Genomic DNA, 263,286 nt, shown 5'->3' on the forward strand with positions numbered 1-263,286 from the left:
TAAGTTTCCTAAGCAGCACTCACCAAGGAAAGGCAGGAAAATGAGCCTGGGGATCATGGCAGTGTCTCAGCCCAGGCCTCCTGCATGCAGCACGGCTAACTGGACAATATTCACATGAGGACAGAGGATTCCTCATTATGGAACAGCCTGAGCTGAGAAGCCCTCATAAAAGACTGACAATATCAGTCTGATGATAACCTCTTCCTTTTACAGGAAGAGCAAGCACTCACACCTCACCACTAGGCTGTACTTCTTACCCTTTCTCCAACACCGCAGGGGCTGAGCATCAGGTTATTCTGTGGTTTTCCTCCTTTGATTTTAGGCAAATTTGTGAGAAATGCATGATGCTATGTACTTTCTCTACCCCACCCCACCCCCGAGATTCAGCCTCTCCTTGAGCCTCCTGAGTCCCTGGAGTCTCCCAAGACACCAGGACCTGGTTGGGGGACCTCACCACTTCCTTTTTTCTCAAAGCTTACCGAGACAGAGAAGGGCAGTGAGGGTTGGAGTCACAGCCCTGAGTCCCATGGTACCCAGCACTGCAGACAAATTATAATGGCCATAGGGCCCAGTAACACAGATGCACAGGGTGTGACATGGCCTAGGTCTGTGTTATGAGTCACAGGCTCTCATCATCAGTGGCTTCACAGAAATGGAACATCCCCTCCCTGGGGCCTGGCTCTGCCCTCCCCAGTGGTTGGAGTTGAGGAAATAGAAAGCTCTTGAAAGCTTTCAGATCAGATCTGGGTCTCACCTGACTGCCAACAGTCTGCCAGCCCAGCCTGCCTCCACTTCTTGCCAAAACCAAACCCAAACCCAGAGATTACCTTTGTCGCAGAGCATGAGGCTGGAGAAGGCAGGGTTTAGGATTCAGTTCAGTTTCAGTTCCAGCTCTGAATCTGCCCCTTATACAGGTTGGAAGACCTGGAACGACTCACTTGCCTTTTCGGAGCCTCCATAAATACAAATTTTCTTCCTTGCTTCCATCAACCAGGCAATCAACAAACATGAAGGGTGAAGCAGACAGATTTCTTCCTGAACTCATGGAGCTCAGATTAACATAAGACACTAAAATATATATAGATAACGAACAATTCAGCTACAGTTTTGACAAGTCATAGAAAAGGAGATAAACTAGGACAAAGAGATTCAATAACAGGTGGTATAATGCAAGTGGGCCATGGGAGTAAGGGGGACCCTCTGAAGGAGGGAGAGACCACAGCATTTGTAGTGATTAGCACAAAAAGTAGTGCGGGGTGGGGGGCATCCTTCACGAGGAAGAGCTCGAGCTATTGTAAGAACTGACAGCAACCTGGGGAAGACTGGGACCTGGTCACAGGGGGTCTTGAACATCATCCAAGTAACCTGGATTTTATCTTTATGAAAGCAGGTGGATTTTAAGCAAGAGAAAGCATAAACAGATTCTGGTTTAGAAAAACCACCACTATGTGGAGAATGGGAGTCCCTGGGTGGCATGAATGGTTAAGCACTCGACTACTAGGTGAAGAATTGGCAGTTCAGACCACCCAGGGATGCCTTGGAAGACAGGCCTAGAGATCCGCTTCTGAAAGGTCACAACCTTACAAACCCTATGGGGCAGTTCTGTTCTGCAATCGTGATACTGCCATGAGTCAAAATTGAGTCAATGGAAACTAACAACAAAAACATGTATAGAAGTTTGTAGAAAGGCTGTATTTATAACAGACAATAATAAAACCTCTTGCCTAACCTGACCGCTAAATGATATGTTGATCAGTATTCTAGGTCATTTACATGAATTCCTCTTGTAATTCTTACACAAGACTTATGGCACAAATACATTTACAGTTGAGTGAAATGTGACAGGAAGACTTCTTGATTTTTATCTTCTCCTGGAGCTTGGAAAGGAGCTTTCTGTATTCAAATTGGCTGAGGAAGCAGCCCATAAAAAGGCATGAAGTTTTAATTAGCTAGGTTTGTTTCTCTCACTGTGTTAGTGTGTGCGTGCGTGCATGTGCACTCATGTATGCAAGAGTGTGTTCTGGGGCAGGGGTGGTTAACTGTGATGAGATTGGATGGGGAAGTGGGGACATTGTTGGGGCTGGAGAGTTTAACTCAGGTCTGATCATCAACAATCTTGAGTGTCAGGAGGAGGAACTTGGATCTTCTGAGGAATTTGGAACCTGTGGGAGGATATTGAGCAAGGGAGGGTCATGACACGTAAGGTTGGGGATAATGAGAAGAATAAATAGCAATACAAAGAAAACAAGCCTTCCTGAAGGAACGGGACCAGGAAGGAGGCTAAGGTGATGTCACAGACATGTTGAGTCTCCTGATGGATGGAAGACATGGAAAAGCGTCAGAGCGAAGAACTGTTTGGATGTGATGATTGGATGTGAAGCGGTAGAGGGTGAGGCTCTCTCACTCTGTGCCTTGGTTGACTTTAGAAGTTAGTGGGTACATCAAAGAGGGGATGACCTCAGGTGGAGAAAGGGGAATGATGCTTATAGACCGTTCGCTGATTCTCTGAAAAAGCAGAACTCTTCCTCCTGGCCTGGGGTTGTCGGTTTTCTTCTAAACACTTCTTCTCACTGGCTTTCTTGTCACTTCTGAATCATTTCTGATCCTCAGTGCCCTTCCTCCCCTGGTCAGAACTCTCTTCCACCCAGAGGTTCAACCTCCCTTTGAGCCTCCTAAGTCCCTGGAGTCTCTCAAGGACCAGTACCTGAGTATGTGGTAGAGGACCTCATCTCTCCTCTTTTCCTCAAAGCTCACCAAGACAGAAAAGGGCAGTAAGCATTGGGAAAACAGCACTGCCTCAATGGCCCTCAGCAGGGCAGATAAATTATAATGACCATAGAGCCCCACAGGACAAAATCCCGGGCAAGGAGGAAGGGTTGTGCCCATACTGTGGGTTCTTTCTTGAGGAACTGGATAAGAGCACTGGTTGGAGGCAATTCAGAGATTTTAATTGAAGATGTGGCTATAACATTGTCAGTCTTGAGCAGGCGACTTCCCCTTTCTGAGTCTCATTTTCCTCCTAGTAGTAAGATGATAATGAGCCCTCTCTTCTCAGGGTTATTGTGAGGAACCATGGGTGACTGACACATGAAAGGGGCTCAACCTACAATGGTTTCATGGGACAGAAGAAGACATGTGAGAGGCACTGAGATGATTATGGGGCCAGAGTTCGCATCAAGGGGCTAATTGAAGTAACACCCCACGACCAAATTTTGCTCTAAACACATAGAAATGCTGGATGAACTGTTGGAAAAAATATGTAGCCACAGTCAAAACACACAAAGAGAAATAAAAGTACTAGAAAAGTAAATGGGACTCATAAAAATAAGCATAGGTTAACGCTGACTGAGTCTTGGTGGTGTAGTACCAGGAGCCACAACCTCCACATCTGTGTGGGACCACTGAATACACACAGATATCAGTACATGGTGTTTGTGGCTCACTTTTGGGTTTTGTTTTTATTTTCAGTTTTTAAATTTATATATAATTTACGTAAAACAAAATGCACCATTTTAAAGAGCACTATTCAGTGGTTTTTTTAAGTATATTGACAATGTTCTGCAGCCATCACCTATAGTTAATTCCATAACACATCCCTTACCCAAAAGAAACCCCATACCTATTATTAATCATTTTCAATTCCTCTCCCCATGCCCTGACAACCACTAATATAATTTCAGTCTGGGTATTTCATGTAAATGGAAACATACACCAAGTGGTCTTCAGTGTGCAGGTTCTTTCTACTTGCCGTAATGTCTTCAAGGTTCATCTTTGTTCTAACATGTATCAATACCTCATTGCTTTTTTATGGCTGATATTACGAGGCAATAGCAACTGCAATATGACCACCTAGGAAGGACTTTTAACCAAGGCCAATGAGGATTTGGGATTTTATCTTTAAGAAAGTGGCTCTTGGCAGGGAATGATTTTGACCCTAGGGAACACCAGGCAATGTCTGGAGACACTTTGAGTTGTCACAACTGGGAATGTGTGGTGCTGCTGACATCTACTGGCTAGAGGTCAGGGATGGTGCACACGACATTCCCCCCACCACAAGCAGTTATTTGATCTCAAATGTCAATAATGCTGAGGTTGAAAACCCTGCTTTAAGGCAAGAGGATGCTTTTAAGAATTTAAAAATTAAGTTCTTTTGTTATCTTTATCTTATTTATATAAAAATTTTTTGCAAGTCAAAAAAAACCCCATGACATGAAAACGTTTTTTTAAAAAAATGCAGTGCTGCTATTATATCCCTTCTATTAATTTTTTTTTTTTTTTAATGGAATCACTGGTTCACTGAGTCCCACATGTGAGAATAGAGATTTTCAGGATTCACTTGCCATAAACTCCCTGACTAGAGTGGCCTTTATTACTTCTCTGATGGAAACTTGAATTCCCTGGCCAAGAGCCAGGCCTCAGGGGCCCCTGACAATAGGAAGAGAGATTGGACTTTCTTTCTACCTATTTCTCTATTGGATCCTTGGGAAAAGGGCACGAGGAGGGATGTGGAGGGCTAGAGGCCTTACTTTTGCTTTCCCTCTAAGATAATGGTCTCCCCTTGTCCCAGTCCTCCCTCAGTCCTTCCCTCATTTATCACAGTCTGGAGACACCCTAAACACAGACTCTGAGCAGTAGTCATTCAATATTCTCATTGGAATATGGGGATCCTTCACCTCAGAGACCTCAGGGTCATTGGGAGATGATTACATGTAGGATTACCAACTGTAAAATTCATAACATCTCTAAGTCCCTGTGGGTGGGACCATGGGCCAATGAGAAAGTTCGCATGGTACCACTGATGCTGAGGTCTACAGCCCCCATCTTTTACAATACAAATCCTCTTTTTTGGAGAAAGCAAATGCATTTCACTGGAGCTTTGAGCGATGCTGGATGGTCAGGATTTCTCCTAAGGTTACCCTGAAGTTGGCTTCATTTAAGGAGAGATTTTCAAACTTCTTTGAGGAAGAAGGACTCAGTGATAAAGAAAGATGCCCTCATTCCGCCAAGGAAAGATCTGAGATCTCTGGGTCGGCATTCGTTCTCTATTGCTGCATTAGAAATTATCACAAACTTAGCACCTTAAAACAACACACATAACATATCTCAGTTTCTATGAATCAGGAGTCCAGGCACAGCTTATCTGGATCCTCTTCTCAGGGCCTTACCAGTCTGCAATCAATGAAGGTGATGACTAGGCCTGCATTCTCATCAGGAGACCCAACTAGAGGAGAATATGCTTTCAAACTCATTCAGGTTGTTGGAACAATTGATTTTATTGCTTTGTTGAACTGGGGTCTCTGTTCTGTTACTGGGTGGTGGTGGGGACTGTCTTCAAGTCCTAGGGCCACCCACAGTTCCTTGATATGTAACCCTTTCCATATCCAGTTCAAAACATGGCCATTTGTTTCTTCAAGGCCAGCAGGAGAATTTCTTGCTCCAGTCTACAAAGATAGAGTCTTACATGTTGTAAAATAAACAAGGGCGTGACAGTCCATCACTTTTACCATATTACCAAATGCAAGTGATGGCTTCTTCCTGTACTCAAAGCAGGCAAGATTATACAAAGGTGTGGCTAATTGGGGGTCACCTTAGTGTGTGTCTTCCATGGGGCCAATTTTCTCCATTCTTCCAAGGACCAGGACATAATCCATAACCACAATCTATGCCCATTCTTTTACAGTCATATCTTTATTGTCACCATGTTTTCTAGATTGTATCAGACTTCCCTTACCAGGTGTTAAGGTTGAATTGTGTTTGCCAAAAATGTGTGTTGGAGTCCTAAACTCTATACCTATGGATGTAATCCCATTTGGGAATAGGATTTTCTTTGTTAGGTTAATGAGATCATATCAGTGTAAGATATGTTCTGGTTTCATAGCACATAGAGAAAAATCAAAATGATCGAAAATGCAAAAAGTGTAGTGAGATGTCCAATGTGGAGTGCGTATAATATTGCAAAAGCAAAAACCTTGAAGTAGAAAACAATAAGAAAGTAAGATGGAGCCAGATGACATGCTAGTTAAGGAAGCCTTTGGACTGATCTTTTCGTCCCCTTGGCCTTCCAGAACATTCTATATCTAAACTTGCCTCCCCTGTTCCAGGGCACTCTTATCTGAGCTTTCTGCTATCCTAGACTAGGCACAGAAAGGCCAAGGCAAGAAACCAGTACCTATTTTCTACTTTACTCAGTCAGTGACCTTCAAATGGCTAGGATATAGTTTGCATCTTTAGATAGCTGCTCGTGTTAAGTGCTGCAATTGCTTAAGTCGTGATAAGCATCAGTTCTAATGGGGGGCGGGCAGGAATCCTCTGGGATTGTGGTCTATTCTAGGCCATGACTACTCAGTTTTTGGTTCTGTTCTCTTTTAAAGGATGAGAGGAGTTTGCAATTTCAGAACTGAAACATTGGAAGGGAAGGGTAAGAGGAAGGAGGAATTAAAGAAGATTTAGAATAAATTTAGCCTTGTAGTTATTGTCATGGATTGAATTGTGTCCTCCAAAAATATGTGTCAACTTGGCAAGACCATGATTTCCAGTATTGTGTGATCGTCCACTATTTTGTCATCTGATGTGATTTTCCTATGTGTTGTAAATCCTACCTCTATGATGCTAATGAGATAGGATTAGCAGCAGTTCTTTTAAAGCCATCCACTTGTGATATTTCTGTTAGAGCAGCACTAGATGACTAAGACAGTTCTGAAGGCAGAGAAGCAGAGTTTTGCAAAAGGGCTAAGAACAGAATTACCAGGAACTGTATTAAATTCATTGAATTTAGGTCTTTTAGCATATTCATTTAGCACCCCATTTCACATCCCTTTGGGTCAATGTTAATTTCACATTAGATCTGATCAGCACTTCTATAGGTCTCAGAATCACGAAGACCTCATCCCACCTCAGGGATGCCAGGGCTCTCTCCACATTTCTGTGTAAGGGCCTTATCTGAGACAAATGATGTCTAAAACTGTGAAGAATCTAACAGCCCCTGGGAAAACCTCAGTCGATGGGGGATAGGAATCAATGACTATTTTCCCAAGTGTTTTGTCCTTTGGAAAGAAAGTTCTGAAAGGTATTCTGTACACTATTAGAGATAGTGGTGGAGCCTTGTCAACATGATCTACAGCAGAGACCTCCATAATACATCCTTATTTCAGGAATTTCTTTCCTTCGCTTTCTTCCTACACCATTCCTCATTCTTGCTTTCCAAATAAACTACCCACATTTCTGATCTTGTCTTAGGTCCTCCTTTCAGAATTACCCAGGAACTGAAAAATACCCTGAGAATTGTTTTCAAGGGTATGATCCCTCTCTAAATGCTCAGCATTCCCCTTCTTAATCAGTACAGGAATCTTTTTTTGGAGTTTGCTCATATATTCATCTATGTATCATTGAGTAAATCTTAACCACTCATTATTAAAAAAGAATTTAAGGATTGCAGTCATGTCCCAGGGGTGGTCACAGGCAATGAAGAGATAAAGTTTAACAAAGCAGTTATATTCCCTGCCCCCAGGGAAGGTCCAGTGTAGTAGGAAAAAACTAAATTAATAAAATGATGATGCAAATACATCTGAAATGGGAACTAAGATTGATCTTATGAATAAAAGGTTTAAAGCAATAGGACAATGTAAGATAAAGAGAGGCATTCCTCTTTTACGGATTTGGGATTGAGGGTAGTTGGGGGGACTTTTAGATCAGATATCAGGAATGAATTGGCGTTACATAAATGAAAAGATGTTACGGGGAAGGAGAGGAAAAACACTACAGACTATCACGGTCAAAGGTCTTGAAATGAGTGGAGCCTAACACATTTGAAGAAATAAATATATCACAAGAATGCATAAGTTTAATTGTTTCCTGGAAGTGTTTCACACTGGAACCAAGCTTTTGTGATGTCCTCCAAGCACCGTGTAATTCTAATGAATGGTTAATCTCTATTCTAGTTTGGGGGCATGGGACAGAATGCATTCTGGGATTCATATGGCCCACATTTTGTTTTCAATTACATTGATCAAGTTTAACTAAATCCAACAAGAACGTGAACCTTCATCCCAGAGAAGCAACTGGGGGTTAGAGCTGAGAATCTTCTTTTCATGTAACGTGGGAAAAGAAGATTCTCAGCTCTAACCCCCAGTTGCTTCTCTGGGATGAAGGTTCACATTCTTGTTGGATTTAGTTAAAGTTGATCAATTGGGGAGTTTACTGTCACATGGGGGGACCCTATACGCTAGCAAGTGTACTATTCTTTATTGTAGATCAACTCTCCACTTGGCTGTGTCATTCGGAGCATGTGCTAGACCCTGAATACTCCACCCTACCCATAACTCCCTCACTTCCTTTTTCAGCACTAAGTGAGTAGGAATGAGAAGTGTACTCTCAACTTAGAAAAAAGCCCATTACGTAGCTGTAGTGGATCCTATGGACAATGAATTTAACCCCAAAATCCAGACTGATCATCTTAGTCCCAATAATAGGCATAAGAAAAAATCTAGTCTCGAATTCTCACTAATCCAGAATAACTTCAAGTTTTTTTCAATCAAAGGCCATTGGACTTCGGGCATGGAAATTTTCTTCCCTAAAATTAGCTTATTTTAATTACATGTCAAGTTACAGGTTAGGTTGACCAGACGTTCAACCACACGTTACAGTCCGATTCCTAAATGACAAAATGTGGAGGGCTTTTCTCTGGAGATTTTTCTTGTTTTTAAAGTGAGACACTCCAAGTTTTCAGATTGTTACTTTGGATGTGAGAGAGCAAACAGCTCTACGTTTTTTTATAAAAATACTTTGTATTGATTCATCTGTTTTTACCCTGGGTAATTTCCACATTCCACACACCCAGTTTTTTCAAAACACCGAGTGTCTCCAGATTTCTGGAGGACAGACCAGTTTGTCATTCTAGTTTATGCATTTTTCACTGATGTATAATAATCCAGTACATAAATCTAACACAAAATACTCTTTTTTTGGTTGGTGGATTTTTGTTGTTTACTGATTTTGGCTTATGAGAACAAAGTTTCTCTCACATTCTTTTTGCATATATCCTGAAGCCCTGTCTCTAGGTGTGGTGTGGGGCAGCTTAGTCATTGCTACGATTCACTTCACCTCAACCAGAAATTTCCAAATTACTCCCTAAATTGACTGATGCAATTTATAACTTGTATCTGCAGTTTGTAAACTTCTACTTGCTTCATCCTCCCTCCTACAATTGACATTGAAATACAAACAAAACAGCAACAAGAATGAACGAGTGCTTATTGGCTTAAAATTAACAATCTTATTTGATCAGCACCACAGCCCTTAAGGAGAAAGTATCATCACTGCTTAAACAGGAAGACATACAGTCTCACAGATGGGCTGTCACTTGCATGAGGTGGCACAACACAGTGCTGATTTCAGGTGCTGACAATGCAGGGGTAGCCGTACCATGCAGTGCCTGGTGAAGAGAGAGGAGCATGCAGAACCCTCTGGGTGTTGGGGTAGCATTCAGGGCATGCACAGTCCAGGTTGGATGTAAATTTTAGTCCATCGATTCTGTTATTCAACCACATTACCTGAGTCCCAGTACTTTCAGCTGAAGACATGGAGACTTGGAAACTCACATCAGGGATTGTGGAAACTATGAAGAAGACATTTGCAATGGACAATGTTGGAACAGAGCATGAGGCGAAGAGGAGGTTGGGCGCAAAATCTTCATGTTGGATGTGGCATCATGTTGCAAGTGTGTGAGAAGATACGAAAAGACAGCAAAGTGACAGACAAGCAAAACAGGCTCATGGGAGAGGAACCTCCTCCAAGGAGAATTCCCAACCTCCAATCATTGCCTCTTGCACTGGTGATATTGTTTTCTTGTCTTTAGTTCCTCAGTACGAAGTTCACACATCTGAAGGTCCACCTCTTCAGAACCTTCTTCGTCATCAAAACTTTATGTGTGTGGTTTTGCTGAGGTTCCACTAGCCCCACAGGGCGCATGCAGCTCCATCCTCAGTAAACCTCTTTGTTTCTTCTCTGGCTGTGCAATGCCTGAAATACTAACACACCTAGGGCCACCAGGATCAAGCCAGACAGGCCCATGTGGATGAGAATCATTACTATGAAATCTGGGAGTGGTTGACCTGGGGACAGTGGGACAGAGAGGTCATTGAGGGTCATGACAGGTCACATTCAACACAGCATCCTAGAATGGAGGTTTTGATCTCCATCCCCTTGAACAGGTCATCCCCTGTGTGCGTCCCACTCCCCAAGATGAACATACTAGGTTACTTACCATTTTGGAATCTGGCATCTTCACTGATGGAGTGATGTTAATAGAAGGCTCTGAGAATGAGGAAAGCAGAGAGGATAAAGCGACAAACATCCCAACATTCTCTCTAGGCTCTCTTTTATTATTTCCTACTCACGTCAGCATTTTTATCTGCTTTCACAATGAACCCTATCCTGGCTTTGGTGAGATGACATAGCTATGGTGTCTGGTTTCCTTGCATTTATATGTTGTTTCTGGGTCTGATGTCTAGAAGTTCACAAACGAGGGTGACTTTGGTGATCAAGGACAGGCTTCTTTTTCTAATTCAGACCTGGAAACTCATGGTCAGAAGTGAAAAAGGCTTTTTCAGAATTTGAAGTTCCAAGGGGAGGCTGAGAGTAAACAGTCTCAGCTCCTGCCTCCCAGAGGATCCCACCCATAACCCAGATGCCTAGAATAAACACCTCTTGTGTAATCTCTTCTGGCACCTGGATCCTTGAGGGAGTAGTGATGGTTCCTGGGAAGTCTGCACTGGGTTGGTGAGGGACAGACCATCACTCTTCTCTATACCATCAACCTTGGTAGCTTACTTCAGGCTCAGACCACTGACTCTCCCTCTCCTCTGAGCATCACAGAGGTAATAACTGCCCCATCCTCACGGTCCCTCTAGGCCTCCTGGCCCTGACCCTAATGTTCACCCTCACACCTGCTCCCCTGGGATTCAGACCCCTCTCCTGAGTATTGGGAACAGCGTTGGTGTGAGTTTAGGAGCTACTCACTGCCCAAGAATGACAGGTACTCACCACCCATGGGGTCAGGACCTGGTGGTGAGGGGCTGGGACACCCAGAGGTTCTGATTCAGAGATGGAGACAATAGGAGGAGAATGAGTATGGGTGCCTCTGTCTTCTCTAAGCAAGATTCCCTGTAGGTTCATCCACAACTTATTTCAGCCTGCTCTCTTCCTTCAACCCTGTTTGAGAATTCAGGGAAAGGATGCTGAGGGGTGGGTTGTCCTGGTCTATGTCCACCCTCTCATGGACTGGATCCTCTTCTTGTGAAACTTCACTCTGTACTCCCCTTATTTCCAACATTTCCTAGGACTTTCCTGAGGACAGTACCCTGAACTGACCATCAGTTCAGGGAGGACAGAAGCTGGGCTGCTCACCTGAAACCATGAGCTCCAGAGAGTCACTGGGTTGTGACAACAGGTAGGGAGAGGTACTGTGTGAACCACAGCACCTGTAGCTTCCCTGGTGTGCTGAAGTCACAGGGCTTATTGTGAAGATGGCCTGGTTCAGCCCAACTGACACCTGGGATCTGAGAAATGGGGGGGGGGGGGGATTAACTTCCCCCTCCTTGGACAGAAGGTAAGTGTCCACTGGGCTCTCTGACTCACACCACAGGGTCACATTCTTTCCTGAGGGACCTGGCTGTGCCCAGAGGGAGAGTTTGCAAGGAATCTGTCCTAGAGAGAAGAAGAAAGGGTGAGTAGCTGCCCCTACCTCCACCTTGGTTCTGTGCTGAGAATTCACAGGTCCTCACTCTGAGGACCCATCCATTCTAGTTTGTCGCTATTATCTCTGACTTCCTCACTCTCCACCTTCCTTTCCTGTCCTTCTTTTTCTGCCTAGCTGGTGACTCCACACACATTCCTACCCCCTGACCATCACATCAGGGGCTGCCAGGCAGGGTCTATTCAGAGTCACAACACTTGGGACCAGGACTTCCAGGAAGTCATTGGGGGCCAACCACTTTTGGGAGAGGTTATATCCACCTTAGCATCTGTACTGACCCCCATGGGCATGGCTCACACAGCCCAGGGGGATGTTGGCCTGAGAGAGCTCAGCCTAGGGCTGCCAGCCAAGGAGTTGGAGAAGTTCACCTGTCCCCTCCTTGGACAGAGCAAATCTGTTGTATCTGAAGTCAGAGCTACAGTGAAAGATCAGGCTCTCTCCAGGGACCATGATGGGGCCCTGCTGGGTCTGGAGGGAGGGCTTCCTATACAGTCCTAGGACAGAAAGACAAGCAGAGGACCTGAAGGGACAGGTTCCTCCCAAATACCTCCCTTCCCTCATCTTGGGCCTCAACGATTTCCTGTCGGTCACACTCTGAGTTTCTGGCCCAGGATCTCTATGCTGCCCTCACTGTACCTTCCCTCCTGGGGCTCCCCAGCAACAAGACTCCCCATAACTTCCCTGAGGCCTCAAAGTGTTTTTTGTCAGGATTGGGCTTCCTCACCTGGGACCAGGAGCTTCAGGGTGTCACTGGATTGAGACCACACATGCGGATTGGTCCGAAATAGCCATAGCATCTGAATGTCCACCTGTGGTTGGGGGTCATGGGGCCCACAGGGAACAAGGCGTGAGAATGCCTACTGGAATGTGGCTGTGAGTCTAGGGTCCAGGAGCGCTTGTGTTCTCCTTCCTTATAGAAAATGAATCTGTCATACCCCTGCCATGAGCCACAGTGGAGGATCACGTTTCCTCTCGTGGTTACCACAGGGCTTGGAAGGGCTAACAGGGTGGGTTTTCTGTAGGCTCCTAGGAAAGAAGGAGGCAGATGTGTTCAATTGGGGCTCATACTTCCATCCTTATCGCCCATGGCTGGGCTGTGAGAGCAGACCTCTTCCCTGATGGCCAGAGCCTGAGGCTGACCTTGAGTGTCCTCTCACCTGTCACCACCACCTCTAGGATGTTACTGAGTGCTGACTGGACACTGTGGCTGTGATAGAAACAGCAATATCGCCCTGTATAGTTGTTTGTCATGACTTGAATGGGGAACTTGTTTTTTTTTCTGGGCTCCAGTGGATTCTGTCCGACCCGGGGCATTGAGCTTTCTTCTTTTACCAGATAGTACTTCACAGCCTCCATGCTTCCCTGACACCAGACGGTCATGGGCTTCCCCCAGGTGATCATGCAGCCTGGTTCAGGCCAGATGATGGGTTTTGGAAGAGTCCCTGGAAAGATAGCAGAGGCTGGATTTTAATGGGCTTATTCACATAAACCCAGTTCCCTCCATTCTCACCCACGAGGTGCCTTTGAAACTCATCATTATTCCAGGACAAGGACCTGGGAAACCTGGGAAAGACTCACTTGGCTTCACTTGAATCCTCCTCTCCCCCCAACCCAGACTCAGCACTGGAAGAGAGATCCCAGTAAGATGTCCCTGATGCCTAAGCAGATCCTCTCCTCCCCTTCTATCTCCAGATGCCTTGGGTCAGACAAGGTCTGGCCTGAGCCAGGGACCCCTCCCACACCAGTGTTCCCTTCTCCCTCCTTGAATCTCATGAAGGCAGAGCAGGGAAGTTAGGATGGCAGTCATGGCGTCTCCCCCTACTGTATTTATCTGTGCAGATGAGACCACGGCTCTCAGCAGAACACACAGACACACAGGATGTGGCCCGCTGGGGGATGTGTCATGTCAGCAGCCCTATAAGGGGAACAGCCCTTCCCAGCACCCTGGCTCTCCTTTCCCCAGGGCTGGGATTAAGTGGGCACTAGGCTGTCTGGAGATATTTCAAATAGAAATGAGGTTTCTCCTGACCCTGGTGCTGTCTGTCTGATCTTCACCCATCTCAAAAGGGCTGGGTGTAGCAGTCAATAGATCTTGGTGCCAATCCTGAGTCACCCCTCCCAGACTGAATGTGACCAAGGCGACGTCACCTCCCTTCTCAGAGACTATTCAAAAAATGACATCTCTACTCCCTCAGCTTATTGTGCAACCTGTAATTATTGGGCCATTATCTTTGCCTGTCATCACGCCAGTCCCTAGAGATTTTGCAGGAAGACATATTCATACTCTGCCCTGTAGAGCTCAGGTTCACAGAGACAAAGGTCAATAGCTAACTATACGGTTAAAGTCTAGTTACGCCGTGACTGTGAGTACAAAAAGAAATACAGAGAAATGTATGAAGAAACCATGATCCTTCCTCCTGCCCTCACACAGTTTTTTATTTTTCCCCTATTAGAAAGACCCCATCATGGACCTCTTTTTTTCTTATTTACAGCATCTTTACCCCCATGTTCCTGGGAACGAACCTCTAAGGTTTTTCTGTCTCCTCCATGCTTCTTGTGTCCTTGGGCAGAATTTTCCTCTCATACTGTGGTTCTGTCTTTGAGTTTCAGGGAATGGTGAGTTGTGTTTGAACTCTGATTTGAGAGTACAATTTGATTTTTATTTAATTTTGAGCCTCTCATTCCCTTTCTGTAAGATCTTGAGCAGCAATGTCCCTCCTCTGAGACTCTTTTTCCTCTTGGAGTGTGTTGTAATGAAGCCCACTCCTCAGAGTGGTTGTGGGAGTTAGTGATGCCTGGATATGAAGAGGCTCAATCCTTGTTAATTTCCAGACCAGTTTAAGACACGAGGGATCGGGACCCAAGAGGATCATGGTGTCAGGCTCCACCGTCAAAGTGGAGGATGGTCGTGCTGCCCAAGAACTGTCTTCTGAACATCAAGAAAAGCTCCATATAATAGTTCTGAAATATCCAGAATATCACAGACATGCATAAAAATAGAAATGAAAGTTCCCACAATGTAGAGGGAACCACAGCAAAGAACTAAGGCCAAAGATGGTAAGTCACTGGTACCTGAAACCTGTGAGGGGTCATTAGGGCAGAGGCTCCACCTCTGTGTGGACAGAGAAGAGGAAGACCTGGGCTTTCAGGGGCTGAGAGAGGTCTGGGCCCCCAGGTAAGGTGGGAAGGTGTGGCACCCCCTTTCTCATGTTTGGTGGCAGGCATCAAAATATCTCTGCTCACTGACCAAGACCAAGGCCAGCAATGAGCTTAAATAGACAGTTAAGATACATTGACTATAGAATGAGATGGGCCAGCATTTATCTCCTGTGAGATCAGAGTTGAAAGAGTGAGAATAATGTCTGACAACAGACCAAGATATAATTGATTTAACACTTATAGGGACAAAAGCAGACAAACCATGAGCTAGGGTGCATAAATTTCCAAATAAAACTTGTGTCTTGACCCTCCATGATAAAGTAAGGAAGCTCAAGTTTAAACTTTAAAAAATAATCCTAAAATTACTTTGTGGTGAAAAAGGAATTTATCCTCAACAGAATGACAGACTTGTTGGAACCAGACTCCCAAAGCAAATATAGGTCCCAGGAGATACTGGAAAGATATCGACAAGGAATTAATTGTGAGTATATTTTTTTTTTTTTTTTTTATATAGAATTCTATACTGAGACAAATATTTATTAAGGGTCAATAATTTAACATTGTACTGGAGATGCCAGACAGTGCAATATGGCTAGGCAAAGAAAAAAAATGCATAAGGATTGATAAAGAATAAATAAAATAAATTTATTCTCAGATTACACATGACTTACATAGAAGGTAATGAGTCTACAATGAAGCTATTGTAATAAGTGAGTATAGTAAGTTTGCAGGATACAAAGTTAGTAATAAAAAAATTGAATTCTACATTGTAACAACACAATTGCAAGTTGTAATAATAACACAATTAATAATCCGCGAGGCCTTGGAGGAGGCAGGCGTCCTGTTGCTGCGAGCCCGCCCGGGACCCGCCGCCGCACCTGGGCCTGCTGGGTCGGGGCTGGGGCCAGGGCAGGGCCGGAGCCAGGCTGCGCTCTCCCGCCGCCGCCTCACCTGGCCGCTGGGCGCGCTCGCGTCCGCAGCGACCCACGCCACTTCCCACGCCTGTGCGCGCGCCTGGGCTGCTCGCCGGACATCTGGGCGCCGCACGACTGGAGCGCCTGGCTGCCACCGCTCGTGCGCCCCGGCGGCCCTCGCTTGGACAGGGCCTTCCTTCCGTGCTGCCTGAGCGAACCGCTGGCCGCGGGTCCGGACGTGGCCAGGGTGGTGGGCTGCTAGTGGTCATCTCCGTCAGAAGCAACTGAAAGGTTCCTATCAAAAGCAATTTGGTTGGCACCCTTACAGTTCTACCAAATAAGAAGACTAGAAAATTTGGCCTCTCTCTCAGACTTGCACAAATTGTGTTTGCATCGCGCCTTAGAAGGGAGGGAAGGATGGCTGCCGAGCACATTATTAACTGCTGATGGGGCACTCCAGCTTTTACCAGGAGCTGCAGTGTACTGGGAAGATTCAGACACTTTAGAAAATAATGTATCCACTGAGAAAAAATTGAAGACATCATGAAGGAGGGCAAGAAATTTCACTGAGTAGTGATGTGTGATCGCCATCTTTGTAATATCCGCGTGACTGTTCAAAGTATAAACATGTTTATCCTAAGCCCTTTGTAAGTAGGTAAGAGCCATATGTAGGGTATTGCTTCTTTGGAAGATGGCCTAGTTGAAGTAGTCCTAATGAATGAGGGTTGACTAAACTTGCTTGAAATTTAAGGAACCCTGTGCTTGTAAAAGTTATAGAACATTGTTATGTCAAGTGCATTACTGAACTCTCTTGCTTATTTTATTCCTTAAACCTTACAGTGTGCCACAACTATAAGGTATTAATGATCTTGTTACCAAAATGAGAAAAAGATTTCACAAGGGTTTCTACTATGGCAAAAGTTTAAATAAGATGTTCTGCTGTCGTTTTTCTCCCAGTTGTTCAGTGTGTTAGCACTGGTCCAGTGCTTAGAAGGTTGATTCATCAGTTCCTTAGGCTTTCTGCTGGAATTGGGTGACATATCAGATGGGGAACAGTAGACTGAGACAAACTTCAAGTGGTAATGTCATTATTTTCATGCTGTGTCTTTAGCTTTGATGATTAAGTACAATTCCATTTAAAACCAAATATAACATGTTGCGAGGGAAGCCTATGTATGACTCAATATGTCAAGTCATGTGTGAGAGTCACAGAAATAATTCTTATTTATGTACAAGCTCTGAAGATTCCAGCCTCTCTGAAAAAAATCATTCACAGATGTACTGTAGATGACTGAAAGATTAAAACAAAAGCTTTTGAAGTAGAAGCGTGTGGTTTCAGAGCCTACAGAGAGCAAATTAAAATTATTGCAAATGGAAGAAGTGTAGTGAGATGTCCAATTTGGAGTGCACATAATACTGCAAAAACAAAAATCCTGAAGTAGAAAACAATTAAAAAAAAAAAAAAGCATAAGAACAAGTCATTCTTTTGAGGATGGGTTTTCCAGAAGTTTCTGTAAGAGCTGATGGAACCAGATGACATACTAGTTAAGGAAGCCCTTTGGTTTTAGCCTTTTGTTCCCTCAGCCTTCTAGAGCATTCTATATCAAAACTCCTTTGCTCCAGGACACTCTTATCTGAGTGCTCTGCTGTGTCAGACTATGCACAGAAAGCTCTAGGCAAGAAATCAATGCCCATTTCCTACTTCACTCAGTCAGTGACCTTCAAATGGCTATAAGATATAGTCTGCGTCTTTAGATAGTTGCTGTGTTGAGTGTTTCAATTGCCCAACTCTTAATAAACATCGGTTCTAATGGGGTGTAGGCTGGAATCATCTGGAATGGTAGTCTGTTCTAGGCCATGACTACTCAGTTTTTGGTTCTGTTCTCCTTAAAAGGGTGACCGGAGATTCTAACTTCAGAATTGAAACATTGGTAGGAGAAAGAGGAAGAGGAAACAGAGATTATAGAAGATGTAGAATAAACTTAGTTTTATGGTTCTGAAGGCAGAGATACAGAGTTTTGCAGAAAGGCTAGGAATCAAATAGCCAGAAACTGTATTAAATGCACTGAATTTAATAGTTTAATACTGGTTTTTTAGCATATGCATTTAGCATCCATTTCACATCCCTTTGGGTCACCACTGATATCACATTTGATATGATTGACGCTTCTGTAGGTCTCAGGATTGTGCAGACTGTCTCCCACTTCAAGGATACCATGTGTCTCCCCATATTTCTGTGTAAGGATCTTATCGGAAACAAGTGTAGCTCAAAACTGTGAAGAATCTAGCAATCCCCAGGAGAACCTAAATGAATAGAGGATGTAAGCGAATGGCTATATACCCATGTGTCTTGTTCTTTTTAAGGAAATTTCTGGATAGTATTCTGTACACTATTACAGATGCTGGTGGAGGCTTGTCCACATGACCTACAGCAGAGATAACTCAGTAATTTTTCCTGCACGCATGTCCTCGTCTTAGGTCCTGCTTTTGGAATAGCAGAGAACTGAAACTGTCGTGAGATTTGTGTTCATGGATACGATCCCTTCTCTAACTCCTCAACATTCCCAACCCTAACTAGTCTAGGAGTCTTTTTTGAGTTTTGCTCGTTTATTCATCTACTCATCATTGAGTAAATCTTACCGGTTTTTATTGCAAAGGAATTTAAGCATTTCAATCACGTCCCAGTGGTGGTCGCAGGAAATGAAGAGATAAAGCTGAGAAAGCAGTTATATTCCCTGCCCTCAGGGAAGGTCCGGTGTAGTAGGAAAAAACTACATTAATAAAATGATCACACAAATACATCTAAAATTGGAACTAAGATGGACCTTATGAATTAAAAGTTTAAAGCAATAGGACAACAAAAGATAAAGACAGACATAAACTATTTTATGAATTTGGGATTGAGGGTATTTGGGGGGAATTTTAGATCAGGTGTCAGGAATGAATTGGCATTGCATAAATAAAGAGATGTTATGCGGAAGGAGAGGAAAAGCATTACAGACTGTCATGGGCCAAGATCTTGAAATGAGTGAAGCCTAACACATTAGAAGAAATAAATATATCACGGGAGTGTTTAAGTCCAATTGATTCCTGGAAGTGTTTCGTACTGGAACTGAGCCTTTGTGACATGCTCAAAGCACTACTTAATTGGAATGAATGGTTAATCTCTCTTCTGATTTGGTGGCATATTCTGGGATTCATATGACCCACATTTCATTTTCAATTACATATCATGTAACGTGGGAAAAGGAAATTCTCAGCTCTAATCCCCAGTTGCTTCTCTGGGATGGGGGTTCACGTTCTTGTTGGATTTAGTTAAAGCCGATCAGTTCGGGAGTTTACTGTTATATGGGGGGGGGCCCATACGCCAGCATGTGTACTATTCTTTATTGTAGATCAACTATCCACTTGGCTGTGTCATTCGGAGCATGTGCTAGACTCTGAATACTCCACCCTACCCATAACTCCCTCACTTCCTTTCTCAGCGCTACTAAGTGAGTGGGAATGAGAAGTATACTCTCAACATAGACTAAAGCCCTGGCCTGATCCACAACCATTGCTTAGCTGTAGTGGATCCTATGGACAGTGGACTTAACCCCAGAATTCAGATTGATCATCTTAACCCCAATTAAAGGCATGAGAAAAGACTTAGTCTTGAATGTTCTCTAACCCAGAATGACTTCATTCCAAGCTTTTTTTCAATCAAAGGCCATTAGACTTAAGACGGGGGAAAATTTTTCCCTAAAATTTAGCTTTTCTTATTTACATGTCAAATTACAGACTAGGTGGACCAGATTTTCAAGCAGATGTTCCAGTCGGATTTCTAAAGGACAATACGTGGAGGGCTTTTCTCTGGAGCTTTTTCCTGTTTTTAAAGTGAGACACTCCAAGTTTTCAGATTCTTATTTTGGATGTGGGAGAGCAATGAGTTCTACATTTTTATAAAAAGACTTTCTATTGATCCGGCTGTTTTAATCTGGGTAATTTCCATATTCCACACACCCACTGATTCCAAAGCACTGAGTGTCTCCAGATTTGTGGAGGACGGATCAGTCTGTAGTTCTAGTTTATGCATTTTTCATCGATGTATCATATTCTGATACATAAATCTAACACTAAATATCTATTCCTTTTTTGTTCATGGGTTTTTTGTTTGTTTGTTTGTTTACAGATTTTGGCTTATGGGAACAAAGTTCCTCTCATATTTCTTGTGCATATATCCTGGGGCCGTATCTCTAGGTGTGATGTGGGTCGCCTTAGTCATAGCTATATTTCTCTTAGCCTTAACCAGAAAATTACAAATTACTCCCTAAACTGGCTGGAGCAGTTTATAACTCTTACCAGCAGTGTGTAAAATTCTACTTGCTCCATCCTTTCTCCAACTATTGACATTGAAATACAAACAAACAAAACAGCAATAACAGCAAACTGGTGCCTATTGTCTTAGAATTAACAATCTTCTTTGATACAGCATCACAGCCCTTAAGGAACCAGTATCATGACTGGTTACACAGGAAGACACAGAGGGTCACAGATGGGCTGTCACTTGCATGAGATCGCACAACACAGTGCTGATTTCAGGTGCTGATGATGTGGGAGTAGCCATACCATGCAGCACCTGGTGAAGAGAGAGGACAATGCAGAACCCTCTGGGTGTTGGGGTAGCATTCTGGGCGTGCACAGTCCAGGTTGGGTGTTAATTTTAGTCCACTCTTTCAGTTATTCAACCACATTACCTAAATGTCTGTACTTGTAGCTGAAGACACGAAAACTTGGCAACTCACATCAGGAAATGCAGAAATTATGAAGAAGACATTTGCAATACATACTGTTGGAATAGAGCATAAAGCAAAGTGGAAGTATAGGCACGAAGTCTTCATGTCAGATGTAGCATCCTGTTGCAAGCTGCAAGTCTGTGAGAAGAAGATGTAAGAAGACAGCAAAGTGAAGGACAAGCAAACCAGGTTCATGGGAGAGGAGCCTCCTCCCAGGAGCTTTCCCAACCTCCAGTCACCAGTCATTGCATCCTGCACTGACAATATTGTTTTCCTGTCTTTAGATCCTTAGCACAAAGTTCACACATTTGAAGCCCCATCTCTTCAGAACCTTCGTCATCACCAAAACTTTATGTGTGTGGTTTTTCTGAGGCTCTACCAGCCCCACAGGGTGCATGCAATTCCTTCCTCAATTAACCTCTTTGTTTCTTCTCTGGCTATGCCATGCCCAAAATACTAACACCCCGAGGGCCACCAGGATCAAGCCAGACAGGTCCATGTGGATGAGAATCACTACTATGAAATCTGGAAGTGGTTGACCTGGGGACAATGACACACAGAGAGATAGGTCATTGAGGGTCATGACAGGTCACATTCAACACAACATCCTAGAATGGAGGTTTCGATCTCCATCCCCTTGAATAGGTCATGTGCCCTGTGTGCATCCCACCCTCCAAGCTGAACATACTAGGTTACTAACCATTCTTGGACCCTGGAATCTTCAGTAATGGGATGATGTTAACAGGAGGCTCTGAGAATGAGGAAAGCAGAGAGAATAAGGAGACAAAGCATCTCAGCCCAACATTCCCTCTAGGTTCTGTTTTATTTTCTCCCTATTCATGTCAGCACTTTTATCTGCTTTCACAATGAACCCTTCTCTAGCTTAGGCAGATGGCATCCCTATAGTGTCTGGTTTCCTTGCATTTATACATTGTTTCTGAGTCAGAAGCCCAGAAGGTCACAAATGAGAGTGACTTTTGTGATAAATGACAGGCTTTTTTCTCTAATTCAGATGTGGAAACTCATGGTCAGAACTGAAAAAGACATTTTCAGAATGTCAACTTCCAAGGAGAGGCTGAGGGAAAACGATCTTAGCTCCTGCCTCCCAGGGAATCTCCACCATAACCCAGACACCTAGAATAAGCAACTCCTTTTTCATCTCACCTGGCACCTGGTTCCTTGTGGGGGGAGTGGTGGCTCCTGGGAAATCTGCACTGGGAGGGGTGAGGGACAAATCACCACTCTTCTCTACACCATCAACCTTGGTCCCTCCTTCAGGCTCTGGCCATTGGCTCTCCCTCTCCTGTGACCATCACAGAGGTAACAAGTGCACCATCCTCATACTCCCTGGAGGCCACCTGGCCCTGACCCTAATGTTTACCTTCATACCTACCCCTCTGGAACAGATCCCTTCCATGATTATTGTGAACAGGATTGTGGTTAGTTTAGAAGCTTCTCATGGCGAAACATTGGCTGTTACTCACCACCCATGGGGTCAAGACCTGGTGGTGAGGAGCTGGGACACTCAGAAGTTCTGATTCAGGCATGGAGACAACGGGAGGGGAATGAGTATGAGTGTCTCATCTTCTCTAAGCATGATTTTCTGTAGGTTCACCCACATCTCTTCTTTTCCAGCTTGCTCTCTTCCTTTAGCCCTGTTTGAGAATTCAGGGAAAGGATGCTGAGGGGTGGATTGTCCCGGTCTATGTCCACTCTCTCATGGACTGGATTCTCCTCTTGTGAAACCTTACTCTGGGATCTCTTTATTTCCAACATTTCTCAGGACTTCCCTGAGGACAACATCCTGAACTGACCATCAGACTCAGGAAGGACAGAGGCTGGGCTGCTCACTTGAGACTGTGAGCTCTAGAGGGTTACTGGCTTGTGACAACAAGTAGGGAGAGGTACTGTGTGAACTGTAGCACTTTTAGGTACCCATGTGGGCTGAAGTCACAGGGCTTGTTGTGGAGGTGGCCTGGTTCATCCCAGCTTGCAGCTGGGATCTGAGACACAGAGGGGGATTAGATTCCCTATTCTTGGACAGAAGTAACGTGTCTATTGGGCACTCTGACTCACATGGCAGGGTCACGTTCTTTCCTGAGGCTACAGTGGGGCCTGGCTGTGCCCAGAGGGAGGGTTTGTAAGGAATCTACTCTAGAGAGAAGAAATGTCGAGGGGCTGCCTTTACCTCCACTTCAGTTCTGAGCTGAGAACTCACTGGGTCCTCACTCTGAGGACTCATTCATCTCAGAGTGGACATTCAGATGCTATGGCTATTTCAACACCATCCCCATGTGTGGTCTTTTCTGTTTTGTTGCTGTTTTCTCTGAGTTCCTCACTCTCTACCTCTCTGCCCCATCTCTTTCTTCTTCTACCTAGCTAGTGACTTCACACTCATCCAGACCACATCCCTTGACCACTACATCTGGGGCTGCCCGGGCAGGGTCTATTCAGAGTCACAACACTTGGATGAACCTGTCTGGGGCTCCTCATCTGTGACCAGGACATCCAGAGAGTTGCTGGGGACCAACCACCCTTGGGAGAGGTTGTATCCACCATAACATCTGTTCTGGCCCTAATGGGTGCTGCTCACATGGCCCAAGGGAAGTCATCCTGAAACAGCCCAGGCTGGGGATGCCATCGAAGGTGCTGGGTGAGGTCACTTGCCCCTTCCTTGGACAGGGAGAATCTGTCTTACCTGATATCAGAGCAACAATGGAGGGTCAGACTATCTCTAGTGACCACAATGGGGCCCTGCTGGGTCAGGAGGCAGAGCTTCCTATACAGTCCTGGGAAAGAAAGACAAGCAGTGAATTTGTATAAGGTGGCTTTTTTTTTTTTCTCTCTCTGCTGGAGTTTCCATTGTCACTGTGTTTATGGCTCTGTGTCTCTGGTCTGATGTAGGAGATAATATTGGAGCCATTATTCCCTGTCCTTGAGCATAGAGAATGTGATCCAGCTGGAGCTGGACTCACAAGGGTTCACAAGGACACATCAAACTGGGCTCTGAGATATAAAGGCAATAGCTAGGACAATCTTAGAAAACATCTTTTAGGGAACCTTTCACACAAACTAATAAAACAGAACACAAAGGTCCCACATACTTTTCACTCTTATCTTTTTCAATTAACATTTAGTGAATAGTACGATTTTTTGGACCAGTGAAGGCCCTCCTGAGTGTCTTTACTGAAACCTGTACCAATGATTATGTAGAATCACCATGACTTAGCAGTTTCTAACCAATCTGTGAAAAGGTGAAGCTTTCAATGGTTTGTAATGTTAATATATGTTACCTGATTAGGGTCCATATTGCCCTGGAGCAGTCAAGCCCATGAAACACACTCTAAGTCAGAAAGAGTGAGAAAGTTTATTAAGGAGATATATATATATCACTGGGGACCCAGCAGCAACGCAAGCTGTCTCTGTGGAGTCCCAAAGAGCAATTTTACATTAGAGCTTATATAGAATCTTACAAGGGTTAGAAGTGCCTTTGTGGTCTCCAGATGGCCTGGCCAGAGGAGTTATTCATCACAAGATAGTGACAAAAGACTCTTTAGGAGACTAAAGGTATACATATCAGACACCTGGGCTCTGATTTTCCTGTGGGGAGTTGTAAGTCACAGGTGGTCAGACAGAACAAAACTAAGCTGTTTGCATCAGATTAAAACAAAGAACAAATTCATTAACATTAGGTCAAAACAAAGTCTTTAACAAAGGTATGTGAAGGAGAAGGCAGGCAGAGGAAGGAGAAAAACTTATAGGTTCATCACTGCGTTAGTTCTGTCAAGCTCTCAGTCGCCCATTTTGAAAAGGAGAAAACATGCTGAGGGGTACTGGGGTCACAATATGCACTGATGATTCTGTAACGTTCCTCAGACGTGGCTGTAGTAGCATACTTGTCTGTTTTCCCACTTTTGTCTATTCTGTAATATTCCTTGGATTTTGGCAGACGTGGCTCTCACAGCATGCTTGTCTATTTCCCTACTTTTGCCTACTTGAACATATGCCAAATAAAACCTTTCTTTTTGCTTTACTACAACTTTGTGGTGTTTTACTCTAGAACAGGCCTCAGGATCTGTGTGCTCCTCTCTCCCCAACATCCTTCCTGTCTCAGGCCCTAGATCATTCATGGCCAAGGCTGTGACTTTTTCACCTGAGACCAGGAGATCCAGGGTGTCACTGGGGTTAGACCACACATGGGGATGGTGTTGAAATAGCCATAGCATCTGAATGTCCACCTGTGATTGGGGGTCACGAAGCCCACAGGGAACAAGGCATGGGTATCCCCACTAGAGTGTAGCTGTGAGTCCAGGAGCACTTGTGCTGTCCTTCCTTAGCCCAGAATGAACCTGTCATACTGAAATAGGGAAGAAACAGGGACTGAGCCCCTAGACAAGGAGCCTTGCAACACTTGCAACTTAGAGTACTAGATGCTTGGCTAATGCAAAATCCCCATCCTGGAATGTGAGATAAGGAAAGCACAAACAACATATTCCCTTGTAAGATTTTTTTCAGAAGGACCAACCCGATCTGGTCCCTGGAGCATGTGCAGACATCCGCAGGGTGACCAATGGGTGTCTTCCTCCTGACACAAGTACCCACAAGAGGAATTGAACTGGCACCACAGGGGGACTGCACAGACGCGTCACCCCATAATAAATCCTGCCACCCAATCCAGGAAGCCTTTGCTATGGGTTCCATCTTGGATCCCAGATGCTCATCCAGCTTAATTTAGTATGCACTGTTATTTCTGAGAAGTACCTGCCCCTTGAAAGAAACCTACTAATTATTCATTACCGTTTTATCCTCGCCAAACCGATATAAGCCCCAGAAAAACTTTGTTTGGGGGAACAGAGACTAGCATTGCTTGGTCTCTGTCTGTTCCCCACTCGGGAACCTCTGCTTTCTTTCTGCTGCTAATAAACCTTTGTTTGTATGGAACCTCTGGGCCTCTCCTGGTCATTCTCAGTTAGTAGAAGGCAAGAACCTAAGCAGGGCTTAGTCCCAAGCTGGGAAGCCTTGCCCTGTAACAATACCCCCACCATGAGCCTCACTGGAAGGCCATGTTCCCTTCTGAGGTCACCTCAGGACTTTGCAGGGTTGAGGGTGGGTTTTGTGATCAGCTCCTAGGAGAGAAGGAGGCAGATGCGTTAAATCTGCTACCCCGCATATTACCCGGGGCTGGGCTGTGAGCAGAAAGACATCAGTGAAAAAATACCCCCTCCCTGAGAGGCAGAACCTGAGGATGGGATCCTGGGTGTCCTCTCACCCATCATCACCAACTCCAGGGGGATCACTGTGTGCTGACAAACCAGTGTGGCTATAATAGTAACACCGATATTGCCCTGTATATTTTACTGTCAGGTGTAGAATGCAGAATTTCACCTTGTCCCTGGGCTCCAGGGGTTCTGAGTGTCCCGGGGTGATGGGCTTCCCTCTCAATGCAGATGGTACTCCTCAGCCTCCAGGGACCCCTGACACCAAATGGTCACAGGGTTCCTTGAGGTGATCACAGAGCCTGACTCAACCCAGATGATGGGTTTGGGGAGGGCCCTGGAAGGGAGTGAGAGTGGATTTTAACGGGATTCTTTACTAACTTCAGTTCCCTCTGCTCTCAGACTCAAGGTCCCTCCTAGACTTATCACCTTTATCCCAGAACCACTATCTGGGAAACCTGGAAGGGTTCACCAGCCTGTGCTTGGTTCTTCTGGTCCAGACTCAGCCCTGGAAGAGAGATCTCAGTGAGCAATTTGTCCCTGATGCCTGAGCAGATCCTCTCCTCCCCTTCTGCCTCCGGATGCCCTGGGTCAGATCAGGCCTGGCTCTGAGTTAGACGTCCCTCCTGGACCAGTGTTCCCCTACCCCTCTTCAATCTCACCAAGGCAGAGCAGAGAAGTTAGGAGGTTAGTCATCGTGTCTCCTCCCACTGTATTCATCTGTGCAGATGAGTGAGACCATGACTTTCAGCAGGACAGACAGTCACACAGGGTGTGGACACTTGGAGGGTGTGTCCTACCCATCATGGGACTGTCATGTCAGCCACCCCACAGGAAGGGGAACAGCCCTTCCCCAGCACCCTGGCTCTCAGTTCCCCAGGGCTGGGACTGAGTGGCCACTAGGCTTTCTGGAGATAATTCAGACAGAAATGAGGTTTCTCCTGACCCTGGAGACCTTCTACCTGATCTTCACCTATCTCGAAAGGGCTGGACTTAGCAACCTATAGATCCTGGTACCAATCCTGAGTCTCCATCCCCCCAGGCTGAGTGTGACCAAGGAGACATCATGTCCCATCTCAGAGCCTATGCCAAGGGCATCTCATCTACTCAGCTTATCTGTCATGTCATTATTGGGGCCTTACCACTACCTGTCATTATGCCAGTCCTTGGAGATGCTTCAGGAAGACACAGATTCATACTCTATCCCACAGAGCTCAGATCCGAGGAGACAAACTTTAACAACTAACTGTACAGTTAAAGTCTAATTACACTGTGGCTGTGAGTACAAATATAGGGAAATGTGGGAAGAACCATAATTCTTCCTTCTGTCCTCATATTTTTTTTTTTTTTTCCTACTACACAGACCCCATCATGGACTTCCCTTCTTTCTTACCCACAGCACCTTTACCCCCATCTTCCTGGGAACAAACCTCTGAGCCATTTCTGCCTCCTCGGTGCTCCTTGTGTCCTTGGGCAGGATTTTCCTGCTCATGCTGTGATTCTATCTTTGAGTTTTAGGAACAGTGATTTGTGTTTGAGCTCTGATTTGAGAGTAAACAATGATTTTTATTTAATTTTGGGGCTATTATCCCTTTCCCTTGTGATCATTATTAGCAGCAATGTCCCTCCTCTAAGACTCATTTTCCTCATGAAACATGTTGTAATGAAGCCCACTCCTCAGAGTGGTTGTGGGAGTTAGTGATGCCTGGACATGAAGGGGCTCAATCCTTGTTAACTTCCAGACCAGCTGAAGACATGAGGGATTGGGACCTGATAGGATCATGGCGTCAGGCTCCACAGTCAAGTTGGAAGATTGAAGAGCCACTCAAGAGCTCTGTCTTGTGAACATCAATAAATGCTCCATATACCAGTGCCGTCGAGTTGATTCTGACTCATAGTGACCCTATAAGACAGAGTGGAACTGCCCCATATGCTCCATATAATATTTCTGAAATATGCAGAATATCACAGTTATATGCATAAAAGGAGAAATTAAAGTTCCCAAAATGGAGAAGGAACCACAGCAAAGAACAAAGGCTAAAGCTGATTCATCATGGGTGTCTGAATCCTGTAAGGGGCCATTGGGGTGGAGACTCCACCTCTGTGTGGACACAGAAGAGGAAGACCTGGATCCTCAGGGGCAGAGAGGCATCAGGGCTCCCAGGTGAGGTGGGAAGGTGTGGCACCTACTTCCTCTTGTTTGTCGATAGGGACCGAAATATCTCTGCTCACTGACCAAGACCATGCCCAGCACTGAGCTTAAATAGACAATTAAGACACATTGATTGTGGGCTGAGAAACGCCAGCATTTATCTCTTGTGACTAGTGTCAGAATTGAAAGAGTGATAATAATGTTTGGCAACAAACCTGGATATAAATAGTTAAACATTTTATAGAGATAAGAAAAAGACAAACCATTAACTAAAAAAAAAAAAAATTTTTTTTTTTTTTTTTATTAACTAGGATGCATAAATTTCCAAATGAAACTTGTATCTTCATCCTTCATGGTAAAGAAAGTCAAAGTTAAAATTACTTTCTCGAGAAAATGAAATTTATGCTCAATAGAATGACAACCTCCTTGAGACCAGACTTCCCAACGCAAATATAGGTATCGGGAGATTTTGGAAATGTATTGTCAAGGAATTAATTTTCAGTATATAATTCTTTATTGAGCCAAATATTTATTAAGGGGCAATAACTTAACATTGTATTGGAGGTGCTAGACAGTGCAGTACTGCTAGGCCAAAAAGCAAAGGGCATAAAGATTGATAAACGATAAATAAAACAACTTTCTTCTCAGATTATATGTGAGCTACATAGAAAATCATAAGGAATCTACAACAAAACTATTATAACTAATATGTGAGAATAGCAAGTTTGCAGAATGCAAAGTTAACAATAAAAAAACTGAATTCTATACTGTAACTATATACAATTGAAAGTTGTAATAAAAACACAATTAATAATTACCTAAAAAGCATGAAAAGAAGAAGACGAAGAGGAAGCATAAGCTACAGGGAAACAGGATTTGTTGTTTATAGCCCAGGAGAGAAGAGAAATTCAAGAAGGAATGGGGCAATGTACCGTGAATATTAAGATCAAACATTGAGAGAAACCCACCAAGACAGAAGATTGACAAATCAAAAGGAAGATGGAGCATGTCACTTCTCCCCAGTTACTTCTGAGAACAGGGTCCAGGACTCCTGGCAGGAATTCAGCAGTGGCCTAGGGAAAACCTCTTCACTGTTGGCTCCCCACAATGCACAGACCATGGGGGGCTCTGGTTTCTTTTGGGTTCCAGTTGTGAGCCTCAGAGTCCTTGGGGATGCCCTCCCAGAAGTCCTGGAGTCTAATCTGTCTGGCTGACACCATCTCGTCTCCATACTGGGCCCGAAGTCTAATTAATCTCTGGTGGCACCAGCTTGTCTCCATCCCATGCAACCATGTTGAGATCTGCACTGGCTGTTCCCAGCTTCTGCCAAAATCACCACCGGGATCAGCAAGACCATACCAGCCAGGCCCATGCGCACACAGTTCCCCACTGTGTAACTCTTGGAAGTGGAGGCTGGAAGCAGAAAAGTGAGGTCACTCAAAGTTGCACAAGACTATTCCAACTTGGGACCCTTGAAATAGGAGCTCCTTCCCTACTTTCTTGGTCAGACCCTGTTTCCACCCGGTACTTCCCCCTGGGCAGAGTCCCTGTGGCTTACCTGTCTGAGAGCCTGCTTCTGTGGGAAAGGGGCTCATATCACTAGGGGCTCCTGCTGAAGCTGATCTCAGCTTCATGAGCCCTCCACATGACCTTCCCTTCGTCATGATGCCCTTGCATCTGCTCCCTCTTCCTCTCTTCTCCCCCCACCCACAACTCCCTGAGGCCCCTGGGTTTACCCCTCATATCTCATAACCAGTCAGGGAAATCTGCACAGGGAGGAGAGAGGGACAGAGCACTGCTCTTCTCTACTCCATCAACCCCAGTTCTCTCCTTCCAGCTCAGACCTCTGAATCTCCCTCTCCTCTGACCACCACAGAGGTAACAACTGCCGTACCCTCACAGTTCCATGGTCCTGAGCTTAATGTCCACCCTCCTCCATGTTCTTCTACGGAACAGATCCCTTCCCTGGGTATTGGAACCAGGACTGAAATGAGTTCAGAAACTACTCTGAATCCAGGGTAAATGTGTTATTCATCACCCACAGGGTCAAGAGCTGATGATGAGGGCCTGGGACATCAAGAGGTACTGATTCTGAGATGGAGGCATCAGGAGGTGTGGGAGCCTCTGTCTTCCCCCCTCAATCTAAACAATGTTTCCTTTTTGATTTATCCACATCTTGTTCTTTCCCTCTCTCTTCCTTCAGCTCTGCCTGAGAATTCAGGGATGGGATGCCACAGGCCTGGGAGGTTCTGCTTTATGTTCACCTTCTGATAGGCTGGAATCTCCTTATCTGTTCACTCTTCATTTCCAGCTTATCTCAGAGCTTGCCTGGGGACAATGCTCTGAACTGACTATCAGGATATAGTTACCACAGGGGCTGAGGCTCCTCACCTGAGACCTTAAGATTCAGAGGGCCACTGGGATATGACAACAGGTAGGGGGAGATACTGAGTGAACCATAGCACCTGTAGGTCCCCATGTGGCCTGAGGTCACAGGACCCATGGTGAAGTAGGCCTGGTTCATCCCAGCTTGGTGTACGGATCGAAGATGCAGGGGGGAATCAACTCCTGCTTCCTTAGAGAGAAGGAAAGTGTCCATCGAGCTCCATGAGTGACACTGCAGGGTCACATTCTCTCCTGAGGCCACGTCGGGTGCTGAATGGGCTGAGAGTGAAGGTATGTAAGGAGCTTTCCTGGAGAGAAGAAGGAAGTGTGTGGTGTTGCCCCACCTCCACCTAGGTTCTGAAATGAGAATTCACCAGGTCTTTGTTCTGAGGGCCCCTCAGTCTATCTCTGGTTTCTCTGAGTTCCTTACTCTTCCCCTCCTATTCCTGTCTTTTTCTGTACCTCCATTTCTGGGGTGCCACCAGCCTTAGACCAGCATACCTGGGGCTCCTCTACAGTGCCTGTGCAGAGTGAGAGCACATGGATGAGGCCACCTGGAACTCCTTACCTGCAACCAGTATGTCCAGGGGGTCACTGGGGACCAACCACTCTTGGGAGAGATTGTATCCACTGTACTGGCCCTTGTGGGTGCGGTTCACATGGCCCAGGGGGAAGTCAACCTGAGAGTTCCCACGCTGGGGTTGCCAGCCAAGGCCCTGGGGAAGGTCACGTGTTCCCTCTTTGGATAGAGTGAATCTGTCATATTTAACATCAGAGTGACACTGGAGGATAAGACTTTCTGCAGAGGCCACAATGGGGCCCCACTGGGTCAGGAGGGAGGAAGGGCTTCCTGGACGTTCACCTAGGAGAGAAAGGCAAGCAGTGGACTTGAAGGGGCAGGTTCCTTCCAAACACCTTCCCTTTCTTATCTTGGATCTTCATATCTCACTGTCCTTCACACTCTGTGTCTCTGGCCCAGGAAATTGGTGTTCTCCTCACTTGATTATCCCACCTGGGAAACTTCTAGACAAGGCTCGTGGGCCAACCTGTCTGTGGCCTCAAAAAGTTTATGGGGTAGGATTTGACTTCAACAGCTGAGACCAGGAGCTCCAGGGTGTCGCTGGGGTCTGACCATACTTGAAGGGTGGTCTCATAGTATCTATAGCATCTGAATGTCCACCTGTAGCTGGTAGTCATGGGGCTCACAGGGAACAGGGCCTGGAAGTCACCACTGGAGTGTGGCTGTGAGTCCAGGGTTGTGGAGAGCTTGTGTTCTCCTTCCTGAGACAGAATAAATTTGTCATATCCTTGCCATGAGCCACACTGGAGGGTCACATTCCCCCCAAAATCACCACAGGGCTTGGCAGGCCCAAGACAGTAGGTTTGCTGTAGGCTTCTGGGAGAAAAGTAAGTATCTCTGTTGAATGGAAACTCAAATCTCCCCCCACCCCCCATTTCCCTCAGGGATGGGCTATGAGAGGGGAGATACCCCCTGAGAGCAGACCCCTTCCTGAACAGCAGAATCTGAGGCTAGGCCCCTGAGTGTCCTCTCATCTGTTACCACCAGCTCCAGGATGACGCTGTGTGCTGAATAGCCAGTGCAGCTACAATAATAACAGTGATATTGCCCTGCAGTGAGCTCTGTCAATTGTGAAACAAAGAACTTGGCCTTGTTCCTAGGGCTCCAGTGGGTTCTGAGTGTCCCACGGTGCTAAGCATCCCTCTCTATACAGATGGTACTTCTTGGCCTCCAGGGTCCCCTGACACCAGTTGGTCACAGGGTTCCCCCAGGCAATCACAGAGTCTGGCTCAGCCCAGGTTTGGGGAGGGTCCCTGGAAGGAAATTAGCGGTGGGAGTTCCAATATTACCCACCCCTCAGTCCCCCCAGCTCCTAGCCCGGGGATCCTCCCAGACATTCCCCATTGATCTGTTCTCCACCCCCAGCTGCCTATACTAGGATCCTCTAGGAAGGAAACCTAGAAGGACTCACCGGGTTGTACCTGGATCCTTTGGCCCAAACTCAGCCCTGGAAGAGACATCCTGGTAAGAGATTTTGTCCCTTGAAGCCTGAGCAGATCCATTGCTCCCCTTGAGACTCCTGAGCTCCTGGGGTCTCCTGATAGGCCAGATCCTGGTTTTGAAGCAGGCAACCCTCCCAGACAATTGTCCCCCTTTCCTCTTAAAATCTCATGGAGGCAGAGCAGGACCATCAGGGTGGGTGGGAGTCATGGTGTCTCCACCCACTATATTTGTCTGTGAAGAGAGATGGGACTACAGCTCTCAGCAGGACACAGAGGCATACAGAGTGTGGCACTTAGAGGTGTGTCCTACCCATGACGAGGTTGTCAAATCATCAGCCCCACAGAGAGGGAACAGAACTTCCCTAGCAGCCTGGCTCTCAGTTCCCCAGGGGTGGAGCTGTGTAGGCACCAGGCACTCTGGAGACACTTCAGACAGAAATGAGGTCTGACCCTGTTTGCTGTCTGCCTAAGCTGCACTCTTCTCAAAAGATCCAAGATATTGCAGCCAGTACACAGACCCTGGTGTCTATCTAGGATGAATGTGACCAAAGAGATATCCCCTCCCTTCTCAGAGTGCCCACCATGGGATCTCTTCCAACCATTTAGCTTGCCTGTCAACATGTCATTATTGGGCCCTTACCATCGCTTTATGAATAGCAGTGGAATGCTGTTTATACACTATATAAAATATAGTGCCAGAAGATGAGCCCTTCTGGTTGGAAGGCACTCAAAAGACAGCTAGGGAAGAGCTGCCTCCTCAAAGTAGATTTGACCTTAAAGACATGGATGAAGTCAAGCTATCGGGACCTCCATTTGCTGATGTGGCATGACTCAAAATAAAAAGAAACAGTGGCAAAATTCCATTAATAATAGAAATATGGAATGTATGAAGTATAAATCATGGAAAATTGGAAATTGTCAAAAGTGAAATGGAATGCATAAACATCAATATCCTAGACATTAGTGAGCTGAAATGGACTGGTATTGGCCATTTTGAATCAGACAACCATACGGTCTACTATGCTGTGAAGGACAACTTGAAGGAGAATGGTGTTGCAGTCATTGTCAAAAAGAACATTTCAAGATCTATCCTGAAGTACAGCACTGTCAGTGATAGTGTAATATCCATACACTTACAAGGAAGACCAGTTAATAAGATTATTAGGCATATTTGCCCACCAACCACTAAGGCCAAAGATGAAGAAATTGAAGATGTTTACCAACTTCTGCAGTCTGAAATTGATCAAACCTGCAACGAGGATGCATTGATATTTACTGGTGACTGGAATGAGAAAGTTGGAACAAAGAGGAAGGATGATAAGTTGGAAAATATGGCCTTGGTGATAGAAACTATGCCAGAGATGACATGATGGAATTTTGCAAGACCAAAAACTTCTTCATTGCAAATAACTTTTTTCAACAACATAAATGATGACTATACATGTGGACCTTGTCAGATGGAATATTGTTGTTGTTGCTAGGTGCCATCGAGTCGGTTCTGACACATAGCAACCCTATGTACAACAGAACGAAATACTGCCCTGTCCTGAGCCATCCTTACAATCATTGTTATGCTTGAGCTCATTGTTGCAGCCACTGTGTCAATCCACCTTGTCGAGGGTCTTCTTCTTTTCTGCTTACCCTGTACTTTGCCAAGCATGATGTCCTTCTCCAGGGACTAATCCTTCCTGACAACATGTCCAAATTAAGTAAGACGCAGTCTTGCCATCCTTGCCTCTAAGGAGCATGCTGGCTGTACTTCTTCTAAGACAGATTAGTACATTCTTTTGGCAGTCCAGAGTATATCCAATATTCTTCGCCAACACCACAATTCAAAGGCATCAATTCTTCTTGGGTCTTCCTTATTCATTGTCCAGCTTTCACATGCATACGATGCGACTGAAAATACCATGGCCGGGGTCAGGCGCACCTTAGTCTTCAGGGTGACATCTTTGCTCTTCAACACTTCAGAGAGGTCCTTTCCAGCAGATTTGCCCAATGCAATGCGTCTTTTGATTTCTTGATTGCTGCTTCCATGGTCATTGATTGTGGATCCAAGTAAAATGAAATCCTTGACAACTTCAATCTTTTCTCCATTTATCATGATGTTGCTCATTGGTCCAGTTGTGAGGATTTTTGTTTTCTTTATGTTGAGGTGCAATCCATACTGAAGCCTGTGGTCTTTGATCTTCATTAGTAAGTGCTTCAAGTCCTCTTCACTTTCAGCAAGCAGGGTTGTGTCATCTGCATAACGCAGGTTGTTAATGAGTCTTCCTCTGATTCTGATGCCCCATTCTTCTTCATACAGTCCAGCTTCTTGGATTATTTGCTTAGCATACACATTGAATAGGTATGGTGAAAGGTTTCAACCATGATGCACACCTTTCCTGACTTTAAACCAATCAGCAACACCTTATTCTGTCTGAACAACTGCCTCTCAATCTATGTAAAGATTCCTCGTGAGCACTATTAAGTGTTCTAAAATTCCCATCCTTTGCAATGTTATCCATAATTTGTTGCTATCCACACAGTCGAATGTCTTTGCATAGTCCATAAAACACAGGTAAGCATCCTTCTGGTATTCTCTGCTTTCAGCCAGGACCCATCTGACATCAGCAATGATATCCCTGGTTCCATGTCCTCTTCTGAAACCAGCCTGAATTTCTGGCAGTTCCCTGTCGATACACTGCTGCAGCCTTTTTTGAATGATCTTCAGCAAAATTTTGCTTGCGTGTGATATTAATGATATTGTTCTATAATTTCCACATTCGGCTGGATCACCTTTCTTGGGAATAGGCATAAATATGGATCTCTTCCAGTCAGTTGGCCAGGAAGCCGTCTTCCGTATTTCTTGGCATAGATGAGTGAGCACCTCTAGCGATGCATCTGTTTGTTGAAACATCTCAATTGATATTCCATCAATTCCTGGAGCCTTGTTTTTTGCCAATGCCTTCAGAGCAGCTTGGACTTCTTCCTTCAGTACCATCGGTTCCTGATCATATGCCACCTCTTGAAATGGTTGAATATCGACTAATTCTTTTTGGTATAATGACTCTGTGTATTTCTTTCATTTTCTTTTGATGCTTCCTGCATCGTTTAATACTTTCCCCATAGAATCCTTCACTATTGCAACTCGAGACTTGAATTTTTCTTCAGTTCTTTCAGCTTGAGAAACACCGAGCATGTTCTTCTCTTTTGGTTTTCCATCTCCAGTTCTTTCCACGTGTCATTATAATACTTTACTTTGTCTTCTCAAGAGGCCCTTTGAAATCTTCTGTTCAGTTCTTTCACTTCATCAATTCTTCCTTTTGCTTTAGCTGCTCGATGTTTGAGAGCAAGTTTCAGAGTCTCCTCTGACATCCATCTTGGTCTTTTCTTTCTTTCCCGTCTTTTCAATGACCTCTTGCTTCATGTATGATGTCCTTGATATCATTCCACTACTTGTCTGGTCTTCGGTCACTAGTGTTCAATGCATCAAATCTATTCTTGAGATGGTCTCTAAATGCAGGTGGGATATACTCCAGGTTATATTTCGGCTCTCGTGGACTTGCTCTGATTTTCTTCAGTTTCAGCTTGAACTTGCAAATGAGCAGTTGATGGTCTGTTCCACAGTCGACCCTTAGCCTTGTTCTGACTGATGATATTGAACTTTTCCATTGTCTCTTTCCACAGATGTAGTCAATTTGCTTTCTGTGTGTTCCATCTGGCGAGGTCCATGTGTATAGGCGCCGTTTATGTTGGTGAAAGAAGGTATTTGCAATGAAGAAGTCGATCATTCGACCTCCAGCATTGTTTCTATCACCAAGGCCATATTTTCCAACTACTGATCCTTCTTCTTTGTTTCCAACTTTCGCATTCCAATCGCCAGTAATTATCAATGCATCTTGGCTGCATGTTCGATCAATTTCAGACTGCAGCAGTTGATAAAAATCTTCTATTTCTTCATCTTTGGCCCTAGTGGTTGGTGCGTAAATTTGAACAATGGTCTTATTAACTGGTTTTCCTTGTAGGCGTATGGATATTACCCTATCACTGACAACGTTGTACTTCAGGATTGATCTTGAAATGTTCTGTTTGACGATGAATGCAACACCATTCCTCTTCCTAGCAGAGTAGACTATAAGATCGTCTGATTCAAAATGGCCAATACCAGTCCATTGCAGCTCATTAATGCCTAGGATATTGATGTTTATGCATTCCATTTCATTTTTGACGGTTTCCAATTTTCCTAGATTCATACTTCGTACATTCTATGTTCCGGTTATTAATGGATGTTTGCAGCTGTTTCTTCTCATTTTGAGTCGTGCCACATCAGCAAATGAAGGCCCCAAAAGCTTTACTCCATTCACTTCATTAAGGTCGACTCTATTTTGAGGAGGCAGCTCTTCCTCAGTCATCTTTTGAGTGCCTTCAAACCTGGGGGGCTCATCTTCCAGCACTATATCAGACAATGTTCTGCTGCTACTCACAAGATTTTCACTGGCTAATGCTTTTCAGAAGTAGACTTCCAGGTCCTTCTTCCTAGTCTGTCTTAGTCTAGAAGCTCAGCTGAAACCTGTCCTCCATGGGTGACCCTCATGGTATCTGAATACCGGTGGCATAGCTTCCAGCATCACAGCAACACACAAGCCCCCACAGTACGACAAACTGACAGACATGTGGGGGAATATATCAGAATCAAATTGACTACACGTATGGAAAGAGATGATGGAAAAGCTCAATATCATCAGTTAGAACGAGGCCAGTGGCTGACCGTGGAACAGACCATTAATTGCTCCTATGCAAGTTCAAGTGGAAACTGAAGAACATTAGAACAAGTCCAAGAGGGCCAATGTATGACCTTGAGTTTATCCCAAATGAATTTAGAGACCATCTCAAGAACAAATTTGATGTGGTGAACACTAATGACTGAAGACCAGACAAGTTGTGGAATGACATCAAGGACACCACATGTGAAGAAAGCAAGAGTTCATTAAAAAGACAGGAAAGAAAGAAAAGACCAAAATGGGTGTCAGAAAAGACTCTGAAACTTGCTTTTGAATGTCATGTAGCTAAAGCAAATGGAAGAAATGATGAACTAAAAGAATTGAACAGGAGATTTCAAAGGGCAGCTCAAGAAAGCTAAGTAAAGTAATGACATGTGCAAAGACCTGGAGTTAGAAAATCAAAAGCTGAAAGTACTGAAGAAAAAATTCAAACCTCGAGTTGCAATATTGAAGGATTCTATGGGGAAAATATTAAACGATGCAGGAAACATCAAAAGAAGATGGAAGGAATACAGTGTCACTATACCAAGAAGAACTGGTTGATGTACAACCATTTTGGGAGGTAGGATATGATCAGGAACTGATGGTACTGAAGGAAAAGGTCCAAGCTGCACTGAAAGCACTGGTGAAAAACAAGCTCCAGGAATTGATGGAGTACCAATGAGATGTTTCAACAAATGGATGCAGCCCCGGAAAGTTCCCACTTGCCTATGCCAAGAAATTTGGAAGACAGCTACCTGGTCAATCGATTGGAAGAGATCCATAGTTATGCCACTTTTCCAAAGAAAGGTGATCCAACAGAATGTGGAAAATATCGAACATTATCATTAAGGTCACACACAAGTAAAATTTTGCTGAAGGTCATTTAAAAGTGGTTTTAGCAGTATATTGACAAGGAACGGCCAGAAATTCAAGCCAGATTCAGAGGAGGACGTGGAACCGGGGATATCATTGCTGATGTCGGATGCTGGCTGAAAGCAGAGAATACCAGAAAGATGTTTACCTGTGTTTTATTGATTATGCAAAGACATTCGACTGTGTGGATAGCAACAAATTATGGATAACATTGCAAAGAATGGAAATTCCAGAACACTTAATTGTGCTCATGAGGAGCCTGTACATAGGTCAAGAGGCAGTTGTTTGAATAGAACAAGGGGATACTGCATGGTTCAAAGTCAGGAAAGGTCTGGGTCAGGGTTGTATCCTTTCACCATACTTATTCAATCTGTATGCTGAGCAAATAATTTGAGAAACTGAACTATATGAAGAAGAATATGGCATCAGGAGTGTAGGAAGACTCAGTAACAACTTGCGTTATGCAGATAACACAACCTTGCTTGCTGGAAGTGAAGAGGTCTTGAAGATCAAAGACTGCAGCCTTCAGTATGAATTGTACCTCAACATAAAGAAAACAAAAATCCTTAAAACTTGATCAATAAGCAACATCATGATAAATGGAGGAAGGACTGAAGTTATCAAGGATTTCGTTTTACTTGGATCCACAATCAACACCTATGGAAGTAACAGTCAAGAAATCAAGGGACACATTGCACTGGGTAAGTCAGATGCAAGAGACCTCTTTAAAGTTTTGAAAAGCAAAGATGTCACCTTGAAGACTAAGGTGCGCCTGACCCAAGCCATGGTGTTTTCAATCACGGCATATGCATGTGAAAGCTGGACAATGAATAAGGAAGACAGAAGAATTGATGCCTTTGAATTACTGCCTTGCTGAAGAAGAGCGAATACACCGTAGACTACCAGAAAAACAAACGAGCCTGTCTTGGGATAAGCACAGCCAGGATGCTTCTTAGAAGCAAGGATGGCAAGACTACGTCTCACATACTTTGGATACTTTATCAGGAGGGATCAGTCCCTAGAGAAGGACATCATGCTTGGTAAAGTAGAGGGTCAGCAAAAAAGAGGAAGACCCTCAATGAGATGGATTGACAATGGGCTCAAGCATAACAGCGATTATGAGAATGGGGCAGGACCGGGCAGTTTTCATTCTGTTGTACATAGGATTGCTATGCTGTACATAGGATTGCTATGAACTGGAACCTAACAACAACCATTGCCGGTTATCATGTCTTCAGGAAGACACAGATTCATAATCTGCCCTGCAGTGCTCATATTTGCAAAGACAAGCCTTCAACAACTAAAGTCAGCTGAAGTCTACTTACACTGTGGCTGTGAGTACAAAGAGAAATACAGGGAAATATGTGAAGAAACCATGACTCTTCCTCCTGCCACTGTTGTTGTTTGCCAACGAGTGGATTGCAACTCATAGTGACTCTATAGGACAGAGTAGAATTGCCCAATAAGGTCTCCACAGGGCGGCTGGTGGATTTGAACTGCCGACCTTTTGGTTAGCAACCTGAGCTCTTAATCACTTTGCCACTAGGTCTCCTACCCTCCTGCCCCTAGATTGTGGGATTTCTTTCTACTAAACAATCCCCTTCACCAACTTCTCTTTTTTCTTAACAAAAGCTTCGTCTTCATCTCCACGCAAACAAATCTCTGAGTCATTTCTGATTCCTCAGTGCCTCTTGTGTCCTTCGATAATATTCTTCTCATATAGGGGCTCTGTCTTCAAGCTTTAGGAGACAACGAATGGGGTTAGAACTCTGAATATGGGAGAAAGTGATTTTTATTTAATTCCTGGCCACCATCCACTGCGGAAACTCTGGTGGCGTAGTCATTATGAGTTACGGCTGCTAATCAAAAGGTCTGCAGTTCGAATTCACCAGGCGCTCCTTGGAAATTCTATGGGGCAGTTCTACTCTGTCCTGTAGGGTCGCTATGAGTCAGAATCAACTGCATGGCAGTGGGTTTGTTTGTTTTTTGGTACCATCCACTGCTGTGTGATCTTTAGAAGTAACATCTCCTCTCTGAGCCTCATATTCGTCATGTGGAGGATGTAATGAACCCCACTCCTCAGAGTGGCTGTGGGAGCAGTTGTGCCTGGGGCATGGAAGGGTTTTGATTCTTGTTAATTTCTAGACTGGATTAAGACATGTGGGGGTTGGAATATGAGAGGATCACAGTGTTGGCCTTTATAGTCAAGGTGGTGGTTAGATGAGCCTACTCAAGAGCCCAAACATGTCTGCTCCAAACATAAAGAGATTTTACATGTAATATATATGAAATGTGTATGCATAGTCAAAGGAAGGAAAAGAGAAATGAACATTTCCAAAATGGAATGGGAACCATAGCAAAGAACAGAGACCAAAGCCGAGTGGTCACTGGTACCTGGGACTAGCAAGAGGTGGAGACAGGGAAGGAACCTCAAAATCTTCATGGGCAGGAAGATGATTCAGGGAGATCTTGGTGAGTTGGGAAGCTGTGGTACTCCCTCTCACTTGTTTGTGGACAGACAGTGGAACACCTCTGCTCACTGATTTGGACCCATGGTTACAATAAACATAAATAGAACGTTAAGCTACATGGGTGTCTTAGGTTGGATTCTCTAGAGGAGCAAAACCAGTGCAGCATATAAATATATATGTTGTTTGTTAGGTACTGTCGAGTCAGTTCCAACTCATAGCAAACCTATGCACAACAGAATGAAACACTGACCAGTCCTGTGCCATCCTCACAACTGTTGCTGTGCTTGAGCCCATTGTTACAGCCACTGTGTCAATCTATCTCATTGAGGGTCTTCCTCTTTTTCACTGACCCTCTACTTTACCAAGCCTGATGTTTTTCTCCAGGGACTGATCCCTCTTCATAACATGTCCAAAGTATGTGAGACATAGTCTAGTCATCCTTGCTTCTAAGGACCATTCTGGTTGTACTTCTTCCAAGACAGATTTGTTCATTCTTTTGGCAGTCCATGGTATATTGAATATTCTTCACCAACATCACAATTCAAAGATGTCAATTTTTCTTCGGTATTGCTTATTCATTGTCCAGCTTTCACATGCATATGAGGTGATTGAAAGCACCATGACTTGAGTCAGGCACACCTTAGTTCTCAAGGTGACATCTTTATAAATATACATATATAGAGAGAAATTTTTATCAAGGAAATGGCTCACTTGTTGTTGAGTCTGGAAAGTCCCAAGGCCATGGGTCAGGCTGGAAGCTTCTCCTGACTCACATAGCTGAAGAGGCTGGCAAATCCAAGATCAGCAGACCAGACAGCAAGCTTCTGGCTCCTAGGCTGCAGAAGTCAATGAATCTAAGATCGGCAGGTAAGCTGCTAGCTCAAGTCCCAAGAACCAGAGATCAGATGAACAGGAGCCAGCTGCAGGATCCGGAGCAAGCAAAAGCCTGTGAGCCTTGCCAGAAAGTCTACATATATTGGATGCTGGCCACACCCCCAAGGAAACTGACTTTCCACTGATTGGCTACTCACAGCATCCCATCATGGAGGTGATCACATTATATCAGATCCCATCATGAAAGTGATTACATAATTATACGATTGCAAAACTACACCACAACTGACTAACCACTGAGAATCACGGCCCAGCCAAGTTGACGCACAACCTTAACCATCACAATGGGTGCTGGAATGGGAAGGGCCGATGTACATCTATTATCAGAAAGAAAGGAGAATAATGTCTGGCAAATTTCCAGAAGATATACATTTGAACATTTTATAGAGATTAAGAAAGACCAGTTAAATGCTAAGGTGCATAAATTTCAAAAAGAACTTTTATATTAACTCTTCATGGTGAAGTGAAGAAAATTAAGGTTAAATTTTTAAAATAGTCTTTAAATTACTTCCTAGAGAAGTAGTTTGCCCTCGCTAGAATGACAAGCTCCTTGGGAGCAGGCTTCCCAACAGCAAAATAAGTGCAAGAAGATATTGGAAAAATAAGTTAAAAGACCTAATTGTGAGTAGGGAATTCTATTGTTGTTGTAGTTAGTTGCCATTGAGTCAATTTTGTACTGAGCCAATTTTTTATTAAAAGAAAGTGGTGAAAGGGTCATCAAGAGATAAATCTCTATAGATGGGGAAACTTGGGGCATGGCTGACCTGTTGAGACTCGTGTCACGTCAGGCTGCATCTTCATGAGGGTAAGGAAGACATTGGGGCATTTTCAAGAATACAAAGTCATACATATTCTAATGTTTATACTGTCATTGAAATCAATACACAATGATGTAATTCAGCTACAAGAAAAACGTATCTAAAATGGAGAAAGTAAGATTCAAAAGAGAGAAAAAATGGCAAAGTAAATCAATGCTGAAAATATACATAGTTGTATATATATGTCTGAAAATGCCCTATTCTCATTCTAGCTTCCTATTCTTTCTTTTTTCTTACTTCAATTAAAGGCTATGATTCGACTACTTGGAGAGGCAATGACACCTGAAAATTAAAGGATCTACCCCCCACTGCCTTCTTTATCTGGATGCCAGTAGAGAGGGTCTCTGGGAGGTAGGAGGAGAGGAATTGCACCCTCCAACACCATCATTCGGAGTACATGATTTGGCTTTTCTCCTCCCTTTACTCTCTTCTCACCTCTCCTATATATCTTTAGGTCTTCTCAGTAGAAGGGAACAAGCAGCCTGGGATCCCAGAAGAGAAATGTGCCTGGGTGGGGCTGCCATATCTCCTTCAACAAGTCCCATTAGATTTGAGACTGGCCTTATCTGGGGGACACATTGTTAAAATTGTATTATGACAAGGGTGTTGTACAGGGAAGCTGTAGTATGACAGGGGCATTGTACAGGGAAGTTGGCCCGGAAGAGCACTCCATGGGGCTGAGTGTGGGAAGCTCTGCCATCTTGGGCACAGCTATGCTGTCCCACTCTGTTCTGTCTACAGGAAAGGTCATGTCCACCCCAGATGTGGTGTTCGAGCTGGTGGACTTTGAGGGAGTGTTTATCCTTGGAATGCTCTGGAACAGAAGAGACCTTGAATTTAAAGAGGTGTTAATTCTTTCCTAAAATATCTCTTAATTCTGGCCGGAAAGCGGGAAAGATAAAAAGGAGTCTTTATCTTTTTCTGCCCTTTCAAGTTTCCTGTCAAACCTGTTCCATGGTCTCCATATGAATTCGTATCCTCCTGAGCAAACAATACTCTCTTTCAGATGGAACTATGAATATGATTTTTATTCACAGATTAGTTTTGACTGTTCTAGGATTTTATGCATATGAATCATACAGCATTGCTATCCTGGGTAGGCTTCATTAGCAGTTTTTAGTGAAAATTTATGAGATAATCCTAAAAGTTACATAGGCATTCAAAAGGCCAAATATAATCATAGCAATATTGAAGGACAAGAATGGAAGAACTGTGCTAGCCCTAATAATTCAAATTACTAGAAAGGGAACCCAAATTGACTGGGGTTCGAAACACTTCAGAGATTTACATAGGGCCATATCTCAGACTGTCGAGTTGGGGTACTTTGATTCTAAAGCACACAGTGTTTTGGAGCTGTATGCTATGAAGCTAAATGCAGACACCTCTTGCAACCAGTGCCCCTGCTCCTCCTCCCCATGTCATCTGCTGGAATTTTAGACACAGAAACTATCCAAGAGCTCTATCTCCTGTTACAAAGTAGGACAGAAAACATAGTCACTCCCATGGTAATAGCAAGAAAGTACTGGATAAATTAAAATCATATTTTCTTTAAAGCTCTAAAGGAAAATTGAACATAAAGAACCTCTTAGAATAATGGTCAAAAGATATGAATGGATATATAAAATGTGGTATACCCATACAAAGGAATATTATTCAGCAAAAAAAGGCAAGGTGGGCGGATGGGGATGAAGTATTGATACACGCTGCAACATGAATGAGTCTTGAAAACATTACGCTATGTGAAGGAAGCAAGGCACAAAAGACCATGTATTATATGATTCCATTTATATTAAATATTCAGAATGGGAAAATCTATAGAGACAGAAGGTAGATTACTGGTAACCTAGGGCTGGAGAAGATGGAGGAAAATGGGAATGGCTGCTAATGAATACAGGGTTTCTTTTGGGGATATGGAAAGATTCCAAAATTGATTGTGGTGATGGTTGCCCAACTCTGTGAATATACTAAAGAACACTGAATTGTATATTTTAAATACATCAATTGTATGGTATGTGAACTATATCTTATTAAACCAGTTACCAAAAAAAAATCCAGAACAAAAAAAAAAAAAGGTATTAACTGACAGTTTATATCAAATATACACAATAAAGTTCAAACATAAAAAATGATGCTGTTTCACTTGTTTAAAAGAAAAATAAACAAAAACTACACCGCAGTATGGTTTTTAATCCATCAGATTGGTAGCATTTCATAAGCTTGACCACAAATATTACTGGGAGGGCTTGGGAAAACTGCCATTCTTCTTATGTCTGTCTGGCAGGACTGAAAAATGAAACAAAACCTTTTTTGCCATATCTAGAAAATTACATAATAAGCAACATTTTAACACAACAATCTTATCTCTAGATATCTGTCTTGAAGGTATATAAACACAAAGATACCGGGAAGGAGTGAGCTTCTTGCTCAGCTCTATTTTAAAAAGTGAAATTACTCTCGGGCATCTGGAGGAAAAGATAAAATCCAGTGTGCCATGCCGTCGAGTCAATTCTGACTCATACTGACCCCATAGGACAGAATAGAACTGCCCCATAGAGTTTCCAAGGAGCACCTGGCGGATTCAAACTGCCAACCCTTTGGTTAGCAGCCGTAGCACTTAACCACTACGCCACCAGGGTTTCCGGGGACAAGATAGTCATGAAAATTAATGAAGAAAGTGGAAAGGTGGAGGAGTAGGAAACTCCAGGAATTGGTCCCTCGACCAAAACAACTACTGAGCTGGCAGCAGCTGTCTGAATCAACTAATTTGAACTCTAGAGTCTAGTGGAATACTTGTAGCACCTAGAGCAGTGCCTGAAGAGGCTGGTAAATTCTGGTGATCTTTGATATTTCATGGCAGATAGCTGTGGGGACCAGAGATCTATCTAAGGTATAGCAGGTATGGCATGTGTGCTGGATACCACTTGAAGGCGGAGGCAGTTTCTATTAACCTGGTACAGCCCAAAGTCCTTCCTCAGGCACGGTAGACACAGAGGCATGGTGAGGGGAGGTAAAAGGGGGTACTTGCTTCTGGTTGCAAGTCCAAGGGAGCATCACAGGAGGCACGGAATGACATTCCAAGGGGCCACAAATATGAAAGTCGCCTGACTGAGGTAGCCAGACAAGAGGCAGGAAGGCGTTCCTGCTGAGGTTTTGCTGCTATCAAAGTCTATTCATCTTGAAATTGTGTGTGGTGAGGAGGGGGTGTGCAACTTAGAGATTGCCCCTGGGCACTCATTACCTTCCCTATGCCCCTGCAGTGCTTGCCATAGGCACTATTTTCCATAGATATTCCTCTGGTGGGGGCTGAAGTCAGTATTTCTCAGCTTGCTGGTGCCAGGGTGTCTTAGCCATCTAGTGCTGCTATAACAGAAATACATAACAGGATGGCTTTAACAAACAAAAGTTTACTTCCTCCCAGTAAAGTAGGTTAAAGTCCAAATTCAGGGCATCAGCTCTAGGGGAAGGCTTTCTCTCTCTGCCGGCCTTCTCATCAATGTTCCCCTGGACTAGGAGCTTTTCCAAGCAGGAAACCCGGGTCCAAAGGACACGCTCTGCTCCCAGCACTGCTTTCTTGGTGGAATGAGGTCCCCCCTCTCTACTTGCTTCTCTTTCCTTTTTATCTCTTGAGAGATAAAAGGTATTGCAGGCCACACCCCAGGGAAACTTCTTTTGTATTGGATCAGGGATGTGACCTGGGTAAGGGTGTTACAATCCCACCTTAATCCTCTTTAACATAAAATTACAATCACAAAATGGAGGACAACCACAGAATACTGGAAATGATGGCCTAAACAAGTTGATACATATTTTATGGGGGACACAATTCAATCCATGACACAGAGTGAGTAGTAAGGACCTTGTTCTACAAAAATCGGAGCTGTGTGCTTTGATTGCTGACTGCTGCTTTTGATCACTAAGAGGGCAATACAAAGAGTGGTCATTGTTTCAATCTCCACAAGCTGAAGCCCTCAAGGGATTTAAAGATAGTGTACTTTTTTTTTTTTCTTTTACTCTTTTGAGAGTCAGAGATTTAAGGAAATCTTTTTCAGGTCACTGGCTGGCCACAGAGGTAACAGAAGAGAAACTTCAGTAACCACACACAATAAAGAATACACACTTTGCAAAAATCATTTGGAATAGACAAACAGATCACTCCAGCACTCAACAAGCAAAAATCAGCGATCTCTGAGAATTAGGAGTATTTAATATCCAGAGTTACCAAAAACATAATCTTCAGAATGTCTGGTTCTCAACAAAATATTACAAAACATGCAAAGAAACAGAAATGGATGGCTCATTCACAGGAGAAATAGAAATTGGGAGAAACTTTCCCTGAGGAAGTGCAGATATTGAAATTATTAGTCAAAGATGTTAAATCAACCATCTTACATATGTTCAGTTGAGACAGACGGGTCGCCCTGGGGAGCCTACGTCCATAATCTTGAAACATTCTTGAGATCAAACCATTCCCTAGAACAATTGAGAAAAACAACCCCATGAAAGGCTGTTAGAGTTTCAGATTGCCTAAGATATACTTCCTCAAAGTTGTCTTTCAGAAGCAGCCAGATAGAACCAGTCCCAGGGACATGCGCAGAACATCCACCTGCAACCACTATATTGTTGCCGAAGAACGGTCTCTGCTCTTGTCTTCGGTGTAGGAAAGAATTCTAACACTGAGATAAATAGTGCCAAGCAAGTAGAGGTTTATTAGCAAGCAGAGGGTTAGTAGTAAAAGTACACTTGACTAGGAAGCATCAAGTGGGCTACTCAGATATAGAGAGAATCTGAGAGCCCCAATCGTCCTTTTCTTAGGGTTTTATACCCTTCTTGTCTCTTATCTGTCCCTGTTAATATTTAAAAGCCAGGACAGGACCGCCTATGGAGGCTATTTCTTTGGCTTAAGGTTTAACTATGTAGGGACCATCTTACTGAGGAATGTCACCACCCCCTGCCTCTTCCTCTTCCTGAGTGCACACTCTCCCCCCCTCCACAATATGACCTTCCACCAGAGGCAGTAAAGAGCTGCAGTTGCAGCTGGGAATTGAACTCGGGGAACCGGTGACTGCACAGGCGTGACACCCCATAATAAGTGCTGCCAACCTTCCCAGAAGCCTTCGTCATGGACTCTGTCTTACTGGCAAAATGCTTACGCAGATAAGAAACTAAAGAGCCACATCAAAAATCCTAGCTGCTGATCCGCTATGACCCCACTTCCGTATCTTAGTGAACAATAAAAACTCGAGACAAAGACTTGTGTGCAGGAGTAGCCTGCTAGAGTGCTATACACTCAGCTGCTGCCCCACTGCACAGTGCTCTCATTTCTAATAAAGGCTTTCCTTTTAATAGTCAGCCAAGTCTCCCCGAGTAATTCTTTTCTCGTGGGCAAGACAAAGACTTACTTTTTGGGGTCCATGGGTCCCAGACTGTAACACAATGTGCTAAAGGAAACTATGGGCTAAGAACAAAAGAAAATCAGGAGGGAGGACACTGAGAGGAACACGAGAACAAAGTGCAAGAACAGTAAATACTATAGCATAGACAATCCTGCAACAACAGTATCAACAAAGACTAAATTATGAATTGATACAAAGGGAGATAAATACACCAAGAGGTATGGGAGGATATGAGGGAACACTGCCGCCTACTGATACATGTTTGGTCGCAAATATTTCTACATACATAACTGTAGGTGCTGTGTATATGTTAATATAGACAATTCAGCACACAAGGACCACAATCAGGGCAACTTCTTAGTCATAACCACACACCTCACAAGGCGAAGCTCCCAGGCTTGAAGATGAAGGACTATAGACTCAGGGAACATATACGTCAGCTGGCACAGCAGAGTTCATAAAGACAAAGTTCTACATCCTACTTTGGTGAGTAGTGTCTGGGGTCTTTAAGCGCTTTCAAGTGACCATCTAAGATACTGTTATTGGTCTCTTATGTCCAGAGAAAAGGAGAATTAAGAAAACCAAAAACCCAAGGGAGCCATTAGTCCAAAGGACTAATGGACCACATGAACCACAGACTATATGGCCCCGAGACCAGAAGAACTAGGTGGTGCCTGGCTACTGCTACCAACCCCTCTGACTGGAATCACAGCAGAGAGTCCCATACAGAGTGGTAGAAAAATCCTAGAACAAAAAATCAAATTCTCAAAAAGTCCAGACCTACTAGTCTGACAGAGACTGGAGGAACCCTGAGACTATGGCCCTAAGACATCCTTCTGAACTGGAACTGAAGCCATCCCTGGAGACCACCTTTCAGCCAAATCATAGACAGACCCATAAAATAAACAATAACACCCTTACAACGATCAATTATATGAGATCAGAAGGGAACATTTGTCCAAAAGCAAAGATGAGAAGGCAGGAAGGGGTAGAAAACCAGGACGAAAGGAAACGGGGAACCTAGGATGGAAATGGGGAGAGTGGGGACACATTGTGGGGAATGAAACCAGTGTCATGGAACACTTTACATAAAAAAAAAAATTACATACAAACTATCAAATGGGAAACTAATGTGCTCTGTAAGCTTTCACTTAAAACACAATAAAAAATTAAACAAACAAACAAAAAAGATTTACTCAGGGAGACCACAATGTCTACAACTAGGGTGAGAGATAGAGAGGAAAAAAATCTTTCATGCCCTTCTCTTCATATTCCATAAGAGCTCAGCATCTTTCACGTTCCAACATTTCTCTTTCTTCCAACAGCTTTTCTTTTGCCTTCTCTACCTGGGGCCCTTAAAGGCAAAAAAGCTCTAGCCTCTAACATTCTCAGTGGCCTCAGGGCATCTAAACTCCTCATCTTCCAGCCAGATTTCCTATAGTACAGATTTGGGATTAAAGAGCTCTTAGATAGGCAGAGGCCCGACAAAGGCAGAATAACTAAGAGAAAAATCAAACTACTTGAGCCATTTCCATTCTCCAGCTGAACTCCTGTCTTAGTTAATTAGTGCTGCTATAACAGAAATACCACAAGGGAATGGCTTTAACAAAGGGAAATTTATTTCCTCACAGTAAAGTAGGCTAGAAGTACAAATTTAGGCCCTCAGCTCCAGGAAAAGGCTTTCTCTCTCTGTCGGCTCTGGAAGAAGGTCCATCTCATCAATCTTCCCCTGGACTAGGAGTTTCTCCAAGCAGGAACCCCAGGTCCAAAGGATTCACTTTGCTCTCGGCACTGTTGCCTTGGTGATGTGAGGTCCCCCTGTCTCTCTGCTCACTTCTCTCTTTTATATCTCAAAAGAGATTGGCTCAAGACACAATCCAATCTTGTAGATTGAACCCAGCCTCATTAACATAACTGTCACCTATCTTCTCTCAGTAACATCATAGAGGCAGGATTTACAACACATAGGAAAATCACATCAGATGACAAAATGATGGACAATCACACAATACTGGGAATCATCACCTAGTCAAATTGATAACTCAGAAGTGGTTAGGTTTAGGATCCATTCCATACTTGTATGACCTCAACTTATTGATGATTTATTTTTATGCAAATAATGTGAGCCTTCTATGTTTGTTTGCCAGCTGCTCCCTCCCCCTGCAAGGTATTTTGGTAAGTGCTGCTATGCCAGTTTTTCTCTATATGCTGCTGTAAAAAAATTACCATAGCATGCATATGACAATACCTCACAGGTGGAGGGAGCCGCTTTCAAACAAACATAGAAGGTCCGCATCATCCCACTGCCTTCTGGCAGTGCTTCTGACTTGTATAAATAGCAACATAGACACAGATGCATGCACAAATGGGGGAAAACAGACACTGTGTGAGAACTGTCTACAAGCCAAGAAACCAAGAAACACCTGGGGCTACCTACAAGGCAGGACTAGACATGGCCAAGACCCTGATTTGGATTTTTAACCTCCAGAACTGTAAGAAAATAAATGCCTGTTCTTTCAAGTGACCCACTTGTGATATTTGTGTTATACTAGCACCAGGAAACTAAGGCAGATGACGTATTTAAATTCCTAAAATTAAAAAAAAAAGAAAGAATTGTATCAGCCAAGAATCCTATGCGTGACAAAACCATCCTTCAAGAATGAAGCTGTAACTCCCCACAGGACTGAGCTTTTGGCCCATCTCCACTCCACAATTTCCGCCTGTTAGGTGTCCTCTCTAAGATCACACTGGCTCCTATAATACCACCAAAAACCAAACCCATTGCCATTGAGTCAATTCCAACTCATAGTGACACTATAGGACAGAATACAAGTGCCCCATAGGGTTTCCAAGGAGAAGCTGGTAGATTCTAACTGCTGACTATTTGGTTAGCAGCCAAGCTCTTAATCACGGTGCCAACAGGGCTCCAAACCACAGTATGTTGTAATTGTTAACTTGTATGTCCCCTTGACCAAATGTGAGTCACTTGTCTCTGTAGCACTAGTAGTTGTCACATGGGAGTTGTTCCTTGAATGCTCATTAAGTAAATGGGTAAATATACATATGGGAAAAAATGACCACTTTGCTATTATACTAAGAATCAAAAATAATGAAGGTGGTATTAGAGAATTTTTTAGTTACATGGACCTTAGAAAATGTTTACCAATTCCTTTGTTTTAAAAGTGGGGGAAAAAAGAAAATGTTCACATTAAGGAATATAAAATTTTTACCTAAAAAAAAGCACACAAATTTTCTTGGAGATCAGATGATTTTGATTCAAAATATAACCCTGCAAATTAATAGTATGTATCCGAAGAAGAATTGATGCCTTTGAATTATGGTGTTGTCAAAAATATTGAATGTACCATGGACTGCCAAAAGAACGAACAGATCTGTCTTGGAAGAAGTACAACCAGAATGCTCCTTGGAGGGGAGGATGGTGAGACTTCATCTCACATGCTTTGGACATATTATCAGGAGGGATCAGCCCCTGGAGAAGGACATCATACTTGGTAAAGTAGAGGGTCAGTGAAAAAGAGGAAGACCCTCAGTGAGATGGTTGCAACAATGGGCTTAAATATAGCAATGATTAAGAGTCACACCAGTACTATTCAAACTATTTCAGAGCACAGACAAGGAAGGAGTATTCCCAAATTCATTCTATGAAGCCGGCGTAACCCTGATACCAAAGCCACACACACACACACAAAAATTACAGGCCAATATCTCTTATGACTATAGATGCAAAAATTCTCAACAAAATTCTAGCCAATAGAATTCAGCATCATATCAAAAAAATAACACACCACGACCAAGTGGAATTCACACCAGGTATGCGAGGATGATTCAACATTAGAAAATCAGTGTAAACCACCACATAAGTAGAACAAAAGAAAAAAATCATACGATCATCTCAATCTATGTAGAAAAGGCATTTGGTAGAGTCCAACACCCATTCCTGACAAAAACTCTCAATAAAATATGAATAGAAGGGAAATTCTTTGACATAATGAAAGGCATCTATACAAAACCAACAGCCAACATCATTCTGAATAGAGAGAGACTAAAAGCATTCCCCTTGAGAATGGTAACAAGACAAGGATGCCCTTTATCACCACTCATATCTGACATTGTGCTGGAAGTTTACAGGGGAGAGGAGGGGTGGGGAGGGGAAATCACTAATTAAATAGTAGACAAGTGTTGATTTCGGAGAAGGGAAAGACAACACATAATATAAGGAAAGTCAGCACAACTCGACCAATGCAAAGTCATAGAAGCTTCCTAGACACACCCAAACACCTTGAGGGACCCAGTTACTGGGGCTGAGCGCTGGAGATCATGGTCTCAGGGGACATTTAGGTCAATTGGCATGACATAGTTCATAAAGAAAATGTTCTTCATCCTACTTTGGTGAGTAGTATCTGGAGTCTTAAAAGCTTTTGATCGGCCATCTAAGATACATTTATTGGTCCCATCCTGTCCAGAGCAAAGGAGAGTGAAGAAAACCAAAGACACAAGGAAAATATTAGCCCAAAGGAGTAATGAACCACAGCCCCCAGCAGCCTGAGCCTGGAAGAACTAGATGATGCCCGGCTACCACCACCGACCATTCTAACAGGTATCACAGTAGAGGGTCCCAGAGAGAGCACAAGAAAAGTGTAGAACAAAATTCAAATCCACAAAAAAAAAAAAAAAACAGCCAGACTTACTGGTCTGACAGAGACTGGAGAAATCCCCAAGACTATAGCACCCTGGACATCCTGCTAACTCAGAACTGAAGCCACTCTTGAAGTTCAGCTTTCAACCAAAGATAAGGCAGTTCTGTAAAGTAAATATTAACACATGTGAGGAACATGCTTCTTAGTTCAGTCAAGAATACAAGACCAAATGGGCAAAACCTGCCCAAATGCAAAGATCAGAAGGCAGCAAGGGACTGGAAAACTGGAGGAATGGACACAGGGAACCCAGAGTGGAAAGGGAAAAGGGGAGAGTGCTGGTACAATGCAGAAATTGCAATCAATGTCTCAAAACAATTTGTGTATAAATTTTCTGAATAAGAAACTAATCTCCACTGTAAATTTTCACCTAAAGCACAATAAAATTTTAAAAAAGAAAAAAGATATATAGCAATGATAGTGAGGATGGTGCAGGATCAGGTAGTGTTTCGTTCTGCTGTACATAGGGTCACTGACTCCAACTGACTTGACTACACTGAAAAACAACACCCACAGAGAAGAAATTTAATCTAAATTTATCAGTTAAAAGAGATTTAGCAATTTGGTGGGATTATCAGCCTCATAGGAGAGTCAGGCTTACAATTAAATAGGATACTCTTTAGGAAGATGTTTTATGATCTGCATTGCTTTTTTCAAATATTGTTTATAATGTTGGAGCTCCAGGTCACTAAGCTATTGAAGAGCAGAACCAGGTCTGGAGATCCAGGTTCATTCATTCTCAGTTCTATGGGTTTTGTTACGGCATGACACTGATTGGATCTACTTGGTTTTCTGGGGGGCCAGGTATGGCCTAGAGTGGCCACAGCTCATAGGCTGGTCTGCTCTGACTGTAGCCAGACTTTTCCATTCCTCCAATGGTCTATATAAATTGTAACTCTTTCTACTTGAGTAGTGACCAGAGAAAAACTAGAGAGCACTGGTTTATTTAACCTCCCCCACCCCTTTCCCTGCCCCACTGATGGTCTGCCCTGATTTCCAGGTACTTGTTTTGCTTAGAGGTAGAACTCTGTCAGGGTTGTTTATAATCTTTGCTGTTTAAACATTTCCAAATTTTATGTAGACACAATAAAGTGTGTTTAAATAGAGAAAAAAAAAAACAAATCTTTGATCCAATACTTGGGTTGAAGTTCAGTAATCATTTTAATAACTGATAATAAGAAGCAACATTTACTTCAAATGTAAGGCAGGGTGAGAAAATCAGTGTCAAGGAAGGCTTCCCTGAACTTTCAATCCAAGACAGGACAATTAGGAAGTATCCGATCAGAGAAGGACAGAGACCTTCCCAGGAAGAGAAGAAAATGGGAAGGATGTGCAAAGGCTAAGGGAAGGTATAGTTCAAAGCCTTGGATAAGGCTGGTGACAGGTTGTCAGTGTCCATGAGCGTCATGTTCTGACACCTAGCAGGTAGCAGAGAACAGGAAGCTCCAGAAGGAGGGAATTTCATGGGTTATTCCAATGTGGGAGTCATCTGCTTGGATGTGAAATGGGATGCCCCCCAAATGCTGACGTCACAAAAGGGAAAGAGTGGAGACGGAAGATATGGCACTCACTAGCTTTGGGGAGTCTCTGAAATGAGGTGGGAGGAGGAAGAAAATGAAGAGGAAGACAGACGCTAGAGGGAAACGTAATCTGTGGTTTAGAAAGCGGGAAAGACGAGAGATTCAGGAAGAAATGAGGCGAGTGGGTGTGATTATCAGTATCAGACGTTGAAGCAAACCCATGGAGACAGGCGACTGACCAAGGAGAGGATGGAGCACTTCACTGCTGCTCCCCAGTGGCTTCTGAGGGTGGGGTCTAGGATCCAGGCAGGGGCCCCACACTGTCTCACCAGCAGCCTTCTCACAGGATGCAGACCACAACACAAAGTCCTAGTCACTTGTGGGCCCAACTGTGAGCGTCAGATCGCTTGGCTAAATCCTCCCTGAATCTGAAGTCATAGCTCTCTGGTGGGCATCATCTTGTCTCTGTCCTGGGCCTGGAGTCTGACTCCTCTGACAGGCGCCATTTTGTCTCCATTCCATGGGGTCATGTTGGGATTGGTACTGGCTGTGCCAAGCTTCTGTTAGAATCGCCACCAGGATCAGCAAGACCACAGCAGCCAGGCCCAGGCGTACATGATTCCCTACTGTGTAATTCCTGGAAGTGGGGGCTAGAAGCAGGACAGCGAGGTCAGGAAAGGTGGACAAGACTCATTCAACCCAGACCCCAGAGATGGAAGCTCCTTCCTTGCTTTGCTGGCCAGACCCTTTTTCCACCCAGCACTTCCATCTTGGCAGAGTTCCAGGTGGTTTACCTGTCACGGAGTCTGCTTCTGTGGGTGAGGGGCTGATGTCACCAGGTGCACCTAGGAATCAGAAAGGGCTGGTGCAAAGCTGGGCGGCCTTACCTGTCCCTTCTCAGGCTGACTTCAGCAACCTGAGTCCTCCCAATGACCTTCCCTCATCCTGAATGCTCATGCTCCTACCTCCCCAGGCTCCCTTCTCCCTGATCTCTCTACCAGTGTCTCTAAACCCCTAGGTTCCCATCCTCCATGTCCCAAAACCCACTCAACAATAGGACCTGGTGGCAGGGTGAAGCTGGAAAATTCAGCCCTTCCCTTGATCAAACTCAGCTCCTAATCTAGAGAAGTCACATCACCTTCTGTTTCTCAAATCCCCAGCAAAGGGTTCACCATAGTGAAGAGAAAGGAGAAAAGACAGCTCGTACAGAGGCGCTGTCCTCTCCCTCAATGACCTCTGTGTCCACAGCTCTTTCTTGGTCCAGAGGAACCAGAAGGAGCTGGAAACCTTACTCCCTCACCCAGCCCAGCAGTACCCCACCCTGTGCCCCTCCTGTTGCTGGAGTCGACTCTTCAGGTTTTTCATGGTGTCCACATGAGACCCAGATCTCTGGGAACCTCAATGCTGTCTGAAAGGCAGAGGGGACTCTTTGCTGAGGGATAGAAGGACCCAGAAGGTGTGGGAGGAGAAGGCAAGGAGGAGGGTGGAGGGTCTGAAGAGAGAAGGTGGAGCTGGGAACAGGACCCAGGAGCCTGGGGACAAACTCGAGGGCAGAACCTGATAGGTGAGGGCCCCAGATGACTCCTCACCTATCACCTCCAGCTTCAGGAATTCACTGTACTTAGACCAATTGGACTGTTTATAGTAGATGCAGCGATAAAGTCCCGCAGTGTCTTCACTCACTGAGGTGATGGGGAATTCAGCCTCTGTCTTCAACCTCAGATGGTTCTTCACATCCACATAGGAAAGCTTTCCCCTCTTCTGCAGACGGAATATATCAACTCGAGGAGGGCCCCGGCATACGAAGGTCACAGGTCTCCCCCAGAGGATCACAGAGCCTGGCTTAGCCAAGATGGAGGGTCTAGGTAGGACCACTAGGAGAGAATCAGAGCAGGGGCCTCAGGGTCCATTGTGAGGAAAGCATTTTTGTCTCTTTCTCTGTTATGTGGGACAGGTGTAAAGAGGTGTGGCCAAGTCCACAAGTTGCCTATCCCAAATTCACACCCCTTTCTTCTTTGAATCAGAGCAACAGTTTATAGCTGCAAAAACAAAAAGGTACGTATGGCCATGTTCAAGACAATGAGATGTAAGTAGAATTATTTTGTGGAGCTCATGGAAGAAAGCTTACAGGGAGTTGAGTGGTCCTAGAGGGTCCTGTGTACTTTTTGCCTTTTCTTCTTTTGATTTAACTAATGGTTATTGCTGTTGCTGTTGTTAGTAAGTTGTCACTGAGTCAATTCTGACCCCATATGTGCAAATGCCTTTTCTCATTTATCTGCCTTTCTTACTCCTTCCACCCAGCAAATAGACAGATGATGGCTGGAGTAACAGGAGCCATAATGGACCAAGAAGTAACCTTCATGCTGATGGCCATGTACTAAGACTGTGAAGCAGAAAGAGGGAGTCTGTATCCCTGGTGACATCCTAGAGCTGCCACATGATCACTGACCCTGTGGCCACTCCCTAGAGACAGCCTTTCTGTGAGAGAGTAATGAACTGCCAACGTGCTCTGTTACATGCAGTTGACATGAATCTTAAGTGATACAAAGGAGACTTCTCTTTGTTGAACATGGATTGTCTGCAAAGATCTGGTCATGGTATTCTACATGCATTTTAATCCTAATCACCATCCTATTAAATTCTCGTTTTACAGAAAGGGAAAGGAAGACATTAAAATAACAATCTTGCTCAAAATCACACAATTAGTAAAAGGCAGAGCCAGGTCTAGATCCTAAATGTGTCCACCTGCAGAGCCAGTTCTTCCCTCTTCCCACGACTACCTTCTGAGAGAGGCCTAGAAACGGGAGAGGGGGCAGCAAAGACTGGAGATGACTAGCTCATTAATAGGCTTTGAGTGTGAGAGAGTAGTAAGTTGGGCCAAAAAAAGGCTAGAATCTGGGCCTCAGTGCTGATGGGCAGGCCAGGATCGTGTCATAAGACAATGCTGAGTGATAGGAAAAGCCTTGATGCCAGACATGCCTATGATAAGGTCCTTCAGGTACAGGGAGAGCAGGTAACAAGCCCAGAGGAGGCTTCATCCAAGGAAGAGGTAATGAACTGAGATCTGAGAAATGAGTGGGAATTACCTAAGCTGAGCAGATAGATTCTGGAGTGTTCAAGGTAGAGAAATCAGCATGGTAGATGGCCCTGAATTCACCAGGTATGTGGTATGTTTAAGAAACTGAAAAAAAGTCAAGGTGGATTCAAACCGCCAAACTTTCAGTTAGTAGCCAAATGTGTTAACCACTTGCACCACCCAGGGACTCCATGACTGAAAAGATGGAGTCAGGCAAAGTGCTCTGACAAGAGATCTGATTTGATGTGAAGCTAAACTGTTGAAAGGCTTCAAGCTGGAAATTACAGTCATCATACCTGTAGGGTGAGGAAAGGGTGGGCAGAGACAAGAAGAAGAGTATGGGCAGCATGGCCTGTGGGGCAGCAACAGCTGCAGTTGAGGTGGGAGATGATCAAGCTTCAGGTTGGGGAGGGGTGCCTATGAGATATGTGGACAGACATGAGAGCAGTTTAGGCAGTAAAATCAACGGGATTCTGAAACAGATTATATATGTGGTTGACATGGGGAGAATGAAGGCTGAACATCTGGTATTTGGCCCTGGAACATATGACATTCAACAAGGAAAGAAGGGAGGGTGGTGGAGGAGGACCTTGGGATCAATTTTGAATATACTCAATTTGAGGGGTCTAGGAATCAATCAATTATGTATTTATATTGTGCAGGTATTTGGAGCTAGCCAAGAGAAGACTGATGAAAGATATTCATCTGCTATAATTTGGGGTTTGAATTGTCTTGGAATGGACATCACTCCCATCCAGAGCTGCCTTTGGGTTGCACGGGGGTCAGGAACTTTGAGGAAATGACTCACCCTTTTGTGCTTGGGTTGCTGATCCCAGATAGAATGCTGGAAGAGAAGCCCCAGTGAGAAAAATGCCCATCACTTGATTTTCTTATAGTAGAGGTATCAGGATTAGTTTGATGAGGGGAAAGATGTAGCCACACAATTCCTAAGTCATCCTCAATCAACATTAATGCCCAGTAAAAAAATTTCCTTCCAATACAACAGGTTCCAGACAAGTTCCCAAGGTGCCCCTTCCCAACCAGGGGGCCCCTCTCTATCCTTTCTTCTATTTAACTCATCCTGGTACCCAGGTACCCATTTCTAACGCATATCAAAGGTCTATATCTGTGGTCAGGTATAAGCTCAAGTTGACATTCAGTGAGCAGGTGAGAGGGGGTGATTTCCTCCCCAGGGGATCAGCACAGCCTGAACTGGATTCAGGAGTAAGCAAAGGCCTGGACCCCACCCTATAGTACTCCCGCCCTCTTTTCCTATAATCCTCTCCCTTCATTTTCAGACTCACCAAGGCCGAGGAGAGTGGAGTGGTTGGGGTACATGGCACTGCCTGTGGGCCGTCTCCTCTGTCCTTGTCCTATGGATGGAAGGACAGAGCCCTGCAGATCAGCAAGTGTGCAGGAGGTGTTTGCAAGAGCCACGTCATGGAGTTTTAATGTCAACAGGCTCAGAAGAAGGGGAAGATCTGTCTCAGCTTCCTCCAACTGGGGGGAGGGCCTTGGTTTTGGGAAGGTATTTCTACAAAAGATATTTCATAATCAGGCTGATCTCGTCTCTAGATCAAACCCCCATATCGTTAGCTCAGCACAGGTAGATAGATAGAAAAAGAAATGATAGATAATAGATATATAAAGATTAGATAGATAGATAGATAGATAGATAGATAGATAGATAGATAGATAGATAGATAGATAGATAGATAGATAGATAGATAGATAGATAGATAGATAGATAGATAGATAGATAGATAGATAGATAGATAGATAGATAGATAGATAGTGTCTTAGTTATCTAGTGCTGCTACAACAGAAATACCACAAGTGGATGGCTTTAACAAAGAGAAATTTATTCTCTCACAGTTTAGGAGGCTAGAAATCCAAATTCAGGGTGCCAACTCCAAGGGAAGGCTTTCTGTCTATATCGGCTCTGGAGGAAGGTGCTTGTCATCAATCTTCCCCAGTCAAGGAACTTCTCAGCACAGGGACCCCAGGTCCAAAGGACACACTATTCTCCTGGGTCTTGTTTCTTGATGGTATGAGGTCCCCCTGTCTCTCTGCTCGCTTCTCTCTTTTAAAGAGATTGGCTTAAGACACAACCTAATCTTGTAGATTGAGTCCTGCCTCATTAACATAACTGCCTCTAATCCTGCCTCATTAGCGTCTTAGAGGTAGGATTTACAACATATAGAATACTCATATCAGATGACAAAATGGTGGACAAGCACACAACACTGGGAATCATGGAGTAGTCAATCGACAGATATTTGGGGGGAGCACAATTCAATCTATAATAGATAGATAGGTAGATAGATGATAGATTAGATAGACAGAGATGATAATAGATGATGATCATGGTGATAAAGATAAATGGATAGCCAGACAAGGACAGACAGGCAGGCAGGCAGATAGGCAAATAGGTAGATAGATTAAAAAAAAAAAAAGAAAAGAAATACAAGATGAGAAATGATAGATAGATAGGAGGATAGACGGGTACATGGATACAAAGACAGATGGACAAGTGGATAGAGGGATAGTGTCATGGATTGAACTGTGTCCCCCAAAGTATGTGTCAACTTGTTTAGGCCATGATTCCCAGTATTGTGTGGTTGTCTTCCATTTTGTGATTGATATAATTTTCCTATGTGTTGTAAATCATATCTGCCTGTGGTTAAAGAGGATTAGGGTGGGATGTAACACCCTTGCTCAGGTCACAGCCCTGATCCAATGTAAAGGGAGTTTCCCTGGGGTGTGGCCTGCACCATCTTTATCTTACAAGAGATAAAACAAATGGGAAGCAAGCAAAGAGTAGGAGACCTCAAACCACCACGAAAGGAGTACCAGGAGCAGAGTGCTTCCTTTGGACCCAAGGTTCCTGCAAGGAGAAGCTCCTAGTCTGGGGGAACGCTGATGACAAAGACCTTTCTCCAGAGTTGACAGAGAAAGCCTTCCCCTGGAGCTGACACCCTCAATTTGGACTTGTAGCCTGCTAAACTGTGAAAGAATAAATTTCTCTTTGTTAAAGCCATCTGCTTGTAGTATTTCTGTTATAGCAGCACTAGATAACCAAGATGGATGGATAGATGGATGAAAAATAGATAGATGATAGATACAAAATGAGAGAGAAATGATAGACAGAGAGTTGGATAGGTGGGTGGATGGATGGATGGATGGACGGACGGACGGACGGACAGATGGATGGATGGATGCATGGATGGATGATAAGTAGATAGGTAGGTAGGTAGATAAGAACATAGGCTGGGAGAAAACTTAACATCTTGATTCTGGTCCTAATAGGCTAACTGTCCTCAAGAAAATCTGACATGGAAGAAAGGATCTGAGACTTTTTAGGGTGATAGCCTGAGGGAATGGCTAGCTGAGGCCACAGACATCTTGCCTGGCTCAAACACAGGAGTTAGACTCCTGCATTAGGAGTTCCCCATGTATTCTTGGGGTCAGCCAGGTCTGATCTAATAGAGACAGAAGAAGGGTCGGCAGTGTCTGCTGTTTGTCCTTTTGGGTCATGCTGGGGTTTAGTCTCTTTAAGGGCACAGACCTTGGCTTTCCCCAGACCTTGGCTTTCCCCAGACCTCACTCTCAAGCCTGGGGGAGACCTAGTCCAGTGGTCACTTATTCTTCAAAAAGAAAAGAATCAAGGTCTTGGGATCTGCGAGCCCTCCATGACTCAAGGCTCATGTACTCCAGGATTCTTGGCCTCAATTCCCACATCTTCTCAGATCTCCATGCTCGCCCTGCCCAGCTTACCCAGGACCTCGAAGAAATGGAAGGTTCCGACCCATGACCTCTGCCCTGAGACAGAACAGGAGATAGCCCTGCTGATTCGAAGGGTGCTACGGCTGCAGCTGAGGGATCTCTCGCATGCTGCAAAGTATCTTTTATCTGTGGTCAAAATGTCTTTCCCCTCACCAAAAGCACTTCTCTTTTTGTTTGAGAACAACCGCCCTCAATTCCCAAAGAAAGAGGAAGAAAAGGCCAGTGGTAGAATATTTGTCGAAACTCACCCATATGCAAAGAAAATCAAACACAGCAAATAAAATACTATTTATTAACTGCCTATCAAGTAGTCAAACATATTTCAATGATGTTAGTCCATGTAGGAAATGATGGTGGAGAGAGCGACTAGGGGCTGTGCTAAGTAGAATATGCTAAAAGAAAAAAAAACATTGTTGTCATCAAGCCAGTTCTGGCTCGTGGCAACTCCATGTGTGTCAGAGCACAGAAACGTGCTCCATAGAGTTTTCAATGGCTATGCTCTTTTGGAAGCAGATCACCAGGCCTTTCTTCCGAGGCACCTCTGGGTGAACTCAAGCTGCTAATTTTTTGATTAGTAGTCAAGTGCTTAACCATTTGTGCCAAACGGGAAGGGCAGAGCCAAGATAGACAGACTAGCCAAGACAGTTGGGGCACTAAACCATCCTGTCACAACAAAGACCCAAAAAACCAAGTAAAACAGATACCGACATCAATCCTGGAACCCCAAACCTTAAATGAAGGAATAAAGTATTAGATCGGAAGCCACTGAGAAGAATAAACTGATAGAAATTGAGGAAGGAATAGAGATATGGAGTGGAGGTTCCAGGCCAAACAACATGACTCAGTGTGGCCACCTTGGAATAAAACCAACAACCCTGCATGCAGAAAGGCACCTCCATGGAATTCCCAATAGGAGATAGAGGTATGGCATGAACACACAGAACTATATAAGACCACATTTCCCAGATGCATCTCAAAGAGGAGCCCAGACTCTCTTACCCAGTACCCACTGGAGCACACTCCTATAACCCCCTCCCTTATGGTGATCAGTGGCTATAACCTCCCCATTCCAGCAGTCCTGACTGCCGGGAACCACAATACCAACACATTCTATTGCCCTTCTCCATCTGGCCCCTTCTGCCCCTGCCTTCGTCCCTGCCCCCAGCCTCTGTCCTCCACCCTGCTGGCCAAGGCCCCAAAGGGGGCCAGTTCAGACCCCAAGCTCTACCTACCAGCTCTGGGCCCCTCCTGCTGCTGGCCACAGCCCCAGGGAGATCCAGCCTCGACCTCAGGTCCCTCCCTGCCAGCTCTGGATCCCCCACTGCCTTCCACGGCCTTGGGGGGACCTGGACCAAACCCAACTCCCCTCCCCACAGGCTGCAGACCTCTCTGCCACTTGACATGGACCCAGGGGACCCAGCCTGGCTCACAGTCCCCTCCCTGCTAGCTCAAGAACACCCCCCTACCAACCACCAGAGCCCCACTCCAGCCCCTGACCCAGTTCACACTGCAGACAAATGACCCATCTCTGACCCTTCCCCCACGCTGGACCTAACCTCCTGCACTGTAGCTGAGCAACTGACCCTGCATACCCAGACAAGGTGGTGAGAACTATCGTGCCCAGAGATAAGTAAGCAACAAAGCACAACTCGCCCACCCAGCCAGATGTAACCAAACCAAACAAAAAAGCAGGACAAAAGAAACAAACTTACAATCAATAAAGAAAATAATACGTGAGTGTCTCAGAGACAACAGACAATATCAAAACGTATTAAAAAAAAAAAAAAAGGACAAGAAGGCTCCAGTAAACAACCAGAATAAAGCACCAGTTGATCTTCCAGCAGAAGAAAAGTCACTGGAACTACCTGGTAGAGAATTCAAAAGTCTAATATTCAGTGCTCTCCAAGAGATTAGGAAAGAGATCAAGGAAAATGCAGACAAAATTATGGAAAACACAGATAAAACCAACTAAAGCACACCAGACTGAGTCCAGCACAACTAGATGGTGCCTGGCTACCATCACCAACTGATTGACAGGTATCACAATAGAGGGTCCCCAACAGAGCTGGAGAAAAATGTAGAACAAAATTCTACCTCACAGAAAGAGACCAAACTTACTGGTCTGACACAGACTGGAGAAATCCCAAGAATGTGGCTCCCGGGCACCCTTTTAACCCAGAACTGATGTCACTCCTGAGCTTCACCCTTCAGCCAAAGATCAGACAGGCCCATAAAACAAAAGGGGACTAAATGAGCACACCAGCCCAGGGGCAAGAGCTAGAAGGTAGGAGGGGACAGGAAAGCTGGTAATGGGGAATCTAAGGTTGAGAGGGGGAGCGTTGACTTGTCTTGGGTTTGGCAACCAATGTCACAAAATAATACGCATATTAATTATTTAATGAGAAATTAATTTGCTCTGTAAACCTTCATCTAAAGCACAATTAAAAAAAAAAAAAAAAAGCCAAAACCAAAGAAATCCCAGACAAAGCAACAGAAGGATTCAGAAAAATACGAGGACAAAATGTAAAAACAAATAAACAATTAGAAGTCATACAAAAACAACAATTAGAAATCCAAAAGGTCCACAAAAAAGTTTCAGAAATGGACAAAGCTATAGAAGGTTTTAGCAGCAAATTTGAAACAATAGAAGACAGAATCAGTGAATTGAATACAAACCCATGGATGCCACTTTGAGGAAAAAATCAGAGAAAAGAGTGAAGAAAACCTAAGAACTATGTGAGATGCAATCAAGAGAAAAAATCTGCACATGATCTGAGTTCCAGAACAGGGGGAGAAAACGGAAAACACAGAGATGAACATTGAAGGTTTGCTGACAGAAATCTTCCCTAATATCATGAAAGATGAAAAGCTGGCCATCCAAGAAGCTCAATGAACCCCATATAGGCTAGACCCCCCCCAAAAGTCACCAAAGAATATCATAATCACGCTCACCGAAACGAAAGACAAAGAAAGAATCCTGAGAGCAGCTCAAGAAAATCGGAAAGTCACATACAAACGGGAAACAATAAGACTAAGCTCTGATTAAAAAAAATTTTTTTTTACTCGGCAGAAACCATGCAGGCAAGAAGGAATTGGGATGATATATATAAAACCTTGAAAGAAAAAAATTGCCAACCAAGAATAATATATCCTGCAAAACACTTTCAAATATGATGGCAAAATTAGGACATTTCCAGATAAACAGAAATTAAGGGAATTTATAAAAACCAAACAAAACTTACAAGAATTATTAAAGGAAGTCCTTCAGTTAGAGAACTAATAACATCAGACAATAACCTGAATCTAGGACACAAATCAGTATCAGCCAAATACTGACCTAGATAATGAATTCTCAAGTCTTTGCCCCTCAACTGGTGTGCCCCTTTAGTCGGGGATAAAACAAAACTAAAAGATTCAAAACAGGGAACTAGAGATGTCAATCTATAAATGACAACCATGTCAGAACAATAAGAAGGGGAATATACGATGTAGACATAAAACTAAAAAAAATGGAGAGGAAGTCAAGGTGATATCAAATTATAAAAGACTGGTTCAAACTTAGGAAGACAAGGGTAAATTTCAAGGTACTACAAACAAAGTTAACAAACCTACTCCTCAAAATAAAGAAGAGAAACAAAGTCCCAGTAAACACAAAATCTAGAATAACAAAAGAAACTAAGAAATTTCACAAACAAAAAGAACTCAGCACAGGAAAGTAAGAGGGGAAAAAAAAGTCAGCTCCACAAAAAAAAAAAAAAAAAAAGCACTACAAAATGACAAACTTACACCTATTGATAATCACACTGAATATAAATGGCTTAAATGCACCTGTAAAGAGACAGAGAGTGACAAAATGGATAACAAAAAACATGACCCACCAATATACTGTCTACAAGAGACACACCTTAGACACAAAGACATAAATATATTAAAAATCAAACGATGGAAAAAAATATATCAAGCAAACAGCAACCAAAAAAGAGTATTTATGTCAACAGTGACTCTAGGACATGCCAAAAACCTACAAATTCATGTTGCAGAAAGTATAGCTTGTCAAAAGGTGGAAACAAACCCAAAGAGGAATTGGTGGAGAGAAAACCAAAAACCAAACTCATTGCTGTTGAGTAATTCTGACTCATAGTGATCTTATACGGTTTCCAAGGCTGTAATTTTTTTTTTTTTTACAAATTTGCCTTAGTTTACCTTATTCTTTTTTTTTTTTTGTATTGAACTTTAGATGAAGGTTTACAGAACAAAATTGTTGTTGTTAGGTGCCGTCGAGTCGGTTCCGACTCATAGCGACCCTATGCACAACAGAACGAAACACTGCCCGGTCCTGAGCCATCCTTACAATCATTGTTATGCTTGAGGTCATTGTTGCAGCCACTGTGTCAATCCACCTCGTTGAGGGTCTTCTTCTTTTCCACTGACCCTGTACTCTGCCAAGCATGATGTCCTTCTCCAGGGACTGATCCCTCCTGATAACATGTCCAAAGTATGTAAGACGTGGTCTTGCCATCCTTGCTTCTAAGGAGCATTCTGGTTGTACTTCTTCTAAGACAGGTTTGTTCGTTTTTTTGGCAGTCCATGGTATATTCAATATTCTTCGCCAACACCACAATTCAAAGGCTTCAACTCTTCTTCGGTCTTCCTTATTCATCGTCCGGCTTTCACATGCAACAGAACAAACTAGTTTCTCATTAAACAGTACACGTATTGTTTTATGACATTGGTTAACAACCCCACAACATATCAACACTCTCCCTTCTTGACCTTGAGTCCCCTATTACCAGTTTTCCTGTCCCCTCTTGCCTTCTAGTCTTTGCCCCTCAGCTGGTGTGCCCCTTTAGTCTTGTTTTGCTTTATGGGCCTGTTTAATCTCTGGCTGAAGGGTGAACCTCAGGAGTGATGTCATTACTGAGATAAAAAGGTGTCTGGGGGCCATACTCTCGGTGTTTCTCCAGCCTCTGTCAGGTCAGTAAGTCTGGTCTTTTCTTGTGAGTTAGAATTTTCTTCTACATTTTTCTGCAGCTCTGTCTGGGACCTTCTATTGTGATTCTTGTCAGAGCAGTCAATGGTGGTAGCCGGGTACCATCTAGTTGTACTGGGCTCAGTCTGGTGGAGGCTGTGGTAGTTGTGGTCCATTAATCCTTCGGACTAATCTTTCCCTTGTGTCTTTATCTTTCTTCATTCTCCCTTGCTCCTGAAGGGGTGAGGCCAGTGGAGTATCCTCGATGGCCACTCACTGGTTTTAAGACCCCAGACACTACTCAACAAAGTAGAATGTAGAACATTTTCTTTATAAACTATGTTATGCCAATTGAGCTAGATGTTTCCCAAGACCATGGTCCCTACAGCCCTCCACCCAGTAACTTGGTCCCTCAGGGAATTTGGATGTGTCCGTGGAGTTTCCATGACCTTGTCCAAGGCTGTAAATCTTTAAGGAAGCAGACTGCCACATCTTTCTCTCATGGAGTGCCTGGTGGGTTTGAACTGACAACACTTTGATTAGCAGCCGAGCATTTAACCGCTACACATACAAGGAGCATTTAAGGCTCCTTGGTGGGGAGACAGAGCCAGAATTTCAAGGTAGACTCTGCCTCTGCCTGGCCACCACACCACCATGTGTAATTAAGTTTGGTTGGCCCTCTAGGTGATGCTTGGCAGTCAAGGGGCACAAGAGGACATAATCTCCAGAGGCGAATGTTTCTAGACCCCATTCCCCTAGAATCTTGGCCCCTATTTTGGGCAAGTTGGAGCGTCAAAAAGAACTAGTTCATAGTGTCTGTTTTCCAGTCCTTTTCTCTGTTTTCCTTTTTATTTCCATCAATCTCCCAAGACAGGGACAATTTTTTGTTAATGTTGTTACTATTTTTCATTTCCCCTAGTCCATGCCTGTCTTGTCTCCCTACTCCAACCTCGCTGCCTGGACTTTATTGGCAGAAGTAGAGTGTTCTCCAGGTTTACTGGCCTGAGAGAGACTGGAGAAACTCTGAGAGTATGGCCCCCGGGCACCCTTTTAGGTGCCCTCACTCAGCCAAAGATCAGACAGGCCCATAAAACAAAATGAGACTAAAGGGGCACACCAGCCCAGGAGCAAGGGCTAGAAGGCAGGAGCGGACAGGAAAACTGGTAATAGGGAACCCAAGGTTGAGAAGGGAAAGTGTTGACATGTCATGGAGTTGTTAACCAATGTCATAAAACAATTAGTGTACCAACTGTTTAATGAGAAACTAGTTTGTTCTGTAAATCTGCATCTAAAGAACAATAAAAAATAAAAAGAAGTAGAGACTTTTTTTCACTGGGGCAGACACTATGACCTGGCCAGCCAATGCTCTTGAGGATGGCAAAATAATTTACAAAAACTTCTCTACAAATGCTGGGCTTTCAACTCTAGTGTTTTGATAAAGAGTCCATGTACTCACTCCCTTCTTCTCTGGGTCAAACTCAAATCAGCAAGATTTAAGGGAAAACGCACACATCTAGTAGTTGAAAAACAATATTGTGTATGTGCCCAACACAGAGAGAGAGAGTATGTCCCACTTGAAACACAAAGGAATTGAGTGCAGGATGTAACAGAGGAAACAAAACTATGGGGTTGTGAAGCAGGTCTCTGGAGGAAATTAAACCTGAGTACAAATTAAAACGGTGGAGAGAGGCCCAGGCCTCACCCTCTTTACATCAGGACAGAAACGCCCCAGCCAAGTGGAAGGCAGCCTTTCTTGGGTTGAGATGGAAGTCTGGTGCCCCACAGCTCTATACAGTACTTACTGTTTCAGTCCCAGTTTCTCAAAGTACAAATGGGGGTAAGAATAAAACATACTGTGGGGGGTTTTTATGGGGATTGAATGTGTTAATATTTGCATAGAACCAAAATGGTAATTTTTTTTTTTTTTAACAGCTATCTGAGTTTTTGTTTAATTGTTTTGATTTGCTTGTTATGTAAAACAACAGTTTAATACTGGACCTAGGACAGGCATGCAGGTTTCTTTTCAGTTTCGTTTGTTCATTCATTTATTTTTGTTGTCAGGTTGTGTTGTTGCTAGGTACTGTCGAGTCAGTTCTGACTCATAGTGACCCGATGTACACAGAATAAAACAGCCCGGTCCTGTGCCATCCTCACAATATGTTGCTATGTTTGAGCCCATTCTTGCAGCCATGGTGTCAATCCATTTCGTTGAGGGTCTTCCTCTTTTTCGCTGGTCCTCTACATTACCGAACATGATGTCCTTCTCCAAGGACTGGTCCCTCCTGATAACATGTCCAAAGTATGTGAGACGAAGTCTCACCATCCTCGCTTCTAAGGAGCACTCTGGCAGTACTTCTTCCAAGACAGATTCGTTTGTTCTTCTGGCAGTCCGTGGTATATTCAATATTCTTTGGCAACACCCTAATTCACAGGCATTGATTCTTCTTCGGTCTTGCTTATTCATTGTCCAGCTTTCACATGTGTATGAGGTGATTGAAAATACCATGGCTTGGGTCAGACACACCTTAGTCCTCAAAGTGCCATCTTTGATTTTTAACACTCTAAAGACGTCTTTTGCAGCAGACTTGCCCAATTTTTAGACAGGAAAAAATAATAATAATCAATAGAGATGATCTTGCCCCCTACTGGTTGGCCAAGTAATTTTCTGTTTTAATCTGAGTGAGGAGTTCTTGGTGGCACAATCCATTAAGCACTCAACTACTACCTGAAAGGCTGACCCTTTGAACCCACTCAGAGGCAGGTCGGAAGATAGGCCTGGTGATCTGCTTCCAAAAAGTCACAGTCTTGAAAATCCTGTGGAGCTCAGTTCTGTTCTGTAACACATGGGTTCACCATGAGTAGGAATTGACTCTATAGGCAACTGTTTTTTTGTGTTTTGTTTTACTCTGAGTGAGGAATGCAGTCCTGACCCTATAAACAGAGCAGAGACAACTGACACACCCCATGCCAACGGCGCACTTGGGCACTCCTAGCATGAGTTTCCTATCACTCCCACATTCTCTGGTTCCATTCCTGGTAAGTGGTTGTTCAGAATCCCAATTGTTGTTGTGAAGACAACTTGTGCTGTAGTATTGTTTTCAAATGCTATTAGCAATCACAATCAATGTTAAGTAACTAAGTGGGAAATTATGGAAGGTTTTAAATCTGCTGTTAGCATACGTTAAGAAAGTAGGATTGAAGATGGGAAGAGGAAGAAGAGACTCATTCAAGAAACAGGTTTATGAAAGAGCTGTGGGGACCATACTTAACTGGGATAACACAGTTTATAAAGAAAATGTTCTACTTTCTACTTTGGTGAGTGGAGCCTGGGGTCTTAAAATCTGTGAGTGGCCATCTAAGATACTCCGTTGTTCTCACCCCTTTGGGAGCAAGGGAGAATGAAGAAAACTAAAGACACAAGGGAATGATTAGTCCAAAGGACTAATGGACCACAACTACCACAGCCTTCACCTGGCTACTACCAATGACTGCTCTGACAGGGTCCCGGACAGAGCTGCAGAAAAATGTAGAACAAAATTCTAGCTCACAAAAAAAGACCAGGCTTACTGGCCTGACAAAGACTGGAAAAACCCCAAGAGTGTGGCCCCCAGACACCCTTTTAGCTCAGTAATTGAGTCACTCCTGAGGTTCACCCTTCAGCCGAAGATTAGACAGGCCCATAAAACAAAACAAGACTAAAGGGGCATGCCAATCTAGGGGCAAGGACTAGAAGGCAGGAGAGGACAGGAAAGCTGGTAATAGGGAACCTGATGTTGCCATCAGCAAGTAATGTGCAAACAAGAGGCAGAGCAAGTTTAAAAGAATTTGGACACTAGGAGATAAGGAACTCTGGGGCAAGAGTCACCAAATCAGCCACACCCTTACCTGGCCAAGGTCCACCTCCATCTTGCTGTCAGAATGTGTATTGGTTAACTAGGCCACCAGTTGAGGTTGAGGTGATTTCGACTCCTGGCGACCCTATGTGTTTCAGAGTAGAACTGTACTCCATAGGGTTTTCAATGGGTGTGATCTTTCAGAGGTAGACTGCCAGCTCTTTCTCCCAAGGTGCCTCTGTGTGGGTTTGAACAGCCAACCTTTTGGCTAGTAGTTGAGAGCTTAACCGTTTGCACCACCCAGGGACTCCGTTTGTTAGTTACGGGACTCTGACTATTACGGCCAATAGACTCCAAAGTGTGTAATTACTCACATGGATTAGAAGCTAATTTCTCATCCATGTAAACAGGTCAAGGTGATTCCAAGTAAGTAGGAGGAAGATGATCAAGTAGGAAGATGAACAGAGGACATGAGGTGTCCAGAATGCAAATACCCAAATCCTCTTGAATCTGCTGTTCAGCTTGTGTTACGTGCTACAAGTAACCTGGGGGCCACCTACCACTTTGGGCACCCAGAGTTCATCAGGAGGGCAGTTTCCAACCTCTCCATTTCCTGCTTGATCTCCTCTTATGAGGTTGTAGGGATGCAAAAATTAGACTTTCTTTCAAATATCAAGGATTTCACAGACTAGTGAGAGAAGAAAACATTCATGGAGCAAGATAGTAAGAATTCAGAATGAAGCGTTCAGTCTCTGAGGAAGCCCAGGAATGAAGGTGGCACTGAGAAGGCACACCCACTCTGGTAGACAGAACAATGGCCTCCCGAAGTTGACTACTTCCTACTCCTCAGAACCTGTGAATATGTTAGTTACAAAGCAAAAGGTGCTTTGCAGTGTGATTAAATTAGGAATCTTGAGATGGGGAGATTATCCTGGATTATCTGCGTAGACTCAAGGTCATTACAAGGGGCCTTATAAGAGAGAAGCAGGAGACTCAAAGGCAGAGGGCAAGAAATGTGATGACAGAAACAGAGTTCAGAGAGTCAGAGAGGGATTCGAAGATGATATACTGCTGCTTGAAGATGGAGGAAGGGGCCATGAGTCGAGGAATGTAGATGGCCTCTAGAAATTGGCAAGGCAAGAAGAGAACAGGCAAGAAACAGATAAAAAGGCAAAAAATTAAAAAAAAAAAAAGATTCTCCCCTAGAACCTCTGGAAGGAACCAGTCTGCTGACAGCTTGACTTTAACCTAGTGAAACTGTCCTCCAGAACTGTAAGATAATAAATGTGTGTGGTTTTAAGCCACTAAATTTGTGGTAATTTGTTATAGTGGCAATAGCAAACTAATATCCCACTTTCCACACCCATCTGTCAGTTTGTTGTACTGGGGTGGCTTTCATGTTGCTATGATGCTGAAAGCCATGCCATTGGTATTTGAAATACCAGTAAGGTTACTCATGGTGGACAGGTTCCAGCAGAGCTTCCAACCAAAGATGGACTAGGAAGAAAGGACTGCCAATCTACTTCTGAAAATTAGCCAACGAAAGCCTTATGGACAGCAACAGAACACTGTTTGGCTCTCTTGCTTTGGATACATCAGCAGAAGGGATCAATTACTAGAGGAGGGGGATGAGGAATAGAACTTCATTATGTTTGATGAAGTTAAGGGCTAGCAACGGTGAGGGAGACCGTTGGTGAGATGGATTGGCATAGTAGCCACAAAGATGGACTCAAACATGCTGGTGATTATGAGGATGACACAGGACCAAGCAACATTTTGTTCTGTTGTAATTAGGGTTACCATGAGTTGGAGTCAATTCAATGGCAGCGATCTATCTATCTGTCTTTAAAAAGAGACTTTAATAATACATTAAAACATAGAAAAGGAAGAAAAGATAAAAATGGATGTCAGAAGAGATTCTGAAACTTGCTCTTGAACATCGAGTAGCTAAAGTGAATTGAAGAAATGATGAAGTAAAACAGCTTAACAGAAGATTTCAAAGGGCAGCTTGAGAAGACAAAGTGAAGTATTAAAATGACATGTGCAAAGACCTGGAGTTTGAAAAACAAAAGGGTAGAACATTCTCAGCATTTCTCTAGCTGAAAGAACTGAAGAAAAAATTCAAGCCTTGAGTTGCAATAGTGAAGGATTCTATGGACAAAATACTGAGTTTCACAGGAAGCGTCAAAAGAAGATGGAAGGAATACACTGTACCAAAAAGAATTGGTCAAAGTTCAACGATTTCATGAAGTAGCATATGATCAAGAACCGATGGTACTGAAGGAAGAAGTTCAAGCTGCACTGAAGGCACTGGCAAAGAACAAGGCTCCAGGAATTGATGGAATACCATCTGAGATGTTTCAACAAATAGATACAGCTCTCACTTGCCTATGCCAAGAAATTTGGAAGAGAGCTGCCCTGCCAACCAGCTGGAAGAGATCCATATTTATGCCTGTTCCAAAGAAAGGTAATCCAACCGAATGTGGAAATTATCAAACAATATCATTAATATCACAGACAAGTAAAATTTTGCTGAAGATCATTCAAAAGCTGTTGCAGCTGTACATTGGCAGGAAGCTACCAGAAATTCAAGCCCGGTTCAGAAGAAGACATGGAACCAGGGATATCATTGCTAATATCAGATGGATACTGGCTGAAAGCAGAGAATACCAGAAAGATGCTTACCTGTGCTTTATTGACTATGCAAAGGCATCTGACTGCATGGATCATAACAAATTATGGATAACATTGCAAAGAATGGGAATTCCAGGACACTTAATTGTGCTCATGAGGAGCATGTACATAGATCAAGAGGCAGTCATTCGAACAGAGCAAGGGGATACTACATGGTTTAATGTCGGGAAAGGTGTGCATCAGGGTTGTATTCTTTCACCATATTTATTCAATCTGTATCCTGAGCAAATAATCCAAGAAGCTGGACTATATGAAGAAGAACGGGGCATTAGGATTGGAGGAAGACTCATTAACAACCCGCGATATGCAGATGACACAATTTTGCTCGAGAGTGCAAAGGACTTGAAGCACTTACAGATGGAAATCAAAGACCACAGCCTTTGGTATGGATTACACCGTAACATAAAGAAAACAAAAATCATCACAACTGGACCAACAAGTAACATCATGATAAATGGAGAAAATATTGAAGGACTTCATTTTACTAGAATCCACAAGCAACACCTGTGGAAGCAGCAGTCGAGAAATCAAAGGATGAATTGCACTGGGCAAATCTGCTCCAAGAGACCTCTTTAAAGTGTTAAAAAGCAAAGATGTCACCTTGAAGACTAAGGTGGGCCTGATCCAAGCCATGGTGTTTTTAATCACCTCATATGGATACGAACTCTGGGTAATGAATAAGGAAGGCTGAAGAAGAATTGGTGCCTTTGAATTATGGTGTTGGCAAAGAATATTGAATATATCATGGACTGCCAAAAGAATGAACAAATCTGTCTTGGAAGAAGTACAGCCAGAATGCTCCTTAGAAGTGAGGATAGTTAGACGGTCTCACATACTTTGGACATGTTATTAGCAGGGATCAGCCCCTGGAGATGGACATCATGCTTGGTAAAGTAGAGGGTCAGCGAAAAAGAGGAAGACTCTTAATGAGATGGATTGACCTGGTGGCCGCAACAATGGACTCAAGCGTAACAATGATTGTGAGGATGGTACAGGACCAGGAAATGTTTCGTTCCGTTGTGCATAGGGTCACTATGAGTCAGAATGGACTGGCCAGCACCTAACAACAATTTATCTATCTACCTACCTACCTACCTACTTACTATGTATGTGTCTGCTGCATTAGTAGTGCTAGTTAAGTATCTTCAGTGGCTTATCTCACAAAGAATCCTAGGCATTTGGTATTATTATACCCTCCCCCTCCCCCCATTTTACAGATGAGCTAAGCGAAGGTAAGAGATGAAAAGCAACTGTCTGGGGTCACACAGCCAAGAATTGGTGGAGCTGGGACTCAAAGCCAAGTTTATTTGACAGCAAAGTATGGATTCTTGTCATGGTCCCACCCTGCCCACATTTAAAGTCAAAGTAGATGGAAAACGGAGGCTCAGAGGGAAGATAGTACCTTGGCCAGGTCTTTGCAGTGATTATTTCTTAATCTTTCCTTTCTTCTCAGCTTTTCCAATCACTCTCAAGATACCACTTTTCTTCACAGAACCTGTAAAGGACTCAAGGAATCTTTCCCAGTGGGATTGGAGGTGGGGGTGGAGGTTGCACACGGTCCAAGCTGCAGCCAGAGGAAGCACCAGGAAACATCTCAGCTGGCAGGAGGAAGCAGCCAAAACTCAGAACAGGGAGCCAGAGCCCCGCCTGGCAGCTCCCGAAACAGAGCCAGGCCTGTCCTCAGAGTGGCACAGGCTGCAGCCTACCCTTGGGGCATGACTGCTTCTCCTGTGACTTCCTCTGTCCAAACTGCCCTTTCTCCCGCTCTTCTGCCTCCCTCCACATCTCTGTCTCTATCTCTCTGTGTTTTGTTCTCTGTCTCTCTATGTTTCACTCTCTCTGTCTGTCTTTCTAGGTCTATCTTCTCTTTTCTCTGACTCCATCTCAGTCTCTTTCTCTCTCTCTTCCTCTCTCCCCTCTCTCTGACTCACTCTTTCTCTTCCTCCCTCTCTCCTTCCCTCCCGCTCTCTTTGACACATTCTCTCTCCCTCCTTCCCTCACTCATCTCCATGTTGCTGTGTCTCTGTCTTTTTCCCTGGGTCTCCCCTCCATGTTTCTCTTTCTTTGCATGTTTAGGGTTTCATCCCTCTGTCTGGCATTATGCTACTCTGTGTCTTTCCCTATCTCTGTCTCTGAGTTCTGTCCATCTCATCATTATGGGTCTGAGTCTCTCTCTATCTCTGTCCACCTCTGAGCCTCTTGTTCTCTCTCGGGTGTTATGTTTTGGGTACTGCGTGTGTGTTTCTGTGCCCCCACCCCAACCTCTATGTTGCTCTTTTTTTCATCTGTCTGGGTCTCTGTACCATGCGTATGTCTTTGTATGTCTTTCAGTGTCTCTTCCTCTTTCTCTCTGTCTGTTTTTGTCTGTATTAGTTTCCTACAGCTGCTGTGACAAAGTACCACAGCTGAGTAGCATAAAACAACAGAAATTTATTGTCTCACAGTTCTGGAGACTGGAAGTCTGAAATCAAGGTGTCGACCATGTTGATTCCTTCTGAGGGCTCTGAGGGAGAATCTGTTCCATGCCTGTCTCCTCACTTCTGGTGACAGCGGTGATCCTTAGTGTGCCTTGGCTTGCAGTTGCATCACTCCAATTTCTGCCCCCATCTTCACATGGCTGTGTTCCCTCTATGTGTCTCTGTGTCTATTTTCTTCTTATAAGGACATCAGTCATATAAGATATGACCTCGTGTTAACTGATAACATCTTCAAAGAGCCTAGTTCCAAACAAGGTCACACTCACAGGCACCAGGGGTCAGGACTTCAATATATCTTTTGGGGGGAATAATTCATAATACTTTCTGACTCAGTCTGCTCATCTGTTCAGTGGAAATAATGATAGTACCTCTCTCCTAGGTTGTTGTGAAGATTAAATGAGATAATATGTGAGAAGTGCTTAGAACAGGACCTAGCATACAGCAAGTGCTCAACACATATTGTCCTCCGGGGCTAGGTTCCTAGACAGCTTCCCCTTCCTTCCAGCTCCTGCTAATCTAACGTATCACCCTTTCCCCACCCCATGTCTCAGCAGGGACTCCAGCCTCCTACTCACTGAGAAATGCTAGGCCAGTGAGTAAGAGCCTCTGCAAGCTCCTACCTCACCTACAAACTGGCCCAGGCTACAGGTACCCCCTCCTCCTTTCCTGCTGCTCAATCCAAGAGGCAGCCTCCCCTTGCCCTGGGCTGAACCCTCCTCAAGTACCCTATATCTGTGCCATCCAATATGGTGGCCACTGGCCACATGCGACTATCTAAGCTTAAATCAATTAAAATTAAGTAAAATTGAAGCTTCAATTCCTCGGTTGCACTAGCCATATTTCAAGTGCTTAATAGCCACTTGTGGCCAGTGGCTAATGTATTGGACAACACAGATAACAGGACATTTAAATCATCTCAGGAAGTTATGGGAAAATCCCCTTCTTCCTTGCTCCTGGGAGGGACCTCTCCACATAGATCTCAGCCTCTCTTGTATCTTCCATCTCTCCTGCTCTGACTGAGTTCAAATACCATCTGCACAACTTACTAGCTACTTTAGCTAAATTGCCTAACCACTCTGTGCCTCAGTTTGCCCATCTGTAAAATGGAAATAATAATATCAGCCCTCACAGAATTGCTGCAAGGATTAAATGAGGTCACGTAAGGAAAATGTTTAGAGCAGCTCCTCACAGATTTTAAGCACTCAGTAAATGTTAACTGCTATTATTAGTAGTATTAGTACTTACCGTCTTCATAGCACTGACACAAGGCAGTGGTGGTTCAGCGTTAGAGTTCACCTCCCATGTGGGGAACTCAGGTTTGATTCCCAGACAATGAAACTGAAGTCCAGCCAGCATTCACCTGCCAGTGGAGGCTTGTGTGTTACTACGATGCTGAACAGGTTTCAGCAGAGCTTCCAGACTAAAATAGGCCAGGAAGAAAGGCCTGGTGATCTCCTTCCAAAAATCAGCCAGTGAAAGTCCAATGGATTACACCAGTCTAATAGTCTTGTGCATGAGGTAGCCATGAGTTGGGGGTTGGCCCAACGGCAGCTAACAACAACAGCAAGATTTTAACGCCTGTCTATGCCAACAACGAACAATTCCCAAAATACATTGTTAAGTAGAAAATAAAAGTGATAGCCCAAAAACCAACCAGTAGAATTCCATTTCTGTATTTAAATTGTGCTGTTTTCTTTGGGCACCATCTATATCAGTGGTTTTCAATCAGGGGTTACTCCTCCTCCTGCCCGGGGGGATACTTGGCAATGTCTGGAGAGATTGTTGGTTGTCAAAATGGGGCTGGGGGTTGCTACTGGCATCTAATGGGTAGAAGCCAGAGATGCTGCTCAATATCCTACAATGTACAGGATGGTCCCCCACAAGAATGATCCAGTCCCACATAATACAGTTCATAAAGTTACGTTCTATATCCTTGTTTGGTGAGTAGTGTCTGTGGTCTTAAAAGCTTGCGAGTGGCCATCTAAGATACAATTATTGGTCTCCACTCATCCAGAGCAAAAGAGGAAGAAGGACAGCAAAGACTCAAAGAAGAAACTAGTCTACAGGACTAATAGTCTTCATGAGCCACAGCCTCATCTACCTTGAGACCAGAAGAACTAGATGGTGACTATTCTGATCAAGGCCACAGTAGAAGGACCCTGATAGAATGGGAGAATAACGTGGAACAGAGCTTCAAATTCTTAAAAACAAAAAACAGACTTACTGGACCAATTGAGACTGGAGGAAGCTAATCCCTGATGTCACCTTTTAGATAAATGACAGATGGCTTACAAAATAAAGAATATCACCTGTGAGTACTGTGCCCCTTTAAAAAATCATCTATATGGTCAACAATTACTTTAAAACAAAGATGATAATATTAAGAGGCAGTGAAACTAGATTAATGGAAACAGAACAACCAGAATGAAAATAATGAGAATGTTCATGCATTGTGAAGAATGTAACCAATGTGACCAAACAATTTGTGTAGAAATTGTTGAATGGGAACCTAAACTGCTGTGTAAACCTTCACTGAAAACACAATACTATTAAAAAAAAAAAAGGAATGCTCAGCCCCAAATAGCAATTGTGTTGAGGCTGAGAAACTTAAATCAGTGTGTCTAAGCCCATACTGTCTAGCCCAGGTCAACAAGTATTCACCCCAAACTAATGACAGGGGTGAGCTGGAGATTGAATTGGTTGAGATCATCAGAACCTGATTAGTCATGTCTTAGTTTTCCCAGCAGAATGTGTTCATGTATCATTTGTATAATTACAAATTAGTTTGTAAAAAAGAAATAAAGTAGTAGCAAGATTATCAAAATAAAGGAACCAAACAAAAACTGTTGACCCCAGCTATCCTTCCAGATACTATATCTCTCTCTTCTTCCTCTCTCAGTGGACTCTCTGAGTTATCTGATGACTTCTCTGTCCAACCTCACTTCTTCACTCTCTCTCTTCTCCCCCCTCAGCAATCTGGCTTCTGCTGTCCTAGCTCCCTTGGGTCAGCTCTCACTCAGGTCACCAGGGGCCTCTGGGTTGTTACTAAATCCAGTGGACGTCTTTATCATACTTGACCTGCTTTTGAGATGGCAGAGGAGACTGTGCCTCTTCTCTTCCCCTGGCTTCTGGAACACACCTCTCTCCTCCTTCTTTCTCTCTGGCTATGGCCAGGACCTTATCCAACTTCCTTTCCTTCTTATCTCTCAAATGTTGCCTTTCTCCAATGCTTTGGCCTGGGCACTCTGCTCTTCCCGCATTTCAAACCAGGGCTGGCTAGACAATTTGTGAAAACTATGCAGAATGAAGATGGGGTACCCCTTGTTCAAAATGATTAAGAATTCAAGATAGCAGCAGCAGAGCCTTAAACCAAACATGAGGCCCTTTTGAGCCAGGAGCCCCGTGTGACTGCACAGGTTGTATACCTATAAGGCCAGGCCTGCTTCAGTATTTCCAGGCCACCACCTCCAGCTTCTCTCTCAGGCTCACTTTCCTTCCCAGGTTGTCCATTTTGGTGTGACGCCACCATGCCCCAGGACTAGACCTTTGAAGGTCATTGTGGTAGGCAGGATGGTCCTCCCAAGATGTCCATACCTGTTTTAGTTACCTAGGGCTGCTATAACAGAAATACAAGTGGGTGGCTATAAAGAAGAGAAATTTATTTTCTCACAGTTCAGGAGGCTATAAGTCCAAATTCAGGGCACCGGCTCCTCAAGAAGGCTCTTTGCCAGCTCTGGGAGAAAATCCTTGTCTCTAGCTTTTGTAGCCCCAGCATTGATCTCCACGTGGCATCTATCTTTCCCCCATTTGTGCTTGCTTGTCTTTATCTCTATGCTGCCCTTTATACTGCTCAGAAGTGATTAGGTTTTGGACCCACCCTACACTGATATGACCTCATTAACATAACCAAGAAAACCCAATCCTGACTCACAGGGACCCTATACAACAAAGTAGAACTGCCCCATAGGGTTTCCAAGGAGCAGCTGGTGGATTCGAGCGACCAGACTGTTAACCACTATGCCACCAGAGTTTCCACCCACAGGTATAGGGGTGAGGATTCCAATACATATTTTGGGGGGACACAATTCAATCCATAACAAATCCCTAATCCCTGGAAACTGTAAATATGTTACATTACGTGACAAAGGGACTTTGCAGATGTAATTAAGGTTATGGGTTTAAGATAGGAGTTATCCAGATGAGCCTAATCTAATCACCAAAAAACAAAAAACCGGTTGTCATCGAGTCATTTCCAACTCATGGGGACCCAAGTGTGTCAAAGTAGAACTGCCACCATAGGATTTTCAATGGCTGCGATCTTCCAGTATTATATCACCAGGCCGTTCTTCTGAGGCACTTCTGGGTGGATTTGAACTACCAACCTTTTGGTTAGTAGACAAGTGCTTAATTGCTTGCACCACCCAGGTACTCACATGAGCCCTTAAAAGCACAGAACCTTCTGGTTCTGGAGTCAGGGAGATGAGGCAGAAGGAGAAGTCAGAGAGATTCGAAGTGTGAGAGCAACTTGGCCCGGTTGTTGCTGGACGGGTCACATGGAATGCCAGATATAGCCTCTACAAGCCCCTAGCTAACTGCCAGTGAGGAAACGGGGGCCTCAGTCCTACAGCCACAAGGAACTGAACTGAGCCAACAACCCAGATGAGCTTAGAAGTGGATTCTTCTCCAGAGCTTCCAGTAAGGAACGCAGTCTTGTTGACACCTTGATTTCAGCCTTGTGAGACCCTAAGAAGACCTCACTGAGCTCATTCAGCTTTCTGACCTACAGAAACTGAGATAATAGTTGTGTATTGTTTTAAACTGATAGGTAGGTAGGTAAATAATCCATTGCTGTTGAGTCGATTCCGACTTATAGTCACCCTATAGGACAGAGTAGAACTGTCCCCATAGGGTTTCCAAGGCCGTAAATGTTTACAGAAGCAGACTGCTGCACCTTTCTCCCCTGAAGCAGCTGGTACGTTCAAACTGCTGATCTTTTGGTTAGCAGCCTACTGCTTAACCACTGGGTCACCAGAGCTCCTTGATAGATAGATTAGATAGATAGCTAGATAGACAGACAGATAGATGATAGATAGATAGATGATAGATAGATAGATGATAGATAGATAGATGATAGATAGATAGATAGATAGATAGATAGATAGATAGATAGATAGATAGATAGATAGATAGATAGATAGATAGATAGATAGATAGATAGATAGATAGATAATCTGCCTTCAGTTTGACTCCAACTCATGGAGACCTTATGTACAACAGCATGAAACGTTGCCAGGTCCTGTGTCATCCTCACAATCACTGGCATGTTGTTAGTTGCTGTACAGTCTGTTCCAACTCATGGTGACCCCATGCGTGCAGAGCTGAACTGCTCAAAAGGGTTTTCCAGGCTGTGATCTTTTGGAAGCAGATCACCAGATCTATCTTCCAAGGTGCCTCTGGATGGGTTGGAACCACCAAACTTTCAGCTAGTAGCCAAGCGCTTAACTCTTTGTGCCATCCAGGGACTCTTTTGAAAACATTATGATAAGCGAAAGAAGCTAGTCACAGAAAGACCAGGTATTATGTGATTCCATTTAAATGAAACGTACAGAATAGACAAATCCACAGACAGAAAGCAGATTAGTGGTTGTCAGGGGCTGGGGGCGAAGGGGAGAACGGGGAGTGACTGCTTCATGGGTACGGGGTTTCCTTTGGGGGTGATGAAAACATTCTAGAACTAGACAGGGGTGATGGTTGCACAAGATTGTGGATGTCCTAAATGCCACTGAATTATTCACTTCAAAATAGTTAATTTTATGTTATGTGTATTTCACCTCAATAAAAAATATTTGATAACCATCTATAATTAAAAAAAAGCCCTGGTGGCGCAATGATTAAACGCGCAGCTACTAACCAACAGATTGGGCGTTCAGCTGCTCTGCAAGAAAAAGATGTGGCAGTTGGCATCTGTGAAGATTACAGCCTTGGAAACCCTATGGAGCAGTTCTGTTCTGTCCTATAGGGTCGCTGTGAGTAGGAATTGACTTGATGGCAACCGGTACTAAGTTTTTGGTGATCCCCTTCCTCTTAAATTTTGCTCTGGGTGTTAGTCCCAGCCCTGCCAACGTTCACACGGATCCCAGAGGGAACTTTCTAGGCCCTAGGTCTGACCTGTCCTGCCTCTGTTCAGCACCCTGCCTTGATTCCCCAAGGACAAAGTCTAAGCTCCGTATGACATTCAAGCCTCTAGTGACCTGCATTTATCTGATCTCTGCAAGCAAACCAAACTCTGCCCCATGCCCCAGTGCCCTCTGCTCTACCTGGCCTTGGTGATTCCCATACAATTCCCACTCACTCTTCAAGATCCAGTGCAAGTAGCACTTCCTGGTTGTCTCTTAAATTGACTGTCAGGTTTCTATGTCCACAGCCCCAGCTCAAGGTGGAGCCACTGCACCAGCCTCCTCCCTGGGCCTCTGCCTCCCTCTCCCACACTTCGGGCCATCCATGGCTGGAATTAGCCCAAGAGGGGCCTTCCTATCACCCACATCTGACTCTTTTTGCTCTGCTAAAGACAGGCATCCAGGGTGATGTAATGTCCTTTGTATAGAGGGGTGGCTTCAAGCAGGGACATTAATACAGGGGACTCCCCCAAAACAGGGCAGGGCTGTACCTCTCAGGTCCCTTCCATCCTCTCCCTGGACTCTGCCTCTCTATCTCTCTTTTTCATTTTTTCTCTCTCCCAATCTCCTCCTACCCACCACAACCACCAACAGCAGCAATCTGGAAGAAATTACTCTTCCAAACAGCCAGACTTCCCCAGTTTCAGGAAATTCCAGGCTGGGCAGGGGGAGGGGCCGGGATGGGGGGTGCGTCCTGTCCCTCCCCCACACCCGCGGTGTGTCCTCCCTGCACACCCCGCCCCAGGCTTCTCCCGCCCCCACAATCAGCCCTTAGGGGCCCCTGCTTGTCCACCAGTGCTCTCTTGTCCTTTAAATCCTAGAGGCAAACTTTTGGGGGATCAGGAAGGCTGGGAGGGGCCTGAGCCTTAACCCTCCCTGCCCCGGGCTGAGCCAGACTGGGAGGTGATTCCGCACCGGCTTGGGCTCCCACCATGGCCCCCGAGAGGGGCTGACACTTCAGCTCCTGGTGCAGGTAGAGAAGGGCCGGGACTCCTGGGCCTGAGGAACGAGGATCTGGGGACCTGGACTCCTGGGAGAAGAGGGGGCCTGGAGGCCTGGACTCTTGGGTCTTGGGAGAGAAGGCGGCTGGTTACAGGACTCCTGGGTCTGAGGGATGAAGGGGCTGGAGGCTGGGACTCTTGGTCTGAGAGAGGAGGGGGCTAGGGGTCCGGATCCCTGGGCTTGAGAGAGGAGGGGCTGAAGACCTGGACTCCTGGGTCTGAAGGGAGGGGGTGGTGGTGGAGACTGAGACTCCTGGGTCTGAAGGAGTTTAGAGGCTGGACGCCCAGATCTGAGGGAGAAGGGGGCTGGAAGCCAGGGCTCCTGGAAGCTAAGAGAGGGGAGGGATGAGAACCTGGATCCTTGGGGCCTGGGCACTCTGGCATTGTGGGCCCGGGTGCCTGGGTCCTGGATCTCGCTCCTGGTTCTGCATGGCACTTCCTTTGCCAGGTAGATCCCGCCCGGAGGAAGAAGGAAGAAGGCGCGAGCCCGGGACCAGGGGGCGGTGGCCGACTTGGAGGCTGGGAGAGGGGTTCCCAGCTTGAGCCGGAGCCTGCGAGAGCCCTTGCCCCGCTCAGCGAGGGCTACAAGGTGAGGGGCAGTGGTGGGCTAGGGACCCGGTCCAGTCCGGAGAAAAGAGGGACAGCCAGCCAAAGACAGAGCTGTCGCTGAAGTCCCAACCGCAGCCACGTGGCCTCAGGAAGCACGCGTACTGCAGTCCGAAGGGGGTCTGGGGTCTCCCAATCCGGTGTCACCGGGCCCTGCCTCAGCCCGACCCGGCTCCCCCTGTCTCTCACGGGGCTGAGAACCAGTCCGACCGGATCTGGAGCGGGTTGTTATTTCCGTGCTGGTGGGGCTGGGACTGAGGAAGGACAGGGGCAAGCCAGAGCCAGCTGTGGCTCCCCCACCACTCCTGCAGCTGGATCCGCAGAGCTGCCTGGGCAGGAAAGACCGGAGATGGGTGGGTGGAGGCAGAGGACCACTGTGCTGAGCGCATGAAGTCAGGGTTCCCGGGGTCCAGCCCCTGCACTTTCTGCCTGTTTCACATTTGTGACAAACAACAGCCCCTCTGTACTCAGCCTCCACCGTGTGACGGGCTTTTTCCAAGCATGACCTCACTGTATCAAACACACCAACTCTGCTAGAGGAGTCTAGAGGAGACTGTTGTTGTTAGTCGCCCTCTATTTGATTCCAACTCATGGCGATCCCATGCGTGCAGAGTAGAACTGCTCCACAGGGCTTTCAAGGCTGTCACCTTTCAGAAACAGACCTCCAGGCCTTTTTTCCCAGGTGCCTCTGAATGGACTCCAACCGCCAACCTTTTAGCTAGTAGTCAGCACCACCCAGAGACTCCTACAGGGAGACTTGAGCTTTCCATCTAAGGGGAAACCAAGGCTTTGAGAAGGGTAGTGACTTGCCCAAGGTCTTTGAGCTATGGAAGAGAAGTGGCATTCAAAATCTATTTCTAAGTTGTTGTTCTCCTCTGGAATGGAAAAGAAAAACAAAGACAGTCAAGAGTGTAAGGAAATCCCTGGCCTTTGTATTCAAATCAAAACATCTTTCCCTCCATGGGTTGCACGCCTACCCTATCTATTGCTGTGCTCATTGTTGCTAGTTGCCGTCAAGTCGATTCAGATTCATGGCAACCTTGTGTATAATAGAACAAAACATTGTGGGTCCTATGCCATCTTCATGATCCCTGCTATGTTTGAGTCCATTGTTGTGAAATTGTGTAGCGCCTTCCAACCTAGGGGGTCATCTTCCAGCACTATATGACAGTAGTCTGTTGTGTTCCGTAGGGTTTTCATTGGCTAATTTTGGGGAGCAGATCACCAGGTCTTTCTTCCTAGTCTGCCTTAGTCTGGAAGCTCCACTGAAACCTGTCCACCATGGGTGACCCTGCTGGTATTTGAAATACTGTTGGCATAGCTGCCAAGTATCACAATACCACCAACCCACCTCAGTACAACAAACTGACTGACAGGGGTAGATCCTATCATAGGGATGCTGTTAGCAAGACAACATTATCTTTAGATTCTGCAGTTCATCTGCCTGGCTTCAAAATCTTGCCTCCCACATTGGCTACTGTCTGACTTAGGACCAGTTGCTTAATCTCTGTGTCTCAGTCTCCACACCTGTAAAACCAAACCAAAACCAACCCTTTGCTGTTGAGTTGATTCCAACTGGAAAGGCTGGTGGATTTGAGCTGTTGACCTCTTGATTAGCAGCCAAGTTCTTAACCACTGTGACACCAGGGCTCCATCTGTAAAACAGACAGTGTAATAGTAGTCTCCCTGTCATTGGGTTTTTATGAGGACTGAATGAGTTAGTTCACCCATGCCAAGCAGCTAGGCCAGTGCCTGGCCCAGATTAAGTACTTGAGAAATAGAATGTTAGCATCATGAGTATACTTCATAACCACCAGTAAACCAGTTGCTGTCAAGTCAATCCCAACTCATGGCAACCCCACGTATGACTGTGCTCCACAGGGTTTTCAATAGTTGTGATCTTTTGGAAGTAGACTGCCAAGTCTTTCTTCGAGGCACTTGAACCTCCAACCTTCTGATTAGCAACCAACTGTGTTCACCATTTGCACCACCCAGACTCCTATACTTTCCAGCAACTCTTGGTGTTAGGTGCCATCGAATTGATTCCGACGCATAGTGACCCCGTGTGATAAAGGAGAACTGACAAAGAGAGTTTTCTAGGCTGTAATCTTTATGGGAGCTGATTGCCAGGTCTTTCTCCCATGGAGCTGCTGGAGGGGGTGGTATTCCAACCATCAACCTTTCAGTTAGCAGCTGAGAGTTTAAGTGTTGTGCCACCAGGGCTTCTTACAACATCTTCTAGCAAACAGGAATTCTGATTCCCTTTTCGAAGGAGAAAACTGAAGCATAGATTGAGGAAGTCATTTCAGGGTCACACCAAAAGAAAATGATGACATTCAAGACCGTATGTATGTGATGTCCAAAACCAAGATCTTAACTTGTTGCTGGAAAGTTTTGGAGGCACCTACCTGCCTAGGAGGGCAATGGAAGGACCAAGTGAGGGGCATTTCCAGGGCCAAACTAGGGGCTGGGCAGGGAGAAGAGACATTAGCTGAGAGCTGTCATAGGGAGAGGAGTTCCTGGTAGTGCAAATGGTTAACCCCTTGGCTGCTAACTGAAAGGTTGGAGATTCGAGTCTGTGCAGTGGTGCCTCAGAAGGAAGGCCTGTCAATCCACTTACGAAAAATCAGTCATTGAGAACCCTATGGAACGGGAGAAAAAGGTGGAACAGAACCTCAAATACCTAAAAAATAATAATAATAGATAAAATAGACCTACCGGACTGGTTGAGACTAGAGGACTCCTGGAGATGATTGCCCTGAGGTACTTTTCAAACCTTGAACTGAAACTAACCTCTGAGGTCACCTTGTAGCAGGGCTTCAAACCAGTTCATTCCAGTTTGACCCCTAGCCAAGAATTTGCCTTTCCACTCCAGATGTACTGAATCAGAATCTACAGCTTAACAAGATTCCCAAGTGATTCTTAGTGCAATAATTTTTGAGCACTTCTACCACTGCCTTGTAGCTAAATAAATTGGCTCAAAAAAATAATATCACTTGTGAGTACTGTGCTCCTTAAAAAAAAATCACCTCTATAAGACCAAACAGTCAACAAGTACTTTAAAACAAAGATGAGAATATAAGGGTGCAGAGAAACTAGATTCATGGAAACAGAACAACCAGAATGGAAATAACGAGAATGTTCAAGCATTGTGAAGAATGTAACCAATGTCACTGAACAACCTGTGTAGAAATTGTTAAATGGGAACCTAAATTGCAGTGTAAACTTTCATTGAAAATGCAGTATTATCTTTTAAAGAAAGAAAGGAAAACTCTATGGAGAACATTTCTACTCTGACATACATAGGGTCACCATGAGTCAGAATAGATTTGATGGCATCTGGTTTACTGGTTGTGGGGCAGTCAGTTCAAGAGGCAGCTGTCAATGGAAGGCACTTGGGCTCAAGAGTCAGACAGAGCTGACCTTGACTCCTGGCTCTGGCTGTGTGACCTTGGGCAAATCACATACCCTCTCTGAGTATCTGTTTCCTTCTCCACAACGTGGAGAAAGTGAACCAAGCTGGGACTTCTCTGAGCACGTATTGAACATTTACTGTATGCTGCCTACTATGCTAAGGCTTTCATACGTAATCTCACCAATTCTTGCAAAAAAGACTATGAAGTAGGAAATGAGGTCAGAAAGGTTAAGTAACTTGCCCAAAGCCCCACAGCAATTGGCAGAGGCAGATTCAACACTGGGCAGGCAGCTCTGGGAGTTCTGCACTTTTTAGCACTAACTCGTGGCAGAGGAAGTAGTGGGCACTGCTAGCAATGAGAGATGATTTTTGTTTAAAGTTGCAGATGGAGAGTCATGCGTGAGTTGAGGTCAACATTTTTTAAAAACTAAAATAGATGAGAATTGAAAGTATCAAAGTGCCTAGCGTGATGCCAGAGTATGCCTTTGTTTCATAACTTTTTGTTTGTGTGTGTGTGTGTGTGTGTGTGTGTGAAGACTCCCTGGGTGGCACAAATGGTTTACACTCAACTACTAACCCTGGTGGCGTAGTGGTTAAATGCTACGGCTGCTAAGCAAAAGGTTAGCAGTTCGAATCCACCAGGTGCTCCTTGGAAACCCTGTGGGGCAGTTCCACTCTGCCCTGTTAGGGTCACTATGAGTCAGAATTGACTGGACGGCAATGGGTTTGTTTGTTTGTTTGTTTTTTAGTAACAAAGGTTGGCGGTTCAAATCCACCCAATAGCTCCACAAAGAGGGGCCTGGCGATCTGCTTCTGTAAGATTACGGCCATTGAAAACCCTGTGGAGCAGTTTTGCTCTGTAACACATGGGGTCGCTGTCTCAGTTATCCAGTGCTGCTATAACAGAAATACCAGAAGTGGATGGCTTTTTAACAAATAGATATTAATTTTTTCACAGTTTCGGAGGCTAGAAGTCTGAATTCAGGGCAATGGCTCACAGGGAAACCTTTCTCCTTCTGCCGGCTTTGGGGAAAGGCCCTTGTCTTTTCAGCTTCTGTTTCCTGGTTCCTTGGAGATCTCTATGTGGCTTGGCATCTATGTTCCTCCGTTTCTGCTTGCTCAATCTGCACCTTTTATATGTTATAAGAGATTGACTTAAAGCACACCTTATACTAATCCTGGAAACCCTGGTGGCGTAGCCAGACGCTTCTTGGAAACTCTATGGGGCAGTTATACTCTGTCCCATAGGGTCGCTATGAGTCGGAATCAACTCGAGGGCACTGGGTTTGGTTTTTGGTTTTTTTATACTAATCCTGCCTCATTAACATAACAGAGACAACCTATTCCCAAAAGAGATTTTAACCACAGGCATAGAAAGAGGTTAAGATTTACAACACATTATTTTGGGGGAACACATTTCAATCCATTCAGTTGCCATGAGTAGGAATTGGCACGATGGCAGCAGAGTTTTTGTTTTTTTTTTTAATGTGGGAGTGGGGATTGTGTGCTGAGTTACAATAAAAAAATATTCATTTGGGGGCATTCAGAGAAGTTCGAGGAACACTACAGAGATGGAGGAGAGAGAAGGGAGTCATCTGGGAGCTCAGGGCCTCTTCTTAACAACATCACACAAATTCCCCTCCTTGCCCCCAGCTTCATTATTCATCTGCAAAATGAAAAACTAGTTGCTGTCCAGTTGATTACAACTCATGGCGACCCCATGTATGCAGAGTGGAACTGTTTTCATGGCTGTGACCTTTCGGAAGCAGACCGCCAGGCCTTTCTTCTGAGGTGCCTCTGGGTTAATAATCGAGCACTTAACTGTTTGAGCCACCCAGGGACTCCTATCTGTAAAATGTTGTTAGGTACTATGGAGTTGATTCTGACACATGGCAACTCCATGTGTTATAGAGTACAACTGCTCCAGAGGGTTTTCTGGGTGGTAATCTTTACAGAGGAGCCCTGGTGGTGCAACAGTTAAGCACTCAGTTGCTAACCAAAAGACTGGTGGTCTGAACCCACAAGCAGTTTTGCAGGTGAAAAGACTTGGCAATCCACTCCTATAAAGATTATAGCTAAGAAAACCCTGTGGGGCAGTTCTACTCTGTCACAAGGGGTCTCTGTGAGTCGGAAACAACTCGATGACACACAACTACCTCTATGGGAGCAGACCACCAGGACTTCCTCTCCAAGTGCCTCTGGTTGGGTTTGAACCACCAACATTTAGGTTAGCAAACCCATTGCTGTCGAGTTGAATTCTGACTCGTAGCGACCTTATATAGGGACACTATAGGACAGAATAGAAGTGCCCCTTAAGGTTTCCAAGACTGTAAATCTTTACGGAAGCAGGTTGCCACATCTTTCTCCTGCAGAGCGGCTGGTGAGTTCAAACCACTGATCTTTAGGTTAGCAGCTGAGTGCTTAACCACTGTGCCACCAGGGCTCTTAGGTTAGTAGGGAGGGTAACTGTTTGCAACACCCAAGGAGACCCTGCAAGGCAGGTAGTGTTGTTTTATCCATTTTACAGAAAGGAAGAGAGATTAAGTAACTTATCTATGGTCATACAGCTGTCAAAAGGTGGAGCTGTCAAAAAGTTTTTGTTACCATAACGGAGACTGTTAAAACAAAAGCATCATGGTCATCAAATTCCCTCCCAGAAGTTCCATAAAAAGTGGCCAAGTTTCAGGGTCTGGGAAGAGGGTGGAGGGTATTTCTATTCATTCTTCGAATCCTGTACAGCCACTGGTATAAAGACAAATACAGTCCAGGCTGCATTATATTCATTTTTTCTTCTGATCTTAAAAGAAATAAAACATTTTCATAGGTCTCTCCAAGTATCATGGGCCCTGGGCTGTGCTTACTCACAATGGACAGGTCAGCCCTGCCTTCAGAGGAGGGAGGGGCCTAAGAATATCCATCTTTGAGAGGCTGGAGTTTTCTATCAGTCAAGTTTGGGAATCAGTCCCCAGGGGCTTGTGAAGCACATTTCTCATTACCTGGCCTATACCAGTAGCCAGCTAGTGAATTCTGACTCATGGTGTCCCAAAGTGTGCCAATGTAGAACTGTGCTCCATAGGGTTTTCAATGGCTGACTTTTTGGAAGTAGATCTCCAGGCCTTTCTTCTGAGGTGCCCCTGGGTGGGCTGGAACCTCCAACCTTTGGGTTAGCAACTGAGTGCAAAAACAGTTTTTGCCACCCAGGGACTCCTGCCTGACCTAAACCAAAACAAACAAAAAATAGAAATCAAACCCCTTGGTCTCAGAGTTGGTTTCGACACATAGTGACCCTGTAAGACAGAGGAGAACTGCCCCATAAGGTTTCCAAGGCTATAATCTTTTTTTTTTTTTTTCAAGGCTCTAATCTTTACAGAAGCAACTAACTACCACATCTTTTTCTGAGTTTCAACAAACGACTTTTATGTTAGCAGTTGATGTCTTTAACCACTTCACCACCAGGGGCCCTGGCCTAGCCTATAAAGCAAAAAAACCCAAACCCGTTGCAGTCAATTGATTCCAACTCATAAGCCAAATCAAACCCATTGCCATCGAGTGGATTCCGACTCATAGCGACCCTATAGGACAGAATAGAACTGCCCCATAGTTTCCAAGGAGCGCCTGGTGGATTTGAACTGCTGACCTTTTGGTTAGCAGCTGTAGTTCTTAACCACTATGCCACCAGGGTTTCCAATTCTGACCTTTGAGCCTTCCATCTAGGGTCACTATGAATCGGTGACCCTAGATGGAAGGCTCAAAAGTTCTTAACGAGAATCAGCCTAGCGTGGTGACCACGACCATTTTGAAGTCAGGCAGTCCTAGATTTGGGTCAGGGATTTGAGTAAGCAGTTCTGACCTTGAGCCCCTTGCAGCCTCAGTTTATCCATCTGTAAAATGGGATTAATCATATCATCATCGCCCTTTGAAATAGCACGGGCTGGGGACACTGAATTGGGAGTTGTGGGATGCAGGCAGCCCTGAACCGCTCGTGTTCCCCCAGATGCCGGTGCTGAAGCAGCTGGGCTCCGCGCAGCCGAAGAAGCGGCCAGAGCGCGGCGCCCTGTCCATCTCCGCGCCGCTCGGCGACTTCCGGCATACGCTGCATGTGGGGCGCGGCGGTGACGCCTTCGGGGACACCTCGTTCCTGAGCCGCCACGGCGGCGGACCGCCCCCCGAGCCCCGGGCGCCGCCTGTGGTGGCCCCGCGCTGCACGCCGCCGCCCACGGTCCCACAGCCCCCGGCGCCCGCGCTCCGCGCACCCGCCGACCCGCTGCTGTCCTTCCACCTGGATCTGGGCCCCTCCATGCTGGACGCGGTGCTGGGTGTCATGGACGCGGGGCGCCCGGGGGCGGCGGCCGCCAAGCCCGACCTGGACCCCGGCTCGGGCGCCCAGCACCCCCGGGCCCACTGCCGCCCCAGCGCGGACCTCGAGCTGGACGACGTTATCGGCCTGTAGCCCCCGCGCCCTGCTTTCTTCCGCGCTGCACCCCACATCTTTATACATAAACGGCAATGGTCTCGGTCCCAGGCTCTGTCTGCTCACTTTGCACTGAGGAAGGGGGGAGGCCCGGAGGGAGGAGCGATGGAGCCCCGGAGGAGGGATAATGGGTTCCTGGAGAAGGGGAGATAGGAGACGAGGTAGGGGTAATGGGGCCCAAGGAAGGGGTGATGGAAGATGGGATAGGGGTAACGGGTTCCCAGAGGAGGGGTGATGGGAGACGAGGAAGGGGTGATTGAAGATGGGGGGGTGATGGGGTCCTAACGCCTTTAAGAACTTTGGCAGAGACAGAGCCAGGTCTACCACCCGGAGTTCTGGTCGCCACGGGGGCTGGACCAGCCAGGTTCAGGTTGGAGACCTCCCTGGTGGGCTGAGGTGAGGTTCCTTTAAGAGAGGCCGGGGCAGTGTCATGACGTGGCCGCTCCAACAACCTCATTCATTCATCAAATATTTACGGAGCTCCGCTGCCCGCCAGACCGGCATTCCGGCCGGGAGACCCGCGGGGTACGTGGCGGGCCTCTGCCGGCCCTGCGTATCTCAGGTGGACGCTGACCAGGTGGACCAGGTGGAGCCGCCCTTTATTCCGGGAGCGGCTGCAACAGGAAAAGGCAGGAACACTTTTAGAGAGCTTCAAGGGCCAAGGTCCTGGGGGCAGGGCACCTTGCCCGTAAACTGTGTCGCGGAATGCCATGGTAGCAGCCCAAGTCTGAGTTTCACTCTGAGGCCGCAAGGTCGGGTTCGCCCGGGCGCCAGCGGAGAACGCTACCAGGTTCTCCCAGGTCCCGGAGAGGCGGAGCCACACATGTAAATAAAGCTGCCTGGGGGCGGGGCCAGGCTCCCTAGAACTTGCAGGGACCGCAACGGGCTCTAGAAGGCGGAGCTTGGCTTCCTAAACGCTGGGAGCCGTTCTCAGAGGGGCGGGGCCACACAAATTTTCGGCCAGGGGGCGGGGCCAGGTTCCCAAGAGCCTAAGTGGACCACGACTGTCTCTTCGGGGCGGGACTTGGTTTCCAGGCAACGGCTGATCGCGCAGCCGGAGTAGTCCTGGAGGGGCGAGGCCGCACATTGAATCCCATGGACCCTGACTAGGCCTGATCAGGTTCCCCGACGACAACTGCGGTCTCAGGAGGGGTGGGGCAGAGTCTTCGCGCGCGCTGGGTGGTGTTTCACCGGGGGCGCGGCTCCCGGGGCGGGGCTGGCAGAGCCGCTCTTGACGCCACAGCAGGTCCCCCAGGCGCTGGTCAGACCCGACAGGATCGCTGCTCCGGGCGCTATGGCGGCGGCCGGGGAGCCGGAGCCGTCCGCAGGGGGCCCCGCGGCCGCGCCGGCCTGCCGCTTCTTCCTGGAGGGCCGCTGCCGCTTCGGCGCGCGCTGCCGCCAGCAGCACCCGGGGGCGCCGGCGCCCGCGCGGCCCAGCGGCGCGGTCCCGGCTGAGGCCGGGACCAAGAAGCCGCCGCTGCGCACGGCCGCCGCGGTCATCCAGCGCATCCGCTGGGACCCGCGCCTAGACCCGGCCGACTTCTCGGTGGGTTACGCCGACCGCTTCCTGGGCGTGCGCGAAGAGCCCTTCGCTGCCTTCTGTTGGGACGCGCCATTAGCGGCGCTCGGGCCCGGCGTCCTGGCGATCCCACAGCACCGCGTGCGCTACTTCCGCTTCCGCGGCCGCATCGTCTGGGACCGCGCCTCGCGCACCGACCATGTCTTCGGCTCCGGCCAGGCCGGCCGCGGGCCCACTATCCTAGAGGCGCTCGATGGGGACGCGCTCGACGGGAACGAGGCCGGGGCCCTGGACGCTGAGAAGCAGGAGTCGGGGCCCAGAGGGCGTGGAGAGCAGGCCTTGGCAGAGCTCGGGGCAGCCGACGCCCAGGGCATCGGAGGCCCCGATGCCATGAGCCTGGTGCTGGCAGAGTCGGGCCTGGAGGAGGCATCTGCCACGAACCGAGAGCGAGGGAAGGCCAAGAAGACAGAGTTGGGCCGGGCCAGCAGCAAGGAATCACCGTGGAGAGCGACTGAGGCCGAGGACCAAGTCGCCCCAGAGTCAGACTCAGGGAAAGACACGACACGGCGCCTCACCTCCGGAGTGAAAGAAAGGGAACTAACAGAAGCAGCCAGGACCATGGCGCTCACGGGCGGCGACATACACGCCTTGGCAGCCCCAGAGTCGTCCCCAGAAGCGGATGTCCTCCATCTGAGGAAAGGAAGCCCAGCCGAGGAAACAGAGGTGGAGTGGGGTCCTGGGGCCCAGTATACTGAGGACAGGAGGGTCGTGGCCAGGGCTGTGGCCTCTCGCCAACCCCGCCCCACACATTTTGTGGCCCTCGCAGTGACAGAACCTGGGCTGCTGGCTGAGGTGACCCGGGCCCAGGCCCACCTGGCAGAAGTGGCTCCATCCTGTGCTGCTTTCATGGTGCCCTCACAGGCCCTGCACCTGACACTGGCCCTGCTGCGCCTGGCAGGCCCTGGAGAGGAGGCAGCAGCAGCCCGAGCTCTGAGTCAGGCCCTCTCCCACCCAGGGCTTCGAGCACCCCCAGAGGTGAGGTTCAGGGACCTAGTGCTCCTCGGACATCATGCACTTTGTGCCCCACCTTCCCCCTCACTGGAGAGTATGGCCCAGGTGCTGAGCCAGAGGCTAGAGGCTGAAGGGCTGCGAGTGCTACAGCCCCCAGAAGGGCTGTGTCCCCACCTCACCCTAGCCAAGGTGTCCCATGGCTCCACAGTCCACCTCCCAGAACCAGGGTTCAGCCTTAGGCAGGAGCTGGGGAGCCAGCCAGTGGAGAGACTCTGGCTGTGCCGCATGGGGAGGGCAGGGAATACCTACCAAACCCTGGCAGAGGTCCCCTTGAGGTGACATTCCCAGACCAACTGCGAGGGTGAGACAAATTGGATCTCAGTCCCCAAACCAACCAGGGACCAATACCTAAACAACCCAAGGATGGATATGATCCAAGCAGGAATAAAAACGGCTCTCTCTCTCTCTCCTTTTTAATTTTGGTTTCTCAAGAAGTTTCCAAATGGTGCTCAGTGCTCCAAAGAAAGAATGGAGGAAGGAAAGGGGAGGGGAGAGATGGGAAGGGAAAAGCAAAGAGGAAGAACATCTGGAAAAAAAGCAGCCTGACAGTCCAGCTGTTTGCAAACTCCTTGCACATCATCCAGTTACATGGCAGAAGACGGAAGGAGGGGCCGAAAGAAAAGGGGGAGAAAAAAAAAACTTAAATAAACACACACAAAAAAAAAAAAAAAAAAAAGAAGGGAAAATGACGTGAGCTGGTGATCCATGGAGGCAGGGAGGGGAGGGTAAGGGGTAACTGCTTTACCTGTGCTGAACCAAGGGAAGGAGGAGAGAAGGAAGAGGAGGGAAGGAAAGGAGTAAAAAAAAACCAGAAGAAACATTGGGTGCAGAGGGAGAAGGGGAACACGAAGACAACTTAATACAACTTGAGACGAGGCAAGCCCGGCTGGCGAGGTCCCGCGGTGGCCTCTGGAGTTCCTCAGTGCAGTGTGGTGGCGGTGGGGTCTGCTGGTGGCAGTGGCAGCGGCGTTTCTGGGGAGGGGGCCAAGGACACAGTCTCTACACGGCTCCCCTCACCCCAAACACTGAGGCCCCGAAGGGCTGGACAACAAGAGTCTGTGATGAGGCAGATGAAGTGGCAAGTGGGTTTGTGGAGCGCCCCACCGCCATTAGGCGGGCACAGCTGGACGGCTTGTCTTCCTTCTGCTGGCCCCCCTGGCATGGGAAAGGCCAGGTGGAATACCGGAGTACAAGCTCGAAAGAGAGAGAGAAAAAACACTGAGAGAGCATTAGTGGAGGTGAAAGGTGGACACGGGTGACCCCACAGACCACGCCCACAGCCACCCCACCACCCCACCCTATTCTCCCCCCAACCCATCCCTCTGAGACAAAAATAAAAATGTAAAAAAATCTCTGTACAGACTCCCCGGTGGGAAAACGGGGGCAGGGATGGTGGCTCTGCCTGGAGCCCACTCCCCAACAATTAATTTACAACCCAAGTCCATGGCTCAAAAACAAAATCCGCAGAGGTGGCACTGGAGGGGCCACAGCCCCTTGCCCCCCACCCCCATCCTCGCTGTGTGCTCAGAAGGCTGACAGCTGCGCCAGGCTGAGGCGGCAGTCGATGCTGGCGTTGTCCGGGCCCGTGTAGGCCAGACCCAGGGACTCTAGGAAGGCCCGGCAGGCAGCCTCGCCCTCGAAGGCCAGCTCGGCCTGCAGGTAGGAGACAGGCAGCACAGGGCGGAAGCTACGGAGACAAGAGGAGAGAGTGATGAGGCGGGCAGCGGGTAGGGGAGGGCCCCACGGCAGGCAGTGGATGCCCCCTGTTCGGGCACCCCACGGGCCTCCTCAGCACATAACTTGCAAACTCCCCCAACCCCCTGCCAGCCTCCCACCTCAGGGGCTTGGGGGGGCCCGGGGTGGGGCTGATGGCCCCAATCCCCAGTTGTGCCCCCCCTCACCCCTACTTACCTGTGCAGGGGGACCAGGAAGGAGGGGACAGGAGGGGAGGACCCAGCTGGCTCTTCTGATGGCCTGAACAGCCTCTCAGAAGAGGGCCGCTTTGGCTGAGGGGCAGGGCCAGTCGGAGGGAGCCACAGCCACGCTTAGGAACATACAGTTGAGAGCAGTACCCCAGGGGACCCCAGCCCTCTCACTGCCTTCGGGAAAGCCCCAGGCACGTGAGTAAAGAGTACACCTTCTTCTAGCAATCGTGTTTGCTTGCTAATGGCCCTGTCAGAGACGCTGCTCTTTGAGCACTTGCCTCGTGCCAGCAAAGAGCCACTCTGAGTTCTCTCACAGGAAGTCACTGGATCCTCCCCTACAGGTAAGTCACCCTGCCTGTTTTAAAGGTAGAGCCAATTGGCCAGGGTCCCCTAGGAAGGCAGTGGCAGCCCCCATCCTGGCCTTGGATGTCGTAGGGACAGAAACCCCAGAGCAAGCTGTAGAAGGGCAGGAGGCCTGGCCTGCATGGCTGAGCAGTCTGAGGGATCTGGGAGGGCAGGTCTGCCTAGGGGAATGGCAGGCCACGCCCTGTACCGCAGGGACACTCCCAGCCGGGCTGTCCACAAAAGCCCATCACATAAACCCATGAGGAAACTACCATTAACCCAGCCACATGCCCTGAAAAAGGCTACCAGGGGGTGAACTCTGAAAAGGCCAGAGGACGCTGGGACAGCCCTAGGCATCCCCTAAGGCACAAGTCTCCAGGCCAGATGGCTAGGGAGCCTAGTGGCCTCTTCCTCTTCCTTACTCCTCAGGGCCAGGAGCCATCATGCCATGTCCACTGTGCCTCCTGTCTGTGAGCCACAGCCTCCTCTCTCCCATCCTCAGCCTCTCTTGCCTGGCATAACCTCTCTCTCGACTCCACACTACCAGAATGAGCTTCCCAGCCTTCAAGTATGACTGCCCCTCCCTAACTCAACACCATCCTATGGCCGGCTCCCTAGTACCTTCACTGCGAAGGCCAAGCTGACTGGCCCAGCATTCAAGGCCCCCTAGACCCACCAACCTCAAGGTCTCTTAACCTCGGCACGAATGACATTTGAGGCCAGACAACTCTCTGTGGTACAACTGCCTTGTGCATTGCAGGGGGCTGAGCAGCATCTCTGGCCTCTGCCCAGTAGATAAGAATAAACCGAAAACCAAACCCACTGCGACTGAGTCAATTCCAATTCGCAGTGACCCTATAGGACGGGAGAACTGCCCCATAAGGTTTCCAAGGCTGTAAATCTTTATGGAAGCAGACTACCACATCTTTCTCCCATGGAGCAGCTAGTGGTTTTGAACCACCAACCTTTCAGTTAGCAGCTGAGCACTTTAGCCACTGTGCCACCAAAATTCCTAGATGCCAGGAGCACCTTCCCAACTGAACAACCAAAACTGTTCCAGACACTGCCCAATGTTCCTGAGGGCATATCTTAATCCCATTGAGAACTGATGGTCTACCTGAATCTGGCACCTCTGCCCTGACACACCATGGGCGACACGCAACCTGTACGGTGGGCCTGGCCTTGCAGATGGCCTCGAAGCCCTCTCCCCATCCCCAGTCTGACCTGCCCCCACCATCACACTTTTCTCTAACCACATTTGGTAAGTCAAAGGGGTTGATGGGGGAAATGGGACCTTGTCTCATTAGATCAGAGCTGCCAAGAGCAGAAACCACCTTTATGATGTTGTCTTGATGGCATGGGGACCAGTGACAGACAAAGGTGGATGGCACTCCGAGGGAGCCAAAAGCCCAAAGAAAGGAAAGAATGGATTGGGGGTCAAGGCTGACATAAGCAGGATGACGAAATGAGCACAGATGATGGTGGAAAAGGGAATCCAAAGTCAGTGAAGAGAGAAAATGGAGGGGAAAGCAGGTGGTCTGACACAGAGTAGGGACAGAACACAGAAAATGGACTGGACAGAGAGAGCACAAGGGCATGGAGAGGGAAGGGCCAAATATTGAGAGCAGAAATGAAAAAGTGGAAGAGGGCAAGAGGATAAGAGGAGCCCAGAGGCTTAGAAAATTAGAGAAGAAAGGGCAGCATGGCCAGAAAAGTGAGGAGCAGCAGCAAGTGCGCTCGGCTTCACATACGTTTTGATCATTGCTTTGAGGGCCGCCTTGCGCTCCCGGTCTGCAAACTTGTCCACGAGATAGCCAGACATACATGGTGCACGGCAGTAGAGCCGGAAGAAGCGGTGGTAGTTGCCCAGAGCCCAAGCTGCCCTCAGTGCCAAGGCATGGGCCACACAAGGGTCTGCCTTCAACTCCCGTGTCAGGTACGCCAGCTCCGTGGTGATGTCTGGGGGCCCAGAAGGGAGGAGGTGGTGAGAAGAAGGGCTGCAGCCTGGGGGCGGTGGCACCTACCAACCCGGTAGCCGGCCCCTCACCTCCTGAGTTCTTGGTGAAGATATAGTAGAGAATCCGATATGCAGTAAACTCGCCCACATTGCCTGGCAGGTTCTCAGCATACAGCGACTTGAGCTGTGTCTGGCACTGGTTGAACTCTTCATGGTCCCCCTGGAGGGCAGAGACAGGGAGGAACAGAGCACGGTGAGGCCGTGGAGGGCACAGACTCTCAGGGGTATCAGGAGGGACCTGGGGAGGTGCCAGGAAGGTTCCCATCAGTCTGCTCACCTTCTCCAGGGCGATGCGGGCATGCGTCTCATACACCTCCACCGTGAACTCTGTGCGGATGCCCTGGACCTGGGGTAGGGACAGAAGAGTCAGGCCAGAGCAGGGGTGGGGCCACCTGGAAGGGCGGTGGGACTGCAGCTCAGGCCAGAGTGCCCTCCCAGCACCGCCTCACCGTCAGATCCTGCCGGATTGACTTCATCTGCTCACAGGCAAATGCGTAGTCCTGCTTCTCCTTCCAGTGTGACTTGACCATGGCCAGCGACTTCTTCAACACCTAGCCAGAGTCAGATTTCGGCTCAGTATGTGACTTAGACAGAGCCAGGACACGGGGGGGCACCGGTCACACACCTGCTAAGCTGGGATTGTTAAAACGAGGGTGGCTACACCAGACATATACTGGTGACTTACTAATCACATTAAGAATAGACCAACTAATAGGAAAAGTAACCGCTCCATGTAACAGCGACGTGTACGTTCTGAAACAGAACATGTTATCTACATTTCCACCACTGGCGGCAGGCAAGGCCTCAGGCCCGCCTGGGAAGAGGCTTTGTTCTATGTCACGAGTAAGGAAATGAGACTCAGTGAGGCCAAGTCACTCCCCAAACAAGGCCACCCTTCCTGGTCTGCAGGGCCTCACTGTGACCCCACAGGATGGGTCTCCCTTCATGTGGTGTCCCTGCCACGCTCCCTGTCACCTCCCAATGGGTACCCAGCACAGGCCCAGTGAGGACCCACTGCCCTCTCAGGGCACTTACAGAGACGGGGCGCACAGTGGAGGGGTCAGGGGCACAGGTGAGGCGCAGGTAGTGCTTGGTGATGTCAGGGCAGGTGCCTACGATCTGCAGCTCCTGCCAGTCAGGGTCAGCCCCACCACTCTCCAGACTGCCCATCTGCAGCACCAGCGGCTCCAGGCGCAGGCGGCGTGCATGGCCGTGCTGGAAGCGGGCTGCTCGTTTCTGCTTCTTCAACTCGCGCTCGGGGTCCTCGCACTCCAGGACCGCCATCTTCTTGCGGCTACGCTTGGTGGGAGCAAGGTCGTGCCTAAGAGGGGGGCAAGGGAGCAGTGACTGGCCTAGGTTTCCACCTGCCTTCCAGCCTAGGTCCCTTGGGAAGCCATCTGTCCATCCCTCCAGTCCCTCCCTGAGGACACAGCCCTCCTCCCTGGAGCCAGGAGCCCCTCCTCTCATAGGACCCAGGACCCCGGACCCTGCACCCCTCTTCTCCCTGGAGTCTCAAGATTCCAGTCCTCTCCTCTCTCATAACCATAGCCTCTCCTCCTCAGGAGTCCACAGCCCAAATCTTACCTCTTCCCACGCTGTGCCCTGCCTCGGCCCCGATCCATGTGGGCCCCCCGGCCCCCCCGACCCTTGGCGGGTGGGTTCCTGCGGCCCACAGGGTGACACTCATTCCCTGAGTAGGAACTATCAGAGTCCGAGTGGGAGTCACTGTGCAAGAGAGAGGAAGGATTAGGCATTAACTGGTTCCCCTCTCTCTATCCCAGGCACTCCCACCAACCAGACCTTGTACCTCCGGCGGAAGTGACGGGTAGGTGACCGGGAAGAGGAGCGGGAGCGGGAGTCTGTGCTGGAGGAGGAGCTGTTGTCCTTCATGAAGACATTGCGATTGCCGAACTTAGCAAAGCTGCTGCCCCGAGCTCGGCCAGAACCCCCAGCCCCTGGTGTCCCACGCTGGGACTGGGCACTTCCACCTCTGGTTGCAGAGCCTGCCCCCCGGGGAGGGTGAAGGCCACTAGGGGCCTCCCACCGCTTCTTCTTTGGGCTCTCCACCGCAGGCTCTTGGGTCAGCCTGAAGAGACAACAGGGAAGATCGTCACCAACCCCAATCCCACTCTAGTAGGATCCCACGCCCGCCTACCCATCCTGATCTGCCAGCCCACCCAGGAATAGGCTCAAGAAAGGAAGGCACTCACTCCAGGTGGCTCAGCTCATATACTGCAAAAATGAGTGCTGTTTCCAGAAGGTGTTCTCAATCACTGAGTGATACATACCTCCCTATACCACAGCATCACCTGTCCCAGGACTCCAACCCTAGCACCACCTGGCCTCTGTACCTCTCCTGGCCACCTTCCAACCTATGACATCATCCCCTGGGACCTGATTTTCTGGCCCATTCCTCTTCAGACCCCAGATGCCCAAGAGCCCAAATCTCCAACTTCAATGCCCAAACAGTACCTACCCAGCCCCACCCACCGCTCGGATGAGCCCTCAGCCACCACCCCGAGCCCTGACGCACCCTGGCAGTGGCTCGCGGCTCCAGTCAATGGTGTAGGCTGAGCCGTCCTGGAGCCGGGCCTGCAGCACCTCCTTCAGCAGCTTCTCTGTGCGGTCCTTGTCCTCCTCTGACTCACAGGCAGTGAAGCAGCGCTCCACATACTCCTTCATGTCCTGAGGCCAGTCATCAGGCTTCCCGGACAAGTTGCCCCGGGATGAAGGCCCGCTGTGGAGAGGGCGCATAGAGAACTCAATGCGGAGCACTCGCACTAAGCCAGGGGTGCCATTGCTCCCAACCAGTGAACTGACACCACGTGCCAGGTGGAACTAGAGCATTTTTCTCTTTCCACCTCATGTACTGCTCACAACAGCCCTGAGAGGCTGCTCTCCCATTTCAGAGGAGCAAACTGCAGCTCAGGTGGGAGGGCTGCACGGTGCTAAGCTGGGGTTGGAACACAGACATGGAGCACAGAGACAGTGGACTGGGGGACAAGGGCAGCGCAGTGTCACCTGTGGTTCTGAGCTTTCTCAGTGTTGGGCTGGGGGCCGAAGCTGCTATGCTGCCCCTCCGAGCTGGAGCTGAAGTTCTGGTTGGTGACAGCAAAGGGCCGTTTCTGAATGTTGAACTTGAGACCACCAGTCCCAGGGGCCGCTGTGAGGGCAGCGCAAGCTGGGGTTAGGCCCTTCCCTAGCACACCTGGGGTACCCTTTCCCCCAAGGAATGCCAGAGGGAAAGCTTCAGGGGCAGGGATGAGCAGGAGTTCTGGGACAGGAGAGGCCAAGCTCCAGAAAGGGGCCCCAGCTCCGAGTGCACCTAGTCTCAGAGTGGCCTTCCCCAAATCCCTGGGATGATCACAGGATGAAGAATCTATCCCAGAGCACCCTCAGGGTTTGAAGTGTGCCTGTGAGTTCTGAGGGCCCCGCCCCGCTCCAACTTACGCTTCATGCGGCTCCACAGCTGCTGGCCCTTCTTGGGCTTGGCTGGCTCGGAATAGCTGTGCTGCCCATAGGCCTGGCCTGAAGGTGCTCCCGCCTGGCCGTGCTGTGTGGCTGGCACTGTCCCTGGCTGGGGGCCGCTGCTCAGAGGATGGGCCCCATGCTGGGCATTTGAGGGCTGAGGGGGCTGGGCCGGCAGCTGCTGAGGGGGTGCCTGGTAGGACATGCTCTCGTCCATGCCGGGTACTGGGGGCTGCGAGAGGAAGCCAGCACTGAGGGTGGGAGCCAGCACACTGTGCCCGCTTGCACAGCCCTGTCCACACCACCACACTCTTCACTCTGTTCTCTAGACCTGCACCCTGACCTTTTGTGTCAACGCACTCTCAAGTAGCTCTGAGATACGTCCTTTTACTAACAACCCCTTCTTCACAGCTGAGAAGACAGGTTCAGAAAGACTGAGCAACTTTCCCACGGCCTCAGCTGCTGGGTGGCAGCTGCCAGCATTGATAGAGACACTGCAGTCTCAGTCTGACCTTCCCGATAACAACACACTGACAGGACAGTGTACTCCCTACGGCAGTAACAGTGTGAACACAGAGGACATACAAGTAAGGTACCCACACAATTACAAATGCAGTAAAGTGAATACCCTGCAACAAAGTTATTTACTGCTTCTCAGAGCGAGATCACCTGACTTGCATGTAACAACACCACTGGGAAGAGAGGGAACTGGGATTCCAACCCTGCTCTATCCACAGCAGCACTTTAAAAACAAGACCAGACTGTGTGAGTGTGTGGGGGTGCACATATAAGTACATGTGTGTACGTGTGGGGGCGGGGGGTGGTGGTGGAGAAAACAGGCTGCAACAGGACAAACTACTCCCAGCAAGTCCACCCTACCTTAGTTCCGTATATGTGTACAAGAGCACGTGAGTGTGTGTGCACACACGAGTGAATATGTGCACACTGCATGTGTGTTCTGGGGGAAAGGAGAGAAAACGGGACAAACCACTCTCAGCATTTCCATGCCACTTCAGCCCCTGGTCTTGCTCACGCCCTGAACTCACACTGTTTTAAAACTATGTTTGGCCATCCTCATCGTCAGATCAGAGGTTTGGCAGGAGGGGAAAAAAGTTTCTTAAACAGTGCAAGCAAGCTCCTGATTGCAGGTCTACTCAGAAAATGACACTGCCCAGCCTGAGCACAAAACAGCACTGGGCAGCAGTGTTACCTGGTTCAGAGTCCCTTGGTGCTGGGGTGCCGACGGCTGCTGGGGTGTGGCTGAGCCGTAGGAGTTGGCCATCCCATACTGGGAAGGAGAGCTATAGCCCTGGTACATGCTCTGACAAAGACACAGAGGAGAGTTAGTCCACAAGCCCAGTTCCTGCCCTGTGTCTAGACCTTCCCCCCTTCTCCCGCCTGCAGGAATTGCACACAACCCCTGGTCCTCACTTCTCTCTCCTCTCTCTGCCATATAAACATACCAGGTCCTCTCATGTATTAAAAAAAAAAAACAAAACCCTGAACTTCATCAATCTCCTATCTCATTCCAGCTAATTCTCAGAAAAATTTCTCTATTCAACAAATGTTTACCAAAGGCCAACTCTTCTAAATGTGAAAACAGAACAAAAAATAAAAACGATAATTCTAAACCCTAAAGGAGTTTGCATTCAAAACATACATGCTGCTATAAATACACACACGTAACATGCCCAACAATACTAAGTGCTATAAAAGGAAATGAGGCAAGGTTTAGGAATGGAGGGACCAGGTCGGGGGGTAAGAGAGTTCCTCTAAGTCAGTTTGTCCGGGCAGTTCGCCCTGAAGAGATGTGCTGAGTGGAGGCCTCTACAAGGCAAAGAGGTGAGGAGGCAGCAAGCCATGGGGGTACATGGAAGGAGAACAATTGCAGTGAGTGAGGTGTGGACAGGCCCGGTGCATGCTGAGATCAAGGTCTCTGCAGCGATGGCAGAATGAGCCCAAGGAGGGAAGAGGAGAGGTGGCTAGGAGCCAGATTGTGTAGGACTCTGTGGGCCATGGGAAGGACCTTGGAATGTATCTTGAGGGTGATAAGCTAGTGGAGGGTTTGTGAGCAGTTTGGTGTGGCTGTCTCCATCTCATCAACTACTCAGCTCGTTAAGGCCAATCTGACTTCTGTCACCCACCCTGTCAGCCAACCTCTGGACTCGGCACTCACCATGGGGTAGTAATAGGTGTAGGGAAAGGTGTAATTGTACTGCTGGTACCACTGGTAGTACTGCTGCTGCAAAGCAGAGGCTTCTGCCTGTGACACATACTGTGGAAAAAGGGAGGCCCGCATGCCATTAGGGTCAGCAGCAGGGCCCATGAACCGCCCCCAGCCCATGAAAAGGCAGGCCTGTTGACCGGTAGCTGAATCGCCAGAGTGGAAGATTCCCCAGAATCTGGGTCCACGACACTGCAAAGAGCCAGGGTCTCCCCCATCAGGCTGGATACTCAGGGATAAGTATCACATTATGTCCTGGAGTCCTCAGGGGACATGGACCTTGTTTCCCCGTCAGTCTCCTAATACATCTTTCTATGTTCCCTGCCCTGTGACACACGAGAACATCTAGTTGTGTCCCCCCCGCCCCACTCAGGGTATCCCGGCCCAAGGACCTTCTTACCTGTGCACTGGCCACAGGCCCGTTGCCGCTGGCCTTGGCCGAGCTGCCAGCAGCACCCGCTTTGCTGATGCTGGCCAGGGCCTGGCGTGCCTTCTCCCACTCGGGGTTCTCATGCATGGGGGCCTCCATGCCATTTTCTCTGCCTGCCCCAGCCACCATGCTATACTGAGAGGACCTGCAGAGAGAAGGGACACTGAGTCACCCTGCTCTCCCCACTGCACACAAGTGGGCAAGACAGCACAACGGAGAGCGCAGCGCTTATCCCAGATCTCTCACTGTCTGCCTTGGAGCAAGCCACCTCCCCTTGCTGAATCCAAGTGTTCTGATCTATAATATACCAATACCCAGTTTCCGCTTCACAGAATATTCTCTGACAGAGAATGAGATCACCTATGTTAAGGGACCTAACCAGGTGCCTGGCACAAAGCAGTTGTTAAAATCAAACAACAAAAAAAAGAAAAAATTACTTGTTGCCACAGAACTTAACACAGGAACTGGAATCTAATTAAAAAAAAAGTTGCTGTCTAGTTGACTCCGACTCATGGTAACTCCATGTGTGTCAGTGTGGAACTGTGCTCCATAGGGTTTTCAATGGCTGATTTTTCAGAAGTGGATCACCAGGCCTTTCTTCCAAGGCACCTCTGGCACCTAATAGGTCTAAGTGTTTTATAAATCGACAAATTCTGTCCGACACCACTCCAATTTCTAGAATATCACACTATTTTGGAGAAAGTAAGAAACGAGCAGAAAGACAAGTCGCTGAACACAGTGTTGGAGGCTGCCTCCTAATTGTGGTACCCTCAAGTTAATCATCCTAGTTGTTTTTATTTATTTATTATTACAGTGACCAACACTGTGAGAAAGGGAAGCTCGGAGAAGTCAATACTCGCCTCTCTCCACACTTCAAGCAAGTGCTTCCCACTGTGTTCTGGCCAGATGAGGGACTCACCTAACCCCGCTCCCCTACTGTGTGAGCCCCCCTCCACCAGAGGACATCACTGGGTCCTACTGCTTCTTTCCCTCCCCGTCAGCCCCACTAACCAATCTGTGCTACGTTGATCACCCACGTTGGCCGCCATCTGGACCTTGGGGTATGAGGGATGGACCTCGGGAGCCAGACTGCTTTTTTCACTGTCTGTCAGAGAAAGAATTAGTTAGGAAGACTCAAGAAAAAGCAAGGAATATATGTTGGAGTGGGGGAAAAGAATCAGACAAGCTCATGAGAAGCCAGGCAGAACGCAGGAGTTTAAGAAAAGAGCCACTGAGATAAATAAAGACTTGAAAAAAATTCTGGATGTGGAATAAAATGCTGGAGTATGAGGGGAAACCCTTGAGCAACATATAGTGCTCCAGGGAGAAAACGAAGGATTTGAAAAGGGGACTGCCCAAAGGGGGTGAGAAGGCTCTGAAGCCCGTATAAGAGTCTGAGGGAAGCCCTGAGTGAGAAGATAGGGGGAGGTTCTGGAGGAAGGAGTGGGAAGACCTCAGTCAAACCATAAAAAATTGAAAAACCCCATGTCCGTTGCCATCCAACCAATTCCGACTCATAGTGACCCTATAGGATAGAGAATTGCCCCACGACGTTTCCAAAGAAGCGGGGCCTTGGTGGCAGAGCAGTTAAGAGCTACCATTGCTGACCACAAGGTCAGCAGTTCAAATCTACTCGCCACTCCTTGGAAACCCTATGGAGGCAGTTCTGTTCTGTCCTGAAGGGTCGCTATGAGTCGGAATCGGCTTGACAGCAGTGGTTTTTTTCTTTCTAATCTTAGAAATAAGGATGGTGACACTTCATCTCACGTACTTTGGACATGTTATCAGGAGGGATCAGTCCGTGGAGGACATCATGTTTGGTAAAGCAGAGGGTCAGCAAAAGAGAGGCAGACCCTCAACAAGATGGACTGACACACTGGCTGCAATAATGGGTTCAAGCACAGCAACAATTGTGAGGATGGCGCAGGACCAGGCCGTGTTTCATTCTGTTGTACACAGGGTTGCCAAATTGGAACTGACTCGATAGCACCTAACAACAACAACAATCTTTACAGAAGCAGACTGCCACGTCTTTTTCCGATGGAGTAGCTAGTGGGTTCAAACCTCCGACCTTTTAATTAGCACTTAACCACTGTACCACCAGGGCTCCTTAACCAAGTGATAAGGAATCTAAAACAAATTCTAGAGAAAAAGATATACTCTGAGAGAAAGCAGAAGAAATAAGACTCTCTAATAAATCTGAGTAAATCCTTAAAGCTGGGAAGCTTGGAAAGATTTCTGGGAGAGAACTTTGTAAACAGGGAAGCCTTTGAGGGATGCTTGAGAGAAGAAAGCAGGTGCTGGAATGGGGAGAACACTGGAGCATGGAGGAAAAATTTGAGAGGAAAGGAGGATTTCTGAAGTTACCTCTAGAAGCAGTGAAAAGTGAGAGCACCTGAGGGGAACTGCCACATGAAGAAGTTCTTAGAAGCCGATTTCAAAAAGGCTCCCCAAGGGCAGAGAAAAAACCTATAGGGAAGGCTCCTAGAGGCAGGAGTGGGCCTAAGAAGATCTCCTTAGTACGGGAGTTCTGGGCATAAAGCTTTGGGGACGCCTAAGGGTCGCTACGAGTCAGAATCGACTTCACTGCAATGGTTTTTTTTTTCAGAGGCCCAAACAGGAGTCCTTGGGTGGTTTAAAAAAGGAGCCCTGGTGGCACGGTGATTAAGTACTCAGCTGCTAACTGGTAGCTGTTCAAACCCACCAGTGCACTCCTGCAAAAAAGCTGTAGCTGTCTGCTTCCATAAAGATGGACAGCCTAGGAAACCCTATGGGGCAGTCCTATTCTGATACAGTCGCTAGGAGTCGAAATCGACTTGATGGCAATAGATTTTTGGTTTGGGTGGCACAAGGGTTAAGCGCTCAGCTATCAGCCTAAAGGTTGGCTGTTCAAACCCATCCAGAAGTGCCTGGGGCGTGGAGGGGGGGAGCCTGGTGATCTATTTCTGATAAGTCACATCCTTGAAAACCCTATAAAGCAACTCTACTCAGCACACATAGGCTTGCCGAGACTCAGCATCAACTACATAGCAACTAAAAACACCAACAGGCTCAAAAGAGTTTTAGGAAATTACAGAGCTGGGGTCGAAATAACTAAAACAAATCGAAGGGGTGTTTGGAAGGCAAGAGTTGAGGACTGTAATGTACCTAAGGGTGGGCTCACAGAAGAGCCCTTCTGAGAACCCAAACCCAAACCAAACCCACTGCCATAGAGAGTCGATTCCGACTCACAGCGATCCTATAGAACAGACTAGAACTACCCCACAGAGTTTCCATGGAGCGTCTGGTGGATTCGAACTGCCGACCTTTTGGTTAGGAGCGTTAGCTCTTAACTACTACGCCACAGGGTTTCCTGAGAACCCGAAAGCCCTACAAAAGGGAAAAGAACAGGAGTCTGGGGAAAGCCCTGAAGAAAAGTCTAAACGGGAAACATATCCTGGGTGGAGAATGGGGGCTGTGAGTGGCAATCGCTGGCGGGTGCGGGAACCCCGGGACAGAAGAGACCGGGGGAAAAACTCCAGCCTAGAGTGAGGCTCCCGTAGAATCGAGGACCACCTGGCTGTCCTGCAGGCCCGGGGAAGGTGAAGGAGGACGCCGGTTGGAGGATGAGACGGCCCGGGGCCCCGTGACTGGCCCCGGAGCCACCGCCCCAACCGCGCCGCGCCTGCGCACCACGTCCCGGGGAGGGGGGAAGAAGCCAGCGTGCAGGCCGCCCGTCGCCCGGAGCAACACCGCCCTCCCGGCGGAATCGCCAGGTCAATAGAGGGTGGGGTGCGTTCCGGGCTCAGGGAATTCCAAGGGCGGGGTTGGGCGCGGAGCCGACGCGCACGCGCGCTACAGCACGACCGCGCCCCCACCCCCGCTATGGCGCACATGCGTAGAGGTTAACCCAGCGCCGCCACACCCCGGCGACGCTCATGCGCGGCGTCCGTTGGTACGACGGCCGAGAAGGCCTCGGGGCCCGCGGGGCGTAAAACCAAAAGGAGATCCCCCCCCCGCCGCCCGCCCGCTCGCTTGTCGTTCCTCGTACCAGCCTCAGGCGTTTGTTCTCCGGACTCGCCAGCAGTGGCCCAAAGGAACGTGAACACGGCTGCGAGATTGCTGGGCGACCCAGCTGGTTCTCCTCTTCCTTTGGCTTCGACGTCCCGATCGCGGCGTCTTGACGTCATTAGGCGGTCTTAGCCGCCTTCCTTGCCCCCACACCGCGCAGCCAATAGGCGCCGCTAGTGTGAATTGAGCCCGCCCCCCACCTCCGCTTACGCACATCTTGCGTTGAGTGTTTTAAGGCAAACAGGAAGAAAGGGTGGAGGTGGCCTCCTGAAGGAAATGCGGCTTCCGCAGTTAGAAGCTGGTGGGGTTTTTGCGATTCGTCGCAGCCTAGGTTGAGCTCAGCCAGGGCTAGCATTTATTATTCCTATTTGTCAACTGGTATCATGAGAGGTGTAAGACTATGCATAGTACAGTGATGTGGAAGCCCGAGGAGGGAATGATTGACTCAAGAGGGGTTAGGAACCGGCTCCATCCGGATGAGGGGAGCGTTCCTAGTAAATAGACCTGGGATGGCTCACCTGGCGGAGGACCCGTGTATTCAAACATAAAAAGGCGGGTAACCAGCGTGGCTTTGGGTTGGGAGGAGGTAGTTGAATGTGGCTGCAGAATAGAATGGTGTGGGGTCCCGGAATGAGGAGAGAGGCCTGTAAGTGGGCAGGTGCAAGATGCGGAAAAAACCTGAAGAACTCGGGCTGAAGAACTTGGACCTGAGCCTGTGGGTAGTGGGGAGCTACATGCCTGAAGCCCGTCAAAGCCTGTCCTAAGTCCTCGTGCCTCAACCGTCCACTTCCTCTCATTTGCTATTGTTGAACCATTTATCGGCATTTTAAATATCCTGTTATTAATTGGGAAACCCTGCTGGCGTAGTGGCTAAGTGCTACGGCTGCTGACCAAGAGGTCGGCAGTTCGAATCTGCCGGAAGGCGCTTCTTGGAAACTATGGGGCAGTTCTATTCTGTTCTATAGGGTCACTATGAGTCAGAATTGACTTGACGGCAGTGGGTTTTTTTTTTTTTTTTTTGGTTATTATTGATTGTGGAGCCTTGGTAGCGAAGTGGTTAAGAATTGGGCTGCTAACCAGAACGTGGGCAGTTTGAATCCACCAGCTGCTCCTTGGAAATCCTGTGGGGCAGTTCTGCTCTGTCCTATAGGGTCGCTATGAATTGGAATCGACTTGACGGCACACAACGACAAGAACGTTATTGATTGTGGAATCCTTGAGTGGTGGAAACTGTTAACTTGCCCTGCTGCTAACCAAAGGTTGCCGGTTTGAGTCCGCTCAGAGGTACCTAAGAAGAAAGGCCTGGTGATCTGCTTCTGGAAAAACCAACCATGGAAAACCTTATAGGGCACAGTTTTACTTTGACACACATGGGGTCGCCATGAATCAGCATTGACTCCATGGCAACTGGGGGTTATTTTTTGTTATAATTTTTAATTACCTTTTTGAGCCAGGATTCTTAAACTCCTATGGCTAGCCTCCTTATCCATAAAAATGGGCGTGAGAATAATATCTCGTAGGGTTTTGTGGAGGTAAAATGAGTATAATCACGGAACAAGTAATAGCTATCATTTCTATGAATATCATGACTGACTTGCTTTTTATTTTTTTAGCAGCTCATGAACATCCTTTCAGGTTAGTTCATTCTTTCCGATGGCCAGATAATACTGCAGTATATGAATTCATTCATGTATTCATTTAATATGTATTGAGTGTCCACTATGGTTGTTTTTGAGGCCAAACCTCCAGAGCCTCATGCTTCTGAGTTGTGAGAGGAGGAACCAGTAAAATGCCAAATAACGGGACAGGATGAGTAAACACCACCCATCCCATCTCAACACCTTCTGCCTCATCTTTTTTTTTTTATTAACTTTTATTAAGCTTCAAGTGAACGTTTACAAATCCAATCAGTCTGTCACATATAAGTTTACATACATCTTACTCCGTACTCCCACCTGCTCTTCCCCTATTGAGTCAGCCCTTTCAGTCTCTCCTTTCATGACAACTTTGCCAGCTTCCTTCTCTCTCTATCCTCCCATCCCCCCTTCAGACAAGAGCTGCCAACACAATCTCAAGTGTCCACCTGATATAATTAGTTCACTCTTCATCAGCATCTCTCTCCCACCAGCTGACCAGTCCCTTTCATGTCTGATGAGTTGTCTTCGGGGATGGTCCCTGTCCTCTGCCAACAGAAGGTCTGGGGACCATGGCCGCCGGGATTCCTCTAGTCTCAGTCAGACCTTTAAGTATGGTCTTTTTATGAGAATTTGGGGTCTGCATCCCACTGATCTCCTGCTCCCTCAGGGGTCCTCTGTTGTGCTCCCTGTCAGGGCAGTCATCGATTGTGGCCGGGCACCAACTAGTTCTTCTGGTCTCAGGATGATGTAGGCCTCTGGTTCATGTGGCCCTTTCTGTTTCTTGGGCTCTTAGTTGTCCTGTGACCTTGGTGTTCTTCATTTTCCTTTGCTCCAGGTGGGTTGAGACCAATTGATGCATTTTAGATGGCCGCTTGTTAGCATTTAAGACCCCAGACACCACATTTCAAAGTGGGATGCAGAATGTTTTCATAATAGAATTATTTTGCCAATTGACTTAGAAGTCCCCTCAAACCATGGTCCCCAAACCCCCGCCCTTGCTCCGCTGACCTTTGAAGCATTCATTTTATCCCAGAAACTTCTCTGCTTTTGGTCCAGTCCAATTGAGCTGACCTTCCATGTATTGAGTGTTGTCCTTCCCTTCACCTAAAGCAGTTCTTATCTACTGATTAATCAATAAAAAATCCTCTCCCTCCCTCCCTCCCTCCCCCCCTTGTAACCACAAAAGTATGTGTTCTTCTCAGTTTTTACTATTTCTCAAGATCTTATAATAGTGGTCTTATACAATATTTGTCCTTTTGCCTCTGACTAATTTCGCTCAGCATAATGCCTTCCAGGTTTCTCCATGTTATGAAATGTTTCAGAGATTCGTCACTGTTCTTTATCGATGCGTAGTATTCCATTGTGTGAATATACCACAATTTATTTACCCATTCGTCCGTTGATGGACACCTTGGTTGCTTCCAGCTTTTTGCTATTGTAAACAGAGCTGCAATAAACATGGGTGTGCATATATCTGTTTGTGTGAAGGCTCTTGTTTCTCTAGGGTGTATTCCGAGGAGTGGGATTTCTGGGTTGTATGGTAGTTCTATTTCTAACTGTTTAAGATAACGCCAGATAGATTTCCAAAGTGGTTGTAGCATTTTACATTCCCACCAGCAGTGTATAAGAGTTCCAATCTCTCCGCAGCCTCTCCAACATTTATTATTTTGTGTTTTTTGGATTAATGCCAGCCTTGCTGGTGTGAGATGGAATCTCATCGTAGTTTTAATTTGCATTTCTCTAATGGCTACTGATCGTGAGCATTTTCTCATGTATCTGTTGGCTGCCTGAATGTCTTCTTTAGTGAAATGTGTGTTCATATCCTTTGCCCACTTCTTGATTGGGTTGTTTGTCTTTTTGTGGTTGAGTTTTGACAGAATCATGTAGATTTTAGAGATCAGGTGCTGGTCGGAGATGTCATAGCTGAAAATTCTTTCCCAGTCTGTAGGTGGTCTTTTTACTCTTTTGGTGAAGTCTTTAGATGAGCATAGGTGTTTGATTTTTAGGAGCTCCCAGTTATCGGGTTTCTCTTCATCATTTTTGGTAATGTTTTGTATTCTGTTTATGCCTTGTATTAGGGCTCCTAGGGTTGTGCCTATTTTTTCTTCCATGATCTTTATCGTTTTAGTCTTTATGTTTAGGTCTTTGATCCACTTGGAGTTAGTTTTTGTGCATGGTGTGAGGTATGGGTTCTGTTTCATTTTTTTGCAAATGGATATCCAGTTATGCCAGCACCATTTGTTAAAAAGACTATCTTTTCCCCAATTAACTGACACTGGTCCTTTGTCAAATATCAGCTGCTCATACGTGGATGGATTTATATCTGGGTTCTCAATTCTGTTCCATTGGTCTATGTGCCTGTTGTTGTACCAGTACCAGGCTGTTTTGACTACTGTGGCTGTATAATAGCTTCTGAAATCAGGTAGAGTGAGGCCTCCCACTTTCTTCTTCTTTTTCAGTAGTGCTTTGCTTATCCGGGGCTTCTTTCCCTTCCATATGAAATTGGTGATTTGTTTCTCTGTCCCCTTAAAATATGACATTGGAATTTGGATCGGAAGTGCGTTATATGTATAGATGGCTTTGGGTAGAATAGACATTTTTACTATGTTAAGTCTTCCTATCCATGAGCAAGGTATGTTTTTCCACTTAAGTATGTCCTTTTGAATTTCTTGTAGTAGAGCTTTGTAGTTTTCTTTGTATAGGTCTTTTACATCCTTGGTAAGATTTATTCCTAAGTATTTTATCTTTTTGGGGGCTACTGTGAATGGTACTGATTTGGTTATTTCCTCTTCGGTGTTCTTTTTGTTGATGTAGAGGAATCCAAGTGATTTTTGTATGTTTATTTTATAACCTGAGAGTCTGCCGAACTGTTCTATTAGTTTCAGTAGTTTTCTGGAGGATTCCTTAGGGTTTTCTGTGTATAAGATCATGTCATCTGCAAATAGTGATAACTTTACTTCCTCCTTGCCAATCCAGATACCTTTTATTTCTTTGTCTAGCCTAATTGCCCTGGCTAGGACTTCAGGTACGATGTTGAATAAGAGCGGTGATAAAGGGCATCCTTGTCTGGTTCCCGTTCTCAAGGGAAATGCTTTCAGGTTCTCTCCATTTAGAGTGATATTGGCTGTTGGCTTTGCATAGACGCCCTTTATTATGTTGAGGAATTTTCCTTCAATTCCCATTTTGGTAAGAGTTTTCATCATAAATGGGTGTTGGACTTTGTCAAATGCCTTTTGTGCGTCAATTGATAAGATCATGTGGTTTTTGTCTTTTGTTTTATTTATGTGATGGATTACATTAATGGTTTTTCTGATATTAAACCAGCCTTGCATACCTGGTATAAATCCCACTTGATCATGGTGAATTATTTTTTTAATGTGTTGTTGGATTCTATTGGCTAGAATTTTGTTGAGGATTTTTGCATCTATGTTCATGAGGGATATAGGTCTATAATTTTCTTTTTTTGTAATGTCTTTACCTGGTTTTGGTATCAGGGAGATGGTGGCTTCATAGAATGAGTTGGGTAGTATTCTGTCATTTTCTATGCTTTGAAATACCTTCAGTAGTAGTGGTGTTAACTCTTCTCTGAAAGTTTGGTAGAACTCTGCAGTGAAGCCGTCCGGGCCAGGGCTTTTTTTTGTTGGAAGTTTTTTGATTACCGTTTCAATCTCTTTTTTTGTTATGGGTCTATTTAATTGTTCTACTTCTGAATGTGTTAGTTTAGGTAGGTAGTGTTTTTCCAAGAATTCATCCATTTCTTCTAGGTTTTCAAATTTGTTAGAGTACAATTTTTTGTAGTAATCTGAAATGATTCTTTTAATTCCATTTGGTTCTGTTGTGATGTGGTCCTTCTCGTTTCTTATTCAGGTTATCTGTTTCCTTTCCTGTATTTCTTTAGTGAGTCTAGCCAATGGTTGATCAAGTTTGTTAACTTTTTCAAAGAACCAGCTTTTGGCTTTGTTAATTCTTTCAATTGTTTTTCTGTAATTCATTTAGTTCAGCTCTAATTTTTATTATTTCTTTTCTTCTGGTGCCTGATGGATTCTTTTGTTGCCCACTTTCTATTTGTTCAAGTTGTAGGGACAATTCTCTGCTTTCGGCTCTTTCTTCTTTTTGTATGTGTGCGTTTATCGATATAAATTGGCCTCTGAGCACTGCTTTTGCTGTGTCCCAGAGGTTTTGATAGGAAGTATTTTCATTCTCGTTGCATTCTGTGAATTTCCTTATTCCCTACTTGATGTCTTCTATAACCCAGTCTTTTTTCAGGAGGGTATTGTTCATTTTCCAAGTATTTGATTTCTTTTCCCTAGTTTTTCTGTTATTGATTTCTAGTTTTATTGCCTTGTGGTCTGAGAAGATGCTTTGTAATATTTCGATGTTTTGGACTCTGCAAATGTTTGTTTTATGACCTAATATGTGGTCTATTCTAGAGAATGTTCCATGTGCGCTAGAAAAAAAAGTATACTTTGCAGCAGTTGGGTGGAGAGTTCTGTATAAGTCAATGAGGTCAAGTTGGTTGATTGTTGTAAGTAGGTCTTCCGTGTCTCTGTTGAGCTTCTTACTGGATGTCCTGTCCTTCTCCGAAAGTGGTGTGTTGAAGTCTCCTACTATAATTGTGGAGGTGTCTATCTCACTTTTCAATTCTGTTAAAATTTGATTTATGTATCTTGCAGCCCTGTCATTGGGTGCATAAGTATTTAATATGGTTATGTCTTCCTGATCAATTGTCCCTTTTATCATTATATAGTGTCCTTCTTTATCCTTTGTGGTGGATTTAAGTCTAAAGTCTATTTTGTCAGAAATTAATATTGCTACTCCTTTTTTGCTTATTGTTTGCTTGATATATTTTTTTTCCATCCTTTGAGTTTTAGTTTGTTTGTGTCTCCAAGTCTAAGGTGTGTCTCTTGTAGGCAGCATATAGATGGATCGTGTTTCTTTATCCAGTCTGTGACTCTCTGTCTCTTTATTGGTGCATTTAGTCCATTTACATTCAGCGTAATTATAGATAAATAGGTTTTTAGTGCTGTCATTTTGCTGCCTTTTTATGTGTGTTGTTGACAATTTCATTTTTCCACATACTTTTTTGTGCTGAGACGTTTTTCTTAGTAAATTGTGAGATCCTCATTTTCATAGTGTTTGACTTTATGCTAGTTGAGTCGTTACGTTTTTCTTGGCTTTTATCTTGAGTTATAGAGTTGTTATACCTTTTTGTGGTTACCTTATTATTTACCCCTATTTTTCTAAGTAAAAACCTAACTTGTATTGTTCTATATCGCCTTGTATCACTCTCCATATGGCAGTTCAATGCCTCCTGTATTTAGTCCCTCTTTTTGATTATTGTGATCTTTTACCTATTGACTTCCATGATTCCCTGTCATGTGTATTTTTTTTTTTAATTAATCTTAATTTATTTGTTTTTGTGATTTCCCTATTTGAGTTGATATTAGGACGTTCTGTTTTGTAACCTTGTGTTGTGCTGGTATGGGATATTATTGGTTTTCTGACCAAACAATATTCTTTAGTATTTCTTGTAGCTTTGGTTTGGTTTTTGCAAATTCTCTAAACTTGTGTTTATCTGTAACTATCTTAATTTCGCCTTCATATTTCAGAGAGAGTTTTGCTGGATATATGATCCTTGGCTGGCAGTTTTTCTCCTTCAGTGTTCTGTATATGTCGTCCCATTCTCTTCTTGCCTGCATGGTTTCTTCTGAGTAGTCTGAACTTATTCTTATTGATTCTCCCTTGAAGGAAACCTTTCTTTTCTCCCTGGCTGCTTTTAAAATTTTCTCTTTATCTTTGGTTTTGGCGAGTTTGATGATATATGTCTTGGTGTTTTTCTTTTTGGATCAATCTTAAATGGGGTTCGATGAGCATCTTGGATAGATATCCTTTCGTCTTTCATGATATCAGGGAAGTTTTCTGTCAGGAGTTCTTCAACTATTTTCTCTGTGTTTTCTGTCCCCCCTCCCTGTTCTGGGACTCCAATCACCCGCAAGTTATCCTTCTTGATAGAGGCCCACATGATTCTTAGGGTTTCTTCATTTTTTTAAATTCTTTTATCTGTTTTTTTTTTTTTTCAGCTATGTTGGTGTTGATTCCCTGGTCCTCCAGATGTCCCAGTCTGCATTCTAATTGCTCGAGTCTGCTCCTCTGACTTCCTATTGCGTTGTCTAATTCTGTAATTTTATTGTTAATCTTTTGGATTTCTACATGCTGTCTCTCTATGGATTCTTGCAACTTATTAATTTTTCCACTATGTTCTTGAATAATCTTTTTGAATTCTTCAACAGTTTTATCAGTGTGTTCCTTGGCTTTTTCTGCAGTTTGCCTTATTTCATTTGTGATGTCTTGAAGCATTCTGTAAATTAGTTTTTTATATTCTGTATCTGATAATTCCAGGATTGTATCTTCATTTGGGAAAGATTTTGATTCTTTGGGGGATTGGAGAAGCTGTCATGGTCTGCTTCTTTATGTGGTTTGATATGGACTGCTGTCTCCGAGCCATCACTGGGAAACTAGTTTTTCCAGAAAATCTGCTAAAAAAAAAAAAAATGCAGTCAGATCCCTATCAGAGTTCTCCCTCTGGCTCAGGCAATTCGGATGTTAATGAAGCCGCCTGGGGAGGGTGGGGGAGGGATCAGAGAGATAGGAGAGTAGCACCTCAGAATATAGCCAGAGTTGCTTGTCTTGCTTGGAATGACTATTATATCTGAGATTCCCGCGGGGCGCGTCGCCTATGTGGGCTGGCTGTGTGGAGATTGCCCCCGGGGGGTCTGGCCCGCTGAAGTCACGGTCAGATCCTCCGCTGCCAGCCCCACGCCCAATGTCAAGGTTCCCCTGCTGGGACAGTGCACTCTCGACTCCAAAATCAGTCGCTGCCTCCTGGGGACTTCTCGTCCCACCAGCCGCGTTGCCGTGCCGCCTCCGCGAACTGGCTGGGCCCCCTCCTGGGGTCAGTTCAGGTGAGTGGAGCAGCTCCCTGTGCTTGTGCCGTGGCCGCATGTCCCAGCTGGGATGCTGCTCTCCCCGCTCCAAGACCAGTCGCTGACTCCCGGGGACTTTTCCCACGGGCTGCGTTGCCATGCCGCCCGCGCAAACTGGTTGGGCCCCGTCCCGGGATGATTTCAGGGGAGTGGAGCAGCTCTCTGTGATTATGCCGTGCCTGTGCCCAGTCAAAATCCTGGCGGGACTGTTCCCCGGCTGGGACGCTGCTCTCCCCGCTCCAAGACCTGTCACTGCCTCCCGGGGACTTCTCCCACCGGCTGCGTCGCCACGCCGCCCACGCGAACTGGCTGGGCCCCCTCCCTGGGTGAGTTCAGGGGGTGTAGGGCTGGGCCCCTTATTTGCACAGTCAGCTCCCCTGGGCTCTGCCCTAAGTCGGGCGCCAAAGGTTACCTGACTGGTACGCTGGTTCCAGGTTCTGAAAACAATTGCTGCTTCCCCGTATTTGTTCGTTTTCCGTCTCTAAATCTGTGTGTTGTTCAGGGTTCGTAGATTGTTACGTATGTGATCGATTCACTTGTTTTTCCGAGTCTTTGTTGCAAGAGGGATCCGAGGTAGCGTCTACCTAGTCCACCATCTTGGCCCCGCCTCCTCTTCTGCCTCATTTTTGTCAGAACTTAAAGATACCTCATCCAAGGACACCCAGCACAGACCTGAGATCAGAACATTCAACCAGGAATGAGGAGACTAGGAGAATTCCCTCATCCTACCCACTCCACCTTTCAAAACCTGTTGCCGTTTAGCCAATTCTGACTCATAGCGATCCTATAGGACACAGTAGACCTGCCCCATAGTTTCCTACTTGTGCAGTGGTAAAGAGCTCAGCTGCTAAGCAAAAGGTCAGAAGTTTGAATCCACCAGCCACTCCTTGGAAATCCTATAGGGCAGTTCTACTCTGTCCTGTAGGGTCGCTGTGAGTTGGAATCCACTCAATGGCAACGGGTTTAATCTTTACGGGAGCAGGTCACCAGGTCTTTTCTCCCACAAAGCCATTAGTGGGTTCGAACTGCTGACTTTTCAGTTAGCAGCAGAACCACTGCGCCACCAAGGGCCCCTTTTCACTCCACTTTAGGGCATTTTATTTCATCTGTTGTGCTGGGATGCTTTGTTGTTTTTATTTTTTTATTTCCTTCTCCTGATGTGCTTTTTGTCGTTCTCTGCCCTGCTCTATGTCCCAGAGGCTGACCTATGAACTAACTACATGATCACCCTGGCTCCCTTGCCCTTTGGCTTCCAGCTGGGCTTGACCAGTCAAGGGATGGGAAAAGAGACATCGTAATATGCATTCCACTGGCTCCCTCCTTGTTGGGCTGCGATTTTGGAAGGAGCTGCATCACTCTCCCTGGGACCCCAGCTCCTATCTGGCAGCCCACTTGGAAGACTTTGGCTTTCTCTGGCAGCATGGCTCCCTTCCCCTGCTCTGTGAGCCTCAGTGTGAAAATGGCTTCCTGCAGGGGCCAGCACTTGGTGTTTCAGCTTCATTGGTTGGTTCCCTTAAGCCTGCCCTTATCTCTGTAAATAGTCCTTTCTTTAAACTCCTTGCAGGTAATCTTTTGAGTATGCCATCTGTTTCCACCCAGGACTCTGATTAATAAAATTATCCAGTCCAGTTCAGGGATAGGTCACTGTCGGGAGAGTAGGTGGTTGTTTAAGTTTCCTAGGGGTGCTGTAACAAAGTATCACAAACTGGGTGGCTTATAAGAGCAGGAACTATGGTCTTGCAGTTGCAGAGGCTACGAGTCCAAAATCAGGGTATTGGCTTTGTGGCTTCCTTCTGAGGGAGACTGTGCCATGCCTCTTTCCTAGCTTCAGGTGTCAGTTCTGGGTTAGTTTTGACTGATTTTTAGCCTCATTATGTGTCCTATTTTCCAACTTTTTTGCATGTCTAGTAATCTTTTATTGGATGTCAGCCATTGTGAATTTTACCTTGTTGGATGCTGGTTATTTTTGTATGCCTATAAATATTCTTAAGCTTTGTTCTGGGGTACAGTTAAGTTACTTGGGTATAGGTTGGTCCTTTTAGATCTTACTTTTAAGATTTGTTAGGCAGGGCTTGAGCAGTGTTAATCTAGGACCTATTATTGCCTGACTCATAGGGTCACTGTGAGTGAGAATCTACTTGATGGCAATGTTTTTTTTTTTTTTTTAATTATTACCCACAGCTGACATAAGACCCTTCGGAGTATCCTACCCACTACCCCTTGAATTATGAGGTTTTCCAGTCTGGTGGGAACAGCCTCTTTACCCAGCTCTGTATGAGTACCAGGATTCCCACTAATCATTCTCAGGCAGTTCTTTCCCTGGCCTTGTTTGCTCACACACATGTGCCAGTCAGTTCTCTCGACTGTTTGAGGAGCGTCCTATCCATATCTCCAGAATCCTGTCTTTCTGCTGCTGTCTCCTGTCGGGTGCTCTGTCCTATGAATGCTAGCTGCTTTGGCCTCCCAAAACTCTAAGTTGTCTTTTCCTCAACTCAAGGACTCTACCAGCCTCTGCCTCAGTTCCCTGTTCTGTGACATGGAAACTCTGCAGGCGGTAATCTGGGCAATCATAAGGCCAACTGCCTTTGTTTTCCACTTTTCCGGGATGACTTTGCCTGATGTGTAGATTCTTAAAAACCATGTCGTTATAGTTGTTATAGTAGTTAGTTGCCACTGAGTCAATACCAACTCCTAGAAATCCCATGTGACATAGTAGAACTGCTTCATAGGGTTTTCTAGGCTGTGATCTTATAGAAGCAGATCACCAGCTCTTTCTTCTATGGAGCTGATGGATGGGTTTGAATCACCAACCTTGTAGTTAACATTCATGGGCTTAACTAACGCGTCACTAGGGATCCTTTTAAAAACTGTAGTTTCATATATTCCGTCCAGTTTTTTTTTTTTTTTGGTTGTTTCAGATAGGAGAAAAATCCAGTGTCTGTTACCGCATCTTGGCTGGAAGCAGAAGTCTTCATAGGTGTCACTTAAAAATAAAAAGTAGATTTTCCTCTTTTAAAGGTCAGGCAAAATGTCCTTCTTTTTTGGTGAAAGCTTCCGGATTACAAATCAGGTATTTGCCAGGCTCAGTGACTTTTTTAGTGACAGGAGAAATCTCGTGTCCTGAATCACAGGGGACTTCAGATAATCCCAAGGTCAGTGAATGCCTCAGCTCTTGGAAGTGAACTCAGAACCACTAGAGGGCAGTGTTTGAGAGCAAAGAAGCCAGAATAATAGCTGTGCATGGGTTCAGGGTTGGTCTCAGGCTCACAAGGTCCTGAGAAGAAAGTGAGATGATTTCTGTGGCTTCTGTAGTTCCTCACCTAAATTGTAGCCAATTTCCATGTTTCCCACCCGCTGGCTCACAGATGGAAACCTGCCTTTAACATTTCTTGTAGTATTGTTCCTAGTTGCCATTTAGTCAATTTGGACTCATGGCAACCCCGTATTTTACGGAGTAGAACTGATCTATAGGGTTTTCTTGGCTGTTATTTTTACGGAAGCAGTTTGCCAGGTCTTCTTTTCCACCAAGCATGTAGGTGGGTTTGAACCACCAACCTTTGGGTTAGCAACCAAGCACACACCACTTGTACCACTTGGGCTCCTTCCTTGTGTACATGATAGAAATGACTAACAAGCATAGGGCACTTCCTACCTGGTAGTCACCATGCTGGACACCTGATATCTGGCACTAGGGGCCAAAGACTCCTGACCTGAAACCCTTGGGTGATACGAGTTTTAGGATCAGGATTTTTTAGAGTTTAGAAGGGTACTATGGTGCACATTCCACGTAGTACTCAGTATCCTCTCTGGGGTCTAGCACAGCACTTTGAAGTAAATTTATTAATATTTCTGCAGAGAAATACATGAACAGTCTCATTGAGTAGGGTAAATAAAGTCTGTAAGTAATCTCCTGTCGCCCTTTTGAGCATTTGTTGTACTGTGGTAGTTTGCATGTTGCTATGATGCTGGAAGCTACGCCACCTGCATTTCAAATACCAGGAGGATCACCCAACAGTGTACAGGTTTCGCGAGAGCTTCCAGACTAAGACAGACTAGGAAGAAAAGCCAGGTGATCTACTTCCGAAAATGAGCCAATGCAGACACTATAGATCACAGGATACCGTCTGAGACTTCGACTTGCTGACTTTGGAGGGACTGATCTCAGAAGGAGGACATCATGACTGGTAAAGTGGAGGGCCAGCCAAGGGGAGGGAGGCCCTCAGCGAGATGGATTGATACAATGACCACAACAATGGGCTGAAACACACCAACGATGGTTAAAATGGCGCAGAACCAGGCAACGTTTTGTTTTGCTGTGCATAAGGTCACCGTGAATTGGAGCTGACTCGACTAACAAATAATCTCATGTCAAGTTGGGTCAGGTTTTGCCACCCAGTAAGATAGAGAAACACTTGGTTTTGCAGAGCTTTTTGGATTTTGGAATTGCAGGTGAGGGGCTGGGAACTGTTTTATGATACCCATTGGATAGATGGGTCAATCAAGGTCAAGTGACTTGCCCATGTCAATCAGGGTGGTATGTAGCAGAGTCAGGGTGGGAGCTCCGGGGTGTCTGAAAAGTTTGAACCACAAATGTAGCCTCTTCTTTTGTCTGCTCTCCTGCCACTTGTCTGTCAAACTCAGCTCAGATGCCACCGCTACCAGGTTTTCCCTAAAATCGCAAGCTCAGCTAAGAACTCTTGTCTTCCAGAGAACCCTGCTGTACACTGGTTGACTGAACTTGTCCTCTTTGGATGAACTTTAAAGTCGTTTCCAGGGTTTAGGCAATAGAAGTACCGTTGTAGCAAAGAGTCCTTAGATACCTATGTTTTTATTTTTGTACATGGATTTCCAAAAGTAAGGTTGCCAGGTCAAAGGCATGTATAGTTTTAATTTTGCCAGATATCACCAGATTATTTTTAAAAAGGATTTTAGTAACGTACAGCCTTACCAGCAATGAATTCAAATTCCTATTTCCCCACGTCCTGGCCAGCACAGTATGTTAGCACTCTTTAATTTTTGATACCTAGGTGGTTAAAAAAATGGTTTCTGGTTGTCTCAAATGGCCCTAAGTATTAGAGGGTGTGAACATTTTTTCATCTGTTTATTGACATCGAGACTTCTGCGTCATCAAATGTTCGAATCAGTTGCCTATGATTTTAATTGGGTTGTCCTTTCCTTCTCAGTTTTTAGATTATATTTGTTGTTGTTGTGTTCCATCAAGTCGATTGTTTTTTTTTTAATATATATATAGGAAAATAATGAATTTATTTTCCATTTATGTTTTGTAAAAATGCTTGTGTGATCTGTGAACATGGTATCCAATTTGAATGGGAAATCTTTTTTGGTTTTGTTTTGCTTGTTTTAAATGATTTGAGAATTTCTATGGAATCATTTAATTATTTATTTCTTAGATATTTATTGAGAATCTACTATGTGCCCTTTACTAGCTAGCTTTTGGGGACATAGAACTCAATAACTCTGACCCTGCCCTCAGGGACTCACAGCCTAGTATCTGAGAGCAAGTGAAGAGGAAGCTTAGTACTTGTCAGGCAGCCCAGCAGGTCTGTGGTCTTTGCTCTCTGGCCCCATTTATTGGCTTCCTGGTCAGCCCTCAAGTCCTTCTCTCCATGGCCTGTGAATGCCTGAAAATTCTCTCTGGCATTGCTGATCACTTCAGCCATCCAGGCACCCCAGAGTCCCCTTTGTGCAGCGTCATAGTTCCCTTGAGCATGGAAGTATTTGTCTGCATCTATATAATTGGCTTCTCTCATGTCCCCGTAGGCTCACCACATATCCCAAGCCCCTTGAGTAGCTTCAGGGATGAAGGTAAACCAGCCTTGGCTGCTGACTTCCAGGGCCAAGGAACAGAATATGGGGCCCGTGAAAAGCTTCATGGTGTGGACACCTGTGTTTTTTTTTTTCATCCACAGGTCATTTTCCCATATTGTGCAACCCTGTGGACCCATGACAGCCTTGCTGTGTTCTGGCCGCCACCAGGTCAGAAGGACGACTTGTCAGTGCTGGAGGAGCTGAGACAGGAGCAACCCTGGGCTGTGGAAGAAGGGGGTGCAGAGCCCATGAAGGCAGTACCAGAGCTGCAGGACAGTGTGGAGTCAGAGGACAGCTTTCCAGACAGGACCTGGCCTTATGGTCACCTCATTTTGATGGGCCCCACTGGGCCAGACTGCTGAGGCATCAAGAATTAAGTCTCTCTGAGCTCACATCTGACGCTCCCGAGCCTCAGAACTAACAGGCGTACCCCTATCAAATTGCATGTGTGCTCTGTGAGACTCCTTTCTAATGGAAGGAAGGAAACCCAGACAGTCTCTCTTCTACCATTCCCCCATTTATGGGATATAAGAAGAGGGGTAACAGTACACAGCCTGAGAATCATACCCAGAAACTTTCTGCTACGTCTGTCTTCTGCTTGGAGAGGCCAGGCCAAGAGTTCATTAGGGCAAATGAGTGCAAACGGGGTATAACAAGACACTTTGAGTTGAGGTTGCAGGGCTACAAGCCCAAGCCCAACCCCAATGCTGTCTAGTCAGTTCTGACTCATGGCGACCCCATGTGTTAGAGTAGAACTGCTCCAAAGGGTTTTCTTGGCTGTAGTCTTTTTTTTAAATCTTATTATTTTTTTAAATTGTGTTTTAGGTGAAGTTTACAGCTCAAGTTAATTTCTCATATGAAAATTTATACACATTATTTTGTGATACTAGTTGCAATCCCCACAATATGACAGCATACCCCTCCTCCCACCCTGAGTTCCTGTGTCCATTTGATTGGTTCCTGTCCCTTCCTGCCTTCTCATCCTGCTTTTGGACAGGAGCTGCCCATTTGGTCTTATATATCTGATTGAACTAAGAAGTACACTCCTCACGTGTATTATTTTTCATTTTATAGTCCTGTCCAATCTTTGTCTTAAGAGTGGGCTTCGGGAATGATTTCAGTTCTGGGTTAACAGTGTGCCCAGGGGCCATAGTCTCGGATGTCCTTCCAGTCTCTGTCAGACCACTAAGTCTGATATTTTTACGTGAATTTGAGTTCTCTTCTACATTTTTCTCCTGCTTTGTCCACAACTCTGTTGTGTTCCCTGTCAGGGTGGTTGTTGGTGGTAGCCAGGCACCATCTAGTTCTTCTGATCTCAGGCTGGTGGAGTCTCTAGTTCATGTGGTCCTTTAGTCCTTTGGGAAACCCTGGTGTCATAGTGGTTAAGTGCTATGGCTGTTAACTAAAAGGTTGGCAGTTTGAATCCACCAGGCACTCCTTGGAAACCCCATGGGGCAGTTCTACTCTGTCCTATAGAGTCACTATGAGTTAGAATCGACTTGATGGCAACAGGTTTTTGGGCTTTTTTTTTTTTTTTTTCGGTTTAGTCCTTTGGGCCAATACTTTTTTGTTGTGTCTTTAGTTTTCTTCATTCTCCTTTACTCCAAGTAGGATAGGAATAATTGATGCATCTTAGATGGCTGCTCTCAAGCTTTTAAGACCCCGGATGCCCTTCACCAAAATGGGATGTAGAACATTTTCTTAATAAACTTTGTTATGCCAATTGATCTGAATGTCCCCTGAAACTACGTCCCCAGGCCCCAGCCCCAGCTGTTCTGTACCTCAAAGTGTTTGGCTGTGTCCAGAAAACTTGTTAGCTTTTGCTTTGATCCACTTGTGCTGACTTCCCCTGTACTGTTTGTTGTCCTACCCTTTCAAGTTGATTCTGACCATAGTGATCCATGTGACAGAGTAGAACTGTCTGATAGGGTTTTCTAGGCTGTAATCTTTACAGGGGCAGATCACCAGGTCGTTTCTCCCATGGAGCGGCTGGTGGATTCAAACCACCAACCTTTTGGTTAGCAGCCAAGCACTTAACCATTTCACCACCAGGGCCCCTGCATATTATATTTATGTATTAATAACATATTTCTTTGTCGTATGTGTTAAAAATATTTTTCCCCAACCTATCAATTTGCCTCTTGACTTTATTTACAATATTTTTTTCACTCCACAAATTGACACTAAGTTTTCTTTTCCTTTCTGGCTTTAGAATATCTTGCTTAAATTCCCCCCTGCCCACCCCAGGATATACAATATGCAATATACAAATATTCTCCTAATTTCTCTTGAAATATTTCTGGCCCTTTACTTTCATGCATTTAAAATCTTAACTTCTGTTGTATAGTAGTTTGCACTCAACTATTAAACATGAAGAACAATGTCACCTTGAGGACTAAGGTGCTCCTGGCCCAAGCCGTGGTGTTTTCAGTCACCTCATACACGTGCAAAAGCTGAACAATGAATCATGAAGACCAAAAAAGAATTGATGCCTTTGAATTATGGTGTTGGTGAAGAATATTGAATATACTCGGACTACCAGAAGAATGAACAGATCTGTCTTGGAAGAAGTACAGCCAGAATGCTCCTTAAAAATGAGGATGGCGAGAGTTCGTCTCATGTACTTTGGACATGTTATCAGGAGGGACCAATTCCTGGGGAAGGACAGCATGCTTGGTAAGGTCAGTGAAAAAGAGGATGCCCCCTGTGGTGCGATGGAGTACTTTTATATGACCTTTCTCACCATGGTCTTGTAACTTCCAATAAAAGATTGGGTGGGACTATGCAAATAAGGTGCTTATGGCTCACCAAGGGGATTGAACAGCTTGCTAATAATACAAATAAGGTGCATGGCACTTTTGAGGTGTGTGGAACCCGTGCATCCGCTAGACTTAAAATGAGCCATCCCAGAGGCAGACAGGAGGGCCCTCACTACACCAAGAAAGAAGAGCTAGGAGGGTAGTATGTCCTTTGGACCCAGGATTCCTGTACCGAGAATCTCCTAGACTTAGGAGACAGACAGCTGTAATGCTGGAGGTGGCGGGAAGTGGCAGCAGAGAAATGGCAGCAGCAGGGGCAGGAGACTGGCAAGAAACTATGGTGGGCTTCCCAGCCCATGGAGCAAGGTGGTTATAGTGTGTGTGCCAACCCACAGAGCAAGAGAGCTGAGCATTTTGAAGCAGAAGGCTTTCTGGTGGAGTGAGGTGCCCCTGGGCACTTATTAGTAGAGCTAAACAAGAGCTCAGGACAGCTGAGAAGAGGAGTCCTGATCGAAGAACTGTATCCTGAGTTGTTCCTGATCCTGAATTGTAACCTATTATTTCCCTAATAAACCCCGTAACTGTGAGTATGGTCTGTAAATTCTGTGTGGCCACGGCAGTGAATTATCGAACCCAGCAGAGGGGAAGCCAGTCCATGGCAGGGATGGTTGGTATCAGAATTGGTAAAAAGGTCGGAGAGAGGAGGTATATCTGACCTCCACCTCATAGGAATCAGCTTTGGGCCGATACTAATGGTAATTTTTTCTCTCCCTCATGAAGTTAGAGGAGGTCAGATGCCCCAACTGTGTCATTTTTTACAACCCTCAATGAGATGGATTGACGCAGTGGCTACAACAATGGGCTCAAACACGGCAACGATAGTGAGGATGACACAGGATCAGGCAATGTTTGGTTCTGTTATACATGAGGTTGCTATGAGTTGAAACTGACTCGATGACATCTAACAACAACTAACCAAAAAGTTGGCAATTCGAACCCACCCAGCAGCACCATGGAAGAAAGGCCTGGCAACCTGCTTTCATAAAGATCACAGCCAAGAAAGGAGCAGTTCTATTCTGTAACACATGAGGTTGCCATGAGTCAGAATCAACTCGACAGCAGCAAATTTGGTTTTTGGTTTGATTTAGAAAGTTTTCTTCCAGATGGAGGGCCAGTGATGCCAGCACTGCTTCTAAACCAAACAGCAAATGGTCCTTTTCACACTGACTTGAAATATGTCTTCTGACATCTATGTCTATACAGAGTGAGATACACACACATAGATACATATATACATATGCTTAGATCTATTTTTAGACTGTCTATTCTATCCCAAGGACATCTGTCATTTCCTGTGTCAGGCCACGTGTATTATTATTAGAAGCAGGCAAAAGCAGTTACTATTTTTTTCTTAAAAAAAGAACAAGCCCTTTGGAACCACTGTAGGGGTTAGACAGGAGCAGAAACACCTGGAGGCCCAGAGGCCTGTTGAGAGAGGCTGCAGGGGATACCCTCCATCCACAGAACCCCTATCAGCTCCAGCCAAGAGAAGTAAGAAGGACATGGCTGCTTGTAAAATAAAGTCTTTTCTTTTATTTCAAATCAGCCCATTCCAAGTTAGTGCCATGAGTTCAGACAGGAGGCCTGAGCCCACCGGGATGTGGGGGAAGGGTTTGTGGCCCCTTCCCCAGCTCAGTCCTTTAGAGGAGGGGGCTGCCTGCCAGGGATGGGGGTTACGGGGCTGGCTGTCCCCCTCCTTGGCCAGCCCTGGTCCCTGGCCTGCGCCCTTCAGCTTACTCCCAGGGCTAAGGAGAAATGGAGGGAGGGGTGGGGGCAGGGCAGGGAGGTGTCCTGTTGGGGTATCCATGGCCAGGGGTGTTAGTGGTCAGAGCCCAGTCAGGCAGGGTTAGTGGGGTCTTCTCCGGTCTCCAGGGAAGGAACTGTGGAGAGAGACAGGGTGAACCCAGGCCAGGGGCAATCTGCACACAGCATGCCCCCTGCCCTCGGATCCCCAGATTACTTCCTGTGAAATGGGGGGCCGCGGCCCCTCCTGTAAAGAGAGGTTAAGAAAATAAAACTGAAGAGTGGTTTGTGGGTGAGGGTGCCTAAGGAGGTTTCTTTGGGCCTCCTTCCCTCATCGTCTGGAATCTGAATTCTCAGTTTGGGAGAGGAGGGCAGAGGCCAGGCTTTGGATGCTTGGGTGCCACTCAGGAAGCTCACCGGAGATGGGGGGCTGGCTCCAGTCTGGCAGGGAGAAGAGGCTCAGATAGATGACTGCCACTGCACGAAGCGCTTGGATTCCTGTGCATGGAAGGTGTGGGCTGAGGGGGATGCAGGGAGACCTGGCGGGGTGGTGGGGGTCCCAGCCCCTCCCTTCTCCCTCAGATCCAGGACTCTAGGCCCCCAGCCCCCTCCTCCCTCAGACCCAGGAGTCCTGACCTGCACCCCCCTCCTCCCTCAGACCCAGGAGTCCTGACCACCAGCCCCTCCTCCCCCAGGCCCAGGAGTCCTGACCCCCAGCCCCTCCTGCCTCAGACCAGGTGTCTGAGCCCCAGCTCTCTACTCCCTCATACCCAGGAGTCCAGCCCTTGGTCCCCTCCTCTCTCAGAGCCAGGAGTCTGGGACCCCAGCCCCCTCCTTCCTCAGACCCAGGAGTCCAATACCTGAGGGTTGAAAGGGTCGTCATCGTCTGTGTCATCATAGTCGTCACTGGGGTGCAAGGGGGCAGTGGCAGAGAAACAGGATGGGAGCCATCAGGGGGCTGCACCCCCCACCAGTATCCCACGGATCCTGCCCCCTCCCTCTTTCCCCCCTCAGGACCCTGCCCTCTCCCCCCGTCCTGACCTGGGCGGGAAGAGTGCCCAGGCTCGGGGCAGACTGCAGAGGGCAGTGGCCAGGGCCCCTGCAGACAGCAAGGAGAAGAGCAGCAGGAAGAGTTGGCCCTCCAGGGCATCCTCACACAAGCCTCGAAGGGCTGCACCATAGTCCTGGGGGGCAGGTGGGGAAGGGCATCAGCAGGCAATACCCCTCACCCCCAACACACACTGTATGCACGAGTCAGATGCCTGCTGTGTGATACCAGACAAGTTACCCAACCTCTCTGAGCCTAAGTGTCCTCCTCTGTCCAATGGCGTGAATGCTGTTGTTAGTTGCCATCAAGTCAATTCTGACTCATGGCGACACCAAGTGTTAGATCAGAACTGCTCCATGGGGTTTTCTTGGCTGTAATCTTTATGGAAGGAGCATACATGGCACAGTGGTTGAGCACTTGGCTGCTAACTGAAAGGTCAGCTGTTTGAACCCACCAGCCAATTCTTGGAGAAAGGTGTGGCAGTCTGCTTCCCTAAAGGTTACCAAAAACAAACAAAACCGAACCCATTGCCATGGAGTTGATTCTGACTCATAGTGACCCTACAGGACAGAGTAGAAGGGCCCAATAGGATTTCCAAGGAGTGGCTGATGGATTCAAACTGCCGACCTTTTGGTTAGCAGCCGAGCTCTTAACCATTGCACCTCCAGGACTCCTCCCTAAAGATAGTTGTTCGGTGCTGTTGAGTTGGTTCTGACTCCTAGCGACCCTGTGCACAAGAGAACGAAACACTGCCCAGTCCTGTGCCACCCTCACAATTTTTGCTATGCTTGAGCCCATTGTTGCAGCCGCTGTGTCAGTTCATCATATTGAGGGCCTTCCTCTTTTTTGCTGACCCTCTATTTTACCAAACATGATGTCCTTTCCCCCCAGGGACTGATCGCTCCTGACAACATGTCCAAAGTATATGAGATGCAGTCTCGCCATCTTTGCTTCCAAGGAGCATTCTGGTTGCACGTCCCTAAAGATTATGGCCTTGGAAACACTATGGAGCAGTTCTGCTCTGTCCTTTAGACTTGACAGCAGCGAGTACTTCCAGCAGTCACACTTGGTAAGGTAGTTGTTAGGTGCCATCGAGTTGGTTCCAATCCATAGTGACTCTATGTACAACAGAACAAAACATTGGCCAGTCCTGTGCCATCCTCACAATCATTGCTATGTTTCAGCCCATCATTGAGGCCACTATGTCAATCCATCTTGTTGGGAGTCTTCCTCTTTTTCATTGACCTCCTACTTTACCAAGCATGATGTCCTTCTCCGGGGACTGGTCCTTCCCGATAACATGTCCAAAGTACGTGAGACAAAGCTTCGCCATCTTGCTTCTAAGGAGCAGTCTGGCTGTACTTCTTCCGAGACAGATTTGTTTGTTCTTCTGGCAGTCCATGGTATATTCAATATTCTTCACGAACACCATAATTCAAAGGCATCAATTCTTCTCTGGTCTTCCTTATTCACTGTCCAGCTTTCACACACATATGAGGTGGTTGAAAATATGGCCTGGGTCAGGTGAACATTAGCCCTCAAAGGTCCTGCACCATTCCCATGATCGGTTGTGATCACAGGATTTTATTGGCTGATTTTCAGAAGTAGATCTCCAGGCCGTTCTTCCTAGTCCATCTTAGTCTGGAAGCTCTGCTGAAACCAGTTCAACATCATAGTATGTGGAAGCCTCCACTGACAGATAGGCGGTGGCTGTGCATGAGGTGCACTGGCCAGGAATCACACCCAGGTCTCCTGCGTGGAAGGCAAGAATTCTACCACTGAATCACCATTGCCCCAGACAGTCAATACATGTTAAATTTTATTACCATTATCCCTGGTGGCATAGTGGTTAAGAGTTCAGCTGCTAACCAAAAGGTTGGCAGTTTGAATCCAGCAGGCAGTCCTTGGAAATCCTATAGGATAGTTCTACTCCGTCCCATAGGGTCGCTATGAGTTGGAGTCGACTGGACTGCAAAGTGTTTGATGAAGAGGGAATCCCTGGGTGCTGCAAATGATTAATGCTCTTTAGCTGATAGCTGAAAGGTTGAAGGTTCGAGTCCACCCAGAAGCACTTCAGAAGAAAGGCCTGAGGATCTATTTCTGAAAAAATCAGCCATTAAAAACCTTATGGTGTACAGTTCTACTCTAACACACATGGAGTTTACTCAAGAGCAACTGGGTAACTGGTTTGAGGAAGAGGGTGGAAGGTGCTGAGGCTGGAGATGTAGCCAGGGCAAGGAGTTGGGACTTTAATCTGTGCACAGTGGGAATCACTGGAGGGTTTTAAGCAGAGGAAGAGTTGAGTGGATTGTGTCTTAAAAGGATAGATGGCTGTGGCATGGAGGACAGGTGGGGTGTGTAGGCAGGGCCACAGGGAAGAAGCTTTTGCAGACATCCAGGCGAGAGCTGAGGATGGCACTGTCCAGGGCAGCATCGGTGGGGTGGTGAGGTGTGGCTGGATTCCAGGTAGGTTTTAGAGGAAGAGCCAACAGAGCTTGCTGGTGGAATGGTTATGGGAGGTAAGAGCAGAGAGCAAAAAGCAGACAAAAGGGATATTCTATAATGATAATGGTGTCACAACATAAAAATGTAATCAATGTCGCTGAGTTGTAAATGTGGAAGTTGTGTTGGCAGATGTTTTGGTATGTATGTTTTCCCTACAATTTTTTTTAAAGAAGGATAGTTCTAGGTTTCTGACTTGAGCAATTGGGTGGGGGTGGGTGGGCGGTGCCTGTAACTGAGCCAATGAAGGCTGAGGGAGGAGCCCCTGGGCGGTGCGAACAAATGGTTAATGCGCTGGGCTGCTAACTGAAAGGCTGGAGGGTAGAGTCCACCCAGAGTCACCTCAGAAGAAAGGCGGGAAGATCTACTTTGGAAAAATCAGCCATGGAAAACCCTTTGGAGCACAGTTCTACTCTGACACACATGGGGGCCTACATGAGTTGCAACTGACTAGAAGGCAACTAGTTCGTTTTTACGGTTTGAAGGCTGAAGGAGGGGGATGTCAGGGAAATAGGGAGTTCTGTTTTGACTGTATCTGCATATAGCGTATGCATAAATGTTCTTTCATCCTCACGACAGCTTTGCAATGCAATGCAGGCAGGGATCAATTCCCTCACCCTGCCTTTTGTAGTGCCAGGAAGAAATTCAAGCCCAGAGCGGGCAAGCCACTTGCCCAGAGTTACAGAGCCTGACAAGGGCAGTGCTGGGATTGGATCCCAGGTCTGTTAGGCCGTTTTGTAGGTCCAGGCAGAGGCTCTGTGGAAGGGGGAATTGGGAAGGAGTGCAGGTTCACCTTGTGCAGGCTGTGGCAGTGCAGCAGTGCCACCAACTGGTGGAAGTTTCCCTCTGTTACGTTCAGTGTCTCCTCCAAGGACAACAGAGGCTTCTGAGGTGGGAAAAGGGAGATTGTTATTCCAACTACAGCTCAGGACCGCCTATCGCCTGGGCTCCGCCCAACTCTGTAGACCCCGCCCACACCTGCCGGTACCGACCCTTCTTCCAGCCCCGCCCATACTTGGAAGTGCCGCCCCGTTTTACAGGTCCCGCCCACACTCCAAAAGTCCTGCCCACACCCCCGTCTTCCTTCTCTTGAGGTCGATGTGTGGAGGTCCAGACCTGACCCGTCATTCACTGGCCTTTTCTACACCCAGAAGGCCCCGCCCACACCTGGCCAACCCACCCCATTCTGCCAGCCATGCCCACAGTCTAAGATCTTGCCCAAACACAGAGGAGCCGCTCCATTCCGCTGGCCTCACCCACACTCAGAAGTCTCCACCCACACCTGCTAGATCAGCCCTATTCTGCCGGCCCCGCCCATACCTGGCTGACAGGCTACATTCCGCAGGCCCAACCCACACTCAAAGGCCCTGCCCATATCGGCCTACCCCAGATTCCGCCCACGCACCCACACCGGGAAGGCCACGCCCACACCCGTCCTACCAGCCCCATTTCGCAGCCCCCACTCACATCCGTAGGCGCTGCCCAGACCAAGCCCACCCAGACCCCACCCCATTCTGCAGGCTCTGCCCACACCTGGCAAACCTACCCTACTCTGCCTAGCACACTCAGAAGGCCTCGCTCACACCAGAGGCTCTCCCGACACCCAGCCGAACCGCCCTATTCCACTGGCCCCGCCCACCGACAGGCTCCACCCATACCTCCCTTCCTGCAGGCCTACCTGTGCAGAGGGGAACTGAGGAACTGCTTCTCTCTCCAGGCCCTGCAGCTGGGAGTGAATGTTGGCCAGAGCTCGCTGCGACAGAGTCAGCCTCTGGGGAAAGACAGAAGGAGAGAGAATCCAGTAGTCCACGCCCCAGCACCGCTTCCTCTCTCAGGACACAGGGCTCTGTGCCCCTGACACCTTCCTCCTCCCCCAGGACCCAGAAATCCAAGCCCCCAGCCCCTCTCTCCTCCCTTTCCGGAGTCCGAATTCCAGGTCCCCTCAAAACCCACTCCCCTTGCCCCCAGCCCTAACCTGTTGAAAGGGGTTGGAGACCGCCTGGTTGCAGAGGAAATAATAGTTCAGGATGTCTGAAGCAGGAGGAGGAGAGGGGAGGAGTCATGAGGATCTGGGACCTCCGAGACCCTCTGGGGGAAGCGTCTTGTATGTCCACCTGGGTGCTCCGGCCACTCCTCACCTCAAGAACCCTTCTGTGATCCCGATGACCTGGCATTCGAAGACCAGCCAACGCTCCCAGCTCCAAATCCCTCCTGCCCCCAGCCCCATCCCAGGCACATCCTGGTCTCCACACCCTCCCCAGAAAGCAGAGGTCCAAATTCCCCTTCTGCCATCTTTCCCCTGACTAGAACGTGCTCTTTGCATTTCCTCCAGGTGGCCAAATCCTCCTAAACTTGAAGATCCAGCTCCACCACCTCCCCTGACTCCTGTGTCTGGAAAAGGTGGCATCTGGGGGGCCAGGCAGGGCATGGTTTATGCGTGGCACTCCCACCCCACCCCAAACAAGGCTGGGCACGGGGGACACCTGAGGAAACCAGGTGGATCGGCAGATCACCTGAGTCGAGCCCTGTCTCCTCTTGGGTCAGGTTCAGGATGTAGGTGTCTGGATTGGAGCAGAAGTCACTGAGGCCCTGAGGGAGGCACGGAGAAAGGAGGGCTTCAGACCTGAGAATGACTCCATTCCAGACTCCCACAATCAGAGAACTAGAGAACTCTGTCCCCAGCTCCTCTCTCTAGTCCTTGGGGACCCACGAGTCTGGGCACCCAGCTCTTCCTCCCTCAGACCCAAGAGTCCCATCCCCCAGTCCCCTCCTCACTCAGACCCAGAAGTCCTGGTGCCCAGCCCTTCCTCCTTCAGGGCCCAGAAGTCCCAGCCCCCAGTCTCCTCCTCCCTCAGACCCAAGAGTCTGGGACCCCAGTTCCTTCCTCCCTCAGACCTGAGAGTCTAGGACCCCAGCCCCTTCCTGCCTCAGACCCAGGAGTCCTGGCCCCCAGTCCCCTCATCCCTCAGACCTAGGAGTCCAGGCCTTCCTCAGACTTAGGAGTCTGGGCCTTCCAGCCCCAGAGACCAGGAGCCTGGCCCCCCAGCACTCACCACTGAGGCAGCTGCCTCTAGGCCCATGGAGCCCCAGCTCAGGACAAGAACCACGAAACTCATCACTGTCATCCTACAGTGGGGACAGAAGGATGGGGTGGGCTCTGGGTTCTTAATCTCTCTACCTCTTCCCTTCCCCCACCCCAAATCCCCTCACAGTCCCCCCAACCTCTGGAGCCTAGAGGATCAGAATTAGGACCAGAGAAATTAGTGGGGAGGGTGGTTGTTGACATCAAACTGAACATCTGGACCCTGCCCAGAGAGGCCAGCGGGGTGGAGGTGAGAAGTAAGCTGCCAGAAGGGCCCCAGGCTGGCAGGCAGGCAGCCTGGATCACAGCCCAGCTCTGCCCCTGCCTCACTCTGGGGCTCTGGGAAGGCAACTGCCCATCTCTGGGCCTCAATTTCTTCATCTTTAAATTCTGCAGAAGTCCAGTGCTTCTCAAGCACTCTTCCAGCTTCCGGAATCAAGATGGCATCTGAAGTCTGGTCAGCCCCTAGCTCAGCCCAGTCTCCTTCAAGGAGTGGACAGCTCCAGGACTGATGTTCACCTCATGGTTTTTCTCTGGGTGGTGCAAATGGTTAAATGCTCTGGGCTGCTAGCTGAAAGTTTGGGGGTTTGAGTCCACTTAGGCACCTCAGAAGAAAGGCCTGGCAATCTACTTCCAAAAAACCAGCCACTGAAAATGCTACGGAGGACAGTTCTACTCTGACACACATGGGGTCACCATGAGTCAGCGTCAACTGAAACGGCAACTGGTTTGGTTTTCGTCTTTAGGGTGGTGAGAGAGGAAGAGGGGGACTCAGGGAACCCCAAACTGAAGGTCCGGGTTTAAATCCCACTGTGGTCCTGCTTTACCAGTCTCCAATGACTCCAATGGATTCAGAAATACCAACGATCAAGAAGATGGCCAAGGAACGCCTGAAGCTACCAGAAGCCAGGAGAAACAAGAAAGGATCTTCTCCTAGAGCGTTCAGAGAGAGCATGGGTCTGCCAACATCCTGAATTTAGACTTCTAGCCTCAGAGCTGTGAGAGAATAAATTTATGTTCTCGTAAGCCACCCAGTTTGTCAGCGTGTTGTACTGTGGTGCCTTGCATGTGGTGTTATGATGCTGGAAGCTATGCCACCTGTATCTAAAATACCAGCAGGGTCACCCATGGTGGACAGGTTTCAGTGGGGTTTCCAGACTAAGACTGACTAGGAGGAGAGTCTTGGTTACCTATTTCCAAAAATTAGGCAATGAAAATCCTATGGATCACAACAGAATATTATCTGATCTAGTGCTGGAAGTCGAGCCTCCAGGTTGGAAGGCACTCAAAATACACAGTGGCTGCAACAACGGACCTGAGTGTACCGGTGGTCCTGGGATGGTGCTGGACGGGGAAACGTTTCATTCTGTCGTACGTGGGGTCAGAGCTGATTCAACAGCAGCTAACAACGACCTCCTTTGTGGGTGCTTGGAAGGAGTTAAGATGCACAGCACTCGACAGAGGCCAGCGATCATCGTCCTCATCATCATTGCAAACATTACTTTTATTAACGTTATTATTTTTTGACTATAATAGCGTCTTTACTCTGTTGCCTGTTTCCAGGTCTGCTCCCAGCTGCCCACAGGCTGGGTGCAGTCTGACTGCTCTCTCTGAGCCCAGCCCCAGTACACACAGTGCCTGGTCCAGATGGGGAACTCCACTGACATTTGTGGAACCACTACCACCACCAGTTGCCATGGAGCCGACCCGGACTCATGGTGGCCCCATGTGTGTCAGAGTAGAACTCTACTCCATAGGGTTTTCAATGGCTCCTTTTTCAGAAGTAGATCACCAGGCCTTTCTTCCAAGGGTGAACTTCAACCTCCAACCTTTCAGGTAGCAGCCAGCTTTGTTAGCCGTTTGTTCCACCTAGGGATTCCTATTTGTGGAACAAATGAATGAATTCAATGTGGTCCCTCTTAGAAGAGAGTTGTGAGATTGCATGAGAACCTGCCTGCCAGGGATGATGCTAGGCACACTGCTGAGCAGAAGACTAGTAGGGATCCATCTGAGACCGGAATCACACTGTGAGGTGTGCTGACAGGGATGGCAGACTGGCCATGAGGTAAAGGCTGCCCAGACTTACACGATCACCAGCCACTTGCTCTGCTTCGCCAGGCCCAGGAGGGTGAAGAGGCAGACCAGGAGTTCTAAGAGCAGGAGGAGGACGTAGGCCAGCCACCTGGGGAGGGAGCGAGCATAGGACTGAAGCAGCAAGCCTGGACCTCCAGGGCTTTGAACTGGTTCAAACCAGTCATGGCGCACAAAGGAAAACTCGAACAGACTCGAATTTTTAAAACTTGAGTGAACTGGAATGATAACCAGATTGGGACAAATTACAGGTCGAAGCCCTAGAACGGGAGACTTGGAAGATGTGTAGGGAGCCCTTTTAGGACCCTGAATCAGGAGACTGGATTATTGGCAGGTCTGTGGACAAGGTTGGCTGCCATCTTTGAGCGGGGCACCACTGTTTCTGGCTCTGCTCAAAATCCCACTGGCAAGAGATTTGGTTGCTACGCAACACACATCTGCCCTTGTTTTCTAAGAGGAAGATTGAGTTTCCAGCAGGTCTTTGACCCTTAGTTTTTCCGTTCTGTTTACCGTTCAGGTTCACCCAAATTTTAAAAATTTGGGTCTGTTCCGGTGTCGCTTCTTTGGCCATGACTGAACAGGGCAGAACCAGTTAAAAGCCCTGACGCTCCCAGACCAGTGGGCCGGTAGCGCCTCCAAGTTCATTGCCCAGATCTGCCTAGCTCAGGACCCAAGTTCTTGCCCCAGCTCCACCCAGCTCAGAACCCAAGTTCGAGTCCTAGCTCCTCCCAGTTCAGAGCCAAGTTCGTGCTCAACCTCCATCCAGGTCAGAACCTGAGCCCAAACTCTGGTTCTGCCAGACTTAGAGTGGGTGGGTAATGCCTCCAGGTTTATGCCACAGGCCCTCCCAGCCTCAGGGCCCAAGTTCATGCCCCATCTCCACCCAGCCTCAGGGCCCAAGTTCATGCCCCATCTCCACCCAGCCGCAGAGGAGGTAGACAGTGGCCCCAGTTCACACCCCAGCTCCACCTAGCCTCAGAACCCAAGTTCATGCCCCACCAAGCCTCAGAAGTGGCAAAGTCCCCAGGTTCACACCCCAGCTCTGCCCAGACTTAGAACCCAAGTTCTAAGTTCTTTGAAGGGGTGAGTGCCCCCAAGTTCATGCCCTAGCTCTTCCTGGCCATGCGACACCCCCCTCACACATTGGTGTAATGGGTGCATTGGGAGGGAGGACACTGTAGAGGTTTAGACCTCAGGTTTGGGGTGGGAGTCCTGAGATCTATCCTGACTGGACCACACACTCCAGCTTTGTGAGTGTGAACAAGTGATCTGGCCTCTCTGAGCTCCAGGTCCCCACCCCCACTCTGCAAAATGGAGCTATGCTATTCATTTCCAGGGATGCAGTGAGGATCCTAACCACAACTCAAGAGCATGGTATATGGATGCAGAGACTGCCTGGGTTCCAATCCCAGCCCCTCCAGTCACTCGCTGTATAACTTTGGGCCAGTAATTTTACTTCCTGTGCCTCAGTTTCCTCATGACGTGAGGCTAATGAGTGAATACACATTAAGCTGTCAGAAGTGTCAAGTATATGGGCTCACTTAAATATTAGCTTTAATATTAATAAGGAAAAACTAAGTATTATTTAATAATGAATAATGAATACAGTGAAATCTGCGAGAGCCAGAACTTGGTGGGACTGCTTGTTTTTCTGGGTCTCATAAGTTTTCCACCTTTGACAGGGTGCAATGCAGTCTTACCACTTTTCTATTGCTCATTTCAGTGGAAAATACAGTAACACCTCTGAGAGCCAGAACTTGGCGGGACTGCCTTGTGTTTCTGGGTCTGGCAAGTTTTCCACCTTTGACAGCGTGCATTCACTACTTTTCTGTTACTCTCTCTTTAGTGGAAAATATCTGAATTTTCCTTCTCTGACAGGTTTCCACCTTATACAGGTTCCAGCTTTCACAGATTTTACTCTGTTAGTTAATCCTTAACCTAAATCTAACTAGTTGCCATCCGGTTGAGAACTACTGCTGTACAGGGCGGCAAGAGTGATCACTCACCTGCTGTCATTGTGTGCCATTCCGACTCATAGGGACCCCATGCGACAGAGTAGAACTGCCCCATAGGGTTTCCTAGGCTGTAATATTCATGGGAGCAGATCACCAGGTCTTCCTCCACCCCCCCCAGGAGCCACTGGGTGGGTTCGAGCCACCAACCTTTTGGTTAGTAGCCGAAGGCTTAACCGTTTCACCACCAGGGCTCCTTACAACCTGAACAGGCACTCTTAATGCAACCAAGAAAGAAATAAGCAAAGCAAGGCAATGATTCTTATCCTCGTGAATCTCACAACTCTATAAAGTGCAATGTTAACAACCTGAACTGCACCTGTGACAATACACCCATCTCAGTCAAGTCGATTCGGACTCAGAGCAACCCTGTGAGACAGAGTAGAACCGCCCCCTGGGGTTTCTTAGGCTGTAATCTTTACTGGGGGAAACCCTGGTGGCATAGTGGTTAAGTGCTACAGCTGCTAACCAAAAGGTGGGCAGTTCAAATCCACCAGGTGCTCCTTGGAAACTCTATGGGACAGTTCTACTCTGTCCTATAGGGTCTCTATGAGTCAGAATCAACTCGACGGCAATGGGTAATCTTTACGGGAGGAGGAGCTGAGGGTGCGTTCAAATGGCCAACCTTTTGGTTAGCAGACTAGAGCTTAACCATTGTGCCATCGGGGCTCCTTCACTCACCTGTACTCCTCCACAAAGGATAAGTCTTCAGCCACTTGCAGGGGGCTCAGGGGCACTCCATGCCAGAATGCCAGCCCCTGGAGCTGCTGGGCCACAGCCTCTGCTTGCCGCCGGGCCCCCCGGGCTGCAGCCACCAGCTCCGTGCGCTGAGTGAGCACTTCCTCCAGGTTGGTCAGCTCTGTCCTCACCGCCTCACCCAGCCTCTCCACTGTCTCAAACACCTGGAGGGAGGGTGGGTCTAAGGTCTGGGAAGGCCATTCTATGGGGACCCTGGGGTTTAGGGATGAGGTTGTGAGGGTGACATAAGAGTGAACTGTACTGGATGCCTGAGATCTGAGGTATGGGGTATCTGAGAACTGAGGAAGGGAGGGGTCTGGGGGGGGTCTGAGGTCAAGTTCATGGAGTTCTGTGGCTTTTATCAGGAGCTCTGGGTTGTCAGTGACTTGAGCCTCTAGGCCTGAATTCTGCATCTGCCTTCCTGAGTCTGGGGTCTCAAGTCTGGGGCCCATGGTCCAGGATCTGAAATTAGATATGAAATCTACGATTTGAGGTTGGGCTGGGTTTCACCATCAGAGTCTGGAATTCTGGGTCTGGGGATTAGAGCTGAAGCCTATTGTCTAGGTCCTGAGTCTCAGCATTGAGGTCCCTTTAGGGCAAGCATTAGGTCTGTGGCCCTAGATCTGATCTTAGGTCAGGGTCTGGGATCTTCAGAGTTTGCTCTTCGTCTAGTTTGGGATATAAGTCTCAGGTTGACATCCAGAGCTGGAATTGGATATGAGTTTGGGGTCTGGGTTTGAGTCTCTACTTCCAGAGCTAGGTTAAGGCTCTGTGGGTCCCACATCAGAGGTCCTTTATTTGTGATTAGGGTCAGAAGTTGAACACACAGTTCCAAATATAAGTCTGAACCTGAAGTTCTGGGTCCTAAGTTTCACATCTGGGGTCTTTGACTTAACTCCCATTTCTGTGGGAGGGGTCCCTCTGTGCCTGGGTCTGCATAGGTCTTGGGTCATGGTGTGGGGATCCAGTCTGGGTGTGGGTCTGGGGTCTGGCCAGCACTTGGCCCCTCACCAGGTGGTCAACGGTGTTGAGTGTGTGGTTGGCATGCAGCAGTGCAGAGCTGAGCTGAGCAACCCCGTCACTGGTCTCGCTGTTGCCATAGAAACCGATGCCAATGCCGGCGCTGAGAGGAGGAGAAGGGAGGGGAAATCTCAGCCGGTCCTGGGACCCTGGGGGCCACAGCCCATCTCCTCATACACCCATCCCGCCCCCCACCCCCACGCCATTGGTCCAGTCCATCGTGGGAAAGGAACTTCTCCAGCCCCGGATCCCACCAGTTGTCAAGGTAACGGGAAGGCCTCACTCCCCCGGCTGCAGGGACGTCATTGTGATGCTAATGGTGGGTGGAGTGGCAGAGGGGAGGGAGCCTCCGAATTTAACCCACGTCTCCCCAGAGCGAAACCCAAATCACACCCAGTCTCAGGATAAGAGGTCCTCCTCTCCAATGATGCCAGCCTCACACACATCCCCTTCATCCTTGTCCAAGAATCCAGTCCTCAGTACCTGTCCCCTCAAGAATCGAAAGTCCCCACCCCTGCCACTCGGGGGTTTCTAGAGGTGCAGACCCCCATTCACCATCTCCTGGGGGACAAGGAGCCTATCGCTCCCAGCCTTCCTCCCACCCTTGGGACCCAAGCGTCTGGCCAGCTGGGAGGGAGGGAAGGGAATGTGGGAGGGAGAATGGGCAAGAAGCCGGCGCCCCCGCCCCACTCCAGCCAGCACACAGGGCTCTATTGTGGGGTCTGAATGCGGGGCCCATGCCCCTCCCCCGTTATGTGTTCCAGGGTGGAGGGGGCGAGAGCCCGACTGGGCGGAGGGAGATGGTCGCCTTCACAGTTCCGAGCCTGGGGCTACGCATGGGGGCCCCCACCCTGGGCACTGGATCTGACGCCAAGCCCCAGTGCCCTTGCCTCATTGTTCAGAGTCCCACAAAGCTCCTCTTGTTCCCAGGCGGCGGAGGCTGGGGCCGTGTCTCTCCCCCACTGGGCCTTTGTCCACCACCCCCGTCCACCCCCACTCATGAGCTCCTGAAGAAGAAGCATCTTGGATATAGGGCACCCAGCCCCCACCCCACCTCCAGAATCACACACTGTTTCTTCTAGCAGTACCGGAGAGTGGCACAGTCTAGCTTGGAGGGAATCGACTTTCAGGTTAACCTATGGGCTGTAGGAGCAACCACCTCTGGTTCCTCTACTTGCTAGCTGTGGGGATTGGGACCCTAATCTGTGGGCTAGGACAGATGTCTGTGACCTGGGGGTGCTGCTTGGGGGTGACCTGTGCTCAGCACGGGCACTTGCTAAATTCTGTGTCCTCAAGTCCCCTTTCTCTCTTCCCTGGGCAGGTCAAAGGAGGTCCTTGGGTTCAGATGGGTTTGGGAGTCAGGCTAACTTGGGTCCCAATCTCCACTCTTCCACTTTAGCCAAGAGGCCTTGAAAAGTTCACTTCTCTCTCTGACCCATCCTCTTTCAAAAATGGATGTGACAACCCTGAATCCATCAAGGCGATTGTAAGAAGGAATAAGACTAGCTCAGGTCTGGGCACACAGTAGGTGCTCTTGGATTGTAATATCCAGTTATTGCCTGTCTCCTGGGCTAGAATGTCAGTTCCATGAAAACCCATTGCTGTGGAGTCGATTCCAACTCATGGCGATCCTATAGGACAAAGTAGACCTGCCCCATAGGGTTCCCAAGGCTGCAATCTTTATGGAAGCAGGCTGCCTCATCTTTCTCCCATGGTGCAGCTGGTAGGTTTGAACCACTGACCTTTTGGTTAGCAGCCTAGAGCTTAACCACTGTACCACCAGGGCTAGGAAACCTTAGCTCCGTGAAGGCAGGGACCTCCTCTGGCTTGTTCAGTATCTTCCAGCAAATAGTAGGTGCTTATGAAAGACTCGTTGAATGAGTGAATGAATGAATGAGTGACATCATTAGTTAACACAGTTGGTGAGCACAACTGTGAGCCAGGCATTGTGAATTATCTCATTTAATCTTACTGTAACTGTGGGGTGGAAACCCTGGTGGCATAGTGGTTGAGAGCTATGGCTGCTAACCAAAAGGCTGGCAGTTCGAGTCCACCAGGGGCTCCTTGGAAACTCTATGGGACAGTTCTACTCTGTCCTACAGGGTCTCTATGAGTCGGAATTGACTCAACAGGAGCTTTTTTTTTAAACCAGTAGCTATGGGGTGGGTTTTACTGTAATGCTCATTTTATAGATGCACAAACTGAGGCCCAGAAAAATTACATCACCACCCCCTCTTCCCCGGATTGTAGAGCTATTCGATGAGATAGCCATCAAACACAGGTAGTCTGATCACCCAGTTTCGGCTCTTAACCCCTACTCCTTCCTGCCAGGCTGGCTGTCATTGGGATAGTCACTTTGCTTCTCTGAACCTCAGTTTCTCCATACATCAAATGTTCCCTGCTGCATGGCTGAAGTGGGATTCTGTTTTCAGGGGAGTCTCCTCCTTCCTGTTTACTCCCATGCCCCAAGACACCACCAGGAAGGCTGGCGGAGAGCTTGGGGAGCCTTGTCCCCATTCCCCACCCACCCTGGGGCCCCTTTACCAGCCGACGAGAAGGGCCGCCACACAGCTCCAGGTAACACAGCCTCCTCCGGGCTGGGGGCTCTTGGCCCCAGGTGGCTCTGGGGGCTGGCAGCAGCAGAAGCGGATGAGGTAGACAGCAATGAAGATGAGGCTCAGGCCCAGGCCCAGGCCTGCCAAGGCCACCACCAGGAGCAAGGCCTGGGAAAGGGGGTGAAATTAGGCCTCCATGGGCACCTGTGTGTTCCAGACTCAGAGCTCCCTCCCTGCATGGCTGGGGGTTCTGGCCTTAGATCTCTGAGTTGAGATGGGAGGAGTCCTTCGCCAGATCAGGGACTATACACCAATCCCAACCTTCTGATGTTCAGGTTGGTGGGGGAAAAATGGGGTCTCCAGCCCTGTCCAAGCTAACAGCTGGGGCTCTGGGAGAAGGGGCCGGGTCAGTGGAGGGAAGTTCCAAAGAGAAGGCTCAAGTCTTGGGTTCTAGTTCTGCTCTCCCTCCAATGGCTGTGTGACCTTTGGCCTCCCTCTCTGAGCCTTGGTTTCCTCCTCAGTGCAACCAGGCAGGTGGAGTGGAGCATCTCTGAGAACCTGAGGAGTTTCCTTGGAACTGTGTGGGATCAGGGAGTGGGCAGGGGTGTCTGCTCCAGGCAGGCTTACTCTCCCTCCTCCCTGTTTGTTCTCCCCACTCACTGCTCTTTCTCTCCCCTCCTGCTGAGCTCCTTACACCCACCACAGCTATAAGCCAGGGACTCACAGAGGGTGTGTGGTGGCTTCTGCTTCTGTGACAGTGTGTGTGTAGGACTCAGAGACTGGAGGAGTGAAGACAGAAGAAAGAGGGGGAGGGGGAAGAGAGAGAGAGAAAAAAGGAGGAGGAGGAGGAGGAGAAGGAGGAGAGACTGCAGTGGGGTGTGTGAGTGCATGAATGAGTGTGCATGAGTGAATGTATATGTGAGTAAAGAGAAAGAAGAAAGAAGGTGAAGGAGGAGAGAAGAGAGAGATGGAGGAGTTGGAGGAGGAGAGAAGAAGAGGAGATGAAGAAGGAGGAGGAAAGAAGAGAGAGAGAAAAGGAGGAGGAGGAAAGAAGAGAGAGAGAGAAGGAGGAGAAGGAGAGAACAGAGACAGAGAAGGAGGACAGAAGAGAGAGAAGGAGGAGGAGAGAAGAGACAGAAGGAGGAGGAGATGGAGGAGAGAAGAGAGATGGAGGAAGACACAAAGGCAGAAAGACACAGCAAAGGAAAAAGACAGGTGCAGGGCTGAGACGGAAAAAGACAGAGACCAACAGAGATGGAATCCGAGATGGAGAGAACAGAGTCAGATAGAGAAGCAGACAGATACTCAAACACAGAAAGATACAGAAAAGTAGAGAGTCAGAAATAGGAGAGAGAGAGAGGGAATCAAGAGCTGGGAGGACAGAGACACAGAAGAGCTGTCCGGAGCTGGGTACGCCCTGCAGAGTGACAGGGTTTTTCGTGTGGCAGGGAGTTTACAGTGGATGCTCTGCAAGCTGTGTGTTTTACAGACGCTGAACTGGAGGCCCAGAGCTGGACAGGAACTTGCCTTCAGCCCCACAACTAGGTGGAGGCAACCTTAGGACCAGACGCAGACCTCTGAGCTCGCCAGCACTGTTTTCCCTTACAGGGGTGTGTGTGAATGCATGAGTGAGTATGCGGATGAATGTGTGAGTGCATGAATGTGTGTGTGTGTGTATGAGTGTGTATGTAAATGTCTGTGAGAGTATGTGAGTGAGTGTGAATGAGAGTGTGAGTGAATGAGAGTGTGTGAGTGCATGTGGGTGTTTAAGAGTGTGCACGTGTGAGTGACTGTGCATGTGTGAGTGAGTGTGTGCCTTTGTGGGCTCACCTGCACCTGCCCATGTGAGAGAGTGAATCTACGGACATTTCTGTGTTTCTGGGCACAGTTATTTGAGTGCATGAGTAGCGTCTGGAGGTGTGAGTGTGTGTCCGTGCAGGTTCGTGTTGGCAGGTCACTGCGTGTATGAGTGTGTGAGTGTGACAGCACATGAACGTGCATGTAAGAGTGTGTATGAAAGTGTGCATGTGTGTCTCCCTGTGGAGGAATACCCACCCTGAGTGTGTGTGACTGTGTGTGTCCCCCTGCTGCAACTCTGACCGTGTTGGGGGTGGTGTGAGCCTCTGTGTCTTCATTGAGTGCCCTGGCTGTGACTCGTCATGGGACCCTGAGTGTGCCTGGAGCCTTGAGGCTGGTTGTGTGGTTGTCAGTGTAGGAAGGTCTCCATGGCTGTGAGGGAGTGTGACTCTCGCAGCCATAGCTGTGAGTCTAAAGTGCCACTGGAGGTTGTGGTTGTGTAACCGTGAGGGAACCTGGGCATACTGGGCATGAGACTGTGGGTGAGGGTATGATGGTCCCAGGTCTCCGTTTAGTGGAGGAGGTGGGATGGGTAGGGAGAGGGGGCGCCATGGAGGAGGCGGGGAGGAGCTGCTCACAGCTGTGCCAGCCGTGACCCAAATAGCTCAGAACACAGCACACATTCCTTTCCTGCTTTTCCAGGACCCTCTCCTCCTTCTAAGCTCTTGCATCCCCAGCTCCCTTTCCTGAGGGGCTCCCTAGGAAAGATCCAAGGAGTTCAGACACTACAGGCAGGACCCAACGCTCATTCCAGGGCTTCTAATTCCCCCACCCCGATTCCCAGCTCAACCAAGCCTTTCTCCTCATTAATCTCAAAGTCAAAGACTTGAATTAAACCGGGTCAGGGGACAGTCCTTTTGCGGCGATTGGAGCTGACCGAGGCTGGGCCCCCTTCCCAGGGGACCCCAGCTTCTGTAATGTTTCCACACCAGCCTCTCCTGCCACGACCCATTTCTGTCATCCCCAATCCCCAAACCTAACCTCATCTTTGCACTCCCCTCCACTCTGGCGCCCGGATCGACTACCCCTTCTGTCCTGGGACGGACTGGATGCTTTCTCTTCCAACCCCTCCACCCCATTTTCCCACCTCTCATCCCTCCCGTTTTCCATTTCAGGTTCTCAACCCCACCCCAGAACCGGGGCACCCCCTAGCCCTTTTCCTCTTCACCATTACCAGGTCTTCTGTCTCCTGGGTCCCATCTTAACTGGGACATATTTACCTGCCCTGATCCCATGGGGGGAGGGGTCATCTTTTAGGACACAGGAGGGTGGACCTACTCCACCCCCCCAAAAAAGACCCTGGAGGCTAGCAACCCTGGCAGCTCCTCTCTCAGAGACCCAGGAATCCAAGACCCCCAGTCTCTGTTCAGAGACTCAGGGGCCCAGGCCCCCAGAACCCCCTTATTTAAGGAGCTAGGGGCCCCGTCCCAGGAGAGTCTCCAGGCATTCCCCAGGCTCCTCCTCCCTCAGACACCCCAAAGTCCAGCCCCGGCCCCCGCCCCCGGGAAACACAGGAATCTGTCACCCAGCGTTCTCCTCCCGCGGGACCCAGCAGCTCTGGTTCCCTAGCCCTGACCCCCAGGACCCCGTTCCCGGCCCCACCTGCTGGTATTCCTGTTCTTGGGGCGCGAAGCCGCTGGACACCGGGCGGAGCTGGAAGTCGACGCGGGGCAGCTGGTGGAGGAGATGAACCCAAGCCGAGGGCCGGTATCCCGGGGGCTCCCCCATGGCCCCCGGGAAGGGGGCAGTGGGGCGGACGCCGGGGCTGCGGGCGCCTCCGGAGTCGAGCTGGGCGCGGGCGGAGCAAGGTCTGGTGGGGCTCAAGGGAGCCGCAGCGGGGGGAGGGAGGGGGTAGGGGGCGGAGATGTGGGGGGAGGCGGGGGGCGGTGCGGGCTGGACGGAGACTGTGCTGCCCCTGGCGGTTGCAGGAGGGACTGCGAGCACCTAGAATGGGCCCCAGTCCTCCTTCCTCATCCTGCAGGCGCCTCCTCTCCGTCATCGCTCCCACCTGCAGCCCGCGCAGGTACAGCGCGGCTACGGTGGGCATCCAGGCCGCAGGCCTGTCAAGCAACTTGAAAATATCAGCCTTCCCTATCTATAGAAGGCCCCTCGTACTACGCTGTCACCCTAAAAAATAATGTTCCTTTATGAAGACCCTTCATATCATGTAAAAACTGTTGCCATAAAGTGGATTTCGTCTCATAGCGACCCTATCCGACAAAGTAGAACTGCCCCGTAGGGTTTCCTTGACTGCTTTGCTGCTAACCTAAAAGTTGGAGGTTCCAACGCACCAGTCATGAGGTAGTCTGCTTTCGTAAAGATTACAGCCTTGGAAACTGGGGGGCAGTTCTCTGTCCTACAGGGTCGCTATGAGTCGGAATCAACTTGACTGCAAGGGGCTCGGCTTTTTAATTTTGTTTTGTTAATTTTGCAGAAGCAGATCACCAGGTCTTTCCTCCATGGAGCTGCTGGATGGGTTCCAACGGACAACCTTTTGGTTAGCAGCCAGGGCTTAACCGTTGTGCCCCCCAGGCTCTTTAAGCAGATATATAGAAGCCAATAATTGTTAGTGGTTATCAGGGGTGGGAGGGAAAGGAAAGGGAGAGTTTTTACTTAGGGGACATTGAGTTTATGTAAATGATGGTGGAATATTTTGGAAAAGGATAGTGAGAACGGCGGCACAACTTGAATATAATCAATATCAATGATTTGTAGATGTGGATGTAGTTTGTTTTAGAGAATGTTTTGGCGTGCATATTTTCACCCCCCCCAAAAAATCCCTGTTGTCTGCGAGTGCTCTCACCTGTGAAGCACGCCTCCATTTGGGTAAAAGCCTCCCCCTCCCTTTAAAAGCCTGCATAAGACCACAACTTCTATATACAAAACTTTCTGTCTATACAGATCACTCCAAACCCATTGCCGTTGAGTTGATTCTGACTCACGGTGACTCCATAGAACTGCCCCATATGGTTTCTAAGGAGTGGCTGGTGGATTTGAACTGTCAACCTTTTGGTTAGCAGCTGAGCTCTTAACCACTGAGCTACCAGAGATCCAGAACGTATAAAAACCCCTCATACCCGTGTAAGGAGGGGGAGGAGTGAATAGCTGTAGCACAAGACCTTTTTGGTGGACACATAAGTTATGCATTTTTCAAAGCCCATAGGACTGTACAACACAAAGAAAGAACCCTGATGTAATTCATAAACTTTAGCTAATAATATGTATCATATATACCACAGGAATGCAAGCTGTTAATAATAGAAACAGTGTGCAGTAGAGAGAGGAGATATATGGGAACTCCCTGTATTTTCTGCACAATTTTTTTTTGAACCTAAAACTTCTCTAAAAATAGTCTATTAAAAAAAAAAAACCTATGTAAAGACCCCTCACTTCTGCATAAAGACCCCTCCTATGTATATAAAGACCCTCCCTCCCACTTGTATAAAGAGCCTACTCATCTACATAGGGGCCCCTTCTATCTTTATAAGCGTGCCTCCCATGTTTAAGAACCTCTCCAAACTGAGTAAGGAATACTTCAATGTATATAAAGATCCCCTACCCCTTGCCATTCACCTTACAGTTTATAAATCATTTTTTCAAGCTACTACTTATGTTGAGTCTCACAGGAACCCACTGATACCATAATGATAGATGGGGAAGGAGAGGCCTTAGGAGGGAACCTAGCCACAATGATGCCACCACCCAGGTAGTCAGTGTTGGAGCTAAAACTAAGATTCCCAGGAATCCCACACCAGCAGTCCCACCTTGCTGTGAAGCAGGACTAGAGTTTACCACTTGGAGTTTTCATACCTGGCCTCCTCTGGGGGATTGAGATGAGTGGGAAGAAGATAGGCAGATTGAGGCTCCACCTACCCCAGCCCCATATTTTGCCCCAGATTGGTGAGAAAGGGCTGGGGAGCAGGTGCCCATCACATTCACGAGGAAGAAAAATAATAGTGGTGGTGGTTGTGATGATGGTGAGGATAATGATGATGGGGGCGATACTAATGATGGTGGTGATGGTTATAATGGTAGTGATTATGGTGATGATGGTGGTACTGATGATGGTGGTAATGATGATGATGGTGGTGGTGATAATAGTGAAGATGATGGTGATGGTGAAGATGATGACGACAATGATGGTGAGGATGATGATAATATTGATGGTGGTGGTGATGATTATAATAGTAAAAATTATGGTGATGATGATGGTAATGATGATGACAGTGATATGATAGTGATTATGTTAATGATGGTGATAATAGTGATGCTGGTGGTGGTGGTGATAATAGTGAAGATGATGATGATGATGAGGACAATGACCATGATAGTGAGGATGGTGATGGTATTGATGATGGTGGTGGTGATAATAGTGAAGATGATGGTGATCGTGAGAATGATGATCACAGCGATGATCACAATAACAAAGACAGTGACGATAGTGAGGATGATGATGGTGTTGGTGGTAATGATTATAATGATAACGATTATGGTAATGACAATGGTACTGATGATGATGGTGATGATGACGACAGTGGCTGACACTTAATGAGCACTTCTATGAGTGTGTCATTCTTCTAAGAGCTTTATATGGATTACCTCATTTAATCCTCACAACAATCCATGAGGTAGGTACTATGATTATCCCCAGGTTACAGATAAGGAACCTGTGACCCTGAAAAGGGTAGCATTACTTGGCCAAGATCACAGAACCAGGAAGTGGCCAGGCAGCCCAGCTGTAGATCCTTGAACCCTGGCAGTCTAGCTGTAGAGCCGCCATTTTTGTTGTTGTTATTTGCTGTTGAGTCAGCTCTGACTTATGGCGACCTTATGCGTAACAGAACGAAACATTGTCCGGTCTGTGCCATCTTCCTGATCATTGGGTATGTCTGAGTCTGTTGTTGTGGCTATTGTGTCAATCCATTTAAACGAGGGTTTCCCTCCCTTTCACGGACCCTGTACTAACCACGATGACTTTTTCTAGTGGTTGATCTTTCCTGATGATGTATCCAAAAGAAGTGAGTTGAGTCTCACCATCCTTACTCCTAAGGAACATTCTGGGTATATTTCTTCTAAGACTGAATTGTTCATTGTTTTGGCAGTCCATGGTATATTCAATTTTTTGCCAACACCACAGTTTGAATACATCAGTTCTTATCTTCCTTTTTCATTGTCGAGCTTTCTCATGCATATGAGGCAATTGGATGGCTTTGGACAGGTACACCTGAGTCATCAAAATGATATCTTTGCTCTTTCAAAGAGGTCTTTTGCAGCAAATTTGCCGATCTCCTACTTCACATCCATAGTCAGTGAACCATCAGGGCTTGTCAAGGAAGGGGGAGAAGAGTTCCTAATGCAGTGGTGTGCCCAGTTGGGAGCATGTGTGTGAGGGTGGGGGGCAGTCTGAGGTGGTTATCATGACTCTGCAACTTAAGAGCACACAGTGGCTCCCCACTGCCCACATGATTAAGTCAAACCCTCTCAGCTCTAGGTTTAATCTCTCTACCATCTGGGCCTGCTTCAGCCCTCCCCATATGGATAATATCTGAGAGTGGCAGGTTTCCATCTTGTAGGACCATGACCCACAATGAGAAATACACTTTACGTCGTGATCTGGTACATGCACACACACACACAGCTGAAGTAAAGTTTCATGAAACACAACTGACGTCTGATATGTGCAATGTTCTCAGATATTTTTCATTTGCCTCATATGCATGTGAAAGCTGGACAATGAATAAAGAAGACTGAAGAAGAATTGATGCCTTTGAATTATGGTGTTGGTGAAGAATATTGAATATACCGTGGACTGCCAGAAGAACAAACAAGCCTGTCTTGGAAGAAATACAGACAGAATGCTCCTGAGAAGCGAGAATGGTGAGACTATTTCACATACTTTGGACATGTTATCAGGAAGGACCAGTTCCTGGAGAAGGACTTTATGCTTGGTAAAGTCAGCTTGAGTGCATCGGTGCTTGTGTGGGTGTGTGCACATGTGCACACATACACACAGGCACACAAGTGCATGCATGCACAAACATGTGCGCACAAGCAAGCACATGCATGCATGCACACACACATACACACCACTCCCACTTCTTTCACACACCTCAGAAAAAAGTTTGAATTAATTGGATCTCCCTCTTTCTCTCTGTATCACTCTGTCTCTTTATCTTGTCTCCATCTTTCTGTCTCTCTCATCTAGGGTTTGCGTCCCAAAAAGCCTGCGTTCTAGCCTCTTTGGAGAATTGTTTCAGTCTATGTTGATTCTGGTATCCCTAGGTGGTGTAACCGGTTCAGGTTCCTGGCAGCTAACTGTTGGAGGTTCAAGTGTGCCCAGACGCACCTTGGAAGAGAGGCCTTGTGATCTACTTTTGAAAAATCAGCCACTGAAGACTCTAAGGAGCATAGTTTTATTCTGACACACATGAGGTCACCAGGAGTTGGAGTTGACTCAAAGGCACTGCTTACTGGTATATTGATCTAAGTACATTGGAGATTTGCATTGTCGTCTGACAGAAATTTGTTGGCTTCATCTTCTGCCATTGCTTCCAGGATCTATTTCTCCTGGGGAAGACAAATGGTTACTCTAGGGTGGTGGCGGTGGTGTGCGCCATTAAGTTGATTCCGACTCACGGTGACCATATGTGACAGAGTAGAACTGCCACATAGGGTTTCCTAGGCTGTCATCTTTATGGGAGCAGATCACCAGGTCTTTTCTCCTGCATAGCCACTGGGTGGGTTCAAACCAATAATCAAAAGATAAGCAGCCAGGAGCTTAACCATTGAGCCACCAGGGCTCCTTATTCCAGATTGGACCTTCGTATTTCTAGGTTTCTTGACTGAATACCATTCCAGTGTCATCTTAAGCTCCAAGAAAACCAGAAAACCAAACCCATTGCCACTGAGTAGATTCTGACTCATAGCCCCCCTATAGGACTGAATAGGACTGCCCCATAGGGTTTCCAAGGAGTGGCTGGTGAATTTGAACTGCCAGCCTTTAATTAGCAGCTGAGCTCTTAACCACTGTGCCATCTTAAGCTCCATATGTGTTAATTCAGGACTTGGGGTGGATGAGAACCTTCTGATGGACCAGAAGAGAAGTGTGGATGGCTGAGAACACATGGTAGTTGCTACTGAGCTGTAGCCAATGCTCGCCATATGCGATGAGGTACCCAGCATGGCCAGATGTTCCAATTTTCCAAGAGAAGGCAGAAATCTGAATATTTTAAAAAGCAAAATCCCTCAGCTTTTAAATGTTAAAGCTAATTCAAATAAAAGAAAATGCTGTGTGGGCCAAATAAAATCTGTCCGTGGGTTGGATCTGGCTGGTTTGCAAGCTCTAGTCTAGCCAGACGTTGAGCAACACTGGCATGAAAGGGGCAGGTGGAAGGAGAGGGACCCACAAAGAGGCTGAGAAGGAGCAGCCCGAGATGTGGGAGGGAAGCCAGAGAGAGAGAGAGAGAGAGAGAGAGCAATGTCTCCTCCTCCAGGAAGCCCTCCTGACTAGCTTCTCCTGACAGAAGGCAATGGCAGGTTCTGGCTAAGGGCTTAACATGTGCTTCTCGTGACTTAAACTCTTGGAGACTCACTGGTTTAGCAGGATGCTTGTGAGGGTTCGAGGAGAGACTGCCGACTGCTTAGCCCCGTGCCTAGCACATTACCAATAAATGACAACTGTTGCCATGATTAAGCAGCTCTGGTGGCGCAGAAGTTAAATGCTTAGCCGCTAACTGAAAGGTCGGTAGTTCAAACCCAGCAGTCTCTCTGTGAGAAAAAGATGTGGCAGTTCGCTTCTGTAAAGATTACAGCCTTGGAAACCCTATGGAGCAGTTCTACTCTGTCCTATAGGTAGCTATGAGTCGGAATCGACTTGATGGTGATGGGTGTTTCTTTGTTTTTTTTCAGAAGGGGAGAAGAATTTATATTAATGATGGTGGGATGATTTAGAAAAGGATTGTGGTAGCGGTGCCACATGAAAATGGAATCAATATAATTGAAGTGTAAATGAGGGCGCTGTGCTGGCGAATGTTTTGGTGTGTGTATTTTCATCAAAATACAAAGAAAAGAAAAGAAAGAGAGGTAAGCATTTCACTCCCTGGCCAGTTGATTACAGACCGACGTGTCTTGGTGTCTACATGGGATTGCAATGCAGCATGGCGTGAGAAGAGGACATGGGTGAATGGGGAGAAATCTAAAGACAAACAGCTGGCTGAAGCCACCCTTGCTGGCAAGAGAGCACATTAGAAGCAGCAGCCCAAGCTTGACACCCAGGAAGCTGTCTTAGGACGAGCACACCCCATAAGGCTGCCTGTGGGGGGAGCAGGTCCCCAGGGTTGTATACTGGGAGAGCAGGAGCTAGAGGGGTCACGGGAGGACTACATGAGGACACGTCACCCATGTCAGTGAGAAGTGCAATGCAGAGAGAAGGAGTTCAGGTAGCAGTGTGTTATGGATTAATTGTGTTCCCCCAAAATGACATGTCAAAGTGTGTTTTGGGCTGAATTGTATCCCTCCAAAATATATGTTGTAAATCCTAACCCCTGTACCTATGGTTATAATCCCACTTGGGAATAGGTTTTTCTTTGTGATGTTAATGTGGTAGTACACTCTCTCCTTGCTTACCAACATGATTAGGTTGCAAAGATAGAGTCACTATGCAAAATTGGCACTATGTGAAAATGGAGGATGACTACATCAGATCACAAAATGGGGGATGACGACATCATTACATAACTGCCAAATTACATCATCACGTAACTACCATATATTACATCATTACGTAACTACCAAACCACTGAGAATCACAACCCAGGCAAGCTGACACGTAACCTTAACCGTCGCAGCCAGTGTTACCCTTGCCTTGCGCCCCGGCTTTTGTTACTGTCAGGTGTGTGTCATTACTGTGCAAAATAGTTGAATAGTAGATTTTTTACTACTGTCATAAATGAGAAATTTTGAATAATGAGATAGTTGATAAGTGAGGAGAAGGTATTAGTGTAGGGTGCATCTTAAGTCAATCTCTTTTGAGATGTAAAAGAGCAGATTAAGCCAGTGAACAAGCAAGCAGAGACGAGGAAGACAGATGCTGTGCCACATGAGATCTCCAAGGAACCAAGAAACAGAAGCTGAAAAGACACGAGGACCTTCACCAGTGCCAACAGAGACAGACCCTTCCTCTAGAGCTGGTGCACTGAATTTAGACTTGTAGCCTCCGAAACCGTGAGAAAATAAATTTCTATTTGCTAAAGCCACCCACTTGTGATATTTCTATTATAGCACCACTTGATATAACTAAGACAAAGTCTTAACCCCTTTTCCTGTGAATGTGACCTTGTTTGGAGAAGCAGGGTTTTTCTTTCCAGATGTTAACAGTTAATAAGGTCATATCCTGGGAGGCTGCCATGTAGGAGCCCCATCAAAGCGCTCCCTTGCCTTCTGGATTTGAATGGTACTCAGCCAATGGGACCCCCAGCAGGAAAGTGGAGTGGGGAGGAGGTGAAGTCAAGAATGTATTTATACAACTCGTTCCCCGTGGGTTTCCTTGGGTTGACTCTGCCTTTTTGTTGATTTGTGACTTGGGAGACCCCATGTGTTACAGAGGAGAACTGCTCCATAGGGTTTTCTTGGCTGTAATACTTAACAAAGCAGACCACCAGGCCTTTCTTCCATGGTGCTTCTGGGGGGGGGTTTGAACCACCAACCTTTTGGTTACCATCTAAGCACAAACTGTTTGCACCACCCAGGGACCTTGGCTCTGCCTTTTGAAGACAGCTCTCATCATTACAGTCTCCATCCAGCCAGTAAACACTCTCTTCTCTTGTCCTGTCAGTCCCAGGGGTGCCAATGACAGCAACCACTAGCAGCCCAAGATACCAGCTCTTGTGATTTCCCTGTACCCTGCCCACATTTTTGTAAATGATCCTGTTATGGACTGGAAGCTGCCCCCGCCCCCCCACCCCCCAACAATAGGTGTTGAATTTTTGGCCCTTGTCCCTATGGATGTAATCCTGTTTGGAAAAAGGGGTTTTCTTTTGTTATGCTAATGATGCCATACCAGTGCAGGGTGGGTTCTAAACCTTATCATTTCTGAGATATAAAAAGAGCAGAATAGACACACATGGCACACATATAGAGGGAAAAAAGATACCCTGTGAAAACTGTCTACAAGCCAAGGAGAACAAAGGAATCAGGGAATGCCTGAGGCTATGAGGAAGAAATCAACACGGCAGAAACCTTGATTTGGACTTCTAGCCTGCAGAACTGTGAGAAAATAAATCTCTGTTCTTTAAAGCCACCCACTTGTGGTGTTTTTCTTACAGCAGCACTAACATCTCCTTACTAAAATCTCCACAAATTACCCAATTGGAGTGTGCTGGTTTGCTGGCTGCTCTCCGGATCCTCTTTATTCACAATTCCATGTCCACGAATGGTGTCTATTCACTAAATATTCACAGTGCTTTCCTGGGTGTTATCAATTAAGTTAACACGAAGTCATACTGGAGTAGTTTTTGTTGTTAGTTGCCTTTGAGTCCATTCTGAGTCATGGCCACCCAATGTGTACAGATAGAACTGTGTTGCATAGGGTTTTCAAGGCTGGGACCTTTTGGAAGCAGATTGCCAGGCCTTTCCTCCTGGGCAGCTCTGGGTGGGTTCGAACCACCAACCTTTCAGCTAGTAGTAGCGCACTTAGCAGTTTGTGCCTCCCAGAGACTCTTTACCGGGGTGGAGTGGGTCCTAATTAAATATGAGTGGTGTCCTTATAAAAAGAAGAGAAAGGACACGGAGTGACAGAGGAAGGATGACCATGTGTGACAACAAAGCAGCTGCCTGCTCCCTGAATAATCATTACTTCCAGATTCCATTTTCCCAAATCTGCATAGCCTCTAAAAATACTTGTGCGCTTTCCTGGGTATGCATGTGAGTAGAGTGGTTAAAAAAAATCCAGGTTCTGGGATGTATTCAAAGCCTTTCTTTAGAACAGCTATCACCCATTTATCACCCATTGACTTCATCTTTGGGGCCTGTTATGAATTGAATATGTCTTCATCCCCTCCCAAAAAAAGTTCTCCAAAGGACCTCCCTCAAAAAAATGTTCTTCAAAGGACCTACATACACCCTCTCCTCACTTATGGACATGGTTAGGTTCCAAAGACCAGGTTATTATGTGAAATCGGCATTATGTGAAAATGGAGGGTCGTTTCTTCCATTTCAAACAGTTATACAGGTCTGTACTGTCAGTGGGACAGGAGCTTCCCAATAACCCTGAAAGGCAGAAAATGTAGGTGGGCACTATATGTCCCACTGGTCATGTTAGTGTGCAAAATATCAGATAGTAGATTTTTTACTATTGTTGCAAATGGGAAATGTTGGAAAATGAGATAGTCAATAAGTAAGGAGAAGGTGTATTTCCAAATGAGGTCACATTCATAGGTTCCAGGTGCTAGGATGTCAGTGCATCTTTTTGAAAGATATAATTCAACCCATAACAGCCACAAAATAAGAAAAGGGAAGAATAATATTATTAAAACAAAAACAAACTTATTGCCATTGAGTCAATTCCAACTTATAGTGACCCTATTGGATAGAGTGGAACTATCCCATAGGGTTTCCAAGGGGCTGATGATGGATTCGAACTACTGACTTTTTGGTTAGCAGCCGAGCTTTTAACCACTGTACCACCAGGGCTATAGACTCCTAGACTCTCCTTTGAGCAACATCCAACAGGTATGTCTTACTTGGGATGGCAGTTGAAAGAGTTTTCAGGAATTTAAACTTTTATTTTCTATCATTCTTTCCTTTTTTTTTTTTTATCTCTTTGCCTCTCAATTTCGTACTGACTCTCTTTTGTGTAAGGAGGTCTGGTGGCACAGTGGCTAAGTGCTTGGCTGCTAATCAAAAGGTCAGTGGTTGGAACCTACCAGCTGCTCCGAGGGAGAAAAATGTGGCAGTCTGCTTCCGCAAAGATTACAGCCTAGGAAAATCTGTGGGGGCAGTTCTATTCTATTCTATTCTACAGGGTCACTGGGAGTAGGAATCGGCGCAACAGCAACAGGTTTGGCTTTTTCCTTTTGTGTGGCTGTGTGGGGGGGAGTCAGTGAGTGTCACAGAATCCATGCTTCACGGGAAACTTTGCTTAGAAGCTTAAATACGTAGAAGTGGCAAAAGCAGAGATGATGTGGCTGAGGAGGGATTGAGCCTAATGAACTAGCAATTCTGCTCCTAGGTGTTTACCCAAGAATTAATGAAAACGTATGTCTGCACACCCTGCTGTAGCCTCCCACAATTTCACAGATCTTCAGTCTCTCTCCAGCGCTCTGTTGTTCAAGCATTGAAAGAAAGAACACGTTACATTGTTGCTGACGTGTACTATGTTGTTAGGCCTATGATGGTTGTGTCTGTATTGAACAGGTACCTGAAAAAAACCTGTTGCCCTCGAGACAGACTCTTTTTTTGTTATTGTTATTCCTTAAACAATATGGTATAACAACTATTTCCATAGCTTTTACATTATATTAGGTATTATAAGTAATCTACAGATGATTTAAAGTATATGGGAGGATGTGTAGAGGTTATATGCAAATATTACACCATTTTATATAAGGGACTTAGGCATTTTTGGGTTTTGGTATCTGTGAGTGGTTCTGGAACCAATGCCCCACAGATATAGACAGACAACTGTCCCACAAACTGGATGGCTCTAAAGACCAGAAATTTATTGTCTCACAGTTCTGAAGACTGGGAGTCCACGATCAGGGTGTCAGTCATGTTGATGTCTTCTGAGGGCTCTGAGAGAAAAACTGTTCCATGCCTGAGTACTTTTATTCCTTCACCTGTTGGAGGGCACATGTTTTGTTTTTCTTCTTCTTTATTTTAGTTTGTTTTCTCTTTTCCTATATGTAACAAAACATTTTTTGCACATGTTTCTTGGTGCATTTCATACCTCTGGCCTCCAGAGCTGTAACAGGATAAATGTGTGTTGCTTTCAGCCACTAAGTTTGTGGTAATTTGTGATTGCAGCAACAGGAAACTAATACAGCAGCCTCTGGAACTGTGAGATAATAAATTTCTATTCTTATAAAACACTCATTTTGTGGTACTTTGTTATGGCGGTTCTAGACACCTAAGACACCAACTATATAACATTCTGGAAAAGGCAAAATAACAGGCAGTGAAAAGATCAGTGGTAGCTAGGGGGCCGTGGTAGTGGAGGGGGAAGGGATGATCAGGTGGACCACAAGGCATTTTTAGGGTAGTGATACTATCCTGCATGATACTGTACAGGTGGATACAGGACGTTGTGCATTTATGAAAACCCATAGGACTGTACAACACAAAGAGGGAGCCTGATGTCAACTATGGACGTTAATAATAACGTTATCAGTATTGGTTCATCCATTGTAACAAATGTAGCATAGGAATAAAATACCAAACCAAACCCACTGCCATCGAGTCGATTCTGAGTCATAGCGATCCTATAGGACAGAGTAGAACTGCTCCATAGGGTTTCTAAGGAGGCTGGTGGATTCCAACTGCCGACCTTTTGGTTAGCAGCGGAGCTCTTAACCGAGGGAGTGCAAGATATAAATAATAGGAGAAACTGCAATGGGGAAAGGCGGTATATGGGAGCTCTGCAATTTCTGCACAATTTTTATGTAAACCTATTGTTGTTGAAGGAGCCCTGGTGATACAGTGGTTAAGAGCTTGGCTGCGAACACGAGAAGTGAACGGTTCAAACCCACCAGCCACTCTGTCTGCCTCCATAGAGATTTACAACTTTGGAAACGCTATGGGCAGTTCTTATTCCGTCTTATAGAGCTGCTATGGGTCAGAATTGACTCGACAGCAATGGTTTTTGGGTATTGTTGTGGGGTCCCGTTGAGTCGATTCCGACTCATTGCCACCCGATGTGACAGAGTAGAACTGCCCCACAGGGTTTTCTAGGTTGTAATTTTTATCGAAGCAGATTGCCAGGTCTTTCTCCTGAAGAGCCGCTGGGTAGGTTCAACCACAAAACTTTTGGTTAGTAGCCGAACCCTAAGCTCTTGAGACACCAGGGCTTCTAAAATAGCTGTAAAAAATAAAGTGTATTAAAAAAAAAAAATTCCTTCAATTTAGAAGGTAATTTCTCACCAGTGACCACAAGAGGGAGCACAAGACACATGTAAGATCCTTCCAGTCTCAAACCTTCCTGGTCCTGGGGTCTCTGCTTCGGATCCTCAGACAATTAAGACAGGGTAAGTCGAAAGAGCTGGGGGCAGCTGTGGTTCAGTGTAAAATTTGCCTCTTTCATTTTGGAGTCCTGGGTTCGATTTTCGGCCAATGTACCTCATTCACAGCCACTACTGTGTCAGTGGAGGCTTGGGTGTTGGTATAATACTGAAGAGGCTTCAGCGGAGCTTCTAGACTAAGGTGAACTAGGAAGAAAGGCCTGGCAATCTACTTCTGAAAATCAGCCAGTGGGAACCCTATGGATCACAGTGGTCCAATTTATAACCGATTCTGCAGGTGGTGCAGGACTGCACTATCTTTCCTTCTGTTGTGTCTGAGGTCCTATAAGTCCATAGCAACTAACAACACGAAGTAGAAAGAGTGTGGGGCTGGATGACCCTTGGTGGTTCACCTCCTTGAGCCTCTATCTTGGAGGCTCATCTGAACCGCGGAGATGAAAAGAAGACAACGCAAGTGCTTGTAGCAAGGAGGTTGTTAATTTCTACAATGCATTGCAGTTCAAGTATGGATTCTGGAGTTTGGATTCAGCACTTCCTAGCTGGGTGTCTTTGTGAAAGCTGTTTACGTCCACTCTAGCAGTTGCCTCATTTGTAGAAGAGGAATGGCAATTGTACCCACTTCAGAAGGGTTTTGTTGACAATGAGATGAGTTAATACATAGCCGGTGCTTGGCACGGTGTTTGGATAAACTCCATAGCTGTTGGAGGCTTTCAGTGTTGTTTTAGGTGAATATAAGTATGAATATGTATTCTTATTCCCCCACTTTTTTGCATGAAAATATATCATACTAGAGACACTGTTATGACCTTTTATTCTTTTTTTTTTTTTTTTTTGATAGTACCACTTGGGCTTATTGGGCTGCACCTTAGTACAGAGGCTGGGTCTTGCTCACAGTACTCTTGATTGTATAGAGCGTGGACATTCTGCCAATTCCTTTTTAGCAGTGCCTCTAGGAAGATGACAGCCAGTGGATGCTGTACACTAGTTCAGCGTCTGTCATCTTCACATGGCCAATGGTTACAGCCAGACATAGCAACTTCTTCATTGAGAACTTGGTCATGGACTTCACCTCATTGACTAAGGCCACCATGTTCTCATTGTAGGTAAGTAGGGAAAGGAATTGGCCAGACTTATTCAGGCCTGGACCCAGGATTCATGGGATCTGCTTGATCAAGTACTCAGAGGTCAAAAAGAACTCAGAGGCCATCACACTCCTTGGCCACCTTTTTGACCAGCTTCTTATTCTTGTTGAGTTTCTTCAGCACTTTGATGTTCCATGTGTGGGATATCCACAGCCTCAGCTTCATTGTAGTGTTGCTGGTCCCCAAGGACACACACAGAGAACTTGGGACAGGGTGGGCGGGTGAACTTAAGCCTGATGGTGCCCGAGAAGCATTTGTCCTTCTGAGGGTCATAGTTCTTCAAGTTGATCTGCAGTTCCACCATTTCAAAAAACTTCCAGTGCTTGTGCTAGTCCCCATGCAGGACTTACATTGTCACCTCCTGGAGGGTATCTCAAGAGACTTTGCTGCTTGTGGTTCCTAGTGGTGCAGTAACCGGAAAAGATGTGACCTTGTTTTTATACTTAATAACATATGCTGGGATCTCTTCATAGTACTGTTGTTGTTAGGTGCTCTCCAGTCAGTTTTGACTCATAGTGACCCCATGCACAATAGAATGAAACACTGTCTGGTCCTGCACCGTCCTCACAATCATTGCTGTGTTTGAGCCCATTGTTGCATCCACTGTGTCAGTCCATCCTGTTGACACTCTGTTTTACTAAGCATGATGTCCTTCTCCAGGGACTGGTCCCTTCTGATAACATGTCCAGAATATATGAGATGCAGTCTCTCCATCCTCACTTCTAAGGAGCACTCTGGCTGTACTTCATCCAAGACAGGCCTGTTCGTTCGTCTAGCAGTTCATGGTATGTTCAATAGTCTTTGCGAACACCATAATTCATGGGTGTCAATTTTTCTTCCATTTTCCTTATTAATTTGTCCATCTTTCACATGCATATGAGGCAATTGAAAATACCATGGCTTGGTTCAGGCGTACCTTAGTCCTCAAAATGACACCTTTACTTTTTAGCACTTTGAAGAGACTTTTTGCCACAGATTTGCCCGATGCAATGTGTCTTTTGACTTCTTGACTGCTGTTTCCATGGGTGTTGACTGTGGATCCAAGTAAAATGAATTCTTTGACATCTTCAATCTTTTCTCCATTTATTTTAATCCATATTACTACACGGGTCGAAAAAATGTCTTCATTGTCTTTCAACTTTCAGAGTGGTTGATGAGAAGTCTGATGTTACTATGACAACTGACACTTAGTATATAATCTTCTTTTTCCTCTCACCTGAGAACTTTTTAAGATATTTTCCTTTTTCCTAGAAATGTCATGATAATGTGCATTGGTGATCGTCTTGGGCACTTAGTAAAGCATTTTCTTCTGTTTCACTTGTATTCACTGCTTCTTTCTTTCCTTCCTTTTCTTTTTAATTTCTGGTTCCATGAGTGTAAAAATGGCATGGTGGAGGTGTCTGACCACCTCTCACTTCACCAGGGGGAGAGAGAATCATCATCAGCTTCAGCCCAAGGCTGATTCCTATGAAGTGGAGGCCAGACATACCTCCTCTCTCCAACCTTTTTATCAGTTCTAACACCAGCTGTCTCTCCCATGGTGCTCTCTACTTCTCTGCTGGGTTCAATAATTTGTTGCAGTGGCCACACAGAACTCACGGACAGAACTCATGATTATGAGGTTTATTAGGGAAGTAACAGGTTACAATTCAGGATCAGGAACAACTCAGGATACAGTTCCTTGGTCAGGACAGATTCTTGGCCATGCCCACAGGCAGACTTCTTATTGGCCCTCTGCCTCCCTGCTCTTGGCCCCTCAAGTATGTTGGCCCTCTTTGGCTGGCCTGGCCTCTGCCTTGCTTGGGCAAGTGTTACAAAGCTCATTAGCTCCACCGATAAGTGGTTAGAGGCACCCTACTCTGCCAGTTAGCCTTGGCCTGAAGGCATTTAGCTCTCTAGCTTCCTGGGTCGGCAAGCCTAGCTCCACCAACAAGGGCTTGGAGGCACCTCCTCCACTAGCAAGCCTTCTGCCCAAAGGCACTCAACTCTCTTGCTTCACGGGCCAGGAAATCCCCTGCACTGTCTCCTGACAGTCTCCTTGTTCTCCTGCCTCTGCTGCTGCTGTTTCTCTGCAGCTTCTTCTTGTTGTCTCTCACTGTTTCTGGTGTTACAGCTTTCTCTCTGTCTTCTGCTCTAGGAAACTCTCAGTGCACGGATTCTGAATCCAGAGGACGCACTCCACTCCCAGCTCTTCTTTCTTGGTGGTAGTGAGGTCCCTTCTTCCTGCTTCTAGGATGGCTCGTTTTAAGCCTAGTGGGATGGCAAAACTGGCCAATTCCCTTGTTAGGGTTCCATATACCTTATTTACATGGTCCCACCCCCACAAGGGTGCCATGAAACTTATTTGCATTATTTGCAAGCTGTCCAGTTCCATTGGTGGACCGCAAGAACCTTATTTGCATAGCCACACCCAATCATTGCATGGGAATCACAAAGATTATGGCTAGAAGGGCCCTATTAAGTAATTCACTACATCGAAATGAGTTTCACTCTTAGTGATTAATTTCCCAATCTTCTTATTTCCTAAAAAAATGCATTTAAGGCCTTAAAAATGCACCCGAGAAGTTTCGATATGACCCACTCTCTCCGTTCATTTCTAAATGTTTCATAACTTTTTTTTTTACTCTGATTTATAAGTTGTGCAAGAGTGTTCTTTTTAGTGTTAAAATGTATGGTTTTCAATTTTTTTTGTGTGATCAACAGGCATTTATTACTTACAGAATAAACAGGACAGGGATGAGTAGAATGGTACACATCATCTGCCTTGGTTCCCAAAGTTAGTCTCTTGTCCACAAGGTTAGATCACATCCAAACATTCTCCAGTTCACATCGTGGGAAGGGAATGCCTAAATTCCTCTCTCCTGGGCTAAAATACTAATCAGACAGACATGTCTATATGCCAACTAGCATGTACAGAGAACAGGTAGGGGAAGAGGTAATGGAAGGGCCAGTAAAGGGGGTTAATAAAAGTGGAAGGCCCCCTGTAGGCAATGGACATCATTTATTATCCTTGTTGAGGTTATTCTAGATTTACTGGCTCCAGAGAACAGCCCTTCCTCCTTTACCGCATGAAGATAGAGTTCTGGGCTTCTTCAGAGGGCAGTCATCTCCCCCCCAGGGCACATACTTTGCTTTATGTCCATTAGCAGCTAGGGAGATAGTAATGGGACAATTATAATATGGCACACCTGTAGTTCTAGAACTTCAGTTTTCAAAACAGACGCCAAAGGTTATTTTTTTATGAGAGATTTCCAGGTTTTTTTTTTTGGTGTTGGCTTTGATTTGATTTTAACTTTTTTCATTTCAGAAAATTGCAGTCAGAAGTAGACAGATTACTTTCATGGACTCTTAAGTACCCATCGACCAACTTATTTCTTCGATAGCCTCACCTACCATCCTCCCTCAATTATTTTGAAGTCCAGACATCATCTTATTTCACCTGTAAATATTTTAGAAAGTTTCTCTAAAGATAAGGACTCCCCCTTGTTTTTTAATCATAGTCACGATAGCATCATCACACACCCACCCTGCAAAAATAATTCTTAATATCTTTAAAATCCAGAGACAGTTCCCATTTCCTCATTGTACCAAAGATGGACGTTTTGTTTTTCAATTAGTTTGTTGTAATTCAGGTTCAAACATGGCCTGAATATTCTGATTGGTTGGTATCTCTTAAGTTTCTTTCAATTTATAGGTTTCCCCTCCATCTTTTTTTCCCCCTTGCAACTTACTTGTTGGATTTTTTTTTTTTTTTGTCCTATAGTGTTTCCCACAGCCTGAATTTGGCTGATTGCATCCCTGTGGTGTTGGTGTTGCTTAATAAGTTCCCCTGGCTTTTGTTTCCTGTAAAGTGGTGAAGAGGCTGAATCAGATACAAGTTTAATTTATCTGCAAGACTATTTCATAGGTGGTAGTGTGGTCTTTCATTAGGAGTACACAATGTTTGAGTGTACCTGTTTGTGATGATCTTTGTCTGAATTCTTTTATTCATTAGGGAACATCAGTATTTATAAAAAACATTATATTTGTTACACACACATATATCCTTGGGTCAAATTCAACCAATGAGCCACCAGTTGACAAATTCTCCTTTGTCAGAGTTCAGGCTGGAGCCCTGCCCATGTCTGGAATGTTCTTTAATGATTCATATTAAGTAACTTACTCCCAGTGAGCCCCTCTTGACACATGGACATGATCTTGCCAGATCTACCATTGGAGCTTATGTTATCATGTGCCTGTTTGTGTTGTTGCTTTTAGTTGCTCTGAGTCATGGCAACCTTATGGATAACAGAAGGAGACGTTGCCTGGCCTTGCACCATCTTCATGGTCTTTGGTGCCGTTGTGGCTATTTTGTCACTCCATCTCCTTGAGGATTTCCCTTGTTTTCGCTGACCCTCTGCTTTAACAAATATGATGTCCCGCTTACAGTGAGTGCAAAAGGAAGGATATACTTCAACAGAGACTGAGATGGAGACCATTGTAACCAAAAGCATCATTCTTTTGGATTAAATGTCAGAGCGTCCTTCCCTGAGGCTAATGAGACAAATACAACAAATATGTGTTTTACTTTTTAGAACGGAGAGTTGACATTTCTGTTAGCCTCTGTAAATTTTTTTGTGATGGACAGTTCATCTTTCTTGAGGAGAAAGAGCTTGTAAATTGGACACGTAAGAAGAAACTGTCTTCTGTAATGTCATCTTTAGCTGTTGTTTTGTTTTCGTTGAGTGGAGTGAGAGGAGTTGTGGGCGTTTAGAGAACATAATCGCAGGATGAGCAAGGGAGTAGGCAGTAGAGTACAGTGGTTACAGTTTGAGAGCTGAATACAGTTTATCTGACTTTCTAACTGTGTCGCTTTGGGCAATTTACATCACCTCTCCGATTCTCCATTTCCTTCTGCCTGAAATGGGGTAATAAGAGTTTCCTGCCACATAGAAAGGGTTGTTGTAACAGTTAAGGGCTTGATATGTGTTTTACCAGCTCTGTGAATACCTTAATCCTTGGACTTCTTTTAAACAGCAAAGATTCCGGTGTTGTATTTTTAAGAGTATTTTCTCAAATATATATATTTTTTAAGATCCATGTAAAAAAATGGCAAAGTAGAAAGGAAAATGATAAAATCAACGTAATCTTATTTTATGGTTTTTGAAAAGAGTGTGGTACTATGATAGGGCATTATATGCTTTTTCTTCATAGCTTCTCTGGAGAAATTGGGCGTATATATTTAACATTGATCCAAGCATTTTATTGTGCAGAAAGAGCGTCTTTAATCTTGGTGCCCTGTACAAGAGTTAAACATTCACGTAGATAAACTGTACTGGAACATTGTTTTTGTTAAATTAGTGAGAGATGCACTTGGCAGTAGCAAACGTGTTTCTGTGTGTGAATCATCCATTTTTTTAATGTAAATTTGTGCACTGCTATAAGCAGTTTAGTGATGACATCTACCCTGTTGTTTGTATTTGTGTAGTGTCTGTCCAGACTGTGGACTGTCATCACTGCTTCTTGTCTCTTTTCATCCATCTCTTTTTTTTTTTATATAATTTTTATTGTGCTTTAAGTGAAAGTTTATAAATCAAGTCAGTATCTCACACAAAAACCCATAAACACCTTGCTACACACTCCCAGTTACTCTCCCCCTAATGAGACAGCCCGCTCTCTCCCTCCATTCTCTCTTTTCGTATCCTTTTCACCAGCTTCTAACCCCCTCCACCCTCTCATCTCCCCTCCAGGCAGGAGATGCCAACATAGTCTCAAGTGTCCACCTGATCCAAGAAGCTCACTCCTCACCAGCATCCCTCTCCAACCCATTGTCTAGTCCAATCCATGTCTGAAGAGTTGGCTTCGGGAATGGTTTTCAATTTTTAATATTTGATTTCAAGTATAATTTTTGTAGTCAGAGAATCCTTATACTGTATTAAATGTTTGCTGATATTATGTGCTGTCGAGTTGATTCTGACTCATGACAATCCTAGAGGACAGATTATAACTGCTTCATAGGGTTTCCAAGGCTCTAAATCTTTATGGAAGCAAACTGTCACATCTTTCTCCCTCGAAGTGGCTGGTAGGTTCAAACCACCAACCTTTTGGTTAGCAGCTGAGCTCTTAACCACTGTGTCACCAGCGCTCCTCTGTAAAGATTACAACCTTGGAAAACCTATGGGGCATTTCTGCTCTGTTCTATAGGATAGCCTTGGGTTGGAACCAACAGCAACAGGGTTTGTTTTTTTTTAAATGAATTAAATCCCATCGCCTTTTTTTTTTTTTTTTTACAGAGGAAGAAGACTCACGAAGAAGTTGATTAATTTTGCCAAAGTTTACAGAGCTTTTAACTGGCAAAGCCAGGATTCAAATCTAGAAATCTGGCCTCTGGAATTGTATTATTACACTGCAATATAGCCAGTTGCCATTGAGTTGATTCTGACTTAGGGCACCCTCGTGTGTGTCAGAATACAACTGCACTCCATAGAGTTTTCAATGGCTGATTTTTCAGAAGTAGATCACCAGGCTTTTCTTACAAGGTGTCTCTGGATGAACTTAAACCTCCAACCTTTCAGTTAGCAGCTGAGCTTTTAGCCATTTGTACCAGCCAAGGACTCCCCTGTATTTCCTTATTTATAGCCCATATACTGTATGTCAGCTCATGACATTTTTTTTTTGGTTATACTGTATGTATCCATTCATCATTCACTCAAAAATATTTATTGAATACTTACTAAGTGCCAGACACTGTCCCAGGTGCAAGGACACAATAGAAAATACCGTAGGGGGAAAAAAAAAAACTATGCCTTCATAGGGATTATATTCTAGTGGAGGGAGACAGTAAAGAATATTAAATAGTGAAGCAGCCATCTAAGTTACAACTCTACTTCTGTGGAGCTAAAAAGAAAGATGGAAACCAAAGACCCAAAGAAGAAACTAGTCTACAGGACAATAGCCTACACAAACCATGGCTTCATCTGTCCTGAGACCAGAACTAAATGGTGCTTGGGTACCACTACCAACCCTTATGGTAAGAGCCACAATAGATGGACTGTGATAGAATGGGAGAAAAATTTAAACCAGAACCTCAAGTTCCTTAAAAAACAAATGACAACAACAACAACAAAAAAACAGACTTACTGGACCAGTTGAGGCTGGAGGACTCCCTGAGACTATCGCCCTGGGATACTCTTAAAAACTTGAACCAAAACTAGTCCCTAAGGTCACCATTTAGCTAAATAGCAGATTGATACACAAAATAAAGAATGTCACCTGTGAGTACTGTGCTCCTTTAAAAAATCAGCTATATGACACCAAACAGTCAATAATTGCTTTAAAACTAAGATGAGAATGTAAGGGGGCAGAAAAGCTAGATTAATAGAAGCAACAACCAGAACAGAAATATTTAGAATGTTCATCCATTACGAAGGATTTGTTTAGAAATTGTTGAATGGGAATCTAAACTGCTGTGTAAACCTTCACACACACACACACACAAACAAAAAGACTATTAATTAAAAAAATATATATATAAGGATAGTAATACATGCTAAAGAGAAAAAAACAAGCAGTGAAAGGTAATATAAAATCTGGACAGAGTGTAGTAATTTTAGATAAGATGGTCCAGCAGGGTCTAAATGACAAGGGGTCATAGGAGTCAAGACTGAAGGAGGGGAGGGGGTGAGCCATGTGCCTCTCTGAGGTAAGAACATTTATGGCAGAGGCAACAGCTAGTGCAAAGATCCTGAGGTAGGTGCATGTCTGGTGTGGATGAAGAACAGCAGAGATGCAAGTGTGATTTCAATTTAAGCTGCCCACTGACATCCAGTCTGTGGCCTGATGACTTTCTTTAGTTTTTGAAAATATTGGCCATTAACTAGTCAAATATTGCTTCTCCTTCTCTTTCTCTGTCTCTCCTTTCTCCTTATGGAACTACTATTGTACGTATGTTAGACCTTTTCACCTTGTCCCATACATCTGCTATGCCCTTTTCTGAACTTTTGTTCTTTGCAGTTTCTCTTCCTCTGTCTAAACAACATTGTCTTCTAATCTATGTTTCAGTTTGCTTTTTGTTTCTTGCTAAGTCCAGTTTGCCATTAACCTCATCTGTTAGGTTCCTAATTTCAGTAACTATATCTTTTAATTTCTGAATTTTTGTTTGATTTTATATTTTCTAGTTCTTTGTTGAAATTCTCCGTCTTGTCTTTTATTTGCTTGTATGTAGTAATTATAGCTTTTTAAAGTTCAATATTTAGTTCCCAGTAAGTCTGTTCACATTATATTTTTCTCTCTCTAGGTTTTTTGGTCTAATCTTGACATCACATATCCCTTATTGTTTTTGATTATGTGCCAAAAATTATGTGTGAAATTTTTTGGGAGAATGCTTTACCACTCTAGATATTGTTATCTTATTCCAGGGTAAGGATTTATTTTTCTTTCTCACAAGTAGCTAGGGTAGGAACAGGTCACCTTAATTAAAAATTGGGTTTCTGCCCCAATGAAGTCTTATGTATACACAGTTTAGCTTTATCCCAGTAGGTGGCCCTTTTAGGATTCCAACCAAAGTTCTGGAGAGCTTATGGAGTCCTTCATCTATGGTGGACCCTTCCACCTTGATGCCCACAATTTCAAATTTTTGTTCCCCAGGCTAGGGAGACTGCCAAAAGTTCCATTTAGCTTTTCTTCCTCTCATAGGCTGCTTTCACTTTCAGAACCAGCAAACTTCAACCAAAAACTATCCCCAAATGATAGATTTCCATCTCTTGGCTTCCTTCCAATTTTGCATCTTGGATCCATAAATTCTCTCTGCCTTGCAAGCTCTCCAAAGTCTATGAATAAATTAAAAAAAAATTTTTTTTGTTCAGCTTTTCTAGTTTTCTACTGTGGGGAGGGAAACCCTGGTGGCGTAGTGGTTAAGTGCTACAGCTGCTAACCAAGAGGTCAGCAGTTCAAATCTGCCAGGTGCTCCTTGGAAACTCTATGGGGCAGTTCTACTTTGTCCTATAGGGTCGCTATGAGTCGGAATCGACTCTACGGTAGCGGATTTGGTTGTTTTGGTTACAGTGGGAAGTTTAGTCTAAAACAACCTAGTAGGACATTTCTGGAACAAACTTTATGAGCATTTCTTTTGAGGCTACCTTCCAGGCATAAATTCATGCATTCATTTAAATCCCTACTGTCGCCTTAGTCCAAACAACTATAATCTCTCCTAGAGGACAAGAACGTCCTAACTGGTCTATTCACTTCTACTTTTTAATTTATTAATGAAGAACATAGAAACATAGAAACAACAACATAGAAAGAATAGTTAAGAACATACGGTATGCCTAGGCTGAAATACAGCTCCACATCCAACTTGATGAACTACCTTGATCAAATTAGTTAGCCCTCTGAACCTCAGTGTTCTCATTTCTAGAATGGGTCTAATAATGGCAACTCCTTCACAGGATTGTTTTGAGAATTAAACAAACTATCCATATGGAGAAGAGCCCTGGTGGCACAGTAGTTAAGCACTCAGCTGCTAACCAAAAGGTCGGCGGTTTGAACCCACAAGCCGCTCCACAGAAGAAAGATGTGGCAGTCTGCTTCTGTAAAGATTACAGCCTAGGAAATGCAATGGGGAAGTTCTACCCTGTCCTATAGAGTCACTATGGGTCAGAATCGACTCAATGGTAAAGGATTATCCATATGGAGGACTTAGAACAGTTTCTGACATGCTATAAGTTATCAATAAATGTTAGATGTTCTTTTTATTGCCTCTGCAACAGTATACTCAAAGGTCCTAGGGGATGTTAGAGCCAAAAATTGGAAAAATCCTAGGTGAATGACTCACCCCATGGAAGAACTTCAACTGCCAACCTGCGATAACTATATCAAAATACTGCATCAGTGAGAAATAAACATTCTGTTGTGATAAACTACTGATATTTTGAAGGTTGTTTAAAATCTGATATTACTACAGGTTACATATTGCCTGGCGGATCTGAACTGCTGACCCCTTTGGTTAGCAGCCGTAGCACTTAACCACTACGCCACCAGGGTTTCCTACATAGCACTACTGTAATTATATCATTTCTTGAATAGTTTGATATGTGCCTTTCTTATTAGATGGTGAGCTTCATTGACTACTGTAATGGATAGAATTGTGTCCTGCAAAAGATGTGTTGAAGTCCTAACCCATGTACTTGTGAATGTGATCCTGTTTGAAAATAGGGTCTTTCTTTGGTTATGTTAATGAGGCCATATGGGAGTAGGATGGATGCTAAACCTCTTTCCTTTTGAGCGATGTTTATAAAAGGGAGTATAAACAAAGAGATACAGACACACACAGGGGAAGTCACCATGTAAGAAACTTATGTACAATATAAGCCAAGGAAGGTCAAGAAATGCCTGAGGCTGCCAGAAGCTGAAAGAGACAAGGAATGATCTCCTAGAGTGGACAGAGCATAGCCCTGCTGACACCCTCATTCAGACTCAGCCTCCAAAACTGTGAGAAAATAAACTCATGTTCTTCAAAGTTACCCACTTGTGGTATTTTTGTTACAGCAGTGCTAGGTAACTAAGACAACTGGCTTATCTTAAATATTAGACACAGAACCAAGTCCTTAGCACTCAGCCAATAAAAATGTGTTGATTGACAAAAAAAAAAAAAAAAAGAAATTCTCCGAGTTACATTTATTAAGGTTCACTGGGGAGGTGACTTGTTTAAGGCGCCATATTCTACATGAGGCACAGCCAACGTTGCAATATCATTTGTGTTTGGCTATCAAATCAGTGCTTAAAATCCCTTTCCATATATGAATCGACACTTCACTAAAGAAGACATTCAGGTAGCTAACAGATATATGAGGAAATGTTCACGATCATTAGCCATTAGAGAAATGCAGATCAAAACTCCAATGAGATTTCATCTCACCCCAACAAGGCTGGCATTAATCCAGAAAACACAAAATAATAAATGTTGGAGAGGCTGTGGAGAGATTGGAATACTTCTACACTGCTGGGGGGAATGTCAAATGGTACAACCACTTTGGAAATCAATTTGGTGCTTCCTTAAAAAGCTAGAAATAGAACTACCATACGATCCAGCAATCCCACTCCTTGGAATATATCCTAGAGAAATAAGAGCTTTTACACTAACAGCTATATGCACACCCATGTTTATTGCAGCACTGTTTACAATAGCAAAAACATGGAAGCAACCAAGGTGCCCTTCAACGGATGAATGGATAAATAAATTATGGTATATTCACACAATGGAAAACTACGCATCGGTAAAAGAACAGTGAGGAATCTGTGAAACATAACATGGAGGAACCTGGAAGGCATTATGCTGAGTGAAATTAGTCATTGCAAAAGGACAGATATTGTATGAGACCACTATTATAAGAACTTGAGAAATAGTTTAAACTGAGGAGAAAACATTCTTTTGTGGTTACGAGAGGGGGGAGGGAGGGATGGTGGGAGAGGGGTATTCACTAATTAGATTGTAGATAGGAACTACTTTAGGTGAAGGGAAAGACAGCACACAATACAGGCAAGGTCAGCACAACTGGACTAAACCAAAAGCAAAGAAGTTTCCTGAATAAACTGAATGCTTCGAAGGCCAGCGTAGCAGGGGCAGGGGTCTGGGGACCATGGTTTCAGGGGACATGTGAGTCAATTGGCATAATAAAATCTATTAAGAAAATATTCTGCATCCCACTTTGAAGAGTGGTGTCTGGGGTCTTAAACGCTAGCAAGCAGCCATCTAAGGTGCATCAATTGGTCTCAACCGACTTGGATCAAAGGAGAATGAAGAACACCAAGGACACAAGGTGATTACGAGCCCAAGAGACAAAAAGGGCCACATGAACCAGCGACTACATCATCCTGAGACCAGAAGAACTAGATGGTGCCTGGCTACAACCGATGACTGCCCTGACAGGGAACACAACAGAGAACCCCTGAGGGAGCAGGAGAGCAGTGGGATGCAGATCCCAAATTCCCATAAGACCAGACTTAATGGTCTGACTGAGACTAGAAGGACCTCAGTGGTCATGGCCCCCAGACCTTCTGTCGGCCCAGGACAGGAACCATTCCTGAAGCCAACTCTTCAGACATGGATTGGACTGGACAATGGGTTGGAGAGGGATGCTGGTGAGGAGTGAGCTTCTTGGATCAGGTGGACACTTGAGACTATGTTGGCATCTCCTGCCTGGAGGGGAGATGAGAGGGTGAAGGGGGTTAGAAGCTGGTGAAAAGGACACGATAAAAGAGAGTGGAGGGAGAGAGCAGGCTGTCTCATTAGGGGGAGAGTAATTGGTAGTGTGTAGCAAGGTGTGTATGGGTTTTTGTGTAAGGGAGTGACTTGATTTGTAAACTTTCACTTAAAGCACAATAAAAATTATTAAAAAAAAAATCCCTTTCCATACCCAAAGCCAACATGGAGTTGGTGTTTGGATCAGAGACGACCTTCAGGTAGAGTATAGCCATGGGCTAGAATGTCTAAGGTGGAGGTATTAGTTTCTTCTTGTTGTTAGTTACTGTTGAATCAATTCCAACTCATGGCAACCCCATGTGTGTAGAGTAAAACTGTGCTCCATGGGTTTTCAAGGCTGTGACATTTTTGAAGCAGATCATCAGGCATGTCTTCCAAGGTGCCTCTGGGTGGGTTTGAAATGGGAACCTTTTGGTAGTAGTCAAATGCTTCACTGTTTGTGCCACCCAAGGACTCCTATTAGTTTCCTAGCACTGACGTAACAAAGTGCGCAAACTGGGTGGCCTAAAACAACAGAAATTTGTTATCTCACAGTTCTGCCAGTTAAAAGTCCAAAATTAAGGTGCCTACAGGGCCATGCTCTTTTTAAAGGCTCTAGAGGAGGAAAAGTCCTTGTCTGTTCTAGCTTCTGTTGGTTCCAAGTGTTTCTTGACTTGTGGAAGCATCACTCCAGTCTCTGCCCCTGTGTTTAAACGGTTGCCTTCCTCTGTGTGTCTCTGTGCCTCTTCTCCTCCCTTTATAAGTACACCAGTCATATTAGATTACGGCCCATCCTACCCCACTGTGGAGTCCCTGGGTGGTGCAAATGGTTAAAGCACTCAACTATTAACTGAAAAGTTTGGTGGTTTGAACCCACCCAGAGGTGCCTCAGCAGACAAGCCTAGCAATCTGCTTCCAAAAGGTCACAGCAATTGAAAATCCTATGGAGCACAGCTCTACTCTGCAACACATGGGGTCACCGTGGGTTGGAAGTGACTCGACAGCAACTAACAACAAAAATTACTGCAGTATGGACTCATGTTAACTAATTACATCTGAAAAGACGTTATTACCAAATAAGATTGTATTCATAGCTACCAGGGGCTAGGACTGGAACATATCTTTTTGGAAGGCACAATTCAACCCATAATAGGGGACACTCCTCTCCATTATCTCCAGTCAAGGCAAGGAGGAACTAGGCCTCTTGGATGAATTTTCTGTGAAATATTTGGTCAGCAAGCCTCTGACCACTACTTCCTGTACATCTGTTTATTTGGATGGCTGGGGCTGGGGTTGGGGGAGTGGGAAGGAAGCATAATTTCTGCCAAGTTTGCTGCACAGCTTTCCCTTGGTGAGTCCTGACATGGTGGGAGGGGACTCCTGGACTGGAAGGCTGCAGAGCCAGGTCTCTTTCCAGGCCCAAGCCCTGGTTGGATCAATATACTCCGGAATTTTAGTGATTCCAGGTGGAACGGAGCTACTGAAAAGAAGAAAATGATTTATCTTAGCTGGTAAAAAATTTTTTTAATTTTAAAATTTTTTAGTAAAAAATGTCTGCTTTGAGCATTTTACTCTGTTAAGAACTATCTATATGGGATCAAAATGACAACAGCAACTCAAAAGATTAGATAGGAAGCTTAGGGGGTGGTGAGTTTACATTAATGGGGGAGGAACAACTCAGAGAAGGGGGTAAGAATGGTTGCACAACTTGAAGCATGTAATCAATGTCACTGAATTGTACATGTAGAAACTGTTGAATTGCTGTATATTTTTCTGTGTATATTCTCAACAACAACAACAACAAAATAAATAAAATTGAAAAAAAAAAAAAGACAATAGAATGTATACCCAAGCATCAGGCTTCCCAGCCCCAGGCTTAAACATAGAGGTTACAGGCTTAATCAGGTATGGATTCTGAGTGAAGTAAGGAGTATTTCAAACCAGGATTTTCCTTCTAGGGCTGAGTCTGAGCCCTAGATCTGGGAAAAGGTGGGTAAACCCTTTGCTTAAGTTCTTGGATCAACATAAGTTTCTTCTACTAGGAGAACTGAAGTTAGAAAACAAGGAGGACTAGGTTGGCAGAGTTTCTGTGGGAGTGATTCTTGAGACTAGATTCGTAAGTGTTTGGACCCCATGAGACTCTAGATTCTGATTCCTTTCTATAGAACCTCCACAAAGCTATCATCCTGCCTGTTCTAGACTCTGTTCTGCCAGAAGAGGATTAGGGTCATCTGAGCTTGGGGACTTTCTGGATCTGATGAGTACTGTCTGAATAGAGAAGGAAGCCCTGAACTCTGGGGTAGAAAGCTCTCGTTAAAGTCCAGGAAGATGTCTAAGTTATCTATCATATCTGTGACAGCAGACAATAGAGGTCTTTGTCGTTCTCACTATGGCAGCAAAACCACAAAATCACGTGCTGGCAGCTTTGGAAGGAAAACATAGCCAGAGGTATGGAAGCATACCCAGCCTCAGTTCTGCCCCTCATGTTCGGAGAAAGGGGAAAATGAATGGACCGGTTGGGAGTCCTTCCTTCCTCAAAGTTCAGAACCAAGGATATGAAGAAAGGAGGGTGAAGCCACCATTGCACACAGCTACCTCTTTTTTTCTAGTCTTTTGTGACAACTATCCTCAAGTCAGCTAAGTCTTGTGTTGGTTTCCAGAGGGAATGTGGGAATGTGTTCCTTTGATGTTATTTGTTGTTGCTGTGTGCTGTCAAGTCAGTTTTGACCCTATAGGACAGAGAAGAATGGCCCCATAGAGTTTCCTAGGCTGTAATTTTTATGAGAGCAGATCGCCAGGTCTTTTTTCCCACGGGCTAGACAATTACTCCTGAGGCAGAAACCATGGCCTGCAAGATGGCGTTCACTGGGGCCAGTAGTGTCAGGTTGTTAGTACACCAAGAGATTCCCCAGTCCCATGTGCTTCCCTCATGTACAAAGAAAGGGGAAAGTGAATGGACCGTTGTAGTCCTTTATTCCTCAGAGTCTAAAACTGAGTATTGGTGAGAGGGGAGTGCAGCCATATTCTTACCACAGTCATCCTTCACTCCCAACAGTGGGTGAGAACCCTCCTCAGATCAGCCAAGACTTGGTTTGGCTTCAGGAGACAGTATGCATCTCTGGTGGTCTTAGCAGCTCAAGTTGGAAAGTGTCTTCTGTTTAAGATAGAGGAACCAATCACTCTCCACGCCAGTGGTGACGAATAGACAAGAACAGGTCTTCTGGTTATTTATTCCCATGAATATTTCTTCCATAAAATACATGCTTCATGAGTCCAAGATCATTAACTGTTTAGCAAAAATTTTTGCTTTCCCTTCTGTGGTGCAGTCACTTTGGAGGTAGTTGTATTTTTCTGCCTTTCTTGCAGTCAAGTGTGGTCACATGACCAGTTTTTGTTAATAAAATGTGAGTAGAAATGATGTATGTCAATTGTAACAAATTAACACAAATTTTGTTGTTTAAAACAACACACTTTTATTATCTTACAGTTTTAGGGGTGATCAAAAGTCTATAAATGGATTTCGATCGGCTAAAATCAGTGTCAGTCTGTGTTTTTTTTTTTTTTTTGGAGGCTCTGGGGGAGAATTCAGAGTAGCTGGGTAGTGCAAACTGTTAAACATTCAGCTGTTAACTGAAAGGTTGGCAGTTCAAATCCACCCAGAGTCACCTTGGAAGAAAGACCTGGAAATTTTCTTCTGAAAAATCAGCCATTAAAAACCCTTTGGAGCATAGTTCTATTCTGAGCCACATGGGGCTGTCAAGCTGACTGCTTGATGGTAACTCGTTTTTTTGTTTGTTTGTTTTAGAGGAGAATCCATTTCCTTGCCTTTTCCAACTTCTAGAGGCTGCCCACATTCCTTGGTTCACGGTCTCCTTCAGTATTCAAAGCCATCAACGGCTAACTGAGTCCTTCTCTCATCATATCACTCTAACTACCCTGCTTCTCTTTTTCACATTCAAGAAAAATACGCAAATATAAGTTCCTTCCATGAGTCAATCAAGTTTTTTTTGAAGGTGTTTTTCCCAAGAGACTCTCGTTATCAAGACTGTGAGCATCGTGTACATCATTTATAATTCAATAAAACAAAAATTTATTTGTATACATTACAAAGCTCTAAGATCTTCTTGGAATGAATGAATGTGTGTGTGTCTGTGTGAAGAGATTACCTCATTTATTAAAAGACAGTTTCTTCTAGCTACTCATATTTAAATTTCAGCATTGGTACAATGTCCCCTGGCAGGGTAAGATTCTTTATTCAAATATAATAATTTTTATAACTCTGGTATTCTGGAACTTAAGGGTATTTGTTGTTGTTAGGTGCCGTCGAGTTGGTTCTGACTCACAGCGACCCCATGTACAACAGAACGGAACACTGCCGGGTCCTGTGCCATCCTCACAATTGTTGCTATGCTTGAGCCCATGGTTGCAGTCACTGTGTCAATCTGTCTTGTTGAGGGGCTTCCTCTTTTTCACTGATTTTCTACTTTACCATGCATGGTAGGAAAGATAATTTGACAATACCAAATGTTAGAGAGGAAGTAGCTTAGCAGAGTCTCTTAGCAAACTTATTGTTAAAAATCACTTTGGCCAAGTTGAACATTAACATTCTCTACAACCCTGCAGTTATGCTGCTATCTATGTATGTACTCAAGGAGCCCAGGTGGCTCAAGCAGTTTGCAATCAGCTGCTAGCCTAAAGGTTGGTAGTTTACACCCAACAGTGGCTCTGGGGAAGAAAGGCCTGGTGATCTGCTTCCATAAATATTACAGCCAAGAAAACCCTATGGGGCAGTTCTACTCTGTAACACTTGAGGTCGCTGTGAGTCCAAATTGACTCGGCAGCAATGGGCTTGGTTATTTTGGGGTGTATGTATATACCCACTAGAAACCCTTGTGCATGTAACAAGGAGACAAATACAAACAATGCAAACAACAACCATTAGGAGAATGGACACATAAGTGTGGTATATTCATGTAACTGAATATTATACAGCAGTCAAAAAGGAATTAACTAGAGCTAGACACAATATTGATGTATTTTAGAAAATAATATTGATTTAAAAGAGGTAAGACTCCAAAGAACATGATATTTTTCTATACAATTAAAAATAATTTAATTATATATTTTAACTTATTTTACGTTATAAATATACACACACATACAAACACACACTCAACAACTTCACCCATCGTAAGTTCAGAGACAAGGTAAGATGCTTAATATCATTCTTCATATTCAACATTGTATTAGAAAGTTTAGTAAGTGCAAGAAGGCAAGAAAAAGGAATAAAAGTCATCAAAAGCAAAATAATAAAACTGTCATTGTTCACAGAATACATTATTGTTATATAAAGAAACTCCAAAAGAATCTACAAAGTGTTAAAATCGATAAGCAGGCTTTGCAAGACCGCTGGATAGAACGTCAACAAATACCCAATCTTATTTCTACATACCAACAAAAAATGTAGAAAATAAACCTATACCATTTATAAAAAGCCCTGGTGGCACATCATTGAAGTGCTCGGCTGCTAACCAAAGGTTGGTGGTTCAAACCCACCAGCCACTCCACGGGAGAAACACCTGGCAATTTACTCTCTTAATGATTACAGCCAAGAAAACCCTAAGGGGCAGTTCTACTCTGTCAAATGGAGTCACTATGATTTGGAAATCAACTCAATGACACACGACAACATGCCATTTATTCTAGCACAAAATACTAAAGCCTTGGAATAAATCTAAAAAAAAATTGTAAAATATTGTTGAAAGAACTTTAAAAAAAGCCAAAAAAATAAATGGAAAATGGAAGGTGCATGTGTTGGAAGACTCAATATTGTAAAGATGTTGTTACTCCTTAAAATGTGGACTTGGTGAAATTCCAATCAAAACCAGGGAGATATTTTTTCCAGACATACAGAGAGCCAAAATTATTTAACACCATCTTGAAAAAGAAGAGCACAGCTGAAAGACTTCTACTGCTAGATATCAAGACCTACATGAAGGCAGAGTGACTGGTTCTGTGTGTTATTTGCACAAAGATAGACAAAATAGAGAGTCGAGTAATAGACCTATTCACATGTAGTCTCCTATAACATGAAAAATGAGACCCAGTAGTGTACTTGGGAAAGGATGGTCTTTCTAATAAATTGTGCTATATATTAATTAGATTTTCTTGCGGAAAAAAATGTATTTGGATCCCTAACACACACACACACACACACACACACACACACCCCACATTATTTCTAGAGGACTGAAGATCTAAAAAGAACTGCTTTGGGAGGAATATATAGCTTTTTATACTATGGAGCAGATAAGAATATCTTAATTAGAACATGAAAAATTACTAAATATAAAAGGTAAATGTAAATAAATATTGATTACATAAGATTCAGAAACTCTATCCTTCAAGAGATACCACTGAGAGTGAAAAATTCAGCCAGAATGGGAGTAGATATTTGCAATGCATATATCTGACAGAGAACTGACAAAGAAAACTTTCTACTATTCAATAAAAAAAGGCAACTAAATTTTTTTTAATGAGGAAATGAGAAGAGGACTAGAATAGACAGTTCACACACACAAAAAGAATATTCAAATGGCCAAAACAATATGAAGATATTCTCAACTGCTTTGGCCATCAGCAAAATGCGACTAAAACCACGATAAAATACCACTACGCATAATGGTGTGGCAAAAATGAAAAAGACAAAAAATTCCAAGAGCTGGTGAGGATGTGGAGTGACCAGAACACTTAAATACACTTGGCAAAAGTATAAATTGAAGCAACCACTTTGAAGAGTGTTTGGCAGCACCTCCTAAAGTTGAAAAAATGCACGACCTGTGACAGCAATTTTACTCTTAGGTCTGTACCAACAGATATGCACATATATGCTCATCAAAAGACATGTGTCTTAGGCTGGGTTCTCTAGAGAACAAAACCAGTAAAGTGTATAAATATATGTATATATATATAGAGAGAGAGAGAGATTTATATCAAGGATGGCTCACGTGATTGTAGAGGCTGGAACATCCCGAGTCCATGGATCAGGATAGAGGCTTGTCTTGATTCACATAGCCACAGGGGCTGGCAAATCCAAGATTGGCAGGTCTGAGAGCAGGGTTCTTGCTCACGGGCTGTGAAGATCGACGAATCCCAAAACTGGCAGATAAGCTAATAGCTCAAGTCTCAAGAACCAGAGGTCAGATGAACAGGAGAGAGCTGTAGGATCCAGAGTAAGTAAAAAAGCCAGAACATCTGCTTATATTCAAATGCAGGCCACACCCCCAAGGAAACTCCCTTTCAACTGATTTGCTACTCACAGCAGATTCAATTGTATCACATATCAACACTTAGAATCACGGCCCAGCCACGTTGACACACAATCTTAACCATCACAACCCACGCTGTGTCTACTCGGCACATGTACACATCTCCTTAAACCATTCATAATCTCTGAATAAAGACAATTATAAAGTTACACTTGTTCTTAACATGATACAACTAACACGTGTACAGCTGAAAATGCACTAGCCCTATTTATGTGTTATATTTTATAAGTGAAGAAAACAAAAATATTTGATGCACACATACAAAGTAGAAATACTCATAATGATTACAGTCCTAGTTTCTGCAACTGGTCACATGGTTGTAATAGATATTTAGAATACCCTTCTTCTACCACCTTTCCGTATTCTTTTTGCCCTCAGCAAGCACCTCAGCTGATTGTGTTTTCTTTGCCTGGTGGGGTGACCCAAACCTTCATTCCTGAAGGGTCTGGGTCATTAGTAGTCATGCTGGAATTGAGTTGTTGTAGTTTTCCACTGACTTTAATCACAGGCATGGTAGTACTCAGAGGTGCCCTAAGGGATCTCCTGCATTCCAGAATATTCTTCTTTACTTCCATTATGTAATATCAATCTGATTTCCTCTTGGTAATCAGGCTCAATCACACCAGCCACTATGCTAACTCCCTTCTTTGCCTGTTCATCCAGAAGCATAAGGAGCCTGAAGTGTCCAGGTGGCATTCTTAGCTTCCAGTTCAATGGAATCAGTGATGTGTCTCCAGGTGGGAGCATTCCTGCCTTTGGGACTAAGACCTCTAGACCTGCAAAGCATAAGGTTGCTGGGACAGGAAGCACAAATCTTGTGAGTGGGTCACTGGAGGTAATAGTGAGTGGTTCAACTCCCATTTCCACCCCTTGATTCCTGGACCCATAAATCCTGGCTATGGGAGAAACAGCACCATATATTGGATACTGATTTAGAGCATATACAGCCTCTTGGAGAACATTGCCACCTAGCTGGTACAGTAACTGTGTCTTTAGAAGGCCATTCCATCGTTCTATCAAGCCAGCTGCTTCAGAATGATGGGGAATATGGTAAGACCAATGAATTACATGAGCATGGGCCCACTGTTGCACTTCATTTGCTGTGAAGTGAGTCCCTTGATCCAAGGCAATACAGTGTGGGATAGCATGATGGTGGGTAAGGCATTCTGTAAGTCCACGGATGGTAGTTTTGGCAGAAGCATGGTGTGCAGGGAAGGCAAATCCATATCCAGAGTAAGTGTCTATTCCAGCAAGGACAAAACACTGCCCTTTCCACGATGGAAGTGGTGCAATGTAATCAACTTGCCACCAAGTTGCTGGCTGATTACCTTGAGGGATGGTGCCATATTGGGGACTCAGTGTTGGTCTCTGATGTTGGCAGACTGGGCACTCAGCAGTGGCTGTAGCCAAGTCAGCCTTGGTGAATATAAGTCCATGTTTCTGGGCCCATGCATAAACCTCCATCCCTGCCACCATGGCCACTTCTTTCATGAAACATTGAGCAATGATGGGAGTAGCTGAGTGGGTTCCACAGAATGCTTCATTCTATTCATTTCATTTTTAAAGTTATCCTCTATTTAAAAAAAAAAAAAAAAAATTTTTTTTTTTTTGTCTGCTTAGGTCACCCTTTAGTGAGCATTCACATGAGACACAAATATCTTTGCTACTTTGGCTCATTCAGAGAGGTCTATCCACAAACCTCTTCCCCATAAATCCTTGTCTCCAATTTTTCAATCATGTTCCTTTCATGTCCCTGACCATCCAGCCAAACCATTGGCCACAGCCCATGAATCAGTATATAATCACACATCTGGCCATTTCTCCTTCCAAGCAAAGTGAACAACCAGGTTCACTGCTTGAAGTTCTGCCCATTGAGAGGATTTCCCTTCACCTCTGTCCTTCAAGGAGGTCCCAGAATGGGCCTACAGTGCTGCCGATGTCCACTTTCGAGTGGTGCCTGCATATCACACAGAACCATCTGTAAACTGGGCATGAATTTTCTCTTCTTCAGCCAACTGATTACAAGGAACTCCCCAAGAGGCCATAGGTGCAGACAGAGAGATGGTAGGTAATGTGACAGGAGTGGAGACCACGGGCATTTGGGCCACTTCCTCCTGCAACTTACTTGTACCTTCAGATACTGCTTGAGTCCTATCTTGTACATACCACTTTCATTTATTGATGGAGTACTACTGTGCACGTCCAACTTTATGACCCTGTGGGTCAGATGGGCAGCTCAAGCCGCATGGTGACTTGGTGTCCCATGGTTAAGCATTCACTCTCTACTAAGGCTCAGTAACAAGACAAAGCTGTTTAAAAAAAAAATTGTAGTTATCTGCAGAGGATGGCAAGTCTTTCCTCCAAAATCATAAGGGTCTGCACTGTGATTCACCAATAGGGGCCTGCCAAGGACCCAAACAGCATCTCTATCTACCAATGACACTTCAAGCACCATCGGATCACCTGGATCTTATGGCCCAAGTGGCAGAGTGGCTTGCACAGCATCCAGAACCTGTTGCAGAGCTTTCTCTTGTTCTGGGCTCCACTCAAAATTAGCAGCTTTTTGAGTCACTTGGTAAATATGCCAGAGTAGCACACCCAAATGAGGAAAATGTTGCTTTCAAAATCCAAAGAGGCCCTCTATGTGTTGTGCCTCCTTTCTAGCTGTGGGAGCAGCCAGATACAATAACTTATTCTTCACTTTAGAAGGAATATCTTGACGTGCGCAACACCACTGGACCTCTAGAAATTTCACTGAGGTGGAAAGTGCGTGAATTTTTGTGGGATTAATTTCCCACCCTCTAGCACACAAATGTTTTACCAATAAGTTCAGAGCCATTGACACTTTTCCTTACTAGGTCTAATCAGCTTAATGTCATCAATGTAATTGACCAGTGTGACGTCTTGTGGAAAGGAAAGTTGATCAAGATCCCTGCAGACTAAATTATGACATAGGGCTGGAGAGCTGATGTAGTTCTGAGGTAGGCAAGTGAAGGTGTATTGCTAACCTTACCAGCTGAAGGCAAACTGGTCTGAGGATTCCTTTGAAACAGGTATAGAGAAAAAGGTATTAGCCAGGTCAATAGCTGCATACCAGTTACTAGGAGATGTATTAATTTGCTTAAGCAATGGAACTACATCTGGAATAGCAGCTGCAATTGGAGTCAGCACCTGGTTAAGTTTTCGATAATCTACTGTCATTCTCCAAGATCCATCTGCTTTTTGCACTGGCCAAATAGGTGAGCCGAATGGGGATGTTAGTGGAATCACCACCCCTGCATCCTTTAAGTCCTTTATGGTGCAGTAATCTCTGCAATCCCACCAGGGACGCAGTATTGCTTTTGGTTTACTGTTTTCCTACGTAAAGACAGTTCCAATGGCTTCCACTTGGCTTTTCCTACCATAATAGCCCTTACTCTATTTGTCAGGAATCCAATGTGGGGGTTCCACCATTTTTTGAGTATATCTATTCCAATTATGCATTTTGGTACTGGGGAAATCACTACAGGATGGATTCGGGGACCCACTGGACCTACTGTGAGATGGACATGATCCAAGAATCCATTAATAACCTGACCTCCATATGTCCCTACTTTGACTGGTGGGCCACAGTGATGTTTTGGGTCTTCTGGAATTAGTGTCAATTCAGAGCCAATATCCAGTAATCCCCCAAAAGTCTGATTATTTCCTTTTCCCCTTTTACTCTAGTAAAAGGCGTAGATCCCTTTGGGGAAGGCTGAGAGAATGACTAACAGTAAAAATTTTTGGCAGCGTATTGAGTCCTTCCTCAAGGGAACTTGGCCTCCCCTTAATTCAAGGGGTTGTGGGTCTTTAACCTCACTCAGATGAGGGAATTGATTGAGGGATTGTGACTTTCTGTCATGGACTGAATTAAAAAATATGTCCCCCTAAAAAGGTATATCAACTCGGTTAGGCCATAATTCCCAGTATTGTGTGGTTGTCCTCCATTTTATGATTGTAAATTTAAGTTGAGAGGATTAGAGTGGGATTGTAACACCACCCCTACTGAGGTCACCTCCCTGATCCACGATAAAGGGAGTTTCCCCGGGTTGTGGCCTGCACCACCTTTTATCTCTCAAGAGATAATAGGAAAGGGAAGCAAGCAGAGAGTTGGGGACATCATACCACCAAGAAAGCAGCACCAGGAGCAGAGTGTGTCTTTTGTACCTGGGGTCGCTGCACCTGAGAAGCTCCTCAGCTATGGGAAGATTGAGGACAAGGACCTTCTTCCAGAGCCAACAGAGACAGAAAGGCTTCCCCTGGAACCGATGCCTTGAATTTGGACTTTCAGCCTACTATACTTTGAGGAAATAAATTTCTTTTTGTTAAAGCCATCCACTTGTGGTATTTCTATTATGACAACACTAAATGACTAAGACACTCTCTATTCTTGTGATTCGAGTTAGGCTACTGTTCCCTTGACCTAGAATTCATCTACTTGTACAGATCAAGTAAATATTTAGTAGATTTCCTATCTATTTCACTCCTAGGGACACCATGACTAAGCAGCCAGTGCCATAAGTCTATATGAGTTAGACTATTCTGATTACTGCTTTGACTCCACTGTCCATTACTGTTACCATGCCCACTGCGTCTTTGTCAATTGAGTGCAGCCACTTCGCCCCTACTACCACGAGGTCCAGTCAGCCCCATTGTAGTTGGTGTCTTAATCCAGTTAGGGCAGTTCCCACTGTCAAATCTGATTACATAAAATAGCAATCACAGCAGTCTTCAAGGATCCTAGAGCTCCCTTCACAATTTTTCCCTCACAGTTGTGGTAAAAGGTGTGTCCTCTGGGCACTCCATGTTTGGGTCTGTAGGTATAACATGGTAAATACACTCTAGCATGCCAATTTCCCTAAGCCTTTGGATACCTTCTTTTTATAGTATACCAAGGCAGGTCTGGTACTTCAACTTGATTTAGATTTAGTGTAGGCCACCTCTTAATCCATGCTTCAGCAACCTAAAAAAATAAACTATTAGATCCTCTCCTAACTCCTCAAGCTGGAACATTGAATGAAGGATCTGTGCCTAGTAGACCCATATCAAACTCAGACTGATCCATCTTTATGTTCCTTACACCATTATCCCACACCCTTCATAGCCATTTCCACACATATTCCCCAGGTTTCTGTTTGTACATATTAGAAAAGTCAAGCAATTCTTTTCGAGTGTAGTGTACCTCCTCCGGGGTCACACTTTGTACTACAACCTTTTGGGGCTCTCTGGGAGTTAAGTCTAGTTATAGGCCTAGAATTCAGAATCTGTAGTGTGGAATTGTTTTGAGAACATTTAGCATTGTCTTGTAAAGCATCTGCCCCAGGCAATGTCTCAGGCAAGGGCTCTTTAGAGGCAGCTGGGCTAGGGCTAATCTCATTAGATGGGAGTGGAGGGGCTAATGGTTTTTCTGGGCAGGGTGGTTTAGCAGACAAACAGGAAGAAATTTCTTCAGATGGAAGTTGTTCTGCTGGCAGGAGTGATTCAATGGAATTTAGGGGTTCAGTATCCCCAGCTTCCTGATTATCTGCCCATATGTTCCCATCCTGTTTCAGGATCCTGTTTCTTCCACAATGCCCTTATTTTAACTTCAGACACCTTTCAAGGTTGGCAATTAAGCTGGTGGTGTAATTCAGCCACTCTTATAATAAGACTCTGGGTTTTCGTTTTACCCAATTTCAGCTCTGTTACTACAAAAAATGCTTTTTTTTTGAAACAGGTGGAAGTCTTGAGGTCATTTATGCAGCACTTAAGCTTTGACTCTGAAGCCCAGAGCACATCTTTCTTTCACTTTGTCTAGCGAAAGTAGGACCAACCAACCAGCTTCTGTATACTTCTCATTCTGAGAAAACTGTAGAAAGATATCACACATGTGTTTATCCAGAGCCTTGTCTTTCACCAATACCTGATCTACTGGTGGCAATATTTTGTGTATTTGTATTGAGGTCTCTTGTTCCCTATTTTCAGTCTTTTTGCTTTAACTTGTTTTAGCGACTTCCCTATCTGGGTTAATAACTGGTTGATCTATCCTATGTTCTAGTTTTGGACTGTAGTCTGATATTGTTGGTTCTCTAACCAGACAATTCCCTTTAATATTTCTTGTAATTTTGGTTGGGTTTTTACAAATTCCCTTAACTTCTGTTTTTCTGGAAATGAACCTAATTTCATCATCATATTTGAGAGACCATTTTGCTATATATATAATTCTTGTCTGGCAATTATTTTCCTTCAAGGCTTTATGTATGTCATCCCATTGCCTTCTTGTCTGCATGGTTTCTGCTGAGTAGTCAGAGCTTAGTTTTCTGATTCTCCTTTGTAGGTGACTTTTCATTTATCCCTAGCTGCTCTCCATGTTTGTATTTGGTTTTGCCTAATTTTATTATCATATGCATTGGTGACTTCTTTTGGAGTCTACCCTGTACGGGGTTCATTGAGCCTCTTGGATAGATATCTTCTCATCTCTCATTTCATCAGGAAAGTTTCTTCCAGCAAGTTTTCAATTCTCTCTATTTTCTGTTATCCCCCCTTCCTTCCACCGCCTCCTGTTCTGGTACTGTGATCACTTGTAGGTTTTTCCTCTTGATAGTGTCCCACATAATTCTTGGGCTTTCTTCCTTTTTTAATTCTTTTTTCTGATTTTTCCTCAAATCAAGATGTCAAGGGATTTATCTTTGAGCTCACTAATCCTGACTTCCATTGTCTCAATTCTGCTCCTATGACCTTCTATTGAGTTATCTAATTCTGAAATTTTATTGTTAATCTTTCAGATTTCTAGTTGCTGTCTCTGTGTGGTTTCTATCAGCCTGTTAATTTTGTCATTTTCTTCTTGAATTGCTTTCCTGAATTCCTCTATTGTTTTGTTTGTGTGTTCCTTGGCTTGGTCTCAGTTTTGCCTGATCTCCTTCCTGATTTCTTGAAGAATTCTGTTTATTAGTCTTTTGAATTCTTTCTCAGGTAGTTCCATTACCTTATTTTCCTCCAGAAGGTTTCCTAGTTGTTTATTTTGGTTGCCTGCTAGAGCCATTTTGACCTGCTTCTTTATGTGATTTGGCATTGGCTGTTGTCTCCAAAGCATCAATAAGTTATTATATTTATTTATTGTATTTTTTTTTTTTTTACTGTGTCCTAACTTTTTGTTCTGTTATGCCCAAGTAGGCTGGGTGTGTAAGCTATTTAGGTTGCTGGTGTCTTTGAAGCTCTCACACCCTGTCTTCAGGTGATCAGAGCAGCTACTAGATGTGTGAATCCAGGAGTCTGTTTACTTTTCTTGTGGAAGTGTGGCACAGGCTCCAGCAAGCAACCAAAACAAAGAGACCTCAATATGTAAACAATGACAACGTCAAAACAAACAAAAAAAGGGAATAAACAGTGTACTCGTAGAACTTCCATATCGAGAGGAAGTTAAGGAGATACCAAGAAACAAAAGATTGGTTTAAACTTAGAAAAGTAAACATAAATTTCAAAGTAACCACAAAGGAAGGTAACAAACTTACCCATCAACATAAAAAAGAAGAAAAATACAAAGACTCAGCAAATGCAAAATCAATAATAATGGAAAAGATGAAAAGGAAATACATAAAGAAAAAGAACTCAGCACAGAAAATTAAATGAAACAAAGAAACAGCCGACACCACAAAAAAAAGTACATCAAATGGCAGCAATAAACTCAGACCTATCAGTAATTACAATGAATGTAATACACTGAATGTAAATGGCCTACATGCACCAATAAAGAAACAAAGAGTGGCAGGATGAATAAAAAAACATGATCCATCTATATGCTGTCTACAAGAGACACACCTTAGACACAAAAACACAAACTAAAACTCAAAGGATGGAAAAAAATATATCAAGCAAACAACAACCAAAAAAGAACAGAAGTGGCAATATTAATTTCTGACAAAATAGACTTTAAAGCAAAACCTACCACAAAGGATAAGGAAGGACACTATATAATGATTAAAGGTTCAATACACCAGGAGGACATAACTGTAATAAATATATACTCACCCAATGACAGGGCTCCAAAATACATAAAACAAACTAACAGCATTGAAAAGAGAAATAGACAGCTTCACAGTAACAGTAGGAGACTTCAACATATCACTTTTGGTGAAGAACAGAACATCTAGAAAGAAACTCAATAAAGATACAGAAGATCTAAATGCCGCAATCAATCAACTTGACCTCATAGACATATAGTGAGCACTCCATCCAACAGCAGCAAAGTATACATTCTCTTCCAATGCATGTGGAACATTCTCCAGAACAAACCACATATTAGGCCACAAAGCAAGCCTTAACAGAATTTCTAACAGAAGTGGAAATCAATAACAGAAACAGCAAGGAAAAAAAAAAATCAAACACATGGAAACTGAATAACACCTTACTTAAAAAGTACCAGGTTATAGAAGAAATCAAGGATATAATAAAGAAATTCATAGAATCAAATGAGAATAAAAGCACATCATACCAAATCCTTTGGGACACAAAAAAAGCAGTACTTACAGATCAATTTATAGCAACAAATGTACACATCCAAAAAGAAGAAAGGACCAAATCAAACTACTAGCCCTGCAACTCAAACAGAGAGAAAGAGAGCAACAAAAGAAGCCCACAGCCACCAGAAGAAAGGAAATAATAAAGATCAGAGCAGAAATAAATGATATAGAGAATAGAAAAACAATTCAAAGAATCAACAAGACCAAAAGTTGGTTTTTGAAAAGCTCAACAAAATTGGCAAACCATTGGCCAAACTGACAAAAGAAAAACAAGAAAGGAAGCAAATAACCCAAATAAGAAATGAGATTGGGGATATCACAACAGACTCAACTGAAATAAAAAGTATGATAACAGAATACTATGAAAAACTGTACTCCAACAAATTGGAAAACTTACAAGAAATGGACAAATTTCTAGAAACACACTACCTACATAAACTAACACAAACTGAGGTAGAAAAACTAAATAAACCCATAACAAAAGAACAGATCAAAGAAATAATTTAAAACAAACAAACACTCAACAACAACAACAAAAAGCCCTGGCCCAGGTGGCTTCACTGAAAATTCTACCCAACTTTCAGAGAAGTGTTAACACCAGCACTACTAAAGGTATTTCAGAGCATAGAAAAGGAAGTAATACTCCTGAACTCATTTTATGATGCCAGCATAACCCTGACACCAAAGCCAGGCAAAGACACCAAAAAACAAAAAAAAAAAACCTTACAAAACAGTATTCCTCATGAACGTAGCGCAAAAATCCTCAACAAAATTCTAGCCAATAGAATTCAACAAAATATTAAAATAATAATTCATCATGACCAAGCAGGATTCATACCAGGTATGGAAGGATGGTTCAACATTAGAAAATCAATCAACGTAATTCTTCATATAAGTAAAACAAAAGATAAGAACCACATGATCTCATAAATTGATGCAGAAAAGGCATTTGACAAAGTCCAACACCCATTCCTGATAAAAACTCTGAACAAAGTAGAAATACGAGAGAAATCCTTTAACATAATAAAGGGCATTTATACAAAGCCAACAGCCAACATCATTCTAAATGGAGAGTGACTGAAAGTATTCCTCTTGAGAATGGAAACCAGACAAGGATGCCCTTTATCACCACTCTTATTCAACATTGTGCTAGAGGTCCTAGCCAGAGCAATAAGGCAAGAAAAAGAAATAAAGAGCATCCAAATTGGTAAGGAAGAAGTAAAACTGTCCCTATTTATGGATGATATGATATACGTAGAAAACTCAAAGGAATCACAATAAAACTACTGGAACTGATAGAAGAGTTCAGCAAAGTATCGGGATACAAGACAAATATACAAAAATCCACTGGATTCCTCTACAGCAACAAAGGGAAATTCAAAAAGGAAATCACCAAATCAATACCAGTTGCAATAGTCCCCAAGAAGATAAAGTACTTAGGAATAAATCTAACCAGAGGCATAAAAGACGTATACAAAGAAAACTAGAAGACACTACTGCAAGAAACCAAGAGAGACTTACATGAGTGGTAAAACATACCATGCTCATGGATAGGAAGGCTCAACATTGGGAAATGAGCAGTGGCTAAAACACTTGGCTGCTAACCAAAAGATTGACAGTTTGAAACCATCAGCTGCTCCATGGGAGGAAGATGTGGCAGTCTGCTTCCGTAAAGATTTACAGCCTTTAAAATCATATGAGGCAGCTCTACTTTGCCCTATAGGGCTACTGTGAGTTGGAATCTACTCAATGGCAGTGGGTTTATGAGCAGCTGATATTTGACAAAGGCCCAAAGTGTGTTAAATGGGGAAAAGGTGGTCTATTTAACAAATGGTGTCAGCATAACTGGATATCCACCTGTAAAAAAATGAAACAGTACCCGTGCCTCACACCATACACAAAACTAACTCAAAATGGATCAAAGACCTAAATATAAAATCTAAAACAATACAAATCATGGAAGAAAAAATAAGGACAACACTTTTTTTTTTTTTTTTTAGGAGACCTAATACATGGCATAAACAGAACACAAAACATTAGCAACAATGCACAAATACCAGAAGAGAAAGGAGATAACTGGGAGCTCCTAAAAATAAAACACTTATGCTTATCAAAAGACTTTACCGAAAGAGTAAAAAGAGAACCTACAGACTGGGAAAAAAAAAATTTGGCTCTGACTTATCAGATAATGGTCTAATCTCTAAAATCTACAAGACAGTGCAACTCCTCAACAACAAAAAGCAAATAATACAATTAAAAAATGGGCAAAGGAGAGGTAGGGCCAAGATGGCAGAGTAGTCAGACATTTCCAAAGGTCCCTCTTACAACAAAGATCCTCCTAAAAGTGAATTGATCATGTATGAGAATCTAGGAGCCCTGAAGATCAAAGCTGAGGAATCTAACTGAACAGCAGGGGGAGGGAGAGACAATTCAGAAGCAGAGAGGAGTTGTCAGACCTGACCTGGTGGGAACCTGCACCCTGCAGGCTAGATGCACTGGTGTGAGTGTGGTAAGGCAAGCAGTGGTGTTTGGGATGTGTTTTCCACATCAGGAGATACTGAGTGGTGGAGAGTTCACTCACACCTCCAGAATCAGTGAAAAGTGGCTCTCTCAGCAAAATATAAGTACTTGTTTCTAATCTACTGGGCTGACCAAAAAACATTGCTTTGGAAAAAACTCACTCCCATTTAACTGACTCCTCTTTGCGCTGCACTGGGTCCTGAATCAGCTTCAGTGATAGTCGCTTTACCTGGGCTGGAAGCAGGACCTGTTGCGTGCCCTGAGCCATCCTCCCGGCCTTGGACAAGTAGAAAATTGAAAACAGGAGGAAAAAATAATCTGCTGGCTCCCCTAAACTGGGAACTCTGGGCAGAAACAGCTCCTTTGCCTAGGCACAGACATAAGTGATCCACAGACTTTGAATGCCTTTCACCCCTTCATAGACCTGTGTTTCAACAGTGTAGGTCCTCATTAACACAGTACAATAGGGTATACACCTGAAATCTAACTTCAACTGTTGCAGCTATATGGTGGAGAGGCAGGTTCATGACGTTTGACACTGCTCTGCCTGTTAAGCAGAGCCCTCACCTACCCACATCAAGGGCCTGAGGACTGGTGGCTTCACCCACACCTAGCCACCCATGACACAGGTTCAAGGATAAGTGTTGCCTCCCAGTCCTTACAGTCAACAGCATTGGGTGCCCATAGTTCGGCTGCAAAACCCACCCACCTAGGCACTCTAGGGAAAAGAGATATGCTTTCCCCACAGACACTTGGGGAAGTTGTTAGCCTCTTGCCTTGCTCAGCATGTGACCCCTTACTGCAGCCAGATACCTGTGCCTACACCAATAACCCTTGCTAGTCTAAGACCACACACTTGGTGACCAACTACCTGGACACCTGAGCTGAATCCATACAAGAAAAGTAAGTGGACTCCTGGGCTCATATACCTAGTAACAGTTCTAACCACCCGGTGACAGGACATTAGAGCTTCAAAGGTGCGATAATCAAACTAGCTCACTCAAGCAGCATATTTTGGCATATCAAAACAAGAAGCTAGGACACAGTAAGCAAACATTAAATAAATACAATAACTTAGTGATGACTTGGAGACAAAAGTCAATATCAAATCAAATAAAGAGGCAGACCATGATGGTTTCAGTAAGCTCCCAAAACAAAGAATCAAGAAATCTTCTGGATGAAGAGAACTTCCTGGAATTACCAGAGGTAGAATACAAAAGATTAACATACAGAACTCTTCAAGAGATCAGGAAGGAGATCAGGCAAAATGCAGAAAACACAGAGAAGAATTAGATGAACTTAAGAAGATTAGAGAAAAGCATAATGACAAATGTAAGAGGGTGCAAGGATCCATAGAGAGACAGCAAACAGAAATTCAGAAGATAAACAATAAAATTCCACAATTAGACAATTCAATAGAAAGTCATAGGAGCAGAACTGAGGAAATGGAAGTCAGAATTAGTGAGAAGGAAGATAAAGAACTTGACACCAACAAATTTGAGGAAAAATCAGATAAAAGAATTAAAAAAAAATGAAGAAACCCGCCAAATTATGTGCGACTCTATTAAGAGAAATAACCTAAGACTGATTGGGGTATCAGAACAGGTTGGGGGGATAACAAAATACAGAGAGAATTCGTAAAGATTTGTTGGCAGAAAACATCCCTGATACCATGAAAGATGAGACGATATATATCCAAGATGCTCATTGAATCCCACACAAGGTAGATCCCAAAAGAAAGTCACCAAGACATGTTATAGTCAAACTTGCCAAAACCAAAGATAAAGAGAATTTTAAGAGCTGCTAGGGATAAACAAAAAATCACCCACAAAGAAGAGTCAATAAAACTAAGCTCGGACTACTCAGCAGAAACCATGCATGCAAGAAGGCAATGGAAAGACATATACAAAGCCTTGAAGGAAAAAAAAAAATTGCCAACCAAAATTACATATCCAGCAAAACTGTCTCTCAAATATGGAGGCAAAATTAGGACATTCCCAGATAAACAGAAGTTCAGGGAATTTGCAAAAACCAAAACAAAATTACAAGAAATACTAAAGGGAGTCCTCCAGTTAGAAAATCAATAACGTCAGATAATAACCCAAGACTGGAACACAGGACAGAGCAACCAGATATCAACCCAGATACAGAAATCACAAAAATAAATCAAAGCTAAAATGCTCAAAACAAGGAAACAGAGATGTCATTATGTAAAAGATTACAACATTAAATAAAAAAAAGAGGGACTAAAAAATGTAGTCATAGATCTTTCATATGGAGAGGAAGTCAAGGAGATATAAAGAGATAAAATATTAGCTGAAACTTAGAAAAATAGGAGTAAATATTAAGGTAACCACAAATGAAACTAACATTCCTATGCATCAAAATAAAAAACAAGAAAAACATAAAGACTCAGTAAATATGAAAACGACAACAATGAAAAAGAGGAAAAGATTTTTAAACACTACTCAGCACGGAAAATTAAGTGAAAAAAGAAACCGTCAACAACACACACAAAAGACATAAAAAAGATGGCACTAAACTCATAGCTATCAATAATTACTTTGAATGTAAATGGACTATGCATGAATAAAGAGACAGAGAGTGGCAGAATGGACAAAAAAACACAATCTGTTTATTTGCTGCCTACAAGAGGCACACTTTCGACTTAAAGACACAAACGAACTAAAATTCAAAGGATGGAAAAAATATATCAAGTAAACAACAATCTAAAAACAGCAAAAGTGGCAATATTAATGTCTGACAAAATAGATTTTAAAGTAAAATCCACCACAAAGGATAAGGAAGGACACTATATAATGATTAAAGGGACAATATACCAGGATCATATAACCATAATAAATATTTACACACCCAACAACAGGGCTCCAAAATACATAAAACAAACTCTAACAGCATTGAAAAATGAGATAGACAGCTCCACAATAATAATATGAGATTCAACACACCACTTTCAGTTATGGACAGAATATTGAGAAAGAAGCTCAATAAAGACACGAAAGATCTTAATGTCACAATCAACCAACTTGACCTCATAGCCATATACAGAACACTCCACCCAACAGGAGCCAAGTGTACTTTCTTTTCCAACACACATAGAACATTCTCCAGAACAGACCACGTATTAGGCCAAAAAACAAGCCTTAACAGAATCCAAAACATTGAAATATTACAAAGCATCTTTTCTGATCATAAAGCAACAAAAGTAGAAATCAATAAGAGAATAAGCAAGGAAAAAAAATCAAACACATGGAAATGACTGGGTTAGAGCAGAAATCAAGGGCAGAATAAACAAATTCACAGAATCAAATGAGAATGAAAACACATCTTACCAGAACCTTTGGGACACAGGAAAACCAGTGCTCATAGGTCAATTTATAGCAATAAATGCACACATGCAAAAAGAAGAAAGGGCCAAATAAAAACCTTAATGCCACAAGTCAAAAATATAGAAAGTGAGCAGCCAAAGAAGCCCTTGGCACCACAAGAAAGCTAATATTAAAAATTAGAGCAGAATTAAATGAACTAAAGAATAGAAAAACAATTAAAAGTGTTAACAAGACCAAAAACTAGTTCTTTGAAAAGTTCAACAAAATCGATAAATCACTGGCCAAACCGACAAAAGAAAAACAGGAGAGGAAGCAAATAACCCAAATAAGAAATGAGATGGGCAATATCACAGCAGACCCAAATGAAATTAAAAGAATCATAACAGAATACTACAAAAAATTGTACTCTAACAAATTTGAAAACCTAGAGGAAATGGACAAATCTCTAGAAACACACTATCTACCTAAACTAACACAAATGCAGATAGAACGACTAAATAAACCTATAAGAAGAGATGGAAAAGGTAATTAAAAAACTCCGAACAACAAAAAAAAAGCCTTGGCCCTGACGGCTTCACTGAAGAATTCTACCAAACTTTCAAAGAAGATTGAACACCACTGCTACTAAAGGTATTTCAGAGCATAAAAAAGGACGGGATACTCCCAAACTCATTTTATGAAGCCAGCATAACCTTGATACCAAAACTAGGTAAAGACATCACAAAAAAGGAAAATTACAGACTAATATCCCTCAGGAACTTAGATGCAAAAATCCTCAACAAAATTCTAGCTAATAGAGTTTAACAACATATCAAAAAATAATTCACAAGCAGCCATCTAAGATGCATCAATTGGTCTCAACCCACTTGGATCAAAGGAGAATGAAGAACACCAAGGACACAAGGTGTTTACAAGCCCAAGAGACAGAAAAGGCCACATGAACCAGCGACTACATCATCCTGAGACCAGAAAAACTAGATGGTGCCTGGCTACAACCGATGACTGCCCTGACAGGGAACACAACAGAGAACCCCTGAGGGAGCAGGAGAGCAGTGGGATGCAGATCCCAAATTCTCATAAGACCAGACTTAATGGTCTGACTGAGACTAGAAGGACCTCAGTGGTCATGGCCCCCAGACCTGCTGTTGACCCAGGACAGGAACCATTCCCGAAGCCAACTCTTCAGACATGGATTGGACTGGACAATGGGTTGGAGAGGGATGCTGGTGAGGAGTGAGGTTCTTGGATCAGGTGGACATTTGAGACTATGTTGGCATCTCCTGCCTGGAGGGGAGGTGAGAGGGTGGAGGGGGTTAGAAGCTGATGAAATGGACAGGAAAAGAGAGAGTGGAGGGAGAGAGCAGGATGTCTCATTAGGGGGAGAGTATTTGGGAGTGTGTAGCAAGGTGTATATGGGTTTTTGTGTGAGAGACTGACTGGATTTGTGGACTTTCACTTAAAGCACAATAAAAATTATTAGAAAAAAATAATAATTCACCATGACCAAGGGGGATTCATACCAGGTATACAAGGATGGTTTAACATTATAAAAACAATCAGTGTAATCCATCACATAAGCAAAAGACCAGAATCACATGATCTTATAAATTGATGCAGAAAAGGCATTTGACAAAGTTCAACACCCATTCATGATAAGAACACTCAGCAAAATAGGAATAGAGGGAAAATTCTTCAACATAATAAAGGGCATTTATGCAAAGCCAACAGTCAAAAAAAAATATTTTTAATCCTAAATGGAGAGAGCCTGAAAGCATTCCCCTTGAGATCCGGAACCAGACAAAGATGTCCTTTATCACTACTCTTATTCAACATCGTGCTGGAGTTCCTAGCCAGAGTGATTAGGCTAGATAAAGAAAATAAGGGGCATCCAGATTGGTAAGGAAGAAGTTAAAGTATCTCTATTTGCAGATGGCATGATCTTATACACAGAAAACCCTAAGGAATCCTCCAGAAAACTACCGAAACTAATAGAAGAGTTCATCAGAGTATCAGAATACAAGATAAACATACAAAAATCAGTTGGATTCCTCTACACCAACAAAAAGAACATCGAAGAGGAAATCACTAAATCGATGCCATGTACAATAGCCCCCAAGAAGGTAAACTACTTAGGAATAAATCCAACCAGAGACATAAAAGACGTATGCAAAGAAAACTACAAGATGCTACTGCAAGAAACCAAAAGAGACCTACATAAGTGGAAAAACATACTTTGCTCATGGATAGGAAGACTCAACATTGTGAAAATGTTTATTCTACCCAAAGTGATCTATAGATACAATGCAATCCCGATCCAAATTCCAATGGCATTTTTTAATGAGATGGAGAAACGAATCACCAACTTCATGGGGAAAGGGAAGAGGCCCCAGACAAGTAAAGCATTACTGAAAAAGAAGAATAAAGTGGGAGGCCTCACACTACCCGATTTCAGAACCTATTATACCGCCACAGTAGTCAAAACAGCTTGGTACTGATACAACAACAGATATATAGACCAATGGAACAGAACTGACAATCCAGACATAAATTTATCCACCTATGAGCAGCCGATATTTGACAAAGGCCCGAAGTTCATGAAATGGGGAAAAGACAGTCTCTTTAACAAATGGGGCTGGCATAACTGGATATCCATCTGCAAAAAAAGGAAACGAGACCCATACCTCTCACTATGCACAAAAACTAACTCAAAATGGATCAAAGACATAAATATAAAATCTAAAACGATAAAGATCATGGAAGAAAAAATAGGGACAATGCCAGGAGCCCTAATACATGGCATAAACAAAAAAATATATATATTACTAACAATGCACAAACACTGGAAGAGAAACTAGATAACTGGGAGCTCCTAAAAGTCAAACATTTACGCTCATCTACATTTTTCTCCTGCTTCATTTGGGACCCTTTATTGTGATCCCTGTCAGAGCAGTCAGTGGCGGTAGCCAGGGACCATCTAGTTGTGCTGGACTCAGTCTGTGGTAGACGTGGTCCACTAGTCCTTTGGACTAATCTTTCCTTTGTGCGTTTGGTTTTCTTCATCCTCCCTTGCTCCAGAGGGGGTGAGACCAGTGGAGTATCTTAGATGGGCAGCTCACAAGCTTTCAAGACCCCAGAAGCTACTTACTGAAGTAGAATGTAGAACATTTTCTTTATAAACTACGCTATACCAATTAAGTCAGATGTTTCCTGAGACCATGGTCCCCACAGCTGTCATCCCAGTAATATGGTCCCTCAGGGAGTTTGGATATGTCTATGGAGTATCCATGACCTTGCCTTGGACAAGTTGTGCTGGCTTCCCCAGTAATGTCTACTGTCTTATCCTTCACCAAAGTTACCACTTATCTATTGTCTATTTAGTGATTTTCCCTCCCCACCTGTCCCTTCCCTTGTAACCATTAAACATTGTTTCTTTTTTTTTCTGTAAACCTTCTCATGAATTTTTATAGTAGGGGTCTCATACAATATTTGTCCTTTTGCAATTGACTTATTTCGCTCAGCATAATTCCCTCCAGATTCATCCGTGTTGTGAGATGCTTAGCAGATTCATCATTGAGTAGTATTCCATTATGTGTATGTACCATAGTTTGTTTATCCATTCTTCTGTTGATGGGCATCTAGGTTGTCTCCATCTTTTTGGTATTGTGAACAATGCTGCAACAAACATGGGTGTGCATATGCCTATTCCTGTGACTGCTCTTATTTCTCTAGGATATATTCCTAGGAGTGGAATTGCTGGATCATGTGGTATTTCTATTTCTAGCTTTCTAAGGAAGCCCCATATTGCTTTCCAAAATGGTTGTACCGTTTTGCATTCCCACCAGCAGTGCATAAGAGTTCCAGTCTCCCCACAGCCTCTTCAACTTTTGTTATTTTCTGTTTTTTTGGATTCGTACCGGTAATGCTGGGGTGAGATGCTGTCTCATTGTGGTTTTAATTTGTTTTTCTCTAATGGCTAGTGATCTCAAGCATTTCCTCATGTGTCTGTTAGCCACTTGAACGTCTTCTTTGGTGAAGTGTCTGTTCATTTCCTTTGCCCATTTTTTAATTGGATTATTTATCTTTTTGTTGTAGAGATGTTGGATTTTCCTGTAGATTTTGGACATTAGATCTTTGATTTCTCATAACCAGAATTTTTTTTCCCAGTCTGTAGGTTCTCTTTTGGTGAAGTCTTTTTATTTTTTATTGCGCTTTAAGTGAAAGTTTACAAATCAAGTCAGTCTCTCATACAAAAATTTATATACACCTTGCTACATACTCCTAGTTGCTCTCCCCCTAATGAGACAGCACAGTCCTTCTCTCCACCTCTATTTCCATGTCCATTTAGCCAGCTTCTGTCCCCCTCTGCCTTCTCATCTCCCTTCCAGACAGGAGTTGTCCACATAGTCAGATGTGTCTACCTGATCTGAGAAGCTCACTTCTCATCAGTATCATTGTCTATGCTATAATCCAGTCCAATCCCTGTCTGAAGAGTTGGCTTTGGGAATGGTCCCTGTCTTGAGCTAACAGAAGGTCTGGGGACCATGACCTCCAGGGTCCTTCTAGTCTCAATCAGACCATTAAGTCTGGTCTTTTTATGAGAATTTGGGGTCTGTATCCCACTGCTTTCCTGCTCCCTCAGGGGTTCTTTGTTGCGTTGCCTGTCACGGAAGTCATCGGTTGTAGCCGGGCACCATCTAGTTCTTCTGGTCTCAGGCTGATATAGTCTCTGATTTATGTGACCCTTTCTGTCTTTAGGGCTCATAATTACCCTGTGTCTTTGGTGTTTTTCATTCTCCTTTGCTCCAGGTGGGTTGAGACCAATCGATGCATCTCAGATGGCCACTCGCTAGCGTTTAAGACCCCAGATGCCACTCTCCAAAGCAGGATGCAGGATGTTTTCTAAAAAGATTTTATTATGCCAATTGACTTAGATGTCCCCTGAAACCATGGTTCCCAAACCTCCGTCTCTGCTATGCTGGCCTTCGAAGCATTCAGTTTATTCAGGAAACTTCTTTGCTTTTGGTTTAGTCCAGTTGTGCTGACCTCTCCTGTACTGTGTGTTGTCTTTCCCTTCACCTAAAATAGTTCTTGTCTACTATTTAATTAGTGAATACCCCTTTGCCTCCCTCCCTCCCCACTCCTGTAACCATCAAATAATTTTTTCTTCTCTGTTTAAACTATTTCTCGAGTTTTTATAATAGTGGTCTCATACAATATTTGTCCTTTTGCAACTGACTAACTTCTCTCAGCATAATGTCTTCCAGATTCCTCCATGTTATGAAATGTTTCACAGATTCATCATGGTTCTTTATCCAGGCATGGTATTCCATTGTGTGAATATACCATAATTTTTTATCCATTCATCCGTTGATGGGCACCTTGGTTACTTCCATCTTTTTGCTATTGTAAACAGTGCTGCAATGAACATGGGTGTGCACATACCTGTTGTGTAAAGGCTCTTATTTCTCTAGGATATATTCCAAGGAAGGGGATTGTTGGGTAGTGTGGTATTTCTATTTCTAGCTTTTTAAGGAAGGGCCAAATAAATTTCCAAAGTGGTTGTACCATTTTATATTCCCACCAGCAGTGTATAAGTGTTCCAGTCTCTCCACAACTTTCCCAACATTTATTATTTTGTGTTTTTTGGGTTAACGCCAGCCTCATTGGAGTAAGATGGAATCTCATTGTAGTTTTGATTTGCATTTCTCTGATAGCTAGTGATCGTAAGCATTTCCTCATGTATCTGTTCGCTACCTGAATGTCTTCTTTAGTGAAGTGACTGTATCATTTGCCTGTTTTTTAATGGAGTTATTTTTCTTTTTGTTGTTGAGTTTTTGCAGTATCATGTAGATTTTAGAGATCAGACGCTGATTGGAAATGTCATGACTAAAAGCTTTTTCCCAGTCTGTAGGTAACCTTTTTACTGTTTTGGTGAAGTCTTTGGATGAGCATAGGTGTTTGATTTTTAGGAGCTCCCAGTTATCTAGTTCCTCTTCTGGTGTTTGTGCATTGTTAGTAATATTTTGTGTACCGTCTGCGCCATGTCTTAGGGCTCCTAGAGTTGTCCCTATTTTTTCTTTCATGATCTTTATCATTTTAGATTTTATATTTAGGTCTTCAATCCATTTTGAGTTAGTTTTTGTGCATGGTGTGAGGTATGGGTCTTGTTTCATCTTTTTCCAGATGGATATCCAGTTATGCCAGCACCATTTGTTAAAGAGACTGTCTTTTCCCCATTTCACAGATTTTGGGCCTTTGTCAAGTATCAGCTGGATGGATTTATGTCTGGATTCTCAATTCTGTTCCATTGGTCTACGTATCTTTTGTTGTACCAGTACAAGGCTGTTTTGACTACTGTGGCATTATGTTAGGTTCTAAAATCAGGTAGAGTGAGGTCTCCCACTTTGTTCTTCTTTTTCAGTAATGCTTTACTTATCCAGAGCCTCTTACCCTCCCATATGAAGTTGGTGATTTGTTTCTCCATCTCATTAAAAAATGTAGTTGGAATTTGGGTTGAAATTGCATTGTATCTATAGATAACTTTTGGTAGAACAGGCATTTTTACAATGTTAAGTCTTCCTATCCATGAGCAAGGTATGTTTTTCCACTTATGTAGGTCTCTTTTGGTTTCTTGCAGTAGTGTCTTGTAGTTTTCTTTGTATAGGTCTTTTACATCTCTAGTAAGATTTATTCCTAAGTATTTTTTCTTCTTGGAGGCTACTGTAAACGGTATCGATTTGGTGATTTCCTCTTCGATGTTCTTTTTGTTGGTGTAGAGGAATCCAACTGATTTTTGTATGTTTATCTTGTATTCTGATACTCTGCTGAACTCTTCTACTAGTTTCAGTAGTTTCCTTGAGGATTCCTTAGGGTTTTCTGTGTGTAAGATAATGTCATCTCCAAATAGAGATACTTTAACTTCTTCCTTACCAATCTGGATGCCCCTTATTTCTTTATCTAGCTTAATCACTCTGGCTAGGGCCTCCAGCACAGTGTTGAATAAGAGTGGTGATAAAGAGCATCCTTGTGTGGTTCCTGATCTCAAGGGGAATGCTTTCAGACTCTTTCCATTTACCACGATATTGGCCATTGGCTTTGTATAAATGCCCTTTATTATGTTGAGGACTTTTCCTTCGATTCCTATTTTGCTCAGAGTTTTTATCATGAATGGGTGTTGAACTTTGTCAAATGCCTTTTCTGCATCAATGGATAAGATCATGTGATTCTTGTCTTTTGTTTTATATGTATGGTGGATTACATTGTTTTTCTAATGTTGAAGACCCCTGTACACCTGGTATGAATCCCACTTGGTCATTGTGAATTATTTTTTGATACGTTGCTGCATTCTATTGACTAGAATTTTGTTGAGAATTTTTGCATCTAAGTTCATGAGGGACATAGGTCTGCAGTTTTCTTTTTCTGTGGTGTCTTTACCTGGTTTTAGCATCAGGGATTTGCTGGCTTCAAAGAATGAGTTTGGGAGTATTCCATCCTTTTCTATGTTCTGAAATACCTTTAGTAGTAGTGGTGTTAACTCTTCTCTGAAAGTTTCGTAGAACTCTGCAGTGAAGCCATCCGGGCCTGGGCTTTTCTTTGTTGGGAGTTCTTAAATTACCTTTTCAATTTCTTCTTTTGATACGGTTTATTTAGATGTTCTACCTCTGCTTGTGTTAGTTTAGGTAGATAGTGTGTTTCTAGAAATTTGCCCATTTCTTCCAGGTTTTCAAATATGTTAGAGTACAATTTTTCTTAGTAATCTGATATGATTCTAATTTCAGTTGGGTCTGCTGTGATATTGCCCATCTCATTTCTTATTCGTGTTATTTGCTTCCTTTCCTGTGGGTTTTTTTTTTTTTTGGTTAGTTTGGCCAATGGTTTATCAATTTTGTTCACTTTTTCAAAGAACCAGCTTTTGGTCTTGTTAACTCTCTCATTTGTTTTTCTATTCTCTATTTCATTGATTTGTGCTCTAATGTTTATTATTTGCTTTCTTCTGGTGGCTGAGGGTTTCTTTTGTTGCTCTCTTTCTGTTTGTTCAAGTCGTAGGGATAATTCTTTGATTTTGGCCCTTTCTTCTTTTTGTATGCATGCATGTATTGATATAAATTGACCTCTGAGTGCTTTCACTGTGTCCCAAAGGTTCTGATAGGAAGTGTTTTCATTCTCATTGGATTCTATGAATTTCTTTTTCCATCCTTCATGTCTCTATAACCCAGTCGTGTTTGAGTTGGATATTGTTCAGTTTCCAAGTGTTTGATTTATTTTCCCTGATTTTTCTGTTACTGATTTCTTCCTTTATGGCCTTATGGTCAGAGAAGATGCTTTGTAATATTTCGATGCTTTGGAATCTGCTAAGGCTTGCCTTATGACCTAATATGTGATCTATTCTACGGAAGGTTCCATATGCCCTAGAAAAGAAAGTACACTTAGCTGCTATTGGATGGTGTGTCCTGTATATGGCTATAAGGTCAAGTTGGTTGATTATGGCATTTAGATCTTCCATGTCTTTATTGAGCTTCTTTCTGGATATTCTGTCCTTCACCGAAAGTGGTATGTTGAAGACTTCTACTATATGTGGATCTGTCTGTCTCACTTTTCAATGCTGTTAGAGTTTGTTTTATGTATCTTGCAGCCCTGTCACTGGATGCATAAATATTTAATATGGTTATATCTTCTTGGTATATTTTCCCTTTAATCATTATATAGTGTCCTTCCTTATCCTCTGTGGTGGATTTTATTTTAAAGTCTATTTTGTCAGAGAGTAATATTGCCACTCCTACTCTTTTTCGATTGTTGTTTGCTTGATATATATTTTTTCCATCCTTTGAGTTTTTGTTTGTGTCTCTAAGTCTACAGCGTGTCTCTTGTAGGCAGCATATAGACAGATCGTGGTTTTTTTAATCCATTCTGCCACTCCCTGTCTCTTTATTGGTGCATTTAGTCCATTTACATTCAGAGTAATTATGGACAGTTATGCGTTTAGTGCTGGTATTTTGATGTCTTTTTTTGTGTGTTGTTGACAGTTTCTTTTTCCCACTTAATTTTTTGTGCTGAGTAGTTTATCTTTATATTGTCTTCTGTTCTTATTCGTTGTTGATTTTGTTTCTGCTGAGTCTTTATATTTTTCTTGTATTTTATTTTGATGAGTAGGACTGTTAGTCTCCTTTGTTGTTACCTTAACATTTACCCTTATTTTTCTAAATTTAAACCAAACTTTTATTTCTTTATATAGCCTTGACTTCCTCTCCATATGAAGGATATATGACTACATTTCTTAGTCCCTCTTTATTGTTTTAATATTGTCTGCTTCTACATAGTGACATTACTGTTTCCCTGTTTTGAGCATTTTTTAATCTTGATTTATTTTTGTGATTTCCCTATTTGGGTTGACATCTCGTTGCTCTATCCTGTGTTCTAGTCTTGGGTTGATATCTGATATTATTGATTTTCCAACCAGAGAACTCCCTTTAGTACTTCTTGTAGTTTTGGTTTGGTTTTTGTGAATTTCTTGAAAGTCTGTTTATCTGGAAATGTCCTAATTCCATCTTTGTATTTGAGAGACCGTTTTGCTGGATATATGATTCTTGGCTGGCAATTTTTTTCCTTCAATGTTTTGTATAAGTCATCCCATCGCCTTCTTGCCTGCGTGGTTCCTGCCGAACTGTCCAAGTTTATTTTTATTGACTTGCCTTTGTCAGTGACTTTTCGTTTATCCTTAGCTGCTCTTAAAATTCTCTCTTTTTCTTTGGTTTTGCAAGTTTGATTATAATATGTCTTGGTGACTTTCCTTTAAGATCTACCTTATGTGGATTTCTATGAGCATCTTGAATAGATATCTTCTCATCTTTCATGGTATCAGGGAAGTTTTCTGCCAATAAATCTTCAACATTTCTCTCTGTATTTTCTATTATCCCTCTCTGTTCTGATACTCCAATCACTCATAAGTTATTTCTCTTGATAGAGTCCCAAACGATTCTTGGACCCATGACTCGGGTGGCTAGGTGATGTGGGTGGAGTCACCAGTCCTTAGGGCCCTGATGTGGGTAGGTGAGGACCTTGTTTGATAGCCTAAGCAGTGTCAAACATCAAACACCGAGCTCTCCACTGCACAGCTGAAACAGTTGCAGTCTGCCGACAAGGGCCTATATTCCAAAAATGAGCCCACATGGGTCCATGCATAGGCGAAAGGTATTCAAAGTCCACAGACCATTTATGCCTGGACAAGAGCTGTTTCTGTCCTGAATGCCCCAGGTTAGTGGAGCTGGCAGATTATTTTTTCCCCCAATTGTGAATTTATCCCTTCACAAAGGCAAGGAGAATGGCTCAGATGCTCAGCAGAACCTATGTCAGGCCCAGGGAAATTGAGAGCCACTGAAGCCAGCTTAGGGGCTGGGGCCATGGTACAATAAACACAAGGGCTTAGCTTTTGACAAGAGCACTGTTCTCTGTTTACAGAGATGTGTGTTGGCAGTGCAGCTCGCTGTCTCTGAGGCAGCCTCGTCTGGAAAGTTACTGCCAGCCCTGCTGCACTTGCTCCAGGGAATGGTGCCTGAGGTTTCCCACTGATTCAGGTCTGGGAACTCTTCTCCACTTCTGAACCATCTTTCCCTCCACCTGCTGCTCAGTCTGTTTTCTAACTTTGCCTTTGATGTTCAGGGCTCCTAGCTTGTCATAAATATATTCATTTAACTTGTTTTTCAGGTCTTTGTTGTAAGAGGGATCACCGAAGCATCTGACTACTCAGCCGTCTTGGCTCCACCTCTGGTGAAGTCTTTTGATGAGCATAAGTGTTTCATTTTTAGAAGACCCCAGTTATCTAGCTTCTCTTCTGGAGTTTGTGTGGTGTTAGTTATGGTTCGTATCCTGTTTGATGCTGTGTATGAGGGCTTCTAGTGTTGATCCTATTTTTTCTTGTATGATCTTTATAGTTTTTGGTTTTGTATTCAGGTCTTTGTTCCATTTTGAATTAGTTTTTGTGTATGGTGTGAGGTATGGGTCCTGTTTCTTTCTTTTTTTTTTTCCTTTTTTTGCAGATGGACACCCAGTTTTGCCAGTATCATTTATTAAAAAGCCTGTCTTTTCCCCATTTAATGGAATTTGAGCCCTTGTTGAAGATCAGGTTACCACAGGTGGATGCCTTTACACCTGGGTTCTCCATTCTGTTCCATTGGTTGATGTATTGGTCTTTGTACCAGTACCAGGCTGTTTTGACTATTTTAGCTGTATAGTAGGTTCTGAGGTCAGGTAATGCAAGTCCGCCTACTTTATTCTTCTTCAGTAGTGTTTTACTTATCTGGGGCCTGTTCCCTTTTCATATAAAGCTAATGATTAATTTTTCCATCTCTTTAAAGAATGCTGTCAGTATTTGGATCAGGATTGCACTGTATTTGTGATTGCTTTGGGTAAAATGGCATTTTCACAATGTTGAGTCTACCTATCCATGAGCATGGTATGTTTTTTCACTTAAGAAGATCTCTTTTGGTTTCTTACAGTAGTGTTTTGTAGTTTTCTATGTATAGGTCTTTTACATCCCTGGTTAGATTTATTCCTATAAATTTTTCTTTTAAGGGGCTATTATAAATGGTATCGTTTTCCTGATTTCCTTTTCATCGTTATTGGTGTATAGGAATCCAACTTATTTTTGCATGTTTATCTTGTATCCTGTTGCTCTGCTGAATCAATTAGTTCCCATAGTTTTCTCGGGGAGTCTTTTGGGTTTTCTATGCCTAGTATCATATCATCCACAAATAGGGACAGTTGTATGTCTTCCTTACCAATTTGGATACCCTTTATTTCTTTTTCTTGCCATATTGCTCTAGCTAGCACTTCCAGCACAATGTTAAATAGGAGTGGTGATAAAGGGCATCCTTGTTTTGTTCCCGTCTCAAGGAGAATGTTTCTGGCCTCTCTTCAGTAAGAATGATGTTGGCCATTGGTTTTGTATACATGCCCTTTATTATGTTGAGGAATTTCCCTTCTATTCCTATTTTACTGAGAATTTTTATCAGGAATGGGTGTTGGACTTTGTCAAATGCCTTTTCTACATTGATTGAGATGATCATGTGATTCTTTTATTTATGTGGTGGATTATGTTGATTGATTTTCTAACGTTGAACTATCCTTGCACATCTGGTATGAATTCCACTTGGTCTTGGTGTATTATTTTTTTGATACTACGCTGAATTCTATTGGCTTGAATTTTGTTGATATTTTTGCATCTATATTCATGTGAGATATTGGTCTCTAATTTTCTTTTTTTGTAGTGTTTGGAACCATTTGGGCCAGAGTTTTTTTTGTTGGGAGTTTTTTTTTTTTTTTTTTTTCCTTTTACCTTTTCAATCTCTTCTCTTGTTATGGGTCTATTCAGATTTTCAACCTCGGTTTCTGTTAGTTTAGGTAGGGAGTGTTTCTAGAAATTTGTTCATTTCCTCTAGGTTTTCAAATTTGTTGGAGTATAGTTTTTCACAGTACTTTGTTATTATCCTTTTTTTTTATTAACTTTTATTAAGCTTCAAGGGAACGTTTACAAATCCAATTAGTCTGTCACGTATAAGTTTACATACATCTTACTCCATACTCCCACTTGCTCTCCTCCTATTGAGTCAGCCCTTTCAGTCTCTCCTTTCGTGACAATTTTGCCAGCTTCCCTCTCTCTCTATCCTCCCATCCCCCCTCCAGACAAGAGTTGCCAACACACTCTCAAGTGACCACCTGATATAATTAGCTCACTCTTCATCAGCATCTCTCTCCCACCCGCTGACCAGTCCCTTTCATGTCTGATGAGTTGTCTTCGGGGATGGTTCCTGTCCTGTGCCAACAGAAGGTCTGGGGACCATGGCCACCGGGATTCCTCTAGTCTCAGTCAGACCATTAAGTATGGTCTTTTTATGAGAATTTGGGGTCTGCATCCCACTGATCTCCTGTTCCCTCAGGAGTTCTCTGTTGTGCTCCCTGTCAGGGCAGTCATCGATTGTGGCCGGGCACCAACTAGTTCTTCTGGTCTCAGGATGATGTAGGTCTCTGGTTCATGTGGCCCTTTCTGTCTCTTGGGCTCTTAGTTGTCGTGTGACCTTGGTGTTCTTCATTTTCCTTTGCTCCAGGTGGGTTGAGACCAATTGATGCATCTTAGATGGCCGCTTGTTAGCATTTAAGACCCCAGACACCACATTTCAAAGTGGGATGCAGAATGTTTTCATAATAGAATTATTTTGCCAATTGACTTAGAAGTCCCCTCAAACCATGTTCCTCAGACCCCCGCCCCTGCTCCGCTGACCTTTGAAGCATTCATTTTATCCCAGAAACTTCTTTGCTTTTGGTCCAGTCCAATTGAGTTGACCTTCCATGTATTGAGTGTTGTCTTTCCCTTCACCCAAAGCAGTTCTTATCTACTGATTAATCAATAAAAAATCCTCTCCCTCCCTCCCTCCCTCCCTCCCCCCCTTGTAACCACAAAAGTATGTGTTCTTCTCAGTTTTTACTATTTCCCAAGATCTAATAATAGTGGTCTTATACAATATTTGTCCTTTTGCCTCTAATTTCGCTCAGCATAATGCCTTCCAGGTTCCTCCATGTTATGAAATGTTTCAGAGATTTGTCACTGTTCTTTATCGATGTGTAGTATTCCATTGTGTGAATATACCACAATTTATTTACCCATTCATCCGTTGATGGACACCTTGGTTGCTTCCAGCTTTTTGCTATTGTAAGCAGAGCTGCAATAAACATGGGTGAGCATGTATCTGTTTGTGTGAAGGCTCTTGTATCTCTAGGGTATATTCTGAGGAGTGGGATTTCTGGGTTGTATGGTAGTTCTATTTCTAACTGTTTAAGATAACGCCAGATAGATTTCCAAAGTGGTTGTACCATTTGACATTCCCACCAGCAGTGTATAAGAGTTCCAATCTCTCCGCAGCCTCTCCAACATTTATTATTTTGTGTTTTTTTGGATTAATGCCAGCCTTGTTGGTGTGAGATGGAATCTCATCGTAGTTTTAATTTGCATTTCTCTAATGGCTAAAGATTGAGAGCATTTTCTCAAGTATCTGTTGGCTGCTTGAATATCTTTTTTAGTGAAATGTGTGTTCATATCCTTTGCCCACTTCTTGATTAGGTTGTTTGTCTTTTTGTGGTTGAGTTTTGACAGAATCATGTAGATTTTAGAGATCAGGCGCTGGTCGGAGATGTCATAGCTGAAAATTCTTTCCCAGTCTGTAGGTGGTCTTTTTACTCTTTTGGTGAAGTCTTTAGATGAGCATAGGTGTTTGATTTTTAGGAGCTCCCAGTTATCGGGTTTCTCTTCATTATTTTTGGTAATGTTTTGTATTCTGTTCATGCCTTGTATTAGGGCTTCTAGGGTTGTCCCTATTTTTTCTTCCATGATCTTTATCGTTTTAGTCTTTATGTTTAGGTCTTTGATCCACTTGGAGTTAGTTTTTGTGCACGGTGTGAGGTATGGGTCCTGTTTCATTCTTTTGCAAATGGATATCCAGTTATGCCAGCACCATTTGTTAAAAAGACTATCTTTTCCCCAATTAATTGTCACTGGGCCTTTGTCAAATATCAGCTGCTCATACGTGGATGGATTTATATCTGGGTTCTCAATTCTGTTCCATTGGTCTATGTGCCTGTAGTTGTACCAGTACCAGGCTGTTTTGACTACTGTGGCTGTATAATAGGTTCTGAAATCAGGTAGAGTGAGGCCTCCCACTTTCTTCTTCTTTTTCAGTAATGCTTTGCTTATCCGGGGCTTCTTTCCCTTCCATATGAAATTGGTGATTTGTTTCTCTATCCCCTTAAAATATGACATTGGAATTTGGATCGAAAGTGCGTTATATGTATAGATGGCTTTTGGTAGAAGAGACATTTTTACTATGTTAAGTCTTCCTATCCATGAGCAAGGTATGTTTTTCCACTTAAGTATGTCCTTTTGAATTTCTTGTAGTAGAGCTTTGCAGTTTTCTTTGTATAGGTCTTTTACATCCTTGGTAAGATTTATTCCTAAGTATTTTATCTTCTTGGGGGCTACTGTGAATGGTATTGATTTGGTTATTTCCTCTTTGATGTTCTTCTTGTTGATGTAGAGGAATCCAAGTGATTTTTGTATGTTTATTTTATAACCTGAGACTCTGCCAAACTCTTCTATTAGTTTCAGTAGTTTTCTGAAGGATTCCTTAGGGTTTTCTGTGTATAAGATCATATCATCTGCAAATAGTGATAACTGTACTTCCTTCTTGCCAGTCCGGATACTCTTTATTTCTTTGTCTAGCCTAATTGCCCTGGCTAGGACTTCAAGTACGATGTTGAATAAGAGGGGTGATAAAGGGCATCCTTGTCTGGTTCCCGTTCTCAAGGGAAATGCTTTCAGGGTCTCTCCATTTAGAGTGATATTGGCTGTTGGCTTTGCATAGATGCCCTTTATTATGTTGAGGAATTTTCCTTCAATTCCTATTTTGGTAAGAGTTTTTATCATAAAAGGGTGTTGGACTTTGTCAAATGCCTTTTCTGCATCAATTGATAAGATCATGTGGTTTTTGTCTTTTGTTTTATTTATGTGATGGATTACATTAATGGTTTTTCTGATATTAAACCAGCCTTGCATACCTGGTATAAATCCCACTTGATCATGGTGAATTATTTTTTTGATGTGTTGTTGGATTCTATTGGCTAGAATTTTGTTGAGGATTTTTCCATCTATGTTCATGAGGGATATAGGTCTATAATTTTCTTTTTTTGTAATGTCTTTACCTGGTTTTGGTATCAGGGAGATGGTGGCTTCATAGAATGAGTTGGGTAGTATTCCGTCATTTTCTATGCTTTGAAATACCTTCAGAAGTAGTGGTGTTAACTCTTCTCTGAAAGTTTGGTAGAACTCTGCAGTGAAGCTGTCCGGGCCAGGGCTTTTTTTTGTTGGAAGTTTTTTGATTACCGTTTCAATCTCTTTTTTTGTTATGGGTCTATTTAGTTGTTCTACTTCTGAATGTGTTAGTTTAGGTAGGTAGTGTTTTTCCAAGAATTCATCCATTTCTTCTAGGTTTTCAAATTTGTTAGAGTACAATTTTTCGTAGTAATCTGAAATGATTCTTTTAATTTCATTTGGTTCTGTTGTGATGTGGCCCTTCTCGTTTCTTATTCAGGTTATCTGTTTCCTTTCCTGTATTTCTTTAGTGAGTCTAGCCAATGGTTTATCAATTTTGTTAACTTTTCCAAAGAACCAGCTTTTGGCTTTGCTAATTCTTTCAATTGTTTTTCTGTAATTCATTTAGTTCAGCTCTAATTTTTATTATTTGTTTTCTTCTGGTGCCTGATGGGTTCTTTTGTTGCTCAGTTTCTATTTGTTCAAGTTGTAGGGACAGTTCTCTGCTTTTGGCTCTTTCTTCTTTTTGTATGTGTGCATTTATTGATATAAATTGGCCTCTGAGCACTGCTTTTGCTGTGTCCCAGAGGTTTTGATAGGAAGTATTTTCATTCTCATTGCATTCTATGAATTTCCTTATTCCCTCCTTGATGTCTTCTATAACCCAGTCTTTTTTCAGGAGGGTATTGTTCACTTTCCAAGTATTTGATTTCTTTTCCCTAGTTTTTCTGTTATTGATTTCTAGTTTTATTGCCTTGTGGTCTGAGAAGATGCTTTGTAATATTTCGATGTTTCGGACTCTGCAAAGGTTTGTTTTATGACCTAATATGTGGTCTATTCTAGAGAATGTTCCATGTGCGCTAGAAAAAAAAGTATACTTTGCAGCAGTTGGGTGGAGAGTTCTGTATAAGTCAATGAGGTCAAGTTGGTTGATTGTTGTAATTAGGTCTTCCGTGTCTCTACTGAGCTTCTTACTGGATGTCCTGTCCTTCTCCAAAAGTGGTGTGTTGAAAACTCCTACTATAATTGTGGAGTTGTCTATCTCACTTTTCAATTCTGTTAAAATTCGATTTATGTATCTTGCAGCCCTGTCATTGGGTGCGTAAATATTTAATATGGTTATGTCTTCCTGATCAGTTGTCCCTTTTATCATTGTATAGTGTCCTTCTTTATCCTTTGTGGTGGATTTAAGTCTAAAGTCTATTTTGTCAGAAATTAATATTGCTACTCCTCTTCTTTTTTGCTTATTGTTTGCTTAATATATTTTTTCCCATCCTTTGAGTTTTAGTTTGTTTGTGTCTCTAAGTCTAAGGTGTGTCTCTTGTAGGCAGCATATAGATGGATCGTGTTTCTTTTTCAGTCCGTGACTCTCTGTCTCTTTATTGGTGCATTTAGTCCATTTACATTCAGCGTAATTATAGATAAATAAGTTTTTAGTGCTGTCATTTTGATGCCTTTTCATGTGTGTTGCTGGCAATTTCATTTTTCCACATACTTTTTTGTCCTGAGATGTTTTTCTTAGTAAATTGTGAGATCCTCATTTTCATAGTGTTTAACTTTATGTTAGTTGAGTCGTTACGTTTTTCTTGGCTTTTATCTTGAGTTATGGAGTTGTTATACCTTTTTGTGGTTAGCTTATTATTTACCCCTATTTTTCTAAGTCAAAACCTAACTTGTATCATTCTTTATCGCCTTGTATCACTCTCCATCTGGCAGTTCAATGCCTCCTGTATTTAGTCCCTCATTTTGATTATTGTGATCTTTTACCTATTGACTTCCATGATTCCCTGTTATGTGTATTATTTTTTTTTTAATTAATCTCAATTTGTTTGTTTTTGTGATTTCCGTATTTGAGTTGATATCAGGATGTTCTGTTTTGTGACCTTGTATTGTGCTGGTATCTGATAATATTGGTTTTCTGACCAAACAATATCCTTTAGTATTTCTTGTAGCTTTGGTTTGGTTTTTGCAAATTCTCTAAACTTGTGTTTGTCTGTAAATATCTTAATTTCGCCTTCATATTTCAGAGAGAGTTTTGCTGGATATATGATCCTTGGCTGGCAGTTTTTCTCCTTCAGTGCTCTGTATATGTTGTCCCATTCTCTTCTTGCCTGCATGGTTTCTGCTGAGTAGTGTGAACTTATTCTTATTGACTCTCCCTTGAAGGAAACCTTTCTTTTCTCCCTGGCTTCTTTTAAAATTTTCTGTTTATCTTTGGTTTTGGCGAGTTTGATGATAATATGTTTTGATGTTTTTCTTTTTGGATCAGTCTTAAATGGGGTTCGATGAGCATCTTGGATAGATATCCTTTCGTCTTTCATGATGTCAGGGAAGTTTTGTGTCAGGAGTTCTTCAACTATTTTCTCTGTGTTTTCTGTCCCCTCTCCCTGTTCTGGGACTCCAATCCCCCGCAAGTTTTCCTTCTTGATAGAGTCCCACATGATTCTTAGGGTTTCTTCATTTTTTTAAATTCTTTTATCTGTTTTTTTTTTTTTTTTTTTTCAGCTATGTTGGTGTTAATTCCCTGGTCCTCCAGATTTCCCAGTGTGCATTCTAATTGCTCGAGTCTGCTCCTCTGACTTCCTATTGCGTTGTCTAATTCTGTAATTTTATTGTTTATCTTTTGGATTTCTACATGCTGTCTCTCTATGGATTCTTGCAACTTATTAATTTTTCCAGTATGTTCTTGAATAATCTTTTTGAGTTCTTCAACAGTTTTATCAGTGTGTTCCTTGGCTTTTTCTGCAGTTTGCCTTATTTCATTTGTGATGTCTTGAAGCATTCTGTAAATTAGTTTTTTATATTCTGTATCTGATAATTCCAGGATTGTATCTTCATTTGGGAAAGATTTTGATTGTTTTGTTTGGGGGGTTGTAGAAGCTGTCATGGTCTGCTTCTTTATGTGGTTTGATATGGACTGCTGTCTCCGAGCCATCACTGGGAAACTGGTTTTTCCAGAAAATCCACTAAAAAAAATGCAGTCAGATCCCTATCAGAGTTCTTCCTCTGGCTCAGGCTATTCGGATGTTAATGAAGCCGCCTGACTGGTATCCTGGCTCCAGGCTCTGAAAACAATAGCTGCCTCCCCGTATTTGTTTGTTCTCCGTCTCTAAATCTGTGTTTGTTGTTCAGTGTTCGTACATTGTTATGTGTGTGATTGATTCACTTGTTTTTCCGAGTCTTTGTTGCAAGAGGGATCCGCGGTAGCATCCACCTAATCCGCCATCTTGGCCCCGCCTCCTGTTTTTATCCTTTTTATTTCAGTTTGGTTTGTTGTAATGTCCCCCATTTAATTTCTTCTTTGGGTTATTTCTGTTCTCTCCTTTTTTTTCTTTTGCCAGTTTGGCCTACGGTGTTGCTGTTGTTGTCAGGTGCCATCGAGTCTGTTTTGACTCATAGTGACTGTATACACAATAGAATGAAAGACTGCCCAGTCCTGTGTCATCCTCACAATTGTTTTGCTTGAGCCCATTGTTGCAGCCACTGTGTCAATCCATCTTCTTGAGGGGCTTCCTCTTTTTCGCTGACCCTCTATTTTACCAAGCATGATGTCCTTCTACAGGAAATGCTGCCTCCTGACAACATGTCCAAAGTACGTGGGACTCAGTCTTGCCATCCTTGTTGCCAAGGAGCATTCTGGTTGTACTTCTTCCAAGACGGATTTGTTCATTCTTTTGGCAGCCTGTGGCATATTCAATATTCTTTGTTAACACCACAGTTCAAAGGTGTCAATTCTTCTTTGGTCTTCCTTATTCATGGTCCAACTTTTGCATGCTTACGAGGTGATTGAAAACACCATGGCTTAGGTCAGACACACCTTAATCCTCAAGGCAACATTTTTGCTTAGAAGTGCTTTTTAATACTTTAAAGAGATCTCTTGCAGCTGATTTTCCCAATGCAACGCGTCTTTTGATTTCTTGACTGCTGTTTCCGTGGGTGTTGATAGTGGGTCCAAGCAAAACGAAATCCTTGACAACCTCAAACTTTTCTCCGTTTATCTGATGTTGCTTATTGGTCCAGTTATGAGGATTTTCGTTTCCTTTTGTTGAGGTACAATCCATAACGAAGGCTGTAGTCTTTGATCTTCATCAATAAGTGCTTTAAGTCCTCCTCAATTTCAGCAAGGAACGTTGTGTCATCTGCATAACACAGATTGTTAATGAGCCTTCCTCCAAACCTGATGCCCTGTTCTTCTTCATATAGTCCAGCTTCAGATCATTTGCTCAGCATACAGATTGAATTGTTACAGTGAAAAGATACAACTCTGACGAACACTTTTCCTGACATTAAACCATGCAGTATCCCCTTGTTCCATTTGAACAATTGCCTCTTGATCCATGTACAGGTTTCTCAAGAGCACAATTAAGTGTTCTAAAATTCCCATTCTTCACAATGTTATCCATAATTTGTTATGATCCACACAGTCTAATGCCTTTGCATAGTCAATAAAACACAGGTCAACACCCTTCTGGTATTCTGTGTTTCAGCCAGGCTCCATTTGACATCAGCAATGATATCCCTGGTTCCAAGTCCTCTTCTAAATTTGGCTTGAATTTCTGGCAATTCCCTGTCAATATACTGCTGCAGCTGCTTTTGAATGATCCTCGGCAAAATTTTGCTTGCAAATGACATTAATGATATTGCTTGATAATTTCCACATTCAGTTGGATCACCTTTCTTGGGAATAGGCATAAATAAGGATCTCTTCTATTTTTTTTTTTTTTTCCTATTTGGTTGGCCAGGTAGCTGTCTTCCAAATTTCTTGGCACAGATGAGTGAGCACTTCCAGCACTGCATCTATTTGTTGAAACATCTCAATTGGTATTCCGTCAATTCCTGGAGATTTGTTTCTCGCCAATGCCTTCAGCGCAGCTTGGACTTCTTCCTTCAGTACCATCAGTTCCTGATCATATGTTACCTCCTGAAGTGGTTGAACGTCCACCAATTTTTTTACTATAGTGACTCTGTGTATTCCTTCCATCTTATTTTGATGCTTCCTGCATCATTTAATATTTTCCCTGTAGGATGCTTCAGTATTGCAACTCAAGGCTTGAATTTTTTCTTCAGTTCTTTCAGCTTGAGAAATGTTAAGTGTGTTCTTCCCTTTTGGTTTTCTATCTCCTAGTCTTTGCACATGTCATCAAAATATTTTACTTTGTCTTCTTGAGCTTGCCTTTGAAATCTTCTGCTCAACTCTTTTACTTCGTCATTTTGTTCTTTTGCTTTAGCTACTTGATGTTCAGAGTTTTTTATGACATCTGTTTAGGTCCTTTCTTTCTCTCCTGTCTTTTAATGACTTCTCGCTTTCTTCATGTATGATGTTTTTGATGTAATGCCACAATTTGTCTGGTCTTTGGTCATTTGTGTTCAGTACATCAAATCTATGCTTGAGATGGTCTCTAAATTCACGTGAAATATATTCAAGGTCATACTTTGGCTCTTGTGGTCTTGTTCTAATTTTTTTTCAGTTTCAACTTTAACTTGCATATGAATAATTGATGGTCTGTTCCGCAGTTGGCTCCTGGCCTTGTTCTGACTGATGATATTGAACTTTTCCGTGGTCTCTTTCCACAAATGTAGTCTATTTGGTTCCTGTGTATTCCATCTGGTGAGGTCCACGTGTGTAGTCTCCATTTATTTTGGTGAAAAAAGGTATTTGCAATGAAGAAGTTTGTCAATTTTGTTGATACTTTCAAAGAACCAACTTGTAGTTTTGTTGATTCTTTCCATTGTTTTTCTGTTCTCTCTTTCATTTATTTCTGCTCTGATCTTTATTATTTCCTTTCTTTTGGTGGCTGTGGGCTTCTTTTGCTGTTCTCTTTCTGTTGGTTTGAGTTGTGTAGCTAATGTTTTGATTTTGTCCCTTTCTTCTTTTTTGGTGTGCGTATCTATTGCTATAAGTTGACTTCTGAGCACTGCCTTTGCTGTGTCCTAAAGACACGGTATGATGTGTTTTCATTCTCATTTGATTCTAGGAACTTTTTGATTCCATCTTTGATTTCTTCTATTATCCAGTGGTTTTTAAGAAGGGCTTTATTCAGTTTCCATGTATCTCATTTTTTTCCTTGTTCTTCCTGTTATTAATTTCTACTTTGATAGTGTTGTGATCAGAAAAGACACTTTGTGTTATCTCAGTGTTCCAGATTTTGTTGAGGGCTGCTTTGTGACCTAAGATGTGGTCTATTCTGGAGAACATTCCAAGTGTGTTGGAAAAGGATGTGTACTTTACTGCCATTGGGTGGAGTGTTCTATATATGTCTATGAGGTTAATTTGGTTGATTGCTGCCCTTAGATTTTCTGTATCTTTGTTGATCCAAGTAAAATTGTTTGAGGAAAATGTGCCATGCTTACCCTGTGGTGAGGTGCTTTCTCCTTACACCTCTAAGAAGCCTTGGATACAAGTGTACTCCACTTTGGGGACAAAAGTCTTAGAAGAATGTAAAGGTAGAGGGGTCTTCTGAGAATAGTGAAGAGTGACAGCTTCACATTAATCTCCTTAAGGAAAAATCTGCAATAACTGCTCTAATGAACCATATGGCCTTGGTTTGTGGAGGAACCTATAGATGTGAATGCTTTCACTATTCCTTTTTTATGTGGTCAGCAGAAAGCCTGTCCCCAGATCCTCACTTGGCATACAGTATTCAGGTTTGGTGACAGCACCCATCAGTCTAACCAGGAAAACAGAAAACTTTTCTATGTATTTAAAAGAGGAGGAGCTAAATGTAATATGGTACCCTGAATTGGATCCTGGAACAGGAAAAGAAGATTAGTGGAAAAACTAGTGAAATTCACATAAAGCCTGCAGTTTCATTAATTAAATAAACTTAGGCTTCGTTGGTTTATTAATAAACCAACATTAATTTCTTGGTTTTGACAAGCGTACCACAGTGTGTAAGATGTTAACATTAGGGAAAGTTCGATGAAGGGTATATGGGAACTGTCTGAAACTTTGCAAATCTAAAATTATTCCCAGATAAGAAGTTTATTTTAAAAAATTGTTTAGCAAACAAGTAAGTATTTTACAAAAAGAAAAAATAACCAGTAGTTGTCAGAAGGCAAAGAAGCGTAATGAATCTTTTGCCAGTGATAGAAATCTTGAATTTGATGGTGGTTTTAGGGAACTGTCGAAAATAATTGAATTGTATATATTAAATGGATGCAGTTGAATGTTTATAAATTATTCTTCAATAAAGGTGATTAAAATTTATTAATGTCTGGGGGAGGAGGGAGGAAAACACAATGCTTGGGGTACACTGAGCTTCTGTTAAGGGTGATGGTATAATATGGGAACGAATAAGGATGATGGTTGAACAACACGATGAGCATAATGTCACTGAACTGTACATGTGATGATTGTTGAAATGGCCAAGTATATTTATCCCATTAAAAATATTTACTGATGAAGGTCTTCCATAAAGAGATGAGGATGATTTAATGCATAGAAGCCATTGTCCAAGTGTAGAAATGGCACAGGAGCAGAGTCTGACCTCCTCTAACTTCACAAGGGGGAAGGAGAATCAAGATCAATAGCCCAAAGCTGATTCCTATGATGCAGAGGTCAGACATGCCTCCTCTCCCTGCCATCTTTACTAATTTAAACCCCAATTTTCCCTCCCATAGCACTCTGTACTTCTCTGTTGGGTTTGATAACTCATTGCAATGGCCACCCAGAACTCACAGACAATACTCACAATTATGAGGTTTATTAGGGAAGTAACACTTATAATTCAGGCTCAGTAACACTCAGGATACAGTTATTCCCATCAGGATAGCCTCTTCCCAGCTGTGCTAGGAGAAACACCTCCCCTGGGCCCTCTGCCTCTTACCAAAGGCACTCAGGTTTCTCTCTCTGTGGGCCAGGAATCCCACCATGTTGTCTCCTGCTGCTGGCCTCTGCTGTTGAGTGTCTGTGCCGAGTCTTCTGTCTTTAGAGTTACAGCTCTCTGTCTCCTGATTCCAGGAACTTTTCAGCAGGGCAATTCAGTGTCCAAAGGGTGTGCTGGATCCTGGCTGTTCTTCCTTGGTGTGGTAGGATCCTCTCTCTCCCACCTCTAGGGTGGCTCATTTCAAGCCCAGTAGGGTGGCAAAACTAACCAATCCCTTTGGTGGGCTACTATTACCTATCACATAGCCCCACCCAGTCACTTGGGTGGGGGTTACAAGACCATGGCTAGAAAGACTGCACAAAAGTGAGCCATCTCACTGCATCAAGTGAAAGAACTGAGAAGCAGAACAGGGGAGAGGGATGCAAATTGAGATTAGCAAGTGTAGGGAGGTGGAGGTCCATAGGGAGCAGGCAATGCTACTTGAACCCATTGGGAGAGGTCACCATATAAAACTCAGAATTATGCCTGACAGAAACTGGAGCCATGGGACAGAAACCGTTGTCTAGGTCTTGAGTGTGTTAGAACGTGGGAAAATAGCCTGGCTCCACTCTTCTCCCCACTCTGCTAGTTTACAAAGGAGCTTAGGAAAGGTGGTGTCACGATCACTTCCTTGACATTAGGCACAGCTTGGGGGATGGATCTAACCATAAATGGACCAAAGACTAGCTTTGTAAGGAATGGAGACATAAAGCCACTAGAGGTGGGAAAGCAGAGAAAGGGGACGAAGCAATACCCAGAGGTAGAGAGGGGATTGAGAAAGACAGACAGCAAAAGAGAGGGAAAGAAACCCACAGAAGGACTGTCATGGATTGAATTGTCTTGCCCCAGAATATGTGTCAACTTGATTAGGCCATGATTCCCAGTATTATGTGGTTGTCCTCCATTGTGTGATTTTCCTATGTGTTATAAATCATGATCTCTGACTGCGGTTAAAGATGTTTACAGTGGGATGTAACACCCTTGCTCAGGTCACACCCTTGAGCCAATGTAAAGGGAGTTTCCTGTGGTGTGGACTGCACCACCTTTTATCTTATCTTACAAGACGTAAAAGGAAAGGGAAGCAAACAGAGACTCAGAGACCTCATACCGCCAAGAAAGCAGTGCCAGGATCAGAGTTCTTCCTTTGGACCCAGGGTCCCTGAGCCTGAGAAACTCCTAGACCAAGGGAAGACTGATGCATTACACGAACCTTCCTCCAGAGCCGACAGAGAGAGAAAGGCTTCCCCTGGACCCAGCGCCCTGAGTTCAGACTTCTAGCCTACTGGACTGTGAGAGAACAAACTTCTCTTTGTTAAAGCCATCCACTTGTGGTATTTCTGTTACAGCGGCACTAGGTGATAAAGACAAGGACATATACAATGAAAAAGACCAGACAAACAGAAATACATAAGACTGGCTGGTATTAGTGATTTATTTTCAGGAAGAAACTTTTTAGTTCTTGCTTTGTGGTAAGGAGTCCCTGGGTGGCGCAACTGGTTAAGATCTTGACTACTAACTGAAAGGCTGGAGGTTCTAGTCCAGGTCAGAGAGACGTCTCATAAGAAAGGTCTGACAATTTCGTGCTGAAACGTCACAGCCTTGAAACCCCTATGGAGCAGTTCCACCCTGATTCACATGGGGTCGCCATGAGTTGGAATTCATTCAAAGGAAGCTGGTTTGGTTTTTTGGTTTTCTTAATGCTAAGTTTCAAAAACAGATGTGTTCCTTGTAGCCCTCGAAAGTTGGAGAGTAATTTCAATCATTCTCACTACAAAGTGGAAGCTTTTGGAAGCTGGCTTAACTAAGGGAATGGGTCCCTAGACTCCTTAACTGGGGCGACCCCTGGGTTTTATCTTTTGCCCCCTATAACATACAAGGCCATGAAAACAAAACTGGATTCATTGCCCTCAAGATGAGAGCCAGGTTCAGAGCTTGGTTTGACTCTGAGGCTTTCACCTCCCATTAATATTTGTGTGTATGTGTGTGTGTGGTGAAAATATACACACCAAAACATAGGACAATTCGAAAATTTCTACATGTAAAATTCAGTGACATTAATTACATTCTTCATATTGTGCAACTATTATCACTATCCTTTTCTGAGTTATTCCACCATCATTTACATAAACTCAGTGACCCCCTAAGCAAAAACTTCCCATTTTCCCCTCCTTCCTACTTCTGGTAAACACCGGTAATCTGTGGTTTCTATATAAGCGCCTGTTTCACATAAGTGAGATCATGTAGTAGTTGTCCTTTTGCGGTTGACTTATCTCACTTAGCAAATGTCTTCAAGGTTCCTCTATCTTGTGGCATGCATCAGGACTTCATTTCTCTGTATGGCTGGGTAGTATTCTATTGTGTGTATATACCGCATTTTGTTTATCCATTCATCTGTTGGTGGATGTCTCTATTGTTTCCACCAGTTTGACATATTTGATGTGCTAAATACCTGGCTCAGGGCCTTGGGTAGGGAAAATGGTTAAGCACTTGACTATTAGCTAAAAGGTTAGTGGTTTAAACTCACACAAATGTGCATCAGAAGACAGGCCTGGTGATTTAACTCCAAAAGATCAAGGCCTTGAAAACCTACGAAGGACAGTTCTACACTGCACAAATGGGTCATCATGAGTTGGAATCGACTTAATGGCAACTAACGACAACACTATTAAATACTTGGAGGAGGGTTTTATGTTTCCCGTTTTTAATATGAGGAACTGGAGACTTAAAATAGCATCACGTCTTGCCCAAGAACAGATGGTAATTAGTTCGTGGAGTTGGGACTGACGTTCAAGTCAGTTTGATTAATAACCTGTGTTCAGCCTGGCCCCATAGATTTTGCGTTAACGTGTAGGGGATTTGATCTAGAAATAAATTCAGTCTCGCACAAGCATTTGAATATGAAATATTTTTCAGCAGCCAAGTTGTTCCACAGCCTCCGACCCTGTCCTTTCGGGGGGAAGGGTGAGAAGAGTGCAAAGTACTGAGGGAAAAAAATACTCTTCCTCTTTTTGGGAGGCTGTTGCTATAGAAATCTCAAAGCAGAGCCCCAGAAATACATCCTGTTTGCTGTGTCTGCTTCAGGCCTCTGCCCATCTCCATCTGCTCCAGGGCAGGCCAGGCTTCCGGGACTGTGTGATGTCTCTTACACCCACCACTTTCCTGGGCCTTGGTGAGTCTGGGACCGAGGAGGGAGAATTAGAGGATGGGGGAGTCCAGTCTGTGTCGGGAGTCCAGTTCCTTGCTCAGTACTGACTCCATCTGGGAAACTCTAGGACCTGGGCAAGAAAAGCTCTCCTCTGCATGGGTCTGTGCACTCAACTCTCTTTCAGGTCTAGGTCTGACCACAGAAGGCTTCATCTCAGAACCCAGTATTGGGGGTGGGGACGAGTTCAGACTTAAGAAGGGCTAGACTAATGTATTTGGAAAGGGGGGGCTTGGGGATTTGTCTTGAAACTATTTCAGAGCAGGAAGAAGGGTTATATATATAGTCAGACTAATGTTGGAAAGGGCCGGTTTGGAAATTATGGGTGGCTAAATTCCCTTTCAGGTCCCTGGATGGTTGTCATGGATTGAATTGTGTCCCTCCAAAATATGTGTCAACTTGGTTAGGCTGTGATTCCCAGTATTGTGTAGTTGTGCTCCATTTTGTGATTGTAATTTTATGCCAAAGAGAATTAGGGTGGGATTGTTTAACACCCTTACTAAGGTCACACCCCTAAGCCAAAGTAAAGGGAGTTTCCTCGGGTGTGGCCTGCACCACCTTTTATCTTACAAGAGATAAAAAGAAAAAGAAGTGAGCAGAGAGGGGAGACCTCATACCACCAAGAAAGCACTGCAGGGAGCAGAGCGCCTCCTTTGGACCTGGGGTCCCTTCATGGAGAAGCTCCTAGTCCAGGGGAACACTGATGAGGAGGCCCACCGAGAGAGAAAGACTGCCCCTGGAGCTGATACCCTGAATTTGAACTTTTAGCCTACTTTACTGTGAGGAAATAAACTTCTCTTTGTTAATGCCATCCACTTGTGATATTTCTGTTATAGCAGCACTAGATGACTAAGATAGTGGTGCAAATGGTTTGTGCTCCGCTACTAGCTGAAAGGTTCGCAGTTCGAAACCACCCAGCAGGACTTGGAAGATGAGCCTGTTGATCTGCTTCAGAAAGGTCACAGCCTTGAAAACTCTGTGGAGTAGTTTTACTCTGCACACATGAGGTTGCCATGAGTCTGAAAGGAATGGACAGTAACTAACAATAACAATGATGACAAATCCCCTCTTCCCCCATCAAAGCCTTCCCTTGGTAATATCCCTGTTAGGATATAGGGTGGTAGGCATTTTTCTCACTGGGCCTTCTCTTCCAGTGCTCTGTCTGGGACCAGAGATCCAAGCACACAATGGTGAGTCATGTCTTTAAACTTCCCAGCTCCCTCTCCACTCCAAGGGCAACTGTTGGGTAAGAGTGATGCTGACTCAGGAAGGGACTGGGGGGAGACCCTTAGATATACCCCAAATTGCAAATGACTCCACATGTATGACCCTAGCCCAGTTCGCTTTACTGTTCTCCATCTGTCTTCTTATTAAGAAAACAAAAACAGAAAAACATTTGCTATCTAACTGAAAAAAACCAAAGCCATTGCCGTTGAGTCGATTCTGACTCATAGCGACAGTAGTTGACACCAGTTCATGATGGCGACTCAATGTGTGTCAGAGTAGAGCTGTGCTCCATAGGGTTTTCAACGGCTGATTCTTTGGAAGTAAATGACCAGGGCTTTCTTTTGAGGTGCCTCTGGGTGTATTCGAACCACTAACCTTTCAGTTAGTGGCCAAGTGCTTAACCATTTGCAACAACCAGAGACTACATCTTCTTAGAAGCTCCACTTAATGCAGCAAAACCAATTCAGATTGAACATGCTCAAAGTTGGCCATGAACTCCTCCATACAAGCCAAGACCTCCCTATGCATCCTCTTTACAGGGAATATTACAGTCCCAAAAGGCAGAATCTGAGAATTCATCCTAGATCCCGTCTTCACACTTCTACATGTTGTATATCACCAAAGAATGTTGATTTACCGCCTACATTTTTCTCAAGTCTTCTTGCACACTCTCTCCCCAACTGCATCCAAGCCACTTCCATCTCTCAGTTACATGGCCGCTATTCCCCCCACCCCTCTGTGGGCCTGCCTCCACTATCTACCCATGCTATCTTTTCTACCACTCCCTCTCCACACCAAAGCAGTGGCTATTTGCATTTTAAAAGCACTACCATGATCGTTTTAATTCACAACAAATTATTTTATGTAAAAAATGTTCACTTATTTTATATTTTTCATTATTTCTTTAAATTTTATTTTTCACTTATTTTTATTTCATTTTATTTATTTTTTCAGTTAAAATTTTTTTTTAATTGTAAGGCAAAATTTTATGTTTCCTTGAAGTCCTCCCAGGGTTTATCTTCAGATAGAATCATACTCTCTTTTATCTGACCTCTATTTTCTCAGGCACACCTGGCCCCCATGCTACCACCTCACTTATCTCCAGGCACCCTGGCTTTCCTTCAGGTTTTCAAACACCCCATGTTTGCGCTGCATGACTTTCTCGTACACTGACTTCTCTTCTACCCCCTATCTGCTCAGCAGAGATAACTCATCCCTCAGGTCTCAGCTTAAAGACCCTCAGAGAAGAGTCAGTGCTCCCTTCAGTTGGCTCTCTCAATACCTGGACTCACCCATGAGGACACTTGTCACAGTTTGTAGTGTAAATTTGGACAATTACTGATCAGTGTCTGTCCTGCTTCCTAGGCTTTTAGCTCTAAGAGGGCTGGGATGATACCTGACCTTCTCATAATTGTGGAATTAGTGGTACATGCAAAGAATATATAAGCTCAGAGAGGGAAGGAACTAGTATTTAGTTGAAGGAATGAATGAGTGGGTGGGTGAATGAATGAGTGAGTGAATGAATGAATCAGAGAATGAGTGAGTGAAGGAATGAGTGAATGAAATGAATGAAGTGAGAACGTGAGTGAATGAATGAATAAGCGAAGGAATGAATACATGAATGGAAACTCCACCAACCCAAGTCATGGGGCCAAGGCCCATCCTGACTCATTCCCACCCGATTTTGCTAACTTCAATGCAACGTTCTTGTATCTGGGCTTCAAACCCCTCTCTCCGCTACCCTTGTCAGCCAAGTTGAGAGAGGCCAAGATTTTTCAAGAAGCTTAATAAGGAGGAAATGGAAATAAGGCTCAGATGGATGTAGAAAATACACAGGAAAACCCAGATATGATTGCTCAACAGAAGATTTGCGTTAGAAACAGGGAGCCTTCTTTTGCTGGGTGTCCACTGGGAACCACGCCTGTGCTGGGCGTGTTACCCATACCTCTCCTTGGGTGCCTATAAGAGCTTTGCAGGCCCCCGGCCCTACACCTCACACAATCCCAGTGAGGACTGGCCCCAGCCCCAGACTCATTCCTGCCAACCCCAGACTCCTCCTTCCCTTAGATGTCTCCATGAACATCCTGGCCATCCCCATTCTTTGCCTCCCCCTGCTGTCTCTTCATTCCCTGGAATGTGGCCATGAGCAGGGACAGAGCTGGGCTCTGCAGAGACGTGTGGGATCTGGTGTGGTTTTGGGACACACATACTTCCTGAGTGGCATGAGAAAGACCCAAGGTGTGACCAAGTCTCTCTCTCTTTATTGTCAAGTAGAGAAAACACTTCGTCAGTGATGAGAATTAAAATGGATGTGAGGAGTCTTTTGGGGACGATGGAAATGTTCTAAGCTTGAATTGTGGTGATGGTCGCACAACTCTGTAAATTTACTAAAGCAAGTGCATCGTACAGCAAAAAATGGGGGAATTTTATGGAATGGTGATTTCCTCACGAGTGGACTCTGAGGTGTTTGCTCTGATTCCTTCCTAGGGAGCCTGCCTAGACCCTCCATCTCAGCCGAGCCAGGCTCTATGATCCGCTGGGGAACGCCTGTGACCTTCGTGTGCCAGAGCCCTCGTGGGGCTGAGGCATTCCGACTGGAGAAGAGTAAAAGTAACTCATACCAAGATGTGAAGCTCTCTTCTGGGACTGAGAAAGAGGCTAGGTTCCGCATCAACTCAGTGACGACAGACACTGCAGGGCGTTATAACTGCCTTTATTTTACAGGGAATACCTATTCTGAGCGCAGTGAGTTCCTGGAGCTGGTGGTGACAGGTGAGGAGGCATCCAGAGCCCCTACCCCTCTCAGACTCTTTCCTCATGTTTGTACCCAGGTCCTGGGTCCTGTCCCCAGCTCCACCATCTCTCCGCAGACCCCCACCCTCCTCCAACCTCTCCTCCCACACCTGTCTGGCTCCCTCAGTACACCTGTCCCCTCTGACTTCAGACACCGCTGAGGTTCATGGAGACTTGTGTCTCGTGTGGACACAGTGGAATACCTGGATATTCAACTCCAGCATCAAAAGGTGGACAGTGTTGGACACTGCTCGATGGGCTGGCAAGTGGATTCCCAGCCCCCTCTGGTTCCTCTGTCCATAGAATGGTTGCAGGATGGATTCCCTTCAAAGGAACGTGCATCTTTTTGCCCGGGATGGCATGTTAAATAGTCCCTTAAATTGATCCAGAAGCACTGTGACCTCAGGCAATATGTTGTCCTGTGATGTGGTCCATCCCTCCCATTGAACGGATCCACACTGTCCAGAGATGGCCTGTAGACTAGGGGTAGACAGTCCTTTGGGGGAACCTATGGGGTGAGACAGGCACTGCCTTGTGTGTGCTCAGACCCTGGTGAGGTCCTAGAGTCAAGGTCCAGTGAGGAGGCTCCAACCCAATGCATGTGGTCCCAGGGCCTCCATGCTGATTCTATGAGGTCAAGAATGTTGGAGCAAGTGTCTGCTCTTCTGCCACCTTCCCTACCTGTGTCTTTTGCCCTTGATCTCACCTACCTGGGCTCAGATCTTTGAGTCTCACAGGAAGTGATAGGACCAGGGTCAGAATACCACCACCCTGGACATGGGACTGAGGTTGGGGAAACGACCAGACAACTCATGATGGAGGTGCAAAGGGGGTGATCAGCTCTCTGCAGAGTGACACAGGGGGATGTCTTTCTCAGGTCACTTCTCCTGGAGTCATATTCTCTGGAACTGGAAAGGCCAGGCTGAGTGGGGCTGACCATTAGCAGCCTCTATATAAACTTTTTTTTTTATATAAACTATAAACCCTTCTTCTGTCCCCGTTCACAGGAGACCATGGATCTTTCAGCCCCTCACCCACAGTACTCCATTCCTCACCTGTTGAGTGGCAGAGTTCTCAGCCTGGAGGTGGGTTATTAGGGTTCCCTGTGTTGGGATTTAGGCTCTGGGGCTCATCCCTCTACCCTGGGCTTAGAACCAGGGACCAGTAATATCAGAATAAGAACCGACATCCACTGGATGAGGGATATCCCAAAGACTATAGTAACACTAGCTTTGAGTGAAAACTAACTCTATGCCAAGCACTACTGAAAATATATAATTCTCACAGCAACATTATGAGGAAGGTATGTTACCAGGTGGGATCAGTCCCTGGAAAAGGACATCATGCTTGGTAAAGTAGAGGGTCAGTGAAAAATAGGAAGATCCTCAATGAGATGGATTGACACAGTGGCTGCAATAATGGGATCAAGCATAGCAATGATTGTGAGGATGTGGCAGGACTGGACAGTGTTTTGTTCTGTTGTACATAGGGTCGCTATGGGTCAGAACCAGCTGGATGCACCTAACACTACTCTGCTTCTATCCATCACCCATTTTTTTAAATTTTGATATGCAGAAACTCTGTTAAAGGTTCTTGCACTGAGTCACAGGGCAATTAAGGGGAAGAGTCTGAATTCAGCCCTGGAAGCCAGATCCCGGATGTCAGAATTTAATGCCTCTCTACACCACCCCCTAGTGGGTAAGGTCTACTATTTGCCCCACTCTGCAACTGATAACCTTTGCCGTCTAGCTACCTTATAGGACAGAGTAGAACTGCCTCATAGGGTTTCTAAGGCTGTAATCTTTACAGAAGCAGATTGACACATCTTTCTTCTGTGGAGCAGGTGGCGAGTTTGAACTGCCGTCCTTTCCTAAGTATTTCATCTTTTTAGGGGCTATTATAAATGATATTGTTTTCCTGATTTCCTTCGTGATATTCTCTTTGTTGTGTATAAGAATCCAACTGATTTTTGTATGTTGATCTTATATCCTGTTACTCTGCTGAATCTTTCCATTAGTTGCAGTAGCTTTTTTTGTGGAATCTTTGGGGTTTTCTATGTATAGGATCTTATCACCTGCAAATAGGGACAGTTTTACTTCTTCCTTTCCAATTTGGATGCACTTTATTTCTTTCTCTTGCCTTATTGCTTTAGCTAGGATTTCCAGCACAATGTTAAATAGGAGTGATGATAAAGGACATCCTTGTCTTGTTCCCATTCTCAGGAGGAATGGTTTCAGTCTCTTTCTGTTGAAAATGATGTTGGCTATTGGTTTTGTATAGATGCCCTTTATTATGTTGAGGAATTTCCCTTTTATTCCTATTTCATTGAGAGTTTTTTAAATCAGGAGTTGGTGTTGGACTTTATCACATGCCTTTTCTATGTGGATTGAGATGATCACGTGACTCTTTTGTTTATTGTTGAACCATCCTTGCATGCCCGCTATGAATCCCACTTGGCCGTGGTATATTATTTTTTTGATATGATGCTGAATTCTATTGGCTAGAATTTTTTTTTTCAGAATTTTTGCATCTATATTCATGAAATACATTGGTCTGTAGTTTTCTTTTTTCTGTGGCGTCTTTGCCTGTCTTTGGTATCAGGGTTATGCTGGCTTCATAGAATGAATGCAGGAATATTCTTTCCTTTCCTATGCTCTGAAATTGTTTGCGTAGAACTGGTGCGAGCTCTTCTCTGAATGTTTGGTAGAATTCTCCAGTGAAGTCATCTGGTCCAGGGATTTTTTTTTGTTGGGAGTTTTTTTTTTTTTTTTTAATTATCTCTTCAATTTCTTCTTTTGTTGTGGGTCTCACCAGATTTTCTATCTCAGTTTGTGCTAGTTTGGGTAGGTAGTGTGTTTCTAGAAATTTGTGCATTTCCTCTAGGATCTCAAATTTGTTGGAATACAATTTTTTATAGTATTACATCATGACCTTTTTATTTCAGCTGAATCTGTTTCAATGGGTCTCATGTCTTGTTTGGGTTATTTATCTTGTTTGGGTTATTTATTTATCTTGTTTTTTTTTTTTGTCAGTTTTGTCAATGCTTTGTCAGTTTAGTCGATCTTTTCAAAGAATGAACTTTTGGTCTTATTGATTTTTTTCTATTGTTTTTATGTTCTCTATTTCATTTTTTTTTTTAATTTCATTTATTTCTGCTCTAATCTTTATTATTTCCTTTCTTTTGGTGGCTGCAGGCTTTTTTTTGCTGTCCTTTCTCTAGTCTTTCGAGTTGTAGGGCTAATGTTTTGATTGTTACTCATTTTTCTTTTTTAGATGTGTGCATTTATTGCTATAAATTGACCTTGGAGCACTGCCTTTGCTGTGTCCCAAATGATTTGGTAAGATGTATTTTTGTTCTCATTTGATTCCAGAAATTTTTTTATTCCCTCTTTGATTTCTTCTATTACCCAGTTGTTTTTAAGCAAGGTGTTATTCAGGTTCCATATGTTTGATTTTTTTCCCCTTGCTCTTCTGTTATTAATTTCTACTTTTATGGAGTGATCAGAGAGAATGCTTTATATTATTTTGATGTTTTGGATTTTATTAAGGGTTGCTTTGTGATCTACAATTGTGGTCTATTCTGGAGAATGTTCCATGTGTGTTGGAAAAGAATGCACACTTTGCTGCTGTTGGGTGGAGTGTTCTCTATATGTCTATAAGGTCATATTGGTTGATTTTAGCTTTTAGATCTGTATCTTTGTTGAGTTTCTTTCTAGATGTTCTGTCCACTACTGAGAGTGGTGTGTTGAAGTCTCCTACTATTACTGTGGAGCTGTCTATTTCTTTTTTTCAGTGGTGTTAAAGTTGGTTTTATGTATTTTGGAGCCCTGTCATTAAGGGTATGTCTTCTTGGTGGATTGTCCCTGCAATTATTATATAATGTTCTTCCTTGCCTTTTATGGTTGATTTCGCCTTAAAGTCTGTTTTACCTGTGATTTTTTGGTTACTGTTTGCTTGATATATTGTTTAATATATTTATGTCTGTGTGTCTAAGATGTTTCTCTTGTAGACGGCATATTCATATTGACTGGTCATGTTTTTTAATCCATTCTGCCACTCTCTATCTCTGTACAGATGCATTTAAGCCGTTAACCTTCAGTGTGATTATTGATGAGTTTACTGCTGTCATATTGTGCTTTTTTGGTGGTGCTGATGTTTTCTTTGTTCCTCTTATTTTCCTGTGCTCAGTTCCTTTAGTTTGTGGATTTTCATTTCTTTTGTTATTATAGATTTTGAGTTTATTGAGACTTTATGTTTTTCTTCTTTTTTATTCTGGTAAGTAGGTAGGTTTGTTAGCTTTCTTTGTGGCTACCTTGAAATTTACCCTTAAATTTGTAATTTTGAACCAGTCTTTTATTACTTGATATTGCCTTTACTTCCTCTCGGTTACAAAGTTCTATACTTAATACTGTTTATTCCCCCTTTCATTGTTTTGACATTGTCGTCATTTACAGATTGATGTTTCTGTTTCCCTGTTTTAAATCTTTTAGCTTTGTTTTATTTTTGGGAGTTCTTTACCTAGGTTGGTATCTGGCTGATGCTGTCCTGTGTCCTAGACTCCAGCTGTTGTCTGATGTTGGTGTTTCTCTAAATGAAGGACTCCTTTTAATATTTCTTGTAAGTTTGGTTTGGTTTTTACAAATTCCCTTAATTTCTTTTTATCTGGAAATGTCCTAATTTCACCATCATATTTGAGAAGGAGTTTTACAGGATATATTATTCTTGGTTGACAGCTTTTTCTTTCAAGGTTTTATATATGTCATCCCATTCCCTTCTTGTCTGCATAGTTTCCTGCCAAGTAATCAGAGCTTATTGTTTCCCCTTTGTAAGTGACTTTTCCTTTTTCTCAAGTTGCTGTCAGGATTCTATCTTCATCTTTGGTTTTCACAAGTGTGATTATGGTATGTCTTGGTGACTTTCTTTTGAGTTCTATCCTATACGGGGTTTGTTGAGCTTCTTCTGTGGTCAGCTTTTCATCTTTCATGATATTTGGGAAGTTTTCTGCCAGAAAATCTTCAACAATCTTCTCTGTGTTTTCTATTTTATCCCCTTGTTCTGGAACTCTGATCACATGCAAATTTTTGCTCTTGATTGTGTCCCACATAATTCTTTCTTTTCCTCAAACAAAGTGGCATCCATGGATTTGTCTTCAGTCTCATTGATTCTGTATTCCATTGTGTCAAATTTGCTCCTAAAACTTTCTATTGAGTTGTCTATTTCTGAAATTTTGTTATCTTTTGGATTTCTAGTTTCTATTTTTGGTGTGATTTCTAATTATTTATTTTGATGTTTCGTTCTTGTATTATTTTTCTGAATTCTTCTATTGCTTTGTGTTTTTCTTGATTTTGGCTATGTTTTTGTTGGTTTTGTCTGTCTTTCCCATGATTTTTGTCTATTTTCTCCTTAGTTTTATCTGTGTTTTCCTTGATATATTCCCTCATCTCTGGAAGAGTCCTAAATATTAGTCTTTTGAATTCTATATCAGGTAGTTCCAGTCTTTTCTTCTACTGGAAGGTCTTTTGGTCACTTGCAGGAGACATCTAATTTTGCTTTTTAAAAGTTTTGATATTGCCTGCTGTCTCTGAGATATTAAGGTATTGTTTTCTATATTTATTGATTGTGTGCTCATTTGTTTTGTCTTGCTTTTTTTGTTTTGCTTTGATATATCAAGGCAATTTGCTGCTTGCTTGTCTGTGGGCATGATAACTCTCACCACCTTGTCCAGGCAGGCAAGGCAGCAGCAGGCAGGGTGAGCTTGCTTCATTGTACACTGGTTTGGCAAAGTGACTGAAGGTGGACTGGGTAGGGGCTGTCTGCCTCCCGTGGTTGGTACAGTGGTATGAGAGCATTCACAGCCCCTCACCAGATAGGCAGGGGTGTTGGACGGGAAATGGTAAGGACTTGTTTGCCTCTGTTCAGCAGCTGGTCGAGTGACAGGAGGAGAGGGGGAGTGCAGGCCCAGTGTGGCGGCAGGCCTGAGCCAAGAATGGTCTAGCCATGGTGGCATGGTGAGGGCCAACATGAAGGGAGAGTTGTATACAGGGCTAGGTCGGGGGAACAAAGAAAAGAAAATAGAGAGAGGGAAGGAAAAAGGGTAGCCGGCAGGTGAGGGTGGGGCAGATCTGGGGGCTGGCCAGAAGGGTCGTAAGGGGGGATGTGGCATATGGGGCTATATGGGAGGGAGAAAGAAAAGAAAGAAGGGGGGAAAAATAGTGCATCAGGAGCCAGCAGGCCAGTGGCTCTCTACCCATGGTGGTGAGGCATGCTCCGACAGAAAGGGGTAGAAGTGGTGTATGGGGCTAGATGGGAGGGAGAAAGAAAAGAAAGAAAGGGGGAAAAATGGTGTTGTGGGAGCCAGTAGGTGGGGGTGGGACCTGGGCTGGTGGGAGGCTGGTGGCTCTCTATCTGCCAAATTACTAACCTTTCGGTTAGCAGATAAGCCCTTAACCACTGCACCACCGGGGCTCCTTCTGCAACTGATGTAGTGAGTTAAAACGCATCTTCCAAACTTAGACAGTTTGAGAGTAAATGAAACTTTTTTTTTTTTTTTTAAATAATCAACATAAGGCCACCCTAGGAGGAAGATGCCCTCTCTGAGGGGGCATGTCTCTGAAAGGATGAAAAATCTTGGGGCCACATGCAAATCCTATGTCTCTGTCCATTTATAGCCTTTCTGGTACTGCCCATACTGTATGACTGGGTGAAGCTACCCCTGTGCCATGGGTCTCAGATTGTTCAGCTGTTCCTTCTCCTCTGGTTTGTCACCAGGACCTTCCAGGAGGAGAAGACCCATTTGTGATCCATATATGGATCCTTCCCCACCACCAGTGTCCTGTGTCCGAAGTGGTCATCCACTGACCCTGGCTCTGTTCACTGCCTGTGAGGTTCAAGTCTCTGACTCCAGGCAGGTGAAACCAGTGGGAAAAATCAGTGGGAAGGTGGGAAAGGAGCAGGTGCTTTGCTCCAGAAAGACTTCCTGTCGGAGGGTCCTGAGCCTGCTGGTCAGAAGATTGTGATAGGCTTGGGGTGAGGAGAACCTGGGTTTGAATCCAGGCTCCAACTCTTATCAGCCATCTGTTTTTAGGCAAATGTCTCTCCTACTCTTCCTCCTCCTCCTCCTCTATCTCTCCCTCTGTCATCTCATTTTTTCATGCCTGGAAGCATAAAGGTTAAGAATGCAGACTCTGATCCAGGCTGTCTGGGTTTAGGTCCCAGTTCTGCCCCTCCTAGCTGTGTGTTCTTCGGGTTATTACTGAAACAATTTCTGTCTCCATTTTCTTATTTGAAAAATGGGTAATAAAAGGACCTTCTTGCAGAGTTGTTTAGAGGATACATTAGCTCATTTACACATGGCTCTTAAATCAGTGTATGCCATATGGAAACCCTGAACAAGTGTTGCTCTTCATAATATGGGGCAAATATTTTCTTCTCACCTCATATGTGAGAGTCATTGATGTGCTGCAGGTTTGATATACATTGCTCTTGTGAATTTAATAATGAGAAATAATTAAGAATGAAGCCTAGAAATACAGATATGTGTATGTATGTATTTATGTAAATATGTATAATTTTAAATCATAGATTTATAATGTCAAGTTATATCTATACAACTTAAATTATATTAAATCATATTTATATTGTATTTAAATACACATGTAAAGTAATTAATATAACATATTAATACAATCTTATATTAATACAGTATTATATAATATTTTACTATAATATATTTATGTAATATATTGTATATTATAATATAATTAACATATGTTACTAAATTAATATATACCATGTATTAACTGTATATAAATTATATAAGTAATTAAAATAATATATAGTTACAATATAAATTATATTATTTATCATATTCTATATGATAAATAATTTTATATTTATATTTAATAATGGTAATTGATATTTTAAAGAATTTATTTTTAATTTAAAAGCAAAGTTATTAATGTATAATTAATAATATACATTTAATAAATTTATTTTGTAAAGTACATGTGGCCTAGTGGTTAAGAGCTACTATGAGCTACAGCTGGTACCCAAAAGATCAGCAATTTGAATCCACCAGCTGCTCCTTGGAAACCCTGTAGAGCAGTTTTACTCTGTCCTATAGGGTCTCTGTGAGTCCAAATTGACTCGATGGCAATGGGTTTGGTTTTTATTTTGGTGTATTTACTTCATTATATTAAAATGTATTATGTTTTCATAAAATAATTATATATACTTTTAATTATAAATCTATAATTTATAATACATATAATTTAAAATTGCATACATAAGTAAAACATTTTGTAAAATTTAATTTAATTTTAAACTATGGTACATGCTATAAAGGGAAAGCACAGGCAGCAGTGATATAGAATAGCTGGTGGGATCTTAGATAAGGTATTTAAGGAAAGACTCTCCAGCATAGTAAAGTTTTCTGCCTTCCTAAAGAATATTCAAGTTTCAGCTACTGGAACCGTAAGAGGGGAGGAAGGTGTTCTAGGAAGAGGGAACAGCAGGTACACTCAACTTGCGGTTGGAAAAATCCAAAAGGAGCTGTTCATTTCTTGTGACATGGGGTCAGTGATACCCACCATGCAGGGCACAGTGAATATTAAATGGTTAATATACATGAACCACAATGCACTGTGCCTGGCAACTTCCAGCAACATGAGCATATCTGGGTCAAGGTTTCTCCACCCAGAGCAGATGGTTCCACCCATCAGAGGGCTGCTGCTGGGAAGAACAGATAAACTAGAGATGGAAATTCCTGCACTCTGGGCGGGAGTCCAGGAGGAGGTCAGCAAGGGGTGGTTCCTGCCCTCTATTCCTACTTGTCAGTGTCTACAGAGGTCCACAAATGGTGGTGAGAGCAGCACTGCCCAGTGGAACTTCCATGTGAAGGAAATGGTCTATACCTGTGCTATCTAATATGGAGATCACTGATCCCATGTGGCTACTGGGCACTTGAGCAAGAGTGCTGAGAATCTGACATTTTAATTCCAGCTAATTTTAGTTGAATTTAAATTTAGATAGCCACATGTGGGCCACCATTTTGAACAGCATATAATTAGAACATTTCCATCATCATAAAAAGTTCTATGGTCTAGAGGGTCTTTGGGAAACCCTGGTGAGGGAGGTGGGGGACACTCAAAGCCTTGTTTGTCGGACTCAGACTTCTGACCTCATCTCCTTCTGATTCCTTGTTTTTAGGAGCTCCCTATTGGGATGACACCAATAATAAGAGTGAATGATGGGGACAGAGTGGGGAGGTGTTCAGCCTTGGCCCTGGGAGGCAGGCCTCCCCACTCAGACTGGAAGCTCCTGGAGCATGGGGCTAGTGATTGTCTCTTGGGGCAGGGGAAGACAATGGGCTTCAGAATCATTCAAATTTCAGCTTCGTTACACACACACACACACACACACACACATATATATATATGACCAAAACCTGCTGCCATCAAGTCGATTCTGACTCATAGTGACCCTATAGGACTGAGTGGAATGCCCCCATAGGATTTTCAAGGAGTGCCTGGTGGATTTGGACTGCAGACCTTTCGGTTAGCAGTCTTAGCTCTTAACCACTATGCCACCAGGGGTTCATATATATGTGCAGTAGGTGCTCGATAGCTGTGAGCTGTGTGTAGATGCAGTAGATGCCCAACAGCTATGAGCTGTTTGTGATATGTGATGTGCAATAGGTGCTCAATAACTGTAAGCTGCTGATATCTTGGTCCCATCTTTCCTAGATACAACTCGTCCCCAAATCCTGTCACCAGAACTGCTTTACAGTCTCATTGGGATCTCTGTGGCCTTTCTCCTTTGTCTCCTCCTTCTGGTCCTCTTCTTCATCCATCGTCAGTGTCAGAGAAAACACCGTAGGTGTCAAGGACAGGGGTGGGTGACCTGAGGAGGTTGTTGGGGGATCCTGTAGAGAGGACCTCTTTTCTGAATTGAGACCACTGATTGTCCTCAGGGATCCCCAGAAGCAAGGGCAAGGAGCAAAATCCACAGGAGAGGTGAGGTTACTGGGAATGACCCCCAAGCCCCTACTCAATCATCTGTGTCCTGGCTGCTCTTAATACTTATTCGTTCTTTCCCCTCAGGTTAAACCCAGGTGTTGATATCCTGAACAGCACACCAGGTAAGGGGGTAAGGAGGAGGGACTGGCCTGGAAGGAGGGAAGTGGGGATTCAGTGAAAGTCAGAAAGCAACAGGAGAAGAGGGGAATGTTTGGAAACATTCTAGATGTTCTATTTGGGGTGAAGGATGAAATCTAAAGCTATGTGATTTCAGGGATATTTGCTTTCTAAAGTCTACCCCAGAGTAATGACCACTTGTCCTCTCCCCTCCAGATATGGCCAGAGTGGATGGACTTCCTGAGAAAGACAGAGAGATGGACACCTCAGTAAGTCTTTGAGTTCATTATTTGTTGCTACATAACAAAGTTCTCCAAATTTAACAGTTTAACAAAATTAGGTCAGTTTCTTGGGTCAGGAAATTGGGAGTGGCTCAGCTGTGTGGTTCTGGCTCAGGGTCTCTCAAGAGGTTGCTGTTGAGATATTGAGCAGGGCTGCATTCATCTGAAGGCTTGACTGGGGCTGGAGGATATATTTCTAAGATGTCTACTCCCACGGCTCTTGGCAGGAGTCCTCAATTCCTCACCATGTTTGCCTCTCCATGGCAGCCAACTTCCCCCAGGGTTAGGAATCCAAGAGAGGGCAGGGCAGAAGTTACTATGTCTTACGTGGCCTCACCTTGGAAGTGATATGCCATCACTTCTGCCAAATTCTGTTGGTTATACAGTAGTTGTTTTTAGTTGCCATTGAGTCGGCCTCAACTCATGGAGACCCCATGTATAACAAGTTTAGACTTTTGTGATCCATAGGGTTTTCACTGGCTGATTTTTGGAATCAGCCTAGTCTGTTAGTCTGGAAGCTCTGCTGAAACCTGTTCAGTATCATAGCAACATGCAAGCCTCCATTGACAGATGGATGGTGGCCGCACATGAGGTGCATTGGCCAGGAATTGAACCCAGGCCTCCTGCAAGGAGCCCTGGTGGCACAGTGGTTAAGTGCCCAGCTGCAAAGTGAAAGGTCGATGATTCAAACCTACCAGCTGCTCCACAGGAGAAAGATGTGGCAGTTTGTTTCTGTAAACATTTGCAGTCCTGAAAACCCTATGGACCAGTTCTACTCTGTCCTATAGGGTTGCTATGAGTTAGAATTGACTCGGCAGCTGTTTCCGCCTGCCACCATGGGTCTTCTGCACGGTAGTTGAGATTTCTAGTCTACCACTGAACCATCACTGCCCTTTTTGTCACACGGAGCAGCCCTGATATCACATGGGAGGGGACAACACAGTAGCATGATCGTTGAGTGCCATCTTGGAAACTGGGTACCAACCAGTCCTCCCTAAGGCCCTCTCCTCTCACCCTCAGCCACCCTGACTCACCCTGGCCTCTTTCCCTCAGGCCCCTGCTGCAGGAAGTCCCCAGGAGGTGACATACGCTTACCTGGACCACTGGGCCCTCACTCAGGGGGCAGTCCGAGTGGTATCCCCCCAGTCCGCAGAGCCTATGGTGGAATCTGGCACGTATGCATCCCTTGCCAAGCGCTGACCCCAGGGCCCACCTGCCTGCTGCACCCAAGGACACAGGACATCACTCTGGGAAGGGCTTGGAGCAGCCAATTAGAAGGCTTCCGCAGTGGAATCACGTCTGCTCTGGGGCATCAGCCAGTCAGCTCCTTGGGAGACAAGAGCTGGGGTCTGGAGGTCACTGATTAACATCTAAGAGATTCAGTAACCAGGCAATCTCTTCCACAATCGACCAGCTTCTTAGAGACATTGTGTTGCAGCTGTTTCCAGGCACCTCACTACAGTCACTGGACTGTTTCCAGAAACCCAACTACAGCTGCCCAGTTATTTCCAGAGACCCAACTACAGCCACCCAGCTGTTTCCAGAGACCCCACTACAGACTTTCAGCTGTTTCCAGAGATCCAGCTACGGCCACTCAGCTGTTTCTAGAGACTCTGCTACAGTCATTCAGCTTTTTCCAGAGACCCTACAGCAACCACCCAGCTGTTTCCAGGGGCCCAGTTATAGTTGCCCAACTGTTTCCAGAGATCCCACTATATGTGCCCAGCTGATTCCACAGACCCAGCCACAGCCACCAAGCTGATCTCATAAACCATTGCAGTCACCCAGCTGCTTCTAGACATTCCCCCTTCTCTGAATTCCAAACTGCCACCAGAGACTCCATTTTAATTATCTACTCACTGACTCTATAGTCCTTTCCAGAGTTCAGTTGCTGGCCTTGAGACTGTTATACTTAGGCAGCTGATGACTGAGACCCAGTGCCCTGGATCTTGCTTTACTTTGTTCACCGATAAACATCTCCAGAAGCCTAAGCTATGGCTTATAGGGTCGCTATTTTTTTTTTTTTATGAGTCACAATCAACTCGACAGCAATGGGTTTTTTTTTTCTTTTTCTTTTTTTTAACCTACCGCAGCCTTACACTTGGTGCTGGGGTGCACAGGTTACTGGGTTCCAGTCTCTGCCTCCACAGTTGCTCAAAACTTAGTGAGGGAACAAGACCGACAAAGGAAGCATCAGTGTTTTCTGAGTGTGTGTGTGTTAGGAATGAATGAGGGAAGGGTCTGAGGGGATGTGTGGCCAGGTGAAGGCAGAGAGCTGGCCCCACCTAATGACTGCCCCCCAGCCACTACACACACACACACACACACACAGGCACACATAGAAACATGCACATACACACTTAAGTACGCACATGCACACATACATGCACACACACATCCATACACATGCACTCACACATATGCACACATGACGGTTTGAACCCACCCAGAGGCACCTTGGAAGACAGGCCTGGTGATCTATTTCTGAAAAGTTACAGCTTTGAAAACCCAATGGAGCCATTCTACTCTGCACACATGGGGTCACCATAAGTCGGAATTAGCTTGACAGCAACTAACAATGACCTCAAGGCTTTTGCTCCAGATCCTCAACAGCACCCCTTGCTGACTGGATCAGTCCAGGAAGTTGGCCTGGCTCTCAAGCCTCCTTGATTTGTCCAGCACGGTGGCTCTGGCCTTATCCCAGCCTCTCTTTTGTTGGACAGTCAGGGTGCCCCTGCCCTGGGTTCTCAGCTGCCTCCATGTTTCCCACATCCACTGAATTTCTCACACACTCCTCATCATTGAGAATACTCTGCCTCAACTTCCCTGCACACACACCTGTGTACATATGACCTCTCAGCCAGGAGGTTGGTCAGCATTCCCAAGGTCTTCTTCTGGTCAGGCTTGTGGTCAGCATGGGGAATATGGGGATGAAGGTGACATGGCCTTAGTTCTAGAAGCTCACAGCCCAGGGGGATGGTAGGAGATGAAGACAGTGGAAGGGGACATGGCGATGAGGGAAGATGAGGGTTCTGAGCTGGCTCTGGGGCCTAGGGACAAGCAGGAGACAAAGGATTCCTGAACACATGAGAAGACACAACTTGGCTGGAGTGTGCTCAGCATGTGTGGGGACAGCAAATGGGCCATGGGTTGAAGTGATGTTGTCTTAGTCTGGGTTCGCTAGAGGGGCAAAACCAGTGAAGCATATATACAAAAAAAATAAATAAATAAATAAATTTTTTTTTTTTTATATGTATAGAGAGAGAGAGAGAAATTTACTTCAAGGAAATGGCTCATGCAATTGTGGGGGCTGGCAAGTCCCAAATTCGTGGGTCAGGCAGCAGGCTGCTGGGTCATGGGGTTGCGGGGGCTGGTGAATCCAAACTGCAGATCAGGAGGCAGGCTGGAGGCTTCCTCACATCCCAAGAACCAGAGGTCAAGCAGCAAGAAGAGTGCAGGATCAAAAGAGAGAATGAGCTGGCCAGAATACTCTTACATAATGAATGCAGGCCATGTCCCCAAGGAAACGCCTCTTCCAACTGCTTGGCTGCTCACATCAAATCACAAAATGAGAGGTGATTACATAGTGTCTGCCAAGCCACTGAGAATCATAGCCTAGTCGAGTTGACACGTAACAGTAACCATCACAGGATTGGACAAGGTGGGAGGGTCCCTGTAGACCATTGTAAGGTCTTTAATTCCACTCAGCATGAGATGAGACGTTTCCCACTTTCTCCCTTCTTCAGGCTCTTCCACACTGAGCTCCAAACACAGCACGTGTCCACCTGGCCGTAAGACATGGACCTTGCTCTTCCCTTTGTCCTTCTCACCTGGCTAATGCCCTCCAATTTTGAAAAGAGATGCTGTCCTTCCCAATAAGCTTCAATGACTTCTGTTTCCATTATCGCATCTCCTTCCCTCTGTCTTTCAAACACTCAGAGTAAAACAGAAAATGACTCTGCCAGTTACTAGGGGGCGAGACCCTCTTGTGTGGATTAGCTTTTGGTGTGTGTGTATTTAAAACCAAAAATAAGAAACCTGAATGTGTGTTACAGGTCTAGTACTAAAACAATGTTATATATTAGGAAAAGAACATTAAAAAAAAATTAAACAAAAGCATAAACAAACAAACAAAAACTTGCCATTGAGTCAATTCTGACTCATAGAGACCCTACAGGGCAGAATAGAATTGCCCCTTTGCATTTCCAATGCTGTAATCGTTCTCTTGCTCTTGCGTAGTGGCTAGTGGGTTTGAACTGCCAGTCTTTCGGTTAGCAGTCAAGTGCTTAGCTACTGTGCCACCGGGGCCCCTTCAAACAAAAACTGCCCCATAGGGTTTCCAAGGAGCAGCTGGTGGATTTGAACTGCCTACATTTTGGTTAGCAGCCAAATGCTTAACCACTGCACCATCAGGGTGCCCACAAAAACATAAAAAAAAAAAAAAAGATGGTACTTATTATGGAGAAATTGCTATTCTTGTTCTAGGCAAATATTAACACATTCTATTCTCATTCAAACTATGCTCAATATGTCCTATTATGACTCTAATTTTTACTTGAAGAAACTGAGGAAATGAAACATTAAGTAGCTTGCCCAAGGTCACCAGCTACTCAGTGTTGGGGCTGCAGGCCATGTGGGGGTGCCAGACTCCATGTCTGAACCCAGGAAACGCTGCCTCCCATTGGGCTGGGGTGTTTCTCTCCTGGTACAAAGAGAGTGAGGGCAAAGCACTTCTACTTAATTTTAATTTGTACTGAGTTTTCATTTTCTATTTGTACTCAAGTTTAATTTCTTCCAGAGATCTGCTTCCCAATCCTATAGTCTTTATCTTTGCTTTTATCTGTTATATTTTACTCAATTTCTCTGTTTCAAGTGCAATACATCCTCTCTGTCTCTGTCTCTCTCTCTCACACAAACACACACAGGTATTTTTCAACTGTTATATGTGTGCAGTGGCCCTTAAATCTTGTTTGTTTGAATCTGACTCAGAGGAGAAGAGGGTGGGTAACTGGATTCTTTATTGTTTGTAGAAATTTTGTGAATTATTTTGCCTCCCTCAAGAGTACTGGCTGGCCTGGCCATAGTGTCTGCCCCAGTTAAAAGAAGACTCTGCTTCTGTCAGTAAATCCAAACAGCAAGGCTGCAGTGGGTGGAGCGAGGATGGTGAAACTTTGTCTCACATAATTTGAACATGTTGTCAGGAGGGATCAGTCCTTGGAGAAGGACGTCATGCTTGGTAAAGTAGAGGGTCAAAGAAAAGGAGGAAGACCCTGAATGAGAAGGATTGATACAGTGGCTGCAACAATGGGCTCAAGCATAACGATTGTGAGGATGGGGCAGGACTGGGCAGTGTTTCGTTCTGTTGCACATATGGGCGCAATGAGTTGGAATCGACCTGATGGCACCTCACAACAACAGCAATATGTTATCTATCCACCTGCCTGCCTGTCTGCCTGCCTGTCTATCTATCTCTTACCTACCTATTATCTATGTATCTCTCTGTGAGTTAATAATATGGGGGTTTGATCTAGACAAAGGATTCGCCTGGTTACAAAACATCTTGCTATAACCACCTCTGGAAACGAAGGCCCAGTTTGGGGGAAGCTGAGACAGACCTGGGAACAGATCCCTTTCTGTGAGCCTATTGAGGTCAAAGCCCCAAGACACGGCTCCTGGGAGTACCTTCTGTGTACAGGCTGACCTGCAGGGCTCTATCCTTCCACCTACAGAACAAGGACAGAGCAGATAGCACAAAGGTAGTGTTATGTCCCCAAATCTCCCCATCTTCCTGGGCCTCAGTGAGTCTGGGAATGAAGGGGTAGAAATAAGGGGCATGAGACTCTGGTGCAGGGTCCAGGCCCTTCCTTGGTCCTTTCTCTAGTCCAGAGGATGCCGAGTTCCTGGGGAGAAAGTCACCCTCATCCCTCAGACACCTGCCTGATCAGTCTTACCTTGAGCCTACAGCTGACCACAGGTATGGATCCATGACAGTCAGCTCACCCTGTCCTCAGCACTCGTAGTTTCCTGGACTTATCCTGATAGCACGTATGACAGCTTGTAATAGTATTTCTTTGCAATTATCAGTCCTTTTTCCTAGACCTCCACCTCCTTGAGCACAGAGATCATGCCCGTTTCACTCATCGTCGGTGATGGAAGGCAACTAGAAATGTATTGAAAGAGTAAATAAATGGATGTGTAATTGAATGAAAAAAAGGGAGAATATGGATGAATATAATGTGGACCAGCTTCATTTGGGTGTCAATGCCCACCCCTGCCTCCTGCACTCCAGTATCTCTAATTTTGACACAACCTTCTGTACCAAGGCTCATCCAGAGGTGGTTGCTTAACCCAGAGTTAGTGCTCAGGCAGCAGGAATCAGTATTGTCTGGGCATCTGTAATGCTGGATGTGTTACATACCTCACCTCACTGACTGTTTAAAAGACTTGTAAATTGGGATTTATTCTCTACTCTTACAGGTGACAATGATGCTCTAAAAAGCCTTCTGTCCAAGGTTTATGCCAAGACCACATAATTTGACAGTGAAGATTCTAGTTCAGGTTTCCTGGCATTGAGGTCTCTCCTACCACTTCCTAGTGTGTGCCACCACAGTCCCATCCTATTTGTTCTATCCCTACCTGTAAAAATGGTGTGGGGGTGGCATCTGACCTCCTCTAACTTCACAAGGAGGAAGGAGAATCAAGATCAACAGCCCAAGGCAGATTCCCATGAGGTGGAGGTCAGACATGCCTCTTCTCTCTACCATCTTTACTAATTCTGACACCAACTGTCCCTTCCACAGCACTCTTTGCTTCTCTACTGGGTTTGATAATTCACTGCAATGGCCATGCAGAACTTGCAGTACACACAATTATGGGGTTTATTGAGGAAGTAACAGGTTACAATTTAGGTTCAGAAATGCTCAGGATACAGTTCTTCCATCAGGACAGCCTCTTCCTAGCCATGCTTGCAGGCAGGCCTCTCCCTGGCCCTCGGCCTCTGCCCTGCTCAGGCAAGTGCTATAAAGTTGTTTTAGCTCTGCCATTAAGGGCCTGGAGGCATTCCACTCTGCCAGCAAGCCTCCCATCCAAAGGCACTCAGCTTTCTTGCTCGGGGGGCCAGGAAGCCCACTACATGGTCTCCGGCTGGTCTCTCCTGCTGCTGTTTCTCTGCCACTGCTTCTTGCCATCTTCAGTGTTACATCTCTCTATCTCTCTGTCTCCCGGTTCCAGGAGCTTCTCAGTGCAGGGATCCATGTCCAAACCACACACTCTGCTCTTGGCTCTCCTCCCTTGGTGGTGAGATCCTCTCTCTGCTCTGGAATTGGCTCTCTTTTAAGCCTAGCAGGTTGGCATAACTGACCTTGGTGGGCCACAGTTACCTTATTTTCACAGTCCCGCCCAATCACGTGGGTGGAGTTACAAGACCATGGCAAGAAAGGCCACACAAAAAGCAATCCATCACACTGCATTTCCAGACCTGTCCTTCTACATCTTGTACTCCAAAGCCTCTACTAATGAACTTGACTCCTTCAATCTTTACCATCTTCTCCTTCCACTTCTGTTTTCTTGGGAAACAGCTGCAGGAAAAGAAAAGAGCTAAACTCTGTACAGAGACTGATTTAGGATCTAGACAGGCTTTGCCACATAATAACCGTGCGACCTTGAGGAAGACCCATCTTTTCACTAAAGTCTGTGTCCTTTTCTGTAAATTGGAGGAAATTAAAATCATGTAGTGTATCATGAGCAGATATCAGCACACTGCATATGTTCTACAACAGAAAGTCTTTGTCTCAGGCTGGGTTCTCTAGAGAGGCAAAACCATTAAAGCGTATATACATAGAGAGAGAGAGAGAGAGAGAGATTTGTATCAAGGAGATGGCTCACAAGGTTGTAGAGGTTGGAATGTCCCAAGTCCGTGGGTCAGGTTAGGGTTGTTTCCTGATTCACGTAGATGCAGGGGCTGGCGAACCCAAGATAGGCAGGTCAGACAGCAGGGCTCTTGCTCACAGGCTGTGAAGATCGATGAATCCCAAGATGGGCAGGCAAGACTGAAGGAAGCTGCTAGCTCAAGTCCTAAGCACTGGAAGTCAGACACACAGGAGCTAGCTATAAGATCCAACATAAGCAAAAAGCCCCTGAGCCTTGTCAGAATGTCTGCTTATATATTCAATGAAGCCACATGCCCAAGGAAACTCCCTTTCAACTGATTGGCTATGCACAGCAGATTCCATCATGGGGGTGATCACATATTGAATCTCAATAAGGAAGTGATCACAACATTATACAACTGCCAAAACACTGAGAATCATGGTCCAGCCAAGTTGACACACAATCTTAACCATCACAGCCTTGTTTGAATAAATTAGGTTTCACGTCAGCTGCATTCATGGAGAGCACGCTGGCAGTTTATTTCTCTCTCATGGAAATGCGGTCTCTGGGGAGTTTGCCCAGAGATCCTGTGGCAACTTCAGAATGTCACCAGGGATATAGAGTTCCTCTTTATGCTCCATAATCTTGTTCTTAAGTTCATGACCACCACTCTTAAGTTCACTTCTTTATCCAGGTTGGCTGCTGTTGCTCCAGCCATCTGTTTGCAGGCTGGAAGGATAATGAAAGACGGAAATAAGGAAAGGGCCCTCTTGGCCTAATTAACACCCTTTAAGATGCTTTTCTGGAAATCTCACCAACAAGACTCCTTACACAGTTATGCGAACACACTACACATAACTGATCCTTGGGTTGCCAAATGTCAACTTTTGTTCCACCAGGCAGAGTGCCCAGCTGAAAGCGGAGGTCTGATACAAATGAGGAAGTGGAGCACAGACGTTATGGAGGCAATGACAGTCTCTGCGTTACCTTACTGCAGTCCCTTATACAGAGAGGGAGGGTGACTTCCTCACAAGTGGACCCTGAAATCCCTGCTCTGATTCCCTTTTAGGGTCCCTGCCCACACCCTCCATTTCAGCTGAGCCAGGCTCTGTGGTTCCCCTGGAGAAGCCTGTGACCATCATGTGGGGGCCCTCCGGGGACTAAGCTATTCCATCTGGTGAAGGCGGGAAAGTCATACCAAGATGTGCATGTGATGAGTACTCACTCAGTCGACTGAGACAGAGGCCAGATTACCCACCCCTCAGTGAGTGAAGACACTCCAGGGCATTATCGCTGCATCTATTTCACAGGGAATATCTGGTCTGAGTTCAGTGAGTTCCTGGAGCTGGAGGTGACAGGTGAGGAGTCACCCTTGGCCCCCACCTGTCTCAGGCTCAGTCTTCAGGTTTGTCCCTGGTTCCTGGGTCCTGTGTCCAGCTCCACTGTTTCTCCACAGAACCATGCCTTCCTCCTTGACCTCTCCTCTCACATCCTATGGCTCTCCCTCAGCACACTGTCCTCCCAGCCTTCAGACACTGCTGAGGTCCCTGGAGACCTGGGTCTTATGTGGACACCACAGATGGCCTGGACACTCAACACCAGCATCAGGAGGCAGACATGGCTGGGCACTGCTGGGCTGGGTCAGAGAGTGGGCTTCCTAGCTCCCTCTGGACCAGGGAAGAGCTGTGGACACAGAGGTCAGAGAGGGAGGGCAGAGTACACTTGTGTAAGCTGAGGGTGTTTTCTCCTTTCTCTTCACTCTGGTGACCCCTCTCCTGTGGAGTTGAGAAACAAAAGGCAGTGTGACTTCTCCTAGATTGGGAGCTGAGTTTGATAAAGGGAAGGCTTAAAGGTCTTGCCCCAGTGCCCTCTTGTTGACTGGTTGTGGGAACTGGGGGAGACAGGAGTGAACTCCTGGGTCTTAGGGGCACTTGGGGCAGGCGGGGGAGAAGGAGCAAAGGGAGGCAGGACATTTGCGCCAAAAGGAAGGTCAAGAGGAGGACTCAGACTGCTGAGGTCAGCCTGAGAAAGGGCAGGAAAGACTGCCTCAGCTTTGTATCAGCCCTTTCTGATTCCTAGGAGCCCCTGGTTACACTGGCCATTCCACCACAGAAGCAGAATCCCAACAGGTAACCCACCTGGAAGTCAGCCAGGGGGCAGTGCTGGGTAGAGACACAGTCTGGACAGTAAAGTGGGGATGTTGTGTTTTTGTTAGGTGCCGTCGAGTCAGTTCTGACTCATAGCGACCCTATGCACAACAGAATGAAACACTGCCTGGTCCTGAGCCATCCTCACAATTGCTGCCATGCTTGAGCTCATTGTTGCAGCCACTGTGTCAATCCACCTTATTGAGGGTCTTCCTCTTTTCTGCTGACCCTGTACTCTGCCAAGCATGATGTCCTTCTCCAGGGACCAATACCTCCTGAGAACATGTTGTCAAAGTGGGGAAGGAGCTCCAATTTCAGGAATCTGGGTTGGGATGGGTCTTGTCCACCTGTTAGTGGCCTCACTGTCCTGTTTCCATCCCCCACCTCCTGAAATTACACTGTGGGGAACTTTGTCTGCATTGGCCTAGCTGGTGTGGTCTTGCTGGTCCTGGTGGCAATTCTGGCAGAAGCTTGGCACAACCAGTGCAGATTCCAACATTGTCCCATGGGATGGAGACAAGATGATGCCAGTCAGAGGGATCAGACTCTAGGCCTAGGATGGAAACAAGATGGTACCCATCAGAGAGATTAGTCTTCAGGCCCAGGATGGAGACAAGACAACACTTTGTGGAAGATTAAACTCCAGACCCCAGAGGACATTCCCAAGACTCTGAGGCTTGAATCCAGAGCCCAAAAGAGACCAGAGCCTTCCATGGTCTGTGCCTTTCAGGTACGCCCTGTGAGGAGGCTGCCCCTGGGGCAGTTCAGAGACCATACCCAGATCCCAGCCCATTCCTAGAAGATATCAGGGAATAGCAGTGACATGCTCCATCCCCTCTTTGGTCTGTCAATCTTCTGTCTCCATGGATTTAGTTCAGCGTCTGATACTGATAATCACAGCACCTCACCCTACTCTTTCCCAAATCTCTCTACCCCGCCTCTGGTTCTAAACCATGGATCCAGTTTCCCTCCAGCCTCTGTCTTCCTCTTCATCTTCTTCCTCCCCTCACCAGATTTCGGAGGTTACCACAACTAGAAGGTGCCATATCTACAGTCTCCACTCTCTCCATTTTCTGATAACTGCATTTGGGGTGATCCTTTCCGCATCCATGCAGATGACTCCCGTGCTGGAATATCTCACGATCTCCCTCTTCCTGAAGTCCCACATTTCAGCTGCCTGCTGGGTGTCAGGAAATTAACACTCACTGCCCTGGCTGTCACAGCCACTGACCACTTGTCACCTGCCTTATACAAGGAGGCTCTGAACTGCACCTTCCCATATCCCATTTTCTTCTCTTACTGGAATGGTCTTCCCATGTCCACTATTCTATTTTCTTAATGTATGTTCACAGTCTATTGAGGCACTGTTCCATAACTGCCCACCTGATTATTTAGCATTGTTTGTGATTGCTACTGTATTTGAAAACCATGCCACAGCAAGGTGTCTTCACAAACAACTGAGATTCTGAATGGCCATATCCCAGGAACGGGACCATCTGTACTGAGAGAGGATGTGGGAATGATATAACACCCAGGCTAGGAATGTCCCAAGACTGCTGTGGACATGGGACGAGTCAGTCTCTGTCCTATTTCTAAGGTCAGAACCGCTTTGCTAACTCAGATGTAACAAAGTTAATCTGCCAACCACTAGGTGGCAAGACCTTCTTATATTCATTAACTTTTGGTGTGTCTTTAGTTAAAAAAATAAATAAAACAGAAAATAAACCTGCACGTGTGTTACAAGCCCCATACTAAATAATGTTATATATTAGAAACAAAGAATATTTTAAAAATAAATACAAAGTTGGATAACTCTTGTTTTTGCTTTTATTTGCCATTGAGTTGATTCTGTGTGTGCAGAGTAGAACTGCTCCACAGGAATTTCAAGGATGTGACTTTTCAGAAGCAGATTTCCAGGCCTTACTTCCAAGGTGCCTCTGGGTGGGTTTGAACAGCCAACCTTTCCGTTATTAGCACAACACTTAATCTTTCTGATAATCATAACACCTTGCCCTGTTCCTACCCGAATCTCTCTGCCCACCCTCTCAGGTTTTAAACCATGTATCCAGTTTCCCTTCAGCCTCTGTCTTCCTCTTCATCTTCTCTCTCCCCTCACCTGATTCCAGAGGCTACCCCAACTTGAAGGTGCTGTATCTACATTCTGGGTTACAGCCCAGCATTTGCACTGCCCAGGGACTCCACTGGATAGCTCTTATTTTGGTGTAATTGCTACTTAAGTTCCAGGCAAACATCAATGCATTCAATCCTCATATACCTTCCACACTATGTACTATTCTTGCTCCCATGGGTACTTGAAGTAACTGGGGACTGAAACATGCAATAATTTGCCCAAGGAGACTACTAGATGCCAGGGTTGCAGACCCATATGCAGGTACCAGACTCTATGTCTGAATTCAGGAAAGGCCGCCTTCCACTGGGCTGGGGTGTTTCTGTCCTATTGCAAAGAGGGTGAGATCCCAGCCTTTCTACTCAATTTTAACTTGCACTGAGTTTTCATTTTCTGTTTGTATTCTAGTTTGATTTCCTCCAGAGATCTGCTTCCCAATCTCATAGTTGTGTCTTTGTGTGATGGTTAATGCTATGTGTCAACTTGGCTAGGCCATGATTCTCAGTTTTATGTAATCATCCTCCATTTTGTGATCTGATGTGAGCAGCCAATCAGTTGGAAGGGGAGTTTCCTTGGGGGTGAGGCTTGCATCCAAAATATACAGAGATGTTCTGGCAAAGCTCACTTGCTCTTGTTTGATCTTGCATTTGCCTCGCTGCCACCTGACCTGCAGATTTTGGATTTGCCACCTTCTGCAACCATGTGAGCCAGTAGCCTGACATCTGTCCTGCAGATTTTGGGTTCATCAGACCCTGCAACCACATGAGTCATGAGAAGCCTTCGGCCTGCTGCCTGACCCATGGATTTGGAACTTGCCGGCCCCCTCGATTGCATGAGCCATTTCCTTGAAATAAACCTCCCTCTATATATGTATATACATTTCACTGGGTTTGCTCCTCAAGAGAACCCAGACTAAAACGCCATCTTAGGCTGGGTTCTCTTGAGGAGCAAAGGCGGTGATGCGTACCTACATATATATATATATATACACACACACACACACACATACATAGAGAGAGAGAGTGAGAAAGAGACAGAGAAAGAGAGAGATTTATTTAATGGCTCACACAGTTGTGGAGGCTAGCAAGTCCCAAAGCTGTGGGCCAGGCATCAGGCTGGAGACTTATCATGACTTACATGTTTGCAGGAGTTGACAAACCCAAAATCAGGAGGTCCGATGGCAGGGTGCTGGCTCATGTCCCAAGAACAAGAGGGCAGATGATGAGTCAGATGCAGGGTTGAGAGAGAGAGAGCTTTGCCAGAACATATATAATGGATGCTAGCCACGCCCCCAAGGAAACTCCCCTTACATCAGATCACAAAATGGAAGATAATTATATAGTGCTGAGAATCACAGTCTAGCCAAGCTGACACATAACATTAATTATAACAAATAATTTGTTTTCTTTTGTGACATCCTGCACTTAATTTCTCTGTTTCAAGTGGAACATACTCTCTCTATGTGTCTCTGTCTCTCTCTCGTATGCACACACACACACACACACACACCCACCCACCTATTTATACATGTGACTATACCTTAGATCACCTTCTTGCAGTACTATTTAACTTCTCTAGGTTTTAATTTCCTTATGGATGGACTATACCTCATAAGGCTTTTAATGATGTTTGAATGAAATAAAGCATGGCCTTGTCGTTGTATTTATCTGGAAAATGCTGGCTATTGTTATTATTTCTCCCAGGTTTTTTCAAGCATACGTATCAGTTTTTTTTCTTTCTCAACGTGAAAAATAATTTACAGACGCTTTGGCAACCTGCTTTTTTCCCTTAAAAAATCTATCAAAGACATCCTTCTATGCATTATGCTTTTTTAAAAAATGAGCTACAATGGGCATAACAGAAAATTAACCGACCTAGAATTGTGTTCGCAGCCACTGCCACACCACCTTCACTCTCCGTCTAACGCCAGCGCCGCCTCTAGCTCGCCGAGCTCCAGCCGAAGGAGGAGGGGGGTAAATGAGGAGATCTCTGTACCAGGGCAAGTACAAAGCAGGCTGCCCGCGCAAATCTACCCGTCTTAAAGCACTCAGGAAGCGACTGGCTGCCAAAGCCTCTACTGGAGGGATGAAGAAACCTCAGTCGTCACAGCCTGCTACTGTGGCACTTCTGGAAATCCGATGTTATCAGAAGTCCACTGAACTTCTGATTTGCAAACTTTCCTGCCAGCGTCTGGTATGAGAAATTGCCCAGGACTTCAAAAACAGATCTGCATTTCCAGAGTGCAGCTATCGGTGCTTTGCAGGAGGCAAGTGAGGCCTATCTGGTTGGCCTATTTGAAGACACCAACCTGTGTGCTAGCAAACGTGTAGTTATGCCAAAAGACATCCAGCTATATGTATATAGCACGCAGTGTATGTATTGAATGTATTGAAAGAATAAATGAATGGATAAATGGTAGAATGAATAAAAGAGAGAATGGATGAATGTAATATTTACCAGCTTCATTTGGGTGTCAGGGCCCACCGCTGCCTCCTGCCCTTCAATTTCTCTAACTTTGACACAATATTTCTACACTGAGGTCCCAAAATCACTCTTGGGGCTCTAGAGCAGTTGAGAGACAACGGTGTTCCCAATAGCTTTAATAAGAACAGAAAGGTAAGAAAGATAGAAAAGGAAAAATAGAGAGATGGTTGCTCAACCCGAAGTTCGCATGTAGGGAACAGGAATCAGTATTTCCGGGCATCTGTAATGCTGTGTTACATACCACACCTCACTGATTGCTAAACGGGCTTGCAGGTTGGGGGTTACTCCCTACTTTTATAGATGACAACAGTGATGCTCTAAAAACTCTTCTGCCCAAGATGTAGACCAAGACCACATTACTTGGCAGTGAAGCGAAGAGTCTAGCTCAAGTCTGCTGTTACCGAGGCTTTCCTGCCATTTCCTAGTGTCCTCCACCACAATCCCATTCTATTCCTACCAGACCCAGCCTCCTACACCCTCACACTCTAAAGTTCCAATTAATTAAGACAGTGTCTCCCTAGACTCCTTAACTGGGACTACCCCTGGGCTTTATCCTTTGCCCCCTACAACTTACAAGGCTATGAAAATAAAACTGGATTCATTGCCCTCAAGGTAAGAGCCAGGTTTGGAGCTCAGTTTGACTCTGGGGATCTCGTCTTCCTTTTATTTTTTTTCTTTTTTTATTGTGCTGAAAATATACACACCAAAACACTGCCCAATTCGAAAATTTCTACAGGGAAAATTCAGTGGCATCGATCACATTCTTCGTATTGTGCAACTATTATCACTAATAGTTCTTAGTGCTAATTATTTGAGTTATTCTTTTATCATTAACATAAACTCAGCGCCCCCTAAGAAAAACTCCCCATTTCCCTCTCCCTTCCATTCCTGGTAACCACTGATAATCTTTGGTTTCTATACATTTGCTTATTTCATATAAGCAAGATCATACAGTATTTGTCCTTTTGCAACTGATTTCATTCAGCAAATGTCTTCAAGATTCCTCCATGTTGTAGCATGCATTAGGACTTCGTTTCTTTTTATGTCTGGGTAGTATTCTATTGTGTATATATACCCCATTTTATTTATCTATTCATCTGTTGGTGGACTTTTCTATTGTTTCTACCAGTCGGACATTTTTGATGTGCTAAATACTTGGTTGTGTCCCTGGGTGGCAACAAACGGTTAAGCGCTTGAATACTAGGTAAGATGTTGGCGGTTTAAATGTTGCTTTGGAAGACAGGTTTGGTGAGCGATCTACTTCCAAAAGGTCACAGCCTTGAAAATCCTATGGACAGTTTTTTTTCTGCACAAATGGGTCACCACGAGTAGGAATCTACTCTATAGCAATTAACAACAGCACTATTAAATACTTGGAGGAGGATTTTATGGTTCCTACTTTTAATACGAGGAACTGGAGACTTAAAGTGGCATAATGTCTTGCCTAAGAACAGATGGTCATAGTTTGTGGGGTTGGGACTGACATTCAAGTCAGTTTGTTTAATAACCTGTGTTCAGCCTGGCCCCATAGATTTAGCACTAACCTGTAGGGGGTTTGGTCTAGAGGTTAAGTTCAGGTGCATTCAAGCATTTGGATATGAAATATTTTTCAGCAGCCAAGTTGCTCCACAGCTCTTGACCCCGTCGTTTCAGGGTGGGAAGAGTGGAAAGTACTGTAGAAAAAAAACCCTTCCCCTTTGCGGGAGGCTGTTGCTGTAGAAATTTCGAAACAGGGCCCAGCCAAGAAATCCTGTTCACTGAGTCTGCTGCAGGGCTCTGACTGTCCTCCACTGGTTCCAGGGCAGGCCGGGCTACGCGATGTCTCTCATGCCCACCGCCTTCCTGGGCCTGAGTGAGTCCGGGAATGACGCGGACGGATTAGAGGACAGGCGGCTGATAGTGTCGGGGCCGGGAGTCCAGTTCCCTGCTCAGTCCTGACTCCACTCGGGAGATTCTGGGACCTGGGAGAGGAACGGCGTCCACTCCAGGGGTCTGCGTACTCACCTCTCACGCGGGTCTAAGTCTGAGCACAGAAGGCTGGGTCTCAGAACCGGGTACGGGGATGGGGGTGGTGGGGGGTTGGGGATGAGTTCCGATTTAAGAAGGGCTGGACTAATGTGTTTGGAAGAGGGGGCTTGGGAGTTTGTCTTGAAACAATTTCAGAGTAAGAAGGATTATATAGTCAGATAATGTTGACAAAGGGTAGTTTGGAAATTATGGGAGGCCAAATTCCCTCTTAAGTCTTTGGGTGGTGCAAAAGTTTGTCCTCCACTACTAATTGAAAGGTGGGCAGTTTGAAATCACCCAGAAGCGACTTGGAAGACAAGTCTGTTGATCTGCTTTGGAAAAGTCACAGCGTTGAAAACCCTGTGGCGCAGAATGGACAGTAACTGACAACAACGACGACAAATTCCCTCTTCCCCCATCAAAGCCATCCCTTGGTAGCATCCGAGTTAGGATATAGGGTGGTGGGTGTTTTTCTCACTGGGGCTTCTCTTCCAGTGTTCTGCCTGGGACCAGCGACCCAAGCACAAAATGGTGAGTCATGTCTTTAAATTTCCCAGCCCCTTCTCTACTCCATGGGCAACTGTTTGGTGAAAATGATGCTGACTGTGGGAGGGACTGGGGGGAGACCCTTAAATATACCCCAAATTGCAAATGACCCCACATGTATGACCGTAGCCCAGTTCTCTTTACTATTCTCCACCTGTCTTCTTAGTAAGAAAACAAAACAAACAAACAAACAAAACATTTGCTATCTAGTTGACACCAACTCATGATGGCAACTTGATGTGTGTCAGAGTAGAACTGTGGTCCATAGGGTTTTCAGTGGCTGATTTTTTGAAATTAGATGACTAGGCCTTTCTTCTGAGATGCCTCTGGGTGGACTCGAACCACTAACTTTTCAGTTAGTGGCCAAGTGCTTAACTATTTGCACCATCCAAAGACTACATCTTCTTAGTAGCTCCATTTGATGCACCAAAAACAGCTCAGACTGCCCTGACAGGGAACACAACAGAGAATCCCTGTTGGAGCGGGAGAAAAGAGGGATGCAGAACTCAAATTCTAGTAAAAAGACCAGACTTAATGGTCTGACTGAGACTGGAGGGACCCCAGAGGATGTGGCCCCCGAACTCTCTGTTAGCCCAAAACTAAAACCATTCCTCAAGCCAACTCTTCAGGCAAAGATTAGACTGGACTATAAAACATAATATGATACTGGTGAGGAGTGGGCTTCTTAGCGCAATTAGACACATGAGACTATGTGGTCGGTTCCTGACCGGAGGTGAGATGAGAAGGCAGAGGGGGACAGGAGTTGGTCGAATGGTCATGGGAAATACAGGGTGAAGAGGAGGAGTGTGCTATCACAATAGGGAGAGCAACTAGGGTCACATAACAATGTGCGTATAAGTTTTTGTGTGAAAAACTGACTCGAATTGTAAACTTTTACTTAAAGCAAAATTAAAAAAAAAAAAAAAGCTCAGATTCGACATGCCCAAATCTGGCCATTAACTCTCTCCGTACAAGCCAAGACCTCCCTCCACTTCACCTTGACAGACTATCACAGTCCAAAGGGCAAAATTTGAGAATTCATCCTAGATCCCATCTTTACCCTCCTCTCACATGTTACATATCACCAAAGAATGTTGATTTTACCTCCTATATTTTTCTCAAGTCTTCTTACACACTCTCTCCCCGACTGCATCCAGGCCACCTCCATCTCTCAGCCTCATGGCTGCAATGCCTCCCCTCTCCTCACCCCGTGGGTCTACTTCCACTATGTACCCATTCTTGCTTCTCTACTACTCCATTCTCCACACCAAAGTGATGGCTATTTGCATTTTAAAAGCACAATTGTAATCATGTAAATTTACATCGAATTACTTTATTTAAAATTTTTTCACTTGTTTTATATTTTTCATTATTTATATATTTATTTTAAATTTATTTTTTATTTTTTTATTTCATTTTATTTATTTTTTTCAGTTAAATTTTTTTTTCAGATTTTAAGCTAAAATTTTATTTTTCCTTGAAACCTTCCCAGGGTTTTTCTTCAGATAGTATCAGTCTCCCTTTTATCTGACCTGTGTTTTCTCAAGCACATCTGGCCCCCATGCTGTTGGCTCACTTATCTCCAGACACCTTGGTTTTCTTTCAGTTTTTCAAGCACACCCACTTCACAGAGGACTCTCTCACATACTGACTTCTCCACTCCGTATCTGCTCAGCTGAGGTAACTCATCCCTCAGGTCTCAGCTCAGAGACCCTCAGGGAGGAGTCAGTGCTCCCTTCATCTGGCCCCCTCAATTCCTGGGCTCACCCCTGAGGACACTTACTACAGTTTGTAATGTAAATTTGGACAACTATTAGCCAGTGTCTGTCCTCCCTCCTAGACTTTCTAGCTCCAAGAGGGGTGGAATCATGTCTGACCTTCTCATAAATGTGGAATTAGTGGTGAATGCAAAGAATATCTAAACGCATAGATAGAGAGGAAAGAAAATAGTATTTAGTTGAAAGAAAGAGTGGCTGTGTGAATAAATGAGTGAATGAGTAAATGAATCAATGATAAGTAAATGAATGAATGAATGAGAGTGAGTGAAAGGATGAGTGAGTGAATAAATGAGTGAGTGAATGAATATGTGAATAGAAACTTCACCAGCCCCAGTGGTGGGGCCAAGGCCCGTCCTGACTCATCCCCATCTGATTTTGCTAATTTTGATGCAGGCTTCTTGTTTCAGAGTTTCAAACCCTTCTCTCCCCACCCTCTTCAGTCAAGTTGAGACTGGCCAAAGTTTTTTTTAAGGGGCTTAATAACGAAGAAATGGAAATAAGGCTCAGATGGATGTAGAAAATACACAGGAAAACCCAGAGGTGGTTGCTCAACAGAGGGCTTGCCTTAGAGACAGAAAGCCCCTCTTTTGCTGGGCAGCCACTGGGAACCACACCTGTGCTGGGTGTGTTACCCACACCTCTCCTTGGCTTCCCACAACAGCTTTGCAGACCCTTGCCCCTGCACCTCACACAATCCCAGCGAGGACTGGCCCCAGCCCTAGACTCATTCCTGCCAACCCCAGACTCCTCCTTCCCTTTCTAGAAGTCCCCATGAACATTCTGGCCATCCTCATCCTTTGCCTCCCCTTCCACCTCTCCATTCCCTGGAAAATTGTCATGGGCAGAGACAGAGCTGGGCTCTGCAGAGATGCTCATGGGATCTGGTATGGTTTAGTGACATACATACTTCCTGTGTGGCACTGAGCAAGGCCAAAAGTGTGACCAAATCTCAGTCTTCTTATTGTCAAGTGGAGAAAATAGTTCTGCAGTGATGAGAATTAAAATGGACGTGAAATGGATGTGAGGGGTTTTTAGGGAATGGTGGAAATGTTCTAAACTTGGGTTGTGGTGATGGTTGCACAGCACTGTAAATTTACTAAAGTAATTGCGTTGTACAGCAGGATGTGGGGGACTTTTGTGGAATGGTGATTTCTTCATGAGTGGACTCTAAGGCATTTCCGCTGATTCCTTCCTAGGGAACCTGCCCAGACCCTCCACCTCAGCCGAGCCAGGCTCTGTGATCCCCTGGCGGATGTCTGTGACCTTCGTGTGCCAGGGCCCTCCTGGGGCTGAGGTATTCCGACTGGAGAAGAATGGTATGAATGCAAAGAACTCACACTGACAAGTGAAGATCTCTCCTGGGACTGAGACAGAAGCCAGATTCCCCTTCAGCTCAGTGAAGACAGACACTGCAGGGCATTATAACTGCATCTATTCTTTAGGGAATATCTGTTCTGAGCGCAGTGAGTTCCTGGAGCTGGTGGTGACAGGTGAGGAGCCACCCGGAGCCCCCAGCCCTCTCACACTCTCTCCTCATGTTTGTCCCCAGGTCCTGGGTCTTGTCCCCAGCCCCACCATCTCTCCACAGACCCCCTGCCCTCCTCCAGCCTCTCCTCCCACACCTGTCTGACTCCCTCAGCACACCTGTCCCCTCTGACTTCAGACACCGCTGAGGTTCATGGAGACCTGGGTCTCATGTGGACACAGTGGGAAACCTGGACACTCTGCTCCAGTGTTGGGAGAGTACTGCTGGATTAGTCAGGGAGTGGGTTCCTATCTCCCTCTGGTTTCTCTCTCCAGAGAATGGTTGCAGGACAGACTCCCTTAAAGGAATGTGCATCTTTTTACTCAGGATGTTAAATGTTCCCTTAAATTGAGGCAGAAATCACTCTGACCCCAGGCAATGTGTTGCCCTGTGGTGTGGTCCATCCCTCCCATTGGACATATTCACACTGTCCAGGGATGGCTAGTAGACTAGGAGTGGACAGTCCTTTGGGGGAACCTATCGGGTGAGACAGGCACAGTTTCACTGGTGAGGTCCTGGAGTCAGGATCCCATGATGAGGCTCCAACCCAATGCATGTCGTCCCAGGTGCTCTATGCTGATTCTGTGAGGTCAAAAATATTGGAGCAAAGTGCCTGCTCTTCTCCCACCACCCATACCTGTGTCTTTTGCCCTTGGTCCCACCTTCCAGGGCTCAGATCTTAGAGTCTTACAGGTAGTGACAGGACCAAGGTCAGAGGACCTCCACACTAGACACAGGACTGGGGGTGGGGAAAGGTCCAGACAGCTCATGATGGAGATGCAGAGGGGGTGACCAGCCCTCAGCTGAGTGACACAGGGGATATCTCTTTCAGTCTCTTCCCCCCACCCAATATGTTCAAGAATCTTTGGCTGTTGCCTGTGATTGAGAGATGGTCAGATGTGGTCTCGAAATGGATACTCAGGAGAGAAAAGGGCCAGGCAGAGAGGGACAGACCATTATCGACGCCATGTAAGACCTCAATCCTTGTCCTGGTCCATTCACAGGAGCCTCTGGAGCTTTCAGATCCCCACTCATATAACCCCACTCCTCAGCTACTGAATTGCAGAGGCTGTAGCCTGGAGGTGGGTTACTAGGGATCCCTGGCTGTGAATTGGGCTCTGGGACCCAGCCCCTGCCATAGGCTTAGAACTAGGGGCCAGTGGAACCAGAGTAAGGAATTGACATCTCCTGGGCAAAGGATGGCCCTAAACATCACAAAGACTGTGATAACAGCACTAACAATGATTGAAAACTAACTCTGTGCCAGGCATTGTTTAAAGCACATAATTCTCACAGCAACGTCTTGAGGGAGGAATTACTCTGGTCCTCTCTACTCCCCTCCCCTCTACTCCCCCCTCTTTTTTTTTTTTTTTTTTAATTTTAACAAGAAGAAACTAAGTTAAAACTTCTTGCCCACAGTCACAAGTCTTTTAACTGGCAGAGGCTGAATTCAGCCCTGGCAGCCAGATCCCAAACCAAAAAAGGGGAAAAAACAAACCCGTTGCCCCATCTAGTAGATTCCAATGCATAGCGACCCAATCGGACAGAGTAGAACTGCCCCATAGGGTTTCCAAGGAGCCGCTGGTGGATAGGAACTCCCAATCTTTTGCAGATCCCAGATATCAGGATTTAATGCTGTTCTACACTGCCCGCTAAGGGCCAAGGTCTTACTGTTCACTGCATTCTGCAGAGGTGGAGGGACTAGGATAAGAGATATAGAGGGGTGTGTGCGTGCGTAGAAAAACAGAAAACCAGGGAAACAGATACCGAGAGGCAAAGAGGATGAAATGAAGCTCCCAGTAAGGAGGAAGATTGAATTCTGTTTATGTCCAAGGGAGGGGTGGGAGTGGTTCTTATTACCACCAAGCCTTCTTCTCTATCAAGGTTTTTGGAACTTTTCTGACCAAGCCTGGCCCCATGGTGATGTCAGGAGGGAGTACGACTTTGTGGGGTCCCTTAGAACCCTGGGAAACAGATTCCCTTTTGAGAGGAGTGGTTCATCTTTATGGCACTTGGTGATTGAGACCACACCGGGTACTGAAGGGTGACTTCCCTGTGGGCCTACGAATACCGTGATTCGGTCAGCCAAACTTCCATGTGCAGTTGCTCGCTGGGACCCACTGGAATGGAGGTCCCAGCAAGGGACCTTGTGACATCCCCATCAGCTCCCATGGTCCTTCTTACTGAACACTCAGGACATGTCCCCAGGAGACCTTAGGTATTGGGAGGTAGTAGGGGACACATGGAGATGGCTGGACAGAATTATTGGAAACAGGAGTGTCCCAACGTCAGCCTCTTCCAGATTTCTTTCCAGGATTCTCAGATGCTGGTATTTCAATGGAGGGACTGGGAACATACAAAAACTGAACCAGGAGTCAGAAGGGCTGTGATGAGGTAGAGTAGAACAGAGGCAGTCCCACCCTTCTGTCAGAGCCAGGGCAGCCAGTTTAGGGCTGGGAGCACACGACGGGCCATTGACAAGTCAGGGGTCAGGGTCTCTGCCCCCTGCTGTGAAGGGGGAGCAGGAGTTTTGGCTTTTTGCAGTTGGTGGGGCAGACAGTCATGGCGCACTGGTATCTCCTTTCATCCTGAGATATACGAAGGTGGGTGTCTTGCCCTAGATAAGGGAGCTAAGTTTGATCAAGGGAAGATCCGAATTTTTTCCTTCATGGCCTTGTTGACTGGTTGTGAGAACTGGGGTGTGGGGAGTGAACCCCTGGGCTCCAGGTGCACTCAGAGAAGGAGGTGGGAGAAGGGATCTATGGGAGTCAGGGGCAAGGGCATTTGTGCTAAAGAGAAGGTCAAGGTCATGGGGAAGACTCAGGAAGCTGAGATCAGCCTGGGAATGGGAAGGAAAGCTACCCCCAGCATTGTACCAGCTCTTTCTGTTTCCTAGGAGTCCCTAGTGACATCAATCCCTCACCAACAGAAGCATGCTTCCAGACAGGTAAGCCACCTGGAGCTCTGCCCAGTGGGAAGTGCTGAGTGGAGACAAGGTCTGGCCAAGAAAGTGGTGAAGGAGCTCCTATTTCAGGAGTCTGGGTCGGGATGGGTCTTGTCCGCTTGTCCATGACCCCACTGTCTTGCTTCCTGCCCCCACCTTCCAGAATTACACGGTGAGAAATTGTGTCTGTCTGGTCCTGGCGGGTGTGATCTTGTTAATGCTGGTGGTGATTCTGGCAGAAGCTTGGCACAGCAAATGCAGATCCCAACGTGGCCCTATGGAATGGAGACAAGATGGTGCCAGTCAGAGGTTTTAGACTCCTGGTCCAGGATGGAAACACGATGGCATCCGTGAGAAAGATTAGACTCCAGGGGCAGCAGGGCATCCCCAAGGACTCTGACGCTCATAGCTGGAACCTAAAGGACAGCAGAGCCCTCCATGGGCAGTGTGCTGGAGGTGCTCCCAGCGAAGACCCTGCCCCTGGGACAGTGAGGGGAGAGGGGGGAGAAGGGCCCAGACAGGAAGTTCTGGAAAGCGATTGATGTGCTGTATTCCTTCTCTTGTCTGTCAGTCTCCAGTCTCTAAGGGTTTGCTTCCATGTCTGATTCTGAAAATCACAACACCTCGTCCCATACTTTCCTGATTCTCTTTTCTCCTCCGAGTTTTAAATCATGGATACCGTTTCCCTCTAGCCTCTATCTTCCTCTCCTACTTCTTCCCTGCACTCAGTTTCAGCTTGGAGCTGCCATATCTACAGTCTTCATTCTCTCTGTTTTGTGGTATCAGAACTCAGGGGTGACCCTTTACATATCTGAGCTGAGGACTCCCAGGTTGGAATCTTCCTGAGACCTTCCACCTCCTGGAGTCTAGCTGTATGCTGAGTGTTGGGAACTCGACACTCATGGGCCTAGTGTTCACAACTACTGACCCTCTGTCACCTTCCTTACCCAGGGAGACTCTGACTGTACCTTCCCTTGGCCTTGGCGCATCCGTTCTCTTCTCTTCTTGGAATGGTCTCTGTCCTTTTCTAATCTAACATTCATCATCTCACGTGTCTTGGATCAAAAGCCTGGGGGAGCCTTTCTTGACAGCGCCTGTTATCTCCTTGCCTTGTATTAGCAGTAAATGCTGCTGTTTTTAAAGTAAATTGGATCAAAGCTTCACTTTTTTCATACAAATATACTTATTTTGACTGCATAAAATTTAGAAATGTTTAAACAGCAAAGAATATTACAAATAACAAAACAAATATTTAAAAGGAAAAGAGACAAAGTAAGAAACAAATACTTGCCACATATCAACTTCCCAAGATTAATCTAGAAATTTATGAATAAACTCATTAAAATACTAATGAAATTCAGCTGTGGTGTGGTATCTGTTGATTTGGTTTCTTTTTGTTGTATGTGTGGTTTTTTTTTAATACCATCTATTTCTGAGGTAAATATGAAGTTACTTGTGATATTTCTTGTCCTACTTCATAGCGTATAAAAATAATCTTTAAAGTTTCAAACATCTCTACCTGGTCAATGAAATTTCAAATATAGTCTAATAGTGGACCGATTAATAAAATTAAAATTCAGTACTTATGCAATCTAAGTCTAGAGGGTCCAATGAAACGGGAAAATATATTCTTAAGAATTCTATTTAAAGATCTATATTCTGGTGATAATATCTTAGGAATTGTCTTTACATAAAACTTCAGTATTACTAAATGCATCACCAGTTAAGTAACCAAAATTAAACTAAAAAGACAGTAATAAGAATTTAAGGAAGGACTACAGATCGGATGTCCTGCTGTGATTGTGGATGTTCAGGGGCTGGCTGCCTTAACCTGACTCAAACCTGCATACCACCCTTGATCCCTGCACCCTCACAGCTCAGCCTTCCGCCTCCTCTGGGCACCTTATGATGTGGGGGTTGCTGACTCCCTTGAACTGCTACTGTGGACTGCATGTGGAATTGCCTGCACAAAGGGGCCGCTTGGAAAATCCTGAATTTCAAACTCTAATTTAGTCAATTTTTGTCTGTTGTGATCATTTTTTTTTTCTTTTTTATATCATTGAGCTTTCTCTTGGCTGACAGAACTACCAATCAACTTTCTTTGCTTCTTTTTTATCGTTTTAGGTGAAAGTTTACAGAGCAAATTCGTTTCTCATTCAAAAATTCACACACAACTTTTTTTTGTGTGATGTTGGTTGCAATGCCTTTGTCATTCTTTTTTTTTTTTTTTGCATTTTTTTAAAATTGTGCTTTAGGCGAAGGTTTACAGAGCAAATTAGTTTCTCATTAAACAATTAATGCACGTATTGTTTTGTGACATTGGATGTTAACCCCATGACATGTCACCACTCTCTCCTCAACCTTGGGTTCCTCATTTCCATTCTTACAGCTTTCCTGTCCTCTCCTGCCTTCTCGTCGTTGCCCCGGGCTGGTGTGCCCATTGAGTCACATATACATGGTTGAGCTATGTGTATTACTGTTTATTTTATGGGCCTGTCTAATCTTTGGCTGAAGAGTGAACCTCAGGAGTGATTCAGTACTGAGTTAAAAGGTGTCCAGGGGCCATACTCTCGAGGTTTCTCTAGTCTCTGTCAGACCAGTAAGTCTGGTCTTTTTTTGTGAGTTTGAATTTTGGTCTACATTTTTCTCCAGCTCTGTGCAGGACTCTCTATTGTGAGGGTGCATAAGAGTTTCAATCTCCCTGCTGCCTCTCCAGCATTTTTTATTTTCTAGTTTTTTTTTTTTTTTATTTGTGCCAGTAATGTCAGGGTAAGATGTTGTCTCACTGTAGCTTTGATTTGCATTTCTCTAATAGGTAGTAATTGCGAGCATTTCCTCATATGTCTGTTAGCTGCCTAAATATCTTCTTTGGTGAAGCATCTGTTCATATCCTTGGCTCATTTTTAGTTGGATTATTTGCCTTTTTGTTGTAGAGGTTCTGGATTTTCCTATACATTTTAGAGATCAGAATTTTGTCGGATATGTCATAGTCAATTTTTTTTTTCCCCAGTCTGTAGGTTCAATTTTACTCCTTTGGTGAAGTCTGTTGATGAGCGTAAGCACTTAATTTTTGGAAGATCTCAGTTATCCAGGTTATCTTCTGGTGTTTGTGTATTGTTAGTTATGGTTTGTATCCTATTTATGCCATGCATTAGGGCCTCCAGGGTTGACTCTATTTTTTTCTTCCATGATCTTACAGTTTTTGGTCTTATATTTAGGTCTTTGATTCATTTCGAATTAGTTTTTGTGTATGGTGTGAGGTATGGGTCCTGTTTCATTTTTTTACAGATGGATGTATAGTTTTCCCAGCATCATTCGTTAAAAAGACCGTCTTCTCCCCATTTAATGGACTTTGGACCTTTGTAGTAGATCAGGTGACCGTAGGTGGATGGATTTACACCTGGATTCTAGATTCTGTCTATTGGTCAATGTATCTGTCGTTGTACCAGTACCAGACTGTTCTGACTACCATAGCTGTATAGTAGGTTATTCTTCAATATACCTTGTTCTTGTTCTTCAATAATGCTTTACTTACCCCGGGCCTCTTTCCTTTCCATATAAAGATAATGATTAGTTTTTCCATCTCAATAAAGAATGCTGTTGGTATTTGAATCAGGATTGCATATTTGTAGATTGCTTTGGTTAGAATTGATATTTTCACAATGTTGAGTCTACCTATCCAAGAGCACGGTATGTTTTTCCATTTTTGTAGGTCTCTTTTGGTTTCTTGTAGTAGTGTTTTGTAGTTTTCTTTGTTTCAATCTTATATATCCCTGGTTAGACTTATTCCTAAGTATTTTTTTTTAAGGGGCTATTATAAATGATATAATTTTATTATTATTATTATTTTATTATAAATGATATTGCTTTCCTGATTTCTTTTTCTTAATTCTCTTTATTGATGTATAGGAATCCAACTGAGTTTATCTCGTATCCTGTTACTCTGCTGAGTCTTTCTATTAGCTCCACTAGTTTTTTTGTGGAGTCTTTTGGGTTCTGTATGCACAGTATCGTATATCACCTGCAAATAGGGATAGTTTTGCTTCTTCCTTACCAATTTGGATGCCCTTTATTTCTTTTTCTTGTCTCGTTGTTCCAGGTAGGACTTCCAGCACAATGTTAATTAGGAACGGTGATAAAGGCCATCCTTGTCTTGTACCTGTTCTCATAAGGAATGTTTTCAGCCTCCCTCCATTGAGAATAATGTTGGCCGTTGGTTTTGTATAGATGCCCTTTATAATGCTGAGGAATTTCCCTTCTATTCCTGTTTCATTGAGAGTTTTTTTTTTTTTTTTTTAATCAGGAATGGGTGTTGGACTTTACCGCATGCCTTTTCTACATCAATTGAGATGATCATGTGATTCTTTTGTTTATGTGGTGGATTATGTTATTTTCTAATCCAACCAACTTTCTTGAGCACTTTTTCTCATGGGAGCTAATTTGCTTTTGATGGAAGGAAATGATGCTTTCTAATTGTTTCTTTAGGATTTTGTCCATGTTCCTGTAGGAGTCAAAGTGTTAATGTGTAATGCTGATATTTTCATACACTTTAAAAAGTGTTCTCTATTTCTAAGCAGTAATTCCAATGCTCCACTAATTTTCTGCAAAGGTACCATTTCATGTTCTTTGTGTAGTTCAGATAGTAACTGGAGTTTCAGCTGAAGCTTTTGAATCTCACTGTGCGTTGCCACAGTGTAAAGATGCCTACTCGGAGACTTTTCATTTAAACTGGAAGTTCTTTGACCATGTTGAAATTTTGAAGCATTTTTTCCACCAGTTCCTTCAGTTTCTGCACTGTCCTTCCTTTCAAAAGCTTCTTGGACAAGCTTTCCTGAAACTGAACATTTTCCTGAAACTCATGAATTGTTTCTCTCTGATGTTGCTCTGTATTCCTTTGATGTGCATTTAAGAAATTTTTTACCTCACTTACTTGTGATTGAAGGGATTTCGATGCCTCTTCCAGTGGCTGTGTCTGTCCTTCAAGACAAGCCATCATCATTACATGAAATAAAATTTTAGGGGTCTTTCTCTTCTGATCTCTGTCAAGAAAGTCTGCTGTATCCTCCAGTGAAGAGGTGGACCTGTTCACATCTTTATTCAGTGCTGACCAGCACAGTCTGTAAGCTCAGAAGACTAGCCTCTAACGCAAGTGACTCGGGGCCTTCAAAGGCTTCCATAATCACTCTAGTCTTTTCTCTGATTTTACTATACTCTTGAACTTGGGAAGAAAATCACTTGAATATAGCTGTTCTCTGAAAGTATGTCACATTTTTTTGTAAAAATGATGAAAGCAATACACACCAAAATTCCCAAAGAAATCCTAAACAAAATGAAACCTTATGTCCATAATTGGAACAACACCATTATAGCACCACACAGCTGTCACAGGACTAACTGGAAAGACATCTCCGTGTCTGCCTGTAGTTCCTCTATGACTCCAAAGGCCACTTCATCTCCAGCTCTGGCCAGTACCTCCTGGGCTACAGTGACCTGCCCAGAACCCTGTGAAAGTTCTATCTCTAACCCAAAAAAGTACCTGGCAACCAGGAGACAATCAGTGAGGCTGAGGGAGAGGGAGCCATATTTAATAAACTACTGATCTCTAGCTTTCCTCTGGTCATTGCACAAGGAGAAGGGGTTATAATTTGTACAGTACGTTGGAAAAAGGAAAAGGCTTGTTACAGCTAGAGTAGTTCAGCTGTGATCACTCTAGGCCACATCTGGCTCCATGGGAATCCAAGTAGATCTGACCAGTGCAGTATCTTACCAAAACCTATAGAACTGCGAGTGAATAAAGATGGATTTCCAGTCCTGGTTCTGCTTCTTCAATAGTTTCTTGACCTGAGCCTCCAACATTATAACCAATATTCGAAGAAAGCATTGTAGAAATAAATCATCTTCCTACAAGGTGTCCTATTGAA

General features: G+C 44.8%; 8 protein-coding genes, 1 long non-coding RNA gene and 4 pseudogenes across 19 annotated transcripts; 6 read left to right on the top strand and 7 right to left on the bottom strand.

Annotated features, from left to right (window-relative positions):
- Nucleotides 1-9,389: 9,389 nt before the first annotated feature.
- Nucleotides 9,390-13,994, bottom strand: LOC126086192 (leukocyte immunoglobulin-like receptor subfamily A member 6; annotated as a pseudogene).
- Nucleotides 13,995-14,623: 629 nt separating this feature from the next.
- Nucleotides 14,624-16,484, top strand: LOC126086193 (acyl-coenzyme A diphosphatase NUDT19-like; annotated as a pseudogene).
- An 11,855-nt stretch (nucleotides 16,485-28,339) lies between these two features.
- On the bottom strand, nucleotides 28,340-82,814 carry LOC126086194 (uncharacterized). The gene is made up of 12 exons (XM_049902373.1): nucleotides 82,726-82,814; nucleotides 82,531-82,679; nucleotides 82,196-82,401; nucleotides 81,750-81,887; nucleotides 58,188-58,256; nucleotides 57,692-57,727; nucleotides 57,180-57,300; nucleotides 55,397-55,681; nucleotides 54,602-54,652; nucleotides 32,345-32,380; nucleotides 30,922-31,215; nucleotides 28,340-29,381 (listed from the first exon to the last, which is right to left on the bottom strand). Exons 1-12 carry the CDS (start codon nucleotides 82,812-82,814, stop codon nucleotides 29,218-29,220), a joined length of 1,638 nt encoding a protein of 545 aa, XP_049758330.1. The 3' UTR covers nucleotides 28,340-29,217.
- CDC42EP5 (CDC42 effector protein 5) lies at nucleotides 81,569-90,377 on the top strand. 2 transcript variants are annotated; one of them, XM_049900515.1, is made up of 3 exons: nucleotides 81,569-81,791; nucleotides 82,268-82,408; nucleotides 89,835-90,377. In XM_049900515.1, exon 3 carries the CDS (start codon nucleotides 89,835-89,837, stop codon nucleotides 90,288-90,290), a length of 456 nt encoding a protein of 151 aa, XP_049756472.1. In that variant the 5' UTR covers nucleotides 81,569-81,791; nucleotides 82,268-82,408; the 3' UTR covers nucleotides 90,291-90,377. The 2 variants fall into 2 exon arrangements, with proteins under 2 accessions (XP_049756472.1, XP_049756473.1); XM_049900516.1 differs by having other exon boundaries at nucleotides 82,272-82,408.
- Nucleotides 90,378-91,355: 978 nt separating this feature from the next.
- On the top strand, nucleotides 91,356-93,211 carry LENG9 (leukocyte receptor cluster member 9). The gene has a single exon (XM_049900511.1). It carries the CDS (start codon nucleotides 91,606-91,608, stop codon nucleotides 93,178-93,180), a length of 1,575 nt encoding a protein of 524 aa, XP_049756468.1. The 5' UTR covers nucleotides 91,356-91,605; the 3' UTR covers nucleotides 93,181-93,211.
- Nucleotides 93,212-93,606: 395 nt separating this feature from the next.
- On the bottom strand, nucleotides 93,607-107,472 carry LENG8 (leukocyte receptor cluster member 8). Of its 2 annotated transcripts, XM_049900508.1 has the most exons (16): nucleotides 107,341-107,472; nucleotides 104,322-104,415; nucleotides 103,281-103,455; nucleotides 102,833-102,931; nucleotides 101,867-101,977; nucleotides 100,639-100,888; nucleotides 100,210-100,351; nucleotides 99,722-99,925; nucleotides 98,996-99,274; nucleotides 98,773-98,913; nucleotides 98,224-98,509; nucleotides 97,638-97,739; nucleotides 97,466-97,534; nucleotides 97,219-97,348; nucleotides 96,923-97,130; nucleotides 93,607-94,588 (listed from the first exon to the last, which is right to left on the bottom strand). In XM_049900508.1, the coding sequence occupies exons 2-16, from the start codon at nucleotides 104,357-104,359 to the stop codon at nucleotides 94,426-94,428; spliced, it is 2,397 nt and encodes a 798-aa protein (XP_049756465.1). In that variant the 5' UTR covers nucleotides 104,360-104,415; nucleotides 107,341-107,472; the 3' UTR covers nucleotides 93,607-94,425. The 2 variants fall into 2 exon arrangements, with proteins under 2 accessions (XP_049756465.1, XP_049756466.1); XM_049900509.1 differs by lacking the exon at nucleotides 104,322-104,415.
- A 14,043-nt stretch (nucleotides 107,473-121,515) lies between these two features.
- On the bottom strand, nucleotides 121,516-121,874 carry LOC126085296 (serum amyloid A-1 protein-like; annotated as a pseudogene).
- Nucleotides 121,875-126,159: 4,285 nt separating this feature from the next.
- On the bottom strand, nucleotides 126,160-145,100 carry TTYH1 (tweety family member 1). 3 transcript variants are annotated; one of them, XM_049900513.1, is made up of 14 exons: nucleotides 144,879-145,100; nucleotides 141,409-141,587; nucleotides 138,856-138,967; nucleotides 137,788-138,008; nucleotides 135,090-135,185; nucleotides 132,975-133,047; nucleotides 132,435-132,510; nucleotides 131,897-131,952; nucleotides 131,600-131,692; nucleotides 130,715-130,807; nucleotides 127,413-127,555; nucleotides 127,232-127,277; nucleotides 126,789-126,869; nucleotides 126,160-126,508 (listed from the first exon to the last, which is right to left on the bottom strand). In XM_049900513.1, the coding sequence occupies exons 1-13, from the start codon at nucleotides 145,002-145,004 to the stop codon at nucleotides 126,831-126,833; spliced, it is 1,353 nt and encodes a 450-aa protein (XP_049756470.1). In that variant the 5' UTR covers nucleotides 145,005-145,100; the 3' UTR covers nucleotides 126,160-126,508; nucleotides 126,789-126,830. The 3 variants fall into 3 exon arrangements, with proteins under 3 accessions (XP_049756470.1, XP_049756469.1, XP_049756471.1); XM_049900512.1 differs by lacking the exon at nucleotides 127,232-127,277; XM_049900514.1 differs by lacking the exons at nucleotides 127,232-127,277; nucleotides 135,090-135,185.
- LOC126086195 (prostatic spermine-binding protein-like) lies at nucleotides 145,003-147,818 on the top strand. Its single transcript, XM_049902375.1, has 3 exons — nucleotides 145,003-145,084; nucleotides 145,258-145,315; nucleotides 147,569-147,818. The coding sequence occupies exons 1-3, from the start codon at nucleotides 145,003-145,005 to the stop codon at nucleotides 147,816-147,818; spliced, it is 390 nt and encodes a 129-aa protein (XP_049758332.1).
- A 10,554-nt stretch (nucleotides 147,819-158,372) lies between these two features.
- LOC126086196 (60S ribosomal protein L10a-like) lies at nucleotides 158,373-171,102 on the bottom strand (annotated as a pseudogene).
- A 48,256-nt stretch (nucleotides 171,103-219,358) lies between these two features.
- On the top strand, nucleotides 219,359-237,193 carry LOC126085031 (leukocyte-associated immunoglobulin-like receptor 1). 5 transcript variants are annotated; one of them, XM_049899961.1, is made up of 10 exons: nucleotides 219,359-219,470; nucleotides 220,658-220,693; nucleotides 223,218-223,502; nucleotides 224,531-224,608; nucleotides 225,099-225,221; nucleotides 233,267-233,395; nucleotides 233,494-233,536; nucleotides 233,624-233,661; nucleotides 233,873-233,925; nucleotides 234,991-237,193. In XM_049899961.1, exons 1-10 carry the CDS (start codon nucleotides 219,437-219,439, stop codon nucleotides 235,135-235,137), a joined length of 966 nt encoding a protein of 321 aa, XP_049755918.1. In that variant the 5' UTR covers nucleotides 219,359-219,436; the 3' UTR covers nucleotides 235,138-237,193. The 5 variants fall into 5 exon arrangements, with proteins under 5 accessions (XP_049755918.1, XP_049755921.1, XP_049755920.1 ...); XM_049899964.1 differs by lacking the exon at nucleotides 234,991-237,193 and adding an exon at nucleotides 226,797-226,861 and having other exon boundaries at nucleotides 233,873-233,922; XM_049899963.1 differs by lacking the exon at nucleotides 225,099-225,221.
- Nucleotides 237,194-240,748: 3,555 nt separating this feature from the next.
- LOC126085036 (uncharacterized) lies at nucleotides 240,749-248,118 on the bottom strand. 2 transcript variants are annotated; one of them, XR_007519159.1, is made up of 3 exons: nucleotides 247,956-248,118; nucleotides 243,945-244,506; nucleotides 240,749-242,535 (listed from the first exon to the last, which is right to left on the bottom strand). It is a non-coding gene; the product is annotated as an uncharacterized LOC126085036 (long non-coding RNA). The 2 variants fall into 2 exon arrangements; XR_007519158.1 differs by lacking the exons at nucleotides 240,749-242,535; nucleotides 247,956-248,118 and adding an exon at nucleotides 247,219-247,482 and having other exon boundaries at nucleotides 242,538-244,506.
- Nucleotides 248,119-250,326: 2,208 nt separating this feature from the next.
- LOC126085033 (leukocyte-associated immunoglobulin-like receptor 1) lies at nucleotides 250,327-258,725 on the top strand. Of its 2 annotated transcripts, XM_049899966.1 has the most exons (5): nucleotides 250,327-250,417; nucleotides 251,068-251,103; nucleotides 254,093-254,212; nucleotides 257,318-257,368; nucleotides 257,529-258,725. In XM_049899966.1, exons 1-5 carry the CDS (start codon nucleotides 250,384-250,386, stop codon nucleotides 257,717-257,719), a joined length of 432 nt encoding a protein of 143 aa, XP_049755923.1. In that variant the 5' UTR covers nucleotides 250,327-250,383; the 3' UTR covers nucleotides 257,720-258,725. The 2 variants fall into 2 exon arrangements, with proteins under 2 accessions (XP_049755923.1, XP_049755924.1); XM_049899967.1 differs by lacking the exon at nucleotides 251,068-251,103.
- The last annotated feature ends 4,561 nt before the right edge of the window (nucleotides 258,726-263,286 follow it).

This window comes from Elephas maximus, chromosome 11, assembly GCF_024166365.1.
Source record: "Elephas maximus indicus isolate mEleMax1 chromosome 11, mEleMax1 primary haplotype, whole genome shotgun sequence".
NCBI classification, from domain to species: Eukaryota; Metazoa; Chordata; class Mammalia; order Proboscidea; family Elephantidae; genus Elephas; species Elephas maximus.

Excerpts from the sequence above, each read along its gene's own strand:
- LENG9 (XM_049900511.1), top strand. The coding sequence starts at position 91,606 with ATGGCGGCGGCCGGGGAGCCGGAGCCGTCCGCAGGGGGCCCCGCGGCC.
- TTYH1 (XM_049900512.1), bottom strand. The coding sequence starts at position 145,004 with ATGGGGGAGCCCCCGGGATACCGGCCCTCGGCTTGGGTTCATCTCCTC. Across the intron at positions 141,588-144,878 it reads AAGAACAGGAATACCAGCAG|GCCTTGCTCCTGGTGGTGGC; the intron begins GTGGGGCCGGGA and ends CCCCTTTCCCAG. Across the intron at positions 127,556-130,714 it reads ACTGCCACAGCCTGCACAAG|GACTATGGTGCAGCCCTTCG; the intron begins GTGAACCTGCAC and ends CCTGCCCCCCAG.
- LOC126085033 (XM_049899966.1), top strand. The coding sequence starts at position 250,384 with ATGTCTCTCATGCCCACCGCCTTCCTGGGCCTGA. Across the intron at positions 250,418-251,067 it reads CACCGCCTTCCTGGGCCTGA|TGTTCTGCCTGGGACCAGCG; the intron begins GTGAGTCCGGGA and ends CTTCTCTTCCAG. Across the intron at positions 254,213-257,317 it reads ATTCCGACTGGAGAAGAATG|GAGTCCCTAGTGACATCAAT; the intron begins GTATGAATGCAA and ends TCTGTTTCCTAG.
- CDC42EP5 (XM_049900515.1), top strand. The coding sequence starts at position 89,835 with ATGCCGGTGCTGAAGCAGCTGGGCTCCGCGCAGCCGAAGAAGCGGCCA.
- LENG8 (XM_049900508.1), bottom strand. The coding sequence starts at position 104,359 with ATGGCGGCCAACGTGGGTGATCAACGTAGCACAGATTG. Across the intron at positions 100,352-100,638 it reads GCTGTGGAGCCGCATGAAGC|CGGCCCCTGGGACTGGTGGT; the intron begins GTAAGTTGGAGC and ends CTGCCCTCACAG. Across the intron at positions 97,535-97,637 it reads CAATCCGGCAGGATCTGACG|GTCCAGGGCATCCGCACAGA; the intron begins GTGAGGCGGTGC and ends TCCCTACCCCAG.
- LOC126086194 (XM_049902373.1), bottom strand. The coding sequence starts at position 82,814 with ATGCGCTCAGCACAGTGGTCCTCTGCCTCCACCCACCCATCTCCGGTC. Across the intron at positions 81,888-82,195 it reads CCCGGGCCCACAATGCCAGA|ACCCAAGAGTCCAGGCCTCC; the intron begins GTGCCCAGGCCC and ends TTCTCTCCCAAG. Across the intron at positions 32,381-54,601 it reads AGAAGCAGACTCCGTGACAG|GGCTGAGTTTGGGCCAAAGG; the intron begins GTAAACCACCTG and ends TGTCTCTTCCAG.
- LOC126085031 (XM_049899961.1), top strand. The coding sequence starts at position 219,437 with ATGTCTCTTACACCCACCACTTTCCTGGGCCTTG. Across the intron at positions 220,694-223,217 it reads AGAGATCCAAGCACACAATG|GGAGCCTGCCTAGACCCTCC; the intron begins GTGAGTCATGTC and ends ATTCCTTCCTAG. Across the intron at positions 224,609-225,098 it reads GCAGAGTTCTCAGCCTGGAG|AAACTCTGTTAAAGGTTCTT; the intron begins GTGGGTTATTAG and ends TTTGATATGCAG.
- LOC126086195 (XM_049902375.1), top strand. The coding sequence starts at position 145,003 with ATGGCCCCCGGGAAGGGGGCAGTGGGGCGGACGCCGGGGCTGCGGGCG. Across the intron at positions 145,085-145,257 it reads CTGGGCGCGGGCGGAGCAAG|GCGCCTCCTCTCCGTCATCG; the intron begins GTCTGGTGGGGC and ends CTCATCCTGCAG. Across the intron at positions 145,316-147,568 it reads GCAGGTACAGCGCGGCTACG|TGAAGATGATGATGATGATG; the intron begins GTGGGCATCCAG and ends TGGTGATAATAG.